We start from the raw sequence: 243,793 nt of genomic DNA, 5'->3' as shown, positions 1-243,793 counted from the left end.
CAAGATGTCCTGTTTGCAGGAAGATTTGGCCTAGAGAAGAGTGTGAGGAAAACAACTACGTGACCAGAGGACTGATGAGCAATGTCATCAGAAGTAGCCCATGTTACGGGCTCCTCTTGTCTCTCTACCTGCAGTTCCACTAGGTTTATCTGCATTCTGTCTCTCATTCTTTCCACTTCCATTTGAGTTCCTTGAATTTCCAATATAAGTCTTACTCAGTATATTTACTTGTACTTCCCAATCCTACTATCTGATCTGATAGTCTATTTACACAGAAAGCCACAAACTTATCTTCCTTCTACCATGCAGATCTCCCTCTTTATACCTCCAATCACAGTGGCTTTTTTTTTTTTTTTTAGCCAACTCATATATGATTGTGTCTCATCCCCTTAATATCCCCTCAATCACTTTGCTCTGGGTCCCCTTTTACTTTTTCTTCATAATACTTATCTAGAGCTGGAGAGATGGCTTGGCGGTAAAGGGTTTTGCTTCAAAAGACTGGGGGCCTGGGGTTCAATTCCCCAGTACTCATATAAAGTCAGAGGCACAAAGTGGCATTTGCACCTGGAGTTCTTTTGTAGTGGCAAGAGGCCCTGGCATGCTCTCTGTCTCTCTTTGCAAATAAGTAAAATAGAATAAAAATAAAAATTCTTGGGCTGGAGGGATGGCTTAGTGGTTAAGGCACATGCCTGTGAAGACTTAGGACCCAGGTTTGATTTTCCAGGTCCCACATAAGCCACATGCACAAGGGGATGCACGCATCTGGAGTTCATTAGCAGTGGCTGGAGGCCCTGGTGCTCCCATTCTCTCTCTCCCTCTTTCTCTGTTTCTCTCTCAAATGAACAAATAAAAATAAAGTTAAAAAAAATTTTGTATCTACATGATATATTTATATGCTTATTGCTCTATTCTTCCATGAGAATAAAAACTATATGCTATATGATATATTTATATGCTTATTGCTCTATTCTTCCATGAGAATAAAAACTCCAAAAAAGGGAAGGAATTTTTAAATTTATTTGCAAGCAGAGAGCAAGAGAGATGGAGAAATGGAGAGGAGAGAGATAGACAGAGAACAGGGGCATACCAGGCCCTCCAGCCTGGGGAATTGAACCTGGATCTTTAGGCTTTGCAGGCAAGCACCTTAACCACTGAACCATTATCTTCATCCCCCAAAGGAAAGAATTTTAACTCCCTGCTCAATCTATGGAGGCTTAAAGAGTTCCTGACACTCGGTAGACTTTCCAAAAATAATTGTTGAATAAACAAATGGCAAAAGATGAAATGGAATTCAAGAAAGATTTTACAAAGATGAATGTAGTGGAGCAAAAGTTAGAACAATGCAAGAAAATTGTTCCTTAGAGACAAAGGAGCTGGGAGAGGAGGCAGAAGTTTATTCAAAGATAAGGAGAATTAAAACCACATGGTGTGCTCAAATAGCATGAAATGAAGCGGTGGAGGGCAAATGCTTGGTTTGTGCTTCTTGAATATCACATCTACACACCTTTTCTTTTTTCCATTCCCGTTTACTCCTTCTCTGTGTTTCTCAATAAACTGAGAGCTCTTTAATGGTATCTGACTGTATTTTCCTACTCATGTCTTCATTTTTCAAGATTATAAACACACAAGAATTCAATGGTTTTAAACAAATGGAAGAACTGTACTTATTAGAATCTATAAAAGAAAACCATTCCTTGATTTGTACGACTAAAGTAGGTTTATTTGGTTGAAAATTGGAGGGGCTCACTTGAAAGTTTTAGAGCTGAATGGGAACTTACAGATACCTAACTCAGTTCCCCATTTTGTAACTGAGAAAAGTGAAGCAGAGAGAAGTTGACTGCCCAAGGTCACACCGCTAGCTACTTATAGCTAAAAACCAGTACTTGAAGGATGTGGTGGTTCATCCTGGGATGTGGAGGCAAGAGGAGGACATGTTCAAGGCCAAGGCGCCTCTGCTACATAGTGAGTTCCAGGCCAGCCTATTAACTTGGGCTACGGGAGACCCCATCTCAAATAAACAAAACAAAAGCTGTTTGTGGTGGCCCATGCTTTTTTTTTTTTTTTAATTTTATTTATTTATTTATTTATTTGACAGCGACAGACACAGAGAGAAAGACAGGTAGAAGGAGAGAGAGAATGGGTGCGCCAGGGCCTCCAGCCTCTGCAAACGAACTCCAGACGTGTGCGCCCCCTTGTGCATCTGGCTAACATGGGACCTGGGGAACCGAGCCTCGAACCGGGCTCCTTAGGCTTCACAGGCAAGCGCTTAACCGCTAAGCCATCTCTCCAGCCCTGGCCCATGCTTTTAAACCAAGTATTCGGGAGGCAGAGGTAGGAGGATCACAGTGCGTTTGAGGCCACCCTGAGACTACGTAGTGAATTCTAGGTCAGCCTGGGCCAGAACAAGAGCCAACCTTGAAAGAAAACACAAAACAAGGGCTAGGGAGATGGCTCACTTGTTAATACCAGGATTCAATTCTCCAGTACCTGTGTAGAGGCTGATGTACCAAGTGGTCTGGAGTTTGTTTGCAGTCAGCCATCACCCGCTCCCTTTCCCTCTCCTTGCACATAAATAAATTTTTTAAAAAAGCGAAAAAAGAGCCAGAACTACATTTTTAACCCACCCTACATCATCTTTTTACCTTTTATTTGGAAAGCACGTTCATAAAAGTAGCCTGAAAATTTGACACAGTTTATGAAAATAAAAACCACACATACATATGTACACAATATGTATATATATGTATGTATATATGTATGTATACATATCCATATACATATATATATACATACATACATTTATATATATATATATATATATATATATATATATATATATATATATATATACACGCATGTATATATATATATGATGATCTGCCTCCCAACTGCTGGGATTAAAGCCGTATGTCACCACGCCCAGCAAAACCACTCATATTCTATGATCTAGTTTGGAGAAACACTTGAGCAGATATGCAACAGCAGTTACAGGAATTTTCACTGTAGGATTTTGAGGGTACTTTTTTTCTTTGGTAAAGTAAAAAGTTGAAAGCAACCTAAATGTGTATTTTTTTTTAAACACAAGTAGTAGGGTGGCACACATAATGCTACATCCTTTAAGGCTCTTCAACCTTAGGTTTTCCCATCAAAAAATTAAAGTAAATATAGAGAACATTTCAGAATGATGGACCCCAAATAGGTAACAGTTACGTATGGAAGGGGGGTGGGAGAGAATGGGTGCACCAGGGCCTCTAGCTGCTGCAAATGAACTCCAGACACACGCGCCACTTTGTGCATCTGGCTTTACGCGGGTACTGAGGAATTGAACTGGGGTCCTCAGGCTTTGCAGGCAAGAGCCTTAACCACTAAGCCATCTGTAATACTTTTTTAAGCAAAGAAAATGTGTTAGTCTGATAGTCGTATTATTGGCTATTAAAATTTTTGTCAAAAAATGCCTATGTATTTGAGAAAGAACATGGGCATAGCAGGGTTTCTGGGTACTGAAAACAAACTTAAGATGAATGTGCCACTTTGTATATCTAGCTTTTATGTGGGTAGTTGGTGTTAGGTCAGTACAAAATGGAGTTATAGCAGGAGGGTGACAGAGATATTGCCCAGCCATTATCCCTCCCCTTTCTAACAAGGCTCCAAGTCTAGATTTACTGCCCTCTTATCTCTCACAGGGTCACTTCTGGTCTCACCCTATGGCTGCTGTAAAGAACAGAGATTTATTGCCCCAACAAAGAAATTCCTTCCCTTCCTCGCCTCCCCCCAACTGAAGAGCCTATGAAGCCCACTATCTGTAACCCCAAGCTGACTGTTCCACCCTTGAGAGTCAGTCCCGGCAGCTGGTGTTTTATCCCCGAATAAAAACTTCCATCTTTGCCTCAGAGTGCTCTCCGTGGTCCTTGGTCACTCCTGAACCTTACACTTGGCAATTGAACCAGGGCAGGTAGGCTTTGCAAGCAAGTATCGTCAACTGCTGAGCCATCTCTCCAGCCCTAATTTTTTTTTTCAACGAATGCATATACATTGTGATTTCTTCTCTAGTATGAAACTGGAGCAGATAAGTAAGACTGTCTACTAAGTTATGCATGTGAGGAATGAAGGGCTTTGTGATCTTTACTTTGTGTATTTAGCTTTACGTGGCTACAGTGGAATCAAACACACTGGGCCATCTCTCCAGCCAGGCTTTGAGATTTTTATTTATTTATTTAATTTTTGGTTTTTAGAGGTAGGTTCTCACTCCAGCGCAGGCTCACCTGGAATTCACTATGTAGTCTCAGGCTGGCTTCAAATTTATGATTATCCTCCTACCTCTGCCTCTCCTGGGCTGGGATTAAAGGCGTGCACTACCACGCCTGGCTTGGCTTTGAGCTTTTTATATAAACAAAAGGTTGAGAGGAAGAAAAAAAAAAACGCATCAAGGAGAGAAAGGGACAATGGTGTGGCAAAGTTAACCAGGGAGTAGATGCAAGAAGGTTGGGGAGTAATGAGAGAACTCTAGCTTTTTTTTTTTTTTTTTTTTTTTTTTTGGTTTTTGGAGGTAGGCTCTTACTGCAGCTCAGGCTGACCTGGTAGTCATTATATAGTCTCAGTGTGGCCTCGAACTCACGGCGCCCGAGAGTGCTGAAACTTCAGCCTATTTAGGAAAGCTGAAAAGCCACGCAGGAAGAAGGCCAAGCGGGATGCCCGGTGGGGGAGGGGGGGGTAGACTGGCCGCACTGCGCACGCGCGAGCCGAGGGCAGGTGGCCGTCCCGGAAGTGAAGCCACCTAGGGACGCCGCGCCGCTGGGGTGCCGCCGCGCGTGCGCAGGCTGCGCGTCGGGCCCGCGGTGCGGCCGAGCCTTGGTCCGTGCGACTCGCCGGGGCCCGAGGTCTGCCGTGGGCCTGCGTGTCGCGCGGCCCGCGTTCGCTCGCCGGCGGGTTTCGCTCCCTTCTCGCGCCCCGCGGTGCTGCTGCTGGTGGTGGGCAGCGCGGCGGAGCTGGGGCCTAGGGGGTTGGAGAGGGGGCTGTTGATCGGCTCCTTTTAAGTAGTGCGCGGGGCGGCGGCCATGTCGGCCGGCGAGGTGGAGCGCCTAGTGTCGGAGCTCAGCGGCGGCACCGGAGGGGATGAGGAGGAAGAGTGGCTGTATGGCGGTACGGAACTTCCTGTCCCAGTCCCTGTCTCCGTCTCTCTCTCCCCCCCCCGGCTTCTGTCTGGCCTTTCCCTCCCGGGTGTCCCGCTCGCTGTGCGTCGTGGGGCCTCCTCAGGCCTTTGCAGCCTCGGGCTCTCGTAGAAGCCCAGGCGGGCCTGCCTGCGGCGCAGCGCGGCGTGCGCGTCCCCGGCCCCCGCCCGCTTCCCCGCCGAGGTTCCCGGGAACCCGCTCCACCCTCCTGGCCGCCGCCTTAGCACTCTTTATGCTGTCCTGTTTCTCTCGAGCCTGAGCAGCTTTGAAGTGGGTCGTGACGGTGGTCCTTCCTGGTCCCTCGCTTTCACAAACAGCCGTTCTGTCATCGTAGCTAAATAAAAGTTAAATGCTGTACAAACTAACGTGTTGTTTCTTGACGGTCAGTTTGCATGCAGTGCACCAGCAAGCAAGGGTACCCCCTTGTCTGAAAGCCGTGCTTTAAAAATAATAATAGTTAACTTAAAAGAGAGAGATGGAATTGATTTACGGTCCATCCAGAAAACCCTGAGTGTCTCCTGTCTATGAAGGTGAAGTTTTTCTCTTTTTAGAGACTGCTTTTGAACCCGCATCATGCATGCACCTCACGTCTCTCCCTTTAACGCTTGTGACTTTTCAGTGTCGTCTGTTATTTCTTCGTCTCTCAGCTTAATGCATCTTCTACTTTGTTCTTGGAGGGAATTTGTTTAGTGTCCTGTTTCTTTCATTGAGTCATAATCCTCCCTCTCTGTTGGATCAGATTTGAAGCTTCATGTTTGTTCCTTTCCTAAAAACACGAGTCCTTAATTATTTTAGAATAGCATAGTAAAAATGAACCTTGGACACCATGCAAGACTCCTCTTCCCCCAGTGTGGTAGCTGCAGTAATCTTGTAAAATCCAGTATCTTTGACTTGGTAGCATCCATAGTACTCTGAAAGGTGAATGTGTGGGTTGGTATCTTTTACCAAGATCTGGAAATCTTCATTAACTCTTAAGCTTATTTTTATAGCAGTAAAGTGTGATTTTTTTTTTTCAGTAATAGATGTATCTTGTTCAGCAATTGTAAGGTGATCTAACTTTGGATATGCTTATAGGCCCGTGGGACGTGCATGTGCACAGTGATTTGGCAAAGGACCTAGGTTAGTGCTCGTGATGATCACTTCCAATTTTCATAATACTGCTTTCTTTAGTTTGGCTTTTTTTAAAATTCATTTTATCTTATTCTATTTGGTAGATGAAAATGAAGTTGAAAGGCCAGAAGAAGAAAATGCCAGGTTAGTGAAATTTTCTGTTGATGTCTATGCAGATTGCATGATGGTGAGTCTGCCAATGGTTTCTTTCTTTTTAAGTTTTTAATATTTAATGTATTTGAGAGAGAGAAAGGCAGATAGAAAGAGAGCGAATAGGTGTGCCAGGGCCTCCAGCCACTGCAGATGAACTACAGACACATGCTTCACCTTGTTCACCTGGCTTACTTGGGTACTAGGGAATCAGAACTGGGTCCATAGGCTGTACAGGCAGGCACCTTAACTGCTAAGCCATCTCTCCAACTTCCCAATTGTTTCCTTATAGTCATTGGCCTGATAACTGAAAGTTGGAGGATATTGAGTCGTATAGTTTTTATCTATTTTTTCTATTTGTGGATCAGTTGTGCCTTCGTTGCTAGTAGTTTGGATTTAAGATTGGATGACTTTGCTTTTGAGTAACATTTTACTCTTAAAGAGCTTAGTAGTAGATTATAGCACATAATCATTAAGGTACTATAAAACTTTTATCTTAAAATTTTAAATAAGCCAGACATGGTGGCACACACCTTTGATTCCAACACTTGGGAGGCAGAGGTAGGAGGACTATATTCAGTTTGAGGCTAGCCTGAGACTGCAAAGTGAATTCCAGATCAGCCTGGCCTAGAGCAAGACTGTACGTCAGAAAAGAAAAAAAAAGTTTTTTTTTGATATAGAAGTCCTGAAAATTACTGCTTTTATAATTTGGTATATTTTTAATTTTTTTAGAATTTATTTATTTGAGAGAGAGAGAATGGGTATGGCAGGGCTTCTAGCCACTGCCAACTCCAGATGCATGCACCCCTTGTGCATCTGGCTTATGTGGGTCCTAGGGAATCCAACCTGGGTCCTTTAGCTTTGCAGGCAAGTGCCTTAACTGCTAAGCAGTCTCCCCAGCTCATAATTTGATATTTTTGATGGAATCATGTACTTTGGCTATACTTTCAGTGCTTTATGTTAATTTAAATTCAGAATCAAAGGAGCTAATTTTTTGAAAAGGTTGATTTGTTTTGTCAAATTATTAGATAAAAGAGGGTTGTGGAGATGGGTGCATTGATAGTGTTTACCTTCCACGCATGAAGCGCAGAGTTCAGTTTCCAGAGCCCATGTATGTAAACGAGCCGGTGGGGGAGCTGGGGGTGGCTGGGGGTGAGAGCACTTGGTAGGCCAGCGTGTGACCCTGAGCTGGTGTGATTCCCAGTGCCGCTGCGCAGAGCTGGCGTGGCCAGGCCTGTGTCCCGGGGCTCCTGGGCAGGCAGTCTAACTGAACTGTTGAGCCACACGTTCGGAGAGATCCTGTCCTAAGGAAACGGGCAGAAGAGCAGTGGGGCAAGGCAGATAACCTGGTCTTCCTCAGCCTCTGCTTGTACCACCCAGGCCATGTGCACCTGCACATAAAAACGTGCGTGCACCACACACCGCTCCTTCTACACACCTACCCAAAATAATTGTTTTAATAAATGGGGTTTGAAGCTGTGCCAGCCAGCCAGTCTGGCTTATTTGGCAACTCCAGACCAATGAGAGAAGTGTGTCTCAGAAGATGGACAGTACCTAAGAGGAATGCTACCCACACAGACATGCACACACAAAAAATCATTAATGTATCATTTAGAGAATATATGTATATATGTATATATTATCTTCAGCACAACTCATGCACTTAAGTACATGGCTGTATGGCTTTGACTACATGACTTAGTGTCCTAAGGAATGAGTAGTGATTTTATCTTTCCCCTTTTAAAAATTCTATTTATTTGGGGGGGGGAGGGAGGGAGGTAGAGAAAGAATGGGTATACCAGTGCCTCCAGCTACTGCAAATGAACTCTATTTGCATATGCCACCTTGTGCATCTGGCCTGCATAGGTTCTGGGGAATTGAACCTGTGTCCTTAGGCTTCATAGGCAAGCACGTTAATCACTAAGCCATCTCTTCAGCCCCCCCTTCACCCTTTTTTTGTTTGAGGCAAGGTCTCTAGTCCACACTGACCTCAAGACTCATGATTATCTCCTACCTCAGGCTCCCAAGTACTGGGATTATAGGTATGAGCCACCATACCTGTCTGGGAAGTAATAGTTTTACAAAAGAGCATTTAAGAAATATTTTGATGTAAAAAGTGGGAGAAATACTGCTTCATACTTAGTAGGATGGCTATAATCAAAAAGGTATGTGGCGTATGCCATTAATCCTAGTACTTGGGAGGCAGAGGTATGAAGATCACCAAAAGTTCAAGGTTAGCCTGTGACTACAGACTGAGTTCCAGGTCAGGCTGGGCTAGAGTGACACCCTACTTTGATAAAACAACACAAAAACCCAATAAGGTGTTGGCTTGCAGGGGCAGGGAAGATAACCTTAGTGGTTACAGGCACTTGCTTATAAAGCCTGCTGGCCTGTGTTCAGTTTCCCCGCACCCTTGCAAAAGCAATGCAAAGAAAGTGATGCATGTGTTTGGTGTTAGTTTGCAGCAGCCATAGCCCCCAGAGTGCCCATACATGTGTGTGTGCAAAATAAGTAAACAAACTTTTTTTAAAAAGTTGTTTTGGAAACATTGGAGACATTGAAACCTTTATTTACTACTGGTAGAATTTTAAAATGGTGCAGTTGCCTCGGAAAACACTCAGGGAATTTCATCAAATAGTTAATCATAGGTACCATGTAACTCAGCAGCTTTACTCAGGTATATACCTTTGAGAAATGAAAATACATGTCCACACCAAAAATGTACATGAATGTTCATCATTAAGCATAGTAGTCAGCCAAAATGGTAGCAGCCCAAGTGTCTGCCAGCTCACAGATGAATAGATTAAATGTGACACTTTTTTTTAAAAATTTTGGTTGTTATTTTATTTATTTTAGAGCGACAGACAGAAAGAGGCAGAGATAGAGAGAGAGAATGGGCGCGTCAGGGCTTCCAGCCACTGCAAACGAACTCCAGACGCATGTGCCCCCTTGTGCATCTGGCTAACGTGGGTCCTGGGGAATCGAGCCTCGAACTGGGGTCCTTAGGCTTCACAGGCAAGCGCTTAACCGCTAAGCCATTTCTCCAGCCCAAAATATGACACGTTTTTGTAATAGAATATACCATTCTGTGTTCTGTGCCAGAATGAAGTACTGATACGTGTTACAACAAGGATGAGTCTTGCACACATGCTAACTGAAGGATGGTGTTACAAAGGATGGTGTGTAATCCCATCTATTTGTGGCAGGGTCTCCCTCCAGCCCAGGCTGACCTGAACTCAGTCCATAGCCCAGGCTGGCTTCAAACTCTTGTTGATCCTCCTGTATCAGCCTCCCCTGTGCTGGGTTACAGGCATTTGTATCATGCCTGGCTTGTAATTCCATTTATATGAGGGGTCCAGATAAGCAAATTCACTTCTACTTCCAGTAACCAGCTTATTGTAGATGAAGCTCTCTGAGATTAAATTTATATTATACCAGTATATTACTTTTATTTACATATCATAGCATCATTCAAATTACATCAATCATGTAATGAGGCAGATGAAAATAGAGTAGACAGTTTCTTTTAGGAGCTGTCTGTATATTCTAAAATAGATATGCATGTATGTTAAGTGAATATTGTAATCATTATTATAAATGTGATATTCATGGGCACCAAGGACCAGAGGAAACTGTTACATAGTCCTTTACAATGATAAAAGTACCTGATACAGGGCTGGAGAGATGGCTTAGTGGTTAAGGCGTTTGCCTGCGAAGCCTAAGGAACCTGGTTTGATTCTCCAGGACCCACGTTAGCCAGATACACAAGGGAGCACATGTGTCTGGAGTTGTTTTGCAGTGGCTGGAGGCTCTGGTGTGCCCATTCTCTTTCTCTCTCTGCTCTTTCTCTCTCTCAATAAATAAGTAAAATATGTTTTTAAACAGTACCTGATACATAGCAGATAGACAATAAGGACTTATGATAAGGAAAATTGATAAAAAGTATGTGCAGCATATTTTGAAAATGTGAAAAACTTGTATCCTACCATCAGATTGCAAGTGATTAGCAAATTGTGAAGTCATTTCTAGTCTGCTTCACATGTGCAAGTTTTATTTGTGGTGCTATGGGTTGAATTCAGGACCTCCTGCATGTGAGGCAAAACTGTTTTGCAGGGGTGTATTATTTCAGCCCTTCTCATGTTGAGTTCTTGCCTTTTGCAAATGACAAATTTTAACAATCTTGTGCTTACCCAGTAGAGCCTAATTTTAGAAACCTTACCAGGCGTAGCTTGAAGATAATATAATCTATCTATACTTTGAAAAGCAGTATTTGTGTACTTGTTTTCTCCTTTGCTTACAGTGCCAATCCTCCATCTGGAATTGAAGATGAAACCACTGAGAATGGCGTATCAAAACCGGTAACATACATGCAGTGGTTTGAAATCACTTTCATGTTTAAGATCTTTTTTAATGACTTCACAATTTGCTTAAAAAACCAGCATTTAATTTCACCTTCAGCATCTTGTATGATCTAGCCCCTTCTGTATCAACTGCTTCATCTGGTACTATCAGAAGTATATGTAGGATTTTGGAGAAGAAAGTAGGAGGAGACTTCAGAGGAAATACAGCATGTGCAAAGGCTTGCTTTGCTTTCAAAGACCTGAATGGTTACAGATGAACCAAATATAAGTGAGCTTGGTTTCCAAAGCTAGCATAGAGTCTCACAACCTAAAGTTGGACATGACAGCTTTTTAGCAATGCTTTTTGAATGTGATAGTCCATGGTTCCATGACCATTAAGATATTTTGGGAAGCGCTCTGATGAATTTGTACATTTTAATCTTATAAAAGGAAGAAAATTCATTATTTTGCATAGTGGAACTTATACATTAAAAATGCGTTTTGACTGGGTGATAAGCTTATTTGTTATGTCAATAGCATTTAAGTATTTTAGAGCCACAATAAAGGCTTTGTAAATCCCTGTTTACATGCAGTCTCTTGTGTGTGTGAGTGCTGAAGGTATACAAACTTCTGTATACCTACTTAGTAGGTTTTATTTTTATTTTGGGGGGCATTTTCTGTTCTGAGCTAGGGTCTTGCTATAGCCCAGGTTGACCTGGAATTCACTATGTAGTCTCAGGCTGGCCTCGAATTCATAGCAGTCCTCCTACCTTGGCCTCCTGAGTGCTGGAATTAAAGGCGTCCTCAAACACACATGATTTTTAAAGATATTTTTTATTTGCAAGCAGAGAGGAAGAATATGGGTGTGCCACTTTGTACATCTGGCTTTATGTGGGTACAGGGGAATCAAACCCAGGCCATCAGGCTTTGCAAAAAAGTGCCTTTAACCAATGAACCAACACCCAAGCCTTATTTAATAGTTTTTAATGTTGACATTGAATCTCAAATGTTTTGCTTATATTCTTGGCAACAATTTCTCAAATACTTAAAAAAAATTATTGTCTTAAATTTTTTTTTATTAGAGAAAGAGGCAGATAGAGAAGGGGTGCTCAGGGCCTCTAGCCACTGCAAACTTAACTCCAGACGCATGCGCCCCCTTGTGCATCTGACATACGTGGGTCCTAGGAAGTTGAACCTGGGTCCTTTGACTTGGCAGGCAAACACCTTAACAGCTAAGCCATCTCTGCAGCCCTCAAATACTTTTAAAAATAATTTCACCTTATAGATAGCTTACTGTATTGCCATTGCCTTAGATCTATTTTGCAAGGTGTCAGTTAAAATACAATCAGAATATATATGTGTTTACATGAGAACTGGGGAGATGCTTGCTTGTACACACACGAGAAATATATTTACTGAAAGATGACGTCAGTAAAAGTTGTCTTTTTGCGTGCGCGTGTGCGTGTGTGTGCATGTGTGTGTGTGTGCGTGCGTGCGTGTGAGTGTGAGGGGGGGATTATGGCAGGGTCGCCTGCCATTGCATGTCTTGCTGCTTAAAAAGGAGTGCCAGACATTTGCACCACTGTGTCACTTTTTGCATACAGCTTTATGTGGGGTGGCTGGGGATTTGAACTCAGGTCAGCAGGCTTTGCAAGCAAGTGCTTTTAACCACTGAACCATCTTCTCAACCCCTCTTTGTCTTTATTCTTAATTTTATTCCTATTTATTACAGAGGCTATCAAAGTTAAAAGTGAGTTGAAATAGGTTGTAATTTTAAGAGCCTGTACCTTTCTCTAAAACTATCTCAAAAAACAAGATAGTTATATTTTTCATTTATTAATATCAAATGTTGAACTGGATTATTGAATGCTTTTGTTATTATATGTTGGTTCAGAAAGTAACTGAGACGGAAGATGACAGTGACAGTGACAGCGATGATGATGAGGATGACGTGCACGTCACCATAGGCGACATCAAGACTGGAGCCCCACAGTATGGGTGAGTGGTTGTCATGAGAACAGTACCTGTGTGGAAACTACGTAGCATAGATGCTGTGCTCATCTTAGAGCATCAGTGTTTTTAAGATGGCCTGGCTGTGTAGCCCAGGCTGACCTCTGTCTCATGATATGGCCTTGCCCCTGCCTCTCAAGGCTTTCATCACTGTGCCCAGCTTTAGGAATTGATGATGGGCATTTGAACCAGTATCACATAGTATGCTGATTTAGAGGCCTTCTCATGTATACACAGAGTGGCATAACTGGGTATGTAACTTCCAGTTTTCATTTTTTGAGGAACTCCATACAGATTTCTACATTGAAAATCCCACCAATATTTTGATTAAGGGTTCCTACCTTCCAGCTTTTGTTACTTGTCATAATGATAGCCATTCTGCATGGAAATGGGATCTCAGTGGTGCTGCTTTCTTTTCTTTTTCTTTCTTTCTTTCTTTCTTTTTGAGGTAAGTTTTCATTCTAGCCCAGTCTGACCTGGAATTTGCTATGCAGTCCCAGGCTGGCCTCAACTCACAGCAGTCCTTCTACCTCTGCCTCCCTGCTGCTGAGATTAAAGACGTTTGCCACCTGCCTGGCTTCTCTTTTTTTGCATTTCTGCAATGACTAAAAATGTTATCTTTTTTTGTAGTTTATTGGCCATTTGTACCTTCTTTTTCTTTTAGAACTGTTCATTTCATTATCCTGTTTGTGGATTGGGTTGCTTTGTTTTTGAGTACACTATGTATTCTAGATATCTAATCTTCTGTCAAATATATAATCCTATTCTGTATGCTCTCTCTTTACTCACTTGTTGGCTTTGCTGTATAGAAGCGTTTTAATTTCATGTGATCACATTTCTTAATTCTTACGTATTTTCTGAGCTTCTGAAATACTTTTCAGATATTCCTTACAGTTTCAGAGCTTCAAGTTTTACATTAAAGTCTTTGATCTATCTTGAATTGAGTTTTGTTCATAGTGAATTATGAGTATACTTTTGTTTTCCTAAAGGTGGATATTAGTTTTCCCAGCACCATTTTGGTTTGTTTTTTTCAAAATACTTTATTTATTTGGGAGAGAGCAAGAATGGATGGATCAGGGCCTCTAGCCATTTCAAACAAACTCCAGATGCATGTGCCACCTTGTGCAATTGGCCTATGTGGGTACTGGGGTCTTGAACCTGGGTTCTTAGGCTTTGGAGGAAAACTCCTTAACTGCTAAGCTATCTCTCCAGCCCACCATTTATATGTTTTAAAGGGTATTTTATTTATTTATTTGGGAGAGAATGGGCATGCCAGTGCCTCTAGCCAGTGCAAACAAACGACAGATGCATGTGCCATTTGTGCATCTGGCTTATGTGGGCACTGGCAAATTGAACCTGGGTCCTTTGGCTTTGCAGGCAAGTACCTTAGCCACTAAGCCATCTCTTCAGCCCCATTTTGGTTTTTGAGATAGAGCCTCGCTTTAGCCCAGGCTGTCATGGAATTCACTATGTAGTCTCAGGCTTGCTTCAAATTCATGGAGAACCTCCAACTTCTGCCTCCTTAGTGCTGGATTAAAGGAGTATGCCACCATGCCTGGCTAATTTTGCTATTTTAATGTTAATTCATTCATATGTATGGGAGGTCTTTCCATCTTCTAATGTCTTCCTTCATTTCTTTGTTCTTTTACATTCCTGGTTAGGTCTGTTCCAAGGAATCCTTCCTCTCTTTAAAAAAAAAAAAAAAAAAAAGGCTTGGCATGGTGGAACACCTTTAATTCCAGCACAGGGGTGGCAGAGGCAGGAGGATCACAGTGAGTTCGAGGCCATCCTGAGACTACATAGTGAATTCCAGGTCAGCCTCAGCGAGAGTGAGACCCTCCCTGCGGGGGTTGGGGGGAAATCTTGTGAATGGACTTGTTCCTCATTCTAACTCTTCTGTTCATTACGGGTTCATAGGAAGGCTCTAGTTTGTGTGGGTTGATTTTGTGTCCTGGTGCTTTGCTCACAATGTTCATTAAGTGTTTTCTGGTAGTAGAGGCTAGTAGGGTCTTTTGCATATTGGACCATGTCAACTGAAAACAGGGATGACTATTTTCCTTTAATCTTCTCCTCTACCTCTCTAGCTAAGTCTTCAAGCACTGTGGAGTGCAGACATTTGTCTCACTCCTGATTTTAGTAAAGATTCTCTGCATATTTCCATAATTAATATGATGTTGGTTATAGGTTTGTCACATACAGCCTTTATTTTGTTGAGATTTCTCTTCTGTTTTTAGTTTCTTCAGGGTTTTTAATCATGCGATGATACCTTATCTTTTATTAAGTGCCAGGTTTTTAAAACATATGAGTGCCAGTTTATTTATGTACTAAGTGATTGTAAATACATTGAACATCTTCCTGTTTCTTTGTACTCTCTTTCTCAGGGTAAATTTTGTTCTGTTTTTAGGAGTTATGGAACAGCACCTGTAAATCTTAACATTAAGACAGGGGGAAGAGTTTATGGAACTACAGGTAACATTTGTATTTGCTGTAGTATCAACAGGAAAATAAGGCACAATATTTAGAATAAGTCCTAAGGCGATGGTACTAGCTGTCTTAATGAATATTTGACTATATATCACCAGCACAGGCACACTTTTTTTCTTAGAGAGCCAATAACAAAAATTTCAGGCTGTACTGGCTGTTCAATTTTGTTGTTACTTTATTTGCTTTATAACTCTTTCAGAAGCTTAAACTTTACCCCAAACTACATAAAAGCAGCAACTTGGCACACAGAAAATAGTAACTTCCTATTGGTATGGTAGTCTCTTCTGCCTATTTTTAGATGAAGCTTCATATAGCCCAGGCTGTACTTTATCTAGCTACATAGACCTTAATTTTCTGGTCCTCCTACTCCCATTTCCCAAATGCTGGAATTAAAGGCACACCATGATGCCCAGTCATACTCCCTTTATAAGAAATGTTTTGTCTGCTTTGGTTTATGGCAAACATGTATTCTCCGGGTGGTCAAAGGATGTTTTCTGTTGGTTCTTCCAGCTTCTAGCTAGTGTAACTTTTTTGCCATTCTGTGTGTGATCAAACAGGATCAAAAGTCAAAGGGGTTGACCTGGATGCACCTGGGAGCATAAATGGAGTACCACTTTTGGAGGTTGATTTGGATTCTTTTGAAGATAAACCATGGCGTAAACCTGGTAAGATGATTGTGGATTCTGTTGATCTCAAAAAAACATTTTTATTGTGATCAGAGTGTTTTTTATTCCTTTAAAAAATTATTTTATTTTTATTTATTTGTTTGAGAGAGGAGAGAGAATGGGTGCGCCAGGGCCTCCAGCCACTGCAAACAAACTCCAGATGCATGTGTCCCTTTCTGTATCTGGCTTACTTGGGTCCTGGAGAGTTGAACCTGGATCCTTTGGCTTTGCAGGCAAACGCCTTAAACACTAAGCGATCTTTCCAGCCCTCAGAAGTTTTGAGAATCAATTCAAAATACTTTTTTCAGTGTCATTTTTATTGTCTGAAGGAAATGGTGAGTGATAAGGACCTGAATTACTTTTATAATAAATCCGTAATTAGACTTGTGTATTTATTACCATGTCATTCCTAAAAGAAATAATCAAGTAATCAAAATGTTTTATAGTCTCTGCTTCATGGCGGTAATCTGAGAAATGGTAAAATTAGAAAGGAGTGGTCAAGCATATATGTAACTAAGCTTACATTTTTATGCTTCATTTTTGCTGCTGCATAGAGTTGAAATCTTTGCATACTGAATGTTTTACCTTTAGGTGCTGATCTTTCTGATTATTTTAATTACGGCTTTAATGAAGATACCTGGAAAGCTTACTGTGAAAAACAAAAGAGGATACGAATGGGACTTGAAGTTATACCAGTTACTTCAACGACAAATAAAATTACGGTAATGAGTAAGATACTCCAGACTACCCCTGTTTTTTCCCCTGTCCCATGTTGACTTCTCAAATTTCTCAACTTTTCCCTGTTAAATGCTGCATGATAGTTTAAATTTTTTTTTCATTTGATAGTGTTTGTTTTTTCCCCTTAATGGTTATCTTATGTTGGTTTTAAGTCACAGACTAGCCACAGCTAGTTTGTCTTAGATGGCCTAACCTTTAACAGTTGTGTGGTATCTTAATGGGGAATATGTCATTTAACTTAGGCCGAAGACTGTACTATGGAAGTTACACCAGGTGCAGAGATCCAAGATGGCAGATTCAATCTTGTTAAGGTGAATTTTAGTAAATTATCCTTGGTCACTCTCATTTTTGTTCTTGAGTCTGCCTCCATACTACCACTTGAGAATAAGCAAAGTGGAAAATAGCTACCTTTTTCTTCCAAAAACTTTGAGCTTCCTGGTGCCTTAACAAATTTGCTGGTTGTTGTTTATCTCCTCTTCTGTAAGCATGTGGATTTCTAGCCTAGCACACTAACCAATGCCAGATGATACTGTTTTCTGCTCTGTGTTGTGGATTTTTTTTCCTTTTTTTGTTTTTTTTTGAAGTGGGATCTTACTCTGGCCTAGGCTGACCTGGAATTAACTATGTAGTTTCAGGGTTGCCTCGAAGTCATATGGCGATCCTCCTACCTCTGCCTCCTGAGTGCTGGGATTAAAGGAGTGCGCCACCACGCCCGGCTTGTGTTGTGGTTTTGAATGTAGTTCATGCATGTTTGTAGGATCGAAATGTGTGGCAATAGATTAAGCTCTTACTTGCTTAGACTTGAGCAGAATTGTCTTATTTTTTCCCCCATTTCTTAAAAAGAAGATAAGGATGATGGTAAAAGGTTTATGATTTCTCTGACACTGCAATCTTCATGTACTGTGATGTAGTTCAAGATGGTTCCCGAAATTTTAGGCATTCTCTGACAGCATCTGCAAACTCAGCATAATGGAAAAAAACTACTGTTTGTTGTTGTTGTTGTTGTTTTTTCCAGGAAGGGTCTCACTATACCCAGGCTGATCTGGAATTCACCGTACAGTCTCAGGGTGGCCTCGAATTCATGTCAATCCTCCTACCTCTGCCTCCCTACTGCTGGGATTAAAGGCGTGTGCCACAACACCCGGCAAAACTACTGATTTTCAAAATTAATGCCTAGAAGGATAGGGTTATGAAGGACTAGTTTATGTGGGAAACCTGAAGGCTTATACTACTTTATTGGAAATCAAGTGTAATTTCTGGCTTCCCCATGTCATCATGTGACTATCAGAGACCATGTCCAGAGACTAATATACATTCTCATGCTGCTTTTTTGAACTTTGTTTGGATATTCTTTTTTTTTCTTTCTGATATTATTATTATTATTACTTGTTTTTTGAGGTTGGGTCTCACTTGATATTATTCTTAATATTGAATGGCACTGTGAATAAATTGGGTTACATACTCAGGGACCTCTTGTGGTCTGGATATGGAATTCATTGTCCCTTTCGGGACTATAGCCCTATCCAAAAATCCCATCTCATGCTACGCATGTGATATATTTGCAGATGCAGCCACTCTGCTGAACACAGTTCTGCAGAGAGAATTTAGTTTTAGTTTACATCCTACCATGGGTTAGTATTTGGTCTTGTTCTGTTGTAAATAGTTTGGAAATTCTTGATGTTTATCTTATTTTAAAGGATAATGAGGTTCTTTTCTATATCACTTTTGGGCATTGAACTTTTTGCATAGTTAATTATAATAAATATATAGAAAAGTTTGTCTAATAAGGAGTTAGTTAATTTATAGTGGTGTTTTTTATTTTTTTCTAATAGTAATGAGACCTGCCATTATAAAACTGTCAGCTTTAATATGCTTTTTTTTTTTTTACCTTAGTGTTGTAAAAAGAAAATAAAAGCTATTAAGGGCTAACTTCTCATCAAAGATTGTGGATGAGTATTTTATAGAGGCTTACTATCTACTGTAGAATAATTTTTGAGGTCCTTTCATTACTTGAGTAGAGGTCATTGATTGATTTAATTCTGAATTAATAAAGGCTTGTATTTACTTGTTGTTCAGTGGTTTCCTTGCTTTGGTAATCTGCTTAAGTACCATCTATTTAAAATACTGATTGGGCGGCTGGAGGTATGGCTCAGCTGTTTAGGTACTTGTGTGCAAAGCATAAGGACCTGGGTTCGATTTCCTAGTATCCACGTAAAGCCAGATGCAGAAGGTAACGCATACCATCTGAAGTTCCTTTACAGTGGTTAGAGGCCCTGGTGCACCCGTTCTCTCTCCCTATATCTGCCTCTTTCTCTGTCATAAATAAATAAATAAAATATTAAAAAATATATGTAAAGTACTGATTTGGGTATGAGAGAGATATATGTATACTTAACATTTTATTTATTTATTTATTTATTTATTTATTTATTTATTTATTTGAGAGACAGAGAGAGAGAGAGAGAGAGAGAGAGAGAGAGAGAGAGAGAGAACAGGTGCACCAGGGCCTCCAGCCACTGCAAACGAATTCCAGATGCGCAAACGAATTCCAGATGCATGTGCCACCTTGTGCATCTGGCTTATATTGGTCCTGGGGAATCAAACAAGGGTTCTTTGGCTTTACGGGCAGATGCCTTAACCGCTAAGCCCTCTGTCCAGCCCTTATGTGTTTATGACTTTGTACTGTCTTCCTAGCTTCTCAGTTTTCCCCATATTGTAAAGAGACAAGCGTGCATGCTTCCTGTCCCACATATTTTAAATCTATGCTCCCTTCCATCTTGCTCTTCTGTGCCCTCCCATATCTCATCTTCAACCTTCTTTCTACTATCTTCCCAGTTTTTATTTTATTGACCATACCAGTGTATTAAGTTGGTTGGGGGAACAGATGGTAATAGTAGATACAAACCCCATCGTCTTGTACTGTATCTGTTGCTTTAAAAAAAATTTTTTTTTTCTTTTTTATCCAGGTGGGGTCTTGCTCTCTAGAAGCCCAGTAGTTTCAGGGTGGCTTCGAATTCAGCAATCTACCTACCTCTGCCTCCTGAGTGCTAAAATTAAAGGCGTGTGCCACCACATCTGGCTTAAAATTTTTTTTTAAATTTATTTACTTGAGAGGGAGAGATAAGGCACACCAGAGTCTTTGGCCATTGCAAATGAACTCCACATGCATGTACCACCTTGTGCATCTGGCTTATGTGGTTACTGGGGAGTTGAACCTGGGCCCTTTGGCTTTGCAGGCAAGTGCCTTAACAGCTAAGCCATCTCTCCAGCCCTATTGCTTCTTCTTCTTTTTTTAAATTACAAACTGTAAGGGCTGGAGAGATGGCTTAGTGATTAACGGTGCTTCCTTGCAAAGCCTAACAACCTGGGTTCGGTTTCCTATTACCCACATAAAGCTGGATGCACAAAGGAGTGCATGCATATGGAGTTCACTTGCAATGGCTAGAGGGCTTGGAGGGCCCATTCTCATTCTTTGTCTACCCCCTTGCAAAATAAATAGACAAGTAAAGATGTCTCATTTTGTACTGAACACTCAACTGTCACTTCTCAGAACATTGATGAACTTTTAAATCTACATAGCAGTCTCTCCTGTATCTCTCCCTCTGCCTTTTCCCTTCTTTCTTCCTAGTGTTAATTGACCATATCACTGTGTTAGATTGTTTGGAGCAAAAAGATGAGAATGATAGCCATAAACTGTATAGTTGTGCATTTTATTTGTTTTGATGGAAAAGGTGGTATTTGTTAAACAGTCAGTTCTTGGGCTGGAGAGATGGCTTAGCACTTACGATGCTTGCCTGCAAAGCCAGAGGCCCCCTGTTCGATTCCCCAGGATCCATGAACGTTAGCTGCAGAAGGGGGCGACTAGGGTTCGTTTGCAGTGGCTAGAGGCCCTGGTGTGCCTATTATTTCTCTCTGTCTGCCTCTTTCTCTCTCTTCCTCAAACTAATAAATAAAAGTAAAATATTTTTTTAAAGGTATGATAGTTGTAAACATTATGTTCATCTGAAGGACTTTGCAGGAGTGGCATTAAAGCTATGTCCCTGAGTCAAATAAGTAAATGTTCATTGAGTTTTCTAGGTCCTGTTTTCTAGGCACTTGAGACACAGCTTTGTTTAGTACATAGTCTGTGTATTAAAAGATCTTGTTACAGTGGGCAGGAGAGATGGCTCAGTGGTTAAGGAACTTGCCTGCAAAGCCCAACAACCTGAGTTTGATTCCCCCGTACCCACATAATGCCAGATGCATAAAATGGTGCATGCATCTGGAGTCTCTCTGCAGTGGCTGGAGACCCTGGTTTACCCATTCTCTCTGTCTCTTTTATCTCTCTTGGCTTGCAAATAAATAAAAGTATATATTTAACAAAAAGATCCTATTACATTGGCAGCAGACAGTATCATACAGCAAAATGGTTTCAGCTAATAATGACAGAAATTGTGTGAAGAAAATAAACAAAAACGTGAGGGAGCCACTCCAGGGAGAATGAGAGTGATATAGTGGTCCCATTATATCCACAGGGAATACATTCTTTTGTTGTTGTTTTTCTAGGTGGGGTATCACTGTAGTCTAGGCTGGCCAGCAACTCACTCTTTTGTCCCAGGCAGATTTTGAACTCACAGAGGTCCTCCTATCTCTGTCTCCTGAGTGCTAGGAGTAAAGGCGCATTCTGCCATGCCTAGCCACTATGAATAGATTTAAAGACCCCTAGCAGATATGTGAAACTGAAATATATATGTGTGATAAAATTTAAAATTTAGGTATAGTAAGATATTAACAAAATAATAAAAGAACAATTATAATAATATGCTAATAAAATCATGCATGTAGTCTCAGTAATTTTACTATAGATCTAAGCAGCCTTTGCATAAGAGGCTTTCCTAGTAATGACTTAGAATTTTTACAGTTTCACTGAGAGGAAGGACTTTATGACTTTTCTTTGACATTCTGAATTGCCTGCATCATCATTCTTAAGTCTTGGGATCATTTTTAAGTAAAATGAGGGTTAGTTGATCATCAGCACTGTGATGCCCCAGCATCCCCACAGCTACAGGTCAATGGTCATGTAAGCATGATGCAGTGGACAGGGGTTGGTTCGTGCCCCAGGTGAGATGGAGGATTGTATCATGCTCCTTAAATTGCATGATTTAACTTAGGGTTTGTTTTCTTTTTGAATTTTTTGGCCTCCTCTTGACCTATAGTTGAAAGTACAAAAAAATGAAAGCATAGGTGAGGTGCACCTGATGAGAACCTCCAGACAGTTTGAAGGAAGGATGTCTTACACAGAAATAACTTCTTGTACAAAGAAGGTGTGTGCATGTGGGAAAGGCCACTAAGACTGGGTGTGGCGAGGATGAGCTGGGGAAGAGCAGAGGGAAGCTAGGTCAGAGAGGTGTGCAGGGCCCATAGCATGTAGTCCTGCTGAGAAGTCCACTTTATTCTGATTGAAGTGGGAAGCTTTTGGAGATCAGAGGAGAGCATGAGTTACTTTACACTTTTTAACAGGTATTTAAAAAAAATATATATATATATATGTATGTGTGTGTGTGTGTGTGTGTGTGTGTGTGTGTGTGTGTGTATTTGAGAGAGAGATAAAGAGGCAGAGAGAGAATGGGTGCACCAGGGCCTCCTGCCACTGCAGACGAACTCCAGATGTGTGCGCCCCCTTGTGCATCTGGCTAACGTAGATTCTGGGGAATCGAGCCTTGAAGTGGGGACCTTAGGCTTCACAGGCAAGCGCTTAACTGTGAAGCCAACTCTTCAACCCCTAAAAGACATTTTTATTTTATGTTGTTTTATTTATTAGAGAGACATTGAAAATGGGTGCACCCTGGGCCTCTAGCTACTGTAAATGAACTCCAGGTGCATGTACCACTTTGTGCATCTGCCTTTACCTGGGTAATGGGGAATTAATTGAACCTGTGCCCAAAGGTTTTGCAGTCAAGCAACTTTTAACCACTGAACAGTCATCTCAGCCCTGATTTATACTTTTTTTTTTGGTTTTTCAAGGTAGGGTCTCACTCTAGTCCAGGTTGACCTGGAATTCACTATGTGGTTTCAATGTGGCCTCGAATTCTCATTGATCCTCCTCCCTCTGCATCCCAAGTGCTGGGATTAAAGGTGTGTGCTACCATGCTTAACTCTGATTTATACTTTTAATAAGATTGTTTTGGCTTTGTATAGAGAATAGATTTTAGGAAGGAAAGAGCAAAAGTAGGGAGACAGTTTATAGAGTAATTGAGATATGCTGGAATGTTTTAGTAGAGTATTTGATAACTGGATTTTGGAGTGTTGTAAAGATAATGCTGACATAGTTATTGTATATTGATATGATTTACATAATCCCCTATAGGGTTTCATTTTCCTTAAGAAACTTAGAAGGTGACCATATTATTTATTTATATGAGGAAAATTTGGAGATCAGATCAGGGGATGCAAATAGTTTGGCCATGGTAACCTTGAGATGCCAGTTAGATATGCTGAGAAGTTGCATATAAACTGCTAGTAGTCAGGGGAGCGTTTGGGGCTGTAGTGTCAACTCGGAGCGTTACTGACGGGCTTACATGGCATCGAGTGCTTTTTTGTTCTGATAGCATCTTTTGTTTGCTTGCTTGTTTTCCAAGGTAGAGTCTCACTCTAGCCCAGGCTGACCTGGAATTTACTATGTTCTCAGGGTGGTCTTGAACTCATGGCAATCCTCCTACCTCTACCTCCAAGTGCTGGGACTAAAGACATGTGCCATCATGCCTGGCAATGGCATCTGTTTAAAAATTTTGTCATTTTTCAGAGAGCGAGAAAGAGAGCATAAGGGCATGCCAGGGCCTGTTGCCACTGAAGATAAACTCCAGACGCATGTGCCCCTTGTGCTTACATTGGGTTCTGGGGAGTCAAACCTGGGTCAGCAGGCTTTGCAAGGAAGTTCCCTTAACCATTGAGCCCTCTCCCCAGCCCCTGACAGTATCTTCTATCTTTTTCCTTTTTATTTATTTTTGTTTTTTTGAGGTAGGGTCTCACTCTAGCCCAGGCTGTCCTGGAATTCACTATGTAGTTTCAGAGTGGCCTTGAACTCACAGCGATCCTCCTACCTCTGCCTCCCAAGTGCTGGGATTAAAGGCGTGCGCCACCACACCCACTTCTTTTTTGGCTTTTTGAGGTAGAGTCTTACTCTAGTCCAGGCTGACCTGGAATTCACTATGTAGCCTCAGGGTGGCCTCAAACTCACAGGGATCAGTGATCCTCCTACCTCTGTCTCCTGAGTACTGGGACTCTGTCTATCCTATTTTTAAAAAAGATTTATTTTTATTTACTAGGGAAAGAGAGAAATAGAGAGAATGGGTGTGCTAGGGCCTCTAGCCACTGCAAACTCACTCCAGACACATGTGCCACCATGTGCACCTAGAGAATCGAACCTGGGTCCTTAGGCTTTGCAGGCATGCGCCTTAACCACTAAGTCATCTCTCCAGCCCCTATTGTATGTTTATTGTATTGCCCTTGTTTTTATTGTATTTTCTCTTGAGATTTGGAATTTTGTTGTGTTTTTTTCAGTAGTATAAGCTTCAAGGCTATTGTAGGTATTTAATGTATTTTTAGTGAATGAATTGTATTTAATTCCCCTAATACCAGGTTCTGACATTTTACTTGAAAAATGTCTATGAAATCTATTTCTCTTTCTGCATATCCCTTGCCTTAATGCTGTGACCCTTGTCTCATTATGATTATATACTTTATTTTACATGGCTTTGCTTTTTAAGCAGTGGAATTCATTTTCCAAAAAAAAATTTTTTTTTTGTTAAAACCCTAATTATATGAAAGTATCAAGGATTTGGCTGGTCAGTGTTAATAAAGAGACCTGACAGTTAATAGCTTAAATGCATAAAGGTATTTTTTTCATTTATGTATGGATTTGTTTGCAGTTTACATTCTGGTTGCTGGGACAAAACACCTGACCAAAACCAGCAATTGGAAAGAAAAGTTTCCTTTGGCTTTCATTGTGGCAGGGAAGCATGGCCTTGCAGAGAGCTGCTGCCCCATCAGCAGGGAGGGAGACCCCGGGTAAGCTGCGAATACCTGGTGGGGCTGGACTAGTAAACCTCAAGGTCCTCTCCCAGTGACAGCACCTCTTCCTTCAAGGATCCACCTTCTAAGGGCTCTCCCCTAAGTGTGGGGACATTGTCAGGTCACCACAGACAGGGTTAACTGTCACATAGATGACTTCTCAGGCTGAAATGGTGGCACAGATAGATTAGAGTCGGGGTACCTGAAGTTCTTTTGGTCTTTGTTTCATGGAGAGGGTGATGTTGAATGTAGATGGAACAGGGACAGTGAAATTTAAGTACGGCCTGTAACACAGTGTGTGTGTTTTTTTTAAATTGCATTTATTTATTTGAGAGCAACAGAGAGAAAGAGGCAGAGAGAGAGAGAGAGAGAATGGGTGCGCCATGGCCTCCAGCCACTGCAAATGAACTCCAGATGTGTGTGTCCCCTTGTGCATCTGGCTATCGTGGGTCCTTAGCCTCTAACCAGGGTCCTTAGGCTCTACAGGCAAGCGCTTAACCACTAAGCCATCTCTCCAGCCCTAGTGCAGTGTTTTAAAGTTAGTAGTTTGATGATGATTTTAAGATGGGAAGAAGCATATAAAAGTAAAGAGCATAAAGTCTCTAGAATAGGCCTAGGTCACATTTGAGTGATAAGAGAGCTGATAAGGGCAGAAGGGTTAGGCTGACACCTTTTAGAGAAGTCATGGAGTGGTGGCCTCCTGGCTTCAGTGTTAACATGAGGGAGGCAAGGTAGTAAGCAGACGGCTGACTGATTTCAAGCACTCTTGTGATGTACTGTTGCTGGGGATGGGAAAGTGGAGAAAGGGGGGTCTGGTGTTCAGGAGCAAATTTGGCATTGGTTTTGCAGTGTGTGTCTGCCATCTGAAGTAGAAAACAGGATGCAGACAGTTGTCCTCTGATAGGGAAAATTCTTCAAGGTCTTTGTTGAGCCCTGAAACATGGATTCATAACCCTAGACATGCATAGAATTGGATAAATTTGGAAAGTCTTCTAGCCTTGTGTTAATTTGCCTTCCAAGTAACAACATGTGTTTGCATAGTTGGGCTATTTTTAAAGCATGTGTGGGGGTGCATATGTGTGGAGGCCAAAGGATAGCCTAGGTTGTGATCCCCAGGAACTCTGCTCACTTATGTTGATACTGGGTCATAATTGGCTGGAGTCCTTCCATAGGCTAAACTCACTAGCCAGGGCTCTTCCTGTCCCTGTGGTAGGGTTACAGGGGTGCATTACCACACCTGGCATTTTTTATGTGGGTATTGGGCTCAATCAAACTCAGTTCCCTTGCTGGCAAGGCAGCACGTCAGGGACTGAGCGTCTCCAGCGCTGGCTGGCGCATTGGATCCATAACTGAGTTTCACCTCATGCTAACTTAGTAGCTGTTTACCTGTGGAACAGTCTTCTAATCAGATGTTACAGACTCGCTAACATCTTCAGTGCATTGTGCTGTAGTGTTCTCGTGCAGGAAGTGGGAGTAACCCCCCCCCCCCACGTCTCTTTTTAAGGTACAGCAAGGGAGAACTGGAAATTCAGAGAAGGAAGCATCACTTCCGTCCTCAAAATCCGAGTTTACTTCTCCTCCGTCCTTGTTCAAGAGCGGACTCCCTCCCAGCAGGTAGGCTGTTGTCGCTGTGCTGTCCCGCTGTGTCTGCTGCAGTGCTGCGTGAAGTACAAATTCTCCCAGGCTCTGTCCACAGAGATTGGAACACTGCTTTTGGTTCAAAAACTTAAAAAAACAAAAAGGCAGAAGTGATGACAATAGTGATGATGATTTTTACATAAAGAGTTATTGGACTTCGAGGCTCTAGGTCTGTTGGCTTTTTTTCTTTCTGATTTTAGTAGAAGGGGTCAGGTAAGAATGTCAGCCTGAAAAATTTTGCAAATTAGGATTATTTTCTTTTGTTCTTTTGCTTTTAGTAATGACCCTTGCTTTGTGTCTACTAAATACTAGCTAAAAGCAAATAGGCTGGAAATTGTCATTTTCATGCAAATGTGACAGGTTGCTACTCTGTGATCCTGTTGCAAGGAAGACACAAAGGATAGGCTAAGACCTAGGACACTTGATGATGGTGCCAGCAGTTTAGTCTTAGATTAGATAAAGGTGACATATCTGGGCCTGAAGCAAGTCAACCCAGCCAGACTGTCTTTTGTCATTGTTTAAATTTATTTTCTACAACTACCTATTTTCCTTGTTACGTAACTTGGTCCTGAAGGTTTACGTGTGAATGCTCTAGTGGAAGAGACACTACAGAAGTATGAGGCTATGCTCTAAGACACCGATTCTTAAAGAGTTACGCTGGACAATCATGAATTGTCATAGACATCTAAATGTGATCGCTTGTATTAATGGATTGCATCAAATGTTTGATTAAAAGTTATGACCCCCAATAACTGACAGCTGCTGTCACAGTGTATAACTCACAACCCCATGGGGAATACCAGCAACCCCACTGAGGAAGGCCCCCAGCAGAATGGGGCAGGGACAAGGGAAAGGATGGTACCAACAATGATGTATCCATACTAAGTATGTCCTTAATAAAAAAAAAAAAAGAAGTAAGCCAGGAGTGGTGGTGCACACCTTTAATCCTGGCCCTTGGGAGGGACAGTAGGAGATGGGAGTTCAAGGTCATTCTGAGACTATACAGTGAATTCCAGGTCAGCCTGGGCTAGAGTGAAACCCTCACTCAAAAGCCCCCCCCCCAAAAAAAAATAAGCTATGATAACTAAGGAATATTGTTCCTTATAATACATGGCATTCTTTTTGTGTTTTTTTTTTAAATAAAAAAATTATGTTTGAGAAAGAAGCAGATACAGAGAGAATGGGCATGACAGGGCCTTCAAGCCCGCAAACAAACTCCAGATGTATGTGCCACCTTGTGCATCTGGCTTACATGGGTCTTGGGGAATCGAACCTGGGTCTTTTGGCTGTGCAGGCAAGTACCTTAGCCACTTATCCATCTCTTCAGCCCTGTGTTTGTTTTTTACATGGTGAACTTTTTGCTCATTGAGTTCATGGTATTCTGTAATATTAAATCTAAGAGCTTAGACTCTTGGACATCTAGGGTTTATAGTCTGGATCTAGGGGCTGGAGACGTGGCTCAGAGTAAAGTGCTTACCACACAGGCCTGAGGACCAGAGTTCAGATCCCCAGGAGCCATGTAAAATGCAGGCTGTGGTGCCACTTGCCTGTCAGCCCAGTTGGGGAGGTCGAGACAGGCAGATTCCTGGGGTTTGCCGGCTAGCCAGTCTAACGTCATCAGTGATCTCCAGGTTCAGTGAGCAATGTTGTTTCAGTGCAGTGAAGGTGATGCCTGACTTCAGCCTCTGGCCTCCACACACACTGGTACACATACATGTGTGCTTGCTCATGTGTGTACTGCAAATGAGCATGCACACACATGTGTATGTACCATCTACATACTGAGTCAAAAATAAATGGTTATGTACGTTTGCAAATTCTGGCTCTGAAAGGTAATAGTAGTATGTCCTTGGGCAAATTCCCTAGTTTCCTTGGGCTGGGTTTCCTGATCTGTAAACAGTGAGCAGAAGTTCCTGAGTGTACTAACATGTATTATGTACATTCATTTATGGAAAGAATGCTGAAACAGTGCTTGGAACATAGAAAACACTTTATAGATGCTTGCTGTTAAAATGAAACTAACTTCCCCCCACCCTTCCTACCTCCCTCCCTGTTTATCTTTCTTTCCCTCCCTCCTTCCCTCTTTCTCATTCTAAGGATGAACAGTAGAAGCACTGTTCATATGTTTCCTTTACCGTGTTTATTATAATGACTACTGAAAATGTTTCTTGGTACATTGTGCCTCCTTCCATTTATACAATTTCTTTTCCTCCATGATTACAGATACAATTTTATTTTTTGCACATGCAAAACATAACATTGATCTAAAGACAAGGCAGTCCAAAGGTGTATGTATATAAGGTGGTCAGTCTTCTGTCACTGATAGTAATAGTAATAGATTCATTTCACTTAGTTTGTAGTTTATTCTTCCTGTGTGTCTGTTGACATAATTAAATAGACAGATAAACATGTATTTTTCCAGTTGCTTTGAAAGAGGATTAGGCTTTTAAAGACTTGGCAGGAGTGTAAATTGCAGAACTTTTTTTTTTTTTTGAGATGGGGTCTTGGTAGCCCATGCTGGCCTCAGTCTCACCTGTAGTCTAGGATGTCCTTCCATTCGTGATCCTCCTGCCTCAGCCTTCTCAGCGCTGGAGTTATAGGTGGGTTTTGCCCTTACGCCTAGCTTAGTAATGTGCTCTTTATTGAGTATGTCACTGGGGATAAGACGCCTTTGGAATTTTCTTTTGAAAGTCACTTTGAAGTGGAGTTTAAATGAGATTCATGTATTGAAGGCTCTTGTGAAACACATGCAAGTCACTGTCAATTGGCTGTGCGAACAATACCTTATTATTAACACTTTGTTGTTGTTGAGGACGGGGTAAAATACCAAGAATTTGAATAAGGTTTTGTGAAACTATAGAAATGAAAGCGATCAATTCATAGAGACATGGACATTTATCTATCTATCTATTTATTATTTGTTTTTTTTTCAGATATGGTCTTCCTCTAGCCCAGGCTTACCAGTACTTCACTTTGTAGTCTCAGGCTGGCCTCAAACTCATGGCGATCCTCTGGCCTTGGCCTCCCGAGTGCTGGGATTAGAGGTGTGTGTCACCATGCCTGGCCTTCGTTTCTTTTTCTGTTTTTTTTTTTTTTTTTTCTCATTCTAGCTCAGTCTGACCTGGAATTCACTGTGTAGTCTCAGGGTGGCCTTGGAACTCACAGCGATCCTCCTACCTCTGCCTCCTGAGTGCTGGGATTAAAGGCATGTGTCACCATGCCCAGCTCATTTATTTTTCTTTTTTTTTTTAATTTTTAAAATTTTTATTTATTTATTTGAAAGTGACAGACACAGAGAGAAAGGCAGATAGAGAGAGAGAGAATGGGCGCGCCAGGGCCTCCAGCCTCTGCAAACGAACTCCAGACGCGTGCGCCCCCTTGTGCATCTGGCTAACGTGGGACCTGGGGAACCGAGCCTCGAACCAGGGTCCTTAGGCTTCACAGGCAAGCGTTTAACCACTAAGCCATCTCTCTAGCCCTTCATTTATTTCTTAATAATATATTTGAACTTTAAACAAACATTTGGTTCTTTTCTCATTTTGACATCATATTATGTTGAAGAGTGTTTCTGAAAATAGTCCAGAGTGAATCAACTATTGATGACACATCTATGCTCTTATGATAGTGCCACGAGAAGTATCTTATGGCTTCTATAGTACTATAGGAACATGTCATAGCACTTTAGAAAACTATGTCAAGGGAAAAATAGACAAGGAAGGGTTAGAGACAACAAACAATGCATAAGAAAAAAAAACACACAAAATTTCTCTCTCTAGAAACAGCACCTCCTCTCAGTCTCAGTCAAGTACTGCCTCGAGGAAAACCAGCTCGAGCGTCGGGAAGTGGCAGGACCGCTACGGCAGGGCCGAGTCTCCGGATCTGAGGTAAGGCTGCTCTCGACACCGAGTTCTCCCGATGCCTGACCATCAGGAGGACCGCTCATTCTGACACCGTGTTTTTTTTTTTTAATTTTTAATTTATTTATTTGAGAGCGATAGACACAGAGAGAAAGACAGGTAGAGGGAGAGAGAGAGAATGGGTGCGCCAGGGCTTCCAGCCTCTGCAAACGAACTCCAGACGCATGCGCCCCTTTGTGCATCTGGCTAACGTGGGTCCTGGGGAACCGAGCCTCGAACCGGGGTCCTTAGGCTTCACAGGCAAGCGCTTAACCGCTAAGCCATCTCTCCAGCCCCTGACATCGTGTTTTTAACCCTCCAGATTATGCCTTTTTATAATGCAGCTGACCAGTTTTTGCTTATTTCATTAAGCTGTAGCATGTGACTGACCTGTCCTCCTTCCAGCTGTTTGCACTACATAATACGTTGCTTTGAACCACACCAGTGAGTGCTCAGAAAACCTACTTTTTCTGTCCTCACTGCAGGTTAATTCTTTTTTTCTTAATTTCACTACTTATATAGATATATAAAATGTAACTTTCTGAGCTAGTATTAGAGACTTAAAAAATTGATTCTGCTGAATTTTCCTAGCATCTGCCTCAGCCTGCTGTGTATGAAGTGGGTCTTATGAAAATGTAGGAAATTGCAGTTTATGACCTTTCTCCTAACTGTGCTTGTTAAGACTACCTCCATGTTTTTAGAAACCTATTACTTGCCATTTTACATTTTTAATGATTAATCCCTTTAAAAATATGAAACTTAATGAAACATCTCTTAGATAATTTAAGATAAACTTTCAGGGATGAGTATTCCCAGATGTCCCAGAATTTTTTGGAAGTTGAAAGTTCTTAGAGATAAGTGATTAAAGAGAGGTTATTACAAACTTCCTCCTTATAAAGAAAAAGTTGGGTTGGAGAGATAGCTTAGCAGTTAGGGCATTTGCCTGCAAAGCCGAAGAAATTCCCCAGGACCCACGTAAGTCAGTTGCATAAGGGGACGCATGCAACTGGAGGTTTTTTGTTTTTTGTTTTTTTCCCCAGTGGCTGGAGGCACTGGTGTGCCTATTCTCTCTCTCCCTCTCTGTCTCTTTTTCAAATAAATAAATAAAAATAAAAAAGTTTAAAAAAATGTTAGTTTTAGCTAGGTTTAGCTTTTGCTCCCTTTTTTAAGTTGGAGAATTGGCTATCTAAACTGAAAATCCAGTCAGACTTGGGAGAATTTGCCTTTGATGAGAATCAATTTTAAAACTGGGAGATGGGACCACTCCTACCGTGGAAACTAGAAGAGAGGAGGGAAGGAGTAGTGTGCAAGTCCAGCTTGTGATAATGCACTCTAGGTAGCAGTAAATGGTGGGGGAATCCTGGCCTCAGCACACACTTATTTATTTACTTATTTATTTGACAGAAAGAGGGGTAGAGGAGCTTGCTGAAAGTTGTAAAGGTAGAATTGTTTTTGACTGAAAGAGGAAGAGCACTTTGTACCCAGTTCTCATTACCTATGTCTACAAGGAACTAATCCTTGTTAGGCGTAAAGACTTAAAAATAAGTAAGTAAATATATATGATTATTTATATTTATGAGAGAGAATGGGAGCACCAGAGCCTGTAGCTACTGCAAACGAACTCCAGATGCATGCACCACCTTGTGCACCTGGCTTATGTGGGTCCTGGGGAATGGATCCTGGATCCTTAGGCTTTGCAGGCAAGTGCATTAATTGCCAAGCCATCTCTTCAGCCCACATGTAGATTTTTTAAATGTCCTTCCTCAACTACACAATAGCTTAAGTATTTGAATTTGTCTGTCTAAAGGGATGTTATGAGAAATGAAAACCTGGCTTCCATTTTATGTTTTCCAGTGTTTGACATATATCACTAAGAGAACATTCAGTGTGTCAGATTGAGCATTATTTTTCAAGCCCTTTTTGAGGAACTTTAAAACTCAGTAATAAAATTATACTGTGACTAACAAATTTTGTTATGACTTGTCTAGTATTTGCTGACAGATTTAATCCCATAAAAATAAATTCAGTTAAAGACTATTTAAAAAGTAGTGAATTTAGCTGGTTGTGGTGGCACACGTCTTTAATCCCAGCACCTGGGAGGCAGAGGTAGGAGGATCACTATGAGTTCAAGGCCACCCTGAGACTACATAGTGAATTCCAGGTCAACCTGAGCTAGAGTGAGACCCCACCTTGAAAAACAAAAACAAAAACCAAAAAAAAAAAGTGAATTTAGATGAAAGGCATATAAATTCTCAAAATCTAACATCATTGATGGGTCTGTTGGTTTAGCTTATTAATAAAATGATTTTATAGCCGGGAGTGGTGGCACATGCCTTTAATCCCAGCACTTGGGAGGCAGAGGTAGGAGGATCGCTGTGAGTTCAAGGCCACCCTGAGACTCCATAGTGAATTCCAGGTCAGCCTGGGCTAGAGTGAAACCCTACCTCGAAAAACCATAAAAATAAAAAAAATAAAATAAAATAAAATGATTTTATTATCACAGTGCAATAGATGAGTCAGTAAAGTTTTTTCAGTGTACTTTTCTTTTACAATACATTGCAAAAGGTGCTTTGTTCCTTAATATTTTTATTACTTTTAAAGCATCTAATTAAGTGAAATGTAATCAGTTCAATTGTTGTTTCAGGAGGTTACCTGGGTCAATTGACGTGATAGGTCAGACGATAACTATCAGCCGAGTTGAAGGAAGACGGCGAGCAAATGAAAACAGCAACATACAGGTCTAGTACCAAAGAGCCATTGTTGTGCATTGTATTTTAATTTGGTCTGTGTTCATGGTGCTGATAAGTGTGTAAGGTGCATTTGTGCTAAAAAGAGACATAAATATGTAGCACACGCCTTGCTAGCATGAGTGCCTGGACTCCGCCCTTGAACCATGTGATTTCTTGTCCCTGGGGCTGGCTGGTGAATAGGAGACCTTGTCTCAAAAAAAAGGGAGGTGACATTCGAGTAACAACACCTGTGGTTGTCCTCTGGCCTCTGAGCATGCTGACCTGTGCACACACACATGTGTACCCACACACAGATGCATAAAGAAATGCAGAAAGTCAACCTTACATTTATTGCAAAAGCTTTTCTTTAAAGTTACGTGAGAGGGAGAAAAAAGAATATGTGTGGGCCCGGGCCTCTTGCCACTGCAAAAGAGCTCTTAGATTCATGCACCAGTTGTGCATCTGGCTTCATGTGGGTACTGGGGATGGAACCCAGGCAGACAGGCTTTGCAGACAAGCACCCCAACCACTAAGATATCTCCAAAGCTTTCTATTTAAAATTTATAAACTTTTGAGTTTCTTAGTGAAGTTCTACTTTTTCTAAATAGACTATGTAGATTTTTCGAATAAAAAGTAAGAGTGGGCTGAAGAGATGGGTTAGTGGTTAAGGTACTTGCCTGTGGAGCCTCAGGACCCATGTTTTATTATTCAGGTCCCATGTCAGCCAGATATACAAGGTGATTCAAATATGCAAAGTTGCACATGTGAACAAGGTACATACATATCTGGAGTTTGATTGCAGTGGGTGGAGGCTCTGTGGGCCAAATTTCTCTCTTTCTCCTGCCCCCCGCCCCCTGCCCCACTGTCACGCTTGTTCTCCTTCATTAAAAGAAAAGTTGCAAAAAGAAAAAAGAAAAAGAAAGAAAAAGTAAGAGAAGCATCACTCATAATGCTAACTTTCATATTTTCAGTTCTGGTATACTTCTTGTTATATTTTCAAAGCAAAATTGGGATTCTGTTATATATTTCTTTCCTCTAAAATTATTTTCATTTTTTAAAATATTTTTTAAATTTTGATTTAAAATATCTTGATAATTAGCTTTGTTGTTTACTTAATTGTGACATTTCTGAGGGGATTTTGTTGTTAAGTGAAAAAATACATTTGCTCTAATTTTCTAAATACCTATAAATTTCCAGTGTGCTGGGGATTTTAGCTCGAGGAGATTATGTAGAGTACTCTGCTGAGCCTCCTCACAGTTAATTCTTTGTGAAGTATGTTGTCTGCCTGTGCTGTTTTCCTGTTCACCATCCAGATCTGTCAGGGAGGGCCTGCTTGCATTTCAGTGGTTGTGGGCTGCTTCTGATGGTGCTTAGATAGATCAACATCTTGTGAACACCACATCTTTTCAGTGTGAGCTTTTGTTCTAAAAACTACAAGGCTCACATGAGAAAGTTACTTACAGTTCTTAACTGCCTGCAACTCAGTTTATTTGCATGCGCTTTACACCTTCTGATGTAGGGATAGGCCCTTATACACTGAAGTGTTCAGTACTTAGATCTGTGGTTAATGCACTGCTTTAACTCTTTGGTTGAGTTGCAAGCACAGTGTTTGCTACATTGTAAGTTCTTGTTTCTAATTTGAGATTTCTTTGAAAAATATTTTTATTTACTCTTTGTAATTGGGGAGAGAGAATGGGTGCACCAGAACCTCTTGCCACAGCAAACAAACTCGAACACATGTGTCACTTTTATGCGTCTGGCTTTACTTGGTGACTGGGAAATTGAGCTCATGCTGGTACGCTTTTTGAGCAAGTGCCTTGAACCACTGAGCAGTATTCCCAGCTCTGAAATATTCTTACTGATTTTTCCCTTTTTTCACAGCAATCCTCCTCCTTGAGCCTCCTAAGTGTTAGGATTACAGGCATACACCACCGCATCTGCCTTCTTATTAAAAGTTTGCTTGGTAGTTCAGTTATTTTTCCTAAAATTTGAATATGAATATTTAAAGTGTATATATATGTATGTATGCGTGTGTGTGTGTGTGTGTGTGTGTGTGTGTGTGTATAGTATATATTCACGTTATTCATACATGTATGTGAGTTAAAAACACCTTTTACCTCATTTCTTGGAGAAAGTAAAATTAATTAAGATTAAGCTTAGATAAGAACACTTACTTATCTTTCTTACTAATTATGTTCTAATTGTAGGTCCTTTCGGAACGATCAGCTTCTGAAGTAGACAACAATTTCAGCAAACCACCTCCGTTTTTCCCTCCAGGAGCTCCTCCCACCCACCTCCCTCCTCCTCCGTTCCTCCCTCCTCCTCCAACCGTCAGCACTGCTCCACCGCTGATTCCACCACCAGGTAAATCGTAAAAGAAAAAACAGCATTTGACTTTGAACAAGAAAATAGCATGTGAGTTTTTCTAAAATTTAGTATTTAACAATGAAAATATATATTTGGAAACAGTACCTTGGTTATATAAAAAATATCACTTGGATATTACTTCGCCTTCAATAGAGTCACATTGACATGTGTGTCTTGCTGTTTTGGCATAGCAGAGACAACATTCTAAATTAGACAAGACAACAAAACTGACCTCTAAATGCAATACTACCCAAACCCAAGTTGCTATTAGTTTATTCTGACTGAATTATAAGCCTTATGTTGACTTGTATTGAAAAATTACTTTTAGGTTGGAGTAGATTTAAAATTATTTATCTTGTCAGGAGATTGAAATTAAAATTTCAGTCTTGCTGGGCATGGTGGCGCATGCGTTTAGTACCAGCACTTGGGAGGCAGAGGTAGGAGGAGTGCCCAGAGTTTGAGGTCAGTTTAAGACTAGTGAATTTCAGGTCAGCCTGCGCTAGAGTGAGACCCTACCTCAAAAAATAAAAAAGAAAAAGAAAATTCAGTCTGGTGATCTTTGCATGCTGGCTTTCTTTTAGGAAATTTCTACTTTGTCATGTGTATGTAATGTTTACTTCTTAAAAATAGACAAAAATAATTAATATTAAACTAATTCAAGTAATAATCTTATTTATTAAAAACCAGATCAGTAATAATAGAGAGAAATGTTTATAGTCCTCAAATTCCATTTTTGTATGTAGTTCTAATCTTTCATCCAGTGGCCTTTAAAGAAATGTTTTTTAATAATTTTATAATTTTATAGAGAGAATTGGCACACCAGGGTCTCAGCCATTGAAATTGAACTGATGCTTGCGCCACCTGGTGGGCATGTGCAACTTTGCGCTTGCCTCGCCTTTGTGCCTCTTACTTGCATGGGTACTGGGGAACGGAACCTGGGTCCTTAGGCTTCTCAGGCAAGTGCCTTAACCGCTAAGCCATCTCCAATATTTTCCATTAAGCCAGCTGTTTATGAAAATAGTAAAATTAATTGAGCTTAAAGTTACTTTCTTCTAGGGAGGATATAAGCAGTAGCATATGTATGGAAACTTGCATTAGGATTTGCTGTTTTGTTTTTTTTTTCTCTTTCCTTTTTGTTTTGTTTTTCGAGGTAGGGTTTCACTGTATCCTGGCTGACCTGGAATTCACTGTGTGCTCTCAGGCTGGCCTCGAACTCATGGTGATCATCCTACCTCTGCCTCCCGAGTGCTGGGATTAAAGGTGTGCGCCACCACACCTGACTTTTAAGGTTTGCTGGGGTTTTTTATAAATATATTTATTTACTTACTTGCAAGCAGAAAATGGGCACGCCAGGACCTCTATTCACTGCAGATGAAGTCCAGATGCATGCACCACTTTGTGTATCTGGCTTCATGAGGGCACTGGGGAATTGAAGCCCAGTCTTTAGGCTTTGCAGGCAAGTGCCTTAACTGCTAAGCCATCTCCAGCCCTAGTGTTTGCTTTAAAAAAATTTTTTTTTTAAATGAGAAGAGAAAGAGAGGATTGTCGAGCCAGGGCCTCCAGCTACTGCAATCCAACTCCGGACACATGCGCCCCCTTGTGCCCATGTGCAGCCTTGCGTGTGTGTCACCTTGTGCATCTGGCCAATGAGGGATTGGAGGAGTTGAACATGGGTCCTTAGGCCTCGCCGGCAAGCGCCTTGACCACTCAGTCATCTATCCAGCCCAGGATTTGCTTTTCTAGTTGTAAAATTAACTTCTGAAAAACCTTGTACCCTCATACTCTCTCCCTTTTGTGACAGCTATTTTTGTTGTAAGGTGTCTGTTGAGGTCAGAGTTAGGAGCCTGGTGATGGGTTTGAGTGCGTTTTCCACTGAGGTTGTCCTTGCTCTAAATGTCAGCTTTAGCGCCATTAATGTTACAGTATCATCTCAGCTCTCAAGTAAGATGAGGAAATACTATGAAAAATGATTTGTGGCTTTAGAGAATCTTTGTCTCAGAACAGAAAAGTGAGTAGGTTAGATATGCTTCTTCCAGACATCATCATTCCTTGGGTTTTTACTATCCTGAGAATAAAGTACATGAAAGAGATTTATGTGCTGTATAGTGAAGATGTAGTATGATTCAGAATGATTCCTTATTCTTTTCAAAAAGAGGAGATGCAATGCAGGATTTGTTTTGGCGATTCAACATTACTAGTGCTAAAGGTGATTTCAGTAAGGCTTTATTAGGGTTTACTGTAGCTCAGGGTGACCTGCAACTCTACCTGGCACTGCTGAAATGTCTACTTACAGGTCCACTGCAGCCCCTCTGCTATGTAGTGTATGTCTGTGACCAAGTTCTGTGTCTGAAGCTTTGTACCTCCTCGAACAGCATGACTCATGCTTCCCATTCTCTGCCCTGCTTGTGGTAACTTCCATTCTACTCTTCTGAGTTTGTCTCTTTTAGATTTTCACATAAATGATTTCAAGCAATATTTGTCTTTCTCTGTCTTAATTCACTTTGTAGAATGTCCTCCAAGTTTGTATATGTTTTTGCAAACTACTGGTAGAATGGAAGAATTTTCCTATATACTGCAAATATAGCAATATCATTTTTTAAAAAAATTTTTGTTTATTTATTTATTTAAGAGTGACAGGCAGAGAAAGAGGCAGATAGAGACAGACAGAGAGTGGGTGCGCCAGGGCTTCCAGCCATTGCAAACGAACTCCAGATGTGTGTGCCCCCTTGTGCATCTGGCTAACGTGGGTCCTGGGGAATCGAGCCTTGAACCGGGGTCCTTAGGCTTCACAGGCAAGCGCTTAACCACTAAGCCATCTCTCCAGCCCGCAATATCATTTTTAAAAACTTACTTATTTTAGAGAGACAAAGAGGCAGATAGAGAGAATTTGGGTGTGCCAGGTCCTCTAGCCACTGCAACTGAACTCCAGATGCATGCACCACCTTGTGCATCTGGCTTACGTAGGTACTTGGGAATTGAACTTGGGTCCTTAGGCTTTATAGGCAAGCCCCTTAACTACTAGCCATCTCTCCAGCCCAGTACTAGCCTTAAATGGCTAACATTTTCATATATTTAATACTACCTTATTTTTGAAATTAGGAGAAAAATGGTATGAATTAACGAAAGCATACTTTCCTGGTGTGTAGTACTCAGAAGCTCTGTAGGATGTTGCTGATAGGCAGTGGCAGTACACAGGTTCCTTTGTGTCTGTCTGTCCATCTATCTATTTATTTATGAGAGAGGATGGCTGCTCAAGGTATTCTAGCCACTGAACACGCTGCGGACACACCACTTTGTGCATGTGACTTTAGATGGGTGCTGGGAGTTGAGCCCAGGCTGTCAGCCTTTGTCTTGAACTGTTGAGCCATCTCCCCAGCCCCCTGTTTTTGGTAATGACAAAAATGACTCTTATTTATTTGCCACATAACTTCTGTTTATAAGAATAATAAATCTTTGATAATTTTCAGGTTATCAGTGGCATTGTATGTAGAGCACCATTGATTATTTTATATTGCTTAGTTTATATACTTAATATTAATTCTCAGCTCCATGTTTCGTATATAGATTTCCTTTAATGCTCTTCTTGGGTTGTTTCTTTTGCTCTCTTGTGTTTAAGGAGTGTAGTCCCTTGAATTCCAGTCCTGATTTAAGTAGTACCTAGGTGGCCTATTTGCTGGGAAGAGTATCAGTTCTTGAAATGACCTGAATTACTCCCTGTTTTTACTAGAGTGAGCTTTTGGCACAAATACGGGACATGGTCATCTGTGTATCCCTACACAGCCAGTCATGTCTCATTCACTGACCCTACGTTAGCTAATAAAGTTAGCAACATATTTATGTTTCTATAACACCAGAGATGATTTTCATTTGCCAGTTAGTATAGTGGCTTGGAATTAGCACTACTAGACAATAGAGCTGAGTGAAGGCTCTATTGAAAGCCGTGTTTTCAGATCCACATGCTCATCCAGTGCTCTACAGTAGTTCATTATGATTTCAGTCACCTTGGGACTCCCACCCAGATGAAAAGAGAAGCTCTGGCTAAAGCAGCTTCTTTTGTAAGTACTGTGTTCTGTAAGCTACTGCGTTTTTCTTAAACCTTTCCTCTGATTGCTTTAGAAATTTTGAAAGACAAAAGGGCTAAAACCTGTGAACTGATTTAGATGTATTTTAGATTAGATTTTTGTTGCATTGTCCTTTAAGACTAAAGTTACAGATATGATTAGTCAAAAACACTAATGATACTTTACCTATATTTTTTGATGCTAACAGTTGTTTTTCCTTTTAAATAAATAAAATGCCTGTACATCCACATTAATGTGGAACAAACCTACCTTTTTTACTTTTGAAAAATATTCTAATACATTCCTTTCATGGGAGGTTAAGATTTGTGATCAACTGGAGGTTTGTAAGCATGATTGATCATGTAAAATTACCTAGTTCATAACAATTATGAGGTGGTGGAAACAGTTATCTTCATAATACTATCCAATAGTTGATAGAGATACATTGCCTTTTCATTCCCTCAATCCGCCGCCTGCAAACATGTATGAAGCCTTTTTTAAAAATTTATTTATTTGAGAGCGACAGACACAGAGAGAAAGACAGACAGAGGAAGAGAGAGAGAATGGGCACGCCAGGGCTTCCATCCTCTGCAAACAAACTCCAGACACGTGTGCCCCCTTGTGCATCTGCCTAACGTGGGACCTGGGGAACCGAGCCTCAAACCGGGGTCCTTAGGCTTCACAGGCAAGCGCTTAACCGCTAAGCCATCTCTCCAGCCCTGTATGAAGCCTTTTTAACCCAAGAGGACAAAGCCATTTTTGGTCATAACTGATTTGTATGAAGAGTAGTGGAGTCCTCTTCCAAATAAGATACAGGAGAGCCCTGGAGATGTAGGCTTGTTTAGTGTGTTTCTGTATTGCTGTTTAGCGTTGCTGAGACAAAATACCCGACAAGAATCAGTTTAAAGGGAGGTAGGGTTCATTTCCTCTGATAGTTCTGGGTCATAGCTGTCCATCAAGGCAGGGAAGGCATGGTGGCTGGAGCGTGAGGCAGCGCCTCTCATTCAGCACAGACAAGGGCAGTGAGTGCTGCTGCTCAGTCAGCTCTGCTTTCTCCAGTCTGCAGTTCAGGTGGTCTTCCTGCCTCAGTCAGCCTGCCTAATGGAGATGATCTCTCTCAGGGGATTCCAGGTCCTGTAACTGACAGTCGTCACAAACCGCAGGAGCCTTATGACCTATTAATTTGACAACAAATAGTGCTTCATCGTGATCTGTAATCTTCAAAAGATCTGTTTTCATTTTCTGATGAACCAGGAAATCAATTCTATTGTATGGAGATTTTTTAGAAACACATTATTGTAATTCATGTTTCTTCTGAGTAACAGAAATAGACTTTCATACTATCTGCTGCTCACTTTTTAAGGTAGTTTTTGAGCAAACCCACGTATTAACTCTTTTCATTCTAGAGTGAATCTGAAATAGACATTTCCCTGATTTTATAAAGGAACATACTAGGGCTTAAGAAATTTATATAATTATTAAAACTTAACAGAACTAAAGTTAGTTTCTTTGGACTGTTATTTTCTTTACTAAGTGAATTAAAATAGATTAGTACCTGGTAAGAAAACTGTGTTACTAGATTATGTATGTGCATGATAATGTATTTTAGAAACTCTTGCTGTCCTAAAGCCCTTCCCTGGTGAATTACATTTCTGAGTGAGAAAATTAGGAAGGTTAAATGAGCAGGAATTAGGTGTTCTTAAATCCAGTTATCTAAGCCCCCCCCCCCCCATAGGGTCTCACTGTAGCCCAGGCTGACCTGGAATTCACTATGAAGTCTCAGGCTGCCTACCAACTCAAGACAATTCTCCTACCTCTGCCTCCCAAGTGCTGGGATTAAAGGTGTGCACCACCTCACCCAGCTTAACTAAGATTTTTTTTTTTTTTCTTGAGTCATATTGTCTTATGTTTAATTCAACACCTGTTTTCAATACAAAATTAGGAAACTTTGGTAACATCGATAGGATTGATATTATGGGTTGGGTTATTTTGTGTATGTTTTGTTTATTGTGTTAAAATATATGTTCGTTTTACCTATTTGTAAGTATATAATTCATTTTGTAACCATCACTGTACTAAAATATTTTCATCATTCCCAACAAAACTTTTGTTGTTGTTTTTTGAGGTAGGGTCTTCCTCTAGCCCAGGCTGATCTGGAATTCACTATGTAGTCTCTGGGTGACCTTGAACTCAGGGTGATCCTCCTATCTGTGCCCCCTGAGTGCTGGCATTAAAGGCATGCCCCACCACACCTGGCTTTCTTTTTCTTTTATTGAGGCAGGGTCTTACTCTAGCCTAGGATGACCTCAAACTCAGTTTAGAGAGAGAGAGGGAGGGAGAGAGAGATTGGGTGTGCCAGGGCCTCCAGCCACTGCAAATGAACTCCCATACATATGTGCCACCTTGTACATCTGGCTAATGTGGGTCCTGGGCAATCAAACCTGGGTCCTTTGGCTTTGCAGGCAAATACCTTAACCACTAAGCCATCCCTCCAGCCCTAAAATACCATTTTTAATAGACTAGTGATAAGACAGTGATAAGAAACAGTTTTGTTTCACACTCTTGCACATTTTCTTGCTGTGTAATTTAATAGAACTGGGCTCTCCTGTTTAATCATTAGATCTGTAAGAGTGATACCAGAAGCCATAGGACCTCAAGGGAACCCCATTGTGCACTTGGCAGAGGACAAGCATGAAGACAGGAGCTTTGTTTTATGTGTGAGAGTGTTTTTTGTTTGATAAGGTTTTCCGAGAAGTGTCTTGATATGTCCGCTGGCCTGAACTTACTGTGTTGCCTACTCGGGCTGGTCCCATACTTGACTATCTCCTGCCTTAGCCTCCCAAGTGCTGGGACTACGTGCCTGTGTCTCCAGGACTCCCTGAACACAAAGAGAGCTATAGCTTTTACACAAGGTTGACTTACCTTATATGAATATCCCTTTTGATTGAGAAGGTGTTTTATAAATACAGCATTTTTTAAGCTCTTGATACTTCATATTGCCATTGTTTTCCAGAAATAAATACTTGCAGGATCTTTTAGTGCATGGGGAGATTCCTTAAAGTCTCTCATAACTATACTCACTTTCTTTTGATTTTTTTGTTGTATATTTGTAAAAATCCAACCCATCACTGTTTTCAGTAAACTCAAAGTAGAGAATAATGCCAATTATCTGTAATAAGTAGTATTTTGTGTCATAAGTAAGATTAGTTTTCAGATATAAATTTTATATGCATTAAAAGCTTCTTTAAGGGACTGGGGAATAGTGGATAAAAAACTTGCTGTGCGACTCTTGATTACCTGGGTTTGGATTCCCTAGTTTCTTTCTTTCTTATGTATTATTTTACTTTATTTATGTACCAAAAGCAGGCTTTTGTAATTCTAGTATACCTATAGCAAGAGGGAGTTGGAAGCAGGAGAATTTCTCAAAAATGGAGTGCTACACAAGAATCCTTGGTTTCAAAATGAGGTGAAAGATGAGGGCCAGCCATAAAATTGTCTTGTGACCTTGATACGCACGTTGTGGCATGCTCATACCTGCACTCACCCCCAGAAACAACAAAAGAAAACCTTCTAAACAATCAGTCAAAAAAATAAAAGTGAAAAGAAGACTGGGCCTATAGCTCAGTGGTAGCTCATTTGTGGAATTCTGAGGCTTTGGGTGCTATTCCTAGCACCAAATAATAAAAAGCTTCAACATGGTGATTTTAAAAAATATTTATTTATTTCCAAGCAGAGAGAGAGAGAATAGGTGTGCCAGGGCTTGTAGCCCTGCAACCAACTCTAGCTGCCACTTTGTTCATCTGGCTTTATGTGGGTGCTGGGGAATCGAAACCCGGTTATTAGGGTTTGCAGGCAAGTGCCTTAACTGTTGAGCCATCCCTGCAGCCCATGATAATGATGTTTAATATCATTTTTTATGCATGGAGAACCCCCTGTAATTTTTGTTTATTTAGTTGTGTTTTGAGGCAGGGCCTCTATGCCAGGATTGTCTCATGGCAGTCCCCCTGCCTCAGTCTCCTGCATGTCGGGATGACAGCCTGACCCCACAGTAGCCACTTGTTTTTGTTTTGTTTGGTTTGATTTGGTTTGGTTTTTTGAGGTAGGGTCTCACTCTGTCCCAGACTGACCTGGAATTCACTATAGAGTCTCAGGGTGGCCTCAAACTTACGGCGATCCTCCTACCTCTGCCTTGATCCTCCTACCTCTGCCTCCTGAGTGCTGGGATTAAAGCATGTGCCACCACGCCTGGTTTTTGTTTTGTTTTTGAATTTCACGTATCCTAGACTTGCCTGGAACGTACATAGATTACCTTGAATATTCTGTTCTCCAGCCTCCGCCTTGCAAATGCTAGGATTATAGACATGTAACACAAATCCTGGCTTAAATGGTGCTGAGGATTGAGTCCAGGGCCCTGTGCATGGTAGACAAACACCCTGTCAGCTAAGCCACATCCCCAGCCAAACTGTTGTGTGTTATAAAAATTTATTTATATGAGAGAGAGAGAGAGAGAGAGCGAGCGGGAGACAGACAGACAGACAGACAGAACAGGCACACCAAGGCCTCCAACCACTGCAAACAAACTCCAGATGCATGTGCCACTATGTGCATCTGGCTTACATGGATCCTGGGGAATCGAACCTGGGCCCTTTGTTTTTACAGGCAAGCGCCTTAACTGCTAAGCCATCTTTCCAGCCCAAATTGTTGTATTTTTAATTTGCCTTTGCACCGCAGGTTGTAGGCTACAATTATGGTTTAATATATGCCTGTGCTTGCTTGTTATTCTCAATCTTTTTTTATGTTTACATGTGATGGTAAAGATAACTCCAAATTCTCTATAAAAACATTAACATTTCTATTAAACATGTTTTTTGATTTTAGTTTTTTTGAGGTAGGGTCTCACTGTAGTGCAGATTGACCTGGAACTCACTCTGTAGTTCCAGTCTGGCCTTGAACTCACAGTTACCCTTCTATCATTTTTTCTGTTTTATGTGTGTTAATATTAAGTTACGAGGGCCACAGGTCCACAAATACCAAAGACTACTCAGGGAGCAGAGAACATCGATCCATGTCAGAAGCTGCTTGTACAAATTGATGAGAAGTTGTCACATTGAGGAGTGTATTTATAGACAGTTTTTTTGCCTGTGTATGACTGCACAGCATTTTGTGGGAATTTTTAATAGAGATAAAACCTTGTTGATATTTAGCAGGAATACTGCCTTCTATTTCTTTGCCTCAATTCCTCAAGTAGGATATTAGGTCCCCTTTTACATTTAAGAATATGTATGCCATACTGGAAAAAAAAACAACCAAAACTGAGTCATCTGTCTGTCCTTCCTTCTTTCCCCTATCTCTCCTTCCCCTCTCTCTCCTCTCCCTCTCCTTTGCCAGAATGCCAGAGAGGAGTGTAGCTTGCTTCAGTGTTCTACTTGAAATGTCACATGTACATGCTTTTTGTTTCCTAAGAACGTGGAGTAGTGTCTTCACCTGAATCACTAAGTTTCTCAGCTGTGAAGCTGGGAGGGAAATGTAGAGTGTGGTTGCAGGCCAGTCATCTCATCTCCTGGGAAATCTTGGGAATGCATCCTTAGACCTTCTGAATCAGGAATTCTAGGAGAAGGGGCCAACAGTCTGTTCTTAGCAAACTCCAGGTGATTGTGCTGGGCGCTCCACTTTCAGAATCTCTGATATATTCAGTCCCTTAGTGTGGAGACATTTATTTATTTATTTGAGAGTTACAGAGAGAAAGAGGCAGATAGATGGAGAATGGGCGTGCCAGGGCCTCCAGCCACTGCAAATGAACTCCAGACATGTGTGCCCCCTTGTGCATCTGGCTAATGTGGGTCCTGGAGAGTCAAACCAGTATCCTTTGGCTTTGCAGGCAAACGCCTTAGACGCTAAACCATCTCTCCAGCCCATGTGGAGGTTTCTTTCCCAAAAGCTCTAGTGGTACTTTTCCCAAAGAAAGCTTTGACTTTTCTTAAAGCTTTTGTTTTATTACTGTTACTAGGGAAGTCTTTCCAGGAAAATAAGCATGTTCTCATCTACACATTTTACAGATTAATGGTGCAGAAAAGAAGCACAGGATGTGAGATAGAAATGGGGGAGAGAGTTTGAATCCATTGGGTTTTCTAGTGGGAGAGAAAGTGAGTTTTGAGATGAGTTTCCTGTAACATCATTTCTCCTTTTGTTAACAAAAGTCAAATACTAGTGGGTTTTTTGGTTTGTTTGTTTTGTTTTGTTTTGTTGTTGTTTGAGAACAGGTTCTTTTTTTTTTTTTAATTTTTATTTATTTATTTGAGAGCAATAGACACAGAGAGAAAGACAGAGAGAGGGAGAGAGAGAAAATGGGTGCGCCAGGGCTTCCAGCCTCTGCAAACGAATTCCAGACACGTGCACCCCCTTGTGCATCTGGGGAACCGAGCCTTGAACCGGGGTCCTTAGGCTTCACAGGCAAGCGCTTAACCGCTAAGCCATCTCTCCAGCCCGAGAACAGGTTCTTATGTAGCACAAGCTGTCCTGGAATGTACTGTGTAAGTGATAATGAACCTTGAATTTCTGGTGGTCGTAACTCCTCCTCCCAAGGGCCACCAGGTCTCCTTCCTGTGCTCATCATGTGCTCAGGTTGACCCAGGGCTTCATGCTCTCTGGGCCACATCCCCAACCTCGAGTGCTAGTGATTTTTTACACGCAGATGCGGCTGGCCTTGCTTTCTGTCTCATAGAAACTTTCCATAGCTGTTGTTTGAAAATGTATTTGATAGATGTCAGGGAATTGCCTGTGTGTGTCGTCAACAGTAGAGCCATTTCCAGCTGGGCGTGGGGCACTCCTTTAGTCCCAGCACTCAGGAAGCAGAGGTAGGAGGATCGTCGTGAGTTTGAGGCTACCCTGAGATTACAGAGTGAATTTCAGGTTAGCCTGAACTAAATCATGATCCTATACCCCCAACAAACAAACAAACAAAAAACAGTATAGCCTTTTTTAGTGGTTATTTACCAATGCTTGCAATGAAATAAAGGTTTTTACTAGAGGAACCTGTTCTCTTATCATGTAAACTTAACAAATGTATGTATGTCTTTGGAAAGACAACTGTATGTAATACCATTTTTCTTTTATTGTGTTCTTAGTTGTAGGTTTTAAAAAATCTGTCCTTTGGCACTACTATAGTAAGATTAAAATTAAAGGGAGAAGATTGTAATTTTAACTGCCTTTTGGGACATACTTAATTTGGTTATATGTCTGTGTTTCATTGCTTAAATGTTTTTGAGGACTAATGTTTCTTTTTTTCTTTTTGGTTTTTTGAGGTAGGGTCTTACTCTAATCCAGGCTGACCTGGAATTCACTATTTAGTCTCTGGATGGCCTCGAACTCTCAGTAATCCTACTACCTCTGCCTCCCAAGTGCTGGGACTAAAGGCGTGTGCCACCACGCCCAGCTTTTAAGAACTAAATTTTGATGGGACCTACTAGTAATATTGTAGACTTCCATGAATTCATAATAAAAAAATTATTTATTTGACAGAGAAGCCGGGGGTGGGAGGGAATGGGCGTGCCAGGGCCTCCAGCCACTGCAAATGAACTTCAGACGCTTGTGCCCCCTTGTGCGTCTGGTTAACGTGGGTCCTGAGGAATCGAAAACCTGGGTCCTTTTGGCTTTGCAGGCAAGCACCTTAACCACTAAGCCATCCCTCCAGCCTGAATTCACATTTTATTATTTTTAAATATTTATTTGAGAAAGAATGGATGCACCAAGGCCTCCTGCCACTGTAAACAGATGTCAGACATATGTGCTACTTTGTGCATCTGCTCTTACGTGGGTACTAGGAATTGAAACTGGGTCATCAGGCTTTGCCTTTAACTGTTGAGCCATCACTGCAGCCTAAATTCACGTTTTAGTGAAGTTCATTTACTAATAAGCATAGATGAATTCACGTGTGCTGCCCACCTACTCAGGTGAAGTTACTAAGATTATATATGTTTCCACTGAGTGAGTGACTGGTTACTGATTTTGGTCATATTAGTTATCCAAATAAATTATGTATTTAAATGTGAAAGCTAGGTTAAATGGTGAAGTTTTGTGGGGGTCATGGAAACGGGATGGCTGCTTTGCGCATCTGTGTTCCCTTGTACTAGTTCTGCAGCCTCTGCATACCCGCTCATCTAGGGGGTGGGGCGGGGCAAGCCTGCTGCTCCCGTTGCTAGGCGAAGGGCTTATTTACTTCCTTTAAATCTTTTCATAGAAGCTGTATTCTGATGACACATACATGTCAGAACATTTTAAAGTATCCCAACTTTCCATTGTCAAGGAAACAGCTGTTAATGTTCAGTTCATTTTTGTATGCATTTAGTTAATGAATTAGTCTCCCTCCCTCCTGTGAACTAGTTTTGATGACTTGTTTTGTTTTGTTTTGTTTTTCATGGTAGGGTCTTTCTCTAGCTCAGGCTGATCTGGAATTCACTATGTGGTTTCAGGATGGTCTTGAACTCAGGGAGATCCTCCTACCCTTGCCTCCTGAGTGCTAGGATTACAGGTGTGTACCACACCTGGCTTGATAAAGTTGTTAAGATAGGATTTATCACTCTTAACAGTTGAGTTTATTTATGGCAGAAAACTTTGCATGAAAAAGTTCCTGGATTTTTTTCTATTTTCTGATTTGCAAATTATTTTCTTTTAAATAAATGTAATTGTTGCAATGTGCATGCCAAATAAATTGACCTTCATGTATTTCTTAACTTAAAATACATTATTTAGTTTTAGTACTTATAGTAAATATATTTTACATTACTACTTATAGATACATTTAGCCAATGTAAGTTTAGAGTTCATGTATAGTTTATTTTTTAAAGTTTGTAATGTTTACAAATCATGAGAAACTCACTGTTTTTTCTGACACCTGTAGATGTAAATCACCTATATTTATGTTAGTATACCTTGGGGCTCCACATATATGTGAGGTTTTGTGTGTGTGTGTGTGTGTGTGTGTGTGTGTGTGTGTGTGTGTGTGTGTGTATATATATATATACATATATATATATATATGAGGTTCCTGTACCCCTTTCCTCTGCTCTTACAGGTTAAGGAAAATACTGAATATTGACCTTTATCTTGGTAGCAGTAGTAAAACGATCCTGACACTTGAATGGCCCATGTTGAGCTTTGCAGTGTAAATAATATCCCTAGTCTTCAGTTACCTCTAACTACATGCAGTAGTGTTCCCATTAAAATGTTAACAATCAGATTTTGATGATCAAATTCAGTTAGCGTGTAAATGTTGTTAATGTTAAGGAGTTTGATATTTGTGTATGCACAAGTGTGCTTTTCAAGTGATGTCTAACTTCATTTGTGATTACAGCTAGTGGGGAAAATCTTGTTATGAAGTTGTTAGACTGGTTCTTCATCAGGGAAGTTGGAAGCTATACTTGACTTGTTGGTCTGCAAGAAAACAGACGCTTCTCTTGTGCTAAGCCAGGATATGAGGCTTGCAAGGGGTTGGATTCCAAAGTTTGTTTTGTGATGGCATAAAAACATAACAGGTTCTGAAATCCAGTTACTATATTAAATTTCATCACTTGTTTTTTAGGTATTCCAATAACTGTACCACCTCCAGGTAAAACTTTTTTTCATGTTTTCTCCATCATTGTTAATGAACATGAGATTTCAAGCTTACAGTTACGAGGGACAGTGTTGGTGCTGTTAGAATGTGAACTAGGCTATTGGGATTTCAAGGTCCTATTTTCAGCTCTGCCTTGCTTCATTAGTTTTCTTATGCCTGTCTTACCCATTTCCATAGAAATAGACATTCAGAGAAAATTCTTAACAATTTGTTAAGAAAACAGTATGAGATATAAAATCATTGTAAAAAAAAGTTGTTTTTGGCCAATGAATTTTTTTTGTTTGATAAAGTGACTACAAGAGAAAAATAATATATATTGGCTTTATCGTGGCATCTGATTTTTTTTCACTCTGCTGTCTTAATTCAGTGGTGACACTGAGAAAATACATTCTGAAACACACAGCAGTTGGATGGCTTCATAAGTGGTCGGGTGGTGGTTCTTAGTATGGTGTTGAACTGTGTGTTGATGTAGTGGCATAGTGAACAAGAATGGGCACGTGGCCAGTGAGGGTTTTTTGTTTTGTTTTTTAACATTTTTGCTAGTCTTTTATTTTCATTGTGCAATAGTGAAAGCAGGAGAAAGTGTTTCCTAAGTTCACTGTTCAAAGTCAAGGAGTATAAAGAGAATGAATGACTGGTGCCAGGGTTTGAAAAGATGGGTCTGAATTCCACCTCATCTGGACAAATAGAAATAAATAACAAGGCTTAGATTGCACAGAATAGACACATACCCAGAGGTGAAATCGAGTCCCTGATTGTGTGTGAATGTGGCTGAAAAAGACTTACCATAGCAAATCTGAGAAATAGATGTCTTTTTTTAGTTTAAAAAGCAATGTGACTGTGAGGCTGAGTAATGTAGAATTGGACTGTACACTGCTGTGGTCAGTACTAACCTTGTGTTTATATTGCTTTTTAGTACAGGAGACATAGATTGTAAAACTGGATATAGTGATAGACAGATAGTTTGGAGCAGGACCAAAAATTGATTTAAGTGGAGCTTTAAAAAGGGATCAAAAAACTGGTATTCTTGTTTACCTAGAACATTGAAAAGGAGGCTTAGTGAAAGGGTTTCAAATATGAAGAAGGTGACAGGGAATATACATGGTAGTGGCTAATTGTCTCCCTCATGACGCCACATGAGCTAGGTGAGGAGTTTCCGTGTTACGTTTTAACACACTTCCTAGTGGTGAGTAGGCACGAGTCAAGGAGTCTTAATCTTCGGTTGCAGTGCTCTTCTCTTGTTGCCTCTCGGAACTTGAAAGTGCAGACGAGATGAGTTGCTAAGACCCTTCCAGTCACATTACTCTGGCATTTCATGTAGTCATTACAAAGTACTGAGAATGCTGACAGCATGATATAAAGGTACGGATTGTTGTCCTTCAGACTAATCCAAAAAATCCCCGTCACCTGCCTTTCTTTGTAAAGTAGTGGTTGGGATTGTGCTATTTAAAATATTTTAAGGCCAACGTTCTAGCTTTCAACAAATATATAAAAATACAAATATAAATATATATATATAAATATATATTTACCATTTAGATTTTGTTTATAAATTAAATGTGCTACTGAAATTTCTAAACATCTGAAACACAGAATATTTTTTAAAAGAGGTAAATACAGTTTTATTTGCTTTTCTTCTAAAATATTTCAAGTATATCATATCTGGTGGCAACACTACTACAGATTTTTTATATGAAAAAGGTAAGGCATTGAGACTAACATTCTCATACTTACTAAATGGGCTGTGTGTGGTGCTGAAAATAAGACCAGATGTCCTGACTGCAGTTTGTATTCTGTGTTGTAGACCGGACTGTTCATTAAGTTTTTGTTATTCTGAAGGACTCTTGTGAGTTTCGGCTCCATTTGTCATATGAAGTAGAGAAGCCGCACATTCACGTCCCCAGGGAGATTCTAGTGCACACTCAGCAACTTGTTCCACTGTTGACACTGACTGTGAATCCTGTTAATTACTGTTGTCTTATTATTGAATGTTTCAGGTTTCCCCCCTCCACCTGGCGCTCCACCTCCATCTCTTATTCCAACAATAGAGAGGTAAATCAGTATGTATTCTCAAAAGTACTGAGCATTGATAACTCTTGACAGGAGAATCTTACACATGTATCCATGGTAATACGTTCAGAGGTTTATTGTTACTAAACATAGCACTTGTCTGTTTTTTAATAAGTCTAATCTGTATTAATTACTTTCACATAAGATGTTAGACCTGTACGGATAACAAAAGAACAAAGAAAATGAAAGAGTATTTTGAAGTAGTATCTCTTCGATCTGTGACACCGTGATGAAATAAAGCAGATGTTGAACTTGGTTAGAGTTGTGGGAAATAAAACTAGCTTACTGGAAATCATGAGATACTCTGTATCTCTCTTTGGGCCTGGGTAAGGACACCTGTTAATGTGCCTTAGTAAAAAAGAAGATCTTACTCCCTGCTCCCCTCCTGTATCTCAGTGTACACAAGGAAGGATTGAATCCACACTACAAAGCAATAGCCTTTGTAGACTATGTATGTCAGGATGACTTCTGTCTCCAGCTCCCAAGTGCCAGCGTTTCAGGCGAGCCCCACCATACTTGGTCTTAGGTAGTACTAGAGATTGAAACCAGGGCTCCATGCAGGATAAGCAGGCACTCTAATGACTGAGCTATAGCCCCAGTCCCAGCCTTAGTTTGGTTATTTTTTGAAGCAGGGGGAGGTGTTGAGGTTCTGGTTCTAGCTAAGGCTGACCTGGAATTCACTGTGTCATCTAAGGTGGCGATCCCCCTACCACTGCCTCCTTAGTGCTAGGATTCAATGCACCTGGCTCCAGCCTTAGTTTTTTATGCCTTGTATTTGTTAGTTAGAATGTTGCATTAAAGAATGTTCCTCTAATGATGGCAATATGTGTTCAACAACTTAGGGTTTGGAATCACGGTTACTAGGCAAGTCCCATAATCTTTTTAAGACTAGATCAATCTCCCCTCCCTCCTGGTCTAATTCCAGTCTAGGCTGTCCTGGAACTCACTCTTTAGTCCCAAGCTGGCCGTGAACTCACGGTGATCCTCCTGCCTCTGCCTCTCCAAGCGCTGGGAATAACTGTGTGCTATCACACCTGGCTATAATTTTTTATTTTTTAACCACAGAGGTTGATTGAGTTGTAAAGATTAAAATAGTGATATAAGGGACCAGCACAGGTTTGGCAGATGGAAATTACTAATAAATTGGAGCTAATGTTATTTCCTCTCAAGTGCCAAATATTAAACAAAACTATCCATTTCTGAAAAAAAAAAAGGGAAATTGTGAGAACTTTATATCAGTACAATCAAACTGTCCATATAATTTTCAATGAAACTGATACAAGTGAATGGGATTTGGTTTTATTAAGTCCTTGCTAAACATACTCGTTTCTCAGTCAAACTATTGAGAGGTATTATTTGTTGATCCTGTCAGTGGGGCCAAATTACTGATTGATTAACTTTTCAACCTCAAAATTCTATTAGCCTCAGCATTTCTCCTAACTATAAGCCATGGTGAAATTGATTATATGATTCAAGCTAAACCATATAAACAAAAATTAAAAAAAAAAACATTTTAATTTAAATTAAAATTTTGCTGTAGGTATACATGCCTCTGCAACCTCAGTGACTTGGGAGGAGATGGGAGGAGGATCACTTTGAACCCATGAGTAGCATAGAAAGATTTGTCTCCAACAAAAATCATTATATTTTTGCCTTGCTGTGGTTCTTTTTTTTCTTCATACTGAATTGTTAAAATTAAGTATTTATTTGCTACAGCTGTAAAATGTTTTTTCCCCTTCACAGTGGACACTCCTCCGGTTATGACAGCCGCTCTGCACGTGCATTTCCCTATGGCAATGGTAAGTTACTAGTTGTCCACATTCAGTTTGAATCCGTGAGGTTATTAACTATTTGGAAAGCAACAAAATAACATCTCTAGAGAACAATTAAGACATATTAATTAAACTGGCCCTGGTGACTCATGCCTTTAACCCTAGCACTTGAAAGCTATCGTTGTGAGCTTGAGGTTAGCCTGGGCTACAGAGTGAGCTTCAGACCACCCTCTACTAATGTGAGGCCCTGCCTGGGGGGGGGGGCAGAGAAGGAGTGGGGAGGAAGGACGGGTAGATGGAGATTGAAAGACGTAAGTATACCAGGCTATTTAAGAGAACAAACTTTGTTTACTTATTTATTTTATTAAAAATATTTTATTTATTTATTTGCAAACAGGGAGACACAGAGAGAATAGGCACACCAGGACCTCTAGCCACTGCAAACAAACTCCATATACTTGCTCCACTTTGTGCATTTGGCATTATGTGGGTATTGGGGAATTGAGCCTGGGTCCTTAGGCTTTGCAGGCAAGTACCTTAACCATTGAGCCATCTCTCTAGCCCTTCACTTAGTTATGAATTTAATCTTGTAAAAATTAATAAGTAATGGCACCATAGGTATTTGTAGCTTATTTTCTTCTAAAACAATTGAGGGCTACCTCAGTTTTCAGTGTCGAGAGAGTCTTGGCACCCTGCTAAGCTGTTTACCTCCTTAACACAGGAGTCTGTTTTTGTGCTCACTTGTACCAGCTTTACGTGCTTCTAGGGCTTCTTCGTTTGTTTTCACAAAGCTGTGTCTTACTAACTTTTAAGGGTATAGTGAGACATAGTGGTTACCCTTAAATTTATAAGCCAGTCGAGGGACAGCAGTGACAGGATGGAGACAGTGCTTCAGGAGCTCATGGGGAGGTCTTCTGATTCAGAGAATGGAGCAGTGGAGCACATCTTACACACTGTTCAAAGTCAGTGGAAAGAGGAAACAAGATAGGCTTTGTGAGCTGAGAGTGTGGTGTGGTTGGAGTTTGGAGATTGAGTGTACTGGATAGCATAGACATCCCTCATTGATAGAGCCAGCAGATTTACTGCTGGGCCATCACAATAAAGTGAATGTGATAAAATGAGTTATGTGAAGTTACTGTTTTCCTCGTGCAAGTAAAAGTAATTTTTTGTGTTTTTTTTTCATGCTGTGTTTGTTTGTTTATTTATTTCAGAGAAAGAAAAATGGATAGAAAATGGGCATGCTAGGGCCTCTAGTCACTGCAAATGAACTCTAGATGCATGTGCTACCTTGTACATCTGGCTAACATGGGTACTGGGGAATCAAACCTGGGCTTTGCAGGCAAACACCTTAACTAAACCCATCTCTCCAGCCCTGAAAGTAATGTTTATATAAGGCTCTATTAATAATGCTGTAAAGAATGATGTATCTTGGGCTGGAGAGATGGCTTAGTGGTTAAGCGCTTGCCTGTGAAGCCTAAGGACCTCGGTTCGAGGCTCGGTTCCCCAGGTCCCACGTTAGTCAGATGCACAAGGGGGCGCACGCGTCTGGAGTTCATTTGCAGAGGCTGGAAGCCTTGGCGCGCCCATTCTCTCTCTCTCCCTCTGTCTTTCTCTCTGTGTATGTCGCTCTCAAATAAATAAATAAATAATTAAAAAAAAGAGAGAATGATGTATCTTAAACAACAGTGTCTTTCCCTTATTTGAAAAAATATTTATGGTTTAAAGCTAGTGTCTCTTGGGCCTTTCAGAGTCATCTTTTTGGTGGTAGGTTTTGCTGTGAGTTTGAGGCCACCCAAAAAAGATTTTTGAACTTGCCCTCCCACTTTCATCCTTTCCAATATTTTTTGGATTGAATGTTTAATTTTTTTGGTTTTTCAAGGTAGGGTCTTACTCTCTCCCAGACTGACCTGGAATTCAGTATGTAGTCTCAGGATGACCTCAAACTCACGGCAATCCTCCTACCTCTGCCTCCCAAGTGCTGGAATTAAAGGTTTGCACCACCACCCCGGCAAGTTCAAAAATCTTAATTGCCATAAAGAGAAAGCAGTATTGAGTTCACCAGTGAAGGAGGAGAAGCTGTTGGTTTTTAACTTTAAGGGCTGGAGAGATGGCTCAGCAGTTAGGACACAAGCCAAAATAACCCAGGTTCAATTCCCCAGGACCCACATAAGCCAGATGTACAACAGGACACGTGGTCTGGAGGCCCTGGCACACATACACATATACATATATGTACAAACGTATACCCAAACACATCACATACACATCATACATACATATACAAATGCAAATAATTTTTTTAACTTATGCTTTTAAGAACTTGGTGATAAAGCCAAGCGTGGTGGTACAGAGGCAGAGGTAGGAGGATCACTGTGCATTTGAGGCCAGTATTGAACTATCAAGTGAGATCCAGGTCAGCCTGGTCTAGAGTGAGACCCTACTTGAAACAAACAACAAAAAAGGGAAAAGCAGTATATCAACAGTAATTGAGAGGGTCCTTCCAAGAATATGAAACCAAAAAGCCCAAAAGAATTTGAAAACAAAAGAATAAAAATATTTTCTACAGGTAATTTTATTGCCTGAATAGACTTGCAAGGTAAATTATCATAATTCAAGCAAAGTAAATAGTTACCAAAAAACCCATTTTGAAAATTTTGTGTCTAAATACAAACAAATATAATCTAAACAAGTTCTTAAAACACTCAAAAGAATGTTTCATTTACACAGCCACAAAATTACATTAGTAGCTTGGCATGGCGGCACATGCCTTTAGTCCCATCACTTGGGAAGCAGGTAGGAGAATCAGTGTGAGTTCAAGGCCAGCCTGGGCTAGAGCAAGACCCTACCTCAAGAAACAAACAAACAGAAAACTTAAATAATTACATTAGGTATCCAAAGACTAACACATATGTGCAAGAAGCAGGCAAAGCCAGGCAAGGTGGGCAGGCCTGTGACTCTGCACTTGGGAGCCCAAAGAAGAATGATTTTCCTGAGTCTGAAGCTAGCGTGGGCTACATAATGAGTTCAAGGCCAGCCAGGGATGTACGGTGAAACCATGTTTCAATCAAAGATATAAAAATTATGCAAATAACAATCAATTTGTCCAAAACACATTACAGAACACATCTGTAAATGAAAAAAAAGTGATCTTTTTCTGTAAAGATCTAGTTTTGTATAGATATGCATTCCACCCAGGAGCAAAGACAATGGCTTCTTGAGATGGCATCTACTCCTGGTAAGACACTGTGAACACTATTGAAATGACAATCAAGGGCTGGAGAGATGGCTTAGCGGTTAAGCGCTTGCCTGTGAAGCCTAAGGACCCTGGTTCAAGGCTCGGTTCCCCAGGTCCCACGTTAGCCAGATGCACAAGGGGGCGCACGCGTCTGGAGTTCGTTTGCAGAGGCTGGAAGCCCTGGCACGCCCATTCTCTCTCTCTCCCTCTGTCTTTCTGTTTGTGTTTGTTGCTCTTAAATAAACAAACAAACAAACAAACAAATAAATAAAAAGAAATGACAATCAAGGGCCTGGAATACTGCATAAGCTTAGCTTATATGCACAGAGCAGTGGCTCTCTGAGAGGGCTGGCTCCAGTGACAAAAGTCACACTGTGGATAAAGTGCTATCAGTACAGCTTCACATGCTATAAAGAAATCGTTCATAGGGCTGGAGAGATGGCTTAGTGGTTAAGCGCTTGCCTATGAAGTCTAAGTACCCGGTTTGAGGCTCAGTTCCCCAGGATCCACGTTAGCCAGATGTACAAGGGGTGCATGCATCTGGAGTTCGTTTGCAGTGGCTGGAAACCCTGGCGTACCTATTCTGTCTCTCTCTGCCTCTTTCGCTCTGTCTGTCACTCTCAAATAAATAAATAAAATAAACAAATTTTTTAAAAAGAAATCGTTCATAAAAAAAGGAAGTCAACTGTGGCGAACTTCACTGTTGTCTCACTGTCCAGAAATTGCCACAGTCACTCCAGTTTTCAGTTTCTGATCAGTAGCAGTCAAACCTTGTTTGTTTTTTGAGGTAGGATCTTGCTCGGGCTCAGATTGGCCCCTAACTCACATCTGTCCTCCTATCTCTGCCTCTCTACCACACCTGGCTTTTATTTATTCATTTGCATGTGTGTGAGGGGGAACATCAAGGCCTTGTGCCAGTGGACACCTGATGCTTGTATCACTTTTTGGGTCTGGCTTTACATGAGTGGCTTGAAAATTTAAACCGCAGTAAACAGGCTTTGCAAGCAAGTGCCTTTACCTTTAAGCCATCTTTCCAAGCCCTTGACTTTTTGATTAAAAAAAAAACTGTGTGTTTTCTATTTTTATAATGGTTACTCTTCAAGGTTTCTATGTATACTTAATAACTATGTAGCTAAAGAGTATCTGAACCCCCTTTTTAATAGAGACACCACAGAATTTCTTAGCTTTTTCATGTAACATATCCTATTGTGGTTTGATATTTTAGTTTATATTTTTAAAAACCTGTGCTGTGGGACAGTATATTTTGTTTGTATTCACATGTATAATTGCCATGTATTTATTAAACCCACCATTTCTTTCTATACTAATTTTCTTTATTCTATTTTTGTTGTTCCTGTTTGTTTCCTTACATGCCTTTTGTTTTATTGTTCAAGTGGAATTCTTGTTTTGTTTTTGTAGTGCTGGGGTCATTAGTCAAATACTTGCCCAGCCCTTAACTATAGCTTGTTGTCTTGTTTTCTCTTATCATTTCTGAGATGGAGATGTACCAGTGTATTTTGATAGGAGGACATTTCTGGTCTTATTCTTGCTCAATGAGGTACCTAAGAAAAATGTTTTTATTATAATGTAATGACATTTTTGTTTGTTTGCTTGTTTATTTGCTTGGTCTTTTCCTTTCGGGGTTCCATAATCTTTGTTTTTAATATGTTTTCTTGTTTAGTTGCCTTTCCCCATCTTACTGGCTCTGCTCCTTCATGGCCTAGTCTTGTGGATACTACCAAGCAGTGGGATTATTATGCCAGAAGAGAGAAAGACCGAGACAGAGACCGAGACAGAGAACGAGACCGAGACCGGGACCGGGATCGAGAAAGAGAACGCACCAGAGAGAGAGAGAGGGAGCGTGATCACAGCCCCACCCCAAGTGTTTTCAACAGGTTTGTGCAGTGTGCAGGACTTTGTACACTTGTGTTTTCTTTATACCTTCAGTTTTCTGTTTGCTGTGAACTAATCAGTTCTAGTTTACTGGAAAAGATAAAATGTCCTTAGGAAAGATGTTTTACTATTTTATGTATTTATGAGAGACAGAGAATTGGAGCACCCGGACCTCTAGCGGCTGTAAATGAACTCCAGACGCATGTACCACCTTGTACATCAGGCTTTTCATGGGTCCTGGGGAATTGAACCTGGGTCCTTTGGCTTTGCTGGCAAGTGCCTTAACCATTATGCCATCTCTCCAGCCTAGGAAAGCTATTTTAAAATCAAGCCCCCCCTTCTGTAAAATTTTTATTTATTTATTTATTTATTTGAGAACGTTGGACAGAGAAAGAAAGAGGCAGATAGAGAATGGGCGCATTAGGGCCTCCAGCCACTGCAAACGAACTCCAGACGTGTGCACCCCCTTGTGCATCTGGCTAACGTGGGTCCTGGCGAATTGAGCCTCGAACTGAGGTCCTTCCTTAGGCTTCACAGGCAAGTGCTTAACTGCTAAGCCATCTCTCCAGCCCCAAATCAAGCCTTTTTGTTCTTAGAGACTTCCCATTTCCTAAAGCAGCAGCTGTCAAATTTTATTGTTCTTTTATCCTTTAAAATAGTTTTATAGAGTTAGGAGATAGTCAAGTGCTGACCTGGCAATCATGAGGATTTGAGTTCAATTTCCAGTACCCTGTTAAGAAATACAGGTGTGGTGGCATGTGGCTGGGAGGAAAAGACCAGCAGCCTTCTGAGATCCACTGGTCAGCTATTCTAATTTAATATGCAAGCTCCAAGCCAGTGAGAAACCCTGTCTCAGAAATAGGTGGGTGCTGTTCTTAAGGGATGTCTGAGGTTGTGTCCCCAATGCACAAATTTTCTATTTCTCATAAATTTATGTCACCTAAAGTGTTTCTCTTTTAATTAGTTGACAGTACAAATTTCCAGTTTATTATAATATTTTCAGGTATTACAGGTTTTTAATATGCACAGCTAATTAACATATTGTGATTTGCTAAATACCTTTTTAATTTTTTTTTCCATTTATTTATTTGAGAGTGACAGACACAGAGAGAAAGACAGATAGAGGGAGAGAGAGAGAATGGGCGCTAGGGCCTCCAGCCTCTGCAAACGAACTCCAGACGCGTGCGCCCCCTTGTGCATCCGGCTAACGTGGGACCTGGGGAACCGAGCCTCGAAGCGGGGTCCTTAGGCTTCACAGGCAAGCGCTTAACCACTAAGCCATCTCTCCAGCCCCTAAATACCTTTTTAAAGAAATGTATAAGTAGGCCGTCTATAGCAGACTTGCTGACCTGAATTTGGATCCCCCAGCACTCCTCTGAAACCAGACACAGTGGTGTACACGTCTGCTAACCAGTACAATCAAAGCAATGGGAAGTGGAGTCAGAAGACTCCCAACCTCACCGGCCAGAGACTATGTCTCCAGAACGTGGTGGGAGAAGCCCACGCTCTGAAGTCACTCTCTGACCTCCACATGCACACGTGTACATGCATGCATGCATCACACACACACACACACACACACAATTTTGAAAAAAGTATTATTATGCCTGTAAGTATTGTAAATGTTTTTTCATGATTCTGTTTTGACTTTAGTTAGTGAAAGTAATATAGAACTGTATTCTTAAAATGATCCTAGGAGCTTCTCATCCTTCATTCATATTTGCATTATTTACTTATTTGAGAGAGAAAGAAAGATGAAGATAGAAAATGAGTATGCCAGTACCTCTAGCCACTGCAAATTAACTCCAGATGCATGTACCACCTTGTGGGTCCTGGGTAATTGAACCCCATCCTTAGGCTTCATAGGAAACACCTTAACCACTAAGCCATCTCTCCAGCCTGAGGCTTAGTCTAATCACTGTGACCTTATCATGACTAGATTATATATGAAAAGACCCAAATTCTTATTTTTTTTTAATGAGAGAGAGAAGAGAATTGGTGTGTCAGGTCCTCCAGCCACTGCAATTGGACTTCAGATGTATGTGCCACCTTGCATACATGTGCAACCTTGTGTGTCTGGCTTACATGGGACCTGAGGAGCCAAATATGGGTCCTTAGGCAAGCACCTTAACCACTAAGGCATCTCTTTAGCGCCAAAGATTGTATTTCTAAATAAGGTTACATTCTCAGATACCAGTAATTTTAGACTTGAATGAATATACCTTTCTTGGCATCACACTTGGTAACTAAAGATTGCAGCTTTTCCAGTTTCTTGGAAGAACACCCGAAGTGCTTTCTCAAGATTTACTTTCAGTTACACTTGCTTCTATCTCACCTAGAGTCAACTTTTTTTGTTTATTTTATTTTAATTATTTTTGTTGTTGGTGATTTTTTTGAGGAAGGATCTTGCTCCAGTCCAGGCTGGTCTGGAATTCAGTATGTAGTCTCAAGCTCACTGAGATCCTCCTACCTCTGCCTCCTAGTGCTGGGATTAAAGGCATGCGCTTGTTTTTTTTTTTTTCTTTTTTTTAACCTGCAGATATATCTTTAGGGGGGTTGGATTTAGGAAGGAATAAATATGGAATTGAAGATCAAAACTTCTGTGCCAGTGGGTAGAATTCATGGGGTTTCGGAAATGTCGGCTTTCTTGTGCCGTGATGCTCAAGCTGCTCTGTAGCCGGGTCTCTGCTCTTGTCCACTGTTACCCATGTCTTCTGGTCCTGGGCCCCAGTTGTAGGCGCACTTCTCTTGTTCCTGTTTCTCCTCAGCCTTGTGGCCTCTGAACATGGTTAGCCTCTAGCCCACATCTATCTTCTGTCAGCTGCACTACAGCCTACAGAGAGAAGAAAGGTTCCCTTCACAACATACCCTTAACATTTTTGTTGTTTTGAGGCAGGATTTTACTCTGGCCCACAGTTGACCCAAAACTCACTCGGTAGCCCGGGATGGCCCTCCTGAGGGCTGGAATTAAAGACATGGGCCATAGTGGCTGACTGCATTTTTGTTTCTTTAAGTCTTACATCTCTTTAAGGGCATGGGCAACCATAAAAGTTTGTATAATAATGCCTGACACACAGTATGTAAGTGAATCAGTGATTTACAGTGTAACTCAGTAGAAAAGTACAGTTTTGGAAACTGTTGGGGTAGGTGTTATCTAGACAGTTTCTCCAGTGAAAGAAAATTATTATCAAACTGAAAGCAGTCATTTTCTCATCTTTCGTATAAGCATACCATTTTGTAACTTGACAGTGTAGACTGAAGTAGGTGAAGCACAATTTTCTTTCTTTCTTTTTTTTTTAAAGTATTTTATTTATTTATTTATTTATTTATTTACTTATTTATTTGGCAGTGGAAGAGGGTGGGGGGGAGAGAGAGAGTGAGTGTGCCAGGGCCTCCAGCCACTGCAAATGAACTCCAGACGTGTGTGCCCCCTTGTGCATCTGGCTAACATGGATCCTAGGGAATTGAACCAGGGTCCTTTGGCTTTGCAGGCAAATGCTGTAACCACAGAGCCATCCCTCCAGCCTGAAGCACAATCTTCTAAAAACTCCAGTGACAGCCTTCATACATAGGCACATTACTCCTTGGTCATAACCTTCTCCTGGTACCCTCTCTATTCCTTCTCTCCTAGGTCCCCTCCACTGAATCCCTTCTTTACAACTAGTCCCTGAAGCATAGCTTTTTATCATGCCTTGAATTTTTATGGGTAAGATCAATAAGGTGTTAAGGTACACAGTTTTTTAAGTATTTTACCTGGTGAGATGAAACAGTGTATCAATTCAGGGTTTGTTCTTATTAGATAGTGTCATAGACTTTTTCACCATGAGAGACCCATAGAGTAGTATCAAGCTTAAATCTTGACTTGTCGGGTTAAGTTATGAAGAGATAGCATACAGAAATTAAGCTAATAGTGGAGCCATGTTAACTGCTGAAAGTGTGGTTGAAGGATTACTTAAAATCTTTGATAGTCTTAAAATTAATCAAAATCAGTAACTTTCTTTTTCGTTTCTATGTAGTTGATTTTTTAAATTCAGTTTTCATATAGTTGATATGTTGAGTCGCTATTCTAAGCTCTATCCTGAAAATACACGGATATTTATATACTGTTCTTATGGGTAAGCTGCATAATATAATGTTAACTAGGATTGGTTCGAGTGTAAGAAGGAATTGAAAAGAAAGACTTTTGAATCCTCCCCACCATCACCATGGCTCCTGATAGCTTTGTATATACTTGATAAGATTTTATTGGCCAAATGAGTGAACAGTGGCATGTATGTGTGATCACATGGTGGCATGCATGCTGTTGACTTGAGTCACTCTGATGTATGGTTCTGCCAATGTCAAGAGTCGGACTTCCAGAGAGTCTTGTATTGGAGTTCAGATGGATATGTTTGAATACCACTGTTGTCTGGAGAATGTGCATGTCATAATTAAGGAACTTAGTGTAAAACTCAATTGCAAAGAAGACTAAAATGGATTACTTTTGTAGAGTACCTAAATTTCGTTAATGTAAATAATAGTGTTCAAGATAGATTCTGACCCTTTCATTGCAGATACACATATGTACAGATGTTTTTGAAACTTAAGTTACTGGTTGAGTCTTATTTGATTTTCAGGGTGCTGAGGTGTAGGGTATTACTGAAATTTGACTAAAAGCTTAAGACCAGAAAGGTAAAAGGTGAAGGAATTTTATATGTTCTGAATTATCCTAAAGGGAAATAATTATACTTTGGTAAATCCAAGTGAAGTACAAACTGCTTGTTTCTAAAGACTGACAAGCATGTTTAAAAGCAATATGGAATGTAGCCTGTGTTGCATTACAAATTATAGGGTCATTTTTTGAAAATTACAGGCTAGTTTTGACATCTGTTTTTTAGGCAGCTTTAATTGTGGGCCAGAAAGGAGGCTGCTTAGTATAGGGTGTTTGGAAAGACCTGTAATGGTTTCCAGGCCCAGAGCAGCCTTTGCACTGCAGCACTTCTCAGAAAAGGGCGAGCATGGAGGTGTTTGACCTATGCGCCGCAGGGCCACGGGCTGCTGTGAGGCCCCGTCAGATGGGCCTCCGGGTCTTAAGGCCCCAAACCAACAATAGTTTAGGCTCTGGGGGGGGGGGCGGTACATACAACAAAATTAAAAGATAACCGACCTTAATTATCTTTAAGTAAATTTAGTTGGAATCATTATAAGGAAAGCCTCATATTTGTGTAGAAGAAATACTCATTTGCCTACTGTGTTTGCTTATTTCATTTCAGAGACATAGTAGTTATTAGGGGTCAGTAACTACTCCAAGAAATGTTTTGGGGCTGGAGACATGGCTTAGTGGTTAAGCGCTTGCCTGTGAAGCATAAGGATCCCTGTTCAAGGCTCGATTCCTCAGGATCCACATAAGTCAGATACACAAGGTGGCACAGGCATCTGGAGTTCGTTTGCAGTGGCTGGAGGTCCTGATGCTCCCATTCCCTCCCTCCCTCCTTCTGTCACTCTCAAATAAATAAAAATAAAAAAGTTGTTGAAAAAAAAAAGAAATGTTTTGCTTCTGAAAACTTAAAAAAATTCATGTATTTATTTATTTTTAGTTTTTCGAAGTAGGGTCTCATGTCTCACGTCTCACTCTCGCACAGGCTGACCTGAAATTTAGTCTCAGAGTGGCCTCATACAGTGATCCTCTGTCTCCCAAGTGCTAGGATTAAAGGCATGTGCCACCATGCCTGGATGTGTGTATGTATATGTATGTATGTATGTATATGTATACACACACACACACATACATACATGATATATATTCATTTAAGAGGGAGTATGAGTACATCAGGTATGCCTCCTGCCACTGCTAATGAACTTTGCTTGGGCACTGGGTTATTGAACCCAGGCTGTAAAGCTTTAAAGGCAAGCATCTTTAACCTCTGAGCCATTTCTCCAGCTCCCAAATTTCACCTCTTGACCATGTACTCTTAGTAATTTATTAATGTTATTGCCAGTTCTACAGAAACCCTGAAAAAGACTGTTGCCAGTTTTACATATAGCATAGTCTGGGACACTTAATTCCATAAGCGCACAGTGAGAGCGTGGTCTGGGTGGTCTGTGCAGGGACGCTTGCTCTCCACTGCCTATCTTGACTTACGGCCCTGCACACGACAGGCTTCCAAAGACAGTGTGTATTTGTAGTTAGGACAAAACGTAGACATTTGTGTGCATAGACTAATGCAGATGTGAAAGCATAGGTTTTTTAATTTTAAAAATGTTTTAAAATTTAACATGGCACAGGTAGTTTGTGCATGTTCTGATATTAGGCCAAATTGCTGAGTACTTTGTTAGGCAGACGGATACCAATTTGTTCTTTTATGTAGCATGTGCTTTCACTTGACTCTGCTCATGCCCAGATTCTTCAGTATCTTGTTGCCTCTGAAAAATTACTGAAAGACCTGAAAGGCTCAGAGAAAGAAAGAAAAATGTCAGTTAAGGTACATAAAAGTGTGGATAGGCTTAGGGAAGTAAATAAACTTCTGTGACCATCCATTCAGTTTTAGGCTAATTCTATCCAATATCAGAAAATGGAGTTGTACCTTAGGTTTAGGTATTTGAAGTTATTAGACATGTGTCTTCCTCTCCAATACACACACAGACACACACACACACACAATATGAACTTAACAGGGATTTCCAGGCTTCATGCATTCACTGATTGTGTTGTAGAGGGTGTTTGGTATTGCTTTGTTCCCACTCATACCTCTTCTTGAGAGGAACATAGTACCCTTTCTATAATCAATAAAAGGACCCTTTATCTGTCTTCTACCCTGTAGCCATGTGAGCCACACTGGTTTAGCATCTTTACTGTGAGCCCAGAGCTGTACAAGTAAAGAATTTTTTTTTTAAGATTTCTTTCTTTTATTTATTTATTAGAGAGGGAGAGAATGAGCAATGTCAGGGCTTCTAGCCGCTGCAAACGAACTCCAAATGCATGTGTCACCATGTGTGCCTGGCTTACATGGAACCTGGAGAATCGAACCTGGGTCCTTAGGGCTCACAGGCATGCATCTTAACTGCTAAGCCATCTCTCCTGCCCCAAGTAAAGAATTTTTGTAGAAATCTGAGATACACAGATATGCTGTAATTGTAAAGTAGGAGTAAAAGAAAAGAACACAGCTGATTAAAATGTAAAATCAGCTATAAGATCCATTTTCTCCCAGAAATAAAAAGCAGAACTTTTGTATTGTCTGTTTTGAAAATCTTACTAGCACAGAACAGATAGAGGTCGACTTGCGCTGTTCCATGTTGTGCTGTGCTGTTCACAGGCGTGGTAATCTGTGACTGGCAGCCCCGCAAAACTTGAGTTTTGGCTTGTACAATGCAGGCTTCTGTGGGGCTTCAGTGTCTCCTGTCCCCGCTGCCAGTCAGGTGACATTAACCGTGCAGGTATTCAGACCCTTCTCTCCACTTGTGTTGCAGCGATGAAGAACGATACAGATACAGGGAGTATGCAGAACGAGGCTACGAGCGCCACAGAGCGAGTCGCGAGAAGGAGGAGCGACACCGAGAGAGGCGACACCGAGAGAAAGAGGAGACCCGGCACAAGTCTTCTCGCAGGTGGGCTCTTCAGCAGCACTGCCGCGGTTCGAGCCAGCAGAGTGACGTGCTCCCCGCTGGAGGGCGTCCTCGGCGTCAGCAGTGATTTTTAAATCCTAACAAGGCTGTGTTTTTTATCCCAAGACAAAATGAGCACGGGATCAATAATGGTAGATTTGGGTTTATTACATTATCTCATTGTGAGACGGAGAATTTGGGCGTATGAACCAGACTTTATAATCAATATAAAGCACTGTCTGCTTTAAAGAATTACCCCAGGACCTGTGTTCTCAAAACAACAACAAAATTAGCATTCATTTAATGCCCATTGTATGCTGAAAATCAGCCCTATAGACCAGTACTTCCTGTTCTGATGGAATGCTTCATTTTTCTAATTTATAATTAGCCTTCAGAATGAAGGAAATGGACACAAGCAATCTGGGGTGACTGGTGAAAATAACCCGATAATGTCATCTCTGCCTGGATAGTCCCATACAAACTGACTCTCCAAAATATGCTTATTAGAAATGAATGCATTAGTTTATTCTAAGCCTACTGTTTCATTCATTGATCATTTACTTAAAACTACTTTGATTTTGTCATGTTTTTAAACAACACAATTTTCTTCTCTCTCTTTTTCTTTCTTCCCAGTAATAGTAGACGTCGGCATGAAAGCGAGGAGGGAGACAGTCACCGGAGGCACAAGCACAAGAAGTCGAAGAGAAGCAAGGAGGGCAAGGAGGCCGGCAGCGAGCCCGCTCCTGAGCCAGAGAGCGCCGAGGCCGCGCCTGCAGAGTAGACGCAGCGCCTCTGTGGAGTCCTGCTCGGAGTTGCTAGAAATCGCCTTATTTTTCTGGATAATGTTTAAAAAAATCACCTTTAATCTTGTTATGTTAGAATGAAGTTTTTTTTTTTTTTCCCAAAATAAATGAGTGTGAATTTTTCATGTTAAGTTAAAAATCTTTGTCTTGTAATATTTAAAAAAGAAAGGACAGTCATGTCTTTCTACCCAATAGCCTGGTGTGATGGAGTCAGCGGGGCATTCAGAGCTAAGGTTAACCACGTGCATACAACCGTATTGATGAAGGCCAAGGATCCCTCCCCGCACCCACGACCTTCTTCCTGTGAAGAGGACAGCTGTCTCTGAAAGGCTGGCTCTCTGCCCAAGACCGCTCTCAGCCTTCATGTTGAAACCAGTCTTTCCTGCTGTGGCGCTCTTGGTACATTGACGAACTTGGATACATCTTTAATAGCAGTTTTTCAGGGTTCAAAATTTGGGTCCATGGTAAACTAAATGAGGTACTTTTATATCAAATTCATTAAAATGCATAGGACATTTTGGTAGTCTCTGGAACATAATGTTTAGTTTTTAGCAGGCACATGTATAGACACTTGTCACTGTGACTCAAAGTTGAACTGCCTCATGGCCATGTATCTGGGCCACGGTTAATCTGGTTTGGCCATTCTTGGTGTCTTTTCCAGTGCTCATTGGTTGAGTGGCATATGGCATTTTTATAGTTACTGACCCTTATGAATATGAATATGGACACAGCCATCATTTCTTACTAAACTAAGAAAACACAAGCTCGTAACTCTGGGATAATCCTGGGAGGGATGAATGTCATTGATGGTAGGAACAAAGTTGGTGTTTGAAACAAGTGGATTACTAGAATCTTTTTAAAGGTGATAAAACAAGTAAACTTAATTAGGATCACATATAAAGAGACAACTATAGTTTTTAAAAAATATTTATTTCTTATTTGATGAACATTTTCTCAGCAATGATTTTTTTAAAAGTCTGCCTTTGAAATTAAAAGTGCCCATAATGTCCTCTTTCTTGAACTCAACATATACCATATTTTAAAATTTAAATCAATGATTTGAATCCAGAGGGGCATACAAACCACTGTAGTTTTCTTACGGGCTTCTGATTGAAAAGAAAAATACAAACTTAAATTTGCGTAGAGCAGGAGAAATCCTCCACATTGAATAAAAACCTTAGTAGTTTTTATTTCTGAGAATATTCTCTGAGATGTCACTTACTTTCATTAGGCTGTACTTTTCCTAGCATTTTTACAATATATTCTTTAAATATAAAAATTGACATGATAAATAACATTGTTTCCCTTAGCCTGTCTGTGGTTTTTCTGCTTCTTAAGACCCATTTTTTGGTTTTATAAAAAAGTGCCGGGCCAAGAAACTATTGTGAGAGTAATTCTTCCTTTCAGTTCCTTCAGCATCCTTGCCAAGCAAGCGTGTGTCATGCCTGACGTACTCCGGCCATTGACAGCAAGGAGAATGTCACCACACCTAAGAAAACAAAGCAAGCTGCACCATTAGTCTGTTACTAGGTAGTTATGCAAGTTTACTTTGGTGCTCCCAGTTTTTAATACATCTGACCATTTTAATTTTAACTAAAGATTTTTCTCCTCCCCACTTAAATTCTTTAAACTTCATTTAGCTTGTGTTATAGAGCATTGCAATATGGGACCATGAGGGAATTAATTTTGAATTCTTTAGAAGTTAAATGATCCAATGTTTTAATTTCTGACTCTTCTAAAAGTATAATAAATACGTGCTTTCTTTCAAATGGAACCAGCCTTTACATGTAGAAAACAAAATATTAGAATATGATTATTTATTTATGTTATTTTTTTGCTAAGTAGTCACTCTTACCTAATTCTTCCATCATTGTAAGCTGGTGTTCCTTCAACAATGGATTTGATGAAAAAAGGGTTGTTGCCACTGTATTCTTCATAACCTCCTACAATGCAGAAGCCCAGACTTCCAGCTGTGTTTCTTCGTAATACAACATCTTTACAGTTATATAAGGACCTGAAATTGAATGAGATCAGCGTGTGTACAGTGAATTTTATTTATTCGTTTTTTGAGGTAGGGTCTCACTCTAGCCCAGGCTGACCTGGAATTCATTTTACAGTCTCAGGGTGACCTGGAGCTCAAGGTGATCCTACTACCTCTGACTCCCGAGTGCTGGGATGAAAGGTGTGCGCCACCACACCTGGCTCAGTGGCTCAGAGTGACGTTTTAATGATTAGTTTCATTAGCCTTTCTTTAAATCCAAATAGCACTGCATAAGCCCACTCATACTCCATGGTGGCCTCTATGCCTTGCAGCAGCTTTTTGTACTTGGTCCTGTTTACCACAATGGCAATACCATTCCAACATACACTATGTGTGTCTACTGAGAAAGATGACCAGAGTTTGTGGCCCTAATGCATGAATTAGTGAAAAGTTCAGTATCTAAATACTTGTAGACCAGTAAGTGAAACATACTGAGGGATATCAATTTTTACTTACTTGTGGTCATGCATAGTTCTTACGAAGGCAAACATTCCTTGGATAAGCAGTTAATCTCAATGAAAATAATTCAAACCTATGCTAGTTAATTGTGCAATTTCCTTTGGTCCATGAAAAATACTAGTTCATACCTGTGTAAATTTGGAGAGGCATCCAGGCATAAAATAAAATGTAAATTAAAACTTTTTATTTTGCTTTTTCAAAGGTCTCACTCTAGCCCAGGCCAACCAGGAATTCACTCTGTAGAGTCAGGCTGGTCTTGAACTCACAGTGATCCTCCTGCCTCTGCCTCCCAAGTGTTAGGATCAAAGGCGTGCACCACCACGCCTGGAAATTGCAGCATATTTCATGAGTACAAGAGTACTTTTTTAGAGGTGAGAAGATGGCTTGGTGGTCAAAGGAACATGCATGCAAACCTGCAAGCCTGGGATCAATTCCCAAGCCACCCACATAAGCTCAATGCAACAAACAGGCACACGTGTCTAATGTTCAGAGGCAAGAGGCCCTGGCACACGCATACATACATGCAATAAGTGATGATTTAAAAAAAAAATTATTGTTTATTTTCATTTATTTATTTGAGAGTGACAGAGAAAGAAGCAGATAAGGAGAGTGAGAGAGAGAATGGGCACGCCAGGGCCTCCAGCCACTGCAAATGAACTCCAGATGCGCGTGTCCCCTTGTGCATCTGGCTAACATGGGTCTTGGCGAATCAAACCTTGAACCAGGGTCCTTAGACTTCACAGGTAAGCGCTTAACTGCTAAGCCCTCTCTCCAGCTCTGAGTGAAGATTTTTAAAAAGCAATTACAGGAGGAAGATGAAGCTGATGTGGAGGGAACTGGACAGAACAAAAGGCGTGGACGAAGAAGCAGCCACAGTGCATGCTGCACCCAAGACAGCATGCGACCAGAAAGCCTTCCACTATTCCATGGCCGTGGTCGGTCACCTCGTGTGCCGGGCTGAGTGCAAACTGTGTCCCGGTCAGTGTTAGAGAGGTGTGCTCTGAGACTCGTGACTTCTTACTGTAGCCATAGTACAGGAGCTGGTTTGACAGGAAGTTAGCATGTTTATGTTGTGAAAATGAAGCTCTGGCCTTTGTTCCTAGACTGTACCTTCAAATCCTCAACTGCTTTCGACAACAAATAAAAACGATCTTGTGAAATGTTAAGCACCGAAGTTTCCATCATGGTTGCTACTGACCTTAGTGTAACTTTTTTTCATGTTACTGTTGACTCATTTGAAAATAGAACAAGCCTTTGGATTTGGTGACTACTTTAAAATGTGCTAATATTCAGCTCATTTCAGTTTTTATATCCATCCATTGTCGGACATCATGTACAATCAGTTCTTTTAGTGTTAGCCAAAAGTATGAATGGATTTCCTTTACTGACAAAATAACCTACTGTAAAATATCAGCTATGTTTTACAGTGAACCTGGAAGTCAGGAGCGCACTCAGCCGGCAGAAGCGGTGAGAATACCACGTTACCTAACAGTTATAGTCGGTTGTTCCCCAGACACCACCTCACATTCCCACCTTGATGGCTGTGTGTCCCATTTGTTGGAGAAAGGAAGTAATTAGACCACTCCTACCCAAGGGCATTTTTCCAGTTATGATTCTTTTGACTACACAGATGGGTACATAGAGGCATTCCTTGAAACCACAGGTCTTTTTTTTTTTTTTTGGTTTTTCAAGGTAGGGTCTCACTCTAGCCCAGGCTGACCTGGAATTCGCTATGGAGTCTCAGGGTGGCCTCGAGCTCATGGAGATCCTCTTACTACTGCTTCCCCAGTGCTGGGATTAAAAAGGCGTACACCTCCACGCTCAGCCCACATTATTTCTTATTCTTTTGACTTGTTTTTTTCAGTATCTCCCTTGGGTCTGAACTTGACCTTTAACAAGTATTTTATGTGGACCAACTCTAAACCCAACCATCTAAAAATTCGAATTTTTTTTTTTTTACAATGCAAAACTTTTCAACCTAAAACTAAGCCACAAGAGTCTTCCCAGCCTCTTCAGGGTGGGGGAAAGTACCCACATGGGTCCTCTTTCAGGCGTTCACTAATTTTTATTGTTTTCCTTTGGTGGTGTGCATACTGGCCTATGTTGTAGCACCAAGAACAATATGCTAGTCAGGCTTTGGTCAGCTGAGCCTGACGGGCTTTTTTTTTTTTTTTTTTCTTATATGGAATTACTTCATTCCCCACTGGGAAATCTGGCAGCTGGGTTTGATCAGTGACCTTTGAGATTATGTGACTTTACCCTGTGAATGTATTTGTGAGCTTTATTTTTATTTTTTAAAATTCTGAGCTCATTCTCTCAATTTAGGTGCAGTTGAAGAAGACCTAGCATAATGCAGGGAATGGCAAGGACTTTGGTCATCTTTCCCAGTGAGAAAATCATGATTAGCTCACGGGTGGATTTAGCTCTTGAATGAGTTCACGAGTATGAGGTAGTCTTTGAGTTGCCCAAGAAAGATTTTTCAAAATCTTCTCTATTCTTCTTTAATGTATTGCTTTATTCAACAAAGCATTTGAAGGTGTCGTTTGGCCAGAAGATGTCTGAGGGATAATAGGAGAGTCATACCCTCTTCAAAGAAAAACAAAACTCAATTTAGCATTACAACATAAAGTGAGTCCATGAACCAGGCTAGCTGTAATACCCCATTTCTTGCTGGTTTGGTTTTTAAACTATTTCTCATGGTGTTAAAAAACAAAAAAGCACCAGAAACTTTGTGATGAGTTTGGCATTGGCTCAGTGCACTGTTTTACCCACGGAGAATTTACTGATCACAAATTAAGTAATTTGACCTTATTTTGATTTCTTCTATTCTTAAATTTATTTTTTTAATAATTTTATTTTTAATTTTTAATTTTTATTTATTTGAGAGTGACAGAGAGAGAGAAAGAAGCATAGAGAGATAGAGTGGGCACGCCAGGGCCTCCCAGCCACTGCAAACGAACTCCAAATGCATGCGCCTCTTTGTGACTCTGGCTTTACTGGGAGACTTGGCCCTGGGCCAGCAGGCTTTGTAAGCAAGCATATTTAGCCACTAAGCCCTATCTCCATCCTCAAAAATATTTTTCATCATTATCTTTACACTGGAATCACAAGTCTGGAACCCTACATTGTCAATAAGTTCACTGCCACTTACAGAAGAAGAGAAATGGCAGAGGCTGGCAAGATAATAGTAGATGGTTATCGTGACTGCAGGAAATTGAACCAGTAACCAGTATTTGTCTTTTACGAAAATGTTACCTCAACATTTTTATTAGTCCTTTCTGTTTTCAGAAAAGCTAAAATTTTTTGGCCCAAATTTACAGATGACCATTATCACTGACTTAAATTCTGGTTAGAATGCAAAGCCTCTTGGAACAAATGTATAGAGCACATTTTAAGGGCCAACAATGCTACTTTCAATGCATAATGGATATTAAACTATTATGCTATTATTATAGTCAGGAAAAAGTCTCACAGAGGTATAATTAGTGAAAATAAGAAAAAGTACTTTTTATAAGCTTGGGGATTAAACTTGGATCAAAGATGATAAAGTAAATGATAACTTAATTTCAAAACTTATCTTCATTCTCAGTGATGGCCAGTTCCAAAACTTTATCTATAGTTATTGTAGTCAAATTAGGTTACCTCTTAGAGATTAGGAGTTCTGGATTTGTCATTTTCCTTTGTACCTTTTTTTTTTCCTGAAAACTTATTTTGTCTAATCAGTTTTCTTCTCACATAAAAAGAATAATGAGGGCTGGAGGGATGGCTTAGCAGTTAAGGCATTTGCCTCCAAAGCCAAAGGACCCAGGTTCGATTCCCTAGGACTCATGTTAGCCAGATGCACAAGGTGGCACATGTGTCTGGAGTTCGTCTGCAGTGGCTGGAGGTACTGGCGTGCCCATTCTCAATTTCCTTCTTTCTCTCTGTCCAATAAATATTTTTTTTAAAAAAAATAATGAGCTAGAATCGTAACACATTAGCCTTTACATCGCTCCTAATTTTTACTGTGTCCCTAAATCCATGGCTTTGGTCAGTTGACATCCTTTCTCAAAGGCAGGTTTTCTCAAAGGCAGCCTGGTTTTAGATTTCATTCATTCTGGCAAGTGTTTTTTAACCTAGGGTGACTCCAGAAGAGCTTCAGTCAATGCAGCTACACCAGCAGGACACATCTTACTGGAACGTAACTGCCAGTGTGCTGCTAGTTCAAATGGCTTACAGCTAGTTGTATCTGTTGCTCTAAAGAACTTATAAGCAGTATCATAACTGAGCACAGTGGTCCATGCTGCCTGGGATGCCAGCACTTGGGAGGCGGAGGCTCCCTTCCTATTCCAATGGCTATGTGAAAGACCCGGTGAATGACAGAAGGGTTTCATGCAAACTCCTTCAGAACTTGCTTTATTGTAGAGGAGGGAAAATGGCATACCTTAAAATTATTAAAGTTAAATATAGGCTTAGCATCCTCAGACTTACTTGTGCACAGTGATTAAAATCATAAACTGCAGCCGGGTGTGGTGGCACATACACACCTTTAATCCCAGCACTCGGGAGGCAGAGATAGGAGGAGCACCTTGAGTTCGAGGCCAGCCTGATACTATAGAGTGAATTCCAGGTCAGCCTGCGCTAGAGTGAGACCTTACCTCAAAAAACCAAAACAAGCAAACAAACAAAAATCATAAACTGAAAGACAACGTGGTTAGCTACCTGCTCTGAGACTAGCCATACAACCTTGGATTAGCTTTCTAACCACTTTGACCTTTAGTATCCTGAGTCATTTTAAGTGAGAAGAAAACTGATTAGACAAAATAACTTTTCAGTAAAAAAGATACAAAGGAAAATGACAAGCCCAGAATTCCTGTCTCTAAGATGTAACCTAATTTGACTATAATAACTTAAGATAAAGTTTTGGAACTGGCCATCACTGAGAATGAAGGTAAATTTTAAAATGAAGTTATCATTTGCTTTATCATCTTTGATTCAACTTTAATCCCCGAGATTAAAAAGTGCTTTTTCTTATTTTCATTAAGTATACCTCTGTGAGGCTGTTTTTCCTGTAACTGTAATAGCACAATAGTTTAATATCCGTTATGCATTGAAAGTAGCATTGTTGGCCCTTAAAATGTGCTCTATACATTTGTTCCAAGAGGCTTTGCATTTTACACCAGAATTTAAGGCTGGAGAGTGTAGGGAACACATGAAACCTGGAGGAATGTCTGGCATACAAAGGGCTGCAAAGTATCAGTGACTGTGTGGCTTCTTTATTATTCCATAGCATGGATGTGGTGCCCCTTTACCAAGGATAAAATATCAAAGGCTGGGCTGGAAAGAGGGCTCAGCTATTAGAGGTAGTTGCTTGCAAAAGCCTGGCAGCCTGGGTTTGACTCCATGTAAAGCCAGATGCACAAAGTGGCACATGCATCTGGAGTTGGTGTGCAGTGGTAGGAGGCTCTGGCACACCTATTGTCCTTTCCCTCACCCTCTCTCCTTGCAAGTATATAAATATTAAGCCGGGTGTGGTGGCACACGCCTTTAATCCCAGCGCTCGGGAAGCAGAGGTAGGGGGATTAGTACAAGTACAAGACCACCCTGAGACTACAGAGTGATTTCCAGGTCAGCCTGAGCTAGATTGAGACCCTATGTCAAAAAAGTAAAAAATAAATATTTAAAAAATAATACAATGTTGGGCTTGAGAGATGGTTCAGCATTTAAGGCTCTTTGCCAGTAGAGCCTAATGACCCAAGTTTGATTCCCAAGTACCTGTGTAGAGCCAGATGCACAAAGTAGTGCATGCAGTGGCTGGAGGGTCCTGTTGTGCCCATTGTCTCTGGGCCTATTCTCTCTCTCTCTCTCTCTATCTCTCTCTCTGATTGCATATAAATCAATAAAAATATTTTGAAAAGAGCCGGGTGTGGTGGCGCACACCTTTAATCCCAGTACCCGGGAAGCAGAGGTAGGAGGATCACCATGAGTTCAAGGCCACCCTGAGACTACATAGTGAATTCCAGGTCAGCCTGAGCTAGAGTGAGACCCTACCTCAAACAAACCAAAAATAAATAAAATAAAAACAAATATATTTTGAAAAATAAAAATAAAGGCTGGAGAGATGGCTTGGCAGTTAAGATGCTTGTCTGAGAAGCTGAAGGACCCAGATTTGAAACTCCCCAGATCCCACATTAGCCAGATGCACAAGGTGGCGCATGCGTCTCGAGTTTGTTTTGCAATGGCTAGAGGCCCTGGTGTGCCCATTCTCTCTCTCTCTCTTTTTGCTGTAAAATGTCTTAGGGGTTTCTGGAGAGTAAAAGGTTAAATTCTTAGGCAAGAGGAGAAGTGAGTTAATGCATATTTCTACCACGCTAGTCCAGATGAGCGTACATTTGGAAAGACTTCCAGATGTGGAATGCAGGCCCCAAGCCCGCAGAGAAGAAAGCACATGTTACGCGTGTTCGCATTGCCTTCCCTCCTATTGACAAGCAGTCGACAGTCTGTGTGTTGGAGAATGCGACGCCGCTGCGCATGTGCCTCTGACAAGTGGACTCCTGGGAGCATGTTTGCCTGGTCCTGTCTCAGGGATCTTGCCACTGCTTAAATCCAAACCACCATGTTGGGGTGCCAGTGCTGCCCTCTTCACGCCCACTTTTTCTCTGGGTTGTGCCTCAGCTCACACTGCCATGGCTCTCCTGAACTTAGCCCTGGTGGCGGCCATACATGTCCACTGCAGGAGAACGTAAGTAACTGGCTGGATCACACATTATAGGGCAGAAATGTTTGTGTATTTGTAACTTAGAGGCAAATTTCTATGCAGGTTTTTTTTTTTAATTTTTGCAAAATATTTTTATTTATTTGCAAAACAGAGAGAGAGAGAGAGAGAGAGAGAGAGAGAGAGAATGGGCACGCCAGGGCTTCTAGCTGCTGCAAACAAACCGGACATGGGCCACCCTGTGCATATGTCTTTATGTGGGCACTGAGGAATTTAACTTGGATCATCAGGCTTTGCAGCCAAGTGCCTCAATTGCTGAGCCATCTCTTCAGCCCCATGCATGTCTTTTTAAACCCATTCGCTGTCTAAATGGCTAGCAATACGGTAAAGGAGTATCGCCGAGGTAAGACAAATCACGTGAAACCCCTTACTACATCATTCACTCCCAATGGCTGGAGACATGCACACTAATACCAATATGATGATTCTGTATCAGTGACGTGGGAAGCTAGAGATCTTGGGGATTTGAGGAGTCAAGATTGGAGTTAGGGCTGGAGAGATGGCTTAGCGCTTAAGGCGCTTGCTTGCGAAGCATAAGGGCCCAGGTTCAATTCTCCAGTGCCCACATATGCCAGATGCACCGTCGTGGTGCATGCATCTAGAGTTTGTTTGCAGAGGCTAGAGGACCTGGTGTGCCCATTCTCTCTCTCTCCCAAGTAAACAAAATAAAATTGTTTTTTTTTTTTTTCAGATTGGAGTAGGAAGTGGGTCTTCCTCACCCCCTGAAAACTGACATTGGATCATCGGAGTGCACATCTGAGCATCAGAGCACCTAATAATACAGGAACATGCTGCATGCGGTACCTCTCGCTGAATGAAGACGGTGTTTCGCTTTCTGCTTTTAAAGTTACTATGCAAAAGCAACTAGGAGAGCCGGGGACAGAAATTCAGACTGTGCCTTGAGCAAGACCATCCCCCATGTTAAGATTGCTGCTAGAGGCCATCAACGAGGCAGCGGGGAAGAATGCAGAGAGTGTGCCCATAAGCCACGGGAGCTAGCTGTGGAGCTCTCTGCCCGCTGATATGGCACGGGAAGTGCACAAGCTGGCTGTCGGCACAGCACCCCTGGGCTCAGGATGGCAGAGAAGAAAGGCGTACTGTAAAGCAATGAATGCCAGTCCGATAACTCATGTGGACAGGGTGGGCATTCGGCTAGGGAGCGGGGAGAAAGGTCATGTCTTGAATGACCTTCCAAGGCTGACTTTAGTGAGACACAAAGCACTGTCCCATAAAAAGTGCATTTCAAATGTGTTTTTATTTAATCAGTGCAGATCGGTCTCCACCCTTAAGAAAACTGTTCTAAAATCTGCTATCTTGCTTTCATTTATTTAGTCCTATCACAATGTATTCAGTTCCTTGAGCATTTTTTGTTTGTTTTTTGTTTTTCATGGTAGGGTCTTGCTCTAGCCCAGGCTGACCTGGAATTCACTATGTAATCTCAGGCTGGTCTCGAACTCATGGCGATCCTCCTACCTCTGCCTCCTGAGTGCTGGGATTAAAGGCGTGCGCCACCATGCCTGGCTACCTCCAGCATCTAACACTGAAGTCACTCTTGCCATCATGGATCTGAAGGCCAGTGGTTTATGCTCTGAAGCAGGGCTGTAAACACTGACACATCTGTTCTTTGACTAGTTCCTGTATGTAGCTGCTTAGTGGAGGAGGGTCCCCTAAATCCTTCTCTGAAGTCATTACGTCAAACAACTGAACATGTCACTGAAAGCCTTCAGTTATATCTCACTAAAATGCAGCCACCAGCTTCCTCCCAAAGAATTTCCCAAAAGTGGTGACAAAGCTGTTCTACAAGGCATCCCCAGCCAAAAGATACTTAAACATTTGAGAAACCAGTAACGTTGTTTGGACAGTCAGGGCTGACCAAAAGCCAGAATAAAGCCACATCCTCCATGTATTTCCCAGGGATGTGACTAGCCAATTCGGCAGTGATGAACTTTTTCCAGGTGCAGCTCAGTTCCCTCGAATCCACAGGCAGTTCCTATTGGTCAGGCTGACCCGTTGTGCCCAGCTGTGCATGCTACGTGAATGGCCTACAGGGCTGTGTGTGGCAACTCTGTGCACGTGCCAGGGGGGATGGCCTGGCAGCGTTTCCACGCCCAGACTTTCATTCCTGCCCTAGGGTTTCTCCATGCATCTCATCTACCAAAAGGAAGACAGATTGTGAACAGTTCCACAACCAAGACTGGGCCGCATTAAGATGCTGCTGTCGTGAGTCAGCCCAAGAGAGTTGGTACAAGAAACATAATCGGGGCTGGAGAGATGGCTTAGCGGTTAAGTGCTAGCCTGTGAAGCCTAAGGACCCCGGTTCGAGGCTCGGTTCCCCAGGTCCCACGTTAGCCAGATGCACAAGGGGGCGCACGCGTTTGGAGTTCGTTTGCAGAGGCTGGAAGCCCTGGCGCGCCCATTCTCTCTCTCTCCCTTTATCTGTCTTTCTCTCTGTGTCTGTCGTTCTCAAATAAATTTAAAAAAAAATTAAACAAAAAAAGAAACATAATCGTTTCCTCCCATAATCCCCCCTCCCTCCGCCACCATTGGGAAGTCACATTGAGACTCACCGTGGTAATTCCAGCCACATGACCCAGGATGGGGACCAGTCGCTAGGCGGGGTCATGTTGTGGTTGGAGTCCAGGGCTTCTGGGCTGTGACAGAGTTCCTGGGGCTCGTGGTCTGTCATTTCCAGGGCTTTAAGCACCACTGAGGAAGACGTGCTCTTCAATAAGGCAACCGCCTCACTCCGGCTGACCTCTGTGAGTTCGATTCCATTCACGGTCAATAAGATGTCACCTGACAGCCAGACAAGCGTTAGTATGCTCAGTGAGCGCAAATAGGAGCTTGTCTGTGTGTGCAGGGGCAGGGAGTGACTGGGACAAAGGGGGCCGAAGAATGGGGACAGCAGTGGGAATGTGGACAGGGTGAGGTGAGGCACGTGCCTTCAGCACCTCACAGTGACATTTGGCTGGGTTCCCTTGTAGCACATGGTAAACAGTGTGAGCCTTTCTTCCTTCCTTTTTTTTTTTTTTTTTTTAATTTTGGTTTTTCGAGGTAGGGTCTCACTCTAGTTCAGGCTGACCTGGAATTCACGATGTAGTCTCAGGGTGGCATCGAACCTCTGCCTCCTGAGTGCTGGGATTAAAGGCATGCGCCACCACGCCCGGTTCTCAGAATACTTTTTACTCTTAAATGGGAACCCATAAAAGGGTCACAGTGATTTTCACTGGGGAGATGGCTCAGTGGGTTGGAGCACTTTCTTTCTTAGCAAGCATGAGAATCAGAGTTCAAGCCCCAGCACTCATAAAAGGTTAGGCGTGGTTATGCTAACCTATAGCTCCAGCCCTGGGGGGTGGGGGCACCTCCAGGTTCTGTGAGAGACTGTGTCTTAAGGAAATTAGGCAGAAAAGTGATACAGGACACCCGTGGTCCTTTGGCCTCCACATATATGCTCGTGAGGTGCGGACATCTGCACGCCAAACACATACCAGAAAAGTCGCCGCTGTTCACCTACGCAGCCCCTGTGTATGTGTTGATGGTATTATGAGAGGCACACACCTGCAGAGCTCAACCAGACACCCCTTTCCTTTGATGGAAGTAGGCCAGAATGTGGATGACTACAGAAGTGAAACACTGTCCACCCAGCGCAAGTACCTAGCACAGTCCTTAGTGATCCCACTGGATCCGGGCCCACAAAATGGAACAAATTCATTAACGAGTTTCATCATTGTGAAAACTCCGCACAGAATCAGTTTGAATGGAGCCAAATTATGCCTTAGAGGCTACTGGGTCTCCACCGTAGCGGCTGCCTGCTTATCTGGGGATACCCTAGGTATCTCTGGCTTCCCATCCACCTTCATAAACTAAGCCGAGTGAAACATGGTCTGCAGCCATACTGTTGTCCTGGTCAGACAACAGTAGAAATCATGGCTGGGTCACTCTCATATGCTCGCCTTCATTCTGGAAGAATTTACCTAACCCAGAAAGCTGCTAACTCCTCTTGAGATCCCGCCACCATAGCACCTTAATTCCCTCTCTTTTATTTTTACCTGTTTTTATCCTTCCATCTCTGCTTATGACTCCTCCGGGCTCCACACTGATGACATAGATCGGCAAGTCCCATTCCCTGTGTGACGCGCCCCCTGCGACCGTCATGCCGAGGGATTCATTGGGGTCTTTTCGGACACTGACCACCTTCTCACGATAAGCCGCAGAATGAAGGGCCTGAAGGCACAGACAGAGAAACAGAACATGTAGGCCCCAGTGGGTTTCCACAGACACAATTTCCTCCATCTGCATCAATATGATTGATGCACCTTGGTATCACAGAGGACGCATGAAAAGGTCATTTCTGTGCTCTGTTCCTACAGTTCTATCATCTCAAATTCCTTAGGATAACCTGGAAAAGTCAGGTTTCCCTGTATGTAAAAGCTGAGGCTAGGGACCCAGGAGAAATGTGAAATCTACAAAGTGAATTGGACCTCTGATCTAACTGATGAATCAGCATTTCAGAAAATTCACCATTCATAACTACTGACATTATTATTATTATTATTATTATTATTTTGTCAGGCTGAATCTCAGTGAGCCCCCAAAAATTCTCCTATCTCCAATTCTTCACGGGTGTGTGTGGCCACACCCGGCTTTTTATGTGGGTTCTGGGATTGGTTATCATGCTTGGACAGCAATCGTTTTTACTCATTAAGCTACCCCCCAAGAACAATTATTTTTCCAAGTTAAAAAAATGGATGCAATGTTATACAGCATCTTCTTTCACACTTTGGTACTTGTCAGTCAGTCAGTCAGTCAGTCTTGCCTGCATTGTGCAAGGAGATACTTAGCTCATCACCAAGGGACTCAGCACAGGGATTAGGACACCACCAATGTGTGCCGTGTCCTGTTTCTTCCATGACCATTTTCCTTCCCTGCCAAAGAGAGATACACCTAGCAATAGAAAACCCCCTCTCTTGCCAGGCGTGGTGGCTCACGCCTTTAATCCCAGCATTGGAGAGGCAGAGGTAGGAGGATCGCCATGAGTTCAAGGCCACCCTGAGACTATAGAGTGAATTCCAGGCCAGCCTGGGCTAGAGTGAGACCCTACCTCGAAAAACCAAAAGAAAAAGAAAGAAAAAGAAAACTTCCTCTCCATAAATTTCTCACACTGAGTTGCCTAACTTAATGTTGAGGAGGAGGAAAGTATGACAAAGATATTTTTTTTTTTCTGTCTTTTCTCTCCACTCCCTTCTAGGAGATCTCAGTGTTCTCTATTGCTCAAAAACAAATTATGATGAAATAGCTCAAGCTAACTAAAAAGGAGGGGAAACCAAGTATTTTATCATAAAATTCATCTGAAATGGATCTTCAAAATAAAACATTTTAGACATCTGAAAGAGTACATAAAGAACATGGGGGACTAGAGAGATGGCTTAGTGGTTAAGGCATTTGCCTGCAAAGCCAAATGACCCAGGTTTGATGCCCCAGGACCCACGTTAGCCAGATGCACCAGGGGGCGCACGCGTCTGGAGTTTGTTTGCAGCAGCTGGAGACCCTGGTGCGCCCATTCTCTCCCTACCCCCCCATGTCTGTCTGCCTCTTTCTTTTTCTCATTCTTTCAAATAAATAAATACAAATTTAAAGATGATCAGGACACATCTGTGCATCGGACAACTAGATACCAGAAATCAGCATTCTGCATATGGTTGATGTGTCCATGTGACATCACTCTGGTCACACACAGTCTCTTTCCTTTTCCACACAGGTGACCCCAGGTCTAAACGTGATGTCTATTTATCCTTAGCTTTTTAACTGTTAAGAAGCTTTTCTATCTCTCAAATCCTGGCTTGCCTGTTTCAAGATACAATGGTGTTTTCTCACTCCACTTCAAAACAAAACCATCAAACAGCTGCAGTTTCATTTTCAACACGCCACTTTCTTATTAAGGGGGTTTCAGAGGGCAAAGGGCAATGTGAATGAGCGGAGCTGCTCTCCCAATCAGCCAGTTTGTGGGTGTGCTTGCAGAAAACCAGACACATAGCTTTTCCATGACTCCCCAAGTATGTGGAAGGAATTACAAAGCTGCACTGTGGTGCCAGCCTCGGTTTTAGTGATTTAATGAACGAACATATAACATTCTACTTAATTTAACTAAAATCAGTTAATTAGATAAAGGCTTTCATTAGATGAGTTAACATCGCTTTCCACTAATAAAATAGCCAGTGTAATTTAAGTGTTAATGGTATGTATTAGCAAGAAAATATCATGGGTTATGTATGCCTAAATGTTTCACCAGGATATATTTGGTCTGTGTAGATCACTTATTATAAGTGATCTACAAATACAGAATTGATGGGTTTATGAAGACATGACTGACTGGAGATTAAGGATAAGGGTGTGAAATCTCAGGCTCTCTGATTATAAAGCAGAGATGTTTTCTGTGCACATCCCTCAAAAACTCAACTTGTGGCCTGATAAGGCAAGAAAAGAACATTTCCACCTTCTCTGTTTCTAGAACAGGTTACCTAAAAGGGCTTTTGCTTTTAGTTACACAATGGCATAAGATCCTGGGGAAATGACCAATGGAAGTTTACTGTCATCATAAAGGATGCTGAGCCAAGGTTATATGATAGGACTCCTAATTTGGCCTACACAAGACTTGTGTTGCTTAGACACCCATCCCACATGGAGAAGTGGAGGTTTACCTAGCAGAAGCCCCAGGCAGAAGTATGAATTGGGACGAGTCATTCTACTTGAAAAGAAGCTGCCAACGGCTGGCCAGAAGCCCTGGTTCCAGCCATGGATGCATTCTGCGGGATCCATGGTGTTTAAAAATTTTCTAAGGGCTGGGAGATGGCTTAGTGGTTTAGGTGCCTGCCTTCCAAGCCAAAGGACCTAGGTTTGATTCCCCAGGACCCACGTTAGCCAGATGCACAAGGGGGCGCACGTGTCTGGAGTTCATTTGCAGTGGCTGGAAGCCCTGGTGCTCTCATTCTCTCCCTCTCTAATAAATGAGTAAAATAGTTGAAAAAAAAATTTTTTTTCTAGATTTGACTATCATAAAACAAGACACATATCCCAGTCCCTGCCTTCCCTAACATTCCGTGCTAAAATGTTCCAATTAACTTCCTAGCTCCTTGGGAAAACCTCAAAAATATTAAAAATAGAAGGTGGAGATCATCATCATTTCCAGGCAGATTGGGAAACTCACAAACCAGAAACCAAGCAAATGTCTTATTTCATTTCTAAATGAATGGAAAACAGTCCTTACACAGCATGACTTGTGGCGAACACATGACATGTATTTGGCTTAGCCTAGAATTTAGGTCCCCATGTTATAATCAGAGAGCCTGCAGGATGGGTTTCAAATGCCGCCTGGCACCTCCCTCGCTCCTTGCTTGGAAGAGAGACACCTGTTATCTCACAAACCCTAAGCGGGGATTTGGGCCTTTTAAATGTTTCATAAGTAGAGCGGTGTCTCTTGAAATGACAAAGTCCAGAGGGTAACACTTAGGACCATGAAAGTACACAGCTTTCCCAAGAAATAGCTCCTTGCAGGAGCAGCAGACATGCCTGGCTGGGCCTCACCTTGGGAATCAGGTTCCTCTCCCCTGGGCCTTCGTAGTACCGGCAGTAGTTGCTGATCCAGCCAGCTTCCTGGAAGATGTCTGGGCTGTGCTGCCGAACCTGGCGGGAGACGACGAGGTGAACACGCCTTTCACTGGCCTGGGTGAGAGGAGACATTGTCAGCTACTTGTAAATTTCCTTGCACAGTGCCTGGCACCAGGGGATTTCCATGCTATGACTTTGGTTTTACAATTTTTTGTTGTTGTTGTTGAGGTACAGTCTCACTCTAGTCCAGGCTGACCTGGCATTCACTATGGAGTCTCAGGGTGGCCTCAAACTGATGGCGATCCTCCTACCTCTGCCTCCCGAGTGCCAAGATTAAAAGGATGCATCACCGTGCCTGGTTTCTTTTTTTTTTAATGGAAAAATTCTAGTTTCTTTGACACACACACATGCACATGCAAATAGACCAGTGAAAGTAAAGCTTCAAGACTACTGTAAACATTACAATGGATGGCCAACTAGGTATGTTAATTCAGTCCATATCAATTTGAAATGCTGGCCAACTGCCCCAAGAGCAAGCTTAAGTCTGTCCTCAGCCCACTTTCCTTTACGCCCAGCCCGTCATCACTCCAACCTACCCAGTCATCACTTATGTGCCCTCCCTTTGTTGGCCTGTTTGGCATGTCTTTGCTGTTTCTCGTCACTTACGAAGGCTGTGTCAGGACAAAATGAAAAGGAACAAGCCCAGGAAATAGCCATCGAGAAAGCTGACCTGCAAAACTACGGCATTATCCAGCTCCCCGTTCAATTCTTGGAAGTGAGTGTTGTAATCATGGTATCTCTATCTGCAAGCCTTGCTTATCCTAATAAGGTTATCTCCAAAAGCTCTTTGAAGCAAAATAAATAAATAAATAAATAACAAAATGATAAGTAGCCCCTGAGTGTTCGGAGCAAACTTTAGTCACCGAGGCTGACTTCCTTATCTTTGGGGAAACTCTGGTGTGTAGAAAGGGTCTTGGCAGTGTGTTTTCTCTGGCCTGCAATTGTACCCTGCTCATCTTGGATAGGGGGCAACACTTAATCTGGGCATTTCATAAGAACTGTAAACATTAGAGACTTAACGATCCAAATTGCGAAGGGGCAGCCTGGGAGAGTTATTTAATTCACAGTTTTGACCGCGGATTTCTCACTAGGCTTTCAAATGCTGGCTCGGGCATGAGCTTGTTGGCAAGCCTAACATTCCAGTAAATAATCCCGATATCAACTTACATGGAAATATATTATCTGCTAGGCTGGGTCCACGGCTCTCACCAGCCACCTTGTAAATTACTCACGGGGAGACTATTTGATTCATTTTTTTTTCATCGTGGTTGAAGATATAAGGGGAAAAATTGGCTAACGTGTTTGTCCCGGCACTAAATCTCAGGAGCAGCTGTATTCAAAGTCAAGAAACAGCTCCTGGCCTCACAGACTTTCTGATGTGTGTGTTTGGGGGCGGGGGCGAGGCAAGGCAGAGGTATAGAAAGATGAAGGAGAGAACGATTCTTGATTTCATACACACCTATGTGCCAGAAAAGTAGATATAGCAGATCTGCCGTCTTAATAAGAAACAGTGGCAGGGAGGGCTCGTGATAGCTACAGGCAGAGTGAACATTGACAGAGAACCTATCCATATGTCACAGGATAGGGTTCTAACTTGGCCCAGGGCTTTCCTTTCTTGTTTGTAAAGGAGGACTGGAGTCAAAGCAAGTCTATCTGTGCTGTTTGGGAGGTACGTATGTTATGCTTAAGCAAAATATTTACTAAACTGTCTCTAGGGCTGGAGAGATGGCTTAGCAGTTAAGTGCTTGCCTGTGAAGCCTAAGGACCCTGGTTCGAGGCTCAGTTCCCCAGGACCCACGTTAGCCAGATGCACAAGGGGGCGCACGTGTCTGGAGTTCATTTGCAGTAGCTGAAGGCCCTGGTGCGCCCATTCTCTCCCCCTCTCTCTCTCTCTCTCTCTCTCTCTCTCTCTCTCCCTTTCTTGCTCTGTCGCTCTCAAATAAATAAATAAAAAGTGAACAAAAAAGTTTAAACTGTCTCTAACTGAAATGGGATTTTCAGGTTCGTTTCTGGTGCTGGCTTTATATGTGTGCAGGGTAAGAGTCACTCTTGCGTGGAATTACTTCACACAAACCTTTGAAATGGGGTGGAGGAGGCTCCAAGTTGAGGGTGTCAGGGTTGTGCCACACAGAATAGGTAGATCCTGGGCACAATCCAAGTCCACAGGAGACCCATACTCGGGTGGGTGAGTGTTTGGTATGAGCAGATGGGAGCTGGAATGGGATTTGTAGAATCAGCTCTCGAGAGAACTAGCTTCGACTTAACTATGTCACTCAGGCTGATATATCACTTGCCATCTTTTTGCCTCAGCCTCCCAAATTCTGGGGATTAATGGCATGCATCACCATGCCCGGTTCAATGCCTGGTTGATTTTTAGAAAACAAATTCATTTTATACATTTCAATCTTTTTCAAAAACCCTCAGAAGAATGCAGTCGGCTTTGTTGATTTTTTAAACCAAACACTTGTGGGATGTTTCTATACTGTTTGGAGCCCTTGTTTTTGCTTCCCTTCCAACAAATAGTCAAGGGCCATTCTCACTTCATCCATCTTGTGCTTACAAAGTCCCTGTCACTGTTCCATTACATAAGAAAGTCACACACATGCAAGAGATGCCAGACATCCGTTGCATACTTTTTCTCCCATCCAAGGACTAATCTAGCATGACCCTGCTTAGCTCCTGAGAGCAGACAAGACAGGGTAAATCCAGGCTGGAGAGATGGCTTAGTGGTTAAGGCACTTGCTGGCAAAGCTTAAGGACCCAGGTTCGATTTCCCACAATCCACATAAGCTAGATACACAAGGTGGCACATGTGTCTGGAGTTCATTTGCAGGGGCTAGAGGCCTTGGTGTACCCATTCTCTCTCTCTCTCTCTTTCCTTCTTTCTGTCTCAAACAAAAAATGAAAATTTAGCTGGGTGTGGAGGTGGATGCCTTTCATCCCAGTACTTGGGAGGCAGAGGTAGGAGGATTGCTGTGAGTTTGAGGCCACCCTGAGACTACATAGTGAATTCCAGGTCAGCCTGGGATAGAGTGAGACCCTACCTTGAAACACAAAAAAACAACAACAAAAAATAAAATAAAATAAAATAAAAAAAGAGAAAGAAATAAAAAAATTTAAAGGGTAAATCCATGGTCATATGCCTGTAAATCAGTACATTTTCTCTACAGCCCATGGCTCCATTCTGAGAGAACAGCCATGTTCTCATGTAGTTGTGTGTCAAAGCCTCTGATAACAAGGGGGCTCATGCCAGTTCAGACAGCACGGGCTTAAAAAGTCTGTCTTTACACTGAACTTAAACTTGCCATTTTTCTACTTGCCCATAGACTATATCCTAAGGACAACCCAGAATCAATGTCACCGTGACAACCCTACTTAAGGATGGATCCTAATCTCCCCCCTTAGCTCTTTCTCTTCCCAGGCCAACTATTCCTTCTGTCTTCAGTACAAATGTTTTCAAGTCAGCTCAAAAACTTGGTAAACTTTTGGCACACGCCTTTAATCCCAGCACTCGGGGTGGGGGCAGAGGTAGGAGGATCACCATGAGTTCAAGGCCACCCTGAGACTACCTAGTGAATTCCAGGTCAGTCTGATCTAGAGTGAGGCCCTACCTCTAAAAAAAAAAAAAAAAAAAAAAAAAAAAATCTTTGTGAACTCTTCCACAAAGTTTCCGAGCCTCAGTGGGCACGATAGAGATCTGATTTAGTGTTTCTTTCTCTGTAGCTTCTGGATCTCTATTTCAACGAGGTCTGAGTGATCCATGTCTGTTGCCATCTCCCTGGATCTGGTTTTTAGGCTAGCCCTGAGAGCAGTATTTGTGTCACCACTTCCTCTGCAGTGACTTCTGGGCCTGAGCAGGGTTGAGGGGGTCTAAGACTACAGACTTTTTATTAAAAAAATAATTTAAAAAATTAAAACATGGACTGGAGAGATGGCTTAGTGATTAAGGCACTTGCCTGCGAAGCCTAAGGGCCCAGGTTCGACTCTGCAGGCCTCACATAAGCCAGAGGTACAAGGTGATGCAAATGCACACAAGGTGCGCATACATCTGGAGTTCAATTGCAGTAGCTGGAGGCCCTAGCGTGCCGATTTTTTCTCTCTCTCTCACGTAAAAAAGTTGCAAAAAAAAAAAAAAATTTAAACAAGAACTTAGTGAACTCTAGCTCACTCCAATCAAGTTAGGAGGGGACAGGGCATAGAACTGAACCAAATGATGAGTTCTGGTTTGATGAACTTGACAGAGTCTTTTTGCTGATGGGCCAGCTTCACAGAGGACCTACATGGTTTAATTCCTGATTTGTTATTTAATACAAACAAGATTGTGTCCATATCCCATGGGGTCAAGTGTTTGGTTGTCTCTATTCACCATTTGTGAGTCATCGAAGGATGACAGAGATGTTGCTGGGCAATCACAGCAGCAATGGCCAGCCTCGGTGTGGTAGCTTGAATGTATGCTCCCAGAGACCCAGGTGCTGTACTAAAAAAATTGAGCTATAACTTCACTCCCTATCAGACATATTCCTACTACAGGGGAGGTGTGACTGGAGGGGAAGATCTTGGCGTCTAGCCCTAAGGTGCGTTTGGGGGCAGATCTGAGTTCAGTTCTAGTGGGTGTGTGGAGAGCAGCTGGAGCTCTGGCTGCTTGCACAAGATGTTGGTGGCATTTGCTTGCTACAGCTGTTTCTCTTGGCTTGGATATACGGAAGTAGACAGCTTCTTCTGCCATGATGGAACGTCCCTTGGATTTTGTAAGCCTGAAATAAACCCCTTTGTCCCATAAGCTGTGTCTGGTTGGATGTTTGCCCCAGCCATGAGGAGTTGACCTCGACACTCGGAAGCCATGTGATGGTACACAGACCTTCCATGGCAGAACAGAAACTGAAGCCAATGGAACGCCGTGATTGCTGCGCTGTGGTGGCGCACGCCTTTAATCCCAGCTCTCGGGAGGCAGAGATGGGAGGATTGCTGTGAATTCAAGGCCAGCCTGAGAATATGTAGTGAATTTCAGGTCAGCCTGGGCTAGCCTACTTCAAAAAATAAAACCAAGAAAGGATGTCATGGTAAAGCTAGAATGATACCAAGGTCACCAGTCATCCCTGTTGACATAGATGCATACTATCTACCATGGAGCAAGGTGTAGGAACAAAGTTCTTGCCTTCCCCTCATTCTAATGAGCAAAAGAGCTTCTAGGGAAAAATAAATAAGAACTAGGGAAAAGAATTCTTCCCATGAAGTGAAAAGTTGTAGGCTATAGGAATACAGGTGTCAAATAAACCAAGAGTGTGTGGTCAGTTGATATGAACTTGGTGAAAGCAAACCAGCTATGTGTTGACTTGTTCACCACAGAGACTTCAGCACCTAGCACTGTGCCTGGCCCATTCTGAAAGGAACTCATGAACATCTGCTCTAGAGGCGACAGCTCCTTCCATGAGCTAAGCATGAGTAGAGTCTGGACGAAGATAAAGGAAATTAAAGGAGGCCTCGAGGAAAAGTGGTGAGAAGTCCTCAGGACTTGACCAGGGTAGAAAAGGAGAATTAGAGCCGGGCATGGTGGCGCATGCCTTTAATCCCAGCACTCAGGAGGCAGAGGTAGGAGGACTGCTGAGAGTTCAAGGCCACCCTGAGACCATATAGTGATTTCCAAATTCTAGGTCAGCCTGAACTAGAGTGAGACCCTACCTTGAAAACCCCCAAGATAAAAATTAAAAAAAAATCCCAGTCTGTTGGGCTTGCCTAAAAAAAAAAATAGTAATTTGGGGCTTGAGAGATGGCTTGATGGTTAAGGTATTGCCTACAAAGCCTAAGGAGCAGAATTCGATTCTCCAGTACCCACGTAAAGCCAAAGGTACAAGGTGGCACATGTGTCTAGAGTTTGTTTGCAGTGGCTGGAGGCTCTGGTGTGCCCATTCTTTCTTCCTCTCTCTGTCTCCCTGTCTCTCTCTCTTACAGTTTTTCAGATAAATAAATGAAATATATTTTTAAAATATTTTATTTTTATTTTGTTTGAGAGAAAAGAGACACATGCACCACCTTGTGCATCTGGATTACATGGGTCCTGGGGAATCGAACCGAGATCCTTTGGCTTTGCAGGCTAGCGTCTTAACCGCTAAGCCATCTCTCCAGCCCAAATAAGTGAAATATTTTTTTAAAAGACTTTGGTCTCCAAGTCCCTGGATCTGCTAATTTGTTGAGTTCACTAAGGTGAACCCACTCCTCAAAAGCATTGTTTCCCTTCAGGGAACCAGAGGTTCCCCCAGAGATCAAATTTGTTCTGTGGTAAAGGACCAAGCGTGCAGTGGGCATGTGCAGTTGAGAAAGGGCTGTGAAATTTCCAGGCCCCTTACCAACTTGCAGAGCATAATTGGGTAAGGTTCGTGCTCATTAAGTTCTGAACCAAAGAAGCTGTACACTTTTCCAAGTCCCACTTTCTCAAGAACACAGGGAGACTGGAGCCCTATATAACCATCATCTGGACCTTGACAATTGAGCGCCTGGAGGTGAAGTTTAGTCTCCATGCACTAAATTTACTACAGGACCATGGTAAGAGCATTCGTGTAAGCAGGGACTGGATCCCCGATTAGCTGGCTGATCTGCAACAACGCACACAGACCTAACAGGTCTTATTTCACTTGCATTTCTTACTGGATCCAAGAGAACTGAATGTTTAAATTCCTATAAAAGTTCTGCCCTTCCCCCCCTGGTCTACTGCAGAACTCATGAGCTGGAATCATATCGTTAAAGCAAATGTAAGTAATATGATCAGGATACACTTTACTTTCTGGCTACATAAAGCCCTATAACACTCTTTTTTTAATTAATTAATTAATTTATTTATGTATTTGAGAGCGACAGACACAGAGAGAAAGACAGATAGCGGGAGAGAGAGAGAATGGGCGCGCCAGGGCTTCCAGCCTCTGCAAACGAACTCCAGACGCGTGCGCCCCCTTGTGCATCTGGCTAACGTGGGACCTGGGGAACCGAGCCTCGAACCGGGGTCCTTAGGCTTCACAGGCAAGTGCTTAACCGCTAAGTCATCTCTCCAGCCCTGACTCTTCTTTGATTTATTTATTTATTTTATTTTGTTTTTTTGTTTGCTTGTTTTTTTCAAGGTAGAGTCTCACTCTAGCTCAGGCTGACCTGGAATTCACTATGTAGACTCAGGGTGGCCTTGAACTCGTGGCGATCCTCCTATCTCTGCCTCCTGAGTGCTGGGATTAAAGGTGTGCGCCACCATGCCCGGCTGACTCTTCTTTTATTTTATTTTTTTTTAATTTTTTATTTATTTATTTGAGAGCGACAGACACAGAGAGAAAGACAAATAGAGGGAGAGAGAGAGCATGGGCGCACCAGGACTTCCAGCCTCTGCAAACGAACTCCAGACGCGTGTGCCCCCTTGTGCATCTGGCTAATGTGGGACCTGGGGAACCGAGCCTCGAACCGGGGTCCTTAGGCTTCACAGGCAAGCGCTTAACCGCTAAGCCATCTCTCCAGCCCATCTTTTTTTTTTTGTTTGTTTTTTTTGAGGTGGGGTCTCACTCTAGCCCAGGCTGACCTGGAACTGTCCCTGTGGTCTCAGGCTGGGCTTGAACTCACGGTGATCCTCCTACTTCAGCCTCTCAAGTGTTGGGGTTAAAGGTGTGTGCCACCTCACCTGCCATTATTGTATTCTTCTTCTTAAAGATTTATTTATTTATTTATTAAAGACAGAGAGAGGGGATGAGAGAGAGAATGGGTGCACCAGGACATCCAACCACTGCAAACAAACTCCAGATGCATGCACCATCTTGTGGAGCTGGCTTATGTGAGACCTGGAGAATTGAACCGGGGTCCTTAGGCTTTGCAGGCAAATGCCTTAACCACTAAGCCATCTCTCCAGCCCTGTATTCTTTTCTAAAGCTTGAACAGTCTGAGTTTTAGTTACTTGATGAAAGAGCTGTGCCTTTAAATTAATTCACCTGAGGAACAAACAATCACACATACATCAGTTTAAGTGAAAACCTCTATAAATGAATCCCAGCACTATTAATAGATGTGTGTGTATGTGTGTGTGTGTGTATGTGCAAAGTCTGAGTGCTTCCTTAAAAACGGCTCGAGAGAGAGCTCAGATTTGAAGTTCACAATCTCTTCCTTTGTTAAATACATGTATCTGGACTCCCCAGTAAACGTGAACTCGTGGATCTAGAGCTGCGAAGGGAAGGAAACACACTCAAGACAGGGCCTCTCAGAATACACAATTATGGGGCTGGAGAGATGGCTTAGCGGTTAAGTGCTTGCCTGTGAAGCCTAAGGACCCCGGTTCAAGGCTCGGTTCCCCAGATCCCACGTTTAGCCAGATGCACAAGGGGGCGCACGCGTCTGGAGTTCGTTTGCAGGGGCTGGAAGCCCTGGCGCGCCCATTCTCTCCCTCTCCCTCTGTCTTTCTCTCTGTGTCTGTCCCTCTCAAATAAATAAATAAAAAATAAAAAAAAATATTAAAAAAGAATACACAATTATGGTGAGAACTGGGCGGAGCTGTGCAGACACTGAGGGGCATGAGGTGTGGAAATCCTTTTCCCTTTGTGTTCTCAAAGCTCTGGTCCTTGTTTCTTCTATAATTTTAAAAATATCTTATAAGCTGATAGTGGTGGTGCACCCCTTTAATCCCAGCACTCAGGAGGCAGAGGCAGGAGGATCGCCATGAGTTCAAGGCTACCCTGAGATGATAGAGTGAGTTCCAGGTCAGCCTGAGCTGGAGTGAAACTCTACCTCACCCCAATTTATATTTCTTTAAGAGAGAGAGAGACAGAGAGATAGGGAGAGAATGGACATACTAGGGCTCCTTGCCACTGCAGACAAACTCCAGATGCATGTACCACTGGCTTTGCTTGGGTGTTGGGGAATCAAACCCAGGCCATCAGGCTTCACAAGCAAGTGCATTGAATCACTGAGCTCTCTCTCCAGCTCATGTTCTGTTATTCTGAAGATGACACCAGACATTTCCAAAATGCCTTCCATACAGAGCAATTAAGAAATCTGAGCAATTTACACTGGTGAAAAATCAAGTGTGGGCTGGAGAGATGGCTCAGTGGTTAAGGCAACAACCTGCAGAGCCTAATAACCTGAGTTTGATTTCCTAGTACCTATGTAAAGCAAGATGCACAAGGTGGCACATGTGTCTGGAGTTCGTTTGCAGTGGCTGGAGGCCCTTTTGCAACCATTATCTCTCTGCTTCTTTCTATCTCTTTCTCAAATAAATAAATAAAATATTTTAAAAAACACAATTGTTGGGCTGGAAAGATGGCTTAGCGGTTAAGCGCTTGCCTGTGAAGCCTAAGGACCCCGGTTCGAGGTTCGGTTCCCCAGGTCCCACGTTAGCCAGATGCACAAGGGGGCGCACGCGTCTGGAGTTCGTTTGCAGAGGCTGGAAGCCCTGGCGCGCCCATTCTCTCTCTCTCCCTCTATCTGTCTTTCTCTCTGTGTCTGTCGCTCTCAAATAAATAAATAAAAAATTAAAAAAAAAAACACAATTGTTGGGCTGGAGGGATGGCTTAGTGGTTAAGGTGCTTGCCTGCAAAGCCAAAGGACCCAAGTTCAATCCCCCTGTACCCATGTAAGCCAGCTGCACAAGGTGGTGCATGCCTCTGGAGTTTCTTTGCAGCGGTGGAGGCCCTGGCACACCCACTCTCTTCCTGCCCCCCCCGCCTCTTTCTGCCAGTCAAACAAATAAATAAATAAAATATTTTTTAAAAAACAATTGCTACTTATTAAGACCCTTAGCAAGTCAATTGCTGTGTATTAGAGGCTTCCGTCTTCTTAAGGTCTTTCTCCTCAAGGGACCTTGGTCTTCCATCTGTCTACACTCGCTGGTTAACCCAGGCTGTTGCTGAGTCAGCTGAGGTTAGGGCTCAACATATGTAAAGTTGGTAAAATTTAAAACAGTTGTGGCCTCTCTGTAACAACTCTTCCCTGAAGTAATGTAGTAGAAAAGAAAAAAAAAAAAAAAGGCAGAAGGCATGGTACTGTGGGAGAGACCATGACCAAGAGGCCATGTTGTCTAGGAATTTCTTTCTGAGGCAAATGTGAGTCACAGAAGGGACATGCAAGGGCAGCAAAGCCAGGAATTGGGCAGAAATTTGAGTCTGAATCTTTGAGGGGTATTTAGTTTAATCCCTTACCTCAGCGTGAGTTACAAGTATCAAATAAATTCACTTTTAGAAACAGCAAGCTAGTGCCTAGCTGGGTTTTTTTCCCCCAACATTCTATTTTTTTTTTTCCATTTCATTTCCAACTAGCTTTGCCCTAACCTTTTTTTTTTGGAAAAAAATTTTTTTTCCTGCTTATAAAGCACATTGGGTTTGTTAAGTAAGCAAAAGGATCTTTTAGGAATTCCCACTGTTAGGCAAGATTTTATTTCATGAATTTACTTTCTTGGGAGAAAAAATTTACTCTTCTGTTATTAATCTGCAAAAGTAGAATGCCATATGTAATCAAGATTTTTTTTTTCTTCCAAATAGCATGAGAAAAAGAGTTTTTCTTTTGCATGTTGAGAAGTACAGTTGGCAAAGACCATCTCCAGAACATGAGTCGCATTAGTTGACTACAGAGGGCACTCACCAGTGTTACCATGGGAAAACATGCACAGTCCCTTACACCTGATCTTCTAAAGTGGAAATGTTCAACATCCTATCCATCAGGGAAGTTTAAATTAAAAACCACTTTTTGATATTCCATCTCTGACCCTCCCACCCCCGTCAGAAAGGCAATCGTCAAGAAAACTAGTAAAATCAAATGCTGATGAAGTTTTGGGGAGAGGGGAATCCTTATTCATGAGTGGTACAAGCATACAATGACACAACCACTGTGGACATCAGTGTGTAGATTTGTCAAAAAGTGAAAAATCAAACTAACACATGACTCAGCTATATCTCTCCTGGGCATACGGCCAAAGGACTCTGTTCTATCACAGACACACTCATGTCCATGGTCACTGTTGCTCTATCCACAATAGCCAGAAAATGGCATCAACCTCTGTGTCTATCAGCTGACGACTGGATAATCAAAATGTGTTGCATATACTCTATGGAGTTTTACCTTATGGAGTAAAGGCAAGTGAAGTTATAAAAAAATCCAGGAAAATGGGTGGAATTGGGAAAAATAAATATACTAAGTGTGCTGGAGAGATGGCTTAGTGGTTAAGCACTTGCCTATGAAGCCTAAGGACCCCAGTTCAAGGCTCGATTCCCCAGGACCCACGTTAGCCAGATGCACAAGGGGGCGCACGCGTCTGGAGTTTGTTGTAGTGGCTGGAGGACCTGGTGCACCATTCTCTCTCTATCTGCCTCTTTCTCTCTCTGTCTGTCGCTCTCAAATAAATAAATAAAAATAAAAAAAGTAATATACTAAGTGAGGTAACCTAACCCTGGAAAGACAAAAAAAAAAAAAAAAATGTTCTTACTTGTATGTGGATCCTAGCTTTTAACGTTTGTATGTTTGTAAATAAGGGGAGCTGAGCTGGAGTACAGGCTGGGATTCGAGATCAGAGACCAGGGGAGGGGGGCAAGGGTGACACGAAGGAAGGAAAGGACGAAAGGTTATGTGGTATGAAAGTAGAAAAGAGGGCTGGAGAGATGGCTTAGCGGTTAAGTGCTTGCCCGTGAAGCCTAAGGACCCTGGTTCGAGGCTCGGTTCCCCAGGTCCCACGTTAGCCAGATGCACAAGGGGGCGCACGCGTCTGGAGTTCGTTTGCAGAGGCTGGAAGCCCTGGCGCGCCCATTCTCTCTCTCTCCCTCTATCTGTCTTTCTCTCTGTGTCTGTCGCTCTCAATTAAATAAATAAATAAAAATTAAAAAAAAAATAAAAATTAAAAAAATTAAAAAAAAGAAAGTAGAAAAGAGGCTTAGTTGGAGAAGAACACAAGGAGGAGGGGAAAAGGGGATGGAAGGATAAACGGAAGCAGAAAAATGGTATAAGAAAACACATAAACTAAACTGAATTAAATTTTAAAGCAAATTAATTTTTTTTCATTCAAACTAGAGGAGAATATTTTTAAAATAAGAATATTATTCTTTCTTAAATATATTTTATTTATTTATTTATTTTACAGGGAAAGGAGAAGAGGAAGAAGAGAGAGAGAGAATGGGTGCACCAAGGTCTCCAGCCATTGCAAACGAACTCCAGATGCATGCGCCTTCTTGTGTATTAGGCTTTACTTGGGTACTGGGGAATTCAACCCAGGTCCTTTGGCCTTGCAGGCAAATGCCTTAACTGCTAAGCCATCTTCTCCAGCCCAAGAATGCTTATTCTTATTTAAAAGATTGTTTATTCTATTATTATTTATTTATTTACAAGCAGAGAGAGAGAGAGAGAGAGAGAGAGAGAGAGAGTTAGAAAAGACACAGACAGAGAGAATGGGTGTGCCGGGGTCTCTAGCCACTGCAAATGAACTCTATATGTATGTTTCATCTTGTATATTAGGCTTTACTTGGGTACTGGGGATCTGAACTCAGGTTGTTAGGCTTTGCAGGCAAGTGCCTGAACCACTAAGCCATATCTCCAATCCCGTAATGTTTCTTTCTTTTTTATTTTTTAGGTCTTTAAGTTTTTCATTTTTTTGAGGTAGGGTCTGATTCTAGCCCAGGCTGACCTGAAATTTACTCTGTAGTCTCAGGGTGGCCTCAAACTTACAGTGATCCTCCTACCTCTGCCTCCCGAGTGCTGGGATTAAAGGTGTGTGCCACCATGCCCGACAGAATGTTTCTTTAAAAAGGGGGAAAAAGACTCTTCTTTCATGTATGAAATTTTTATCTGGTTTATCTTCTCACCTCACTCACAGACACAGACAGGGTAGAGCCAGCACCCTCTACTGACTTGACTACATGCATTAAACTTATTTATTTATGAGAGAGAAAGAGAGAATGAATATGGGCATTGCAGGACCTCTTGCCAGTACAAACTCCAGATGCACATGCCACTTTGTGCATCTGACTTTACATGGGTGCTGGGGAATTAAACCCGGCTGACAGGCTTTGCAAGTAAACACCTTTAACAGTTGAGGTATCTCTCCAACCCAATGTGGCTGCATGTATTTAAAATCAGAAACAGATATTTCAAACTCTGAATGGCCAGAAACTGAGCAAATTATAAACAGGTTAATAGATCTAATACATTTTATGCATTCATTCCATCTCATAGGGACTTTGTTGTTATTGTTGCTGTTTTGAGGAAGGGTCTCGCTCTAGCCCAGGCTGACCTGGGATTCACTCTGTATTCTCAGGATGGCCTGGAATTCACAGTGATTCTCCTACCTCTGCCTCCTGAGTGCTGGGATTACAGGCGTGTGCCACCATGCCTGGCTCACAGGGACTTTTTTTGTCAAACCATTTATCGCAGGCAGAGGTTGCTCAACCAAAGGGATAAAAAGTAGCAATTATATATTGGGATAAATGGTATATAAAACTAAATGTAGTTCTTTTTTTTTCCTATTTGTTTATTTATTAGTCAGAGAGACAGAAGCAGACAGAAACAGAGAATGGGCATGCCAGGGCCTCCAGCCACTGTAAAAGAAATCCAGATGCATGCACCACCTTGTGCATCTGGCTTAGTTGGGTGCTGGGGAATTGAATCCAGGTCCTTAGGCATCACAGGCAACAGCCTTAACCACTAAGCCATTTCTCCAGCCCAATAAATGTAGTTCTTATTCTGTGATAAATGGTTTGACAAAAAAAAAAAAAAATCCCTATGAGATGGAATGAGTACATAAAATGTATTTGATCTATTAACCTGTTTATAATTTGACTACATTTATTAGTTAAATATTTATAAATGTAAACAAACATGTATTTACCGAGCTGTACCCTTGCCAGGCATCGCTCTGAGCGCTTGGAATATAACACACTAGTGAACTGTGCTAGACTGACAGGCAGCCACAGCACAGTTAATAGATTAGAGGGTGCACATGCGCACACGCCGTGTTTCAAGACCGTCAGTGGCTGGGCATGGTGGTGCAGGTGTTTAATCCCAGCACTTGGGAGGCAGAGGTAGGAGGATTTCTGTGAGTTCAAGGCCAGCCTGAGACTCCACAGTAAATTTTATGCCAGCTGGGCTAGAGTGAAACCCTACCTCACAACACGGCGCCCACCCCCGCATCCTTCCAGAAAAGACTGTTAGCAAAGGCCTGTAACCTGAGAACCATCATTTAACATGAGTCCAGTTTTTGCCTGAGAACCAGCTTTGAAACTGCCAGGCTACCTCAACTCCCTGAAGGGGAGGCGTGCTTGGCACAGGCAGTGAGGAGCTGCAATGAGTGATCCTGTCCGTGATCTCACAGTGACCCCCGACCCACCTGGATCAGATGAGCTGCGCTCTCTGGACTGCCGTATCGAAGGTCATGGCCATTGATGGCCAGCACACGATCGTTCCCCTCCAGCTGCCCGTGCCTGTCGGCCACACCGCCATCCAGCACGTTGAAGATGAACACCCCAGGCTCATCCACTCTGCGCACCAGTTTTATGCCAAGCTGTTCCTCGGGGCTGCTTTTGTTGAGAATCACATGGAAGCTGTCATCCCGGGGTCTGTAGGAGTCCAGCGTTTGCCCGTCGCTTCTGCTCCGGAATTTCTGCTCCCGCAGCACTGTGAGCCGGAGCGCCTGGCAGGGTTGGCGCAGGAGGCGCAGGGCGCAGTTGTGTGGCACGTTGCTGATGTCCATCCCATTGACCTGGGGGAGTGGAGACAATGGGTAGGGACTGCCACTTGCCACGACCCTTCTGAGTTTGGTGCCCCAAACCTGCCCCTAAAGAGTAATCAGGATGCTGTTACCTGGAGACAATTCTCCCACCTCGTTTTACATTTATTTATTTGAGAGAGAGAGAGAGAGAGAGAGAGAGAGAGAGAGTGAGGCTGCAGGGATGGCTTAGTGGTTAAGGCATTTGCCTGCAAAGCCAAAGGACCCAGGTTCGATTTCCTAGGACCCACGTTAGCCAGATGCACAAAGGGGGCGCATGCCTCTGCAGTTTGTTTGCAGTGTCTGGAGGCCCTGGTGTGTCCATTCCTTTACTCTCTCTCCCCCTCTTTCTCTGTCAAATAAAAAAATAAATAAATAAAATATTTAAGAGAGAGAGGGAGAGAGAGAGAGAGAAAGGCAGAGAAAGGGAATGGGCAAGCCAGAGCCTCTAGCCACTGTAAATGAACTCCAAATGCACGCTCCACCTTGCACATCTGGCTTTACATGGGTACTGGGGAATTGAACCTGGGTCCTTTGGCTTTGCAGGCAAGTACCTTAACTTCCAAGCCATCTCTCCGGCCCTCCTTTTTATCTTGTATTCAAATATCCTCGTCTTCCAAAAGTGGTTCTCAAGCCTTTATGACTTGAGACTTTATACACACTGCCTTCCTCCAACCTTGTCCTGATGCGGGCCCACACATGGGTTTGCAGAATTCTGCCCTTCGCTTCAGTTGCCTGCCAAATCATGTTTTCAGTTGGCAGAAAAGGAGGGAAGGAAGAAAAATAAAGAAAAGGCAAAAAAAAAAAAAAAAAAAAGGGAAAGAAAAGTGCTTTCCCCTTTTGCTCAGTGAAATGCATACTTTGAAATCTGTATGTGCGTTTACACATGGGACACGCCAAGCAAATGCTCTGGTTTCCACCCCACCCAAATGACTCGATCAAATAGTCACTGAAGTGAAATCGAGTTGACAATTTATTTGCAAACATCGTTAACTAGGGGACTGGGTAGATGGTCAGCGGTTAAAGGTGGCCAGGGTTCAAATCCCCAGCACCCACATACAGCCAGATGCACACAGTGGCCCATGCATCTGGAGTTTGTTGGCACCCAGGGCACCCCTTCCCTCTCTTTGTCACTTTGTTATGCTCTCTCTGCTTTCAAATAAATAAATAACATAGTAAAAACATCTTCAACTAAATTTTTCTCTGTGGGTCACTCATATTGGTACTTTCAGTTTCTACACATTTACACACACACACACACACACACACACACACACGTGAGAGAAAGAATAAATGTCTGAATGTGTGTGCATGTGCACATTTGGATGCTGAGCATCTGCGTGAGTGGTCTTGAGTGTGTGCATGAGTGTATTTGTATGTAGAGCATCCATATAAGAAGTAAGCCTGAATAAGTACACAAGTGTGTAAGTGTGATAGTGCGTATGAACATGCAAGGAATCTAAGTGGCTACCTGAAGGTCTTTTGTCCATGTTTCATTCAGGGGAACCCACACATTTTTAAACAAACAAACAAACAAACACAAAAGGAAATTTCTAGGCTCTTTTTTTTTTTGAGGCAAGCCCAACAGACTGGCCTTTTAAAAAATATATATTTTTTGTTCATTTTTATTTATTTATTTGAGACCGACAGAAAGAGAAAGAGGCGGGGGGGGGGGGGAATGGGCGTGCCAGGGCCTCCAGCCATTGCAAAGGAACTCCAGATGCGTGTGCCCCCTTGTGCCTCTGGCTAATGTGGGTCCTGGGGAATCAAGCTTCAGACCGGGGTCCTAAGGCTTCACAGGCAAGTGCTTACCCACTAAGCCATTTCTCCAGCCCCCCACTTTTAATGCGAGAGTGCGAGAAAGAAAGAGAGAGAGAGAAAAAAAAAATTGGCATGCCAGGGCCTTCAGCCACTGCAATCGAACGCCAGATGCATGCGCCCCCTTGTGCACATGTGCGGCCTTGCATGCTTGGGCCACATTGTGTGCCTGGTTTCCGTGGGGACCTAGAGAGTGAAACATGAGTCCTTAGGCTTTGCAGGCAAGCGCCATAACCACTAAGCAATCTCTCCAGCCCTCTAGACTCTTTGATTGATAGGCTGGATAACTTTATAGCAAGACTTAAATATCCCGAGACCTGGGCCTCTCTTTGGGCCTCACTAATAATCCACAGGACTGGGGCTGCATCTGGCGTTCTGGCTTTAATTACTCTGGCTCCACAGGTCCAGCCTGGAGGCTGAGGCTTCTAGTGTTTGTCACTGTTCAGGAGGAAAAAGTTAACAGCAGTTCTTCTCTGTATGCTTGAGGAAGGGCCCCACAGAGGAGCAATGCCCTTGAATTTGTAGAATTTGGTTAAGAGTTCTTGTACTTGAAGCCAGTAGTTAGAAGCACCTTAGACTGAGCTTTTATCTTCTATTTTATTTTATTTATTGTTTTAGCAGATTATACTCTTTTATTCCTTCTCCCCTGTTCCTGTTTCCCTGGGGTCCTCCTCCACCATGGGGTTAGACTGAGCTTTTAAAAAGGCTTTATTCCAGGTACAATCGTCAGCCCAGAGAAGGCAAGGCCTCCCTGAACAAAGATAAGATGCCACCTTTGTCCAAACATAGGGTACATGGAAAATAGCAAGGCCTTTTCCCCATCACCCCAAGGCTAAGAGGAGGTTAAGGTCACCTGGAAAGGGTGTCTGGGCGGTCCTTTTTGCCGGTGAAGGTCTGCCTGCTGCAGGCCATAAAATGGAAATGTTTTATTATGCAACCCTGCAAGGCAGCTGTCTCCCAGGGAACAGAGAGGAAGACCCTCCCCCCCAGGCTGATCATACCGCAGAGACCAGTGGGAATTTCAGCAGTTCTGCGGTAACTGCTTTAAATTATTTCTCCTCTTATTCCAATTAGCTTGCCAAACAAACAGCTCACGCTGGGGCAAATGCTGTCCCTTAGCCTGCTAGAAGGGACGAAATGAAAACTGTTATCTGAATATCATCAGACAGGAAATAGTCGAGCAAGGAGGGATTTCTTGTCACTTTTGGCACACATATGACTTCTGTCTGAAGACCCTTCCTTCATCCTTTCTCTTCTGGGAAATTCCTCCCAAAGTTCTTTCCTCCAATTAAGCCTTGGAGGACAGAAAGCCTAATCCTAGGCATTCTGTCACTTTCTCTCCTGGAGTGTCACTGGGTCGCCGAGACTAGATGAGAGATTGTCATTCGGCCATAGGAAATTTACGGTACAAGGGTCTCCAAATGCAATTATATAAAATGCATCATGTTCCATTGGTCTCTTTATAATTTAAGGAAATGTCTGCTCCACTCTTATTGTATATTAATGCTTCTCATGAAAGGAGAGATCGGGACTGGGGCAGCGGCTCACTTGGTAAAGCCTTGACCCTTAAGCATCAGTATGAAAGTCTGGAGCCCCAGTATCCATGGAGAAGTTGTGTAAGCACGGTGGCCTGCCTGTATTCCCAGAGCTCAGGAGGAAGTCACATGAGATCCCCGAGGCAAGCTGGCAAGCCTGACTAGCCAAACCAGTGAGTTCTGGGCTCAAGGGTGAGACTGCGTCTCAATCAATAAATGTGGAGAATGAACAAAGAAATCACTCAGCCTCAACCTCCATCTTCCACACACACATGCCTGCCCACATGATACAACTATGCACGCATGCACACTGCACCTGTAAATAAATGAATGCAGAACTCAAAGGAGGAAGACCAGAAAAAGGAGAAGAAAGAGTTAAGGAGAAAAGGAAGGGAGAAAAATCAAACAAGGTGGCTGGGAGGAAAGGAGAGAGGAAGAGACAGAGTCATGATGATATAGTGACAAAGAGATATTTAGAAACAGAAGGGGGGGGGAAGAGTTAAGAATAAAGAACTACTGGAATTGCATTGTAAGTCCTCTATGACGAGCTGTAACAATGGCTATGGAATGTGTCTATGTTTATTTCAGCATATTCACCTCATTCATCCACCCACCCACCTACCCATCCATCCACCCAATCATCCATCTATTCATCCATCTGTTCTTCCTCCTTCCCTCTCTCCCTCCCTCCCTTCCTTCTTTCCTTCCTTCCTTCCTCCTGTCCTCCCTCTCTTCCTTTGCTCCGATGGACTTTTTAATGCTATATGCCTTATCACAGGCCCCAGCTACAGTATCTACCTTGAGAATGATGTCTCCTGGCAGCAGCCGGCCATCTCTAGCAATCACCCCGTCACGGTAAATGTGCTGGATAATGATGTGGACCAGTGGGGTTTCGCTGCCTCCCACGAGCCTAATGGAGAGGCTTTCATTAGGATCCACCCGATTGATCTTGATGCTGGTAATTTCACCATCTGGAATCAGGTGATACAACCTTGGAAAGACTGAAATGGACAAAGACAGTATTTATTCAGACACCCACCCAGTGGGCGCTGCCAGCCACCTTTCCTTTTGCCAAACTAAACTATCCGCTGTTCCTCGTGCGTGTTTCTCAGTTTCCTGCTCTGGTGCCAGAGTAAATTTCTCTTCTGGAATGTTTTTCATCCTGGGCCTAAACCCAGTTGTTCCTTTGAGGGCTGCGTGCAATGATCCCTTCCAATTGAACACTACCCTGATGGCTCTGTCCCATATTCTCTCTAAACATGCCATTTCCTATGGTGCCATTTCACTGTTTCTTGTGGCATTCAAGGTCCCGTTATTGTTACCAACACCTACTTCTCATAGCCCTCCGGTGGACTCTAGAATCCAGCATCTAGCTACTGTTTCACTTTGAGCCTCAAGTAGCTATCTTAACCTGTCCATTCGGGACTTGGGCAGATGAGTGCAAGTAATATTGGAGTGACTTAGAGTGTGTGTGTGTTTGTGTGTGTGTGTCTGTGTAGACGCCTGTGCCCTGTGTGCATGTGTACAAAGACCACAGACGACACCGTGTACCCTCCTCTGTCATTGTTCTGCCTGATTTCCCAGATACAGGGTCTCTCACTGAACCTAGATCCCACCATTTTTCAGGTAGACTGGCTGACCAGTGAGCTCCAGTGATCCTCCTTGTTCTGCCCCCTTCGGCATTGGGGGTTACAGGCATGCGTGACCATGCTTGGCTTTTTCTTTTTTTTTTTTTTTTTTACAAGATTGAACTCAGGTCCTCTGCTCGCATAGCAAGAGCTCTTACTGGCTGAGCCGTCTCCCCAGCCCCATTCAAATGACTTCGATTACATTAACTGGGCTGTCTTTCCCGGCTCCTTGGTGGCTTGTGCACAGATCTCTGCATGCAGGAGGCTTCAGCGGCCATGCGCTGTTTGAAGAGGAATGAACTGAGAGAAGATAGCTTGCAGTGTCATCACTTGCTTATTGAAGGACAAATATGGGACCTGATGCCCCCTTGAGTCATTTTGAAGATTTTTGCTTTTTAATCTTGGAGACCCTGATTTGTAGGTTTCAGGAGTCATCAGCCATCTTTACCTGACACTGCTGTCAACCCCAGAAGGTCAAAACACCTGGTTCACGTTCACAAAGAGGCCAAGGCCCCTGGAGCCATGTTCCTAGCCTGCCCGCATTACTTAATTCATAGCTAAAAGGAGAGTCAAAGACCAGGCAGAGGGCAGCTCGTGTGTAGTATGCAACTCCAGAGAGACGGTCATTTCGTTTCGTATGCGAGCGTAATGAAGTGCAGAGCGGGGACACGAATGAATATAGCTGGAGGCTGCAAAGTGAGGTGGCCCTCAGAGCCAGGTTAAAACTCAGGGCTTCTGATGGCTAGCCCTCACTGTCTCTCTATCACGCTGTCATCAGCGAGGTGTTCAGAGTCCACCGGGATGTGCTCTGTGCCCCTGGAATCCAGCAGCACCAATGGGCACAGTCCTTCCGCCTTAATTAAACTAGAAGTGTGCCAGGGCACATCAGGAAGGGTTGCGATTGCACCACACCTGCTCTGCTGGGGAAAATGGATCCTCTGTGTAGCCTGACGTGGACTTAGGATGTGAAGGACCGAGACCTTCTGCTCTTTGGAGCTGCTGACAGCTGCCTTGACCTTGGGAGTCTCCTTTAATTTCATCATCTGCAGAGACAACGGTACTGAAAGACTGGTTCTACACAATCTACTCTTTGTGTCTGTTTTCAAAACCTACAACCTTTTGCCCATTTATCCAAATGAACTCAACTCTCCAGGAAGAATGCAGGGGGAAAAAAACGTATCAACGTTATTTGTTATTGTAGAGCACAATTAACAAGGTAATGTAGCGGTCAAAGAGAGCCCGAAACACTGTGCCCTTGCATCTCTAAACTCCATTGAGACTTAATTTCATGTCAGCAAATGGCTCCACTGTAGGGCTGTGAGTAGCTGTCTTAATCTGTCAGTTCCTGGTGCTAACAGTATGTGGGTGACTGAGTTCAATTAATGCTTAAATGACTCTGATTGCATGAGGGAGGCTTTACCACAAGCATGCTGGCTAATAAGGGAGTGGAAAATTAAAAAAAAAATCATTTTGCACAAAGAAAGCTTTGGAAATAGTCATCAAAACCGCTGATTCTCTCTCTTTGCTACACTCCTTCCCCTACTTCCACCCAACAGACACAAAAACTATATTCCCAAATCTAACTTCATGGTTTGGTACAAGATACCTAGCCATATTCACAAATGACATTCATTAGAACCATCCCATTGAGATGTTAGTGTTAAAGAGTTGAAGTAATTAATTTTTTTAATTTATTTGAGAAAGAGAGAAAGGAGGGAGAAAGAGAGAGAGAGAGAGAGAGAGAGAGAAAGAGAGAGAGGGAGGGAGGGAGAGAGAGAGAGAGAGAGAGAGAATGGGCATGTCAGGGCCTCTAGCCACTGTAAACGAACTCCACAAACATGCACCACCTTGTGCATCTGGCTTATGTGGGTCTGGGGAAACCTTGGTCCTTTGGCTTTGCAGGCAAGTGCCTTAACCACTTAGCCATTTCTCCAGCCCTGAAGTAACTTTTAAACTGTCAAATGTGGCCTAGTCTGAACACAAAAGTATTGGCTCAATAGTCTATCTTTGCCTGAGAACTGAAGGTTTTAACAATTATTATTTTCTGTGACTTTATCATATAGTATACTTAATGTATGTATAATTGAAGTTCCCATAGTAACTCATGAAAGTAGATGAGTATCCTTGTTTTCAGGTGAAGAGTTAGAATGACAGCTGAAAGATGGAAAGCAGATGTTGGATAACATCAGGGAGATTAAAGGAAAGGTACAGATAGGAATGTGATATGCTGTGAATAGAGCATGGAGTAGGTGTGTGTGTGTGTAACGTAAGAGGTGATCATGAGCTGGAGAGACAGCTTAGTGGTTAAGGCACTTGCCTGCAAAGCTAAAGGACCCAGGATCAATTCCACAGGACCCACATAGGCCAGATGGACAAGGTAGCACTTGGTCTGGAGTTTGTTTGCAGTGGCTGAAGGCCCTGGTGCACCCATTCTCTATTTGCCTCTCTCTCTCTCTCAAATAAATAAATAAATAATTTTTTTTTTTTTTAAAAAATAGGTGGTTGAGACAGGTGTGTAATCCCAGCACTCAGGAGGCAAAGGTAGGAGGATTTCCGTGAGTTCAAGGCCAGCCTGAGAGTACATAGTGAATTCCAGATCAGATTGAGCTAGAGTGAAACTGTACATTGAAAAACCAAAAACCAAAAAAGGAAAAAAGTGGGGTGATTGTGAATAAGTGAGAAATCATCTCCCATGATTGCTCATGAAAGTGAAGAAGCTAGAGATCTAACTTTGAACCCTCATGAGAGGGAGGAAATGGTTCAGCGAGTGGGCTCGGGCGCTGGAGGACTGGAGGTGAGGTCCAGGTTGCGCCATTTTTTTAGCTGCGGGCTTTGGGTTTAGCTACTCCATCTCCCCAGATCAGTTTCCTCATCCATCACATGGGAATGCTTAGTCCTCATCCCGCTGCCTTCTGACGTCTACATCCCAGAATACTACACACTACCCAGGAAGGGTTCAGTTTTTGTTTTTAAAAAAATATTTTATTTTTATTTATTTATGAGAGAAAGAGAGAGAGAGAATGGGCATGGCAGCAACTGCAAAATGCATATGCCACCTTGTGCATATGGCTTATGTGGGTCCTGGAGAATTGAACCAAGGTCCTTTGGCTTTTCAGACAAATGCCTTAACCGCTACGCCATCTCTCCAGCCCTGTTTTCTGTTTTTTTTTTTTTTTTTTTTTTTTTTGATGTACAGACTTGCTGTGGTTCAGGCTAACCTAGAATTCACTATGTAGTCTCAGGCTGGTCTTGAACTCACAATGATCCTCCTACCTCAGCCACCCAAGTGCTAGGATTAAAGATGTGTGCCACCACACCCAGAAGAAGGGGGTTGGTGCAGGGAGAACAGGCACGCCGGGGCCTTTAGCCACTGCAAACTCCACACGCATGTGCTACCTTGTATATCTGGCTTTATGTGGGTACTGGGGCATCAAACTCTGGTCATTAGTCTTTATGGGCAAGCACATTAACCACTGAGCCATCTCTTCCAGGCCAAGAGCTCAATTTTTTAACACTTGCTATTTGCAAAGGTCTAACAGAAGCCGAGCATGGTGGTAATCCCAGTACTCAGGGGGCAGAGGCAAGAGTTTTGATCAAATTCGAGGTCAGTCTGGTTTACATTGTGAATTCCAAGCCCTCTGGAGTTAAGCAGTAGGACTTTATCTCAAAACAATAAAAAAAAGAAATAAAATAAAATGTTCCAGAGCCAAAAGGAAAGTATTAAAAAGTATTGCTCCATTTACATTGGAAAAAAACCCCATAAAATACACAGAATCGAATATCCAATAGCTTTCATTTTTTTTCATATGTCTGTGGTGTGTGTGGATGTGATCTTATGTGTATGCGCATGTGGGGGCCCAAGGTTGGTGTAGAGTGTTTCCATAACTACTCTGTACCTTCTTCTTTGACACAGGCTCTCTTGCTAAACCTCGAATTCACCAGTTTGGTTAAATAGTCAGTGGGCTACGGGGATGCTGTTTTCACCTGTCTACTGCTGGGAATATAGGCATGCACCCCTGCGTGCCCACATTGTCACGTGGGTGCTAGGGATCTGAACTTGGATCCTCATGTTTGCATGACAAATACTTTATCCACTGAGCCATCTCCCCAGAACATGCTGACTTTCTTCCTGTGGATCCCCGGAACTAACTACCTGGATCCAAACTTTAGCTAGATCATCTGGAACAAGCTAAATAACCTCTGTTGTCTCAGTTTCCTTTCCTTTAAGACAGGGATAGCAACAATAACTATATGAAGAGATTGTTTTGAGGGCAGAAAGAGGAAGTGTATATAAAATGCTCATAATGGTTGTAATGTAACAAACACTTATACATCATTGACTATATACCAGGCTCTGTTAAAAAAGAAAAGAGGGGCTAGAGAGATGGCGTAGCGGTTAAGCGCTTGCCTGTGAAGCCTAAGGACCCCGGTTCGAGGCTCGGTTCCCCAGGTCCCATGTTAGCCAGATGCACAAGGGGGCGCACGTGTCTGGAGTCGTTTGCAGAGGCTGGAAGCCCTGGTGCGCCCATTCTCTCTCTCTCCCTCTATCTGTCTTTCTCTCTGTGTCTGTCGCTCTCAAATAAATAAATAAAATTAAAAAAAAAAAAAGAAAAGAGTTTACTTAGGGGCTGGAGAGATGGCTCAGCCATTAAGGCACTTGCCTGCAAAGCCTAAGGGCCTGAGCTCAATTCCCCAGAACCCATGTAACGCCAGATGTACAAAGTGGCACATGCATCTGGAGTTCACTTACAGTGCCTGGAGATCCTGGCGCACCCACTCTCTCTCTAGCTGCCTCTTTCTCTCTCTGCCAAATAAATAAAATATTAAAAGGGTTTACTCATTAACTACTTTAATATGTAGTTTTTTATCTTGAGACAGGGTCTTACTGTAGCCCAGATGCACCTGGAACTCACTCTGTAGCTCAGGTTAGCCTTGAACTCCCAGTAATCCTCTGGCCTCAGCCTCCCAAGCGCTGGGATTATATAGGTGTGAGCCACCACACCAGGCCTATTCTAATTTTTTATATGCATTACCTGAAGTAAGGGACCAGACACATTTTCCCTCACCTATGTATAAAAGAAGACAGTACTTTCTGCCTGTAATCACTTCCGTGTGGAGGCCAGCCAAGGTAAAAATTATCAAGCCCTTGGGAAGAGGGTGACCATCACACCTGGAGTGACTCCGAAGCCACAGTCAGCCTTCAAGGGCTTCATTTACCTTCAGGGACAGTGGCATTCTCTGCATTTTCCCGGGGCTGGTCAGCGTGATTGGCAACTGCAATCCCGCTCTTTGTCCTGCGAAGAACACTCAGAGCTCGATTGATCTTTTTAAAAGATCTGCTTCTGATCGTGGATCGCTCAAAGGGCCGGGCTGGGGAAAGAGATACAGAAAGACAAGGGTTGTAGTTTCCTAGAAACCATCTTTTTCTCTGACCACTTGGGAACTTCCAGCTGTGGGTCAGTTTTCCCTCGGCTGGACCTGGGCTCGACCCATGCCCAGCCCGGCTGAGCTGAGGGGAGGTCTCCTAAGCCCTGACTCTCCACATGGGTTCTTTAGCCCCTCTAGCTCCCCACATGGCTAGAGTTCCTTGAACTTTCTTTTCTCTCCATGTTTTTTTTTCAGGCACTCCACGTGGGATCTCTAGCCACGTGGGTGCCTTTCCTTGGCTCTGTACTTCCCTGAATACATTTAATAATTAAAAAAAGAAACCATCTTTTAAGCCAGGCTTGTTGAAATATACCTGTAATCCCAGTACTCAAGAGGCCAAGGCAGGACAACTGTGAGTTCAAAATTAGCCTGGTATATATACATAGTGAGATCTTGCCTCAAAAATCAAAAGTAACAGGCTGGAGAGATGGCTTAGCGGTTAAGCGCTTGCCTGTGAAGCCTAAGGACCCCGGTTCAAGGCTCGATTCTCCAGGACCCACGTTAGCCAGATGCACAAGGGGGCACATGCGTCTGGAGTTTATTTGCAGTGGCTGGAGGCCCTGGTGTACCCATTTTCTCTTTCTCTCTCTCTCTCTGCCTCTTTCTCTCTCTGTCTGTTGCTCTCAAGTAAGTAAATAAAAATAAACAAAAAAAATAAAAAAAATCAAAACTAACAACAACAAAAATAAATCTTTTATGTACATGTCTGATGAACTATACAATGGCAGTGGTTGGTTCATGGTGACGAGGCTGTAGAAGTTGCTTACCTATCTGTATCTCTTAAGCCCTCTGTAACAAAAATATTTATGCTTTGCTTAAAAGTTTGCTTTGTGCCTCTCTTGGGTAAACATGACCACACTTTTCTGGAGCAGGCGGTCCTGACGCTACCCACGTGAGAAATCACTAGATCACCAGGACTCGCTCCAACCCTTTCCACCAGGTCAAATTACAGTTTTAATGACCTGAGGTACTCGTGGTTTCATTTCACTTTGGAGAATTGGACATTGAGTCACAGCCAAAACTACCAGAGCCATTTCCCCTTAAAGAAGAAGAAGAAGAAGAAGAAGGAGAAAACAACACGATTTCTAGAATTTTCCATAGTAAGAATTCCATGGAGGGTAATCACAACGAAAGCCCAGAGCTGGTTCCCAGACACCCACCCAAGTGACTCACCCCTGGTTCGGTTGCCCCGGCCAGTGTCTGAAGGGCTGCTGGCTGCGTGACCGTCCTCCGCTGTAGACACGTAGGCAGGGTTATCTAGGCCAGGCTCGTCGGTCATTAAGGAGATGGTGGCAGCTTCAGAAACCTCTGGGGAGAGTGTCGTCGTGGTGAGGCTGGCGCAGCCATCCTGTGAGCGCCTCTTCCTGTCCTTGGTCAGGCCGTAGTGGGAGGCGCCTTTACAGCTGGAACAAAACCCCAAGGGGACGTGAGGCAGGTATCAGCTTCCCTTCTACTTGCTCAGTTAGGACTTCCAAAGGACCTGTGTCTTCCCTGTGGCCCCCCACCCTCCTTTTTTTTTTTTTCCACACATAGGTACTCAGGATACATTAGCCAACCAAATGAATGACTGACGTAAGAAAGCAATTTTTAATTGTTTTCATAGTTTATTCATATATTTGAAAGCATAGAGATACAGAGAAAGAGAGAGATTGTGTGTATGGGCACGTCAGGGCCTCTAGTCATTGCAAATGAACTCCAGATGCCTGCATCTGGCTTATGTGGGTCCTGGGGAATTGTACCTGGGTCGCTAGGCTTTACAGCCAGTGCCTTAACCACTGAGCCACATCTCCAGTCAGAGAAAATAGTTTTTTAAGGGATGCCCACGGCCTTCTCCTAACACTGTCTCCACACTGGTTGCTGGAACAGTCAGAGGTCAATTCTAACAATGTCATAGAGTCGATCTGGCTAGGGCTTCAGGCTGGTGATCTTTTAACTGTTTGGACTTGGCAGTGCTTTCTTCTGGTATCTATTTTGACCATGAAATAACACTCTCACCCTTTTTTCTTTCCCTCCCTCCCTCCCTCCCTCCCTCCCTCCCTCCCTCCCTCCCTCCCTCCTCTCTCTCTCTCTTTCTTTCTTTCTTTCTTTCTTTCTTTTATTTACTTATTTTTGTTTGTTTGGGTTAGCTCCCACAGCACTGAATAGAAACACAAAACCCTTCCCAGGTCCCATCTTTAACTGCCCATGGAAACAGAACTGCTCTCACCACAAAGCCACAGGCGTTTACTCAGTGCTGCTATTCTCTAGGGGCAGGAGTGGTGGCTGCCCTGCCGCTGGTCTGCCAAGGTCTGCCTTGTTTTTCAGAGGGATGGACCAAGGGCTCCTGTACGCTGGAAAATGTGCCTCGTGGTATTATGAAAGTAAACCATTTTTTTAATGTTTTTATTGATAACAAAACACACGTGTTTCCTATCCATTCGTTTGTTTCTATCTATTTTATTCATTCAATGTCACCCCCAAAAAGCCCACTTTGTAAAGTCAGCCAGTCCTTGGTAGAACAGGGAGAGGCAGGCAAGAACGTGTGCCGATGGCTCAGGAGGCCAGTGCTTGAGCTCATCTAAGTCCATATTTTTCCAGGAATACATTTCATGACCCCTGGGCAAGTCATTTCAGATCACTGGCAAGGTTTTGGTTAGGTAATAACTTAACTAGCTCATGGCACTATGGTGAGAATACCCAGCTGCCACAGCCATCATACCAATAGAAACCATACGCACGAGCTCCATTAAGCAGCCATTTGCATTATAGACATCTGCTAATTCTGTTACTCCTTTTATTATTGTTATTTATTTATTTGACAGAAAAAGAGGAGGCGAGAGAGAGAGAGAGAGAGAGAGAAAGAGAGGGAATGGGCGTACCAGGGCCTCTAGCCACTACAAACAGACTCCATATGTGTGCGCGCCCCCTTGTGCATCTGGTTAATGTGGGTCCTGGGGAATTGAACATGGGTCTTTTGGCTTTGCAGGCAAGCACCTTAACTGCTAGGCCATCCAGCCTTGTTACTCCTTTCTTTTTTTTTTTTTTTTAAAGAAACCTTTCCTAGTTTAAACAAATTTTTTTTGCTTATTTTATTTTTTTTTACTTATTTGAAAACGACAGAGAGAGAAGGAGGGAGGGAGAGAGAGAGCGAAAGAGAGATAGAGAGAATGGGCGTATCAGGACCTCCAGCCATTGAAAACAAACTCCAGATGTATGTGTCACCTTGTGCATCTGCCTTATGTGGGTCCTGAGGAAATTGAGCCTCCAACTGGGGTCCTTAGGCTTCACAGGCAAGTGCTTAACTGCTAAGCCATCTCTCCAGCCCTAATTCTGTTATTCTTGATGGGTTCATTTTTGACCAAAACCCTGTATGATTGAATTTTTTATTTTTCTTTCCTTCTTTTTTTTTTTTTTTTTTTGAGGTAGGGTCTCACTCTGTAGTCCCAGGCTGGCCTTGAACTCACTGCTATCCTCCTAGCTCTGCCTCCTGGGTGCTGGGAATAAAGGTGTGTACCATGATTCCGGGCTTCTTCTTCTTCTTCTTTTTTTTTTTCTTATTTTTGAGAGGGAGAAAGAGAGAGAATGGGCATGTCATGGTTTTAGCCACTGTGAATGAACCTCAGATGCGTGTGTCCCCTTGTGCACATGCGTGATGTTGCACACTTGTGTCACTGTGCATCTGGTTTATGTGGGATTAGAATATGAGAGTTCTAGAGATTAGAATATGAGTTCTTAGGTTTTGCAGGCAAGCGCTGTAAACACTAAGCCATGTCTCTATCCCTTCCTCCTCCTCTTCCTCCTTCTTCTTTCTTCTTTCTTTTTAGAAAGAAAGTGCCCAAAGATCATAGTGGATGGCAGTAATGGAATAGCCTCCCATCATGATTGAACTTTTAAAAACATGACTGTATTCTATTTTGTTATTTAAAAATATTTACTTAATTTTGAGAGAGAGAAAAAGAGAGTGAGAATGACAGCAAGAGAGAGAGACAGAGAGAGAATGGGCTTGCCAGGGCCTTCAGCCATTGAGAACGAGCTCTGATGCATGCGCCCCCTTGTGCGCATGTGTGACATTGCATGCTTGCGTCACTGTGCATCAGGCCAATGTGGGACCTGGGGATTCGAACATGAGTTCTTAGGCTTCAAAGGCAAGCACCTTAACTGCTAAGCCATCTCTCCAGCCCTACTTTATTTGTCTTTTGAAGCAAAGGCTCATCATGTAGTCTTGCTGGCTTGGAACTCATGATCTTCCTGCCTCAGCTTCCTGAGTGCCGGGATTATAGGAGTGTGTCAGTATAGCTGACTGAGTGAAACATGTGCGATCTTATGTGAATGATGCTTATGTTCACCAAATCTCAGTCATGGCTGACACTATCTGTAGCCACCGAACTGGCTGGAGGGGAGGTCCTACTATGTGCACCAGAACCTTTGCCCTGAGACTTACCTAGTGGGGAATCGGAGGTGGTTATCTTAACTTGATAAAACTTTCTCTGTTTGCACCTACTTATTGGTATAAAGTTCAGGTGATATATGTTTTGCCAAGATCTTAGTACCTTGCTAGAATCATAAGTAAGCTCTCAGTAAATCAAAGCTCTTCCTATGATTCCATCGTTCTTAGATTCTAGTTATTCATTTTCAGGCCCGTGACATCAGCATGGACCTGCGAGGTGCTGAGCAGGGTCTGTCACCAAGCAGCAGCAGCAGCAGCCATAATACGGTCTGACTGTGACTGACATAATCATAGGTATTGTCTTTTGCCCCCTCCACAGACTTACGCTCACTCTTGTCCAGCCACCGCTGAGCTTAGCTGTCATTTAAATGTCGTGGAAAGGAGGACATTGTGATCTAGCATGGAAATGAGAAGTTACTGTATCTATAGCAAAATCTCAAAACAGAACAGAGGGGTGTGCATTGGGGATGAATGAAGCAAATGCCTTTTTCGGAAGAAGGTCTATAATGCCTTACTTTCTTGCACGGGATAAGCCCATGTTTTATTTATTTGAAAATGCTTTATTTTATTAGAAAGACATCTCCTGAGATGAAAAGCAATATTACATTTGTCATCGAAAAGGGTTGCTGGTTTCACACCAAGCAATGCAATCTGGGGCAGGAGAAGCTGCCAATTTCACACGAATGCATTTCAAAGCCACAAGAGTCTGGTGCGATAATTTAACTGTAGGCACATTTTCTTATTAGTACATGCAATATAATGTTTCTTAAAATCAGCAGCATCTTAAGTGATGAAATGTGGTATTACCATTAGTAAAAGGGGACTGTGATTATACAACTTTAAATCCTCATTTTCTAGAAAGAAATAGGCCAGGACAAGCCCCAGCCTACACTCTAATACTGCCCTGTCCCCTCTCCTGGGAGGAATTAACTCCCCTCTTGAATTGGTGAGGCATTTACCATACCCATCAGCTACTTTGGCTTAGAACTAGTCTGCTTAAAAGAATTATTAAAGTGGTTGATATGGGAAATTCAGAATTTGGAAGTAACCCTATGTGATGGAAAAAATCTAAAGGCAATGTGTATTTGAGCAGCTCCCAAGCTATAATGCAAAAGCGGAATGCATCTATGTGGGCCAGCAGCCCTCGGTCAGCGATGCAGAGGGAAGTTCATAGACTATGTAGTTGATCTGGAAACAGTCTTTCTTTATTTTTTTTTTGGGGGGGGGGCAGCAATGCCCTTGACCATGTGCTGTGCCAAAGCAGGAAATGAATTTTCCAAGTGGACTGATGACTAGCAAAGGCATAGCAATGGCTTTATTGGAGGGACTCCATATATCCCAGACCCAACATATAAGTAGCATCTAATTCTGCTATCTCATACTGATGATCTAGCACTAGTATCTTTAAAATATCTGAACTGGGGCTGGAGAGATGGCTTAGCAGTTAAGCGTTTGCCTTTGACGCCTAAGGACCCCGGTTTGAGGCCCGATTCCCCAGGACCCACATTAGCCAGATGCACAGGGGGGCGCACGCGTCTGGAGTCCATTTGCAGTGGCTGGAGGCCCTGGCATGCCTATTCTCTCTCTCTCTCTCTCTCTGCCTCTTTCTCTCTCTGTCTGTTGCTCTCAAATATAAATAAGCAAAAAAAATTATTAACAAAAATAATCTGAACCAGGCTAGAAAGATGGCTTAGTGGTTAAGACGCTTGCCTCCAAAGCCCAAGGACACAGGTTTGACTCCCCATAACCCACATAAGTCAGACACACAAAGTGACACATGTGAATAAGGTCACACATGAGCACAAGGTGGCGCACGTGTCTGGAGCTCAACTGCAATGGCCAGAGACTTGGGCATGCCAATTCTCTCTCGCTCATTAAAAAAAACAAAACAAAAACAAAACAAAAAAACAACAACAAAAAAACCCCTGAATCCTACAACTATACCATTAAAAAGCCATTGCTGTTTCAAATTCTTGAGGCTCTAAAGATACTTTTTTTGGTTTTGTTTTTATTTATCTATTTGAGAGTGATAGACAGAGAACGAAAGAGGCAATGAGAGAGAGAGAAAGAAAGAGATTGGGTGTGCTAGGGCCTCCAGCCTCTGCAAACGAACTCCAGACGCATGTGCCCCCTTGTGCATCTGGCTAACGTGGGTCCTGGGGAATCGAGCCTCAAACCGGGCTCCTTAGGCTTCACAGGCAAGCGCTTACCCGCTAAACCATCTCTCCAGCCCTAAAGATACATTTTTGAGTCCAGGAAAGGAAAACTTCACTAAAGGAATTCGCTTCCTTTTGTCTCTGTATCTTAGTTACAGCTACAATAGCCAGAGAGGGTGTAGAATCTACATTGAAACATTTAGACTCTTAAGCTTTGGGGTGGGGGGGATTCAGTTATAGCGACTTGTCATTGTATGATGTCAGCTCTCTCCATCCTCCTTGCTTAGCCCGAATGTGAGGCCCAGAGTGATGGATGAAGGCAGCGTCTGCACTTGGTAATGATCTCTTCTGCGGTGACTAATACTGGGCCTCTTGATTTACAAGCACAAAAGAGAGAAGGAGAAGGGAAGAGCTGATTAGTGTTGGCCGGGACAGGAAGATATGATGAACCCTGGGCTGCGTTCAAAGCAAGCAGGATTTATGCTGCCTTTCAGTTACTCTGAGCACTAAGTATTCTCAGGTGGTGATGGCCATGAACTTGAGGGATGAACACAAAGAACACAGAAAGCCATTTTTCAACCAAACCGCAAGCCGTGGATATGCTGTCGGTTCGAATAAGCAATCTGAAACATCAATTTTCTTGGTACTAATGAAGTTAGGGTCCTGAGCTCCCTCATCAAAGCGAGCAGATGCAAAGCCAATCAGTGTGTTTCTTCAAACGCCAGCACGAGATGTACTGGAGTTTGGGTACCTTTGGGGGAAGGAGGCATGAAGAGAAAAATGAATGAATGCGCTTTCTACAAAATTCTTGAGTCTGTGATGGGAGCTGGACCCCAGGCATATTTACCGAAGACCTGGTGGTGTGCCCTTGCCAGAGTTCAGCTAGCCGGGCAGCAGGAGCTGGGCTGCAGAGGAGGGCTCCTTGCTGTCTGTGAGCTGACCCACTTGTGATAGGAGACAGGAAGCAGCCCACCAGACAGCCAGCCTCTGTCCCCTTGTCAGCGTCTGTATAACCGCACAACCTCCCCTCCATCTAATCCCCTCTCCTTCTTGTCTTGTTTCCTTCTGATGCAGAACTGAGTTGGCTCCTCGCTTTGAGTTCATTCATTGGCCAGTCTGATCTCTCTCCCCCAGGGTTTGCAAACTCACAGGCTAGTGAGGTGAGGAACCAAGGGAGATAAACTGGGCAGGGCCCCTGGTGAGCACTGCTGACCTCAGTAAGAACTCAGTGGCCATTGATTCTAGAACTTAGCTGATTTAAAAAAAAAATACTAAACATGTTTTTACTTAATTTTGTTTATTTGAGAGATAGACAGAGAGAGAGGGAGAAATAATGGGCACTCCAGGGTCTCTAGCTACTGAATACAAACTCCAGACGCATGTGCCACCTTGTATATCTGGCTTATGTGAGTCCTGGATAATAGAATGAGGGTCCTTTGGCTTTGCAAGCAAGTGCCTTAACTGCTAAGCCATCTCTCTAGCCCCTGATTTTTTTTTCAAAGTAGGGTCTCACTCTAATCCAGGTAGACCTGGAATTCACTATGTAGATTCAGGGTGGCTTTGAACTCATGGAAATTCTCCTACCTCTGCCTCCCAAGTGCTGGGATTAAAGGGATGCGCCACCATGCCCAGCTTGATGTTTCTAAAAAGAAGAAAAATTTGTTTTCTATTTGCAAGCAGAGAGATAGAAAGAGAGACACAGAGAGAGAGAATGGGCAAACCAGGGCCTCCAGCCACTGCAAATGACCTCCAGATGCATGTGCTATTGCATCTGGCTTTATGTTCATACTGGGGAATCGAACTCAGATTGTTAGACATTGCAGGCCAAGTACCTTAACTGCTGAGCCATCTCCCCAGCCCTTTGCTGATTTTTGCCCTAAGAAAGCTAGCCCAGTGTGGCTGGAGTAAATAACTTGGATGCTGAAATCCAGTTTGGAATGTCAAATCTCTTGGTTTTCTTTTTAAATTTTGGCAACCCATTCAATATGTTTTAAAACACTGTGTAGTCCAATCAAAACGTATCTTCAAGGCATATCTACCTCAAAGGATGACACATTCCAATCTCTGGTCATAAGAAAAACTACCAGTGGGCTGGAGAGATGGCTTAGCAGTTCAGGCGTTTGCCTGCAAAGCCAAAGGATCCCGGTTCGATTCTTCAGGACCCACATAAGGCAGCTGCACAAGGGGGCGCACGCATCTGGAGTTCGTATGCAGTGGCTGGAGGCCCTGGCGCACCCATTCTCTGTCTCTGCCTCTTTTTCTCTCTCAAATAAATAAATTATATACATCCTTCACACCCCGTCCCAGCCACCTCAAAGCTCAAGTTGGAGGATGAAGTGAATTTTCTGCTTCTCTTTCACTCCCGACAGCACCGATGGCCTGTTTGTTGTTGGTATTTAATGCGAAAGGAGACATTCCGCCCTGCTGGATGCACAAATCCTTTGTAGCAACGGGGAATCAGGAGATCGGGGAGACCCTGGAGAGAAGTGAAGCCGAGGGCACTCCGAGCAGCAGCCGTGCCCTGGGGTGCTGCGAGGGTGGCTGCAGGAAAGGAGATGGCCCTGGGGACAGAACAGCGCCTTGTCCCTGTGTCCTTGAAGAGGTCAACTATAAAGTAGGCTGCGAGGAGCCTCAGGAAACCACAGTGCTCTGGCTCTCAGCCTCTCTGTCAGGGTGCCGGTGACCCCAGAGGACGAGGGTGGGCTTTAGCCCTGTGTGCTCAGCCCTTCCCTCTCTAGGACCATCACTCTGTACTTGGCTCTCTTGAACCATACCCACATGGCTTTGAGATGTGCTCTAGGGGCCCCCCAATCCTGGTCTTTGTCTGCCTACCCTCTGCCCCTATCATCCAATCTAGCACGACCACAGCCGTGCAATTTTTTCTCTTTTTGTCTTTTTCTTTTCTTTTCTTTTCTTATTTTTTTTTTTTTTTGAGGCAGGGTCTCACTGTAGTCCAGGCTGACCTGGAATTCACTATGGAGTCTCAGGGTGGCCTCGAACTCACGGTGATCCTCATACCTCTGCCACCTGAGTGCTGGGATTAAAGGCGTGTGCCACCCCGCCCCGGCTTTGCAATTTCTTTCTCTCTTAGACACTTCCCATGGGAATGTTCCCTTTGCTTGTGGCATGGAGTCCAACCTCCTTATACTGACAGGCCAGGCCTTCCTTAGTTGTTAGTACCTTTCACAGCATCTACTGAGTCTGTCAGCTCTGAAGGTTGCCAGAGAGAGGAGCTGACACCCATTCATGCCATGTTACTGTGTTACATGTGCTGTGCTCCATACTCCACCTTCACCAAACCCTCCCAGCTGTCCAACGGCATTAGTTCTACCGTATCACCAGTGTAGGGAGGGAAGAGGAAAGAAAAGCCTTGTCCAAGTCCACGGGGAGGAACAGGGCTCTGAATCCAGGCCGAAGGTTCCACACTCCCTCCCTTCACACATCCTGGCCTCCAAGCCTGGCACTTCCCCAGCTCCAGACTTGTTGATCAAACTAGTCACTCTGCAGCCTCACTTTGTCGTCTTAAAACACAACACACCCACACACCCAAGTCCCCCCCCCCCCCAGCTCTTCTTGTGTCTTTTCCACTCTCTTCAGTAGTTCCTTATATCCCTCCTGTCGTCTGATCCAAAAACTTCAGGCTCATCCTTGATCCCTTTCTATCTCTGGGCATCCCAGATACGATCCAACCAGAAATATCCAGAATCCAGTGGGTTTTCATCATGCCCACTACTGGTCCACCTAATCGATGCCTGGATTGTTTCACATACTCTGCTAGGCTCAGCAGAGCACTTACTATGGTTTCCATGTGTCTGCCAAATGGTCCTGGGTGGAAACTTACTCCCCACTGTGAGGTTCCAAGAGGGTGTAATTTTAATCTGAGGAGTTGATTAGGTTTAGATAAGACTAACAGGGTGGACCCCTTATGATCAGACAGTGGCGGCCTTATAAGAGGAGAAACCAGAACAGACATATACATGCAAGCTCGTCTCTCTCCATGTGACACCCAGTGTCATCTTAGGACTCCACCATCCAAAAAGCCACTGTGGACCTTCACCAGAAACGTGACCTCAAGAAACCTCTTACAAAGTTACCCAGTCTTGGGTATTTTATTCTAATAATGGAAAAACGGACTGCCGTAGCTAGACATAGGTACTTAGTTCTCTAATAACCTATGTTTGCTGTCCCATGTTACGTCTTTTTCTAAAAGCTTTTTTTTTTATTTATCAGAGAAAGAAGGAGAGAGAGAAAGAATGGGTGTGGCAGGGCTTCCAGCCATTGTAAACGAACTCCAGACGCGTGCGCCCCCTTGTGCATCTGGCTAACGTGGGTCCTGGGGAATCGGACCTGGGTCCTTTGGCTTTGCAGGCAAATGCCTTAACCGCTAAGCCATCCCTCCAGCCCTCCCATGTTACTTCTGATCCCAGCTCTAGCCTTCTCTCCCTCAGCTCCACTGCAAATCCTCAGACTTGCTCAGGGTGTACCTGCGTGGGGGGGGGTGCGGGGGGTGGTCCCTTTGCATCTTGCTGCTGACTCTCCTCCAGTGTCCACATGGTATACTCCCTCACCTCTTTTAGCCACTGATTAAAATCCACCTTGCTCACCTCCCCACTTAAAAAAGCAGGTTCTCCTCTTAACTACTTATTATTTTTTCATTTTCCATGTATATTCTTTTCCTTTCTAAATTTTTTCTTTCTTTTTTCTTTATTTACTAGAACTAGAGAGAGAGAGAGAGAGAGAGAGAGAGAATATGGGTGCTCCAGGGCCTCCAGCCACTGCAAACGAACTCCAGATGCATGCGCCCCCTTGTGCATCTGGCTTATGTGGGACCTGGAGAATTGAACCCAGGTGCTTAGACTTCACAGGCATGCACCTCAACCGCTAAGCCGTCTCTCCAGCCCTGGATTCTATTTTGTTAATTATATTGTCTCTGGTGCCTCAAGTGACAATTGGTATATAGAAGGGGACTTAATATGTAATTTTTTCATATACATGTATGTGTGGTGGCTGTTCCTACATGTGTGGGAGGTGTACATGCCTGTGGAGGCCAGAGGTTGATATCTAATGTCATTCTCAGTTGCTTTCCACGTTTTCCTTTCTCCTTCTCCTTCCTTCCTTCCTTCCTTCCTTCCTTCCTTCCTTCCTTCCTTCCTTCCTTCCTTCCTTCCTTCCTTCCTTTCTTTTTCTGAGACTGGCTTTCACACTAAGCCTAGAGCTCACCCATTTGGCTAGACTAGCTAGTTAGCAGTTTCTGGGGATCTTCCCATCAGGTGTCTGCCTCTATTGCATCTGTACTTTACTTTTATAAGATAGAGACTTGTAGAATTCACTGATATCACTAGACAAGCTAGCCAGCAAGTCCCAGGGGGTCTTCCTGTCTCTACCTCCCCGGCGCTTGGATTATAGGCACATGCCACCATGCCTGGAATTTTCCATGGGTGCTGGGGATCTGAACTCAAGTCCTCATGCTTGTGTGGGAAGCACTTTACCCTCTGAGCCATCTCCCCAGTCCTCGCTGGTCTTCTTTCCTCCACAAGATAACCTTCACTTTGCAATACTTTCCTATCAGTCTGAATAGTTTCCTCTTCTTGTAGTGTGGACTTGGTATTGATATTTTGTCTCAGTACCCCTTCATGTGAAAATTTCTGTTCCTTCCCTTTATTTTTCAAATATAATTTTTCTAAAGAGATAATTGTGGCTAATGAACTTTTTTTTCCTCCTTCAGGACCATAAAGATGTTCCATTACCTTCTGTATGTCATTATTTCTGATGAACAAAATCTATAGTCATTCAAATTGGTTTATAAAAATGAAAATAGGGCTGGAGAGATGGCTTGGCAGTTAAAGTGTTTGCCTGTGAAGCCTAAGGACCCAGGTTCGAGACCTATGACATGAGAACGTGTCCCAGTGAGATTGGAATGAACTAGTCAAGAATCATAATCGGCTCAATGGGACAAAACTGTGGACATGCAGGATTCCCCCCACCCTAGAACGGGGATGTCTTCCCTTCTCTTGCTGCTTGGGAAGAGCTGGCTTATGATCCCCACCTCATTCGTGGCCAGGGGTCAAGACACAGCAGCTCGGCCTTGGTTAACTGCTTAGCTCTGGGCAACCACAGAGCCGTGAGTAAACAGTTGTTGAACTGATCTGAGCAGCAGTCACCCTTTCCTGCACTGTGTATTTTGAAACTGCCACGTTGGAAATTGCAGGATGTGCCTGCAGAGTATGGCGACACCGAGTTACTTGTGGTCAACTGTGATGAGCAATGAGTGTCTCCCTTCCCCTCCACAAGCTCACCATCCCCCCCTTCCGTTCCACACACTCCAAGACCAACAGCATGGGAAGGGGAAAAAAATGGGATTGCTTTCCAGGCGGTCTTTGTTTTTTACAATTTTATTCAAATCGTTTTGTTTTTTGTGAAAGACTGTGTATCTCAGGCTGGCCTTGAACTCCCTATCCTCCTGCCTCAGCCTCTTACATTGTGGAAATAAAGACCTGCATATTTAAACTTATTTATTTATTTAAGAGTGGGGGGGGGGGAGAGAATGGGCATGGTAGAGCCTCCAGCCACTGCAAATGAATTCTAGACATGTGCCACCTTGTATATCAATCAGTTTTATTTGGGTACTGGGGAATTAAACCTGGGTCTTTGGCTTTGCAGGCAAGAGTATTGACCACTAAACCATCTCTTCAGCCCTGAGACTTGTATTATTACACATTCTTTCAACATAGATTTTTTTAAAAAAAATAGCATTTTATTTATTTGTTTATTTGAGACAGACAGAGAGAGAGAGATGGACAGAGAGAATGGGCATATCAAGGCCTCTGGCCACTGCAAATGAACTCCAAATGCATGCATGACTTTGTGCATCTGGGTTATGAGTACTGGGGAATCAAACCTGGGTCCTTAGGCTTTGTAGGCAAGCACCTTAACTGCTAAGCCATCTCTCCAGCCCTAGATTTTAAAGATGATAAAGTCTTCCCTCAGACCACAGAGCACTTTGACTACCCACCTTCCTTTGATGCATTATTCTGGTACAGTGGAGAACCATAGTTTTTCATTCAACAAACACACACACACGGAGGGCTGCCTAAGAAACACAGGGCAGTGGAAAAATCACAGGCTTTCAAGTTTAAGCTACCGACGTGGGAATTGTAGGTCTGCCAGTTTGCGGTTCTGCAAATTTGGACAGGCTTCCCAGTCCGTCCCCCTAACGTATCTCCCATATGTCACACGGGCGCAATGATGTCTATTTCTTATGAAGCTTCATGATTCAGGCAGAGTGGCCAGCGTTGACTGAAATATGGTAATAACTCAATGAGCAATAATTAGAACAATTACCACACCTCAAGGCGCATCATTGGGTACAGTGGATGTAAAGAAATTACCGTACAACGTATGAATGTGCAGGATTAATATGTAAATAAGAAACCACTCATTATTAGAGAGAGGCAGAGGCTAAGTATCTGGGAGAGCTCAGAGGAGTGGGATTTCTCTGGCTCGAAGGCCTCGGGGAAGTCTTACCAGAAGAGGGAATAAGTGAGTTGAGGCCATGGAAACGAGTTAGCACTGTTTAATAGACTGGATTCAAAGTCCCAAGAATGCAAGTACCCGACAGGAGCCCTGTAGATTTTGTCTCTGTTGTGCACCGATGCGGAATCAACAGGTTGGCAGTAAGGTGAAGGAGTGGTGTCGGGACAGAACACCTCCCGGCTACTTGCCCACCTTGACTATCAGCCATGTTCTGGGGGTAAGGGATAAGCTGGCACTGGAAAGCCCAAGGCTAGGACCAGGGAGGGTGAGAGGAAGAGGAATGAAGTCAACAGAGCAGGGTTCAAAGTTCCCTCTACAGATCCTCTGAGCACCTACCCAGCTTGGGATGCTCCCGTTAATCCACCAGCCACTTCTGCTATTTGGAAATATTCTCTCTCTCCCTCCTTGCTTTCTTCCCTTCCTTCTGATCCAGGCTTTCACCTTGTAACCCAAACTGTTTTGGAACTTGTGATCTTCCTGCTTCAGCCTCCCAAGTGTTAATGTTATACATGGGAGTCCATCACACTAAGTGTTTGGTTTCCAGTTAAATTCAAATTCCTTCTTCCCATGAAGAATATGGCCTGCAAGGTAGTATACTTGTTTTTTTTTAAACTTACTTTTATTTTTTTATTTACTTATTAGAGGAGAGAGAAGGAGGTGGGAGGGGCAGAGAGAGAGAGAGAGAGAGGGGGGGGGGGGACAGAGAATGAGTGCACCAGGGCCTCTGGCCACTGCAAACGAACTCCAGACGCATGCACCATCATGTGCATCTGGCTTACGGGGGACCTGGAGAATCGAACATGGATCATTAGGCTTTGCAGGCAAGTGCCTTAACCACTAAGCCATCTCTCCAGCCCGGGAGTATACTTGTTAGTCCTGCTCACAGCAAGCCCTCAGCACTGCACAAAGCGCTGGTAGATGGGGTGTCCTGGGCTGGGCGAACGCAGCCCAAGAGGTCCTGACAGCAGCCGTGGTTTTCCTTGCTCATCTTGCTAGATGGTTTCTGTTTATACTCTTTTTTTAAATTTAAAAACATATTTTATTTGCAAGGAGAAGGACAGAGGGAGAAAGGGAGGGAGGGGAGAGAGAGAGAGAGAGAGAGAGAGGGAGAGAGATTGAGAGAGAAAGAGAAATGGACACACCAGAGCCTCTAGCCACTGCAAATGAACTCCAGATGCATGTGCTACCGTATGCACCTGGCTTTACCTGGGTACTGGGGAATCAATCCTGGATCCTTAGGCTTTGTAGGCAAGAGCCCTAACTGCAGAGCCATCTCTCCAGTTCCTGTTTATATTCTCAATTGTGCTGGCCTAGGCATGTTTTAATAGTTAAAAGCCACCTTACTCCTTCTTATGGGAGAAGGCAGGCTATGTATTTTGAATATATGACAAATATTTCCTAAGCCTTTTAATGCAAAGAACCAGAAATCTCTGTTGTGTTTGGGATGAAACTAACCACACCAGTCCACATCTTCTACAGGGTGTCAGCCAGGCTCCCGAGGCCACCCTTGCGGAGGACTTACCCTTGCCAATGAAGTGCCCATCGTGCGACACGAAAGACACTCAGTGACCACCCTACAACTTCCATCCACACACTGATGCGAATCCTTGGGTCTCCTGATTTCGAGCATGAGAACCCCTTCTAGGAACTTTCTGAGATCTGACTGAATAATATTTGCTACATCTCACTCATTACACCCGAATCTTCTTAAACAGTGTCGCTTCAGTCTAAGAATATTAGGTGAAGTCATTCTAAATGTTCAGGTTTCTACGGGATGGAGCCACATGCCCACTCACAGCTTCCAGAAGCTATCCCAGCAAATAACATGAGTGCTTGTGTGGAGTTCTGGGTGAAGGCAGCTAGTAAAGAGGTCATCTGCTGGGCAAGCCCACCCTCTGGTCTTCAGGTTAGACCCACCTGTTTCAGTTGGTGATGGACACTAGAAAGGGGAAATGTGAAGCGAGCCAGGAGGCCACGTGAGGAGGGAGTTCCTGTTCTATTCCAGGCAGCTAGAAGCCCCGGCTCTGGGCTGGACAGAGAGATGAAAGGTTGGGAATGTGGTCCCACAGTAGCGTTCTCTTAGGTAACAAATGTCCCAACAGCAACAGCCTTAGAGGGCATGCATGACTCAGTTTACCCAAGATATGGACATGTTCTGATAGAATAGACCACCTAGTGCTGTGCATGTCTGAGAAACAGTTGGCCAGTCTCTGAACAGGGCCAGTTTCTAGTTGGCAGTGAGAGGGAGACAGAAAGGACAAATATTTAAATATTTAAAATATTTTTAAAAAATATTTTATTTTTATTTATTTATTATTTGACAGAGAAAGAGGGGGAGGGAGAGAGAGAAAGAGAGAGAATGGGCAAGCCAGGGTTTCCAGCCACTGCAAATGAACTCCAGATGCGTGTGCCCCCCCTTGAGCATCTGGCTAACGTGGGTCCTGGGGAATAGAACGTGGGTCCTTTAGCTTTGGAGGCACATGCCTTAACCACTAAGCCATCCCTCCAGCCTGATGGTACTTGTTTTCTATTCTTTTATGTTCATTTACAGAGTTAGTATCTGTAAGAATCTATGGCTCTGGGCTGGAGAGATGGCTTAAGTGGTTAAGCCACTTGCCTGCAAAACCAAACGACCCCAGGTTTGATTCCCCAGTATCCACATAAAGCCAGATGTATAGGGTGGCGCATGCATCTGGAGTTCAGTTGCAGCAGCTGGAGACTCTGGCATGTCCATTATCTCTCCTTGAAAAAAAATATGTACATATATATATATATGGTGTGGGTTTTTCAAGGTAGGGTCTCACTCTAGCCCCAGGCTGACCTGGAATTCATACGGAGTCTCAGGGTGGCCTCGAACTCATGGAGATCCCCCTACCTCTGCCTCCCGAGTGCTGGGGTTAAAGACGTGTGCCACCACACCTGGCTAATAAATAAAAATATTTTTAAAATGTTTAAGAATAACCTATGGCTCTATCTCCAGATCCTTCACGTCTCAACTCAAAACAAATGAGTGGCATTACATTGCCTAACCCTGGCCATCAGTTTCTATGAACTACAGGCTGGACATAGGCAGGCCCCTTACCATCCCTGTGACAGACGCATCATCGTGTCCCCAGTTTGTCAGTGAGGAATTGAGGCCCAGAGAAACGGAGGAACTTTCCCAGGTAAATGGAGGTGCTGGGCTTTGGGCTTAAAAGGCAGGTGGAATTCTGCATCTTAAGCCATCAGATACCACGTACCCTGGCGGCTGATAACTGAGAGCTGTCATGGGAGGCTGGGGGATGCAAAGATAAATAGGAACAGGTCATTTGTAGGGTCACATTCTTCACCATGGTGCCCTTTACCGCCAGCTGCTGAGTGGGAACGCAGGCGACACGAGCTGCCCGCTCTGACCGCCTTCACTGCAGACGGGTGGCTGACCATCAACGCCGCCTCGGCCACTTGTCAGTGAAGCATGCTTGTTGGGTCCCCACATGCCCTTGGATTTCCTGTCTCGCTGCTGTTTTTCCTTTTTGGCGACATCTAATTGTCTCTGGGAGTAGGTACAGAGCCAGTATCCTAAAGGAAGCTTCATCTGATCCTGTGGGGGCCCATGGGCGGCTCTATGTGGTTTATTTATTTTTGCCTCTAGAGGGAGCCGGTTAGTCCAGGCCTTGGCATAACAGCGTGTGCAGAAAACAGTGCGCGTGGTGGAAAACAGCCTTTATCAGGAGAGAAGGCAGCTACATGGATACCGCACTGGCTGGCATGCCAAGTTTGCTCTGTTCAGTACGGTGCTCGCGACACTAACCATCCGAGGTGTCATTTATTTGGCACTTCTCTCTCTCTCTGAGTTCACATGTATAGAGGTCAGAGGCTGACGTTAGGTATCCTCTTAGATTGTTCTCCATCATATTTTATTTTATTTTTTGTTTTCTCGAGGTAGGGTTTCACTGTAACCCAGGCTGACCTGGAATTCACTAGGTAGTCTCTGGTGGCCTTGAACTCATGGCGATCCTCCTACCTCTGCCTCCTGAGTGTTGGGATTAAAAGCTTGTGCCACCATGCCTGGCTCCACCATATATATATATATATATATATATATATATATATATATATATATATATATATATATATATTTTTTTTTTTTCTTTCTGGTTTTTTGAGGTAGGGTCTTACTGTAGCTCAGGCTGACCTGGAACTCACTATGTAGGTACAAGGTGGACTCCAACTCATGGTGATCCTCCTACCTCTGCCTCCCAAGGTCTGGGATTAAAGGCGTGCACCACCCTGCCCGGCTCCACCGTATTTTTTGATATAAGGTCTCCCACTGAACCTAGAACTCACCGATTTGGCTACACTAGATGGCCAGCGAGCCCCGGGGATCCTCCTGTCTGCCTCCCCAGAGCTGGTATTATAGGCGCATGTTACCATGGCTGGCTTTTTTAAGTGGGTGCCGAGGATCCAAACTCGGGCCCTCATGTGTGTAGAAGGCACTTGACTAATGCATCCATGGACCCAGCCCCTTGTGCTGATTCTTAGCAGCTGTCATAGAACTGGGACTTGTGCCCAGCTAGATGGCGTCACCGCCGCTCTCCAGACGTGGAAAACAAGATTCAAAGAGGTTAAGTAATTCCCATAACATTTCACTAAGAGCTGAAGGACAGCTAGAGAGCTCTGCCCAGGATTTTTTTTTTTTATGTATATATTGTTTTTCCTTTTATTTGTTTATGAGTGAGAGGGGGAGGGAGGGAGAGAAAGACACATGCACACACACAGAATAAGAAAATGGGCACACTATGTTTGTCACTGCAAACAAACTCTAGAAATTCATGCACCACTTTGTGCATCTGGATTTACATGGTACTGGGGAATTGAAGCTCGAGGTGGCTGGCTTTGCAATAAGCACCTTTGGTGCTGAGCGATCTTCCCTACCAAAGCCCTGGAAATAGTATTTCCAAAATAACAACACATATTCAGAATGGCAGCCACCATTTAAGGACTTGAGTTTAGGGCTGGAGATATGGCTTAGTGGTTAAGTAGCTTGCCTGCGCATCCCCAGGACCCAGGTTTGATTCTCCAGAACCCATGTAAGCCAGGTGCACATGCATCTGGAGTTTTCTGCCTAGGATTTTCACACTGATTTAAATCCTCTATATCTTGGAAGCTATCTTATCATATTAGCGGTGAACACCTATGTTCCTAAACACAGCTCATGGAGTTCCCAGCTCTTTACCTTTGACCCATGTATCTCCCCTAACAGGAAATATATCAGCATGCCTTTTGTGCAGCTTTGAAAACACCACACGGTCAACTTGCCCAGGGTCACAGTTAGCATCAAAGGTAACCAATAGGGCTGGAGAGATGGCTTAGTGGTTAAGGCACTTGCCTGAGAAGCCTAAGGTCCCAGGTTTGATTCCCCAGTACCCATAAGACAGATGCTTATGGCGGCACTCATGGATTTCAATTGCAGTGGCTAGAGGCCCTGGCATTCTCATTCTCTGTAACATAAACAAATAAAAATAAAATAAGAAATAAGGACTTAAAAAAAAAAAAGGAGACCAGAAGTCTTGCTTTGCCCAGGACTGACCTGCTTCTGAAATGCAAGATTTTCAATTTTAAAACTGATCAGAGCTGGAGAGATTGCTTACCAGTTAAGGTGCCTGCCTGCAAAGCCAAAAGACTCAGGTTTGATTCCCCTATACTCACATAAGCCAGATACACAAGGTAGAACATGCATCTGGAGTTTGTTTGCAATGGCTGGAGGCCCTGGCATGCCCATTCTCTCTCTCTCTCTCTCTCAAATAAATAAATTAAAAAAAAAAAGATTACTCTCAGGCAAATCAAACAAGCTGGTCACCTCATCAGTGGCAGAGACAGAATTTGAAGTGAGAGCTGTGACCCCCAGTAGGATGTACAAACCCATGACCCTGGCCTGTGAGTTCTTCTCTTTCCTGCGCTTTTGGCCAAAGATTTAACAGGAACTTTTTGTGTGTGTGGTGGTGGGGGACACTTTTACAGTTTTAGGTACCTCCCAGTGTGTGCTCCTATGCTTTTTTTTCTTAGATGGGGTTTCAAAATGCCACCCCTACCCTGCTCCTTAAGCACAGTGTCCCAACAGCAACCCTTTCGGTTCCAAAGCTTACAGGACTCCAGGGCTTCCCAGCAACTGGGAGAAGAATGGGCTTGCTGTCTAGTTTAGACAGAGCTGAGCTGATAGCCAGACGGGGCTGATAAATACCAGTGCTGCTCCCCCGGGGTGCCGCCACCGGAGGAATTCCAAAGCCCAAACCAGATGTGCAGCTGACAGAGGTTCGTGAGGGATGGCGGAGGTCTTGGGCAAAGTCCACATGCCAGGTCCATCCCTCACAGAGACGTCAGAGCAGTTTATCCATCCTATGACTCCCCAGCATCTTTAAGGTCACTGAGTTCTTCCCCGGGACGTTTTGGGGGAGGGAGGCTGATAATTCCCTTGCAACAGACAATGGGAGTTTTCTGTCAACTGCCTGTGTCTTCAAGTTCATACATAGGGGTGGTGGGGGGGACAGTTTTTTTAGTACCTGCAATTCTTTTATTTAATTTTTAGATTTTTATTTATGAGAGAGAGAGAGAGAGAGAGAGGGAGAGAGAATGGACATGCCAGGGCCCCTGGCCACTACAAAGGAACTCCAAACACATGCGCCACCATATGCATCTGGCTTACGTGGGGTCCTAGGAAATCAAACCTGGGTCCTCGGGCTTCACAAGCAAGCGCCTTAACCACTAAGCCATCTCTCCTACCCAGTTGTTGCAATTCTTGATCTATTCAGAGTTATTCTATTTACCTTTAGAATACTGAGTGGCCCAGGCTTGTAATCCCAGCTACTCAGGAGGCTGCAGGAGAACTACAAGTTCGAGGGCTGCAGAGAGAGTTCAAGGCTGGCTTGGGCAACAGAGGAAGACCTTTGCTTAAACTTTTTATTTTATTTTTTGTTTTTGAGGTAGGGTCTCATGCTAGTCCAGGCTGACCTGGAATTCACTATGTAGTCTCAGGGTGGCCTCGAACTCACGGTGATCCTCCTACCTCTGCCTCCCGAGTGCTGGGATTAAAGGCGTGTGTGCCACCACGCCCGGCTTTGTTTAAACTTTTTAAATGAGTCAAAAGAGGGTTAGGATTAGTCCAGTGGCAGAGCAATTGGCTAGCATGTACAAAGCCCTGGGTTCAATTCCCAGTGCTGCAAAACACACACACACACGCACACGCACACGCACGCACACACACACACACACACTTAGCAAAAGTCTAGCTTTTCATTTCAAGGAAACTATGCATTGGTGGCGCGTTCCAGGCCAGGACTGATTGGGATGGTTTTTAGGGGAAGGAGAAACAGGCGGGTTTAATGGCTTCTGCACATCAGGATGGCTGGCCCACTGACATTTCTTGACGAGGCTTTAAATGGTCTAGCTGTCCAGCTACCCACAAGCACTTCTTAAGAGGTCATTGTGTTTTTGTGATGTCCACACATCCCCAGGGACTGCGCAGAGACCATGACAGCTGGATGTAAAGATGGAGGTGTGGGGACAGTGGCATTCCCAGGCGACATTCCAACATTCCTCCACTCCTCCAAGCACATTCCACCACACTCCTGGATAACTATGAAACGCTGATCTGTCCGAGCCATTTCCAGCCTCCGTTCGCAGACCCTCCCAAATGCCCAGCACGGCACTAGGATACTGAGACATCACGTCCCTCCTCTCTGGTCACTCATGTGCCAGGCAAAGATATCTGGTTCTTTTGTGCTAAATATTTTGTGCCCAAATCAAGCAAGCATCTCCGTTTTCCAGCCAGTTTCCATATTTGTGAAACAAGCTTCCCCTTCCTTTCCAACACATTTCCGGGAACCAACATTATCCCTACAGAGCACATTCCGTTTCCCCTAAATTACGTTATGCAAACGAGGGGGCAGAGTGGATGCATTCCCTGCTTCTGGGAAAAGCTGACTCAGTGGAGTCACTGGTAACAAAAAACTCTTCTCTCTCCATCATCCTCTTCTCAGGACAACTTCATCCACTGCTTTTTTTTTTTTTTTTTTTTCCTGAGGTAGGGTCTCACTCCAGTCCAGGCTGACCTGGAACTCAGTATGTAGTCTCAGGGTGGCCTCGAACTCACGGTGATCCTCCTGTCTCTGTCTCCTGAGTGCTGAGATTAAAGGTTAAACAGACTCTACTCTGTTTTAAGCCATCAATTCTATGTAGTCACTGCACTAGAATAGGCTTCTTTTTTTTCCATTTAAAATTTTTTAAAAAATAATTTATTTGTTTGCAAGGGGAAAGAGAGAGAGAGAGAGAGAGAGAGAGAGAGAGAGAGATATTGAGAGAGAAAGGGCACCCCAGGACCTCTTACAAACAAACTCAGGATGAATGTGCCACTTTGTGCATCTGGCTCTATGGTAGTACTGGGGAATTGAACCTGGATCAGCAGGTTTTGAAAGCAATATAAAGCCAGATGCACAAAGTGGTGTATATGCATCTGGAATTTGTTTGCAGCAGCTAAAGGCCCCAACGTGCCCATTTTTTTTTCTCTCTCTCTGCTTGCAAATAAATAAATAAAAATTTAAAAGCTTTATATATGTATGTATTTATTTATTTGAAAGAGAGAAAATGGAATGGGTGTGCCATGGCTTCTAGCCATTGCAAGCAAAATCCAGAAGCATGTACCACTTTGTGCATCTGGCTTTATGTGGGTACTGGATTGTTTGGCTTTGCAAGAAAGAACCCTTAACCACTGGACCATCTTTCTGGCCTCAGTAGTTGTTAGATTCTTTTAAAATATGTTTTATTGATTTATTTATTTGCAAGCAGAGAAAGGAAGGGGGAACGAGGACACCAGGGCCTCTTTGCCACTGCGAATGAAATCCAGGTGCACGTGCCACCTTGCGCCTCTGGTTTACATAGGTAGGTACTGGGGAGTGAAACCCGGGGTTGCCAGGCTTTGCAAGCCAGTACCTTTAACCACTGAGCCATCTCTCCAGCTCAGGTTGTTAGCTTCTTGCTTCCAATTAGTTATGTAAAAAATGTAGTCACTCCAATGCTGGCTCAACCTGGTTCTACTTCACATAAAATTCATCTCATTTAATTTCCACACTTAGTTCTCAGTGCACGTGCACATACACATGCACGTTCACACAGCATAGCATCTTCAAAGTCGGTAAGTAGCTTAAAGCCCTGCTTGCCTAACAACACGTATTCTATTTATTTGTTATATAAGAACAGACAGGGGCGGCTTAACAGTTAAGGCATTTGCCTGCAAAGCCTGAGGACCATGGTTCAGTTCCCCAGGACTCACGTTAGCCAGATGCACAAGGGGGCACATACGTCTGGAGTTTGTTTGCAGTGGCTGGAAGCCCTGGCACGCCCATTCTCTCTCTCTCTATTGGCCTCATTCTGTGTTTGTCGCTCTCAAATAAATAAATAAAACATTTATAAAAAATATTTTTTTAAAAAAAGAATAGTCATACATACACATATGAGAGAGAAAGAGAGAGAGAGAGAGAGAGAGAGAGAGAGAGAGAGAGAGAAGGAAAATAGTTACTCCAGGGCTTCCTGTCACTACCAATGAACTCCAGATTCACACACCACTTTGTGCATCTGGCTTTATATGGGCACTAGGGAATCGAACCTGGACATCAGGCTTCATAAGCAATCACCTTTAAGCAATTACCACTGAGCCATCTCTCCAGCCCTCTTTTTTTTTTTTTTTTTTTTTTTTGCTGAGCAGAACACAGGGTTTGCATTCATGCTAAAGCCTTTGCCTTTGCTGTCGACCCTTTAACACCTCAGCACTTAGTTCCGCCTAGAGCTCTGACCGAACCCTAAACACAGCCCTTGCTTCTATTTCTGCTCTGAGGTTGCTTTGCAGACGTCCATCTATTTCGTCGTTTTCTCCTTTTACTTTTTGAGGAATTCAACAGTCCCCAGGGAAGAGATAGCAAAGAACAGAAACAGGGGGAAAAAAAGAAAAAAAAAAAAAAAAAACCAAGTCAAACAAACAAAAAGAACACCAGTGTAAGTGAAACTTAAACTGGCCATTTGTCAACCATCCAATTTCTTACCAAACTTATTCATGAGCAAAAACCTATCAGCAGAACACCACACTGAATCATTGGAGTCAAACATTTTAATCCGTCTGGCTCTTCCAGAAGGAAAAAACAAGAGTCCCTGTGTTTACTGGGGTAGCGAGGGCTTCAAGGTGCTCAGGATGAGCTTTGGCCCATGTGTCAGATGGAAGGGGGACTCAGGAAGTGAAGGGCCTATAGGGATTCGCCCAGTCAGCAACCACGCACATGTCCCAGGACGGAAGCTGTTGTTAATACCCTCCGGGTTGGAACTCTTTTTTTTTTTTTTAAATATATATTTTTTAATTTTTATTTATTTATTTGAGAGCGACAGACACAGAGAGAAAGACAGATAGAGGGAGAGAGAGAGAATGGGCGCGCCAGGGCTTCCAGCCTCTGCAAACGAACTCCAGACGCGTGCGCCCCCTTGTGCATCTGGCTAACGTGGGACCTGGGGAACCGAGCCTCGAACCGGGGTCCTTAGGCTTCACAGGCAAGCGCTTAACCGCTAAGCCATCTCTCCAGCCCAGGGTTGGAACTCTTATTAAGATGTTTGGCATTTCATTTTTTTTTAAAAGATTTATTTTTGTTTATTTATTAGAGACAAAAAGAAAGGGAGAGAGAGAGAGAGAAAAAAGGTGGGGGAAATGGGCACATCAGGGCCTCTAGCCACTGCAAATGAACTCCAGACGCATGCACCACCATGTGCATCTGGCTTACATAGGACCTGGGGAATCGAACCTGGTTCCTTAGGCTTCGCAGACACACATCTTAACCGCTAAGCCATCTCCCCAGCTTGGTATTTCATTTCTTATGAGTTGTTTATTACAACGTAAATGTAGATGAATAACTAAGAGACCCTCCAGCCAGATTAAAGAATAGGACCCTTGCTCAGGAGAGATGACTCAGTGGTTAAGGTGTTTGCCTGCAAAACCTAACAACCCAGATTCGATTCCCCAGTGCCCATGTAAAGCCAGATACACAAAGGGCACATGCATTTGGAGCTTGTTTATAGTAGCTAGAGGCCCTGGAGCACCTATTCTCTCTCACTCTCTGTGCTCACAAATAAATGAATAAGTAAATAAGGAGAGAGAGAGAAAATGGGTGCAGTAGGGCCTCCAGCCACTGCAAACGAACTCCAGATGCATGTGCCTCCTTGTGCATCTGGCTTACGTGGGTTCTGGGGAATTGAGCTTCAAACTGGGGTCCTTAGGCTTCACAGGCAAGTGCTTAACCACTAATCCATCACTCCAGCCCCAATAAATATTTTTTTAAAGAAGCAAAGGGTCCTCCAGAAATCTTCCATGGAGATCCCAACCTGGCCATGGGGTGACGATACTGACAAAACAGTAAAGGGTGGCTTTAGACACTGCATGTCGTATTTCAAGTTTTGAAAATGGCTATGTCAATCTCTATAAGCATCCACACACATGCACGCATGCACGCGCACACATGCACATCTTAAACTCAGACAGTGGGGTACAAGGAGGAAATATTGGCTTTTCTGCTTCACAGGTGAACTTGGAAGCATAGTTTTTGCATCTCCAAATGAAGACGGGGCCAGTTGCTGCCCAGAAATCACTCAGCATTCCAGTCATTTCAGAACCATGAAAAAAAAAAAAAAAGCCAGGAGCCCCCCTTGACTCTGCTAATCATGCTGAGATACCCAACAAGGACTCCTCACTGTCCCCTTCCTCCTGCTTGCTGTCAGTGATAAAAGATTTGGCTAATTACAGGAGAGGAGTCAGTTAATTACAACATTGAGAACTGATACTCAGAATACAGATCTCTTTTCCCCTGACTTAATTACAGTCTTGGCCGGTCAGCCTACTCTTAAATTGACCATCAATTGGATTACATAAAACGGACATTTTCAATGAGGGGCTTTGTTCTTCTTGAAAACCAGGAGATGTTGATTACCATCTGCTTTCTGAATGTCGAGCGTCTTCTGAAAAAGATACAGTTTAATAGTCCAGTGGTTTAAATATTTTTGTGTGGGTGTGTGTATTCTAGCATTACATTCAACAGGCTCTCACTGGACGTTGGTATCCCCGTGGTCATTTTTATGGCTTGAATATGAAATGCTACCCCAAAGATGTAAGTGTGGAAGCCTGGTCCCCAGTTGTTGGCACTATTTTGGGAGGTGACGGAAACCTTCAGGAGGTGGGATCTAGTTGGAGGAAGCGGGGTTCTGGGGGTGTGCCTCTGAAGGTTATGCCTGGCCCTCAGTCCCTTCTTGGCTTGTTGCTTCCTAAGAGGACCTTTACAATGAGCTTCCCACATTGCGGTGCCCTGCCCTTACCCACGGGACCAAACAGCCATGAATCAAGCCCTCTGAAACCATGAGCTAAGCAAATCTTTGCTTCTTACAGTTGTTTTCTTGGCGATTTTGGTCATAGTTATACAGAGTAACAAATACAGTCATTATCTTATTGACATGGTGGTGGATTTGAAGAGCTGTTGATGGACAATGAAAGCATCCTCTCCTATCAATAACTAAAGAGCCAGGCTTATTGATGGTAGAAGTGGTCCTCAGGGGGAAAAACATTTATGGCATGGTGTTACCACTTTTTTTTTTTTTCCTTTTTGGGTAGGGGAGTAACAGGGTCTCCCTCTAGTCCAGGCTGACCTGAAACTCACTCTGTAAGGCTGGCCTCAAAATCACAGTGATCCTCCTACCTCAGCCTCCTTAGTGGCTGGGATTAAAGGCGTGAACCCCAAATGCTGGCTCAGCATTTATCACGTTTAATACTCAGCTGAATCTGAGAGAGGTGGTGCTGTTTTCTACTTTTGAGATGAGAACGGTGCTGTTAGACAAAGTGCTGGGGAGGTCAAAAGGAGCTGAGAGGTGGGGGAAAGCAAGTTGCCATGCTGGAGAATGGAGTTCTTTGGGGTTCCGGGCCATTTTCGGGAAGCACCACCTGAGCATGGCCAGCCTATAACCAGTCATTTAATAAAAGCATTCATTTTCAAACTGTGCTCTGCAAACTGCTGGGATCTAATTATTGTTTAACCCAAATAATCACATGGCTACCTGTGCTCCATTTTTCCAAACTGCAGGCCTTTTGTCTAGAAGCGGCCTGGAGGAGAATTGATAACTAATAATTCCTGGTTTATACTGCACAACTTAGATTCTGGACTTTGTGATGGTGGGAAAGCGGCATGCATTCAGGGACATCATACTTCAGATTTGGAGTTGAGATCTTTTCCCAGCCCCTCGATATGTGGTACCACCCTGTCTCGCGACGCTGGTTAGCAGTGGTGAGGCGCAGCTCCTAGGCAGCCACAGGACCACAAGGGAAACAGGTAACGCATGATAGCGCGGTGTTGCTAAGCAAGGTTGGCCGGCGGGTCTTGTGTAGTGAGAGCTGCTAGCTTAGAAGACCCTCAAATTACAGCAGATCTATCAGGATGGAACCTCTGCAAGTTCCTAAACATTTGTGCATCATGCTTTGAGGACATTTTAGAAAACGAAAATAAAGTTGTTTTTTTTTTCAGAGTGATCTACATAGAAATTTCTTCTAATCACCAGTACTATGAACAAATCAAAAACTAGGGGGAGGGCTGGAGAGATGGTGCTTGCCTGTGAAGCCTAAGGACCCCGGTTTGAGGCTCGATTCTCCAGAACCCACGTTAGCCAGATGCACAAGGGGGCGCACGCGTCTGGAGTTTGTTGGCAGTGGCTGGAGGCCCTGGCACGCCCATTCTCCCTCTCTCTCTCTCTCTCTCTGCCTCTTTCTGTCTGTTACTCTCAAATAAATAAATAAAAATAAACAAAAAATTTAAAAGAAAACTAGGGGGAACCTAGCCTGTTTTCTTGGAGGAATGACTGTATCAGGCTCAAGTGCATTAGGCTGTCATACTCTGGAGCCCAAAGGGTCTGGATATTTGGTCAGGTAGAGGCCCAGTGTCTTTTCCTATCATTCGTTGTTTTTCTCCATTAATGTCCTGCCAAAATCCTGGCATGAATGACTGTACCTCCCCACCAGGCCCCTTGCCAGTAATGTTCATACTTGCCCCTTTCTCCTTCTCTGTGTCTGTTTCCCTGCCTCTCTTATTCTCTCTTGTTGTCACTTTTACCTACACAAGCATGCGCACGTGCACACACACACACACACACACACACACACACTCACTACATGAACCGGCTTATACCTCCTCCAGATTTCTATGCTAAAGGCCCAATTGCCAGCACTTCAGGAAGTGACTATGCTTGGAGTAAGGGTTTTTTTTTTTTTAAATTTAATTTAATTTTTATTTTATTTATTTGAGAGCAACAGACATAGAGAGAAGGACAGATAGAGGGAGAGAGAGAGAATGGGCGCACCAGGGCTTCCAGCCACTGCAAACGAACTCCAGACATGTGTGCCCCCTTGTGCATCTGGCTAACGTGGGACCTGGGGAACTGAGCCTCGAACCGGGGTCCTTAGGCTTCACAGGCAAGCACTTAACCGCTAAGCCATCTCTCCAGCCCATGGAGTAAGGGTTTTTAAAGAGTGGGTGGGTTAAGGTTTTCTGAGTTCAGTAGGATGTCCCCCCAGTCAAACATAACTGGTATTCTTATAGGAACAGAACACTGGACCACACAGATCTGTAGACAGGGAAGACCATGGGAAGATACGTGGAAGATAGTCACTCACAAGTCCAGGAAAGAGGCTTGGAACAGATCCATCCCTTCTGACCTCAGAAGAAACTAACTTTGGTTTTGGAGCTCAAGTTTCCATAACTTGGAGGATAAAACTTTGTGTTGCTTAAGCCAGTCAGCTATGGAGGGGCCTAGCAAACTGGAGTGTGTGTGAGTGTGTGTGAAGCATTAACTCAATTGGCATTCGTTGAGAATTTTTCTTTACTTTGGTTTAGCATGAAGGTGTTGTGGCTATAAGGCAGACAAAATGCATATTACAGGCAATGGATTCTGTCATTAGCAGAAAAGAAAAGCCTCAGAAATCAAGAAGACATGTCACCTATTCTTCCTCAATCCGCTCGTGTTCTCTTAAGCAAACAACAGTTCAGAGACTTGGTCTTCTCATCTCTAACCTGTGGCACAACTTCTCGTGTCACCAATAATGCCAAGATGCCACGGCTTAGTCGAGCTCTGCCATGGAGTCTGCTCATGTTTGACACCCACAGCTCCTGCACGAGGCACACAGTGGTTTACGACAATATTTAGTTTCCAGAATCTTTCAATGCGCGTTTCTTTAGCTGGAAACTAGTTGTTAGGTTTTGCCCGCTCTGATGCTTGTCTACCATGTAAACATACAGGCTTGGGGGCAATGAATGAACTCGGAGTCACCGTGTAAACTGTGAAAGGGGATTAAGCGTGCGACTGGGAAGCCCCACGTTTGCTGGACGTTTGAACCACACTGCTATGAAGCCACCATTTCCACACTTCATTTTTCTTGACGTTGGACCAGTAACAAATGCTCCAAGTTCTAAGAAGAATCTTGGGACCTTAGATCTCAGGGTGTTGTTGCTCCTTGTCCTATCAAGACATCCTGGTGATATATTTATTTCTGTCCAGAAATGTCAAGGGGGACAGACAACAGCTTGATTGCATGGAGGACTGGAAATCATGCTTTGCCTCAGTTGTGTGTGTGTGTGTTTGTATAGACAGGCATGCGTCCCATGTGCATGCAGAGCCCACGGAAGGACATTGGAGGTCCTCCTCTACCACCTTTCCATCTCATTTTACTGAGACAGCTCACAGAACCTGGAGCTTGTTGCCACTTTTTCCATCACACTGGCTGTCCAGTGAGCCCCAGAAAACCTCTTGTCCCCACCTACCTCAGTGCTGGGGCCTCAGGCATGCGCAGTTACACCCAGCTTTTGGGAGGGCAGCTATGCTAACCACTGTGCAACCAACGCCTGAATGCCTGGCTTTTCATCTGATGTTGGGAATCAAACGCAAGTCCTCACACTTCAATAGCATGTGCTCTCACCCACCGAACCCTCTCCCTAGCTGTCCAATTGCTCGTTTTGATGGACTCTACTAACTTAGGTACTTTTATTAAAAATAAAATACAGGGCTGGAGAGATGGCTTAGCAGTTAAGGCACTTGCCTGCAAAGCCTAAGGAGCAAGGTTCGATTCCCCAGTACCCACGTAAGCCAGATGCACAAGGTGGCACATGTGTCTGGAGTATGTTTGCAGTGGCTGGAGGCACTGGCATGCCCATTCTCTCTCTCTCTCTTTTTCAAATAAATAAAATATATTTTTTAGGGCGTGGTGGTGCACGCCTTTAATCCCAGCACTCCGGAGGCAGAGGTAGGAGGATTGCCATGAGTTCAAGGCCACCCTGAGACTCCATAGTGAATTCCAGGTCAGTCTGGGCCAGAGTGAGACCCTACCTCGAAAAACCAAAAAAATAAAATAAAATAAAAAAAAACTATATATATTAAAGATGCAAGGCCAGAAACTACTATCCTCAAACATCTGTTCAGTTTTCCAAAGAAACAAATACAGGCCATGTGCTCTCTAAATATCACTGTATAATCTGTGGCCTTACTGTCCTTATAGAAGGAATGGGTCAAAAACACACATGCCATCAGTATATTCAGTGTCCCCTTCAAGAAAGCACCTGGAGACAGAATACCATAGGCTCTAGTAGTTAGAAGTGCCAATGGGCTCCACAGATGGGAAGTTTCGGCAGGCTAATTTTAAACAAACCCTTCTCTCTCTGCAAAGGTTGGCACGGAAGGTCCTGTCAAATGGAGCAGTCCTTCCGCTCACAGTACAAGGCCTGTAGGAAATTCTCCCTGTTCCAGTTGGACAATAACATCCCCAGTACGGCCATGTGGAGAGGAAGTTCCAACCACAGGAGACAGACTAAACAGCGGAATTCCTGAAAGCATCGCAACCACCAGGGAGCAGCCATCGTGTGTGACCTCATTAGTGCAGGCTTCTGAGGGACAACAGGTGACTGGTCCCTTCTAGAAGCATCTTCCCTAAGGGATGGCTGGGGGATTTTGGTCCAGCATTCTTGGAGTGGGGAGGGGAGGAGGCATTCCTCATGGTCCCAGAATCATTGTGCCAAATCTTTCCCACCCACCAGGAAATGCAGGCTTAAGTTCTCTCCCCTGGTTTGAGCCAAAGGTCCCAACAGGGAGCTATTTAAGGTTTTCTGGAGGTCGCATGACATCAGCAGGGATATTACACTCAAAAGGACCCCTCGTTATTAAGTATGCGTGCTCCCTAGACTCAGAAAGTGGGCCACTTAGGAGCAGATAGCATGATTTTACTTATTTGGTCGGCTAAGCCAATTCTGAAGGGCACAGGGAGAGTGGCCTGCCTGGGGGCGGAGGGGAGATCCAGGCTGTACCCTTTAGAATGGCTGTTAACCCTCTAAGTGGCCCTGGAAGCCAGGGCTAGAATGCACAGGACACTCCAAGGTTAGAAGGGGTACAACAGGAGGCAGACAGGAATCAGATTTGCTGGGGAGCTCATTGAAATGGAATCCTGGGCCCTGCTTCAGGAAGTAGAACCCCGAAGACAGTCGTTCTCAACAAGGGCAATTTTGCCTCTTGAGGGACATATGACAATGTCTGGAAACCTTTTGGGTTGCCACAAGTGGTTGGGAGGGCACTACTGGCATGTCAAGGGCAGGGACCAGAGAGGTCACTGACCATTCACAATCAACAGGATGACTGCCAGGGCACGAAAAAAAAAGTGGCCCAAAATGCCAACAGTGCTGAGGTCAACTGCTCTATGGAAGAAGGGGGCTAAGGGTATATGTCTTTAATACACTCCTCAAGGGATCTCAATAGACACTTGTTTGAGAGCTCTGGACACACCAAAAGCATCAACATGACAGATCGTAAAGCCCTGGCTGGAGAGATGACTTAGTGGTTAAGGTGCTTGCCTGCAAAGTCTAAGGGCCCAGGTTCTATTCCCCAGGACCCACGTAAAGCCAGATGCACAAGGTGGCGCACGCATATGGAGTTTATTTGCAGTGGCTGGAAGCCTTAGCATGATCATTCTCTCTCTACCTGCCTCTCTCTCTTTATCAAATAAATAAATAATTTTTTTAAGACAGCAAAGCCCTCCCTTCCACAGGCACCATGGGGGCCTTCCAGAGTGGGACTTGGCATGGGGATGAGGCCATGGATCTGAAGGGTCAGGGCAGACTGAACTATATCTCAGAAATCTCAACTCTGCCAACAGTGATGTCCCCAGAATCATGACAGTGTGGTTGATGTGGCCGAGGAAGAGTGAAGGCCTCCTCTGATGGTCACTTCACATCCAGTTAGGACCTCGCCTTCAGTCTTAATGATCATAAACTTATAATTAAAAGGCCCTAATTCCAGGCCCTACATTTCAGTCATGTGGTGTGCAACAGAACAGAAATATGTGAAAAGGATAGGAGGAAATGGTACAATATTCATCCCTAGAGCTCAGGAAGGCACCATATCAAGAGGCTCAATTCCCCAGGACCCACTTAGCCAGATGCACAAGGGGGCGCATGTGTCTGGAGTTCGTTTGCAGTGACTGGAAGCCCTGGCGCGCCCATTCTCTCTCTCTATCTGCCTCTTTCTCTCCCTTTCTGTCTCTCTCAAATAAATAAAAGTAAATAAAAAAAAAATCCCTTGCGGTCATTTTTTTTTTTTTTTTGGTCTTTCTACTCATTAGCCAACTGGACAGGCTGAATGGGGGGGGTCTCAGTGTCCTTGGTCACCTTTATGCTGGGCCTGTCTAACTCACAGCATTGTTGTAAGGATCACTGAGAGAATGTCTGAGAAAAGGCCTTCTAAGAAATTGCAATTTCTGTGTAGGTAGGAGGGGAAGGGCAGTAGCATGAAACTGTCACGTGAAAATGTTTCCCCATTATTCTGAACATGACAAGAAGCGTCTGTCATTTTCTTGGAACAATTATGAATTCTCATGACTAGAAAGAAATCAGAAGAAACACCCAAGTAAACTTTTCTTCCTACATCAGAATTTAAAGATTCTGACTTTAAAAAAAAAAGTACACAAAGGACGCAATCAAAGTCATGTGACCCACGGATATCACTGTTTCCAATACAGACTAACTCTGTTTTAAGGCCAAGCAGTGTTATTTGGGTTGCTTAGGTAGGACTCGTTTTGTCCCTTTTTGCCAATTCTACTGTAATCCCTGAATTTCCCCTGAAATGCTATATTTCCATGATGTCTCTTGCCTGGTGAGGTGGTACAACACTTCTTTCATCCCAGCACTCAGAAGCCTGAGGTGGAAGGTTTGAGGTCAGCCTGGGCTACAGAGTGAATTTCAGGTCAGCATGGATTTGAGTAAGACCCTGCCTCAAACAACCAAAAAAGAAAGAAAGAAAGAAAGAAAGAAGGAAGGAAGGAAGGAGAGGAGAGGAGCAAAAAAAGAAAAGAAAAGAAAAACGCAGCATCTTAATGCTGCCACAAATGAAATATTGCCTGCTGGTCAAGAACAGCAAAGTATATTTCACTGTGCTTACTTATAAGGGCACAAGGGACACAAATCTACTAAGATTATCTCATTACATTATTGGGAACTTAAACATTAATTATTTTTATTATTGTTATAATTTTATTATGTTAATTTACACTTTGAAACACATTGTTCTCTGAGGCAAATGTTACCACTAGGCATTAAAACCCTCCCAATCCCTTGATACTGGTTGGAATGAAATGTGGGGATGTGAACCAGAGAAACGAGGTGGGTCATCCTTGGATCCTTGAATCAGCTCCTCAACCCTAGTGCTATGTACAAACTAAGTACCTTCTAGATGAAATCCCCTTATGTGGTGGTTTGCTTCAGGTGTCCTCCATAAACTCAGGTGCTCTGAATGCTAGGTTCCCAGCTGATGGAGATTTGGGAATTAATGCCTCTTGGAGGGTGTGTATTGTTGGGGGCGGGCTTATGGGCATTATAGCCAGTGTCCCCTTGCCAGTGTTTGGCACATTCTCCTGTTGCTATTGTCCACCTGATGTTGGCCAGGGGGTGATGTCTGCGCATGCCATCATTTTCCCCTGCCATCATGGACCTTCCCCCTTGAGCCTATAAACCAAAATAAACTTCTTTTTCTTTTTCCCCACAAGCTGCTCTTGGTCCGGTGATTTCTACCAGCAATGCGAACCTCACTGCGACACCTGAGCAGCTCCCTGTCCCTCCCTGGTCCTCTCTCCTCTGTTACTTCTCATTCGTCTGCTCACTCGGATCATGAGCACATGGGGTGAAGGCTTAGTAGTGAACCTGATGGCTGTTGCCAAGGTCACCATCACCCCCAGCACAGCTCAGATACTAAAACACTATACACAGTTGAGGCCAATACTTCAAAGAGGGCTTTAGGATTTCCCCAACCATGAAGGAGCCTCCTAGGTTGCTCAGCAATTCTGACCTGAAATCTTCCCACTTGCTTTTAATAAGCAGTTTACAGAACTCTGTGGCTCCTCGGCCATTACTTATCTATTTATTTTGACGCAGGGTCGCTCTAGCCCAGGCTGACCTGGATCTTACTCTGTAGTTCCAGACTGGCCTCGAACTCACAGCCATCCTTCCGCCTCTGCCTTCCCAGTGCTGGGATTAAGGGCGTGCGTCCCCACGCCTGGCATCATTGTCTGAGCCATCATAACTCACAACTGAATGGCATGGTTTTCTTTACTTAATCATGAACCAGTTCAGTAAAGCTAAGGCCATTTACACCCAAGGACAATGCTGCCTGCATTTCCAAGTTCAAGTCAAACGGGTTTCCATGGAGAATCCCATGAGAAGTTCCATTAACAGGATGCCTTCCTGTGACCACCGCTCACACACGTGCCGCATCTCCTTCAGGGGGGATCTCTCACACGGAGGCCAGGCCACCAGTGGCGTCTCCCAAAGCGATCTCTGAGATCTCTCTGGGTCACAGTCAAGTGTCTAGAAGTGGTACCGACTGGAATGGCATGCAGGCTTCCTCCTCCTCCCTGACCCTCGCCCTAGAACACAGCGTGCTCTACAGAAACACGTTACAGAGACAGATGTGTTTAGCAGTGCGGACGGACTGGCGCTGCATCCTTGGGGCCGCTCCGTTTCCAGTCTGGGACACCCGCTCCCACCGCGGCTGCTCTATGAAGAGATTCACAAATGCTGGGGTGACTCAGCTTCCTCCGGTGAGCGCCCTAAGTGCCTCTCCAGAGCCTCTGCTGACGCCGAGGAAGCGTGTGTTCTAATTAGCTCGTTATCTTCCCCTTCCTAATATACATCTAATGAAGGCATTGACTTGGCTAAACAGCCACACAAAAGCTGGATGAAATTCCATTCACTGCGCGGTGATGGAGATACCAGCCCCCCACGCAGGATTCCTGCCCCAACCCAGCTTCTTCCTCAACCCAAATATCTCTAACACAAAGTTAACAGTGGTTCTTTTTGAATTGTCTAGGAAAATGTGCTTTCTTGTTTATTACTTAGTTAACACTCAGGCCATTAGGTGAAAACACTCAGGGTTCCATCGGTTGCATCTTAGGGTTGGAGTGAGAAAGCAGACCGATTCTCCTGTCAAAGTCGATTTGCCCTCAAGGCCTATGATAAGGGTAGAGGTATTTTTAAAAGGTGCACAAACATCTGCCACTTTATGGAGTGAGACACTCAGCAAATTTGAACGAAATTTATGAGGGCTGGAGAGATGGTTTAGCACTTAAGAGCTTGTCTTTTGCCTAAGGACCCCGGTTCGAGGCTCGGTTCCCCAGGACCCACGTTAGCCAGATGAACAAGGAGGGTCACGTGTATGGAGTTCGTTTGCAATGGCTGGAGGCCCTGATGCACCCATTCTCTCTCTAAAATAAATAAATAAATAAATAATTTTTTTTGAGGTAGGGTTTCACTCTAGGCCAGGCTGACCTGGAATTCACTATGTAGTCACAGGGTGGCCTCGAACTCTCAGCGATCCTCCTACCTCTGCCTCCTGAGTGCTGGGATAAAAGGCGTGTACCACTACGCCCTGCTAAAAAAAATGTTTTTTAAAAGAAGAACTTATGAGCAAGGCTGTAGGTGCTTTGAAATGGTAAACAACACTCTTAAAGTCCAACTGCAGGATTGCCTGAGGTCCGCTGTTTGTTCACAGACTGACCTGCTGTGTGAGGGCAGGTTCCAGCCCTACACCCAGCCCTGTCCCTACAGACAGGCCGGAGCGGGGAGGTTTATTGCTGCTTTCTATCAGTAGGTTGTGTTTCTGTGCAAGTTCTTTGGAAAACATTGGCCTTATTCATTTTATAGCAAGTAGTTACTGTAAGACGAACTGTTTGCATTCTTTTACCTCCCTCTCCCTCCATCTCTCCATTTATTTTATTATTTTATTTTTTGTTTATTATTATTTTGTTTATTTGTTTGAGAACAACAGACAAAGAGGCAGATAGAGAGAGAGAGAGACAATGGGCGTGCCAGGGCTTCCAGCCATTGCAAACGAACTCCAGATGCGTGCACCTCCTTGTGTATCTGGCTAACGTGGGTCCTGGGGAATCGAGCCTCGAACCGGGGTCCTTAAGCTTCACAGGCAAGCGCTTAACTGCTAAGCCATCACTCCAGCCCCATCTCTCCATTTATTCCGGCCTAATTTTGCGTCAAACACCAGGCTCTCCAGGCAGAGTCAATGAGGCTCTTGGTGCTCAGGGTGGACAGCGCCGGACACCTTCCCTTCAAGCTACCTTCCTGCTTGTCATCATCGGTCTGCACTCCAAGTTCCACTGGAGTTTATCCTCCACACCCAGGAACCCAGCCAGGGAAGGGCATGCCCATCAGTGACAGCAGAAAGATCACAATAAGCAAGTGCTCCCTCTGCATAAACATGCAGCCTGGCCCATCTGGTTCCTTCTAGTGAGGTGGTGTGGAAGGCCGTGGACTGGGTGACTTGTGCCTCCTTGTCCTAGGATGGGCAATCAGCCTGCTTGTTGTTAGTAGCAGCATCTCTAATTGTTCTCATTTGAAATAGGAAGCAGTAGAGAACCCGAAGCTCATAAAGAAATATGTATGACAACTGGTTTCTATCTGTCGCTGGCTAAATATAAATGTCTTATTAAAAGAAAAATCACAATCAGGCTGAGGAAATGGCTCAGCAGTCAAAGGTTCTTACTTACAAAGCCTGCTATCCTGGGTTCAATTCCCTGATGCCCAGGTAAAGTGAGATGCACAAAGTGGCCCGTGTGTCTGTTCGTTTGCAGTGGCAAGAGGCCCTGGCAGGCCCATAGTCTTTATCTCTCCTTCAAATACAGAAAAAAACTTCAAAAAAAAAAAAATAATAACAGCCGGGCGTGGTGGTACACACCTTTAATCCAAGCACTTGGGAGGCAGAGGTAGGAGGATCGTCATGACTTTGAAGCCACTCTGAGACTACATAGTGAATTCCAGGTCAGCCTGAGCTACAGTGAGACCCTACTTCGAAAAATCAAAAACAAACAAACAAACAAACAGAAACACTAACTATTCACTCCCAAGCACAGAGCCCAGACCACAAGAGGGAAGCACGTGTCACACACTTGGGTAGGCACTGGGATCCCTCCTAGGGATCCACAGACAGCACCCCTTCTACCAGACCTTCAAGGAAATGCCTGTACTACGTGAGAACTTCTGGCCGGAGTCACCAGTCAATGCAAAACAGTTCCGATGAAGTATATCTTTGCTACCTAGAATAGTTTCCCACGCAAAGGTCTAGCCAGGGAGTCTCCGAACCTGTAAGGCAGAGGATGGGCATGAGGAAGATGTGTAACACGAGAGAGAGGTTAGCAATCAGCCCTTCATGCTGCTTTTCTGAATGCACTTGGGTTCATCTCTGGAAAAAACAAAACAAAACAAAACAAACTTACTGGTGTATCAGGTACAATTAATCCGAGTCTGCCTTAAACTTGGGAAAAGCCAGAGTCAATTAATCCGCTCTGTCAGATATTTCAGGCTGATGTCTCAGCACGTGTTTGGTCTCACTTGATTCATCTGTGACCTAAAAGCTGTGATTGAAAGAGCCGTCAGACACACAGGTGTTCAGCCCACTGGGGACGCCACGCAAAGATCCAGAATGCAGCGGCTATTAATGTCCAGTCTTGTTATTTTCATGGCCAAGAAAAGCTAAAGATGAACACATTGGAACAAGAGCCCTTTTGGGGTTAAAGCAGGATGGGGAGGAGGTAATTGAAGACCCTCAACAGGGACAATGTGTTCCGAAAGTTCTGGAAGTAATCAGAAGGAGCGAGCCAAAGAGCTGATTAACGTTGCTGCATAGTCTTACGTGGCCAAGTCCAGGAGATCTGGACTGCTTGAAGCAAGTCCAAAAAGAAGACTAAATCAACCCGGTCCCATTGAGAGTGGAGTCAGATTCAAGGACATGATAAGTTTTCAGGTTTTCTTTTAAAATTCTTTTTTTAATGTTAGATTTCCTGATTCCAATCTGGTCAGTGCAGTCACCTGCTACATCAAAGGAGCTGATGGTGTTTTATAGCAAACACACCAATCAAGGTTTCCATCGGACACCAAGAGGGCTACGTGGGTCCCCTGCCAAGTGGAGCCACCAGATGCCTGGGGCCAAGATCTGGACTAGGATCCCCACATTATTTTCTGTCCTTCTGGTCCCCTAGTGTCCCTGTGGATTCCCACATTACTTTCGATCTTTCTGGTCCTCTAATCATACACTATCTTGACAAGAAGGGAAGTTAATTTGTCCTCTGTTACAACAGCAGATTTCACAGGTATTGTCTGTTGAATTAGTTACATTTGGGATGGGAAAGAGCTCACGCATTTCCTAATTTCTCTGGTTCAAGTAACTTGTTTCTACGTAAGATTTTGAAGGCTCAGGGAACTAACAGCTTAGAACTCTGAAGTGTCTCCTTTAGTGACAAGAGCGCATGCCTCATAAAGAATATTCTTTCAACCCAGGTGTGGTGGCGCACGCCTTTAATCCCAGCACTCAGGAGGCGGAGGTAGGAGGATCACCATGAGTTTGAGGCCACCCTGAGAGTACATAGTGAATTCCAGGTCAGCCTTTACTACAGTGAGACCCTACCTCGAAAAACATATATATATGCATACTTTCATTTTGCAGAAAACGATTTGCCATTCTACTCCAAGCAGATGTATACATACGGAAGACTCCATATTGGGATGATTGGAAGCTAAGCGCCACATCATCCCAGACCCTGCCGAATGTCTATCTTCACAGTTTTCTTCCAGAGGACAGGGGACAGTGGCTTTTCATAAGCAGCTAGGGTGTCTGCCACCACAAAGCCATTCCTTCTTCATAACCAGCTGTAATTACCAGTTAACTCCTTGTCCCTGCACGGGACGTCCATTACAGAGGTAGCTGGCCACATACTTTAGAACCAAGGAATTTATTATTTCCCTTTGTTTCAGTTTTTTTTTTTTTTTTTTGGTTGCCAAAAAGCACCAAATCAAATGCTACTTGAATCAAGTCAAAGGACATAACACGTGCCCTGTGCTGCCCATGACGATGAGCTTTCACTTGAGCATATGCCCATACCAAACCCAGAGCCAAGTGCCAGGCCACCTTGCAAAGCTCCTTGCAGAGGGGAAGGCTGAGTGTGTCATACACAGAGCTTTCCCCCACGGTCACTGGGACACAGTGTCTGGGGTGTCCTCATCGACTGGAGCCGCCAAACATTTGTCTTGGGTGAAATGAGGGCATTAGATTAGATTCTAAAAATACATGGCAGAACCAAATTCGACGATTTCAGTATTCTTCAGTGGGTGGGTGGAGGTACCGACCAAGTTAGGATACCATTAGCAACTGGGTAAACTGCAGCCAAACGCTCTGTAAAATCATGTTGACTTGGCAAGGTCAGGTTGAAAACTTGAAAAAAAAAAAAAAAAAGGAGGTGTGGTTGAATAAAATGATTTCCCTGGGGAAAAGTGAATCATTCCTGCCAAACGATTCACATAGTGGAAAGTTCTATGTTTTGAAAGACTCAATAGTTTCTACAAAGCTGATATGATCAGCGCATTCCATTGCTCTTTTTGTGGGATTTTGTGTGTGTGTGTGCGTGTGTGTGTGAAAGAAATTTATAGCTTGTGTTTCTTGTTTTATTCCAGTGTCTAAGTATTTATATCAAGTGGAAAAAGCAGGCACCTCTCCAGCCATGCGTCAGAAGCCCTTAGGATCACTGAACAGTTTGGCGAGCTAGAGATGTGGACGAGAGGAGGCCAAGACAACAGACTGTCTCAATTAACCTCAGCAGAGAACATACATGAGTTGAAAGAAAACAACACTTCAGTGATAGCTTTTAAAATCTGTAAATTCATCCTGAGTCATGAGGAAAATGGGTCAAGTAGCTTTCAAAGGACACAGATTTGCAAGTAAAAGAGAAAAATCCTGAAATAAAAATGTTGTTTTATTTTTAAAGCCCTCCCAAATGCTAAACTCTTTGAGAAGTATAACTCAGTGAAGTCTAGGGGATGGTGAACTCATGCAGATGATGGGTTTAGCCTAAAAAACCAGGTAAAGGAATATCTGGCGAGTATGAACATGCATACATCAGCTGCTCCAGATGATACACAGCCCCGGGGAATAGAGGAATTTGACTAATATGCTTACTGAACAATGGTGCAGTAAAAATGAATAATTATATCTGAAAAATTACCTTGCACTCGGGGGAATGTCAGGAAACTGGAAAAAGACCAACAACATATGATTCTGATACAGAAAGAAAACAGAAGGAAAGAGTAGTGAAGAGTTAGTGTATGAAATATGTGATGGTTGGTTTAAAAAAAAAAAAAACAACCAAAAAACCAAACCTGTGGGTTGATATTAGGGAAGTCAAATTCTAAAGGTTCAGAAGTCCAGGGAAGAAGAAACCGAGAAGAATTTGCATTTAAATTTGACCCTCCTGGCAAGTTTATGAGATAGATTATTTTGGAGATCATAATACTGTTCCTATTGTAATTAAGACTAGGAAGAGATTGGAGAGGGAGGCTGGGAGGTTTGCACGGTGCTTGGGAAAGACTGTGTTTTCACCATTCAGCCAAAGATTCCGAGGGAGGAGGAGCTGAAGAAAATGGACAGGAATCACAAACACGGTGCGAGGCGCATTTGTGAGAAGGTGTTTCAGGAGGTGCCTTAACAAGCTGCCATCACGAGATCTGGATGGATGACCTGAGAGTGAGTGTCACCAAATTTATGGATGACATTCAGGTGGGGAATGCCCCCAGAAGACAGGAGACAGGAGGAGGAAGAAAAAGTAAATAAACTAGGCTAGACGCAGACACAAGTGCAATTAGAAGGAGTTCTGGAGAGATGAACAGGCTGGAGGGTTAGAGAGAGAGGGAAGCGCATCGTGCAGAGCAGCTTTAACTCCCCCTGAGTAGAGGTGAAGGGGAGGGAGGGAGGCCTCCACGGGATCTATGTTCAGAGCACGCGTCCCGGAGTGATGTTTAACCGGGTAACATCCCCCCCTTTCTTCTAGAACAATCCAGCAAAGGTGAGAACAAGAGGAAGTAGCGGGGAGCCAGCCTAGGTGCCAGCGCCTTTTACGCTACGCTCGCCGTTTGGGGGATCCTGGGTTACAGGAATCATCTTTCGTGCCTTACTTGTCTGTTTGTCCTGATGGCCCTGTGTGTCCACTGGTCCTGAGGCGAGAGCGACTCTTCCTGTACCTCTTCTGGCATCTGCTCAGGTACCCCCTTTCTCTGGCAGCTTCACTGGCCCAGCTTTTTGATGTCACCCGATGCTCTCTCAGCTCCACTGCTGCAGAGCCGGGCCCCTGCCTGATGTCTCACAGACGTGTGATAACACTTGCTACAAAATGATACTTTTCCCAGGAGTGAGTGAGTCTTTTTCTTTCTTTTTTTTTTTTTTACATATATATAGATCAAGTGTAAACTCTTCATGTACTAGGAGGGTGCCCAGGTTGGAAAATCATACAAACCCCAAAACACTGAACAGAGGAGCAGAGCTTCCAAGAAGTAAAAAAAAAGTCACGCTGTTGTTTTTTTCTTTCCCCCTTTGGGGCATTATTTTACTTCCACTGGATAAGTCAAACCTATTTTTTGTTCTTTTTTTCTTTTGGTTTTTCGAGCTAAGGTCTCACTCTAGCCCAGGCTGACTTGGAATTCACTCTGTAGTCCAGGGTGGCCTCTAACTCAAGTGATCCTCCTACATCTGCCTCCCGAGTGCTGGGATTAAAGGCGTGCGCCACCACGCCCAGCTTGTTGGTTGGTTTTTATTTATTTATTTGAGAGCGGCAGGCAGAGAGAGAGAGAGAGAGAGAGAGAGAGAGAGAGAGAGAGAGAGAGAGAGAGAGAGAGAGAGAGAGAGGGGGGGGGGAGGGAGAAAGGGAGAGAGGGAGAGAGAGAGAGAATGGGCATATCGGGGCCTCCAGCTACTGCAAATGAACTCCAGATGCACCACTTTGCGCATCTGGCTTTATGTGGGTCCTGGGGAATGGAACCTGGGCCATCAGGCTTTACAGGCAAGAGCCTTTAAATGCTGAGCCATCTCTCCAGCCCATCCAGTCCTATTTTTTGTTTTTATGAGGCAAGCCCAACAGATTGGTCCCCCCCTTTTTTTTACTGTGATAGATAGAGTGAGAGCGAAAGCGAGAGAGAAACAAAATTGGCACACTAGCGCCTCCAGCCACTGTAATTGAACTCCAGACGCTTGTGCCTTGTGTGCATGTGCATCCTTGAGGGCTTGTGTCATCTTGTGTGTTAAGCTTATGTGGGACCTGGAGAGTCAAACATGGGTCCGTTGGCTTTGCAGGCAAGGAGCTTAACTGCAAAGCCTTCTCTCCAGCCCTCCAGTCCTATTTTTGAGCCTCAGACACCACTCCCAAATCTCTGAAACAGATAAGTGTTTGAGGGATTTCACAGGAAATATACAGGTGGCTCTCAGGGGTTCCAGAATCCTGTGACATTAAAGGGATTCTAAGTTCCTGATAAGTGGAGCTGCTGAGCAGAGAAGAAGCTGTAGAGACCAAAAGATGGGATGCTCAGACAGGATCCTTAAGTCATGAGAGGCCAGCACTGCCGAGTACTTTTCTAAAGAGAGTACGTCCCCAGAGAGTGAAGGAAAGAGGAGAAGATGGAGACATTAATGGCCAACACTGAGATGGGGCTGCACGTGTCCGTCTTAGTCCTCAAGGTGCCTTCACAAGACTGATACCATGTCACCACAACCCAGGGGAGTAAAGGCAGTTGCCCAAAGACAGACAGACACACACACACACACACACACACACACACACACACACACAGCCCTAGCAAATGGTCTGGTTCCAGTTTATACAAGTGATCAATCTGCAAGTTCTTGATACACAGAAGACCTCTCAGGACTCTTACTGTGAGGGGAGAAACTTGTACCCTGCTGATGGTGGCCAGCTGTGTTTGTTATAAAAGCCGCAGTGACATCGTCCATGAAAGGAAGGACGGTTCCAAAGCATGTGCAATAGGCGGCCTCTGGTGCCCTTTGATTTGTCATCAATTAGCTCACGAGCCAAAACTGCCTGTGGCTGACCACTTGAAAGAACCGTTTAGATTGAGGCAAGATAGAAAGAGGAAATTATGGGAACATGGGAAGAAGAGAAGCTGGAGTCTGAAAATCAAGAATTCCCCCCAAAATAAATAAATTCCAGCACCATTAACATTTGCTATAAAGACTGCTGACAGAGAGGCAATATCTATGTTTATACAGATATGTTTCAAATAAGAATATTAAGAAAGCAGTAAACCAGGCTTAAGGCATGAGTGTGTGACCCAAGCATGGCCTTACTCCTCTACTGGATAGTTTCTAAAAATCTCACAATCACAAGTAAGATCATTAACAGTGAAGGTATCTTAACTTCCTGTAGAGTTTACCTATCAATTGTAATCTTCTCTGGTACACCTTGGGAACCACCCTGACCTCTCATTTAAGTTTATCTGATAACTTCAAGCCATTCAAAAATCACATATATGGGCTGGAGAGATGGCTTAGCAGTTAAGGCGTTTGCCTGCAAAACCAAAGGATCCCGGTTTGATTCTCCGGGACCCACATAAGCCAGATGCATATGGAGTTTATTTGCAGTGGCTGGAGGTCCTGACTTCAGTGTGAGTGGCCTGAGGCTTAGCTATGGCTAAATTACCAGCCACATGCTTACCCAGCGAGTCAGTGACACTGGCCAAGGTGGGAACTCAGGGTTAAGTGGCCTCAGAGGCCACATTTGGAATGATGACAAGCTGAAGCTGGTCCCTGATTTATGACAGGGCTCTGCCCTTCCTCTTTGCTGTTGACTTTTTGGCAAATGAAATCCTTAGGATGACATCAAAACCTTGGACTGCCACCTTCAGGTGTACGGCTTTACGATGATCGAATGGCCCTAGATGACATTCACACAGAAGTGGCCGAGGAAGCCCCATGATGCCATTCTCCGAGCATGCGCAGGAGGTCAGGCTCCATCAGAGGATGCTCAGCCCCTAATGAGTTATGCACAGAGTCATGTGTCTCACTGTATCACATTTATGGCGTTGGATTGCCTACAGCTGTTAGTGGAAGATTATAAGTTGCTCAAGTTTTATTGTCTCCTGAGGACATATTGCATTCACCAATGAATGCATCACACCCAGGCAAATGTCATGACTCCTTCAAGGTCACGTAGTCTATTACTGAGAGAACTGGATCACTGGAGTAAAAGCATTACGTCTCATTTTCTACATCTGTAAGCTAGCAGGCTGGATTCCCTGTAAGGCCTCCTAAGGCTCTGTGGTGCTTTTATTCACGTGTCCCCCATAAACTCAGGGGTTCTGAATGCTAGGTTCCCAGCTGATGGAGACTTGGGAATGAATGCCTCCCGGAGGCAGGGTATTGTTGGGGGCGGGCTTATGGGTGTTATAGCCAGTGTCCCCTTGCCATTGTTTGGCACACTCTCCTGTTCCTGTTGTCCACCTTATGTTGGCTGGGGATAGGGGGTGATGTTCAGTCTCTGCTCAGGCCATCGGTTTCCCTGCCATCCTGGAGCTTCCCCTTGAGCCTGTTCCCCCAAGAGCCAAACTGCTCTTGGTTGGGTAATTTCTACCAGCAATGTGAACCCGACAGCAACAGGCTCTAACAGCTGCAATGTGGGGTCACGAATGTCACCACTCCACAGGTCAAAGAACATGTGTGGTTGAGGGTGCCTCTGCCACACGAGGGCAGGGGAGATGGATAGTGACAGAATGGACAGAGACAAGGAAGGAGACACTTCCGTGTCAAGGAGACAAAAAGAGGAGTGAAGCAGGTAAGGAATGACTCCCAGGGAGGAAGCGGAAGTCAAGAAAGAAGAGAAGGCATCACCAAGGAGCCCCAAATCTCAAAGTGTGGCCCTAGTCTGCTGACAAACAGCTCAGACTGTTTCCTCCCCAGACATCGCCCTGAGATGCCAGCCAACCCAGTGTCAACTCAGGTGAATCATTTAGCTGCCTCTCCAGTGATGGAAGGAGGCAGGGTCTTGTGTGACCAGTAATTCTCCTTTTTTTTTTTCTTTTTTAAAATATATTTTATGGGCTGGAGAGATGGCTTAGCGGTTAAGCGCTTGCCTGTGAAGCCTAAGGACTCCGGTTCGAGGCTTGGTTCCCCAGGTCCCACGTTAGCCAGATGCACAAGGGGGCGCACGCGTCTGGAGTTCGTTTGCAGAGGCTGGAAGCCCTGGCGCGCCCATTCTATCTCTCTCCCTCTATCTGTCTTTCTCTCTGTCTGTCACTCTCAAATAAATAAATAATAAAAAATATATTTTTTATTTATTTATTTATGATATATATATGGAGAGAGAGAGAGAGAATGGGTGTGCCAGGACCTCCAGCCACTGCAAACAAACTCCAGATGCATGCGCCCCCTTGTGCATCTGGCTTACATGGGTCCTGGAGAATCGAACCGGGATCCTTTGGCTTTGCAGGCAAATGCCTTAACCACTAAGCCATCTCTCCAGCCCTAATTCTCCTTTTCTGATCTCCATTCACCCATGCTCGTTGGAGACAAAGCCTTGTTCCAGATTTCATTGAATCAAGGACTCCATGTATTGTGAAAAGGCTGCTATCATACAGATTGCCAGGAAAGAAACCTGGGGCCAGTTTTCATTGTACACTGCCTATTTCTGGGCTATCAAAATACCTTAGGTCTGTGTGTCCTTGAAGTTACCAAATTTACCAGAAAACACCACAATTTAATGGTTTTCTATGTACCAGGGACGATACTAAATACTTCATATATAATTCTATCCTCACAAGAGCCTGTGAGGAGGCGTTGCTACTGCTATTTTTAGGTCAGAAAAGCTCAGAGAAGGCTAAGTAACTTGTCCCATCAAATGGTCCTAGGTTAAATATGAACAAAAGTGCTTAAGGAACTCCCATGGTGATGTTCTCTGAGCATGCCCAGGGTCAACTCCATCAGAGTACGCTCAGGGTCACTTGGTTATGGTGTGAGGGTGACATGGGGACTCACTCGCTGCCTTGGAGCCCTGGCCTCTTTGTCTCTCACTGTTCTGGTTAGAACTACTCATGAAGGCAGAGGGTGGGAAGTATCCACAGGGCTGCAGGAAGACTTCCAGTTCCAGTATGTAACAGTGAAATGGGAAAAGGTTGCTTCTGTGGGGAATGAACAAGAACGGAGAAAGTTGAGACTGATGTGTGATAGCATGAGCCAGAGCCGGGCGTGGTGGCGCGCGCCTTTCATCCCAGCACTCGGGAGGCAGAGGGAGGAGGATCGCCGTGAGTTCGAGGCCACCCTGAGACTCCATAGTGAATTCCAGGTCAGTCTGGGCTAGAGCGAGACCCTGCCTTGAAAAGCAAATAATAAAAAGAAGCCAGAAGCAGAGTTACTGAGGCTGGGCACATAGCTCAGGGTTCTTGCTGCCCCTCAAGGAACCTCAGGGGGACCTAGCATTCCTGAGGTGACTCTTTTGTTAGACACATGTCAGGTTGAACCTACCTGGCTCCTGAGCCCACCCCTGGTGTCACAGAAGCAGCATGGTGGAAGAGGGTGGTCCACGGAAGACACGGGGGGGCATCAAACAGGGATAGTCGTTTCTCTCTCTACAGAAAGGGACAGGGAGTACAAGAAAACGACGTCTGCTTCTCTGGCCCGCAAGTTTTTCTTTGGCCTGCAAAAGTGGGTCATTTCCTGCTTCTTCCTTCCAAGACTAGCTCCAGCGATTGTCAATGAGAACCTGTCCCCTGTTTACTTTGAAAAAGTTCTGCTCTGCCGAGGCGTAGAGAGAGCACGTTTTTAAGGATGGAGTCACTAAAGTGTGAGGCGATGGGGCTCAGGGAGGAAGGGTTATACTAAAACTGGCAATTTCCTTAGCTTTCAAAATGTTTTTGCCCATGGCTAGCTATATTAATGTAGTAGACATGTGTAAAATTCATAGATAGCTATACCTATTACAATACTTACAAACTATATGCTGATGACATTATATACCGATAACATGTGGCTATATCAAATTACAATTATGACTGTATGTATATAAATATATGTATATGCAAGGGAGCTAGGCATATCTCTACATACAGGGATTGTACATCATTTTCTAGATTGATATAAGTCTATAAAAAATTTGGGAGAGTACTACTCTACGGAGAAGATACTTCCCATTCTTTAAGTTCTCCCCTAAATTCTGTGGGTGTTAAGGTCCTCAAATATGTTCAACAGGTAAAATGGCAGTTGAATTCATAAAGTGGATGGTTCCATTTCTTAGGAATCTACCCTTTTCCCAGGAGCACTAACTGATGTTTTACAGAGTTCCTTTCTTAATATTTCTCTCAAATTGGATAGTAAATTCAAATCTTTATTTCATTTTGCAATCACTAGTCTAATATTTAGAGTTTGTCAAAGTTATTTCCCCTCACATTTTTCTTAAAAACCCTTTTGCATCACTTCAGGGTGAAGAAGGAAGAGGAGGAAGAAAAGGAAGGAGACTTGAGAAATATGGCAATCAACTGCAAAAGCAAACTGCAATTCAAAAAGAATTATGAGGCCTGGAGAGATGTCTTAGCAGATAAGGCAATCGCGTGCAAAGCCAAAGGACCCAGGTTCAATTCCCCAAGACCCACATAAGCCAGATGCACAAGGGGGTGCATGTGTCTGGAGTTCTTTAGCAGTGGCTGGAAGCCCTGATGTGCCCGTTCTCTCCTTCCCTGCCCCTCGTTATCTGCCTTTTCCCCCCTTTCTCTCTCTCTCTCTCAAATAAAAATAAAATATTAAAAAATATAGCCGGGCTTGGTGGCACATGTCTTTAATCCCAGAACTCGGGAGGCAGAGGTAGGAGGATCACCATGAGTTCAAGGCCACCCTGAGACTACATAGTGAATTCCAGAGCAGCCTGAGCTAGAATGAGACCCTGCCTTGAAAAACCAAAATAAATAAAATAAAATAAAACCCAGACAAATAAACAAACAAACAAAAAAAGAGATGCTAGAGAGAATTTGGACAGACTCGATATTGTTGCTTGTGTGTGGATATTTTGCATGTGCATATTCAGGTGTGTGGGCACACATACATACAGGTGCACATGCCGGGGTGTCTTCTTCAGTGGCTCTCCACTTTATTTACTAAGGCAGGGTCTTACTTGGACTTTGAGCGTACCAATTCAGCTAGTCCAGCTAGACAGCTCATTCAGGGCCACCCCCTGTTCATGCTCCCTGAGGTCTGCAATTACATCCAGGTGGGCTGCCACACCCACCTAACATTTATGTGGGTATTGGGGAGCCAAGCTCAGGTCCTCACCTGTGGGTGGCCAGAGCTCTATCCACTGAGCCATCTCCCCAGTCTACTAGATATTTTGCTGTAGGGGGTGATAGGTACTGGGTTTTGGTATGATATTCACACTGTGGTCCATTTCTTAGGAATTCACCCTTTTCCCAGGAGCACTGATCCATGGCTGTAATCCTAGTACTTGGGAGGCTGAGGCAGGAGGATCGTGCCTATCAAGGCTACCATCAGCCTGGGATAGTTATAAAACCCTGTCTTGAATGCATACAAAAAATAAATAAATAAACGCAAGTGGGGGGGTACAGTTAGGGTAACTGGACCCTTGGGAGTAGGAAAGTCTGCACTTGCTAGAAATCAAAGATGATCTGATGTCTTATCTCTTGCCTAGTTCTCTAGACCTGTTTTTCCACAAACAACCAGGACCCCTCCTGGGAGGGAGGGCGTTCATAGGGTTTAAACATTGTGGTTGGTCAAGTTCAGCCCCGGGACTTGGTGTCAGGGCTAGCCTCTTCCTGAGACAGCCCCCAGCCTCACCAGCCAGCTGCCCCCCTGGTTCACCTGAGCCGGAAGACCGCCCCCACTATAAGGTTATAAATCCCTTTGCAAGGGGAGGGCGGGCTCTCTGACCATTTGGGAACTTCCAGCCAGGTTGAGCCTGGGGAGACCCCCCTAAGCCCTTACTCTCCACATGGGTTCTTTATCCCCTCCAGCTCCCCACATGGCAGAAGCTCCTTTTGGAGGTTTTTCCCAGGTCCTCCATGTGGGATCTCTAGCCATGTGGGTGCCTCTCCTTGGCTCTGTACTTCCCTCAAAAAATATAATAATTTGGGCTGGAGAGATGGCTTAGCGGTTAAGCGCTTGCCTGTGAAGCCTAAGGACCCTGGTTCGAGGCTCAGTTCCCCAGGTCCCACGTTAGCCAGATGCACAAGGGGCGCACGCGTCTGGAGTTTGTTTGCAGAGGCTGGAAGCCCTGGCGCACCCATTCTCTCTCTCTCCCCCTATCTGTCTTTCTCTCTGTGTCTGTCATTCTCAAATAAATAAAGAAAAAAATTAAATATAATAATTTAATAATTATCCTTCTGTCTTCTTTTTTATTCAATTCTTTGATTAAAATTAGAAATGGAGCCAGGCGTGGTGGAGCACGTCTTTAATTCCAGCACTGGAAGGCAGAGGTAGGAGGATTGCAGTGAGCTTGAGGCCAGCCTGAGACTACATAGTGAATTCCAAGTCAGCCCGGGCTAAAGCAAGACCCTAGCTTGAAAAAAAATCAATAAAATAAAATAAAATTGGAAATGAGAGCCAGGCGTGGAGGTGTACGCCTTTAATCCCAGCACTCGGAGGCAGAGGTAGGAGGATCACCGTGAGTTCGAGGCCACCCTGAGACTACATAGTGAATTCTAGGACAGCCTGGGCTAGGGTGAGACTCTACCTTGAAAAACCAAAATAATAATAATAAAATAAATTAATAAATAATAAATTAAATTAAATAAATAACAAAAGAAACTCCAACTTTGTCTCTCATCTGCCTATAGTCACATGACTAAAATGCCAAACAATTGGTCAAGCATCACAGAGGAATCTTGAAACTGCTGGGTTTGGATGGAGTCGGGGTTTCCCAAGAGACAGCACGACACCAGACGGCGCGGAGTTTGGAAACGTGGGGGCTTCATCCCTCCCACCCCCGGCAGAACAGAGCTAGTGGATTGTCAAAGCGAAAAACAAATTAATCCATGCAACAAAGTCACCATGCTCTTTGGACCCTGGAGAACCGCTATACACAGCGTTCCGATGGGTCCTGAGTACACGAGATGGAGACATAAAAACTTCCGTTCTCTCCAAAATATGCGAGTCTACAGCATTAAGGAAAATGCTCTTGAAGATGTGCCGAGGACTGGGGATGGGGACATGGTATTGTGATGGTTAAGTTCTGTTGTCAATTTGATCTGTTTAGGAATCCACAGACATTCCTCTGGAGTGGGTCTCTGAGGTTGCTTCCAGGAAGGATTAATTAAGAAAAGAATTCCTTCCTCCCTCTGGCTGCTGGTGCAGCTTGCTGCCTTCCAGCGTGGACTGGAGAGCAGCGTGGACCAAAGAGCAGAGACTCTCTAGGACGCCTCCAGGCCTCCAGTGCTGGATCAGGACCGCTGCGGCATCCAGCCTCGTGGACTGAGCAGCTACCGGGTTCCTTGACAATCAGGCCTACAACTGCTTTTGTTGGACTGCCATAACGTAATCCAGTAAATTCCCTTTTAATACAATCCATTCCGTCGGTTCTGTTCCTCTAGAGAGCCCTACCTAATACAGGTATGGGGGGAACACTTGCCCAACATAGGAAGATCCCTGGTTTCCATCTCCAGCACCACAAACATCCAGGCGAAAATACTGGACTGAGATGCTTTGAAGACCTTCAGAGGGTCAATGAACTCATGTGAGCCCTGGCTTTGCCCTTGACACAGATCTTCATTCTTGTTAGAATATGATTTCAACTCTTCACCTCATTTTCTCTGCAAACCACCTCCTGCCTTTTGGGTTGCACTCAAAAAATGACCTCATTGTTCAAAACACAGGGCAAGAAAAATCCAGAGATCAACAGCGTTTGTTTTTTCTTTTCAGTGTTGATGGACAAGTACTATGAGATTCCGTTTGGAAAACATTTGTTGGCAAATCCATAAAGCTTACCCCATTGGCTTGGACTCCAGAAGAGCTGGGGGTCATTAACCCTGTGAAAATGAGGTGGGTACAGGCTGGAGGGATGGCTCAGTGGTTAAGGCACTTGTCTGCAAAGCCTAATAACCCAGGCTTGATTCCCCAGTACCCACATAAAGCCAGATGCACAAAGTGGTACATGCATTTGGAGTTTGTTTGCAGTGGCTGGGGGCCTTGGTGCACCCATTCTCTCTCTCTCTTTCTCTCTCTCCCTCTTTCCTGGCTGGATTCCCATGAGCACCAAGCTTTGTAGAAGATGTTTTCTCTGGTTATATAGTTCAAGGCCCAACAGCTGCTGGAGACTGGCTAGTCTGCAAGGGCAGAAAGGGAAATAACTTTGGCTAGTTTTGCTCTAAGACCTTGACACTGAGAAAGGAATTCAAGCAGCTAGATGATCTAGTGAGTAACAGACAAAATGAAGGCAAGCTTGGCTATGCTGGACTGATGGCCAGCTCTCTCTTTGGCTTGTGCGCCTCCACGTAATGAATGTCCTTGGAGCATGAAGATAGTGTGATCTGTTAGAGGTGCTCTTTGTAGATTGGTTGAAGAAAGTTCTCTAGGAAGGTGGGTGGGTGGTGTCCTTGGTGTTAAGATACTCGGTGGGTGATCTGTATCCCTGACCCCTGGGTTGGCCCCAGTTTGTGGCAAGGACACACAGGACCCCCTCCCCCATGCTTCCTGTTGCTCCTGTTAGTTTCTCAAGGAAGCTTTGTCTTTTTTTTTATTATTATTTATTTCTGAGGGAGAGAGAAAAATAGAGAGAGAATGGGCACAGCAGGGCCTTCAGTTGCTGCAAACCAACTCCAGACTTGTGCGCCCCCTTGTGCGCATGTGTGACACTGCATGCTTGCGTCACTGTGAGTCTGGCTGTGTGGAACCTAGAGATTTGAAAATGAGTTCTTAGGCTTCACAGGCAAGCGACTTACCCACTAAGCCATTTCTCCACCCCAAGCCTTGTCTTTTTACAGTCTTAAATGATTCACATTGCAAAACTGGAATCTGTTGGCTTTTTTTTTTTTTTTTTTTGATTTGTCGAGGTAGGGTCTCACTCTAGCCCAGGCTGACCTGGAATTCACTATGTATATAGTCTCAGGGTGGCCTTGAACTCATGGTGATCCTCCTACCTCTGCCTCCCAAGTGATGGGATTAAAGATGTGCGGCACCATGCCCAGCTGGAATCAGTTAGTTTTTTTTTTTTAATTTTTTTGTTTATTTTTATTTATTTATTTGAGAGCGTCAGACAGAGAGAAAGAGGCAGATAAAGAGAGAGGGAGAATGGGTGCGCCAGGGCCTCCAGCCACTGCAAATGAACTCCAGACGCATGTGCCCCCTTGTGCATCTGGCTAACGTGGGTCCTGGGGAATTGAGCCTCAAACTGGGGTCCTTAGGCTTCACAGGCAAGGGCTTAACCACTAAGCCATCTCTCCTGCCCAAGAATCAGTTAGTTTTAAATTTCCCTAGTATAGAACTCTAGCCGGAGTAAGCCTCTCCATGTTGAATGAATATCTCACAGGGTTCAAGGAGTGGAGTGTAACCTTTCTCTCCAGATTCTGGCCGGACTACTGTGAATAGTGACTCTACTCGCAAACCAGAAATATTTATCTGACTGTAAGCTGGAGAGAGAGGGGGCTGGTACTTCCTGGCTTTCTGAGATTCACACAGCTAAGGAGCAGCAGTAGCTTTGGGCACATGTGTTCCTGCAGTCACGATGCCCAGCTGTCTTGTTGAGAACGGTGTCTAAGGACAGATCCAGGCTTTGAAAGCAAAGCCACCGTGTCCTGCGTGCCCCTGCACAGGACACTCAGTCTGCCCCGCAGGCGTGAGCGGCTCACAACGGCCACCAGACCATGACAGTCGGAAGAGTACCTCCAAAGGCAATGGGAAGTAAAAAATTTAAAAGTGGAAAGAAAATATGAAAGAAAGCTTCTCAATTTTCAGCCAGTGGCTCTTGAGGGTTTGTTCTGTGGACAATAAAACGTATCATGCACTCTGACTGTCAGTGTTCTTCCCTGGGATTTGGGCTAAAGTAAATACTTAAGGAAATGTTACAAATGCCACCGTAGATCACTGAGCAGGCGATGACAGTCTCAGGTCCTCCAGCTCAGGGCTGTGTTCTAGAACATCTGAGGGGAGGCTGGCCTGGACTGTAATGAGCGAGACCAGTATTTCCTTCCACAGACACAAAACTGAGGCTTTTTTTTTTGTTGTTGTTGTTTGTAAAATAATTTACTTATGAAAGAGAGAGAGAGAGAATGGGAATACCAAAGCTTCCTGCCACTGCAGACAAACTCTAGATACAAGCACTGCTTTTTGTAGCTGACTTTATTTGGGTACAACGGAATCAAACCCAGGTCATCAGGCTTTGCAAGCGAGTGCCTTTAACCACTGATCCATCTCCTCAGCCCAAACCAGGGCTTTTGTGATCGCAGCTTGCCACGATCACACACTGGACAAGAACTAAGCAACTTCATTCAGTTCAACTTAATTCTAAACTACACAGGAGCTGGGCTCATAGCTGTGACCATTGCTTACCCTCTCCTAAGAACTCAAGACCACCTGGTGAGTAAAAATACAAGAATGTGGGGCTGGAGAGATGGCTTAGTGGTTAAGGCACTTGCCTGTGAAGCCTAAGGACCTCAGTTCAATTCCCCAGGACCCACGTAAGCCAGATGCACAAGGTGGTACGTGCATCTAGAGTTCGTTTGCAGTGGCTGGAAGCTCTGGAGCACCTATTGTTTCTCTCAAATAAATAAATAAAAATTTAAAAATACAGAAATGTTCCAAAGAACTCCCAGTGGAAAGGGACACGCAAAGCAAAAGGATGGCTCTTGCCAGGGAAGTTAGGGATGTGACTCTCAGCTGCAGCTAAGGTCTTTTTAGTAGCAGTGCCAATACAGTCACCTGGGACCTTCTTCCCCAAGGAGATGGTGGCCCACATAAGCTACCTCATGGAGGAAAATGACTGCCCCCACCCAAGAGAGTTTAATTTTAGTAAGTTTGCTTTACAGCCGAGGAATGTGAATGTTATCAACAAGCTCAGCCCTTAAGCCTGCTATGGATGGTACTAAAACTCCACTCTGTTCTCTGGCTTTCTTACAACGAGTTTGCCTGTGCCCCATCCACACGGACCCAGCATCCTGAGAAGACTCTTTCATCGGTTCCCAGTGTTCAGGAAGTTTCGAAAGAGAGTCTGAGAGGATAGAGGCTGGGGTTGAGGACTTGGAGAGGCAGGGGCATTGCCCTTAGCCCTCTGGCCTCTCTGCTGCAGACTCTGAGAGCATTCCAGACCCCATGCCCCTCAACTATGGGCTGGGACCAGATACCCTGGTTGTTGGTTTCTTTTGTGGGGTTTCCTCTCCTGTAGGACAAGGCACAGGTGGTGGCTTGTCCAAGGTCAAGCTGAGCATGTGATCTGTGAGTTGAGAAGCAGTGCTGTTGTTTGGGATTAATTTTGTTTTAAATTAAACTTGAACGCCCTTGGACATTACACAGAGAGTGAACTATGCACACACCTCTCTCTCTCTCTCTTTCTCTCAAATAAAAAATAAGAAGAAAGGAAAAAATCTTTTAAAAAAATTCCCCTTGTGCCTTGAATCATAGCTTTCATTTCTTATGTATATAAATTTTATCTTCTCAAACAAATTGTCCACACTAGATCTAATTTCATACTACTGGTATTTTTTAGAATATGTTATGGTACCTAAGTCGTTTCAGTAATCCACTGACTTGTATTAATTAATTATTAATAATCGTTATTTCCAGAAGCCACCAAGGAACAGCTGCACAGGAACCCCAGCAATTGGAAACTTGTGAGGAACTTCAGTCCAATAAATTTGGTAACACTGACCGGGAAGTTCCCTTGCACTGTGCTTTTGGGGTCATCTCACATTTTGGAAAAGAGTGACGTGCTTATCCACTCAGCTATTCAACAGGGAAGTGGACTCTGATTCAGGTGCTTGTAGCAACAAACATGGTTAAGATGAAGACCTTCCTTCAGTGAGGCTATATGGCTAAAAGTAACCAAAGGGAGGGACTCTTCATTAGCAACCAAAGTGGGCTCACAGCAGCCCCCAAAAGATATACCCACCTAGAATCGTGAATATGGCCTTATTTGGATAAAGGACCTTAGAGGTAAAATTAGGTTATGGTGGTTTGAATAGAATAGATGGCCCCCAATATATTCAGTTGTTTATTTGTTTGTAGTTTGCATTCTGCAGCCACCTGGCTGGAGGCAATGTCATTGGGTGGATCTTAAGGTGTGGTGGTGGGTTTCAGATTTCAATCTAAAGATATGCAAAGTGTGCCTAGCTGGAGTTCCTGAAGTGTGCTGTGCTGTGTGGCTTTTGGTTTGCGCTTCTCTCTCTCTGCTTGGGCCTGTGAAGGCAGGCCAGCTTCTTCTGCCATTATGGAGCTTCCCCTGGATCTGTAAGCCTCAATAAATATCCCTTCCTCCATAACTGTGCCTGGTCTGGACGTTCATCTCAGTGAACCTGAAGCTGTCTGCTACATAGGTTAAGGATCTCAAAGATATGATCGTCCTAGAGTTTCCAACTGGGTCCTAAATCTAGTGACAAATGCCCCCATCAGAAGAGGAGGAGCTGGGCACTTTCCTAGCATGTGAAAAGTCCTGAGTCTGATTCCCAGCAGCAGCAGGAGGAGGAAGAGGAGGAGGAGAATTGGAAAGGCCACAGAGGAGAAGACCAAGTGCAGATGGAGGTGGAAACTGCTGTCAGAAAGCCACAAGCTAAGGAATGAACAGAACCAGCAAAAAACTGAAGGTGGCAAGGAAGGGTTCTCCCCTGCGGCTTTCAAAGGGAATGTGGACTTGAGCCTTAATTTAAAGCATCTGGACTCTCAAACTGTAAAAATGAATCAATGCCTGGATACCCAGCTTGTCGTAATTTGTTATATAGCAGCCTTGAGAACTAATGTGGCAGCTCACAAGGGTAAAGGATGGACAGGAACGATGTTGTGCATGAGATTTCATATCCAAAGGAGCCTTTGCACAGTCCCGGTGAGTGCTACCATCGTAGACTATTCTAGCAAAGCTCCTGCAATGCCGTGACTTCCCTAGAGATGCTGACAATTAGGATGGAAGCCAGACGCCTTCTCTCTGATCCCTCTTATCTCAGGTGTGCTGGAGATGTACTGCGATCAGGTAGACCACACACTCCAGATGGGCAGTGTCCCCCCCCCTCCAAATGAATGAGTTGCCTTCAAGTGCTCCACTCTGTGTGCCAAGTATCTATCAAGTAATTACTGTGTTTGACAAATTATTAGTGCAACTAATTGCAAAAGACACACTGGCTGTCCCCAGAAAGACATGAGTGGCATCATTATCTAAATATGACCAGCCAAGTTTATTCCACCAGGCCTCTAGGAGCCCCACTTGGAGTCCTTGCACCCATCTTTTCACTGATCTAGGTACGATAGTACACACCTGTGACCCCAGTTCTCAGGAGGCTGAGGCAAGGGGATGAGCTCTCAGGGCTAGCCTGGGCTACATAGGAAGCTCTTGTCTTGATAACCACCCCCCAATAACTGACTGACTCGGAACTATACCTAAACCAACTCTTGGTATTTTTGAATGTCTGCTTAATGAAAAAAAAAAATACAGTTTTCATAAGTGTTCTAAACTGAACAAGACTCCTTGCATGACTATTAGAAGCCATTCACTCTGTGATCCTTTCTAAATTTACTAACAAAAGAGCCAGAAAAGTACTTATTGAAGAGGCTAGGACTGTGAGTCATTTCCTCTCATAAAACACCTAAGTCATGAACAAACATATCTTTATGTTTTAGAGATACACGGTGAAATATTTAGGGGTGAAATGTCATAATAGCTATAACTTAGCCCACACCATTTGAAAGGTACATATATTAATATGTTGCCATTTTTTCAGTCCAGATGATATGGGAATGTGAATGCCAATAGCATGTTTGTTTTGTTTTTTTTTTTTAATTTCCATAGGCTTCAAAACTATCAGAAATAAAAATAAAATGGGTCTGGCTTTTACACATGAAGTTTCCTATTCTCTTGACTGGTACCATCCACACCTGTCTTCAGGCACGGGGTCTGAAGATCTCAGCCAAGGGATGGGGTCTGCTATTGATTTCAAATACCCTGCAAGAGACGCAGCTCTGCGCACGCCAGCTCTGCTCTTAATTGCTCTCTCGGTTCTATTTATGGAGGGACGGGAAGACACGTCTCTCGAGCAAGGGCTGAGTACAGAAACGGTGGCAGTTTTGGCACAGAAGCAAAGGGAGGGACGCCTGGCTCGGGGAGCGGAGTGCCCGGGTGGCATGGTGTTTTCTCTTTAGTCACGCCCGGCGGCTGAGCATGCTGCTGCTGCCAATGCTGCAGAGCATTTTGCCCGAGCTCATCCAACGTCTGCAGACATCTCAGCCCTAAAGCGACTCAAGTGCCACCACCCACCCCACCCCCCAACAGCCCACCCGACACACAGACATAGACGCAGCAGCAGGCCAGGTCAGGGGGACTCACAGTTCCGAGTACAGGAAGTGCAGGGTGCCCACATTGTCAATGTAGTTAGCAGGGCTCAGCCAAGGCAGCACCAGCAACAGAAGCGCTTTCATTTTCCCAGCAGCCTGCTGACCACCTTCTGTCAGCCCAACGCAGCCCCTTTAAGGAAACCTGCTCCTGTCCCCACAATCAGAAGATCATGCATGCATGGGACTTTAAGAGTCTATCGGAGTAGGCATACTGACAAATCATAGGCCTGTAGGAAGATGATTCCCTCGGCATCTCAGAGGAGGTGGGAGATCGGAGGGACCCACCATGGTTGGTGAGAAGGCTCAGATTGATGCCAGCAGGCTGATGCCCGGGAGAGACATCGGCCCCCTCCTGCCGGATGGAGACTGGCTCCTGAGAAGCAGCTGGTACGTTGACATCACTGGCTGGGGACAAGCTGGGAGCGAAATGCTGTGTTGGGAGAGGGCACCAGCATGGCGCGTTGGACCCCCACGTGTGAATGGTACGCCATCAAAAGCTAGACCCCAGACTGCTCCAGGATGACATGAAGGAATTAGCGTCTCCAGAGCCCCGTCTGGAGTTCTGTGACAGGAGAAGCTGAAATCTGACCACTCCCCGCCCACCCCTGACTCCCAAGCATGGAAAGGCATATTTAGAAAATGAATTTACGACACTTTACCCTTGGTTGCCCTGCCTACCTTGACAACACGTAAGTGTAGGAATGGCTTACTGGCTGATTTTGAAAACAGCCTCTCTAGAAGCCAGGCCCGGCAGTTCCCTTGGAGAACTAACACTCCCCAGTAGACAGAGAGCTCTGTGTAAATAGCATGCAGGTTCCTGTTCTGAGAGGACAGGAGCCTCCCCACTTATCAGTCCCCGAACCTTGGACGCCTCATCTTTGAAATGTGGTTAATATTAACCTGGTCTTAAGATGGGAACAGGACTCAATGGGTAAACTGCTCACCAGTCATGCCTGAGTATCTGAATTTAATCCATAGAGCCCCATATAAAAACCTGAAAGCTAGGGGCTGGAGGAATGGCTTAGTGGGTAAGGATTTGCTGGCAAAGCCAAGGGACCCAGGTTCGATTCCCCGGGACCCATGTTAGTCAGATGCATGAGGGGGCGCACGCATCTGAACTTGGTTTGCAGTGGCTGCAGGCCCTGGCATGCCCACTCTCTCTTTCTGTCCCTCTTTCTCTCTTTCTCTGTCAAATAAATAAATAAATAAAAATAATTTTTTTTTAAGTCTAAAAGCTAGCTGGGTGTGGGGGGCGCACACCTTTAATCCCAGCACTCGGGAGGCAGAGGTAGGAGGATCGCTGTGAGTTCGAGGCCACTCTGAGACTCCATAGTGAATTCCAGGTCAGCCTGGGCTAGAGTGAGACCCTACCTTGGGAAAAAAAAAAAAAAAGCCAGCAGCTAGGGAGACTGCCCAGTGGTTAAAGACACTTGCTTCAAAGCCTTCTGACCTGGGGTTCAGATCCCAGATGCTTAAAGTGATTCATGAGTCTGGTGTTCATTTTGCAGTAGCAAGAGGCCTTGGTGCACCCATTCTCTCTCTTAAAGCCATAAACTGTGGGCAGGCTTCTGTAATCCCAGCCCTGATGGTGAGACAGGAAGCAGAGACAAGAGAATCATTCCAGAAGATCACACTGAGCACAACGGTCATTAAAAAGCAGCAACAGCAGCACAAGATGCAGAGAAACCTTGCCTCACATGAGGTAGGAAGGGGGGATCGACCTGAACGCTGTCCTCTGATGGCCTCCAATGTGCCTTGGCACGCCCACAGACAGACACACGCCTCCTACACACATAAAACTAATCATAATAATAGCTGGTGTTGCGGGGCCCCGAGGCACCCTCATGTCTTCTAGCTTGAAGTTCGGTGACTCTAAGTGGCATCAAGGACAACTTTGGGTGTCTGAACCCTGGAAGGTCACAGACACCGTCAGAACTCCCTTCCTTCTGCCCCCATGTTCAAGAACAGTAAGCCCATCTGGCCAATACACCAGCCAGCACACTGGCCTGGTGGGCTGAACTGTTGAGCCATCTGCAGGGCCAGGGCGACTGCGAGCAGCCACATCGAGTCTGGAAATCGGACATCAGGTCTGGGCACGTAGCCGCCGTGGGGCTGAGCGTGTACACGCCATCGAGCCTCAGCTGGGGTGCCCTGAGCTGTGACGGTCTAGATCAGACCTAAGTGGTCCTGAGAAAGCTTGACATGTGAGCATTTCTGATTTTGTCGAGGCCTGAACTTGGCCTTCTACCTCTGGTAAGGTGGGTATATGCAGCACTAGACAGCAGGGAAGGGGTTTGGTATTGAGGTCCTGGAGCCAGACAAGTTCGACCTTGGGATCCTACCTCTCCCTCCCACTGGCTGTGTGTCGCTGGCCATGTTTCTTGCCCTCTCTGAACTTTCTGCAGAGGAATGACAGTCACAACAGCGCCTAACTCAGTGTGTCATTCGAAGGAGGTCATGTCTATGAAGAGCAGAGAGTGTCGGCTGCTGTCATCAGTCACTGTTAACAGCAGTGATGGAGCCTGGCTGGTGGCTTTGTGCCTCTCACCCCTTCTTTCCTCCTGTGTTGAGGAACATGACATGCCCGTCATCTACTCCCAGATATGCAGTTTCACCAAGCGTGAGGACAAGCTCTTGCTGGGGGTACAGCCTACGTGGTAAGTCACAGGCATCGTGACCCGTCACTTCACACTGGCCTGGGTTATACATCTGGCAAGCTTAGACATGGTGGGTGCGACGGACACTTGATGCATCTCCTAGGAGAACAGACGGTGCCCCCCACCCCATGTGTCTCCTTGCACCTCAGGGTGATAAAGCAAGCCAATGAAAGCGAAGGTGACTTAACCATGAAGGTGTAGTGGGGTTGGGACGATGGTTTAGTGAGTTCAGAAGCTTGCTGTGGAAGCATGAAGACCTGGGTTCAAGCCCCAGCATCCACGTAAAAAGCCAAACGCAGCCATGCATGCCTGTAACGCCGGTGCTGAGGAAGTTGAGGACAGGAAGGCTCACTGGGGCTAACTGGTCAACCAGTCTTGCTTGAAATTGGTGCAAGCTCCCTGTTCAATGACAGATCCTGTCTCGAGGAAATAAGGCAGAAGAGCTACAGAGGAAAACACCCAAAGTGTTCCTCTGGCCTCTGTGCATGTGTGCAGAGGACGCATGCACATACATGCGCACACACATGCACATAACAACTCTTTGCCATCACACACACATACACACGAGACACATACAGCCTAAAACATCAAGGGACTGCTTCCTGCTGTCCTCTCTGCCATTACTGCTGCCACTGCTGGATGCCTGAATGCTACGTGGTCTCTTTTACGATGGAGCCTGGGTTTGCTCACGGTGTGATATGCTCCCTGAAGCGTGTATGTGATGCCATGGACAGCATCCATCTTGAGAACATGTGACCACGTGAGCATGGAAGCCTGCATCCCTGTGACATCTTCCTAGTCCTGGGCTTCCTCCCCCGATGCTGTGTTCCATGCCAAGAACAAAACTTCCACCCAGCCAAACCCATGTAACTTGAACGTTCTCTCACCTACCAGATGCGATACCGTGGATGGTTCTACAACTTCCTTGCCAGTGCCCTCACCCGGCGATTTGCATCCGTGCTTTGCATGGCTGTCCTATTTATGCTTCAGAGTCAGACCATCAAATCCTGGTTTCTTCTTTCTCTTTCGAAACAAGGGCAAGGGGCTGGAGAGACGGCTCAGTGGTTAAGGCGCTTGCTTGCAAAACTGAAGGACCCGGGTTTGATTCCCCAGGACCCACATAACAGCCAGATGCGCAATGTGGCGCATGCATCTGGAGTCTGTTTGCAGCCGCTCGAGGCCCTGGTGTGCCCATTCTCTTGGTATCTCTTTGCTTGAAAACAAATAATTTTTTTTTTTTTTTGAAAGACCACAAGGGTCAGGTGGGGGCTGGCAAAAAAGTCACATGCAGGGTTAGGAAGTCACAGCTGAGAATATGGGCGTGAGCGATGTCCAGCCAGGATGAAATGATCAGCCTAGTCGCGTGCTTGCCCACCCATTGTGACATCCACCCTCCATTCCTCCTCTCTGCAGTAAAATCCCATGCCAGGCTCATACCGACCACACAGCAGGAAGGGGTCCTGGCAGAAGTCAAGGTCAAGAGAGGTCCAGAGAGAGATTTTTGGAGAAGAAATGCATGGAACATTGGCCAGAGCTAATCAAGAAACTTCTCTGAGAGAACCTGTGGCTAGGTGTGGCTGGAGCCAATTAAATCCTGTTCTTCCTGCTTCTTTCAAAACACAGAACAATGGCCTTTTTTTTTCCATGCCAATAGGTACCTCAGAAAACCAGCTAGCTTTGTTAGCTCCCATTTTTAGAGAATAAGAGAAACAGAAGGTCAAAAAGGCTTGTGCAATGAAGCAACTGGATGTGTATGCCATTTCGGCTTCTCACCTCTGCCTATTGTGAGTTATTTTTTAAAAATATTTAATTTATGTATTAATTTATTTGAGAGAGAGAAAGAGAGAGAAAAGAAGAGGAGGAGGAGGAGACAGAGTGAGAGAATGGGCATGCCAGGGCCTTCAGCCACTGCAAACAGACTCCAGACACAGGTGCATGCGCATCTGTGCATCTGGCTTACATGGGTCCTGGGGAATGGAACCAGAGTCCTTAGGCTTTGCAGACAAATGCCTTAACAGCTAAGCCACCTCCCCAGCTCCCCCCACCCCATTGTGGGTTCTTGATAATGGTCACATGTACAGATGATGGCTTTGCACAGTGAGGAGGTGGTATTGAGATTAAGGCAGATCTTACTCAGAAGCAAGGGCCGGGGCAAGCAGGGAGCTGTCTGGACAGACAGGTCCTCTCTAGTGGCTTCAAACATCTACTGGCAGTTTTCTTTGATTAAGGAGGCTGCCATCCAAGTCATCCAGTATGTTTCCTTACTGGGAATTTTCTGAGCAGACCCATGTGATGACAGTCCACAAGGATCTAACAGGGCAGAAGTTGCTGGAACCACGTTCATAAAAGAGCACTCTAGGCTGAGTCCAGTTAGTCTCGATCAACGCCTGTGCACAGTCCATCCTACATGCCGGGCCCTAAGCTTCTTCGGGTCTGGAAGGGGACAGACAGCCCTGTGTGTTGATGACCCGAATCTTGGAGAACTCAGATGGTATGTTTTCACTCATGACACTGCCAGTCACACCCTAGAAGCAAGTTTGCCCTCTGCTAAAGGTGCGAAATTTAGCAAGACAGGAGAAAGAATTTCAAGAGACCTGCCACCCAACTTTATTATTGTTAATAATAGATTGCTAACAGAGTAGATTTTAAGAGTTTCCATCGCTGAAAAACTGGTATGTGCAGTAATACGTGTCCATTACCTTCATTTTAGCTATTCCTCAATGAATACATTTTTTAAATTATTTAGTTGAAAGCAAAGAGAGGGGGGATGGATCGGTGGATGGAGAGAGAGAGAGAGAGAGAGAGAGAGAGAGAGAGAGAGAGGAGAGAGTGAATCTGGGCATACCAGGAGCTCTTGCTGCTGCAAAAAAACTCCAGACATATGTCATATTGTGCATCTGGCCTTACATGGGAACTAGGGAATCAAACCCAGGCCAGCAAGCTTTGCATGTAAGTGCCTTAACCTCTGAGCCATCTCCTCAGCCCAATATATCCATATTTTAATGCAAGGTGTTGTACATCATAAATATATGAATTGTTGTGAATTAAAAAATAACCTAAAGATTTTGAGCTATTCTATTTACACATATATTTATTGAGTAAAATAATATTAGGGGCTGGAGAGATGGCTTTGCAGTTAAGGCATTTGCCTGTGAAGCTTAAGGACCCTGGTTCAATTCTCCAGGACCCACGTAAGCCAGATGCACAAGAGGGTGTGTGCATCTGGTTTGTTTGCAGTGGCTGGAGGCTCTGGCATGCCCATTCTCTCTCTCTCACTCTCTACCTTTCTCTCTTAAATAAATAAAAATAATAATATTAGAGAACAATCAAAAAATTCAAAATTTCTACACAAAAGCTCTCCTTTAGCATATCCTTATGACACCACTCCCAATCATTAGCCATCATATTTGAGGTCTCACATGAGGAGACCCTCAGCTCTCGATCAACTCTGAGTCTTCCAGGTTCAGTAGACTCCAAGGGCAATAACTATTGCGTCTCCTTGATATTCTCTCTAAGAGGAGGGTGAAATGGGCTACTGGCCAGTCATGGCCATCGCTGAAAGAGATCTGAAGTTGGGTCCTGGTTTGCTTCAAATTCTTGTTTCTTACCAACAAATGCCAGGATATAGGCCAGGCGTAGCGGCACACACCTTTAATCCCAACACTCAGGAGGCAGAGGTAGGAGGATTTCCATGAGTTCGAGGCCACTCTGGGACTCTATAGTGAATTCCAGGTCAGCCTGAGCTACAATAAGATCCTACTGAGAAAAAAAAAAAAAAAAGCCAGGGTGTGGAGCGGGGAGGAATGTATATTAAGTGCTTGATGACTAATATCCAATATATTTTGGGAAATGCTGGCTTCAGCCTACTTTAGGAAACTCAAGTGTGGAGCGAGAGGTCCTGGTGTGAGGCTCACACCTCCTCAAGGTGATGGTGGTGGTGATGGGGGGAATCCTTTCCAGAAAGACCGAGCTCAAAGAGGTGGCCAGATTTCTGTCAGTCTGGGGTTCTTCCCTCATAGCTGTTTCCTGTGTGCGTATCATCACCAGCTGTGAGATCACCAAGGCTCCCTCCTCAGCCTTCTTGAGGGGGGTAGTTAGCGGGGCAGTGTGGTGGGAAATGAAGGGAAGTCCCACTGGAATTAGGGCTTCTCTCTCTGCATCCTGGCCTCCCCCACTTCTGCCGGGCCACCATCCAGTCCCCCAAACTACCTCATCCCTAATTTGGTCTTGAGTCAGTTTTTATATTTATTTATTTGAGAGAGAGAGAGAGAGAGGTAAGGAAGCAGAGAGAGAGAGAGACAAAGAGAGAGAGAGAATGGGCGCACCAGGGCCTCCAGCCACTGCAAACGAACTCCAGACACATGCACCACTTTGTGCATCTGGTTTTACATGAGTACTGGGGAATGGAACCCAGACCATCAGGCTTTGCAAGCAAATGCATTTAACTGCTATCCCATCCCCCTAGCCTATGACCATAGTAAATTTTTATGGCATTATGATTATTAATAAATCAATATGAATTCCTTTGAAGTGAATGAATAAGTAAACAAATAGATTTGATAATTTAAAAAAAGCTTAGTAGAAAACATCTCACGTCTTTTGAAAGAACAGCATGGCCCTGTCAATTCCTATATGGAGAAAACTCAAATTGAGAAGCACATTTTCTTATACAATGAAACAAGAATGGCCAGCAGAGATCTCTTGGGGGTCACAAGCCTCAGAGATAGCCTCTCTTCAGTTCCTTTCAGTATCCTTCACATTTCCAACCACACACGTATGGAAGAAGCTAGTCACAGAAGGGCTGACATTATGATTGAATTTATAGAAAGGGCAAGAGTGGCTCAGCAGGTAAGGCACTTGCCTGCGAAGCCTAACGACCAAGGTTTGATTCCCCAGGGCCCACACAAGCCAGAAGCACAAGGTGGCGCATGTGTCTGGAGTTCACCCATGGCACGCCCATTCTCTCTGCCTCGTTTTCTCTCCCTTCTCTCAGAGTAAGTAAATAAATAAATAAAATATTTTTAAAAAGAGAGAGAAAGGGAGGGAGTCCAATGGTGGTGTAATAGAGAGCTCTTGCCTAGTGGTGCAGAGTTCCTGTTTGGAAAGCTAAGCACATCATAGGGATGGGCAATGGTCCTTACTGCCACTGAACAATGGTTCAAAACAGTCACCTTTAGGGCTGGAGAGGTGGCTTAGAAGCTAAGGTGCTTGCCTGCAAAGCCAAAGGACCCAGGTTCAATTCCCCAGGACCCACATAAGCCAGCTGCACAAGGGGGCACATGCATCTGGAGTTCGTTTGCAGCAGCTGGAGGCCCTCACAAGCCCATTCTATCTGCCTCTTTCTCAAATAAATAAAAAAAAAATTAAAATTAAAAAAAAATAGACGCCTTTATACTCTATCCATTGTATTAGTTACTTTTTCATAGCTGTGACCAAAATACCTGAAATAAATGGCTTAAAAGAGAAAGGATTTCTTGGGCTTCATAGTTTCAGAGCATTCAGCACATTGTGTTGGAGGGAGCAGAGTGAAGTAGAGGAGCTAACATCATGGTGGCCAGGAAGCAGAGAGAGAAGAGAGGCCTGGGCACCCAAGGAATTCCTCTGCCCCCACCCCCAACACTGCCACAACCTTCCTACACTGCCGTGCCACCTGAAGACCAAGCGTTTAAACCAAGAGCCGGGCCAGCCATGGTGGCACACGCCTTTAATCCCAGCACTCGGGAGGCAGAGGTAGGAGGATCGCCATGAGGTCAAGGCCAGCCTGAGACTGCACAGTGAATTCCAGGTCAGCCTGGGCTAGAGCAATACCTTACCTGGCAAATCCAAAAATCAATCAATCAATCAATAAATAAATAAATGACAATACCAAGAGCCTGTTTGGGTTACTTTATGTTCAATTCATAACATTTCTACCTCCGTCTTAGAGAATATTTTTATCTACTTACTTACTTGCAAGGAGAGAGAGAAGAGACAGAGAGAGAGAGAGAGAAAATGGGCACACCGGGCCCTCTTACAATTGCAAACAAACTCCAAATACATGGGCCACTTTGCACCTCTGGCTTCACATGGGGTACTGGGCAGTCGAACCCGGGCTGTCAGGCTTTGCAAGCAAGCACCTTTAAGCACTGTGCCATCTCTCCCGCCCCCGCCACCACGTTTTTAAAAACCATTAAGCACATCCGCACCACACAGCTCTACCAAACGCTGCTCCCTCGCCCTGGTTTATGTCCACAACCGCTCAAAATGAATGTGTCTCACTGATTGAAAAGACAAAACGGAAATGGGCATTCTGTGAAGGACCAGGCCACTGGACATCCTCGGGAGACAGGAGCGTCCTCGCTGTGCACTAGCAGTAACAACTGACTGGTGGGACAGGAAGGAGGGACCTACCTTGTCTGGAAGTGATGCTGGAGGTCACAGCGTTGCAGCACCTCGGCGCAGTGCTCCGTGAAGGGACAGGTGACCAGCAGCTTGTTAAGCAGTTTGTTGACCAAGATGCTCGACTTCTTGCAACGCTGCAGGACCACGGGCGTGCGGTCCACGGGGCAGAAGTCTTTCTCTACCAGGAAGTTGGTGAGGCACAGGGTGCAGTAGGTGTGTCCACACGGAGTGTCCAGAGGGTCCAGCAAGGCTTGCAGGCAGATGTGGCATATGAGGTCATCGTCCACATCTTCCACGTAGGTGTAGAAGTGGTTTTCCTCTGAGGAGTGGGCTTGGCCGCACACCGTGCACAGGGGTTCGGGGCTGGCATCTGTGTCATCAATAGGGTCTGGCTGGTTCATGGCTGGGTGGGGAATAGCCGAGCAGTATTTCTTCAGGAGCAGTAGGTCACGATGCTCTGGGAGCCATTGGCATGCCAACCTGCAAGAGAACAAGACAGCTCATCTTTGTTTCACGGCATTCAGTAGATGGGCTTACGTGAGTACCAGGTAGGGCTGCTCTGAGCCAGGCCTGGGCTGGGACTCAGAGGCCCAGGGTTTACTGTGTACATTGGAGTGATGACCTCTGCCTCACTGTACCTCCATCTCACCACTTTGGCAGGAACCATGTGGACCTCTAGCTCATGAGATAGACAGGTAACAATCACTCGGGCCCTACCTCTTTGTGAAATGCATAGATCATACAACAGAAATGTTATTTGTTACTTGAGTTCAGTAGATAAGTGATTTATAAAATTCTTTGTTAGAAGCAGAACAAGAAGTAATAACTGAAAGAAAAACTCCAGTTGATATTCTGATGTGTCTCTCAATTTTCCTTTTTATCTTTCTCCAAAATTCAGAAAGTATAGGATATTGGAGCATTCAACAAATGCATCTGAGCCACGTCTTTTGTATTTTTACTATGATAAAGGTGCGCTATTTTCTTCTGTCTGAAGTTTATACCCTCGCTTGCTAAGTTGTTGCTGGTTAAATGGGCTCTGGACACAGCATCTGGGTTCAAATCCCACCACCACTGTGCATCCATGATTCAGCCTCTGCTCCCCCATCTGTAAAGGGTGAATAATGACAACCTACTTTACAGGACTGATATGAGGATTAAATATGTTAAGTGAAGTTTTACATTTTTTCCTGGTATATACCATGTGCTCAATAAATACTGGTGACGATCCTTATGTGCATTCAAAATTCATTCTGTCTCTGGGCTAAACTGAAAACTATAGCTCCTATGTTTAAGCTTTGGTCTAATGGTAGCCTTTTATTAAATTATATATTTCTTTCACACTAGAAGAATATTACAAAGTGTGTGTATATATATATTATATATATATACGGTTTGTTTGTTTGTGTTTTGAGGTAGGGTCTTGCTCTAGCCCAGGCTGCCCTGGAATTTACTATGTAGTCTCAGGCTGGCCTTGAACTCACAGTGATCCTCTTACCTCTGCCTCTCAAGTGCTGGAATTAAAAGCATGTGCCACCATGCCTGGCTATAATGTGTATTTTCCTTTGATAAAGATAGGGGTCCAGCTTTGCGCAGTGGCAGTATCGTAGCCAATGACGTTTATCCAAGGCGGGATTAATGCTAATTGAAAACTTAAAAAAAAAAAAAGATAGGGGTCCAAAATAATAGGGTTTTCAATATTTGATTTATACCTAGGAAGATGCTTGCATAGCCAATCATTCATAAGTACATTCAAGCATCAACTTTGAACCTGGCTATGAGCTGGAGGTAGGGACCTCAAAGACGTGTGAAGGACGAGAATCCCAGAAGTCGCCAGGCCAGAAAGGAGATGGACATGCACACAGGAAACCAGTACAAAACAGGCCTCTGGGTCACCTGACATGACAAGGAAGCAGCCTGTCTCCCCTCACCCCAAACTTAATGCTTTTTTTCTCCTTAAAAAAAAAAAGTTTTGGGCTGGGGAGATGGCTTAGTGGTTAAGCACTTGCCTGTGAAGCCTAAGGACCCCAGTTTGAGGCTCGACTCCCCAGGACCCACTTTAGCCAGATGCACAAGGGGGTGCAAGCATCTGGAGTTCGTTTGCAGTGGCTGGAAGCCCTGGCGTGCCCATTCTCTCTGTCTACCTGCCTATTTCTGTATCTCTCTCTCTCAAATAAATAAATAAAAATAAAATATTTTTAAAAAAGGTTTTATTGCAAACAGACAGAAAGAGAGAGAGAGGAAAAAAAAAATGGACACACCAGGGCCATTTGCTACTACAAACAAACTCCAGATCCAAGGGCCACTTTGTGGATCTGGTTCTACATGGGTACTGGGGAATCGAACCCAGGCCATCCGGCTTTGCAGGCAAGCGCCCTCAACCATTACGCCATCTCTCTCCCCCCTCACTGCTCCTTTCATTTCCAAAAGTGAATGCAGCTTTCCACAAGAACTTGAAGACACACAAGTAGCCTCCCAGGAAACTGGCCACATCAGAGTTACATGCTGCCCTGCATCTCTCTTCTTTTTCCAAAACGGAGACTGAATCTGCTTGTTCAGACACAGGCTTATCTCCGACAGAAAACACATCACCCGCAAGCTTTCCCTGGGCCAGCTCCTTCTCTTTCTGAACTGAACTAGGAAACCAGAAGGCACACATCACTGGACAAGAAGTTGAAGTGAAGTACCCTGAATGTCAAAATACTCCCAAAGCCTCGTGGTTCGTGTCTGATGGAGCCACAGAAGGTGGATGGTGCAGAAAGGGTGGAAGTTGCTTCCAGAAAAGTCCAAGGAAACCCACACAGCTGCTACTTGTCCTCATGGCTGTGAGAAGGTGCTGGAACCTCACAGGAAATGCTTTAAGGGACGCCAGGGATGGTTAAAAATAAACATGAAAGCCGGGCATGGTGGCGCACGCCTTTAATCCCAGCACTCGGGAGGCAGAGGTAGGAGGATCACCGTGAGTTCGAGGCCACCCTGAGATGACATAGTGAACTCCAGGTGAGCCTTGAGCTAGAGTGAGACCCTACCTCGAAAAACCAACCAAACAAAAAACCATGAGCCAAGCATGATGGCGCACACCTTCAACCTGAGTGCTTAGGAGGCAGAGGTAGGAGGATTGCCGTGAGTTCAAGGCCAGCCTTAGAGTACATAATGAATTCCAGGTCTGCCTGAGCCAGAATGCTCTAGCAAGATCTGAAAATGCCTGGAATAGAATTAGCAGAACAGGGTGGGCTGCAGTTCCTAGTCCAACGTTTACTTTCCCTTCCCTACCCTTTTCTTCCTGCTGCTACTTCCTTCCCCTTTCTCTTCCCTCCCCTACCTCCCTTCCCCTTCCTCCTCCTCTTCCCCCTCTCCCTGTCTCTCAGAGCAGCTTAAGTTTTCTGGCACTCATCCAGGTAGTAAACCAATTTCTTACTGCAATATTAATATAAACACCACTGTATATATTTTCTGAACTTACTTTAGACTAAATAAAGCCCACGTGATTCAAAACAGTTCATGAAAGGACTGACTGAATGAGCGGTTTATAGGCTGGAGCAATGAAGTAAGCAGACTTTAGAACATGGGATTGCTATAATTTACCTGGCTTGTTCTTCTATCCTATTCCTTAGAAATATATGATACATTATGTTTTTAGACATATAGGGGCCTGACAGCTGAAGGAATGAAGAAATGATACAAAGATCATTAAACTTAATAAGTAAGTTCTTTTATTTTAATTTTTTTTAGTTTTTAGTTATTTATGAGAGAGAGAGAAATAGGCAGGCACAGAGACAGACAGAATGGATGCACCAGGGTCTCCAGCCACTGAAAATGAACTCCAGATGCGTGTGACCCTTTGTGCATCTGGCTAACATGGGTCCTGGGGAATCAAACCTGGGTCTTCTGGCTGTGCAAGCAAGTGCCTTAACTGTTAAGCCATTTCTCCAGCCTGGTAAATTCTTTTTTAAGAGGCTACAGCAGAGGGTCTACCAGCATTCAGCGTGGCAGCCAGCAGCCCCCCTGGCTCCGGCTGAAGGAAGCTGAGAACTGGGATGTGGCATATCTGTAGTCAGAGGTAAGAAGGCAAAAAGATGTTTCTTCCCTTGGGTGTGTTCTCCTACCTTTCTTTTTAATTTGGAAAAAGACAGAAACCCCAGGTGACCTGTGTTATCAAAACTACCAGCATGGGGCTGGAGAAATGGCTCAGTAGTCGAGGTGCTTGCCTGAGAAGCCTAAGGATCCTTGTTCAACTCTCCAGATCCCGTGTAAGTCAGACGCACAAAGGTGAGGCAAGCGCAAGGTCGCACATGCCCACTAGGTGGTGCAAGCGTCTGGAATACGATGATAGTGGCTGAGGCCCTGGCACACCAATTCTCTCTCTCTCTCTCTAGATAATAATAAAACACTGAAAAAAGAGTGGTCCTTATCTGAAAGATGCCTTCCTAAAGTAACACATTTATAAAACAGATCATTCTGCCCTTGGGAGAGCCCTTACTATGGGGAGGGGGGACTGCATACTGAGCAAGAATTTGTCTCCCTGCAACTCTTCCACCTCCTCGGGGCTGTCAGTATTACCCACGGAGCTCTTGAGGGAGTATCTCGTCCCTTAAGGACTGTCAATACTGGAAGGTGGATCTCATGTTCCTCCTGACCTCCAGCCTGACCAAATACCCTTGTCAGGCACCTTCTAAAATGCCTGGATAGGGAGAGGCTCCAAAGACCAGGACAGAGGGAGGCCAGAATATTTGTCCCCTAAGCTGATTTCCAGGCAACCTAAGGCATACCTGCTGGAGTAGCAGAATCACCTTACAGTTCAAGGTCACAGTCCACCAAGGAGGAGAAGGCATGGTGGCGGAAGTATGAAGCAGAGCTCGTCACATTGCATCCACAGTCAGAAAGCAGGAGGCAGTGGATGCTCAAGTTTGGCTCACTCGACCCCTTTTAATTTTTATTTTTAATTTTACTTTTTGTTTATTTTTACTTATTTGCGAGCGACAGAGAAAGAGAGAGAAAGAGGCAGATAGAGAGAGAGAATGGGCGCTCCAGGGCCTCCAGCCACTGCAAACGAACTCCAGATGCGTGTGCCTCCTTGTGCGTCTGGCTAACGTGGGTCCTGGAGAATCGAGCCTCGAACCGGGGTCCTCAGGCTTCACAGGCAAACACTTAACCACTAAGCCATCTCTCCAGCCTATCGACCCTTTTTATATACAGTCCAGGACCTAGAAACTCCCTCCCAGACAACTACAGAGATTTGTTTCCATGGTGATTCTAGATCGCATCAAGTTGGCAAGATTAACCATCACAATATGTATCTAGTTTTCCCACCGCATGTGAGGATGGCAAATCCATGGATTCAAACAATTATAGGTAGAAAATATTTGAAAAACAATTGCATCTGTACTAAACATGTAGCTTTTTTTTTCTTATCATTATCCCTAATTTTAAGATATTAGATATTATAAGTCCTCTAGAGATGATTTGGGGTGCATGAAAGGATTGCAAGGATTCAATGCAAATACGGAACCATTTTAGGCAAGGAATTTGAACATCTCTAGATTTTGGAATTAATGGAAGATTCTAGAATTTGAAGACCAAGACTATCTTGATAGATGATAGAAAGAGATAGATAGGTAAGAGATAAATAGATAACAGATGACAGGTGGGTCGATAATAGGCTGATAGATATATAATAGCTTAGATACATGATAGATAAATAGATAGACAGGTACACTGATAGATAGTCTCCTGGGTTAGAAGGAGAAATATAAAGACTTTTAAAAGCAAAAATAAGATCTCTGAACATGTTGAAAATAGAAAGATATTTAGAGACTTTATGTAAATAGATAACAGCCTTCTGCATCTAAACTGGTCCATCCTTAATCCCTACAACAAATGGTATTTGGGGAATTTCAGGCTCCTACTTGTGAGCATTCCTTTATGTTGATAAATCTCACATCCAAACGTATTGACATAATAAATAACCCAAGAAACAAAGTAAACAGAGAGTCATTCTGAGATCTGTTTTTCCCACTGAGAGCATAAATATTAATAGTCACTGACATTCCCTAGATTTAAAATGAAAGATTAGGAAGTGATGGGCCAAAGGCAGCTGATGGGCAATGGAGAAGAACTGGAATTTTGCAATCCCACCACCAAAATAAAGAGAAATACTCACACAAGTACTAGAAAAAGAAAACGCCTGAGGAGGCATGTTTGTCACCCTGGACCATGGCAATTGTGCCGTGACTCAGGAAGGAGGCATCATCTGTTGGAAGGCCTTGCTCATGGAAAATTCCTTTTTGGCAGGGCAAGTATGTTCAGAACTATCCACTGGGTGCATTCCTACATAGCAGACACATTCATTCCACTGGTGCTGTGTTGAGCCATGTCACAGGTCAAGAGGAAAGAAAACATGTCTTGCCATACATGCTTTTGTGGACTTTTATAAAAAAAAAATATTTATTTAGAGGGAGTGAGAGAATGGGTACTTCAGGGCCTCCAGCCACTGCAAATGAACTCCACATGCATGCGCCACATTGTGCATCTGGCTTGGGTGGGTACTGGGGAATCCAACATGGGTCTTTAGGTTTCCCTGGCAAGCGCCTTAACCTCTAAGCCATCTCTCTAGCCATTTTTGTGGACTTTTTATTGGTTAAAGTTTCCACAGTGTTAAAGTAGTTGAAAGAATATGGAAAATAGGAAAAATAGGCATATTAAAATTTATAGCATTTAAAGTTTAGGTTCATTTATTCTGAAAACAGAATTTTAAAAATAATTCTACTTTGTAAAGGAAGCAAACCCATCAAGATTTTCCAGCTCATTCATTGCTCATCTCATTTTTAAAGAAATGTGTTTGACAATTTCTCTTCACTGAGCAATGATCTTAAAATTTTTCCAAGTAGCCTTGGATAACTGATCTTTGAATTGTTTTTTTTTTTTTCCCCCATTATGGATCTTTTGCATCAATTTTGATTTTTATAAAGACAGTCATGGTTGACTTTCATTGTTAACTTGGATGGATCTGGAATCTCCTAAGAAACCCTGCTGGGTGGGCCTGTGAGGGGGCTTCCTGAGAAGTTTAACTGAGGAGGAAAGACCCACCCTGAATACGGGGGACATCACCCCATAGGCTGGAACCCCACACTGAACTAATTCTCTCTCGCGCGCTCACTCTTGCTGTCTATCTTTGCTTCCTGACTATGACACAATGTGACTAGCTTTTCTCCAGCGCCTGCCGTCACGCCTTCCCTCCGCGGATGGACTGTATCTCCTCCAACCATGAGCCAAAATAACTCCTTCCTTCCTTAAGTGACTTTTGTTAGTTGTTTTGTCAGAGCGACAAGAGAAGGAATTCAAAACCACGCTCAGTGAATTTATTGGCATTTTAAATTTTAGACTTCAAGATGACTGCCTCATTTTCATCACAGCCTCATACAATTATGTTTTGTTTTTGAGGAAGGGTCTCACTCTAGCCCAGGCTGACCTGGAATTCACTGTATATTCTCAGGCCGGTCTCAAACCCACTCAATCCTCCTACCTCTGCCTCCCAAGTGCTGGGATTAAAGGCGTGCACCACCATGCCTGGCTATACTATGAGTTTTAAAAGTTCAAGGAGATGTACTACAGAGATTGCTCAGTGGGTAAGGCATATGCCTGCAAATCTTAAGGACCTGGGTTAAATTCCCCAGTATCCACGTAAGCCAGATGCACAGGTGGTACATGCATCTGGAGTTTGCAATGGTGAGAGGCTCTGGTGTGCCCATATTCACTCTCGCTCTTTCTATCCGTCTGCTTCTCTCTCTCCTCTCTCTCTGTGAAATGAGTGAATAAATAAGTAAATAGAAGTTCAAGGAGAGACAATGGGGTGTCACCACTGCAGCTTGGGTCCAGCCCTGGCATTAACCATTTTGATGGGTCTCCATGTTTTCCTGGCAACCTACTTGGTTGCCAGCCAGGTGCAATGAGGAAGTCACAGAACTGCAGGGCACTGCAGGTGTGCCAACAGACTTTAGCCAAGGTCAAAACGGTTGTAGCTCCACCTGACTGCTGCTCTGGTAGAGAAGCCAGGTGAACAGCTCGCTGGAGGATCCGTAAGGTAAAAGGAACGCCTTGCTCCAAGTGGATGGAAATAAGTCTACTTTAATGTCAGGTTCCAAAAAGGGTTATAAAAACCATATGGGGGCTAGAGAGATGGCTTAGTGGTTAAGCGCTTGCCTGTGAAGCCTAAGGACCCCGGTTCGAGGTTTGATTCCCCAGGACCCACGTTAGCCAGATGCACAAGGGGGCGCACGTGTCTGGAGTTTGTTTGTAGTGGCTAGAGGCCCTGGCGTGACCATTCTCTCTCTCTCTTTCGCTCTCTCTGCCTCTTTCTCTGTTGCTCCCAAATAAATAAATAGAAATAACAGAATTGAAAAAAAAAAAACAGCTATTTGGGTTAAAAAATTATTGGATTGGGCTAGGGAGATGGCTCAGCCTGCAAAGCTTGACAGCTGGGGTTCAACTCCCTAGTAGTTAAGTAAAGCCAGATGCACAAAGTAGCATCTGCATCTGAAGTTTGTAGTGGCAAGAGGCCCTGGCATCCAAATACTCTGTTTCTTTCTGTCAGTCTCTATCTTTCTCAAATAAATATAAAAATATTTTTAAAAAACCAAAACTTTAGAAGTTGGGCATGGTGGTGCACACCTTTAATCCCAGCTCTTGGGAGGCAGAGGTAGGAGGACTGCTGTGATTTTGAGGTTACCTTGAGACTACATAGTGAATTCCAGGTCAGCTTGAGCTAGAGAACGAGACCTTACCTTGAAAAATAATACAAAACAGGGCCGGAGGGATGGCTTAGCAGTTAAGGCATTTGCCTGCAAAGCCAAAGGACCCAGGTTCGACTCCCCAGGACCCACATTAGCCAGATGCACCAGGGGGCATCTGGAGTTCATTTGCAATGGCTGGAGGCCCTGGCACACCCATTCTCTCTCTCACTCCCTCTTTCTCTGTCAAATAAATAAAATACTAAAAAAAAAAAAAAACTTTTAAGAAGAAAAGAACTTTTAGATCCCATAAAAATTTTGTTGCTGAGTGTACAAGAGCCCAGCAAAAGTGATAAGTGGGTTCCTCTAGCCAGGACACTTGCATAGAATGCAGAATTTTGTAAACAGTGTGAGGCTCTGCCTTACTGCAGTGGTGTTTGCTATGTGATTTTTTTTCTCAGGCAGAGTCTCCCTGTGTAGCACAGGCTGGGCTGGGCTAGCCTTGAACTCATAATCCCCCAAAGCTTCATGAGTGCTGGGATGATAAGCTGGCACTCACATGTGTGATGTTCCTTTGTTATTATTTATTCATTTTATTTTGTTTTTTCGAGGTAGGATCTTGCTCTTGCCCCGGCTGACCTGGAATTCACTATGCAGTCTTAAGTTGGCCTGGAACTCATGGCAATCCTCTTACCTCTGCCTCCCAGGTGCTGGAAGTAAAGGTGTGTTATTATTACTTCTTATAAACTAAAGTTGGTCAAAATCTTTTTATCACATCAACCAAACCTGATGTTTACAATGAGTTTTTGACACATGCAGGCTAGCTCTCCACCAGATGACTGACTTCTCAGGTAACTTTTAGCTTCAAGAAACTGAGTCTGGTAGCTCAGTGGTAGAGTGCTTTCTTAGCATGTGCCAGGCCCTAAATTCAATCCCCAGTGTTTAAAAACAAACAATCCTGAGGTTTAGGTTTTTAAAACAGAAAATTTTAAATTTTATTTATTCACTTATTTGAGAGTGAGAGAGAGAGACAGATAGCAAGAATGGCCTCTAAACACTGCCAGTGAACTCCAGACACATGCGTCATCTTGTGCATCTGGCTTTACATGGGTCCTGGAGAACTGAACCTGGGTTCTTAGACTTTGCAGGCAAGTGTCCTAACTGCTGAGCCATCTCTCCAGTCTGAGGTTTGGGTTTTTGGTTAATGATAGCTGAACCTTTGGGGAAGCTCCCTAGGGCAGACTGGTAGCTTGTTATTTCAAATAGGTCCCTGGGCCCACACCTCAGAGCACAGATCCCAAACACAGTCATCAGGAACATACTCCTCGGAAGAAGAAGAAACACATCCACAGAGCAGCCCAGTGAACCAGGAACAGTAACAGCTCCCCACAGTGGCTCAGGCCACTGGCTCTCTCTTTCTAAAGAAGTTTGCCCAGCAGACATACTTGTTTTATTTACAATAATTTTTATGAGAAAGAGCAAGAGAGAGAGAGAGAGAGAGAGAATTGGAGCACCAAGGCTTCCAGCCACTGCAGTCAAACTCCAGACACGTACGCCACCTTGTGGACATGTGCCACCTTGCGCGCTTGCGTCCCATTGTGCGTCTGGCTTACAGGGGACCTGGAGAGTCGAACATGGGTCCTTAGGCTCCATAGGCAGGTGCCGTTACGCTGAGCCATCTCTCCAAGCCACAGCAGGCATATTTGTCTCACTACTGTCCTGGCCCCTGCAAAACCTTCTAAATGAGATTACTAGTGGGGAAAACAATTGCTGAAGTCAGGGCAAACTCTTTCCCTGTTTCAGTAAATCTACATTTAGCCTTAAGCTTCAGATACATTCGTTGATAACTGAAGGTGTCAATAATATGCTATCCACATTGTTACAAGCGTCAGTTGTGAATTAAGATGCATCACCCCTTAGCCTGTAGGTTCGTGTGGAATCAGGAAGAATGAGGTGCTTTAGCGACCTGTCTACAAAGTCACATCTGGGACAAACCCAGAGCTAGGGCTGAGGAAGGGGCTGTGGGTGCACAGGGTGAGGACAGGTGCTGCTCAGCAGGAAGGGATGAGGCTCGGGACTCATGGGCTTCTGTGGTTAGCCTACTTGCTCAACTCCTAAATCAATGGTCTTAAAGAAGGAGGGAGGGAGGGATTCATTAATGCAATCTATGGAATGACACTTGCCTGTGCAGTGTTTCCAACACTAGAAAGAAGGAAAATATAGAGTCCCTGAAAAGGTCAGGAATATGTCAGGAAATCACAGGAGAATGGAACCAAAAGGAGATAGCAGAATACATCTGGAGTTAATAACCGAGAGCCCAGATATTCATAAAGTGGGAAATACAAGGGAAGCAGTTCAGCAAACCAAGTCCCAAGTGGTTTACCAATTACAAATGAGTTTTAGAGGCCAGAGACAGTCTTTCACAGCCGGCTAGAGAAGACCTTAATCTCTCCTGACAGGAGATTTCGCCACTCTTCCCCTGGGTATCTTTCCTGGCACACCTGCCATCCTTGGTTTGTCTATGAGGGCTCTGTACCAAACAGTATGTCCTTCCATTTCCTAGTCTACAAACATGATGAAACAGAGAGGTCCCTTCGCAAACAACAAATATTAAGGCACAATATGTTAATGCAAGAGTCGACACCAATTCCTAAGAAGAGCCGATGTCGGAGTAGTATGGAAATCTCTCTCTCTCTCCTTGAAAATAAATATTTTAAAAAAGGAGCAAGCTGACTGCCTTCCCTCTCCAAGGTGACAAACGATATCAGGAAATGCTTTTGTAAGTGGTAGATAATGAAGTTTTACGGAGAAAAAGGACATGCCGGAAGATAATGGAAATGTGAACATTTTCCTGCTACTTCAGTCCACAGGTGTGCGCTGAGTGTCCGGGCCATGCCGCACATTTGTCTAAAACGTTGTGAGGACTCTCACGGGGAATTCTGTTTCACCAACATGGAGTTCAAGTCTAATTAGGAACAGACAGACAAACAGTGAAACATGATTGGTAAGCACACGGCACGGTAAATACCAGTGAGGACAGTTGCTCCAAGCGGAGGCCCTCGGCAAGCCCGGGAGGAAAGGGGACCAGGGAACAGGTAGTGTGTGTGACCCAGGACAGCCAGTGGATCATGTGGGCCCTGGGAAGGAATCACAGAAGGTTACTGGGATTTTGCTAAGTGGGAAGAAACCCCAAGAGGGAAGAGCTTGACCAAGTGTCTCCACAGAGGAGGAGGATGAACACAATAGAGTTGCCGGTCCCATATGATATATTTTTTAATATTTTATTTGAGAGAGGGAGAGAGGAAGAGAGAGAGAGAGAAAGAGACAGAGAGAAAGAGAGAATGCACACACCAGGGTCTCTAGCCATTGCAAATGAACTCCAGACACACGCGCCCCCTGTGCACCTGGCTAATGTGGGTCCTGAGGAATTGAACCAGGGTCCTTAGGCTTCGTGGGCAAATGCCTTAACCACTAAGCCATTTTTTCCCAGCCCTGATTTTTTAAGTATATTTTTATTTTTATTTTTTGGTTTTTCAAAGTAGGGTCTCACTCTAGCCCAGGCAGCCCTGATTCACTCCATAGTCTCAGGCTGACCTTGAACTCATGGAGATCCTACTGGGAATAAAGGCATGTGCCTCCAACAGCCTGGCTTTTCCCTATATGATTTTAAGTTGAGGTTTTAAGATGTTTTATTTAAGGCTGGGGGAACATCTGAGTCAGTGAAGCATTTGCCATGCAAGAATTCTGGGGATTCAAACCTGAGTTCGGATCCCCAGAATCCACACAAATGTAGGTTGGCATGATGGTTGGGCCTGTAATCCCAACCCTTGGGAGTCAGGGACAGGGCCAAGGTGGCTAGCTAGATTAGCCAAATCAGTGAGCTCTGGGTTTAAATGAGAAACTCTGTCTCGATGATGAGGTGGAGAACAGTCAAGGAAGATACCTGACTTTAACCTCTGGCCTCCACACGTGCATGTACCCATACATATATGTACCCCCACACATAAACATATACACAGTCACACACACACACACATGAAGATTTACTTAGAGGTCACATCATTCTTTGTGTGTGTCTCACTATATATGCAGCCCAGGCTGACCTTGAACTCATGGTCTTCCTGCCTTAGTATCCCAAGTTCTAAGATTATAGGTATGTGTCATCATGCTTGGCTTAGAAGTGATAAGATTTTGAGTTGGGGGCTGGAGAGATGGCTTAGCTATTAAGGTACTTGCCTCTGAAGACTACAGACCCAGGTTTAATTCCCCAGTACCCACATAAGCCAGATGCACATGGTGGCACATGTGTCTGGAGTTTGTTTGCAGTGGCTATAGGCCCTGGTGTGCCTATTCTCTGCCCCCCCCCAATAAATAAATAAAAATAAAATAAAGTGAGTTTGAGGTAGGTAAGGATCTAAAGTTCTCTCCAAGTGGGGAAATGCTCTCTCAGTGCCTCTGAAGGATGACCTACCAGTTTCTACTTGGAGCACTTCCAGTGACTGAGACCTGGGCATGTCTCAAAGAGTTGAATGTTTTCCTCTTGTATCTTTGGCCTTCTACTCCTGTTCTGTCTTCTGTGTTATATGTCTCACTTTTACTATCTCCGAACCTAATGACCCCTCTGGGCTCAAGAACACACTCGTGACCACATTGGTGGTTTCTCCCTTGCCATTGCTCTTTCCGACTCTTTCCTTGGGCAGTTTCGGTGGTGGCAGAGGTCCACCCAGGATACCTTGTAGCTTAACGTCCTTTGAAACCACGTCACCTTGGAAGTGGACATGCACCTACTTATCATGACATGGGAGATCGGGATTCAGTGACGTGATGACTCCCTTAGCCAGGACACTACCCTAGTACAATCGACGGTGGCCGTTACTGATTTCTTTCAGTGCACACATTGTACCGTGGTTGGGAGGAACACGTTAAGTCTTTGGAAGATGCGAGCCTCACTACCCTGCCTTGAACATAGAAATAAAGAATGCCAATGGTGAAGGCTGCCCAGTCTAACGCTCCTTGCCTGTTATTTGTCCAATGCTCAGCCTCTCAGTGTACATATAGATTTTTTTCATAAATAGAGAAGCCTTATCCATATGAATATATCAGTTAGAGAGCAGAGTGGGTTAAAAAATGATGGTTCCTGCTGGGCATGGTGGCGCACACATTTAATCCCAGCACTCAGGAGGTAGAGGTAGGAGGATCACCGTGAGTTCGAGGTCACCCTGAGACTACACAGTGAATTCCAGGTCAGCCTGGGCTAGAGTGAGACCCTACCTTGAAAGAAAAAAAAAAAGATATGTCATTGAGTAACCCCAGAGCTAGGAATATGACCTGGAAAAACAATCTCCTTGTGGAAGATGACACTAAGTATTGGATGTTGAGATGACATCATCTTGGATTATCAGTGTGGTCCCTATAAGCGTCTTTTGAAGAGAGAGAAGACAGACAAACACAAGAGAAAGTAATATGGAGACAGAGGTAATAACTTTGTAGCCGCAAGACAAGGACTACCTGGAGACCCTGAAGTTGGAGGAGGCAAGGAAAGATTCTCCCCTGTCTGAATCCTTGAAAGGTCTTGCTGACCTGCTGACCTGTTTTTTTAATTTTAGAGAGAGTGAGCAGGAGAAAAGAGCAAGAGAGAGAGAGAGAGAGAGAGAGAGAGAGAACTGGCACACCAGGGCCTCAGCCACTACAATGAAACTCCAGACACTTGGGCTACCTACTGGGCATATGCAACCTTGAGCTTGCCTCACCTCTGTGTATCTGGCTAATGTGGGATCTGGAGAGTAAAACACGGGTCCTTAAGCTTCACCGGCAAGCTAAGCCATCTCTCCAGCCCCCTGCTGACATCTTAATTTCATACTTCTAGCAACTACAACTGAAAGAATGAACCCAAGGTGCTTGAAGGCACCGAGTTGAAGGTCCTCTGTTACGGCAGCCCCAAGTAACTAGGCAAGGAGGCTGGATTTCTCGGGGTATTCCCACAGGAATTGGGCAGATATTCTCAACAGCCCACTCCAATACTTCTCTACCTGGTGTAGGGACAGGGTAAATATTTGAAGGTGGCAGACATTTAGACTGCTGTATACTTAGGGATGGTAATTCAGCCCTAGCATAAAAATAGAGTGATTTCCTTTTAGCTCTTAATAAATAAGAATGCAGGTATCGCCTGAGATGACTGTGAAACCAATTCACAAGGGCCTCAAGGGGCCCACGGATGGAATGGCTGAGTGCATGCGTGCTGTGGACGATGCCATGCCAGTATGACAATGCTACTTAATGAGGAGCTTGACAACACAAGGTGACTCATGTGTTAATGTGAGCATGCAAGAGCCTGAATAAACCCAAAGTATTCTAGTCATAAGAGGCCACGTGACTGACAGACCTGAAGTCATCAGCAAGTTATGCAAATCATCTGGACAGATAGCAGTGGCATAGTTGGACCTCCCATGAGGCACGTGCGATTGCCAAGCTGTGAGCCCAGAAGCTATGAAGGAGAATTCTTGGAGCGTTGTCACTCAGCTGTTGGGGCAGTCTTTTGTGTCCCTGTGACAAATGCATCAAACACAAGAAGCAGACAAGAGTCACTGGGAGATAATAGTGGTGTTTAAGCATGCAAGCTCCAAAGTCAAATTCCTGATGTTAAAAATAACAAAATCAAGCCGGGCGTGGTGGCGCACGCCTTTAATCCCAGCACTCGGGAGGCAGAGGTAGGAGGATTGCTGTGAGTTCGAGGCCACCCTGAGAATACAGAGTTAATTCTAGGTCAGCCAGAGCTACAGTGAGACCCGCTACCTTGAAAAACCAAAATAATAATAATAATAAATGTGCCATGTGGCCACATATAAATAATAAATAAATAAATAAATAAATAAATAAATAAATAAATAAAAAACAAAAACTCTCTCGTTAATTGAGATGGAAGCTATTGCCAGTGTTAGAAATGTCACAGTCAACCCAACCACAAAAATGTCAAGGAATGTGGCTACTTGCAGAGAGAGGTAGAGGAAGCAGGAAGAGGGTGGGAAGGAGAAGAGTGAAAAGCTTAGCACAGGGCTGGGGAGATGGCTTAGCAGTTAAGGCACTTGCCTGGAAAGCCAAAGGACCCAGGTTCAATTCCCCAGGACCCATGTAAGCCAGATGCACAAGGTGGTGCATGTGTCTAGAATATGTTTTCAGTGGCTGGAGGCCCTGGCATGCCCATTATCTCTAATCTCCTTTCTCCCTCCCTCTCTCTCTCTCTCTCAAACAAATAAAAAAAAATAAAGTTGTTTTTTTTTTTTTTAAAGAAAAGCCTACCATAAAACCAACTCCAAGCCAGGTGTGGTAGCACACACCTTTAATCTCAGCACTTGGGAGGCAGAGGTAGGAGGATCACCATGAGTTCAAGGCCTCCCTGAGACTATATAGTAAATTCCAGGTCAGCCTGTAAAGTGAGACTCTACCTCGAAAAACTAAAAATAAACCTTCACAATTCCATTTTAGCAATCAGCTCATCTAATCTGTCTGGAGTAAGAATCCATTTTTTTCCCTTTCTGTTTCAGAGTATAAAATTAAAAACATTATTACTACTCTCAATGAATATTTCCTATATGCTAGAGACCCTGTTGGATACTCGACATGTATTTTCTCATTTAATCTCTAAACTAATCCTGTGAGATCCGTAACATACCTTCATTTTACAGGTGAGCATCTATTTTTGTTGAAGAAACACAAATACTCCATCCATTCATCCATCCCACCCAGGCAGCAAACATACCAGAGACTGAATATGCCAAAAAGTGAACACCTTCAGTGTTAATGAACTCAGCACTCTAACAGGCAACCTACTACGTTTGTGGAAACTCTCGTTCACGGAAAGAGCTTCCTCCCCTTGACCGGCCGTGTGGCAGTACCACTTTGTGTAGCCAAACGATGGGTCACCATGGCATCCTTGTGGCCACATGGCACAGGATGAGGAAGGGGTGGCAGAAGCGGGAAGTCACAGGACACAGCCAACATTTTCCCATCCCTGATCTCAGTTCACTGCAGTTTTCTATACTTAACAACTTCGATGGTTTTTCATGTCAACCTCCATTCTTCACTGGGGTCAGTAGATGGCTCAACCTCATCTACCCAGGAAGACTGACGCAATCACCCTCCAGATAGTTTTGGAAGGCCCTTGAGTGCTTGGAGACCCTGTCACAGGGTAATCGATCTGCCACCTACGTGAAAGTGAATCTGTGTACTGTCAGTGCATAGATATCAAGAATAGCTCTATACTCACCAGGAAGTCTAGGGATACCGAGGCAGGGAGGTGGGCCCATTTGAGAACCTCCTTGGTCAGAATCCAAGCCAACCTCCTTTTCTTTACTTTAAGCGTGTGGAGTTCAATTGTAAACAAGACATCAGGGCAGCTGGGATTGAGGTCTGCCTAGGGTGGGGGGGGGGGCTGACAGGTGCAGCTGGGGGTCCCGGCTGTAGGAAGGCCCACTGGTTTTTACATCACACACTCCTGCTGGTGAGTATCAGTCTGCAAAAGACCAGGCATCGCCCTGGCAGCTGCTCTACCCTAGGGTGCCAAGAAAAACGACATAATCTTTGTTAACAGACTTTCCTTCGAAGCCTTGGGCGCCTTTCTGGAAACGTGTTTTGTTCAGCCTTTGGCTCTCAACTCTAGTGAGATTTCCATCATTATAGCCACGCTGTAGCATGATCCAAAAGCCTAACTGGAACCCATATAACAAAAGCGTTCTGCAATAACATGACCGCAGATAACGCTCACTGCACACTTAGAATGGGCCAAGCACTTTGCGTGTAACTGTTAAGGTACCTCCTCGAAATAGCACGGACTTGGGGACATAGCCCGTTTCCAGATGATCAAACTGAGCCAAGCACACTGACAGCCTGCTATTGGCTAGTAATTACATGGCAGAGAGGGCTCTTGAACCAGATCTGTCTGACTGCCCTCACCCTGTCTCCTTTTCAAGAAAAAAAAAAAAATCACACAATAGCTAACATCATGCCAGAGCTATTTCAAGCAGACTACAGAGCCGGTCGCAGGTCCCACTGGGAGCACGTGGTGGACCTGGGATTGGAAGCCAGGCAGTCTGATGTCAGAGACCAGCCCTGTCGTCTGTGGCAGCAGAGCTACTTCACCCAAAGCTCAGACCTCTCACCTGGATGAGCAACCCTTTGCCTCTGCTGTAAAAGCACAATTGGGTCCATCCTATTTTAGGGGGCCGGAGGAGTGCAGACGAGGGAAGCACAATAGGTTCAAGGTTGGAACCCAAGCTCCCTGGTCCTCGCTCTTGAATGATGGCAATGTGTGTTATTCCCTGAGGACAAGGTGAGACCAGGAGACGCTCTCAAGGTCCTGGTGACACACCTGCTTGGATGCACTGACTCAAGGTCACTGAAAGGCACAGGCTATTTTACTAAAGAGGCTACCCTAACATACAAGGGACCCACAGCCTTCTCCCCAGAGAACCGTGCAGGCTTCAACTTAGCTGTCGCCTGCACAGTGGCCTGGCTAAGTAAGTATTCTGGGGTGGAGAGTGTTGATCTGGAAGACTGGAGGTGAACATGTGCCCAGTCCACTCAGGAAGGGTAGCAAGATTGAAAGCAGACAGGGCTTCCAGACAAATCCCATTATAACGAATGACAACTGAAGGTCTGTGGGGAAGCCATATTTGTGGCTCGGTTGGGTGAGCCTTGAGCTGGGTAAAGGAAGGAGTAGTGACCACCTTCGCAGAGCCTTCCTTGCCTGGGAAGTTCAGGTGACGGTGATGTTGACGTGGCTTCCAGGCTCTGTGAGTGACAGTTCATGTGTTCTCCTCCTTCCTGTTTGTTGTATTCCCCCAAACTGTTAATAGTGGGGTTAATCACTGACAATTAATTACAGTAACAAGAACAGCAAGGTTCTTAATGACCCATAGGAGATCTTTATCCTCAAGGGTTCTGTTAAGTCCTTGAAGCTCCTAGGAATTCCTCCAGGAAAGATGGACTTAGCCTTTATTTGGCCCTGGCTCAGCACAAGACATAGGTCACTCCACTCTCTGCATGTCTCAGCCATTTTTAACCTCTCAGGACCGCATTATAGCTCAGGGATTCTTGACTCTTATTTTGTTTGTTTTGGGTTTTCGAGGTGGTGTCTCGCTGTAGCCCAGGCTGACCTGGAATTCACTATACAGTCTCAGGGTGGCCTCGAACTCCTGCCTCTGCCTCCCGGGTGATGAGATTAAAGGCGTGTGCCACCACGCCCGGCCAGTCTTTCATTTTTCTTTCCCCTTTCTTGTCTCAGGGGCTATAATATCCATCACTTTGTTCTTCTAGTAGCCAAAGAAATTGGCACAGAGCGAAGACATGATTGCATAATCGTAACTACTTTAAAAAGAACTAATCATCAAGGTAACCAGAATGAATGGTATTTTGCAGAGAGGTTTGGGACATCAAAGACAATAAACGTATCCAGAAAATCCAGGACACCACAAACCCTTTACTCTTGCTGCCTTCAAAGCTCAGAATCAAGTGAGAAACGTTACTAGGGAATAAACAGCGGCCACCATCCAAATGCAGCCACCATCCAAATGCATCGGTCACAAAGGTCACTTAGAGGAGAAAACACTGCGCACCAGCAAGGGGAAAATAACAAGAATAGGGCAGATCCTTACTGGCAAGATACAACTGTGTTTTCAGAAAATGTTTTCTTAGTTGTATCAGTTAACACTCTTGGAACCCTGACATGCGCTTTGCATTTCTTGGTTGACATAATTCCTAGCAGATTATCTCCCTGCAAACCCACCACCCCCAACTTCAGTGTCAGGAAAACCACAGATGAAGGCATCAAGTCCTGCCTGGCGTGGTGGCGCACGTCTTTAATCCCAGCACTCGGGAGGCAGAGGTAGGAGGATTGCTGAGAGTTCGAGGCCAGCGTGAGACTGCATAATGAATTCCAGGTCAGCCCAGACTAGACTAAGACCCTATTTCAAAAACCCCAATAAAATAAAATAAAATAATTTTAAAACTTGACATTAAAAGTCCAGTCCTGGCAGAACAATCTACTCCATCTATTTGTTATTAAAAGGAAAAGAGATAGAAAAAGCTAACGAATTTCAAACAAATCAATACTCAGTCCTGAAAGTACATTCCTTGTGGCCTTGAAGGAATGATTTTTACTTTAACCAAAGGTCATCAGGCAGCCTATCTGGGTCTGAAAGTAAACAGTTCTAATCCAGATTACAGCATGTTTGGAAAGGAGTATTCCACAGGGAAGCAAATTTTAGGCTTTTTTTTTTTTTTTTTAAGAGAAGGAAAAGGTGACGTTTCAGAATAGGGCAAGAGAATGTACCTGTTTGAGGACAGACTTTCTACAGTCAAGAGCAACAACAAAACCTTGGAACCTCTCACAGATTTGAGTCAAAACTGTGTCTGATGAGAAGAATACAGAAAATAAGGGACCAACAAACAAGTGTGAATTTCCTCACCCATTCCAGCCTCCATTAAACGGGCTGAACAGGTCTGCATCTTCCAGCTAAACTTTAAAAAAAAAAAGTCTCCTTTACAGGGATTGTTAAACAACCGGATCAAGTTCACAAACAATAGAGGCTGGATTAATGATTAGGGGAGGCAAAAAGGATTGAATATCTGGCCTGGTAGAACTTTATCATGCAGCCCATCTCTCACAGACACCCTCTACCCACCCCCCCCCAAGAGTTTCATCCAGGACTGGGCCATTCAGTGTCCCATCGTTTTCTCATTCAAATTCCTCTCTCAGATCCCACCGGGGCATTTGGCCTAGAGGCCGGGAGAGGGAGAGGAGAGTGGAGTTTCTGCTCACCTTCATCAAGGGTGTTGAAGGTCTCAGTGCAGCAGTGACCCGCCAGCTCTCATGGCTTGTGAGTGAGCCGAAGTCACAGGTCCTTGGGCCGCCTGGACTGTGACCAGCCTCAACTTCAACCGCGGTGCCCAGGTGCCTGGAGGAAGAAGGAAGGCACTGGTTGGCCCACAGCAGGAAATGTGTGACATCACGGAAGCCTGGCCAGATAAAGCATTGCTAAGACCTGAGCACTAAAACAGCACAGTAGGCCCCGCCCACCTGTCATTTACCTGAATACCTGGGAGCAGGTAGGTGGCGTCTTTCGGAGGACAAATGAATCAGTTAGAGCAATTGGCTGGATGGAATTTACTTTCTTTCCTGAACACTGCACGTGGCCAACCCCGTGTACTGATCTGTATTTATATGCCTGGGTTTTGTTTTTTTGTCCCTCGAGGGCCCTCCCTCCCCCACAAAGCTGCCAACACCTGAATTAAAAGGGAAGTTTAAATACCAAAATGCGACAGTGACTTTGGTTCCCCGGGTGGGTTGCCAAGAAAGACAGACTGGTACCTGAAATGTGCCCCCAATGACTTTTTTTTAAAAAATTTATTTATTTGAGAGAGAGAGAAAGAAGGGTGGGGGAGAGAATGAATGGGCACACCAGGGCCTCCAGCCACTGCAAATGAACTCCAGACGCGTGCGCCCCCTGGTGCATCTGGATAACGTGGGTCCTGGGGAATTGAACCTGGATCCTTTGCCTTTCCAGACAAGCGCCTTAACTGTTAAGCCATCTCTCCAGCGCCCCCCACCCCACAATGCCTTTTGGAATCCGTTTAGACCCTCAGGTGTCTCTCTGTCCCAACAGCATGCCATATGGAAGGTGACAGTTCCAAAAAAAAATCATTTCTTAAAAATCTAAACCTGATAACCTGTCAGCAGTTTTAAAATCATTCTCCATGCTCTCTCACCTCCCCCTGCCCGCACCTCCGCTCCCAGCGCAGTACGCCACGTTCCCTCACCGGTGGTCAAACTTCAGTCAATCCCTACCTGGACTTGCTGGCAGAGTCACACGGTGGTTACAGTTCACCATAGGCCTGCAATTAGGACCAATGATTCAGATTCGAATGATAGTGCCTTAATAAGACCATGTTGTTTTCTGTTAGGAGGAGGAGGAGGAAGAGGAGGAGAAGGAGGAGTTATTTCCTTCCTGGGCCTGGTGTGTGACCCTGAGCAAGTCACTCGGCTATTCCAGCTTTTTCCAAGAGGGAAAAGAAGGACGTTAAAGACTCAACCCCGCACCTGAGTGGCAGGAAACCCCGGAATCGCGCCCGCCTGTTAAACCTTTTGGCATCCTGGGCGGAGGGTCATAAACAACTCCCCATCACCCCTTTGCATCGCCGTATGTGTCAGCCGTCCAGCATCCCTTGTCAATTTATTCACCCTATGGAATGTGCTACCTGAGGGACATCCGGGAGCTCCCTCCCTGGAGGACCCCGTGGGGCTTGCCTGGACAGACGTTTTCCCTAAAGCAAATTATATGTTGAGAGCCCTCCCCTGCACCTCTACCTAGAAATGTGTTGGCTTCCGCCTGGTCTAAAACCGGGCTGCTTTGAGGTCTGGCCTTGGTGTGGCTGTCATTTGAGCTGGGGGAAGGGAGGAGAAAGGAAAACGCGGGGGTGGGGGGGGGTGGGGGGAAAAGGATCCCCATCTCCTGAAGTAACAGGGAAGGAGGAGGTGGAGAAATTCTAGTTATGAAGTCATCTCCTCCCAAGCCGCCTCAGACAGGCCTGAACTGCCTTTCCCACCTGGGAACAAGGTGCTTTTGGAGCCAATTTGGAGTTAAAAAATAAAACTCTCTCTCTCTCTTACACACACACACACACACACACACACACACACACACACACACACACACACACATGCACACTCTGCTATTCACATCTTTGTCCAATAGAAACTCAGGTGGGTGTGGCTAACCCTTTATTAGTAAAAGCAAAACAGCTCAAAAGAAAGACAAGAATGAAGGCAGTGAAATCTTTGACACTCAGGTCTTTCAGGAAAAAAAAGTATCAGCGCACCAAAACAATGACTTCTCTTTCCTGAGAACAGTGAAGGAGGAGATCCGGCTATCCCGCAGACCAGAAGAATGATCCAGAAGACCACACCCCCCAGCCGGTAGCCAAGCCCCGCCCTCCTGTGCAGTCAGCCAGCCTCACCTTGCCCAAGGGGACTGGGTCTGACTTGGAACTGGGAGTCAGACTTAAGTTCCTGGGCTGAGGATGCCTGGGGTGGAGGTAGGGAATATTTGCATAAAATGTGAGCTGCGATCAATGTGCATAAAACTTCACTGAGATGTCTCCAGACTGGGGGTGATGGGGGGGTTGCACTTGCAGATATGGTGTGATAAGAGAGAGGAGGAGAGAAAATAGAGAATAGCATTAAACTTGGAGTGGAGCGAAGGAAAGGGGGGGGGCCTTACATGAAGAAAGAAAATGCTGGATGTTGTATATGCTTAGCCATCCCAAGTGAGAGGTTTCTCCAAACTCCTGGACGTAGCATAAACTTCAAAGACAAATAAACAAGGGAGAGAGGAGCCAGGGAGATGCCCTAGCGGTTAAGGTGCTGACCTGCGAAGCCTAAGGACCCAGGTTTGATTCCCCAGTACCCACTTAAACCAGATGCACAAAGTGATGCATGCATCTGGAGTTCATTTGAAGTGGCTAGATGCCCTGGTGTACCCATTCTCTCCCTCCCTCCCTGTCTCTCTGTCTTAAATGAAGAAAATAAAGTAAAATGATATGACCTCCATTATTCCATCTGAATATGATATAAGACATCAGAGAAAATACGGCAATAACAACTACCAAACACTCCAACATCAACTTTAGGCATCAACTCTCAAGGCTGGCTTTCCAGCTCCCAATGCTGTTTGTATTCACCAGCTGGGGAAACAAAGGCAGAGAAGCTGAGAATTTACCCCAGCTCAGCTCACATAGCCAGCGGCAGGGCCAGAGCAATTTGTAAGCAGGAGCCTTTCTAGCCCGGTTCTGACTGGATGTTCACTGGGTACGGGCATTTGAATATGAAGTGTCCCCCCATAGATTCATGTATTTGTGATTAAGCCTCTTACTCAATCCGCAGTAGGTGGTAATTTGGGAGGTGGAGCCTTGCTGGAGGAGGTGTGTCCCTTGGGTGGGCTTTGGGGTGTTGCAGCCCAGCTCCCCCTTGTCAGAGCTCAGCTCACTCTTGCTGCTATCTCCCAGCTTCTGTGACAAGATGTGGTACTGAAGCAAAAAACCCCAGCAGGGGGTCCCCCACGCTCTGCCCGGATATGGCGACACCCCAAATCACTCACGAGAAGCGATCTTGATGCAAACTGCAAGAGGATTTTATTCCAAGCGCGCTGGGGCCCACAGTCGTACACTGCACAGGGGTAGAGGACTGCAGAGCCCCGAATGCAGGAACGGGACAGTTTTTATAGGGTTTCTAACAAAGCCTGTGCCTTAGACCAATCATTTTTAAATATCAGGAGCCTGCAGGGTGTTAGCCAGTCAGTTTGTGCCACCCCATAGTTTCTGAGCCAATTAGTTTAATTTGTTCAAGCCCCTTGTGGACCAATCATTCTCTTATGACCTTGGTGGTCAGCATTTGCGCAGGTCCTTGGGTGGGAGTAGCAGAGTGTGGTACCAGTCTCCTATGACCTTGGAGGTCAGCATTTGCGCAGGTCCTTGGGTGGGGGTAGCAGAGTGTGGTATCAGCCTCCTGTGACCTTGGTGGTCTGAGGCAGGCTGTTATAGCTTATGGTGCGAGCTACTAAGGCTTACAGTGTGGGCTATTAAGGCTTATAGTGTAAGGCTTATAGTGCAGGCTATTTACAGAAACCAAATAAGTGGTTCACTTCATTACTCATTTCCCATCCTTGAGGGCTATCTCATGCCCTTTTTACCTAGTTTTATATTAGGAGCGGGCTCTGATATAATGAGAAGAGGGATTCTTTACTTGCTTCCAACAGAGAGTAAAGCCTGGAGTTTGAGGTATGCAGGGGCCCGCTTAAGCTCTCCTTGGAGCGTGATAGTATTTCTGGGCTTCTGAATTCTTGGGCCTTTCAGTACTTAGTCTCTGCTCTGCCATCCTTGCCCCGGCCATGATGAACCGTCTCCCTGGGACAATGAGCCTGAAATAAACCCTCTCCTCCTATCAGCTGCTTGGGGTCAGGTGTTTCGTCCCTGCAACGGGAAGATAACCGCTACGTGGAGTGAGGTCCCGGATGGACTTCAGATCCTCTGCCTTGTTTTTTGAGACAAGGTCTCGCTCAGCTCAGCCTGCCATGGTTTGTAGCTAGGGCTGGCCTTGAATTCTAGCTCTCCTGTCTCTACCTCCCAAGTACTGGGATTACAGGTGTGTGCCACCAAGTCCTGCTGACTTCAGCTTCTTGTGTGTGTATCATCCAGACGGGGGGGGGGGGGGGGGGGGGGGAGGCACTGATAGACGCAGCCCTGGGAAGTGTGGTATCTGAGAAGGAACTTGAGATGCAGATTAACTAGTGATCTGATTTTTGCATGGACTATGCAGCTAAGGAATACATGTTGCTTTTGAAAAGCGCCAGGGACTTCTGGGAGAGTCCTTGACATCATCTTTGTGTGTTTGCGTGTGTGGTATGTGGATACAGGGCACATGTATCTGCATGTGCTGCCAAAGATGTAGAGTGTCCTTCTCAAGTTGTATGTCCCCAAGACAGAGTCTTTTAAGAAACTTGAAGCTCCCAGGTGGCTGACCGGCGAGTCCCAGCGATTCTCCTATCTCTGCCCTTACCCCGCTCCAATTTCCGTCACGTGCGGTCATACCAGGTTGTTTTTTTTTTTACATGGATGCTGGAAATTGAACTTAGGGTCTCCTGCTTAGTTTCTGAGCCATCCCCCCAGATGCCAGCTCGTCTTTTTTTTTTTTTAATATTTTATTTATTTATTTGAGAGCGACAGACACAGAGAGAAAGACAGATAGAGGGAGAGAGAAAGAATGGGCACGCCAGGGCTTCCAGCCTCTGCAAACGAACTCCAGATGCGTGCACCCCTTTGTGCATCTGGCTAACGTGGGACCTGGGGAACCGAGCCTCGAACCGGGGTCCTTAGGCTTCACAGGAAAGCGCTTAACCACTAAGCCATCTCTCCAGCCCCAGCTCGTCTTTTGGGGGAGGCTATCAAACCAAACCCAAGAAGGAAACCAGCTTGAGGGGCCTCCTGAATGACCAGTTGTAACTCTCTGTGATATTTCTATTAGGTCATGCTTGGCAACTATGAGGCAGACAATGCTTCATTCTCTCCTTCCATGTCATTCTCATCTTCACTAAAAGACCAGATTACCGTCAAGGCTGGAGAGATGGCTCAGCAGTTAAGGCGCTTGCTTGCAAAGCCTAACAACCTGGATTTGATTCTCCAGTACCCACAAAGGGTCAGATGCACAAAGTGGTCTGGATCTGGAGTTCCTTTGTAGTGGCTAGAGTGGCATACCCATTCTCTCTCTCTGCTTCCAAATCAGTAAAATAAAACAATAAAAAAAAAAAGACCTGGGCTGGAGAGATGGCTTAGCGGTTAAGCGCTTTCCTGTGAAGCCTAAGGACCCCGGTTCGAGGCTCGGTTCCCCAGGTCCCACGTTAGCCAGATGCACAAGGGGGCGCACGCGTCTGGAGTTCGTTTGCAGAGGCTGGAAGCCCTGGCACGCCCATTCTCTCTCTCTCCCTCTATCTGTCTTTCTCTCTGTATCTGTCGCTCTCAAATAAAAATAAAAAAAAAATTTATAAAAAAAAAAAAGACCTGATTACTTTGCAGCTCAGAGGAAACTGGAGAATGCCCCAATTATAATTTCTGAAGACCAGCAGTTGAGGTTCACCTCAAGATCAAACCATTTTCAAGCCCTACTTTGACAGTAGATGGGAGGGAGGTGAGGGTGAGGGGAGACCCGTGTTGTGGGGAACACTGGTTAGGCCTTCGTTGCAGAGGGCACTGGAGTTGGATTTGGACAGATGTGGAGAGCTGGTGACAAGGATGCCTAGCTGCAGGCGGGGCGGGGGGGCGGGTGCTGCATATCTGGAAGCAGGTATCGTGGCCTGTGTGAGTGTTGGGGAGAACCACGTGCATGGAAGGAGAGCAGAGAAAGTCAGTCAATGTGACGACGGAGTGGAGAGGAGCCGCTGGACGGGTGAGATGGAGCACACTGTGGAGAGGGAAAGAAGGCTGGATAGATCCCATGTGATGCATTGAGAGTGAGTGTTTTTGGTGCTGAGCTGTCCTTCCTTATTATGCAATATTAGTTACCCTGTGGCCTTCCCTCCCTTGGGGAGCAAGCTTCCTTTGGCACCGCTAGATCTTGGAAACTATTCTTAGAAGACGCAGGTGGGAAGCATTAGAAAGCTCTCTGGACTCAAGGCTGAGCCTGTGCTAGTGAACTAGCCAGTCTGCTTGGGCTTTGTGATAAGTTTGAGCTCCGTTATGCATCTTGACAGAACAATGTAAATGGGGGCGGGAGGGTCTGTTCTCAAAGCTCTTTACTTCTTGATCCCCGCAATGGAAGTGGACGTTCTCAAGGCTTCCTCCTGGCAATGAACCTGCGGCCAAGAGCCCGCGTCATGATTCAGAGGCATGACTTTGCCCCGTTTCGCTTCCTTCTTTTACGCCCAGCATATTTGTAGTTTCCTAAGACGACTCCACACCACAATAGTGAACAGATCCCATCTGATCTTTTTTTTTTTTTAATTTTTATTAACATTTTCCATGATTATTAAAAAAATCCCATGGTAATTCCCTCCCCCCCCCACACACACTTTCCCCTTTGACATTCCATTCTCCATCATATTACCTCCCCATCACAATCATTGTACTTACATATATACAATATCAACCTATTACCATCTGATCTTAATAAAAGATATCACTTAGACAAGGAAAGCTTCAGCAATATCATTTCGGAAGGTACTCTGCATTATAAGATAAAATTGCTGTATATACATTACATCACATTGGCCTCAGTAATTATTTTTCTTTTTAAATTTAGTTTAGCTCCAAACCATTCACTGGCTAATGACTAGCGCTTCGCGTGATGCAAATGAGCAGATCTCAGCAGGGCAATTACAGGAAATAAGAGAAGTAATCCCAGTGCTCAGTACTGAAATATCTTTATCACACCTTCCAAGGCTCAGGGTCTATTGCAGAAGAGGTGGCAGAAAGCATGTAAGAGCCAAAGGAAGGGTAGGACTCCTTACAATGTGCTCCTCTAGACACAAAATGGCCTGGATATCCATGACCTCACAGTGCCTGACACTACTACACAAGGCCATCATAATAGGAGGAAAAGATCATGACATCAAAATAAAAGAGAGACTGAGTGAGAAGGGGAGGGGATATGATGGAGAGTGGAGTTTCTAAGGGGAAAGTGGGGGAAGGGGGCATTACCATTGGATATGTTTTATAATCATAGAAGTTGTTAACAAGAAAAAAAAATTGGAAAAAAAAGAGAAGTAATCCCAAACACCAGCTGACGTCAGTGTTATCTGGGGTCTGTGGCTGTGGACGATGGTCCACTCCTTACTCTCTTAGCTGCCTGCTTTGCAGATGTGCCTTGAGTGGACTGTAGGAGACCCTTGCTGTGTGTGTGTGTGTGTGTATGAGTGTGCATATGTGTGCATGTGTGTATTTGGGTGGGGGGAAGAAGTGGAACATCCAAGGGAAATAAGAATTGCATCCACCAGGCTGGAGTTGGCTCAGTGGATAAGTGCTTGCTGTGTAAGCACAAGTACCTGGGTTCAAATCCCCAGAACCCACATAAAATGCCAGGCATCACAGTGCTCACCTGTAACCCCAGCACTGGGGAGGGAGAGACAAAGAACCCTTGGGACTTACTGGTTATCTAGTCTACTGGATGGAATCGGCAGTCCTGTGTCTGCAAGAGACCATGTGTCAAAAAAAAAGTGGGTGAACAATCGGGGAAGACACTGACATTGACCTCTGGGTCAGGGGAAGAGATAAAGGAAAGGTGAAGAGAGGGCTAATCAAAATCTAAGAGGATGCAAATAAATCACATGGAATCCTTCGGTTTTGGACAATGGAACACTAGGAGCCATAGATCGTTGTTAGAAAATTTTCAGTGCCAGGGATGGGATGCCTCCAGTGAGTTGTTGGCCAGGGAGGTCCCTGATGCCCCCAAAACATTATAGGCCATTGCCAAGGCCCTTGGTTTCTTACCAGGAATAGATGGTAAGACCCTATTGCTGAAGACTCCATATACTTGGGCTGCAAGACCACTGAGAAATCCTGCTGGAACTGAGCTGATAACCTCCTCCATGTAGACCAGCTGACAGAAAGCTGGAAGAAGCCATTCTACATATAGTTCAATGGGAGAAAGAGATACCACCAATGAAGATACTCAGGAGTGGACACTGCAAGCCTTATAATTGGCCAGCCAGGCCAAATGAGCCAACGGGTGCAATAGTGGCATGTCTGTCATGGTGGAAACCAACCGCCCTCCAATTGGACTGGAGGCCCGCTCCATGGGGGGGAAACACATCCCTGATACTGAAAACTTGAAACAGGGGTAGTCATGAGCCCTAGGGGTGTAACATCTGCTGATGTCTGGAAAAATGTATATACTGTGCTTATCAAACTGCCCAGTAAGCACTTCTCTTAATATTCATACCCTTATATTAATGCTACTCTCACTTTGGGTAGAGAATCTTCTCTTTTCAGATGGCAGTGACTTTGGGATGACCCAGAAGGTATCATAGTGCTGGAAAGAAGTGACTGGAGTACTCAGTAACATCTCAATCACACCTTCCAAGGCTCAGGGTTTACTGCAGAAGAGGTGGCAAAAAGAATGTAAGAGCCAAAGGAAGGGTAGGACTCCTTACAACGTGCTCCCTCCAAACACAAAATGGCCTGGATATCCATGACCTCACAGTGCCTGACACTACCTACACAAGACCATCATAAGAGGAGGAAAAGATCATGACATCAAAATAAAAGAGAGACTGATTGAGATGGGGAGGGGATATGATGGAGAATGGAATTTCAAAGGGGAATGTGGGGGGGGAGGGAGGGCATTACCATTGGATATTTTTTATAATCATGGAAAATGTTAATAAAAATTGAGGAAAAAGGGTGGGAGGTCAGGCACTCACACACATGTGCACATACACCTGCACACACATGCCCACGCACATATGAACATGCATACATACACCAGACTTACATACACTTGCAGTAAAAAGGAAGGAAAATTCCAACATATGTGGCAGAGTCTTGAAGACTTTATGCTAAGTAAAATAAATCAGACTCTAAAACACACACACAATAGGTAGAAGGGAACTGGGAAGATGGCTTAGCAGTTAAGGCCCTTGCCTGCAAAACCAAAGGACCCAGGTTCGATTCCCCAGGACCCATGTAAGCTGGATGCACAAGGTAGCACATGCTTCTGGAGTTCCTTTGCATCGGCTGAAGGCCCTGGCATGCCCATTCTCTCTTTTTCAAATAAATAATAAATAAATAAAAAATATTTTAAAAAATAGGTGGAAGGTAAATACAGATACTAGAAGTGGTCACCTGATGTCTATATGTGTGCTGAGGTGTGCATGCACCCCACTCACATGAACATGCACACACACACACACACACACACACACACATACACTCAAGATGCCTAAAGAACCAGGGAAGGGCCTAGAGGTATACGTTTTGCTGAGTTGAATCTTCCTTTTTCCCAGCCAAGGCCCGTACACTTTGGGAAGGAAGCTTATCTATTACATCTAACTTTTATAAGAATATATGATCATCTAGGCACGAATTATTCATCCATCCAGCACCTTCGATATTCTAGGCTGAGAAGAGCCCTTGCCTGTGGCACACTCGTAGTCCATGGGTAATCAGCTAAAGATAACAGAGTTCAAGGTGAAAATGTTGATGCAAATCTATGAACCAGAGAAGCCAGCTTGCTTCTTCTAATTGAAAGGCCCCAGATTGTTGAAAAGAACTTGCCTGAGTTCACCCCAGAGCTGGCATTAGAGCGCAATGCTTCTAGACAAAGGCACCCCTAATCTCCCCAGGTTCCTTCTGTCTTACCCTGGCCCTTAGCACATAAGAGAAAGAGGACAGAGAAACGTACTCCAGTGTGTGTGGCACTGAGAAGCCCTAAAGCCTCTTACAGCTCTGACCTTTGCACCAGCGTTAGAGGTGGGTGCTCTGAGTGGACACAGAGACCAGTAGTTTCCATGGCAGTCTTTGTTTTATGTCCACATGCAGGACACCTTGACAAGAACTCTGTCAGAAGCTCTGTAGACCCTGAGATAAACTTAAGGTAGAGCCCTTTATTAAAAGAGCCTTGGGGCTAGAGGATGGCTTAGTGGTTAAGCGCTTGCCTGTGAAGCTTAAGGACCCTGGTTCAAGGCTCGATTCCCCAGGACCCACGTTAGCCAGATGCACAAGGGGGCGCACGCGTCCGGAGTTCATTTGCAGTGGCTGGAGGCCCTGGCGCACCCATTCTTATCTATCTCTATCTGCCTCTTTCTGTCTCTGTCACTCTCAAATAAATAAATGAATATTTTTTTTTTTTAAAAAAAAGAGCATTGCTTTGCCTCATGGGGTGTTCAGCACTGAGACATCCTATCACACCCTCCAAGGCTCAGGGGCCATTGCAGAAGAAACAATGTAAGAACCAAAGGAAGGAGAGGACTGCTTACAATTCTTCCAGACACAGAATGGCCTGTATATCTATGACCTCATAGTGCCTGTCACTACCTACACAAGACCCTCATAGTAGGAAGATAAGATGATGCCATCAAAACAGAAGAGAGACTGTTTGGAAAGAAGGGGGAATTCAATGATGGGAAGATTTGATAAGAGAAGCATGGGATAGGAGGTAGGAATTATCATGGTTTATTGTCTATACTTATGGAAGCTGGCAATGAAAAGTTTTAATAAAAGAGCCGGGCATGGTGGTGCACGCCTTTAATCCCAGCACTCAGGAGGCAGAGGTAGGAGGATCGCCATGAGTTCAAGGCTACCCTGAGAATACAGAGTGAATTCCAGGTCAGCCTGGGCTAGAGTGAGACCCTACCTCAAAAAAACAAAACAAAAAAAAGTTTTAATAAAAGGATCCCTGCTTCAAACATTGTAAGCTTTCTAAGTGTTGTATAATTCAAATATTTCTCTTTCTCTCTCTCTCTCTCTTTTTTTAATTATTTATTTATTTATTTATTTATTTGAGAGCGACAGACACAGAGAGAAAGACAGATAGAGGGAGAGAGAGGGAATGGGCGCGCCAGGGCTTCCAGCCTCTGCAAACGAACTCCAGATGCGTGCGCCCCCTTATGCATCTGGCTAACGTGGGACCTGGGGAACCGAGCCTCGAACCGGGGTCCTTAGGCTTCACAGGCAAGCGCTTAACCGCTAAGCCATCTCTCCAGCCCTCTCTCTCTTTTTTTAAGGTAGGGTTTCACTCTAACCCAGGCTGACCAGGAGCTCATTCTGTAGTCCCAGGCTGGCCTCAAACTCAGGGTTTGAGGCTCCTACCTCTGCCTCCCGAGTACTGGGATTAAAGGTGTGGGGCCACTAAGCGTGACTCAAATCTCTTTCAGTTGTATTTGTGCCTATTCAGTCCTCAGTGGCTAAGAACAAATTCTCATTTTCCTCACATTAGCTTTCCATATACTTGCTGGTTTGTCTTTTTTTTTTTTTTTTTTTTTTTTGCTTTTGCTTTCCATTCAAGGACTCTGTCCAGGCTTATGAGCTCAAATTTTGCAAACGTTTTCCCCAGAGGGTTGAGAATTCATAATCACTAGTGACATTAAGTGAGCTGAGGACACATCCACCCAAGAAATGTTCTGATGGGGAATGCGGCGCCAAGGGCACAAGCAAGAGGAGAATTGTGTTGCTTGGCATGCTGGAGTGTGAGAAGGTCAAGAGAGGCCAGATTTCTAGGTGGGTGGGTTTGTGTTTCTTCCTTCCCAAGGAACTTTCGTTCCCATCCAACACAATGCAGGTCCTCCCAAACGGGTTTCAGGGCCAGGGAGCCCCTCCCTCTGAAAGACTCAAGGAATACCAGGAAAACCACTCACCATTTGTGGGGAGCCTGCCTCTGTCAGTTTCTGAGCAATGGTGGGGGGGTCTCCCAAATCAAATTCATTTGGCTTTGTTCAGTTCATAAGCAGGTGAAGGCACTCCTCTTAAACCGGTGATTGGGATGTCCTCTCTCCCAGCACCTTTAAAAAAATTTTTTTAAACAGCTGAATTCCTCCTGGATGCCTGTCACATATCCATAGTGAGGTGCCCAGAGTGAACCAGATTAATCACATGCATGGTGGTGCAGCAGGCTTGGAGTCTTGGGGGATGTGGGGAGAGGGTTTGCCCATACGGATTCTGCTAACTCTGGACCCAGCACGGCCGTCTCCTCCCGGAGTAGACACCAAACTTCTAGTCCAGAGTTGAGATGAGCCACTGAGTAATAATAAGTACTTTCCCGCTTCTCTTCTTGCCCAGGATGAAAGAGTATAAGGTGTCATTATGAAATGTCTCTGGAGGCCAACCTCCTTTCCCAAGGAACCCCACTAATCCTCACCGGGAAATGCTGCAACCCAGGCACTCCAGGACAGGTGAAAGCAGTTCATCCCACACTGGAATATGAGACCATCTGAGAAGAGACTTGAATTCTGTGTTCGCATCCACTCAGCTCGGCCCACTGAGTTAGATACGCGGGGAGCATGTTATTAAACGGTGCCACTGGCCAGTTGGGATGGTTAGAGACTCCAGATCTCTAAGGTCCCGCCTATATGATGTCTTAATTTGAGCCTTTGACAGTATCACTGGCAGCCATCAGCCCAGACTGGCTGGACTGGTTCTTCTGGTAGCAGTGCCCCCCACCCGCCCCCCAAAGTGGCACAGTCCCCTTCTCACTGACTTTCTCTTAGTCTGCAAGGAAATAGGCCAGAAGTACCAGGTCAGCAAGTTCCAAGTCCGCCACTGGAGTACTCACGCCCTCCCCCCACCCTACTGGGTGACTTTCACTCACCCACCCGCCTCCCAGGGAGACCAGCTCTGCTCCTGCTTCGTCCATCCACCCTGCACCCCCAGCAACTGCGATGACTGTGTGAACGTGGCTGCAAGCTGGGGTGCTGGGGTGCCTCCCCTTTGGTGCCGTGTGGCCAAGGGGTTTGGGCAGAGAGCTCAACAGTTTTGCTAGAGATGTTCCTCCCCCGCCAGCCCTCATCTCGGCCACTAGGGGCCGCTCTCCATGCCACCTGCTTGGAGCCCCAAAGTAGAGAGAAGAGCCCCAAGATTCCCGGTCTTACCTTCAGTTTATCTCAAGGGGCATCTTCTCTGGGACAGTGGAATCATTTGTCAATGGTCACTAACAGATTGGTCTCAAAACATTTTTTTTTTTTACTTATTTGCAAACATAGAGAGATAGAAGAGAGACAGAGAGAATGGGCATGCTAAGGCCTCCAACCATTGCAAGTGAACTCCAGATGCACACACTACTTTCTGCATCTGGCTTTACGTGGGTACCAGGGGATCAAACCCCCGTCGTTAGGCTTTGCAGGCAAGCACCTTAATGGCTGAGCCAACTCTCTAGCCCAGAACCACCTTCTTGAATGGCCCTGCTTGAATGGCTGTCTCTCCGGGAAATGATCACATGAGATTTCATAGAAAAGTAGATGTAAATTCTACAGAAGCAAAGGTCCATTATGTAGATGGCCAAGCAGAGGGACTGAAGTCACCCTCTGCGGTGAGGGGGGTGGAGCCCCACACATCAACCGAATGCCGCGGGCTGTGAGTCTTGACACCAGTAGGATTAGCCAACCGGCCCTGAGCTGGAAATGTTGGCTTCAACACTGGTCCTCTGAGCAACTGGTGCCTACGGGGGGCATTAAATATGCAAGGCTTTGATTAGGGAATACCTGTGTGAGTGTGTGAGTGACGGAGATGGGTTGAGAAAGACAGAGAGAGTTGTGAGAGACCACAGCCCCAAGCCAATGAAGGAGAAAGGAGACAGGCTAAGTGGAAATAAACTTGGGACAAAGGGCTGTTACATCTATCCATGATAGGTCATATTGTTATTTTTTTTTTACATTTTATTTATTTATTAGAGAGAGATAATGACAGAGAGAGGGGAGGAGAAAATGGGTGCATCAATGCCTCCCCACTGCAAGCAAACTCCAGACTCATGCGCCACCTTGTGCATCTGACTTATGTGGGTCCTGGGGAATCAAACCTGGGTCCTTAGGCTTTGCAGGCAAACACCTTAACCACTCAGCCAGCTCTCCAGCCCTGTTCTGTCTTTTTAAACTTTTTTTTTTTTTTTTTGGTTTTTTGAGATAGGGTCTCACTCTGGTCCAGGCTGACCTGGAATTAACTATGTAATCTCAGGGTGGCCTTGAACTCTCGGCAATCCTCCTACCTCTGCCTCCCAAGGGCTGGGATTAAAGGCGTGAGCCACCACGACTGGCTCACTTTTTAAACTTTTTTTTTTTTTATTGACAACTTCCATAACTTTCAACAATAAACCATGTGAGTTCTCTCTCCTCTCCTGCTTTCCCCTTCACAAATCAGCCTCTATCATATCCCCTCCCCTTTCAATCAGCCTCTCTTTTATTTTGATGCCATGATCTTTTCCTCCTATTATGAGGGTCTTGTGTAGGTAGTGTCAGGCACTGTGAGGTCATGGATACCCAGGGAATTTTGTGTCTGGAATATTGCACTGTAAGGAGTCCTACCCTTCCTTTGGCTTTTACATTCTTTCTGCCACCTCTTCTGCAATGGACCCTGAGCCTGGGAATGACTGATAGAGATGTCTCAGTGCTGAGCATTCCACTGTCACTTCTTCTCAGCACTTTGGTGCCATTTGAGTCGTCCCAGAAGCTTCTCTAACAAGAAGTGGGAATAACATTAATATGTGGGTGTGAACATTAAGAGAAGTGCTTACAGGACATTTGGTGAACATAATATCCATATTTGGCTAGACAACAGCAGGTGTTATTCCTCTAGGACTCATGACCTCCCCTGCCATAGGATTTTGATTAGGTTTTCAGTGTCAGGCATGTGTTCCCTCCTGTAGAGCAGGCCCCCCCCAGTCCAAGTAGAGAGTGGTTGGTTTCCTCCATAACAGACATGCCACTATTGCATCCCTTGGCTTATTTGGCTTGGCTTGCCCTAGTGGCTCTCTATACTTTTATTTTATTTTTTGAGGCAAGTCCAACAGACTGGCCTTTTTTTGTTTTTTTTTTATGAGAGAGAGAAGTGGTATGTCAGGGCCTCCAGCCACTATAATTGAACTCCAGACACGTGCTCCACCTTGTGCATACACGCAAACTTCTGTGTTTGCGTCACCTTGTGTATTTGGTTTACATGGAATCTGGGGATTTGAACATGGGACCTTAGGCTTCATGGGCAAGCATCTTAATTGCTAAGCTGTCTCTCCAGCCTGTTCTATTTTTAAAACAAGATAAATATGCCACCAAACCTAGAAAGTGGAACAACTTTCTTATGTTTTGTTTTTACTTTTCATCAACAACTTCCATAGATATAGACAATATCCTATGATTATAATTTTTTCCAATTGTTCTTAGTACTGGCAACAAGTACAAAACTCTGGGAACATTTTTGAGCCTAGGAAGGGAAATAATAAAGGGCAAAAATGTGCAAATGTTGAGTAGGGTGGGCAATTCCACCTGTCTGGCTCTCAGTTTCCATTTCTGTAAAAAGACTTTCCAGGTGTAAAATTCTAAAATGAAATCATGCTGGGATCGGTGACATTTCTAATGATCAAGAAAAGTCATTTTCTAATGCGTGCAGTGCCTCAACAGGGTCACGGTGTTTAGACAGCAGAGGAAACAGGCCTGGTCCTGGTGGCATGGGATTGCGCTGGACTCCAAGGAGTTGTGGGCCCTCCATGAGGACCAGAGTTGACTTATGATTCCCAGCACACAGAGCAAGGCAATTATAACTTCGTTACATGAATGCACAAATGATCAAAAACAGCCGGGCGTGGCGGCATACACGTTTAACCCTAGCTTTCGGGAGGCAGAGGTAGGAGGATCGCAGTGGGTTCGAGGCCACCCTGAGACTACATAGTGAATTCTAGGTCAGCCTGGGCTAGGGTGAGACCCTACCTCAAAAAAACCCAAACAACAACAACAAAAACAACAAAAGGAATCAAAAAACAGCTTGGGAAGTGAAAAAGGACTGGGGTGCAACATGATGGGAACGGGCAGAGTTGGAGCGCGGATCGCAGGAGAGACGTGCAGCCGATGGCCGCCGTGGGGCTGAACCATCTCTACAGCGGACTTTGCCATGGTGGCTCTGATTGAAATTGCAACCCAGCTCTTCACTCTGAATCCACACCCCTGCTACATGTTCTTTTTCTCTCCTGCTTTTAGCTTTGCCACCTACCATGCTGGCTGCTCCCTTGTGTTGTTCATTGTTTCTCTCCTTCCACGGAGTTTCTTGAGGCTAGGTATCTTCATTTCACATATCCACACACTTGAATTTTGAACTTATTAGATAGGCAAGACGTATTTGCTTCACAAGGAAGTAGCTGAGCATTAGCATTCCAGAGTTACCTATCCTCTATAAGTACATCTTCCTACAGTTCAACCTGCATCCCTTTACCCACCTTCACCCCGTTTCCATGCAGTCAAACCTTTTGCTTCAGTCTCCCAAATCCTGGGACTACAGGTTTGGATCACCTCGCCAAGCTAAACTCTTTACTGTCAACCAATACATCTCAATATAATACAATAAACAACTTCCCATTACAGAAAATCCCTAGTACAGAACATCTTCATCATTTTTATGTATCTGTAGAGAATTATTTAAAAAATATTTTTTATTTTTATTTATTTATTTGAGTGACAGAAAGAGGCAGAAGGGGAAGGATGGGTATACCAGGGCCTCCAGCCACTGCAAACGAACTCCAGATGCATGCGCCCCCTTGAGCATCTGGCTTATGTGGGTCCTGGGGAATGGAACCTGGGTCCTTTGGCTTTGTAGGCAAGCACCTTAACAACTAAACCATCTCTTCAGCCCTGTAGAGAAAATTTTAACAGTCTTTTTATGTGCAGGGCTACAAATAAAACTTTAGCAAATCCAAAGGGTAAGGGTATCATTGTATTTTGTCATAATTCAATAAATAAGAACAAAGTTTTTAAAACTAACTAAAAATTGACTATTTTAAAAATCAAGGGGCTGGAGAGATAGCTTAGCAGTTAAGGTTCTTGCCTGCACAGCCTAAAGACCAGAGTTTGATTCCCCAGTCCCCATGTCAAGCCAGAGGCACAAAGTGGTGCATGCATCTGGAATTCATTTGCCCATTCTCTTTGTCTCTCTTCTATCTCTCTTTCTGCTTGCACACACACACACACACACACACACACACACACACACACGTATTAAAGAAACACAACTAGACAACCTACATGGGGCAGGGCTGGAGAGATGACTCAGTGGTTCAAGGCACTTGTTTGTAAAGCCTGACAACCTGGGTTTGATTCCCCAGTACTCACTAAAGCCAGATGCACAAAGTTATGTGTGTGTATGGAGTTCATTTGCAGTGGCAAGAGGTCCTTACATGCATTCTTTGTCTTTCTCTCTTTTTTTCTCTCTCCCTGCTTGCAAATGAATAAATAGATAGAGGAATAGCAAGATTAGGAAAGACCAGAAAGCAGAAAAAAACAGATATTAAAATGACTAAAAGTATTAAATAATAACATGATTTAAAACTCTATGGCAACAAATTTGAAAACCGCAATAAACATTGGAAAAGAAGAGGTAAAACTATCTACTTTGCAGATAATATGACTGTAAACCTAGAAAACCCAAAGGAATCCAATGCAATCTCGCTTCAAATTAAGGAGAGAATTTTATATTGCACATGGATCCCAAAAAATATTTGAAAACATTATTTTTTTCTTTATTCTAGAAATTAGAATGGGAATAAGAAAATGTACTTAAAATGGTGAAAGTAAAAAATTCCAAGTGAAATAATTATGGAGAGATGCAGTGGAAAGGAGGGTCCATGTAATGGAAAGATGGCCGTGACCGTGGACAAGAAGAGTCCTTGCCATGAAAGTCTACAGTTCCCCTAACTGGGTGTGTGTATTTCACTACAAGCCACAGGTGGACATTCTTGATTTCTATATTTTCCCCCTATTTCTTTTTGCTTCATTTTGAAGCAAAGTCTTATCCTGTACTCTCAGGCTGGCCTTGCCATTTCCTGCCTCTGAATGAATACTACCATCACCCATCACTCACCTTTCCTCTTCCTTCTCTCCCTACCATCCTCACTCCTTCCCTCCTTCCCTTCCTCTTTTCTTCCTTCCTTTCGTTTTTCTGAGGTAGGGTTTCACTCTCGCCCAGGCTGACCTGAAATTCACTATGTAGCCTGAGGCTCACAGTGATCCTCTTACCTCTGCCTCCCGAGTGCTGATATTAAAGACATGTGCCACCATACAGGGCAAATAACTAGGCATTTTTTCTTTATTTCTCTTTCTTTTTTAATGTTTTTATTTATTTGCAAGTAGAGGGAGCAGAGAGACAGACAGAAAGGGTGTGCCAAGGCCTCCAGCTGATGCAAATGAACTCCAGATGCGTGCACCGTTTTGTGCATCTGGCTTTGTCCACCTTATGTGGACCAGGGGGTGATGTCCACCCTCTGCTCATGCCATTGTTTTCCCTGCCATCATGGAGCTTCCCTCGAGCCTGTAAGCCAAAACAAACCTCTTTTTCCCACAAGCTGCTCTTGGCTGGGTGATTTCTACCAGCAGTGTGAACCTGGCTGCAACAATGCCTATTCATCCACACCTCAGGAACTAGAAGAAAAGGGTGGCACCTTGGTTACCTGGGCAAACAACCAGCTTCTCACTGGGCCATAGGCCTTAAGACCTTTAGAGTTGGCTAAAATGTGAAATCAGGGTCACACAGAAAGAATCCAGGAATGGTCATTGTGTAAGATGTTTCTAGTGGGCCTGCGCTGTGCGAGGCGCAGGCTCCCCCTCCTTGATGCTGACAAGGCCTTTGCTAGTTTTGTAACACCCCAGCTTCCATCTGTGTCCGCGCCCTCAGCCTCCCTGTGGCTAGGCGGTTTCACTTCAAAGAATGTTCCAGACTCAGGGAAGATTCCAAAGGCGTGGCCAGCCTCAGTAAGATGAGTCTCTTCCTCTTATCCCAAGTTGACTTTTGGAGCTTTTCCTCAATTCACTCATCTGCTTTTGAGCTCCAAGAGCAAGAAAGAAAGTTTTCCTCAAGGCACTGACCCAGTTTTGTCATTGACACTTTACGTAATTACAGAATGAAACCAGAGGGATCTTTATTTACACGTGTCACTCATGAGAAAGTGCCACAGTTGAAAGCAGAATAAAAAAGATGGGGGGGGGGGCGGGGAAAGGTTGGAGAGATGGCTTAGCGGTTAAGGCGCTTGCCTGCAAAGCCAAAGGACCCAGGTTCGATTCCCCAGGACCCAAGTGAATCAGATGCACAAGGTGGTGCACATGTCTGGAGTTTGTTTGCAGTGGCTGGAGGCCCTGGAATGCCTGTTCTCTCTCCCTCTCTTTCTCTATTCTGCATCTTCCTCTCTTTCTCGAATAGATAAATAGATAAATAAATAAAAATTAGAAGAACAGCAGTGGAAAATTTGGTATAATGCTGGAGTGTTTTGTTACCCAACAGTGGCTGACTGTCAAGTTGTGGCCACTTCCCCAAGGTAGAGATGGACACTCCTTCTGATCTTATCTGTGATCTTCCTGGGCTGTCTTTGAGACCCTGTGGGAGGCTTTTCAGCTTATCCTCTTGTTCTTGTGGGGCCTTGAGACTATCATACTGTAAGGGCACTCCGCGGAGTCTAGGGGCAAATGAGAAGCCTTAGGAAGAGAATGGGGCTGTACCCAACACTCAGCATCGACTCCTTTGCAGGAGTGAAGCTATCTTGGATTTCCCAGCTGTGGAGAGCCTCCTGAGCAGTCAGGCAAAAATCATAGAGGAACAGGTTAGTCAACCACACAGCATCAACGGTGGTTCGAAGCCACTGGGTTTTGAAACTGGTTTATAAAACTGCAATACTGAGCCGGGCGTGGTGGCGCACACCTTTAATCCCAGCACTCAGGAGGCAGAGGTAGGAGGATCGCCATGAGTTCAAGGCCACCCTGAGACTACACAGTGAATTCCAGGTTAGCCTGGATTAGAGTGAAACTGTACCTTGAAAAACCAATAAATAAATAAATAAATAAATAGAACTGCAATACCTTATTAATATAAAGGCCTGGGCATTTTAATTCAATCTATATTTTTCTAGTTTTCTCTGTGTAATGAAGCAAGTTTCCATTTTTTTTCCTTAGGAACGTAGAGAAACATTTGCACAGTCACACTTAATTCCTGCAGCTAGGGAGGTGGTTCAGTGGGTAGAATGCCCGCCTAGCATGCACGAGGCCCTGGGTTTGATTCCCAACACTTCAAAACCCTGGGCACAGTGGCACATGCCTGTAATTCTAGCACTAGGGAGGTAGAGACAAGAGGATCAGAAGTTCAAGGTCCTTCTCAGCTACACGTGTACCAAATGTGTGACATACTGCAAAGCTCACAGGATTTAGAAGATTACAGACATGCGCACAGCAGACTATGTCCAGCGGGCAGCCACGTATGTTGATCAAATGAAGCACCTCACATGACATCTGTTGTGATGTCATCCCATTGTCTTGGAACTTGGACAGGCACAAAATGAAAGGTCTGAGAGCTTAGGTTACCTGGCCACTCCCGCAGATGTCCCCTTGATGCCTCATTTTCCCATTGAGATGGCTCTGCAAACGCCACCCTGGAAGACGAGAGTGTCTTCAAGGTGACAGAGGACTGGGCTCGCTGATGGAGAGATTAATGGTGGAAATAATATGAATGGTAGCAACAGCAGCAGCTAGTTAAAAGTGTAGTCACCTAAGCTGAGCGTGGTGGCGCACACCTTTAATCCCAGCACTCGGGAGGCAGAGGTAGGTGGATCGCCGTGAGTTCGAGGCCACCCTGAGACTACATAGTGAATCCCAGGTCAGCCTGGACTAGAGTGAGACCCTATCTCAAAAAAAAAAAAACAACAACAACAAAAAAAAAAACAAGCATATCCATCTGTGGGTCCTATGTCAGTCCAATGTCATTCACTGTTTTAGTATTTTTACTTTAAAAAAAATAAGTATTTGAAAAAGAGAAAAGCAGAGGGAGAGAGAGAGAGAGAATCGGTGTGCTAGGGCCTCTAGCCACTATGAATGAACACCAGACACATGCGCCATCTCGTGCATCCGGCTTCATGTGAGTACTGGGGAATTGAACCTGGGTCCTTTGGCTTTGCTGGTAAGCGCCTTAACCACTGAGCAATCTCTCCAGCCCTCATTTACTTCAACGAACCAATTTAGTTAGTTCTTCATCATTTCCATAAGAAAATAGAGGCAAAGAAGGGCTCGTTGATCGTGCCAAGCCCACACAGTTACCCGGTGGAGGCCCAGCTCTGAGCAAGCAGCGGACTGTGAAATGTGGCTAGCGGAGTTACATTCGGACCCTAAGGACCAGTGCAGGGAATGACTTATAAAACTCCCCCAGCTAGAAATCAACCATGTTGCAATCACCAAGGCCTTTAAATATCATTTGCTCTTCTCATTAATCAAGAAGCAAGTCTGACTGAGAGTATAATATATGTTATTACAGAAACTTATAAACCATATAAGGTATAATGCAAAATATATCATTGGAGAATGTTGGCTCTAAAGAGACCTCCACTATGTTGAAGAGAGCAGATTTTCACGGTGAAAATAACTGAAAAAGAAGACAGGATATAATAACTTTTTTTTTTTTTTTTTAAGCCAAGGAATTCGGAGGCCTCACCTCCTGCGGGAAGGAGCTAGGTTATATTTCAAGTCTCCGTTCTTCTTGGATCCAAACCACAGCTTTCACCGCTGGATGTCACCACACCAAAATAACCGTTCAATAGAATAGGCCAGACTAACTTGTGTTAGCAACAAGAATAATCTCCAGAAAAGAAAATTTACTTTGGGATTTGAGATGATCAAAACTGATTACTTCTCAAGAGGCTTCGAAACGCATCACCGTAAACACAGCTGGGGAAACGCTTGAAGGAGAGAGTCTAAGTGCACCCATGAGGAATTCAGCCTTCTGCCCATGCGGCCCTCAGCACCCCCCACCCCCCGCCCGTATGAGACTCTATAGGAAAACAGTAAATATTTTTATATAACCTTGTTGAAGAGAAAAGAAAAACGCATGCCCACCCACATCATGTGGTGTAAATATCTCCCTCATTTGCTGAAAGGCAAAGGATTATTTCTAGCCAGAGCCACTAAGTAGTGACTCAGAGATTTTATACGAGATAATCTATAATAATGGGATATTTTTCTTCACAAACGTTAGACTGCTAATACAATTATTATTATTAATTATTATTATTATTTTGGGTTTTTTTTTGGAGGTAGGGTCTTGCTCGAGCCCAGGCTGACCTGGAATTCACTCTGTAGTCTCAGGCTGGCCTCAAACTCACATCAATCCTCCTACCTCTGCCTCTCCAGTACTGGATTTAAAGGCATGCACCACCACACCCAGCTTAGAGTACTGATAGGATTATTATTTTTTTAAAATTTATTTTTGTTTACTTTTATTTATTTATTTGAGAGTGACAGACAGAGAGAGAGAAAGAGGCAGATACAGAGAGAGAGAGAGAATGGGCGCTCCAGGGCCTCCAGCTACTGCATACGAACTCTAGACATGTGCGCCCCCCTTGTGCATCTGGCTAACATGGGTCCTGGGGAATTGAGCCTCGAACCGGGGTCCTCAGCCTTCACAGGCAAGCGCTTAGCCACTAAGCCATCTCTCCAGCCCCTGATAGGATTATTTTGACTGGATGAAAAATGACTGTTTTCTTTGTTGACCAAGAGTTAGCAACAGAAATTCAATTTTCTTTACCTAGAAAAATTTCACTGGTCAAGGCCTCTGATTTTCCCCTGGACAATAAACATCTACATAAGGCAACACGTCTCTGGTAGAGGGATTATGGAGATTGGTTATTTATTTCTCATTGCTTATTGATGTTTTCAGACATTTTCAGGATAATATTTGTTTATAATCAAAAGATATTGTGGGAGCTGGAGAGTAGTTCAGGCTAATGAACTGGGTTTGATTCCCCAGTACCAATGTACAGCCAGATGCACAAAGTGACACATGCATCTGGAGTTCCTTTACAGTGGCTAGAGGGCCTGGCATGCTCATAGTCTCCCTCTCTCACACACACATACGCCCTCTCTCTTTTTCTCTCTCTCTGTGTCCTTCTGCTTGCAAATAAGTAAATAAAATATTTTTAAAAGGTATTGTGATTTTTTGATATGGATTCTTTTTTTAAAAAATTATTTATTTATTTATTTATTTGAGAGCGACAGGCACACAGAGAAAGACAGATAGAGGGAGAGAGAGAGAATGGGCGCGCCAGGGCTTCCAGCCTCTGCAAACGAACTCCAGACGTGTGTGCCCCCTTGTGCATCTGGCTAACGTGGGACCTGGGGAACCGAGCCTCGAACCGGGGTCCTTAGGCTTCACAAGCAAGCGCTTAACCGCTAAGCCATCTCTCCAGCCCTTGATATGGATTCTTTACTGATTCCAATGTATTAGTAAAGATGATAATAAGTAAAAACAAATAAAAAAATTAAAAAAAGATGATAATAAGTGACACTTTTCCATTCTTTTAACCCCAAATGTAACAAAGATTTGCATTCAGTGAAAATGCAAAAGTATACAAAGGCACTGTCTTTTTAAAAGATATAAGTTTAAGAGGTATCAAAAATCAGGAGCCTGGCATGGTGGCACATGCCTTTAATATTAGCAACTGGGAGCCAGAGGTAGGAGGATCGCCGTGAGTTTGAGGCCACCCCGGGAATACATAGTGAATTCCAGGTTGGCCTGGGCTACTGTGAGCCCATGTGTTGAAAAACCAAACAAACAACGAAACGAAGAAGTAATTGACCTATTTCATTTTCTCACTGAAAGTCATTCTTTTACTATTTAAATGTACGTTGTCCTTAATTGTGCCGCCTTTCAAACAAATCCTTGTCTTTGATTCATTTGCAAACAATATTCCCCTCCCTTCTATGATGGTTCTCATGCTCAATTTTCACTGGTAACTATATATATGTGTGTGTGTGTGTATGTATATGTATATGTATATATATATTCCCCTGTATATATGTGTGTGTGTATATATATATATGTGTGTGTATATATATATATATACACATAAAGATATATGATATATAGAGATATATATAAAGAGAGAAAAAGAGAGAGAGAGAGAACGTGTGCCCCAGGGCCTCTAGCCACTGCAAACGAACTCCAGATGCACACACCACCTTGTGCATCTGGCTTACGTGGGTCCTGGGGAATCAAACCTGGGTCCTTTGGCTTCACAGGCAAGCACCTTAACTGCTAAGCCATTCCTCCAGCCCAGGGGAATATTTTGATGCAGGATTTGAGCCTTGGAAAAAAAGTGACTCCAACAAGGAAAGAAATTATGCCTTAAAAATTGCTCTTTCAGATGTCTTTTATTGTGTAGTTCATTAGCAAGAGACACAGAACATACTTTGTAAAATAATAATGGCCCAGACCCTTGTTCTTTGAGATAATTTGGCTCTGTTATTACAGGTGGCCTCCCACGCAAGAAACAAAACCTGGAAGCATCTATTAAAATTGCCCTGCTTACACATATTGGATCATGCTAGTGGGGCAGAGCTGACCAAGCACTGGGTACAGGGCCTCTGGTGTAAAGGGGAACCTGCCTGGCTTTACTGGCCACAGATATACACACTTCTCACACATCACTGCAAAGAAACATGACTCATTGGAGAGGACCTCAAAGGAGGCACTGACCAATAGAATAATAACACAAACCTTGTGCAAAATTTAAATTTTCTAGTAGCCACATCAAAAAAAAAAAAAAAAAAATGGAGGGCTGGAGAAATGGCTTAGTGGTTAAGTCACTTGCCTGTAAAGGCAAAGGACCCAGGTTCAATTCCCCAGGACCCATGTATACCACATGCACAAGTGGTACATGTATCTGGAATTCGTTTGCACTGGCTGGAGGCCCTGGTGTGCCCATTCTCTCTCCCTCCCCATCTCTCTCTACCTCTTCTATCTCTCATAAATAAATAAAAATTAAAATTTTTTAATAAAAAATAATTAAAAAAAATTGAAGCCAGGCATGGTGGCGCACACCTTTAATCCCAGCACTCAAGAGGCAGAGGTAGGAGATTCGCTGTGAGTTCAAGGCTACCCTGAGGATACAGAGTGAATTCCAGGTCAGCCTGGGCTAGAGTGAGACCCTACCTCAAAAAAACCACAAAAACAAACAAACAAACAATGAATATGGGCTGGGGAGATGGCTTAATGGTTAAGACACTTGCCCATAAATCCTAATGATCCAAGTTCAATTCCCCAGTACACATAAAGCCAGATGCACAGGGTGGCACATGCATCTGGAGTTTGTTTGCAGAGTCTAGAGGCACTGTTGTATACATTCTCTCTCTCTCCATGCAAATAAATAAAATAATTTTAAAAAACTGAATAGGAAAGTTTACTTTAATATTATATTTCATATAAATGAATATATCCAAAATGTATTATTTCAATATAAAAAATATACTGAGGGCTAGAGAGATGGCTTAGTGGTTAAGGCACTTGCAAGTGAAGACTAAGGACACAGATTTGATTTCCCAGATCCCATGTAAGCCAGATGCACATGGTGGCACGTGTGTCTGGAGTTTGTTTGCAGTGGCTGGAAGCCCTGGCATGCTCTCTCTCTCTCTCTCATTTCTCTTTAAGATAAATAAATAGAAGTAAAATAGAAAAAAAATACTGAGATATTTTATATTTCATGTTCCCCTCTCTCCACCCAGGACTAGGGATGCAGGCTGCCACCAACTCTATCTCCTGCCCTTTGTGTTCTGTTTATTGTTTTCTATATATATTGCATCAATTACTTTGCACTAACCACATTTTCAGCACTCGAGAAACACATGAGGGCTAGAGAGATGGCTCAGTGGTTATCGATACTTGTTTGCAAAGCCTGAAGGCCTAGGTTTGATTCCCCAGTACCCACATAAAACCAGATGCACAAAGTGGTGTGTGTGTCTGGAGTTTGTTTGCAGTGGCTAAAGGCCTTGGTGCTTCCATTCTCTTTCTCTCTGCCTTTGCGTCTCTTTCTCTCTCTCTGTCCTTGCAAATAAATTGTGAGGATGGTTGGTTTAGATAACTGATACCTTCTTTTTTAAAAAAAAAATTAATATCACACACACACACACACACACACACTTTACAGATGGACTTTTACAACAAAGAATTAAATTATTCCATACAGTGCTAGGCTGAAAGCTTTTGTTTTTTTTTTTTTTAATTCGTGAGGGCACCAGGTGATCCTGGTTTTGTCACAGCCCTGGGATAACATAATCAAGGAAGATGGACAATAACATGTTGGAGAGGGCATGGAGAATGGGGAACCTTCTTCTAACACTGGTGGGCATGTCAAATGGTGCAGCCACTTTGGAAAATAGCCTGGCATTTAATCAAAATGTCAAACATAGAATTACCATAGAACCCAGCAAACACACTCCTAGGCTGATACACAGCAGAAATGAAAACATACGGTCTCACAAAATTCACATGAATGTTTATAAAAGCACCGTTCACAGTAGCCAAAAAACGAAGGGCGGTGAAAACCCCTCAAAGGCTCATCAATTGATCAATATCCAAATGTCTCCTGGTACGTATCATCCGTACAATGAAGTATCATTAAGTCTTACAACCCAGTGGAACTTGGAAACATGTTAAGTGAAAGACGTCTGGCACAAAGGACTTCATACTACATGACTCCGTTTTATATGATGCAGTGGTTTGAACGCAGAGTGTCGCCCTCTGTCTTCGAGATGCACGTGGATTCTGCGGGAGGAGCGTGTCGCTGCAGTGAGCCTTGAGGGGTTATAACCCAGCCCCACTTACTGCTCTCTCTGAGTCCCGTACTGTTGTGTGACCCCAGACCTTTCCCACCATGATGAAACTTCCCCTTGACACCATAAGCCAAAGCTTTCCCTTCCAAAGGTTGCTTCTGGTTAGGTATTTTTACCCCAGCCATGAGAAGGTAACCCATATAAGATGTCCAGGTTGGACAAACCCATAGAGACAGAAGGCAAACAGGCAGCTTCCTGGGTGGGAAAGGAACACGAAGGAGGGTATTACAGTTGTCTTCACGTTTCTGGGGCCAAGCACCCGACCCAAAGCAGCAGATGGGAGGCAAGTTTTTATCTTGCCTTATAGTCTCGAGGGGAGGCTCCACAGAGGCCGGGGAAAGCATGGCACAAACAGAGGCTGGATGTCACCTCTGCCACAGCAGGTGATCAACAGCAGCAGGAGAGCGAGCTGAGCTCTAGCAAGGGGGAGCTGGCTATAGCACCTCTAAGCCAGACCCCCAACACACCTCCTCCAGCGAGGCTCCACCTCCCCAAACTGCCATCAGCTGGAGTTGAAGCATTCGGAATGCACGAGTCTATGGGGGGACAGCTGATTCAAACCACCACAAAGGAAGTGAGGTTAATGGTATGGGTTTTTTTTTAGGGGGTGTAGGGGGATGATGAAGATACTCGGCTATTTCATTGGGTAGCTAGGACTTACCCTATAGGCAAACCCACCACTGTTCCTTTCCTGGTCGTCCAGGAGACACACACATCACAGACTAAAGCACAAAAAAACGAAAAGGCAGAAGTAGGAGGATTGCTGAGAGTTTGAGGCTAGCCCAAGTCTCCATAGGGAATTCCAGATCATCCTGGGCTAGAATGAGATGACCATACCTCAAAACAAGACAAAACAAAACAAAAGTTCACTTATCATATATTTTCTGTTTAAAAGAAAGCATCTAGTGAATGAAAACTGTCTTGGCATGATGTAGGTATTGTGCTAGCCAGTAGAATTGGATCCTGATCAAGCAAGTTGGCATTTACAACTAACCCAGCTCCATTCTGAGCAATTATTTTCCTTAGAAAAGCTATTGACTTGTCAAAAAAAAAAAAAAAAAAAGAGTGTGTGAATTAGAAAATACCGACAATTTTCAAACCGCAAGCCTTGCATGTTAATGCCCGGGTGTCACAGGACTGAACAGTACGGCCACTGTTGCCACACACTGGCCACTCAGTCCTCATGGAGTGTGTCAACCTGGCCGGTGAGGGGAGACCATAGCTCCCCTTGTTCCAGTTGTTCCTACCCCCAGCTAGCAATGGACCATTATCTCCCATTCTGACATCTGAAGACAGAATCTGCATGCCAGGAAGGAAGTTTTCCAAATCAGTTTAAGAAACAAAATCCTCTTATTAAAACAGGATATAGTAAAGAAAACAAGGGAGGAAGTTCATGAGAGGGAAGAGGTTGAAATGCATAAACAACAAAAAAAATAGTTCAGAGAAAAACAAGATATCCTGGGAATGTGGTTCAGCTTCATGCGTTACTGGGGAGTGCTCCTTGTTGGACTCCTGGGTCCTTGCGCTCCGTTGCCTGGGTGACAGAAGTTCGCATCCCACCTGTGCGATTAGAAACCACTAGCATTTTCTTGCACAACCTCATTTCTCTCAAAAGCAAAATATTTTTCCTTTGGGAGGAGAGTTTTAATGGGTTTTGCCCCCGAGTGAGTGCAGATGCCCAAGAAAGGTGGTAACAGTGTGCCCTTTCATGAGCCGGAGATGGGGAAGAACGTTGCGTAGAGATGCTCAGCCAGAAAGAATGGCAGGAACTCGCCCTGGCTTGAGGCTGATGAGATTTCAAAACAGGGCGCCGATCTCATCCCTTGGGAGTCAGGGGTCTAGATGGATCACTTGGATAGAACAGATGTGTGCTAGCTAATTTCCCTCAGTTACCCCAGAGGAAACGGCTTTGCTAAATTCTGTTAATAGAGATTTGACTCCACGGAACACGAGATCGCCTGAACGAAGATGAGAGCAATCCTTATAAAACACCACGTGCCGTTCTTGGGTTTTTGCCTACGTGTTGTGACTTCGGCATATGAAGAAGGTTGGGATGGAGTAAAATATGATTTTAAGCTGGGCGTGGTGGCGCACGCCTTTAATCCCAGCTCTTGGCAGGCACAGGAAGGGAGGATTGCTAAATTCGAGGCCACCCTGAGACTGCAGAGTGAATTCCAGGTCAGCCTGGGCCAGAGTGAGACCCTACCTTGAAAAAAAAAATAGTAAATAAAATACATAATTTTAACCATGTTTCAGTATCAATTGATGTTTTGTTGTTATGGCCACTAAGAATTTATTATTTATTTCTTTACTTGGTGTATGTAGTATGAATGGGGTGTGTGTCTATGTGAATGCACATGTGTGTGCAGATAAGTGTGCCCTGAACACACGGGGTGCGGAGATCAGAGAACACTGGGTTTTCTTTTCATGGCTCTTACCCTATTTCCTTGGGACAGAGTCTCTTGCTGAGCCTGGAGCTGCCCCCCTTTCTTTCTTTTTGATCAAATGGGGTGACCCATGAGCCTCAGCAGTGTTCCTGCCTCTACTCCCCTCAGCACCAGGCTGTGTGGCCTTGCCCAAGCTCTTATGTGAGAGCTAGGGATCGAACTCAGGTCCTCCTTTGTGTACAACAAGCCCTTTCCCCCACCTAGCCATCTCCTCAGCTCTGAGAATTTGTAACTATGGAGAGTTTACGGGTAACCATATATAACCCTCACATAAACTACCCTGCGAGGGAGCGAGCTCTGTGTCTTACTTTGTTCCCGTTCTTCTGACGCCCAGAACCATCAGTAACTCACTCAGTGGCGCAGCTAGTGAGCAGCAAGACCAGAATTTGAATTCAGGTCTCCGTCTGTCCTGAGCTCGAGTTCCAGGTTGCAGACTTCTTTCACTGTAAAGCATAACTCTGGGGACTGGAGAGATGGCTCAGAGGTCAAAGGCGCTCGCTGGCCAAGCCTGGGGGTCTGGATTTGGTTCCCCAGGGTTCATATAAAGCTGCATGCGCAAGGTGGCACATGTCTGGAGTTCGTGAGCAGCAGCAGCAGGAGGTCCTGGCGTGCTTATGCTCACGCTGTCTAGCTCAGATAAATAAATACTTATAAAAATAAAATAAAATACAACTTTGTGTCAAAGGACCTCTATAGAGGTAGTTTCCGCTCAACAGAATAGAGGGTTTTATGATTTCTTTTCTTGTTGATGTGTATGTGTGATGCATCTGTGTGTCCGTGTGTGTGTGTGTGTGTGTGTGTGTGTGTGTGCGAGTTCACGTGTGAAAGCAGGTACACATGTGACATGGCATGCGTGGAGTTTTAGGGACAACTTTGGGAAGTGGGTCTCCGCCACCCTGCTTGTGCATTGCTTGTTCACCAGGCTCGCTGGCCTGGGAGCTCTTGGGGAATTCAGTCTCCCTGGACACAGCTTCTGGCTCTTTCTATGTGGGGCCTGTGGATCTGAACTAAGGTACTCCAGCTTGGAGGGCAAGTGCTTTATCCACAGAGCCCCAGCCCAGGTTTTCTGATTTCTTTATTTTCTTTTTTTTATTTGAGAGAGAGAGAGAGTGAGCTGGTGTGCCAGGGCCTCAGCCACTGTCACGGAACTCCAGACGCTTGCACCACCTAGTGGGCATGTGCAAGCTTGCCTCACCTTTGTGCATCTGGCTTATGTGGGATCTGGAGAGTTGAACATGGGTCCTTAGGCTTCCCAAGCATCTTAACTGCTAAGCCATCTCTCCAGCCTGGCTTTCTGATTGCTAAGTTACTCACGTCACCTGAGTTCCCATCACCATTCTTTCTGCTTGCCTCTGAGAACCAGCTTCTCAGTGGCTCTTTCTTGGGTGTCTCCAGGGCCTCCCTCTTTCCTGCTCCTTTTCCTCACCCCCCCCGCAACACACACACACACACACACACACACACACACCACACACGCTCAGGTTTCCACATTTGGAACAATTCTTTGCCTCTTTTGTACCCTTGAGTTCTTATCCTATTTCTCTAATTTTCACAACAAACAGTCTTTGAGCTGGAGCTCCTGTCCCTGGCTGCGCTCCCTCCCTCCCACTGAGCTCTGAGATCACTGTCCCAGGACACATGTGCTCTCCAAACAGCAAGCCCCCAGCTCTGGCCTGGGGTGACCTTCACCTGGTTCTTTCAACAGCATTTGGCCTGGCAGGTCACCCACTCTTTAGGAGATTGCACATGGTCTTAAGCACACAAAATGTAATAGATTGCTGACTAAATAAAACGTTCAAATACTTTCTGGATTATTAAACACAAAACATACATGGCCAGGACCCGAAAAGCCTCTTATATGTGTAAACAACTTTTTGTTTGTTTGTTTGTGTTTTGTTTTTCAAGGTAGGGTCTCACTCTAGCCTAGGCTAACCTGGAATTCACTATGTAGTCTTAGGGTAGCCTTGAACTATTGGTGATTAAAGGTGTCACCATGAAGCTTGGCTAATATTTTTTTATTTACTAAAGAGAGAGAGAGAGAGAGAGAGTGTGTGTGTGTGTGTGATGGGGGGGAGAGTGGGCATGCCAAGGCCTTCAGCCACTGCAAATGAACTCCAGACGCATGTGCCACCTTGTGCATCTGGCTTACGTGGGCCCTGGGGAATCGAACCTGGGTTCTTTGGCTTTGCAGGCAAGTACCTTAATTGCGGAGCCATCTTGACAGCCCACAACTTTTCTTTTCTTTTTTTTTTTTTTTGGTTTTTCCAGGTAGGGCTTCACTCTAGCTCAGGCTGACCTGGAATTCACTATGTAGTCTCAGGATGGCCTTGAACTCAGGGCAATCCTCCTTCCTCTGCCTCCCAAGTGCTGGGATTAAAGGCATGTCCCACCACGTCCAGCATCACAATTTTTATTTTTAAATATTGGTTAGAAAAAAAATTCCAATTAATAAGACTGTACAATATTGTAGTATCAAGCCCTCATTTTCAGAGTAAGGAATAAAATGTTCAGAATAGGTAAGTATAAAAATATGAAAGATAATAGTAATGCTTAAGAGTTCAACAGGGAGAGAATGGAGAAAAATAATCCAAAGATTTTTTTTTGGGGGGGGGTTAAAATATTCTGAAATTTGATAGTGTTGATGGTCACATAATCTCAACATACTAAAAACCACTGAGCTGAACACTTTAAAAGGATGAATTGTGTGGTATGAATGCTATAACTCAGAGCTTTCACAGACATTAATCAGTAAATAGGGCTTCTCCACCTGCAGACTCTAATTCATTTCATCAGTCACTAATTTACTAAATTTTTGTTGAGCATGCTGAGCCAGGGGCTGTGTGAAGTATTGGGCACAGCAGTGTTTGAACAGATCGCCTAGATTAGAAGGGCATCGGAAGCCATGTGGACAGTTGACAAGTTTGGGAGCTAGCCAAGACAGAAAATCACATCTCAGTCATTTCTCTACTTTTTTTTTTAAACCATAAATAGGAAAACCAAAAAAAAAAAAAAAAAAAGAAAAAGAAAAGGAGCCCGTCTTTGGCTCTTCTGTGATACAAAGAAAGGTTTCTCAGGGGCTTAATAAAAGAACATTATAGGGAGCTGGAGAGATGGCCTAGTGGTTAAGGTACTTGCTCTTAAAGCTGAATGACCTGAGTTTGATTCCTCAGTACCCATGTAAAGCCAGATGCACAAAGTAGCATATGTGTCTGGGGTTTGTTTTCAGCTGTTAGAGGCCCCTGGTGCACCCATTCTCTCTAGCTCTGTCTCTCTGTCTCTCTCTCCCTCCCAGCAGGGTGGTACATGCTTTCAATCCCAGCACTGTAGGAAGATGACTGTGAGTTTGAGGCCAGCCTGAGACTATCTAGTGAATTCCAGCATCAGTCTGGACTAGAGCGAGACCTACCTCAGAAAATCAAATGAAAGAAAAGTATTATGATCACGAAGGCTAAACACTTGGGTGTTGTTAATTTTTTTAAACTTACATTTTATTTGTTTGAGAGAGAGAGGTAGATAGAGAGAAAGAGAGAATGGACATGCCAGGGCCTCCAGCCACTGCAAACAAATTCTAGACGCATGTGCCTCCTTGTGCATCTGGCTTACATGGGTCCTAGGGAATTGAATCAGGGGCCTTAAGGCATTGCAGGCAAACACCTTAACCGCTAAGCCATTTCACCAGCCTGAGTGTTGGATTTATTTTTGGCATCTAAGGCACATTCCGTGTGCCTACCCTTGCTGCAAGTCTGAAATGGAAACCGAAGCTAGACTCAAGCAAGGAAATCTGTGAAAACAAGACCTTTATTACTCAAGCATCTTTATTTATTTGAGAGCGACAGACACAGAGAGAAAGACAGATAGAGGGAGAGAGAGAGAGTGGGCGCGCCAGGGCTTCCAGCCTCTGCAAACGAACTCCAGACGCGTGCGCCCCCTTGTGCATCTGGCTAACGTGGGACCTGGGGAACCGAGCCTCGAACCGGGGTACTTTGGCTTCACAGGCAAGCGCTTAACCGCTAAGCCATCTCTCCAGCCCATATTCCTCAAGCATCTTTAATACAAGACTCTGCAGAGAGATTGGCCTGGGACCCGAGGCCAGCTTGGTGTTTAGGAGCGCCTCGTGTCCCATCATCCTTAGGGACACTCACTGGCATCTAGCAGGACTGTGGATCCGGACAGGACACTTCAAACTGTCTCCAGCCTTTGTCCCCCAGGCTAGATGTGTCTGTCAGGGAACAGCAAAGTTTAGCAAGTGCAATAGGACTCGCCTTGGTGGAGTAGCTGGCGCAGTTGAGGCTGTGGAGTTGTTCCCCAGCCACTTGCCTCTGTTGTCCTGTCCTTGAAGGTCCTGGGTGGCCCTCAGAATGCATTTGCCATGTCCCCCACCAAAGGTAAACTGCTACTATCTATTATGAGAAGAGGCCAGCCAAGCGTTAATAAACTGATCTGATTCTAACCGAATTGACCTTGTTGAAAGTTTAATTCACTTCCAAATAACCGGGAATGGCTCCCACAGTATTTCCAGGAGAATTCCTTGTAATGGTGAGCTGTGAGGTTGAAAGTAACTCAACCACAGATCAAGAAAGACAGGATTTTCTGCTCCATGTGGCCACCACCTGACAAACCCAGGTAAGGGAATAATTTCAAACTAAATTCTCTCAATCTAAGGAGAGATGAACTAAAAAAAAAAAAAAAAAGATTCAAAGAGTTGACAAGTAAATGCACATGTGTGTTATGGTTTGACTGTGACATGTCCCCTAGGCTTCTGTGTTTGGACATTTGGTTCCCAGCTGGTGGCGCTGTTTGGGGAACGTTGTGGAACCTTCAGCAGATGGAGACCGTCTAGACAAGTGGGTCACTGGCCTTGAGGCTCTATAGCTGGCCCCACTTCCTGATCTCTCAGCTATCTGACCTCCCGATGGAGGGTACCATTTGACCAGCTACTTCCTTCTCCTGCCTTTCCCACCAGGATGGATGGACTAGATCCCTTCTCAAGCTTTAAGCAAAGTAAACCCTTCCACACTTAGATTGCATTTTTTTGTCAGCTACTTGGGCACAGCAACAAAATAAGTCACTCACACAAGGCGTGAGGTCATCTTTAGATAGCTGACAGGCAGGTCAGTCTTGAGTCAGCAGGACTCTGAATAGGGGCGCCCTGACACTTGGAGGTGAACTCTGAGCTTCAGCAGAGCCTGGGAAGCCTCCACAGCCATTGCTGCTCTAGAATGTTCTAGAAGTTCCTGGCTCTGGTGGACCCTCATACACCACACCCTCTTCACTTTGTAGAGTTAAGCCCTCTGCCTGCCCAGCTCCCAGGAAGACTGGAGCATGCGTGTTCAAGTGGGAGCCCTCAGCTGTGCCGAAGAGGACTGGGAACTTCCATAACTGGGATTTTACAAGTCTTTCAGGAAAACTAAGTTTGGAAGCAGCCAGAAGAGAAAATCCTGGGTATCTGTGACATGCCAGCTTAAAGGCAGGGTTCTTTAGTGCCTCCTGGAATCTCTGGGTAGGAGTGGAAGGGAAGGATGGCTAGAAACAGAGTCACTTCCAGAAGTTCTGTGGGGCAGAGCTTGGAGGTGGACAATTGGGAGTGAAACGCAGACTTTTCGTGAAAACTGTGGGAATGCCCAGCCCGGGTGAGAATGTTCCTCTGTGCTAAGAGGGGGCTCACTTGACATGAAGAGTGTAGCCCGAGCTGCCTTCTACCCTGCACCATCACTCCTTGTTTCCCCTGGAGACAGGGAAGGAAGCTGTGCTTAGCAGCCACAGTCATGGTCGAGGAACCCTGATGCCCAAGAAACGCCCTGGATTGGGCTGACTCCCCAAAGAGGCTGCGTGTTTCTCTCTAGCCCCTGTTTTGCTTGGAAAGTTCCCAGGCAGTGCCAACGTCTAGCTTCACTGACTCCAACATCAGGAAAGCAGGTATGTTAGAACAGATGTGTCTGCCTTCCAAATCAATGGCTTGTGTGCACCACAAGCTGCTGTTCTGCTGTATGGTGCTCGAAGCCTCCAGCCATTCCGTTTGCCTGTGGTTGAAACAAGAGAGCTGAACTGCAGGTGAGGGAGGGGCCAGACCTGGAGCGTGGAAAAGACACCCTTCCTAGGACTGGCTCAGTCTCTGCACCAGTGACGGTGGGGTGGTTAGCCTGCGCCTATCTGCAGCAGATGTCCCCTGGGAAACATTAGGCTAACACCCCAATGAGCACATAACCCCTTCTTTTTCCTTTTGTCTCTCACAGACACACTTCGGCTTGATTTTTAAAATATCATAGATGTTTTTACACACTATTCAAAAGCATGGATCTTAGACTGGGGAGGTGGCTTTAGTGGCGAAGGCGCTTGCCCGTGAAGCCGGAGGACCCAGTTTCCACTCCCCAGAACCCATGCAAGCCAGCTGCACATGGTGGCACATGCACGTGAGATGGCACACGAGTTGAGTTCAATTGCAGTGGCTAGAGGCCCAGGCATGCCAATTCTGTCTCTCTCTGCCTCATAAAAAATTTAGATTAAAAAACACAGATCCCTGAGCTGGAGGGATGGCTTAGCAGTTAAGGCGCTTGCCTGCAAAGCCAAAGGATCCAGGTTCAATTCCCCAGGACCCACATAAGCCAGATGCATAAAGTTTGCAGCAGCTAGAGGCCTTGGATGTCCATTCTCCCCCCCCCCACCTGCCTCTTTATCTCTGTCAAATAAATAAATACAAATAAAATATTTTTTAAAAAAACACAGATCCTCCGGGTCTATGCAAAATAAATCTGTAAATTCATACACTTTCCTAATTCCTTCAAAGTACTGTTCCAGTGAAAGGCAAAAATGTATACACTATTCCTGGACTAATTTTTTTCTAGTATGTTTCATTTCATTGGTCCAGAAAAAAAAAAAAAAAACACCCTTAAACATATTTAGAAATGTGAGTATTTTCTCATGGAAAGTTTCTTGGTTTATACAAATTTTCTCTTTACCCCAGACTATGTAGCATTCCAGGAGCTCCTGCTTCAAATAGAAGCTTTCAAGTTAATAGCAAGGCACAAAAATGCTGCGTTGCTCAGAATTGAGTATTTTTGTAATCGGTCTTAATTATTTATGGATTGTATAGACGTGAACTCACTTACTTGGTAAAACTCAACTGTGACGACCCCACCGCTGTTCGTGGAGATTTTGTGGTAATGTGTGGACATGCTCAGATGTACAGCAGGAATCTAAGACACACACATTCCCAGCTGAGGTCAAGAAGGCAATGTTCACCTTCCTGTTTCAGGTTCCATGCTGTAAACACTGCCCTTCTGATGCTCCGTTTACTGCCATATTTTCAGCTTTATATAGATAGATAGATAAGGAGGAAGAGGGAAAGGGAGGGAATGGGCAGCCAGAGCCTCCAGCCACTGCAAAGGAACTCCAGGTGCATGTGCCACCTTGTGCATCTGGCTCATGTGGGTCCAGGGGAATCGAACCTGAGTCCTTAGGCTTCACAGGCAAGCACCTTACCCACTAAGGAACTCTCCAGCTCCCAAACCTTTTCACCTTTTTGAGCTTTCTGTTGGCACTTCATTGTTTAAAATGGCTAACAGGCTATGGTGGTTTGAACAGAATGCCTTCCTCATACACTCCCGTGTTTGAATGCGTAATATGTTGGAATATTGCTCAGAGAAAACTGGAATCTTCACGAGGTCGGAGCTTTGCTGGAGGAAGTGCGTCACTGGGGGTGGGCCTTAAGGTTTCACCGCTGAATGGCCAGGGCTGTCTTCCTTCTCTCTACTTCATCTCTGCTGATGTGATCGTGTGGTGTTGACCTCCTGTTCCTGTCCAGCTTTCCCTGTTGTGAGGGACTCTATCCTCTGGAACTGTAATCTAAGTTAAACCCTTTTCTTTCCCTGAGCTGTTTCTGGTCAGGTATCCTGTTCCAGCAATGAGAAAATACCTGATATACAAAAACTAGTGATTGCAAGTCCAGGAAGGCTGTGGTGTGCCTAACAGAGAAGACACAGGTCGGATAAGCTTCATTCAGGCACAAGTGTGCTATTGGCTCTAAACTTGGTATCAGTGGACCAGTAACACATATTAAATAAGATCTCCCTCTCTTTTCTTTTTTTTTAAAGATCTCTTTTCTTAAAAGTATTTTTCTTGGGGCTGGAGAGATGGCTTAGCAGTTAAGCACTCACCTGTGAAGCCTAAGGACCCCAGTTCGAGGCTCAGTTCCCCAGGACCCATGTAAGCCAGATGATTCACAAGGGGTCACATGCGTCTGGAGTTGGTTTGCAGTAGCTGGAGGCCCTGGTGCACCCATTCTCTCTCTCTTATTCACTCTCAAATAAATGAATAAACAAAAAAATTAAAAAAAATATTTTTTCTTGCTGGGCATGGTGGTGCATGCCTTTAATCCCAGTACTTGGGAGGCAGAGTTAGGAGGATCGCTGTGAGTTTGAGGCTACCCTGAGATGACATAGTGAATTCCAGTTGACACCCTACCTTGGTAAACCAAAAAGTCTTTTTCTTTTTTTTTTTTTTTCCTCTTTATTTATTTGTTTGCAAGTAGACATAGATAGAAGAGAGACAGACAGAGAAAAGAGTGGGCATGCCAGAGCCTCCAGCTGCTGCAAATGAACTCTAGATGCGTGTGCTATTTTGTGCTTCTGGCTTTACGTGGGTACTAAGGATGGCCCCGGGCTTGTTAGGCTTTGCAGGCAAGTGCCTTAACCGCTGAGCCATCTCTGCAGCCCTGAAATAAGATCTCTTTAAATAAGCACACAACCCAGGGAAAGTTTGTATTGGATGGTTGCTGATCATGTGACCAGAGGCTCACCGGAAGCCAAGCTTGCACTTTCCCGAGGAGCAGTGGTTCAGGATTTTCTAACTCAGTGTTTCCAGGGACTAAGAACGTGAGCAGCTCCAATATCAAGGACTTACTGGGTCCGTTCTGATGTGTGGAAGGGGAAGCGGGACAGGGGATGACAACCATCCACAAGGGTGGGTCAGAGCCTACCTGGCTCAAGAAGCTGGCCCAAGTTAGCCAATAAGGGGGACAAGTCAGAGGTTGGCAGGGAGTTCCAACCAGGCCCCAAGTGTGACCCCATGCTTTGATAGGAAGGAGCATGTGTGATGGGCGGGGTGAAAGGTCAGGTCATGGAAAGGAAGCCCGCAGCTACCTGGAGTCGATGTCAGTACTTGGCGGCTGCTCTTCTGGGACCCTTGTGCTCGGTAAGCGAGAAGGCTTGGGAGTGGGGTGAGATAATGCAAGAGTCTGAACTGTCTCGAGTGGGAAAATTAATTCTGGGTTCCATCCTAGGCACTGTGACCCCCTTCCCGCCCGCCAGTCCTCTTTGTCATCTTAGAACAGAAGAAGCCTAATGAAGACTGGAGGGAACAAAACGACTCCTGAAAAATCTCATCCAACTGTCAACAGAATCTCAATCTCTCTCTTGCTCTCTGTCCATGTGCATGTATTTTTACTTTAAATTAATTGATTAAAATTTTTTTGTTTATTTTTATTTATTTATTTGAGAGAGACAGAGAGAGAAAGAGGCAGAGAGAGAGAGAGAGAGAATGGGTGTGCCAGGGCCTCTAGCCACTGCAAATGAACTCCACATGCATGTGCCACCTTGTGCATCTGGCTTAGGTGGGTCCTGGAGATTCATCCAGCTCCGAACTGGGGTCCTTAGGCTTCACAGGCAAGTGCTTAACCACTAAGCCACCTTTCCAGCCCTAAATTAATTAATTTTGAGATAGGGTGTCATGCATCTCAGGTTGGCCTCTAACAGCCTTTGTAGGGAGGGGCTGACCTTGAATTTCTTTCTCTCTTGCTCTTTTTGTCCACGAGACCTCTGTGCCTCTCCCCTGACTGACGTGACCTGCTTCCCTAGGTCACCACATCAAAAACCCCAAGCCAGGGCTGGAGAGATGGCTTAGCGGTTAAGCGCTTGCCTGTGAAGCCTAAGGACCCCGGTTCGAGGCTCGGTTCCCCAGGTCCCACGTTAGCCAGATGCACAAGGGGGCGCACGCGTCTGGAGTTCGTTTGCAGAGGCTGGAGGCCCTGGCGTGCCCATTCTCTCTCCCTCTCCCTCTATCTGTCTTTCTCCCTATGTCTGTTGCTCTCAAATAAAAAATAAATTAAAAAAATAAAAAAAAAACCCAAGCCATTGGTTCCCCATTTTGGCTGTGCGCTGGGAGAATTAAGACAACTAAGAAAGATCGCTGTGGGGTGGGGCGTGGGGGTGGGAAGCTTGGAAGAGGTGGTGTGAAGGTCCCAGGAAGCGAGGCAAGCTGAGCTTAAAGCATCCCTACTAGGCGCCATGGACTCTCACTGCCCTTCTCCTGTTACATGTAAGGGGATCATCAGTTCTTTGCAAGGGCTAGGCAGCCCGCCTTCAGCACACAGAACAGGAAACAAAAGGGTCAGAGTGCAGTGAACTTGAGTTCATGAGTCTGATCCCAGATGACATTGGGATTGAACCCAGCGCTGACGCCAAGCTCATAGTCTTCTTGTCCCTCCAATCCCATCACTCACTTGGCTGGGTGTGGTGGCACACACCTCTAATCCCAACACTCAGGAGGCAGAGGTAGGAGGATCGTTATGAGTTCAAGGCTACTCTGAACCTACATAGTGAATTCCAGGTCAGCCTGGGCTAGCTGAAAATAATAAAAAGGATCTTGGCAGCCCAGCACTCATTTGCCTCAGGGTGAGTTATTTCTTACTCCCCTCTCCTAAGAGTTCTTGCTCATGAAATCCTTCATGTAAAAGCTTTTGTCCTGGCCTTTCTCCTTCCTTAGTTTTTCTGTGCCATCTTTCTTTTTATATCTTCTTCTATTTTACCTTTCCAGAGTTTCTTCACCCCGATCTTTCTTTGGCCATGAAAGCTTGACAGTCCACAGCAATACCCCAAAATAGAGATCTTCCTTCAGAGGGTGACGGGCCGGGAAAGCCGCTGAGAGGTGATCAGATTTTGTCAGTTCAGCAGAATAAGGCTGAATTCATTTTTGTAAACAGGACCCGAGGGGCTGGTTTGTGGCTTTCCCTGAAATAGTGTTTAGCCAGGGAAGGATATACTATCTTCCTCACAAGATGAGAATAAAGGTCATTAAAAACCAATCAGGCTAGTACTTGACATAAGAGCGCTCGTCCATCTTCCTCATCTGAGCCAAATGGGGGCCCAGAAGGGAGCTGACTCCCCTAGTCAGGACAGGAGACCAGAGGTTACAGGCTCGGCCACAAACTGCTTGTGAGTCTTTGGGGAGATTGCATAACCTCCTTACTGTCCAGTTTCCCCATCCCCAGAAAGGCTCTGCGGTGAGATGTGTGCCAGCTACTTCTGCAGAGACCTCTGAGGATTCATAAATATTATCTGGACAATACTGGAACCAAGCAAAGACATTGGGAACATGTATCTTGTGACTAATGGTTACGCTAATCATGCCGCAAAACCACTCCAGACTAAGTCACCTGGGCGTGAAAGTGTCCCTAAACCATGTCCTAGTGAGAACACCACATTGAAATGACATTGAGATGAGTAGGAACTAGAAAGTCATACGTTAGTCCCAAGCATTCCAGGCCAGCTGCTTGGCTCCACTTTCATCATAATTATTCTTATCACAAGCCTGGTGGAACATGCTGAAGTTAGTTAGAACTCCTTTCTCTTTTATTTGAGACAAGAGAGGGAAGGGGAGAGAGAGAGAGAGAAAGCACCAGCACTATTTGAACCAGATATACCCTTCTGTGTGTCCTTCTATTTCATAGGCATACATTAGGTTAACCCCACTTAAGTCACTATAAAGCTTAAAAGAATATATGTGTGAAAAAAAAAAAAAAAGAAAGCCGGGCGTGGTGGCTCACGCCTTTAATCCCAGCACTCAGGAGGCAGAGGTGAGAGGATTGCCATGAGTTCGAGGCCACCCTGAGACTCCATAGTGAATTCCAGGTCAGCCTGGGCTACAGTGAGACCCTACCTTGAAAAACCAAAAAAAAAAAAAAGAATATATATGTGTGTGTGTGTGTGTGTGTGTGTGTGTGTGTTTTCAAGGTAGGAGCTCACTGTAGCCCAGGCAGTCCTGGAATTCACTATGTAGTCTCAGGCTGTCCTTGAACTCACAGTGATCCTCCTATCTCTGACTCCTGAGTGCTAGGAGTAAAGGTGTGCACCACTACATGTGGCTTTAAAAGAATGTAATTTTTAAAGGGTATCATTTTAAAAATCCAGTTTCTAAGCTGGGTGTGGTGGTGCACACCTTTCTTCCTAGTACTTGTGAGGCAGAGGTAGGAGGATCACTGTGAGTTTCAGGCCAGCCTGAGCTAGAGTGAGATCCTTTCTTAAAAATACACACCCACAAAGGAAAAAGTATGTGTGGGGGGGAGGGAGGGAATTAACATGGGATATTATTTTATAATCATGGAAAATGCTAATAAAAATTTAAAAAAAAACAGAAAAAAGAAAATACACCCCCCCCACACACACAGAGTTTATAGTTAGATGGATGGTCTCCTCCTATAAATACCTTATATTAATTAATGCATATGTATCACTAGAACTGAAGGAGTCCACTCACTATTAACATATTACAATTATTCAATATTGTTATAAAAGGAAAATAGGACCAATACCTTTTCAAAGTTATTTGATGTAAATTTTCTATTGGGAAGTAGGGACATGATTTGATTAGTGTTCTGTCCAATTTATTTTTTGTTAAGTAACTGATTTATTCACAAGGGGAGAGAGAGAGAATGGATACACCAGACCTTTTGCCACTGCAAATGTACTTCAGATGCGTGTGTCACTTTGTGCATCTGGCTTTACATGGTGTTGCAGTGTACGTGGATAGAACTCTCTGAATGGGCCCATTGGGCAGTGACAGGGGTGGCTGTGGAAAGAGGTTGACCACTATCTACAGAATGGGCCAGCTTATCTACTTGATTATTAAAGTCATCCTCCAATGAGGTCACCTTCTGATGAGCATTAACATGGGACACGAGTATCTTTATATCCTTTCCTCCTCTCAGAAGAGATTTTATAGAAGGAAGCTCTGGGTAAAAAGAGTCCCTTCCTTCCTTCCTTCCTTCCTTCCTTCCTTCCTTCCTTCCTTCCTTCCTTCCTTCCTTCCTCCCATCCTTCTTTCCTTCCTTCTCTCATTTCTTCCTTCCACTTGGCTGCGGGAGCTGCTCGCTGCCTTCCAGCGTGGATTGAAGACCAGCGTGGACTGAAGACCAGCATCAACTGAAGACCCACGTGGATCGAAACCCAGCGGCTCCTCAAGAAGCCTCCAGGCTTTCCGGCACCATCTGCAGTGCCGGGTCGGGACTGCTGAGGCCTCTGGCCATGTGGACTGAGCAGCTACCAGGTTCGGTGATTCTCGGGCCTGCAACTGCTATTGGACTACTGTAAGCTAGTCCAATAAATTCTCCTTTTAAAATAATTCATTCTAGCAGTTCTGTTCCTCTAGAGAACCCTGACTAATACACATGGGCATTGAGGACTTGAACCCAGGCTGACAGGCTCTTGCAAGCAAGTGCCTTTAACTGTTGAGTCATCTTTCCAGCCCCAAGTTACTTTATTAAAAATTTTTTTGTTACTTTTATTTATTTATTGGAGAGCAACAGACAGAGAGAAAGAGGCAGATAGAGAGAGAATGGGTGCACCAGGACCTCCAGCCACTACAAAAGAACTCCAGATGTGTGCACCCCCTTGTGCATCTGGCTAACGTGGGTCCTAGGGAATCGAGCCTCGAACTGGAGTCCTTGGACTTCACAGGCAACTGCTTAACCGCTAAACCATCTCTCCAGCCCCCCAACTTACTTTTTAAAAGCCATCTTACATACAAAACATCAAACGAAATCCAAGAAATCCAAAGAGACAAAGTACTGGTCTTAAGCTTGGCTGGCTCAGGACTTAGTATTTTTAATATCAAGGAGACCATGCCTGTGCAAATCAAGTTTACATTTTCTCACATCTGCTGTACGCTCGTGTGTGGCTACATGAGGTACTTCTTGTCCTAGCTGCAGCTGGGAAGAGACTTAAAGACGTAAATATTTACAGGCTGTGCATAAAACAGCAGTGTTGGCCACACAGCCAATGACGGAACGCTCGGCTCCACTTCTGGGCCCAAGGCTGATTTCTTGTGGGACCTTAGGCAGGTCAACTCCTGTCTCTGTGTTCTGGTGCTACATTTGGTAAAGGAGCTGCTACCCTTTATATATATATATATGGAGTTCGTTTGCAGTGGCTGGAGGCCCTGGCGCACCCATTCTCTGTCTCTCTCTCCCTATCTGCCTCTTTCTCTCTCTCTGTCACTCTTAAATAAATCAAAGAAAATGAATAAAAAAGAAAAAGAAATCAAAGAGAAATCTCACAGAGACCACACGTCTTATCACTTTTTCTTTTCAATGAAAAAGCGATGGTGCTAAAGAAATGTGTCCTTCCTTGGTTTAAATAAAAGCAAAAGCTTGATTGTCACAAAGACGCTTGTACATGGCCCTGTGGTAAAAACCCAATCTGAATGAAGCAGCGAGAGTTGGCGTGGCCCTCAGAGATGATCGCAGAGTCAGTGATGGATGAGGAAATGCGATGGTGGCTCTGGGACTATTAGATCTCTATTAGAGCTTTTGTTCTTTTTATTTATTTATTTATTTCCGAAGTAGGGTCTCACTCTAGCCCAGGCTGACCTGGAATTCCTCCTGTAGTCTCAGGGTGGCCTTGAACTCTCCATGATCCTCCTACCTCTGCCTCGCGAGTGCTGGGATGAAAGGCGTGCGCCACCACGCCCGGCTCCTCTTAGATCTTCTTGTTCCTTAGAATCTAGAGAGGCACTCTTTGAAACAGGAGGGCCCAGTGTTAAGCAAGTCACGTTGGCTTTAAGTGTCAGGTTCTATAAGTTAAGATGGAAATGAGAGGGCTGGAGATGGCTTAGCGGTTAAGCGCTTGCCTGTGAAGCCTAAGGATCCCAGTTCGAGGCTCGATTCCCCAGGACTCATGTTAGCCAGATGCACAAGAGGGCGCACGCGTCTGGAGTTCGCTTGCAGTGGCTAGAGGCCCTGGCGCACCCATTCATTCTCAATCTTTCTCTATCTCTGCCTCTTTCTCTCTCTGTCGTTCTCAAATAAATAAATAAAAATGATTAGAAAAATAATAATAAGTAAAGTCAGATTTGTGTTTCATATGACCCTCACCTATTTAAAAAAAAAAAAAATGGAAATGAGAGCCCTCCTATTTAGGTGTGCCGAAACCGCTACACAAATGATCAACACTCAGAAGCAACCTTACCAGCCTTGCTTTTCTAACCTCCTCCACTTATCCCCTTGAATCATCACTGGAAAGAGGGCAGAAGAGAGTCTCCTCCATATTTTCCTACCTAGGAGCCAACCTTCAGCTGACTTCAACCTTCTACATCCAATGAGCTGACCCGTCATGTGTGCCTATGAAGACACCAGTTGACAGACCTCAGATTTATTTTGTCCCTTCCATAGGAAACACTACATCTATAAGGAGTCTGTTCACAGTCTGTGGTTGGAACTTCTGTGTGAAGGGAAGGCCTCATAAGCATCCTTCCTATGCAGTATCTAGGCCACCTCCTTGCCTCCCCCAAAGAAGCAAAAGACAGCTTCTGAGGTGAGAATATAGAGGCACCAAATGGAAGGATCTTGAAGTAGAGTCATTTAGGACTGAACCCGATTGTAATTGTTTCACTTGCTTTTGTTTCTGCTATGAAGACATGCCCCAGGCTACTGTGATAGGAGAAAAGATGAATTTGCACTAGCAAAAAACATCATGTAAAGCAGCAATTCCTGGGAGTAGGAAAGAACACAGAGACAAGATTCCCTATCATAATCCCTTTCCCCAAAGCATGAAGTTGATAGAGAAAACTGAGGAGACTCAAGACCCATCAATGTGACAAGAAAAGATAGCTGGCTGCCTACCATGGGATGTACCACCTCTACCACATCCGCCAGGGCCCACAGGAAATTGCAAAGGAAGTACTGCTCCCACTGCTAGCCTGACAACCTGCTCCAGGGAAACAGGGACAGGCTCTGTGGTCAATCAAAACACGTTGAATCAGAAACCTGGAGGCTACAGAGTACTCAACACTGAATCAGATTGCTAACAGACCGCCAACACTCTGGGACCATTGTGGAAAAGGGGGAGGGAAGATTATAAGAGTCACAGGGTGAGTGGAAAGATCTTGAAGCACAGACCCCCCCCCCACAATCCCCAGAGACTGACCGAGACCTTAATTACCCAACAGGAAACACCAACAACCTCACTGAGGACAGCCTTCAGGGAAAGTGGAATGGAAGAGAGGGGATTAAGACTGTAACTTTTGTTGAAAAATAAATAAATAAATATAAAGAAGAGAATCCTATTAATGTAACACGTGCAGCCTCATGGTCATGGTCATGGTGGGCACAGAGTAAAGACCATCCTAGCACCAAGAAACTTGGTGCTTCAAGCTGTTGTTGCTTGTTTTTCGAGGTAGGGTTTCGTTCTAGCCCAGGCTGACCTGGAATTCACTTTCTAATCTCAGGGTGGCCTCGAACTCATGGCGATCCTCCTACCTCTGCCTCCCAAGTGCTGGGATTAAAGGCGTGCACCACCACACCTGGCTTAGAATCTCTTTTCAACGACAAAAAAAAAAAAAAAAAAGCTCCACTACAATAATAATAATTTGTTAGCAATCATTATCTGGGAAAAAAAAAAAAAAACAACTAATCTGAGGACTGGAGAGATGGCTCAGCAGTTAAAGGTGTTTGCCTACAGCCTGGTTTCAATTCCCCAGTACCCATGTAAAGCCAGACACACAAGGTGGTACAAGCATCTGGAGTTTGTTTACAGTGGCAAGAGGTCTTGGTGTGCCCATTCACTCTCTGCTCTCATAAACACTCAAATTCTCATCTGAGTCATCGAGGATCATGGCATAGTATTAATGAAACAAGGGAACAGAGTGGTGAAAATGTGGCGCTCTACACCCCACATGAGTCCGCACATGCTGTCTGCTTTCCCACAGCACCGTGGTGTTGCGGCATCGCTCCATCCTTACCACACCATGTGGTAGACATCGTTATTGCTGCATTTCATCACTTCTCAGAGGCTGATGGCAGAATACACATCCCTATTTTATGGACCACCCCAAAAGAAAACAGAATGTTGCCAATTAAACTACGATATTTCATTAATTATGCAACCAAACCAAACATCTAGTTTCAGAGAGATGGTAAGCTGTGAAATGATGGGTGGTTCAGGATTGATGAAATACGGACTTTCCCCTTAGCAGATGAAGAAATTCATTGCCGCGTTGAAGGGCAGGGTGCTGATAGAGACTGGGCCATGACTGGACCTTTTGACCAAAATGGACTCTACTCAAATGGACCCAGCAGGTTTTTATTTTATTTTTATTTTTTATTTTTTGGTTTTTTGAGGTAGTGTCTCACTCTAGCTCAGGCTGACCTGGAGTTCACTCTGTAGTCTCAGGGTGGCCTCGAACTCTCAGTGATCCTCCTACCTCTGCCTCCCAAGTGCTGGGATTAAAGGCATGCACCACCAACTCCCGGCTCTAAGATCAGTTTCAAAACTCCTGGGTCCAAGCCCAGCGTGGTGGCGCATGCCTTTAATCCCAGCACTTGGGAGGCAGAGGTAGGAGGATTACCATGAGTCTGAGGCCACCCTGAGACTGTATAGTGAACTCCAGGTCAGCCTGAGCTAGAGTGAGACCCTACCTTAAAAAAACAAAAAACAAACAACCAAAAAGAAACTGATCTTGGAAGCAAATCAGAATGACCCTACCATGTATTCCTGAAATGAGCTCCTTGGGGGAAATGACGTAGCATTGACAGATGGCAGCCATCATGGTAGTGTCCTTAACAAGACATGACACTTTTTCTTTCTTTCTTTTTTTAAAATTTTTTTTGTTCACTTTTATTTATTTATTTGAGTGTGACAGAGAGAGAGAAAGAGACACAGGGAGAGAGAGAGAGAGAGAGAGAGAGAGAGAGAATGGGCGCGCCAGGGCTTCTAACCACCACAAATGAACTCCAGACGTGTGCGCCCCCTTGTGCATCTGGCTAACGTGGGTCCTGGGGAATCAAGCCTCGAACCGGGGTCCTTAGGCTTCACAGGCAAGCGCTTAACTGCTAAGCCATCTCTCCAGCCCGACATGACACTTTTTATATTTTCAAGGTAGGTTCTCGCTCTAGAGCAGGCTGACCTGGAATTCACTATGTGGTCTCAGGGTGACCTTGAACTCATAGTGATCCTCCTACCTCTGCCTCCTCAGTGCTGGGATTAAAGGTGTGCACCATCATATTCTGCGAATGCATTTTGATTTTTTGTTG

At 44.4% G+C, this 243,793-nt stretch overlaps 2 protein-coding genes and 1 non-coding gene across 10 annotated transcripts; 2 read left to right on the top strand and 1 right to left on the bottom strand.

Moving 5' to 3' along the window:
• Positions 1-4,899: 4,899 nt before the first annotated feature.
• On the top strand, positions 4,900-66,500 carry Fip1l1 (factor interacting with PAPOLA and CPSF1). Of its 6 annotated transcripts, XM_045161710.1 has the most exons (19): positions 4,985-5,139; positions 6,243-6,287; positions 6,383-6,422; positions 10,729-10,786; positions 12,663-12,766; positions 15,183-15,247; positions 15,820-15,927; positions 16,519-16,649; positions 16,908-16,976; positions 26,219-26,328; positions 30,129-30,236; positions 32,893-32,986; positions 35,185-35,341; positions 48,983-49,009; positions 51,013-51,067; positions 52,829-52,884; positions 57,774-57,987; positions 65,432-65,569; positions 66,200-66,500. In XM_045161710.1, exons 1-19 carry the CDS (start codon positions 5,055-5,057, stop codon positions 66,345-66,347), a joined length of 1,812 nt encoding a protein of 603 aa, XP_045017645.1. In that variant the 5' UTR covers positions 4,985-5,054; the 3' UTR covers positions 66,348-66,500. The 6 variants fall into 6 exon arrangements, with proteins under 6 accessions (XP_045017646.1, XP_045017645.1, XP_045017643.1 ...); XM_045161711.1 differs by lacking the exon at positions 57,774-57,987 and having other exon boundaries at positions 4,900-5,139; XM_045161708.1 differs by lacking the exon at positions 16,908-16,976 and having other exon boundaries at positions 66,206-66,500.
• Positions 66,501-67,325: 825 nt separating this feature from the next.
• Positions 67,326-197,119, bottom strand: Lnx1 (ligand of numb-protein X 1). 3 transcript variants are annotated; one of them, XM_045161705.1, is made up of 12 exons: positions 197,035-197,119; positions 196,009-196,144; positions 175,480-175,950; positions 109,568-109,797; positions 108,185-108,337; positions 102,138-102,340; positions 97,609-97,980; positions 83,205-83,342; positions 79,673-79,847; positions 78,191-78,419; positions 68,225-68,383; positions 67,326-67,858 (listed from the first exon to the last, which is right to left on the bottom strand). In XM_045161705.1, exons 3-12 carry the CDS (start codon positions 175,869-175,871, stop codon positions 67,723-67,725), a joined length of 2,187 nt encoding a protein of 728 aa, XP_045017640.1. In that variant the 5' UTR covers positions 175,872-175,950; positions 196,009-196,144; positions 197,035-197,119; the 3' UTR covers positions 67,326-67,722. The 3 variants fall into 3 exon arrangements, with proteins under 3 accessions (XP_045017640.1, XP_045017641.1, XP_045017642.1); XM_045161706.1 differs by lacking the exons at positions 108,185-108,337; positions 197,035-197,119 and having other exon boundaries at positions 196,009-196,167; XM_045161707.1 differs by lacking the exons at positions 175,480-175,950; positions 196,009-196,144; positions 197,035-197,119 and adding an exon at positions 166,425-166,711.
• On the top strand, positions 177,052-177,187 carry LOC123453357. Its single transcript, XR_006632750.1, has one exon. It is a non-coding gene; the product is annotated as a U4 spliceosomal RNA (small nuclear RNA).
• Positions 197,120-243,793: the final 46,674 nt, after the last annotated feature.

The sequence above is a fragment of the Jaculus jaculus genome, chromosome 11 (assembly GCF_020740685.1).
Source record: "Jaculus jaculus isolate mJacJac1 chromosome 11, mJacJac1.mat.Y.cur, whole genome shotgun sequence".
Lineage (NCBI taxonomy): Eukaryota > Metazoa > Chordata > Mammalia > Rodentia > Dipodidae > Jaculus > Jaculus jaculus.
Note: the sequence above shows the minus strand (reverse complement) of the source record. Positions and strands in the feature narration are given on the sequence as shown.

Excerpts from the sequence above, each read along its gene's own strand:
- Fip1l1 (XM_045161710.1), top strand. The coding sequence starts at position 5,055 with ATGTCGGCCGGCGAGGTGGAGCGCCTAGTGTCGGAGCTCAGCGGCGGC. Across the intron at positions 16,977-26,218 it reads GCAGATTCAATCTTGTTAAG|GTACAGCAAGGGAGAACTGG; the intron begins GTGAATTTTAGT and ends TCTCTTTTTAAG. Across the intron at positions 51,068-52,828 it reads CTTATTCCAACAATAGAGAG|TGGACACTCCTCCGGTTATG; the intron begins GTAAATCAGTAT and ends TCCCCTTCACAG.
- Lnx1 (XM_045161705.1), bottom strand. The coding sequence starts at position 175,871 with ATGAACCAGCCAGACCCTATTGATGACACAGATGCCAGCCCCGAACCC. Across the intron at positions 108,338-109,567 it reads CCGGGGCAACCGAACCAGGG|CCCGGCCCTTTGAGCGATCC; the intron begins GTGAGTCACTTG and ends CTCTTTCCCCAG. Across the intron at positions 79,848-83,204 it reads AGAGGAACCTGATTCCCAAG|GCCCTTCATTCTGCGGCTTA; the intron begins GTGAGGCCCAGC and ends CTGTGCCTTCAG.